The 288,358-nt window shown below is 38.3% G+C and overlaps 2 protein-coding genes across 6 annotated transcripts; one reads left to right on the forward strand and one right to left on the reverse strand.

Annotated features, from left to right (window-relative positions):
* The first annotated feature begins 6,836 nt into the window (after positions 1–6,836).
* On the forward strand, positions 6,837–80,243 carry TSPAN5 (tetraspanin 5). 4 transcript variants are annotated; one of them, XM_082316030.1, is made up of 8 exons: positions 6,837–6,983; positions 56,600–56,650; positions 67,088–67,234; positions 69,137–69,307; positions 70,791–70,916; positions 74,091–74,138; positions 74,273–74,389; positions 74,962–80,243. In XM_082316030.1, exons 1-8 carry the CDS (start codon positions 6,969–6,971, stop codon positions 75,025–75,027), a joined length of 741 nt encoding a protein of 246 aa, XP_082172156.1. In that variant the 5' UTR covers positions 6,837–6,968; the 3' UTR covers positions 75,028–80,243. The 4 variants fall into 4 exon arrangements, with proteins under 4 accessions (XP_082172156.1, XP_082172158.1, XP_082172159.1 ...); XM_082316032.1 differs by lacking the exon at positions 6,837–6,983 and adding an exon at positions 8,461–8,517; XM_082316033.1 differs by lacking the exon at positions 6,837–6,983 and adding an exon at positions 25,812–26,283.
* Positions 80,244–83,448: 3,205 nt separating this feature from the next.
* On the reverse strand, positions 83,449–186,174 carry RAP1GDS1 (Rap1 GTPase-GDP dissociation stimulator 1). Of its 2 annotated transcripts, XM_082316571.1 has the most exons (15): positions 186,036–186,174; positions 148,328–148,435; positions 130,292–130,414; positions 125,485–125,610; positions 109,128–109,274; positions 100,950–101,078; positions 98,397–98,522; positions 95,828–95,971; positions 95,424–95,555; positions 94,881–95,015; positions 93,160–93,285; positions 92,026–92,165; positions 89,273–89,399; positions 87,863–87,991; positions 83,449–84,063 (listed from the first exon to the last, which is right to left on the reverse strand). In XM_082316571.1, exons 1-15 carry the CDS (start codon positions 186,037–186,039, stop codon positions 83,936–83,938), a joined length of 1,824 nt encoding a protein of 607 aa, XP_082172697.1. In that variant the 5' UTR covers positions 186,040–186,174; the 3' UTR covers positions 83,449–83,935. The 2 variants fall into 2 exon arrangements, with proteins under 2 accessions (XP_082172697.1, XP_082172698.1); XM_082316572.1 differs by lacking the exon at positions 109,128–109,274.
* Between the last annotated feature and the right edge of the window lie 102,184 nt (positions 186,175–288,358).

The raw sequence follows: 288,358 nt of genomic DNA on the forward strand, positions 1-288,358 counted from the left end.
GCTCGGAGTATACCAGAGTGTTATATTATGCACAAAGCAAGGGTTTCAGATTTTTTAATTTTAATTTTTGCCACTGAAATATAAAACCAGAGGGGTTCCCTTTTCCATGTGGGTAAAAGATAGCGTTTTGTAGAAGTTGTCTTCCTGATTGCCAGTTTATGTGGGTATATGTCTAAGCGAATAAGTATGAATTCAGTCAGTCCAACAATAATTAAATAACTAAATATATAACTAAAAAAGAAGAGGAAAAATTTTTAAAATTAGAAGCCCTATTTTCCAGGGAGTTATGTAATTCATTTCTGGTTGAAAATCGAGCCATATGACTTATTTGAAGGCTACAAAAATATGTATATATAAATATAAAATATGTATGATTGCAGTTAATAAATAACTAAGATCTAGTTTTAATCAATACTGCTTGATATCACAAACGTCCTCTTATTTCTTTCTCTTTCTGTGGGCATCCAGGGGGATGTGCAGTCTTGCTGCTTTCCTAATAGTCTAACTCAATTTTTTTTCCTCTCCGAACGACGGGGAGGACCTGTTTCCATAGCAGGGCCACTTCCTGCCTCGGTTATGGCAGTGGTTTCATGACTGGTTTTGGTGTGCTGCCTTGCAAATTCTGGTGTCGAAATGAGAGCAGGGGGCTGCAAATGGCTGAGGCTGGCACAGGGCTGCTGAAGCCAATACATTAGTACAGCTTCAGTGGACTGATAGCAGTCAGTTACCAGATCTGACTGAGAACTCTCTCATCTGGGTCAATTTCTATTGACTTGCTGTTTGGCTGCAAGAATGAGGTGTGGGAAGGTGGTAAGACAGTCTCTTCCTTTCTCTGTATAGGTCAACTTCAAGTGATTGTACAAGCATGGCCTGTTTCAACTCTAGATAAAGTGATTTTGGGCCGTGGAGTACACGGAGGCATCAGACATGATGCTGTGTTAATAATTAGCTCAGTCCAGTGAGGCCTATTATGTAGACATATGTGCTACTTGGGATGCTCCTCCACTGCACTTAGATCTTCTCTATTTTAGTAAGTTTTATGGTTGTTATCTGTTTTCTCCTAATTGCTCAGTGATGTGATGTTGGATAAAGAACGAGCAGTGATAGTCTACCAAGTTTATTGTAACGTGAACTTAATTTGAACTTAAGTGGACAGCTCCATCATCTACCTCTCTGGTTTCTTTTCCTTCAATAAATGTTACTGCAAACACCGTGCCACTCCCTGTAATCAGGTACTTCATTGGAGTGACCTACTGGAAGGGATGGCAAATGATCTCTGAAGAGAGTGTGTCATGATTATCCATTCCCAAGTAGTATCCTTTTTGATGGCTTTGTTGCAAACAAAGGTTAGTATGCATTTAATGTTGGAAATATATTTATATATATACACATACGCATTCATAGTTTATATATATGTGTGTGTACAGAGAACAATGCGGCTTAAAAAAAAAATTAATTCCTGACTTGCTAGAGCAGAAGTTCATTGACTTATGTGCCTAAAAGCAGGACTTGAAGAGACTGGAAACCCATCTAACTGCTGTTACATGGGAAGAAGGCCTTTTTGCACTGATCTTCCTCTGGCTGTGTTCCACTGTGCTGCTGCTGCTGGGAGCTCTGGCATGGTCACCAGTAGTGTTCCCACTTCAGCTACGTGGGGCTGAGCGTGGTTTAAAAACGTTGCTTTCTTTTATGTGTAAGCAGTCTCCTTCCTTTTACAAGATGTCCTGTTATTTTGAAGATAGGCAAAACTGCTGCCTGGATAGTCTAAAGGTTTGTAGTGGCATCTGAATCAATGTTTTATTCTGCAGAATCTTTTCCATGCAAGTAACTAGTGTGTTTGACTGAAGAACACAAGCCAATTACATTTTTACATGGTTTACATCCTTGCTGGCCTCTGCTCTTCTTTATTTTTCCTAAACCACTCTTACGCCTCTGGGAGAGGAAGTAGCTCCTGAGCAGATGCAGTTAATAGCTTTGCATATTAAAGAAAACCAATAGCAGTCTTAATTAGACTGATACTGAAGGGTTCTTGCCACTGTAGCAGGTGAATGAGTTGTGGCTCCCATCTGGCTGTTTTTGTCTTCTGTTGGAGGTACTGTCCTATGCCCCTTGGGGTCACGAATCTGTTAGCTCTTCTGCAGAGCTGCTAACCTCTGACAGAGGCAAAAGGACAGCTGTGGGCAACAGTAGCTTTTGCCTTCAACATTCTCCATCCCAGAGTTTTGTGCATGGGTGGGATTTCCAGTGAACTCACTATCATCCAGTCTTTCATATATTGTGTTAAATGTCATGCCTAATAAATGACAGCGATGATATACTCAACTCCACTGTTACTTGCAGCTTTCTTGTAAATAGCAGCTGATTACTGCCTGGAGAAGTTGCCTCTTGTAAATACCTGATTCTTGTTGGTTTTGCCCTCCTTTCAGTTTGTGCTCTGCTATCCTATCAGAACTTCAGTGAGTACTGCTATTCGTTTAAATCTCCTTAATGTACTGTGGTCAGATTTTCATTTACTCTAAAAGGCTACCTTGTTCCAATCTGCTACTGTAATGTGTCCTTGAAATGACTGCAGATGACATTTATAGAGCAAGGTAGAACAACTTTGGTGTAGCTGTGTTGTCAAAATTGTTCCTGTGAGCAGGATTAGATTCCTAGCTTGAGGAGTTTGAAGGCCTTTATAAGTTGGAAGGATGGACTTTGTCTGCATTGTGGGGTGGGATTGGACTTCTGTATAAATGGTGGAGAGAAGAGAAACCTCTAACTTTTCACAGAAAGAGCAGAAGTGGAAGACACCACTTGTTCATAAAGCAGAAGGTATTTAACTTTGAGAATGTACTCTTCTAAAAGTGAGAAGGTACTCATATTTTGTCTGAATAAAACCTGCCTTGTTTTCTATTCCATCTCCATGGTGCCTTCTGGGTAGATATTTTTCTGCAGTTATTGTTATCAAAGTGCCACTTTGGGAGCTCTCTTGTCATTATTTTACTGTTTTGTTAATAGAACTTTGCTTTAGTTTAAAAACTCTCTAGCTTGAAAAAACCAAACACAAAAAGGCAAACCAAAACAAACATGTACATAAAGAGGTTTCAGAATTCACAGAAAACAAACTGTGGATCAATTATTAAGTGCCTTGCCTCTCCCTCATCCACGTCCTGATGTAGTATTAATTTTGAATGAGCCCCCTGCATAGCTTGCCTTCATCCACTTAGGGTATAGAGCACTAAGGCTTTCAGCACTGAAAATGCTTGGGCCCTTGTTACAGGCCTCTGCATAAGAGCCGCTCCTGTTAACTTCAATGGGAATCACTTGGTGGCAGCTGCATAATTGGTTTTCAAGCAATGTCTTTTTAAAAAAAAAAAAAGGAGGAGGGGTGGGAAAGCCCAAAGAGGTCCTCCAAACAAAACACTGAAAAGACTTTCAAAAGAGCTAGAGCAATTACTTCAGTTGCCTAAGTAGCTAAGAGCTGACAAAAAGGGTGATACACTAGTCTAACCAAAAAACTCTGGCAGAGAACAGTGGAGCCTATCAGGCAGTGTTTCTGCTAGTTTGTGGCTCAGAGTACGCATCCTGTTTGATCCTTTAAATGAAAACTTCCCCTCAATAATAGGAGCTATATGTGACTCTGATACTTGTAGCATTGAGAGAATTTAGCTGTTGAAACACAGAGTTCATCCACAGCAGGCAATTGTGACTGTGTTCTCCATAGTTGTAGAGTAGTGGTGTGCTTGTATGAAATAGCTTTACATGTGCTGAAATATCACTTAACAGTGGTTTCTGCAGGCTATGTGCCTTGCCACTGGTCTGGGCAGCAAGCTGGTCACCACTGTCATTTTTTATACCTAGCGATGCATAGTACTGTATTGAGTACTGAATTCTGCTTTTGCCAGACACGTATGTAATAGCAGCAACTTAATGTGATAAATCTGTGTCTGATGGAGCTACTAATGCTCATCTGTTAAGTACCACTTCTTATGTGGTCTACCATTAGCCATGTAAGAAATCACCACGTTTTATTAATGGCTTCTGAACTTTAACAACATCTTAGGCTAAAGATAATGGCTTCTGCATGAAATACGTTCCATTACTGCTAACAGTGTCTTACTGAGTAAGCTAGTGTGGCAGATAAAAGAATTTCTGTAAATAAAGCATAAAAGAAGCTATGTATATAAATCAAGCCTGAAAATCAGTTTATAGCTGAATGGAAGCTGACCATCTTGGACTAGTTTTGTTTATGCTTTGGTGATTGATACAGAAAAGGTAAAACAGTCTGTCTAAATGCAGAACTTGATGAATGTTGCAGTTATTTGCTACTGTTAGATTGTTCCAGCAGTTTGTGGTAACGCACTATGAGTAGATACTTATGGTCTGTGCTAACACCAATGGTTTCAGTACTATTAAAAGTAAACAGCAAAACCCACCTTTCCTTTTTGCCTTTAAGGAAGGCTTTAAAGAAACGTAAAACTGCTTGTTATCGATAGCTTTTTTTTAAAAAAAAAAAAAAAAAAAAGGCAAGATTAACATTCCCTGCTTTTAGACTCATCATACCACCAAGGGAGATGAAGAACTTCTTTGAGCTATTGCGCTGAATTCTTAATCTGCTAGATTATCATGTACCTTCAAATGCAACATTAACCTACAGAGCCAAAAATTGCTCCAAGGTTTTGGAGGAGATATGCTGAGCCTTGCCTTTTGACTAGATTCACTTCAGGGGAGTTTCTTTGAAGATTGTGTAGTCTCGATTTCTGTTAACTTTGTTCTACGTATTCAAAAGTTGTCAACACACACTATTTTTAAAAAAAAAAATTTAATGGGCTGTGTTCTGTATGGTGTGAAAGATGTGATAAAAAGGCATCTTTCTGAATATTCTTTAGCTTCCAGCTGGTGTCCTACGCAATTCAAAGGTAGTTTGGAGGTTTGATGGTTTTGTCTAAGAGGGCATTTCAAGATGGTGTCTTTTCCAGCAAAACCAGCTTAAAACAGTTTGTGTGGCAGTGTGCAGCATAAAATATGACTTCATGAACCAACTGAGGGGCTGGTGAAGTGACATGGGAGGAAGACGACTCCACTTAGCTGAGGATGTGACTGGGGGAACTCAGTAGACCATTTTGCTACTGAAATACCTAACTGGTTTAACTGCCTTGAGTTAAAGCTGTATGTGTGGTTTTTTTTTTTTTTTGTGAGTGCTGTCCATGTCAAACACCAACCCTGCAATTAATATTTGGCATAATTATTAATTTCTGTGGACAGACCAAATCTGAAAAAAACCACTGTAGACTGAACAATATATTATCCCTTGGAAATAGTTAACTTTAATTAGCTCTTAAGTCTGTGGATGGATTGTCATTTCCCTATTGTTTTCAAGGTCTAATATCTTTGATCAACCCCAGGCTGAGTCAGGAAAGCCTAAGTAGTGAAAGGTATGTTGAAATCTGCAGAGCTACAGTTACTACAGAAGTTATGGAAACTAAACCATTAATACAGATAAAGATGTCTGGTATGACCCAGTATGAGTTTGCCTGGAATGGTATTTCTACTGTACTTTACTGAAGGGTGGTAAAGCTGTGCTCTTTTCTTTCTCCCTTGAGCTTTGTGGTGAATGTGTAACTGTCTAATGAAAATTCCTTCTGACTTAACCTGAGATAATGCCAGCAGTTTGGACTTCATGGTCTCTGTAAGCTGTTATGAAACTTCAAAATGAGTTCTCAGTGCTCAGAATGAGAATAGGGTGAGGTTATGAAATTGTTGTTTGTGAAATGTTCATAACAAAATATAATCATCAGTAAAGAAACTGAGAGCAAAAGGAGTAATACTCAAGTTTCAAACTGAGTATTGGGCGTAATTTTGTGAGCTTTATTAAAGGTGGCTCTGAAATTTTCAAGAAATTATGTTACTTTAATGAGAATATATAGAAGAATTAAAACATTCATTTAAATTCAGATATAGTTACACTAATAAATCAATGTTTTGCCTTTAATAAGGGGCATTTTGCATTTAAAATAAAAGGGAGTGTTGTTGGATTTGAATACAGTGCAAGAATGAAAACTTGCACAGGGCTGGACAGAAAGTTGTTTTGAAGCTTTTATGGGTGATGTGCTGTGAGGTATTCTAGTTGAGCTCCCTTTCTTTTCTCTCTGACATCTAATATTACATTTGGGTTGAAGCATTTCCTGATATAGAAAGGAACTGAAATAAGGTGGCACTGTGAAGGCAGTCCTCAAAGAACCTTTTTAGAAGTGCAACAGAGAACATACCGATGATCGTACTGGACCGGACAAAAGGTCCGTTTAAGGTAAATACCCTTAGAACAGTGGCCAATGGTAGCCAGCTGGTGAAAAGTGTAAAAACAAGGCAGGTAGATAGTAACAATTCTTAGGGAATATGCTCTGAATCCTCAGCCTTTCAGAGCCAGAATTAGAATCTTTGTACTTAGTATCCCTAGATGGATTTTTTCGCTGTGAATTTGTCTGGTTGAGCCTTGAATCTCTAACTTTCTGAAGTACATGACATCCAGTTGTTAGTTGTACCTTTTCCCTATTAGTTTTGGCTTAATTTTGGGAGATGTGGAGTTCCAACAGGCATGTAATAGTGTTCTGCAGCTTGGAGCCAATTAACTGTCATGTTCATCTGCTTAGCTTCTGTAAAACCACAGTGAAAATCCTGCATATGAATGAATTGAAACACCTTTTCTTTGGTCCCCACCGTACCCTGCCCCTGACTTTTCCACACGATACTATTAAGAAACAAATTTTGGATACCTTCCTTTTCAGTGGTCCAGATGGTTGAATTACAAATGTTGGAGGCGTGTAAAGTCAAGTAAGTGTACCAGTCCAAGGCAACTACAGCTGGATGTCACAGACGGAAAAGCTTGCTGCCGGGAAGGGGGAGCTGTAAGTTTCCAGATGGTGACCTAGTTGGATCTTTACACAGCTCCTCCAATTATAATGAATTAACCATTTTCAGCCCAGGCCATGTTTAACAGCAAGGTATGTAGTTGGCAGTTTTTATGTAGGATTGCAATTGGCAGTTCTGTCATTTTTCATCCTCTCTTCCCCTTGCCTCCCAAAAAGAAGAAATAAGCAAGCCTATAGCCCCAAAAATTCTTACTTAATTCTGCCATTGGTTATGGTGGATCCTTATTCACTAATGAAATAGTATATGAGGGATGAGAATTCTGTGATGGGCAGGTGAATCTGAAGGGTGTTCTCAGGCAGGCACCAGATCATTCCTCCCTTTGATTACTGTTTTAAAAGACTCTGGTAGTTAGCTTTAACATAAAAGCTCAAATGTAGCACTTATCCATTATTTTGGAAGTAACGGTGGAAAGTTCCTTGCTCGTCTGTGTCCTTAGAAGGTCCATAAGCAAATCTGGCTTTTGGGGAGTGCTGCCTGCTGCCTAGGCTGTCTCTGAAGCAGAGACCAATGTTGTGCTAAGAGTATGACCTTGAGGGGTTGCATAAGGTAAGTCAGTGGCCAGACAGTACAGTGGAGTCATCAGTGCTGTATAAGCATGACATCCCTATATCCCAAAGGTTGTATTGTAGCCCAGCAAATTCTTTAATCAAGACAAATTTATAGAAGTCACCTTACATGTTTGACATCTGATAAATAAAATGTGAGACTTTCCTTGTTTACTTGCATAATAGTCATGGGAAGGGAGGAGGAATGTAAGTGGCATGGATGACTGCTGCTATTTACTGTCTGACAAAGAGAAGCCAAGAGATAGGCAAGACAGCAACATAACCTGACGGTATGATTCTGGCCAAAAAAATCAGATCCTTTAAAGCTAGCTGACTGTGCAGAGGCAGAAGGTACACTTCAGATTTAAGCTAGTTTACTAGGCTTGGAAAAAAAAAATAAGCTTACAGAGTTCTAAGACTTTTTGTTTTACTAAGGAATAATAAACGAGTGCTTCTGAATGCCTTTGTAAGTCCGTGTTCCCAGGGCCCAGGTCCATGATCTGATCCCATTGGGAACTGGATTTCCAGGTAAACAACTTTTTAGTCTAAATTCCTGTTGCTATAGGAAATCTTTAAAAAAAAAAAAAAAAAGTATAGGCCTGAGAACATTTTGGTAGCTGTTCATCCTGAAATCTGTTTTATTTGCTGCATGGGGATCTATTTTAGAAGTACTTCAATGAGAACTTGGACAATGGAACAAAACACTTCAAGGCTTAACATTTAAAGGCGTGGTGTTTTCTTTGGTTGATAGTTTTGGTTTTCTTAAGTTTTTGGGTGTGTGATTTTGTCTTTTTGGGGGGGTTATTTTTGTTTTGTTACATATATATATTATATATTATATATATTTGTTTTGTTACATATATATATATATATGAAGTAATTGGATTAATTAATGTTTTCTTGGCAGCAGCAAAGACTTGTTCCCTCTCTGCCTGCCCCCCCTGCCTTGGTGCTTGCTGAATAACTGTGTTCTGCATTGTGCCCCGATCTTTGAGATGATAGATTCTGCTGAATGAGAAACAAATTCATCCTGCAAACCGGATTTAATGCTTTAGACTAGGTATAATCCCAAAGGTATAATTGGTAGAAAATGTGGTTCCTACTAGCATTAATAAAATCCAATGTGAGCAGTGTACATTAGGATGTTTATTTTTTTATGTATACAGGTATGCTTGTGTGTGTATATATATATATTTTTTTTTTTTTTTTTCCCCCCTTGTTCTGTTTTTCCACTTCTGCTCCATACCAATACTGCTGAGGCATGTTGAAGAGGACAGCTTTTACTCTTGCCAGCCAGAATCTGTTTTTGCAGTGAGGGGTCCCTGCTGGGGAAATCTTTCCCTGCTATCTTTCTTCTCTCCACAGGGTAGCAGGCATAAGGACTGCCCTCCTGTCTGCCCTGCTGACAGCCGTGCGTTCTCTGCTCTCACTGCAGCAGCTGCTGCTCCTCAGCCTGACTGAGAGAGCATAAATTAAAATACAAAAGGTCTCCTGTGGCCACCCTTGGCTGACATGGCAATGGCAAATCAGACCTTCCTACATCATCTTCACTTGACTTTCTTCTTTTTCTCAAGAATTTCCTCTGCATTTGTATCAGTCACGGTCTTTTACCACTGGGCTGAATAGGAGCAGCAACCCAGTCACTCCAAATATTTTATGTACTTGAGTGACTGGAGCGGTTTGTGGAGAAAAGAATTAGAGATGTGGACTTCATCAGAAGCTCAAGTCTTTTTCCTTTTTATACTGCCTGGAGAAGAGGGACTATTTTTCTGGTTTTTATGGCTGCTGAAGACACAGGGCTAATTCCTGTTCTCGTCTCCCCATGAAGGCAGGCAGAGTGTTAGAAACAGCAGCACCATTGTGTTGCCATTGTGTGTGTGTGTGATTGGGGGCACAGCAGTGAGTGGAGTGTTTTCTCTGGGTTTTTATTTTCTTGAAGGCTGGTGCGTTACAATGTTCATATAGGGCATCTTTAGCTCCCAGAGGATGGAGAGGAACCTACTTGGTGGTGGGATGGAATGCCACAAAATTTGCTATGTAGATTTCCTGACCTAACTGTGTATGTGTTGTTTTGGGAGTTTGTTTTCTTCTTACCCTGTGTGTCTCTGACATAACAGATGTTCTTTGGCTCAATGTGCTTATATGTGAGGCCATTTCCTTGGAGGTGATATGTGGTGATGATGGTGATGATTATTAATCTTTTTATTAAAGTAACTATGTCCACCTCGTCTCTGCTTTTTCCTGCTCTAGGCCCCACAGGCTGATTTTGCTTTTATTGGGCGCCAGCATTTGGCTCATGCCAATGGTGCTGAGTGTTCTTCTGTAAGGGCAACCACTTATATTTTTGCTAATCCTGTTATCTGTCTTATCTATTTCAGCCAGAGCCTGAATTCCAGTGTCTTTGTGGAAAAAAATTAAACTGACTAATATTTTGTTTGAGTATTTGTTGTTGTTGGTTTTGTTTTTTTCTTTTTTTAACCGTCCTTGAAAATTCTTAAACTTGCATCCCCTTGTGGTGTAGCTCCTGTCATGATGGATTGCTCTTCAGGGCATTGTCAGAATTGGAAGGCAGGCCTAAGGAAAAGCATTTCAGTAAGCGATTCATCTTTAGTCCCTGAAAATCGTGTAAGACATGAGAAACTGTTCCTTTGTATTTCCATTTATGTGCTTGTCAGCTAGTCCTCAATGCAGGGTTCGTCTGGTCTTCTACTCATCTGATCCAATGCTCTCTAGATTATGGATGTGGAGGTTCTCCATGATTTGTGCAATGAGTCAATGATTTCTCTTTAATGTAAATATGTTTTGAGTTCAAATGCAAGCCTCCACAGCAATACAACCATCTTTCTGATTTAATCAGATTGCCTCTTGGAAAAGAGTTTAAAAACCATAATTTGAGTGCAAATTTATTGATACCTTTGTATGTGAATGTCACATCCTCTTTTAATTTTCAGGAGAGCATGTTAAGCCATGAAGGCTTTTCCAGCAGTTTCATTTTCTTTCTTCAAAACTGAAGTCTTTCCAAGTTGAGTGGACTTTTTTCCCCACAATCATCTTCTGTCACGTAATTGTGAGCTTTAAGTTCTGAGTGGATCGTTTGGGGCATTTAATAAAAGTATTGGTCTGATCATCTGCATCTTCTGAGTGGGTTCTGGAGGGAACAGTCTCGACAACGTTTTTCCAGAGCTCACTCTTTAATGAAGCTAAGTGTGGCTATCAAATAATTTTTTTTAAAGGGTTATTTAAGTGCTTGAAGTCTATCCTTGTCCAGCTAAGGCCTAAAGAGTCTTACTTGAAATCAGTGGCACTGCCTTTGTGTACTGTGGAAAAAGGGTCCTAATTTGCAAAGGCTTAGTTTAGAGGAAAGAGAATTTGATGAAACTTTCAGAAGTAGTGTAAGCTGTGGCCATCATCAAAAGTGGCTTCGGACTGATGGAGGCTGATAAGAATTTCTCATTGCTAATAGAGCACACTGAAGTCCATGTTGAATGTTAATCAGAGATTTCTAAATCATGTAAATGCTCTTTGAAAACTTGCCCTGTTTTTAAATTTTTCCTTAAAAGAATCATAGCAATTATGGAAATTGTAACAGCATATAGTAATGTTTGGAAACAATCATGGGACCAGCCATGGAATTGCTGTTCTGTCTACCAATTGGACTTACCAAGAACAAAATGCCATTACTACCTTTGTAATCAGATTTGTTTTAATGTCTTTGAATGAAATATCTCTGGAATCAACTGCTGAGTGCTTTAACTGCTTCCTTGCTGCTTAATGAAACAGTGGTCTTGCCAGACTGCCTGCTAATAGGATAGCTGCTTCTTGGGACTTGTTTTTTTCCTCCCTGTATATTAGGTATCTGGAACATCTTCAGTAATGCCTAATGCAGATGCATGCAGTAATGAGATGCAAGAGGAGCAGGGTTAATGTCCTGATATCTTTAACCACGGTTTTCATGTGCGGTGCTTATAATGGCAGACAGACAGGATCAAAAGGTCCCCTTCTTTAAACTTGACACTCAGGTGAACATTATTCCAAGACCAGTAGAAAAAATGTTCCTTCCACTCCACCTTTGTGTGAACTGTCTTACTAATTTAAAAAAGAAAAAAAGCCCAGAAAAAAAGTTATTTTGCAGTACCTTCTTTAGCTTTTAACTTTTAATGAATGAATTACTCTTACAGCAGATTTCACCTATTATGGTAATTGAAATTTATATTCAATAATCATCAGCCAGAATAGAATTATCCTACTGTTAGGTTAGGTGAGGAGGACTATAATGGGACTGGTGACTCCTTGCCCACAGGGAGAGTGGGAGGATTCACTAAAGGGATCTGAATGGATCAGGATCAAGCTGTTACTGTGTTTCTTTGTCTAATTCCCCAAATCTGGAAGCAATGAACAAATGCCAGTGGTAATTCAAATAACTCTTCTGAATGAATACATAGATTATCCCATTTTGTCATACTTAATAATATTCTGCATTGTGAAAACCTAAAACCAAAATATGCCTAAGCTTAGAACCTTTTTATGCACAGCTGTGTTACATTAAAATGTCTTGATTTATATAATTGACTTTATAGTTTTGGAGAGAGGGAAGTAGCAGGATGAGGACTTGCCCATGCTGCTCCTTTTGTCATGCTGATTAGATAACTGAAAGCTACCTTGGTGGTGGGGCAAGAGGACAACATTGTGCAAGTAAACTGTTACATGAAAGCAAACAAATGCACACATGGTGAAAAATGTATGTGTGTTTTTTCTTCAGTAAATTTAGTGCTATTAGCAGGTGCCAGATGAATAGTCCTGTAAGCTGGCATCCCATATTTCCGTGTCACATACAGCAGGATGAGTGGGAAAGCAAGCGTCCACACAGCATCTTTGCTGAGGAGCAGTGGCAGGGTACTTCTGTAGCTGTTGGTAGCTCTTTCCTGGTAACCCCATCCCAACTGGTACAAACCATAGTGGGTCTGTGATGTGAACTTGCTAACTAGTGCTTGGATTGAGTAAGTTGATCTTTCTTTGTTAGCTGCTCTTCTGGAGAGTTGCTGTTGTAACAGTGTGTGGACTTTTCCTTTTTTTTTTTTTTTTTCTTCTCATAGTAAACCTTCTCCATGGAGAGAATGAGAAATATTCTGTGCACTGATTTGCTGTTTCTGATGCTATGAAGAAATATAAAGTTCTGCTTAATTCTGACCAGCCCAAGAATACTTTGGTAGAAAGAGTCCAGGGTGTGGTGAGATACCCAAAAACATTGCTGAGGACTCGTAAATTTAATTGGCAGTAGTTGTACCATTCCTATCAGCTGATGGTGCTCACTTCTTTTTTTGTTCCTAAATTGTATGATCCTTGACTGCATTTTTGTGAACCACTGTTGCTTGACTTGTGGGTTCAGAAGATCGGCTTTTGTGTAGAGCTCCTCCCTGTCCTTCCCTGGCTGATCAAATAAATAACATTTCCCTGGACTTTTGGCATGCCTTTGTGTTATGCCTTAAAGGTGAGGAAGAGGACTGAGCAGCGTACCTGTATCCTCTTCCTATTTAATACCATAACTAACAAAACAGATGTCAAGAGTTCATGAGGGCACCTTTGATGTTCCTGCTAGTCTCTTCTGTAGGCTAGAAAATCAGCAAACAGGAACAGTACCTGAAATACTTGGTAGACTGTAATTGCCTGCTGTCACACTGTGAGTTGCAAAGACTGTAGAAGCAACATAAATAGCATTGGTGTGGTTTGTTTTTTTTTTTTTCTTTCAGGCAATATTTTTTCCACCCTCAGTTATGAGCAGCGCACTTTTATTACAGCTCCCTGTCTAATATGAGCTGAGGAGACTCTTTTAGCAGTAGCTCAGCGTCAGAGAGGGAGTGCGTAGCTACACTGTAGAATTCATTATTCTGTGAACTGATACTGGTATGATTCAGCTGACTGTTTAAGCTTGCTGGCGTGGTCCTTTCACAACATAAGATGCTTTGTTCATTTAATACTGTGCTAGGTGATTGCCATGCTTTCAAACAGGCTGATCATGAGATTTTGAGTTTTGTGACACTCAGTTTGGGTTGACTGCACTAGCCTATATTTCCTGTGGGTACTAGTGCAGGTACTGTAATAACATAAATAATTGTGCTTCTTCTGACCAAGCATGTTCTTGAAATGTCATTCCAAGTGCAATAAGGAAGAGCAAGTTACTAACGATATTCTGTTGTGCTTCTGCAGCTTGGTTTTCTTCTCTGAAATAAGAATTCCCTGTAAGCCAGTGGGAATTGGGGGACTTTTTAAGAAAGAATGGGGCATGCAACTGTTGGGTTTTTGACTGGGGCTTTTTGTTTGTTTTTTTTGAGACTGACCTGCTTACCCTTCCTTGGACCCTCTCCATTTTTTCATGGGAGCTTGGGAAACAACTGCTGATATATTACCTTCAGGACATTGAAAAGTATAGTTCAAAAGGATAGTTTGCTCTGTTCTGTTTCCTCTGCTTCCTACTGCAGTGAGGCTTGGCCTGGTCTGTGTGTTAAGAAGCCAATTACTCTAAGACTAGAGTTCTCTTATGGGCTATAGATAAGCACAGTGGAAACTTGGCTAGAATTTGGTAAGGTTTTGGACTGGAATAACAGGCTTTGGTTTGGGGTGGCTTGCTGTTGGCAATGCTTTGCTGAGAATTTGGTAGGTTATGCAGAGGGCTGGCTAGTTAGAATACACTTGCATTAAGAATATTTTTGGGGGCGTTAAAACAATATGTATTTTCATGCTGTAAGTAAAGCCCTTCCTTGCTGATCTTGCATTTGTTCCTAAAAAGCAGTGTACTTTAGAGGTGCCTGTGGAAAAATAAAGATCATTTAGTTTTGAGCAGTTACTGAAAAACTAGTCCCATACTCCAGAATATAATGAGTTGTGGATTCTTCACTCCATTGAGTGAAATATGACTGGTGTGACCTAGTTTATTTGCATATTTAACATACTGGATACTTTTTGTCTTTTTTTTTTTGCTTGTTTCCTAGGAAACAAATGCCCTGGTATAGTAGAGAACAGCTATTGTATGGAGACTGCTGCCTGGCTGAAGCATTGTTCTTTTGTAGGTGGAAGGCTTTAAAGGGGAAAGAGCTGGAGTTTTCAAAAACATCTTTATTAACCAAAATAGCACAAGGGTGTGTTTCACACTGCTGTGCAACTCCTCAATGTATTTGTATTTTCTTCAGTAGGAGTATCTGTGTTGGAATGGCCTAACTAGTAAAAGTAGTATATATGTTCCTATTCAAGGCATACTAAAAGAAACTGAATGAGTAACTAATAAATGATTGTTTCTGTCATCCTTGCTGAGCACCATGCAGATCCATATTTCTAGAAGTGTTTTATTTTGAATTATCTGGAATGGAAACAATGTAGATTTTGGGGTTAGAGTAAACTTCAGCAAATGGTATTTATGTTAGTGGAGTAGGTCAAGAGAGGGGTGGGAAACCTTTTTTAAAAGTAAAAATTGTCTTCAATTTGTCACGCTGCTGTGGTTTTTTGTTTTTTACGTTTTAGGATGATGTTTATTGTTGCAACATTAAAAGAAATAGGTGTAATTGTTGCAATGTTAATTTTGAAGCCGTGATGGTGGGAATGGTTTTGGGGTTGGTAATGCTAAATCTTACTGAGAGGTGAAAGAAAACTCAACAGAAACTGGCTCACTGGTTGAACTGGCTGGTTAACTAATGAGAATGGTGAGGGGAGTGATGTTGACTTTTGAGAATACTGAGCAAATTGGAGGAGAAAGAATAAGGAGGATCTGTGAGCTTTTGGTAGTGTGTGACAAAGGGGGATGAGTTCTTAGCTTGGAAAGTGCTGTGCAGTTCCCCTTTGGTCTTTCTACACTGGCTTAAAACACTGTCATGTAGGGACCAATCACTGATGGTGCAGGTAACTTTAAGCTGTATTTCTTGTAATTTGTGACTTATTCTGTTGTTTCTGAACTGCTTGAACTGAGTGTGTAGCATGTGGTGTCAGTCTCTTTGAGTACATACATCACTGATGCCTGAGTTGTGTGCTGCAAGGTGTGTGGTTTGTATGGCTCTGGGGCTGTGGCTTGCTGTGGGTGGGTGATCCTGCCCCCCTGTGCATGCAGGTGCTTAAGGAGATGAATAGCTTGTCTGCATCTTCACAATTTGATAGTTCATTTCTTTCTTGCTGTTGTTTCAGGGCTTGGTAGCTGTTCTTCTGATAATTTTCCTTTTCTCTTAGTCCGCAGTGCATTGAGAAGGGAATAGTGGCAGGATGAGAAATCCATGCAGCTCCATGATTCCCTGCCATAGCTTTATTTTGCACCACTTCATTCAGCCCCTTCCTGAGGGAAGAACAGGTAGCTAACAGTAGCAGTGTATGATCATGAGCCTCCTAGAAAGGTGAGCAAAATAAGGGGATGTGCTAGGGAATGGAGCTTGGTCTGTTTGCTATTGCTTTTGGGTTTGAAATCCAGCAGAGCTAATATTTTGTCCATGTTTGCCAATAATATGGATATAATGCATGCTTACTGCCTTCCCTAAGGCTTATAACTTTGAAAAGGCTAAACACCTTTTGATAATAAACTGCAATGAAGGCACATACAAGACACTGAAAAACCTTACTAAAGTGTGGCATTTTGTTTGGTTGTTTTTGTTTGTTTTTGTTTTTTTTTTTTAAATAAAAATGTGAAGTTTTGAAAGTAAGACTGTGCCTTCAGTGGAAGAACTGGCGGTAAAGGGAGAGTGAAGCAGAGTGAAGACCTAACCAAGTACATCTCCAACAGTCTAGAAGCGCATCCACCTGGCAGTGGCAAGGCCTTCTAGATCATAAAGCCATGAATTGGTGATGCTGGGCTGCTGCTGGAGGCTGGAGAGAGCTCCTTTGAGCTCTGCCAAGAGGGGGAGTTGCTCTTTTGTGGCTGCCGCCTCAGCTGTTACTGGTTATTACAGTTGTGCAGAGTATGAAGGTGGTGAATGGCAGAGCTTTCGGTCTAGCTCTGAGCAAGTACAGTCACAGCTCTGTGAAACTTCACTGTTGCAAGGACATATGACATGCATCAATGTTCATGTGTGACCTGGTGAAGTTCAGACCACTACTATATGTCATTTGGGACATTTCTACACATTTCTAAGTTTTATTCACAAATGTTTCCTGATTAGTGTCGGGGAAGTGGCAGTACAATCATCTTCATACTGCCTTACAAAGCCCAAGGTATCCAAGGTTATCATAGAATCATTTAGGTTGGAAAAGACCTTTAAGATCCTAACTGTTAACCTAACACTGCTAAGTCCACCACTAAACCATGTTCCTAAGTGCCACATCTACACTATCCTTTCTGGTGGATTCCTAATAGCATATTTCGTGAAGGAAAGGAAATTATTATTTTTCTTAAGAAAAAGCTCTTTTTGGGGTTAAGGGGAGGTTCAGATTCTGTGCAGTGAGTTCTGCAAATGAATTGGATGGTGGTCTCCGCAGCTGGTCATGTGACTTATCAAGTGGCTTTACCTAGTAGAAAGAAAATAGGTAACTGACATTGCTCTGGATGTTCAATACCACTATCAGCTGCTGTTCACAAGTACCTGTTCCTACTTGTACTTGATCAAAAAGCTGACTGACTGCTAGTAATGAAAGATATTACAAGTCTTTTGAGCTCTTCACATGCAGCTTTTTCTGAATTGAGACTACATTATGCCAGTGCACCTCTTCACTGGTTACCCGTGAACATGGTCAAATTGAAACCAAATTTGAAGATGCAAGCCTTATTTTTAGAATCCCTCCAAGTAACTGATTCAAGCTTTTGTAAAAGCAGCTGTACTTGATGTGATCTTGACCTCTTGCAAGAGCTGTGTGCCAGTGGAACTGTTGATGTTGTTGGCTTTGTACACATCAAATAAGGTTTTCTCGATAGCTAGACTCAATAGTAGGCAAACCAACTTCAGGCTTCAACAGAAAACATAAAAAGCCTGTAGTTCTCGCACAGATAAGACATCTAAAGTAGTTTTTCAGCTCTAAGGACTGTAGAGAGGGAGAGAAAAAAATAGATCTCTGTCATAGATCTCTTGAAGTAGTAAAATATCTAGATTATATGGCCCAAGCCAGTTAGCTATTGCTGAACTGTCCCTTTGCATAATAAATACTCAGCATGGGAATGAACAAACCATTCACGAGAAGCTGCTGGTTAGCTTGCTGTTCCCCCACTGACTGTGGGAGGCTTTTGGGGAGAACTCTGTGCCTTGACTATTCAGTTATTAACATCCATGGATGCATCAACTAAAACTGCAAAAATGGAGAGGCCAAGCATCTGGCAGGGAGGATCTTTCTTGCTATTTCAGTTGGGATTAAGTTAAAGCCTGTGAGCAGCGACCATGGCAAATTTTGCAGCATGCCATGTCAACAATAAGAGTCTCTGTTCCGTAGGTACATTAGTTAACACTGTTACAAGCTGTTTTCTCTTAAAATGCTCAATGTCCTTCCCTCTCCAAATCCAGTGCTTGCCTCTATTGCCTTTCTCCTGGTCACTTTTTGAGAGAAGGCAGAAGGAGGTTGCAATGACTGAAGTGACAATTGCAAATAGGGCTGTAACTTCTGTCTCTGCGTTAAGTGTTCCCATCTGTTGGATCTCTAATACTTTATTTCTTTTGTTTCACTTACTTAGCATGGGTTTTCTTAATAGTACATGCCATGCACATCCATTGCTGCTCTCAGAGCATTTGTATGCAAGTATAAAAACTTGGAAGTGTAGTGTATTTGAGGTGCTTGTGTAAAGCAGTATTTGATTGTGTACGCAAATGCGAAGTAAAGGCACTCTCTGCTGTGGAACAGCCAAATGTGTCACTTAGGGCAAGATCTCAACTGTTGTAGAAAATATATGTGTAAATGTTTTAAGAGTTCATTACATAACTAGAGCATCTGGTTATTGTTATTTGAATCAATTCTCATAATAAAAGCCAAAAACCTATAGAGGAGTTGTCCTTGTATGTTAGAGTCATCCTAGCTGTTCTACAGTGCAGTGTAAGTCTCAGAGCAGCTCTGATGCAGCATTAGGGTACTTCACACTTGTATGAAAGTTACATTTGAATTTAGTTTTACTATGCTTTTCATCATATATTTAATGGCATGAGCATAGGAAATTTTATCCTTTTTTTTTTTTTTTTTAAAAGTTCAGCTTTGAAGATCTGGGCTACATCTCTGATTAGGAAGGGGCAGATGTGTACATAAAAAAGCAGTCATTCCACATTGGTGGTTATATTGCAGGATGATTTCGCTTTGCTTTCCCTTCTGTTTGTTACCTACTGTAGCTTGATAAGGAGAACCGAAATGGACCTCTGCAGGCTGTTTCCATGAGCTGTATTCCTAGCTGACATCCATAGGGACCACGGAGAAGCCAGCTGGACACTTCCAAATGCGAAATGTGGAAAAGGGTATTGTAGCATAATCATAGGGAGTTTCTGAAATCTTTCAAGATTTCTCATCACTGCTAAAATTAGCTTTTCTTTAAGGTTTTGGAAACCAGGTGCTCTGAGTAAATGAAGCTGGTGGCCAGCTAAAAGAGCAGTGTCAAGCAGTGGCTGCTGCTGTCCCAGGTTAATGGAAACTGGCACTGATGATGTGGGAATGTATTCTCACAATAGCTGTAGTGTTAGTGGGGTCCCATGGCATGGAGTGCATTGCATGTGGCAGGGCCTACTGGAAAAGATTGCTTTCCTCACTGGAGTTCCCTCTAGGGTGTTGAAGGGCTTTGAGATGTGGTGGTGGTATGAGAAGCAGAAAATAAGGACTCTTCTCAAGTGTGTCGGTTCTCTTTGTTTTCTTCAGCACTGATGACTGTGATCTGTTGATCAAAACTTTAGTTGTGCCAAGTGCTGTCTGTGCAAAATAAATGCTTAAGTGTTGCATCTGGATAATTGTCAAGTATGTTCTAGTCCCTGCAGAATAGATCCGCAAGACAGCAGTGAGGTGTGAATGACATGTCTGCTGCTTTAATTCAAAGTACTTTGTTACTAGGACTCTTTAAGTTGCAAATCTTCGTATAGTAATACTGTTTTTTCCCGTGCTTCCAGTTACATTCAGTAACTCTTTGCAGAGCAAAATAGAAAATCCTGCCCCCCTTTTAATGATGCCTAGTTTCTTTTGAGGAACATCCTTACTTTCGGGAAAATTTCAGTGAGTTTCAGCTAGGTATAATATGAAGCGACTGGCTCTCTTGGTGGCAGATTCACCATCTGCTGGTAGGTGACACTGTTAATTGTACTGGCATAAATGTTGGTTTGATAGCTCTCTAAACTGAAATGGTGAAATGATATAGCCTGCAAACATACATAAAGCTTTTTTGGTTTTATGTCTTATTTTGTTTCCTTTAAAAACTATATAATTCATAGTCCCATTTTAGAGAACAGCTAAAGAGTAGTGCTAGTGCCTTAAGGAAGAAGCAGCCTGTGTCCCAGGGTGGAACAGGAATGAGCAATGGACGGAAGGTCTGAGGCTTTAGATCTGTTGTTGATGAAAAATTATTTGCATAACCACAGACTAAACCCTGCCCAGAGAGGACATCAGTATGTGCACGTATGTGACCTTTGAAAGGAAAATCGGGATCAACTGTAAGAGAACGTAGTGGAGCTGCTGTGTAGTTGTCACAGTTTTCTGCTTGCAAGCTAAATGCAATGGTGCAGTGAATTTGAAATGGTAGAAACTCAAGAAGGCTTCTTTTGCATGCGGATGTCATAATTGGTGGATGTTTGACAAGTTCATTGAAGATTGTGGTTTTTAGTGGGAGTACCAAATCTATTTTGCTTCAGTTGCTTTTTAGCTACCTGTAGTTCCTGCTTATCCTCAGTTGTTTTTTTCCCCTCTCCATTTAATGCAAGTTGCTTGCTGCAGGACTACATAATTCTTTTTTCTCTTGAGTAAATTACTGTATATTAGTGTAATTATACAGTGAGCTTTCATTTTGTTGTTTGCTTCATTTCAGTAGATCAGCAGTTCTCCATACCATGTAAATCTCTGCACTTCAGCATTGTTTTGCAACCTGCTTTGAGCTTTTTTCAAATGTGACCTGTATTTTTACTTTATACCTTAGAAATAGAGTTGAGTGATTGACCTGCAGAGTAACATGTGTGGTTTGGGTTATTTTGACCTGAAATTTCTGGGGAATTTTTTTTAGGATTGTATTACTGCTTGATTTTTCTTTTTCTTTTGCTTGCACCGTGACTGGTGCATGTATATTGAATGGGATAGGGCAGGAAAGTGGTCCTGCCTCTCTACCACATTATCCTTAGCAGCACTACAGGAAAGAGAGAATTGATGTTTTGAATTTACTGCAGTGTAGATGACATTATTGACATGTAGTCATGATCATAGAATCATAGAATGGTTTAGGTTGGAGGAGGCCTTTAAAGATCATCTAGTCCAACCCGCCCCCGCCAGGAGCAGGGACATCTTCCCATGATGGGGCATCCACAGCTTCTCTGGGCTACTTGTTCCAGTGTCTCACTACCCTCAATGATGAATGATAGCTTTGTAATAGTAAGAAAGAAATTGATGTAGTAGTTGAGAATAACCTGCCCTGCATTCTCATACAAAATGTGAGATCCCATGCCCTGAAAGAAGCAAATAGGAGATGGGCTTGTAGATCTAGATACACCTATATGATGTTTAGCTGGCACAGTTTTTGACAGCGAATTGTGGCAATGTGGTAATAACTTGGAAGGTTGATGCTGGTTCTTGAGCAGCACCAATGTTTACCTCATCATCTGTTCTGATAAAGTATGTAGTACATGAATTAAATGCATGAACATTGCCAAGAGAAACTCTGCATTGCTGATGCGCAGCCCTTTCACTTCTGTTAGCTCTTTGAATGGGACAGGGCCACCCAAACCTACTGATGATGATGTATGATCTTTCTGTTTTGCCTGTACTTTGAGTAGGGTGGTTGACGTTTGTCTGTGCTCACTCATGAGTCACTCCCTTCCAGCGCTTCCTTGATTAGCTTCGAACACTGCATTCCTGCCCTGTTCTTAGGGATGTGCTCTTCCTGCAAGGACTTGGAATGAAATATGACCCTATGCTCTTGAAGCAGCAGATGGAAAACTTCTTGTTGCAAAGGTTCTTTTGTTGCTAGTCCATCCACGATCTTGAGTTCCTCTTCAGATATGGTTAGGTGTAGTTTTCTTTACCTGCAAAGTTCTCCTGTCACCCTTGCTAACCAATCTTAGCTGCTAATGCTTTCGGCAGACCTCAAGGAAAGAAGTGGCACTGCTGGGAAGAATGATGTGGTGGAACTTGTTTTTCATATACAAGAGCAGCAGAGCTACCTGCACGTGAAAAGGCCAGTACTCTTGCTTTTATAGTGAATGGGTTGTTCTAATCAGCTGGAGTGATAACTTCTTATCTTAGTATTTTCTCCCAGAAGCTGTACTTCTGAGTCTGCTAGAAGTTGCTTTATTGTGGGAGACGTATTGGCATGGAGGCTATTGAAAGCCTATTTTACATGACAGCATAATAGTAAATTTAGGTGAATGCTTTTAAAACTTTTCACAAGAGCTGAGATTCAACACTGATTTTTTTTCTTGGGTTGTGTTTCAAAGAAATTGTTTTCCACCTTCTTTGAATAATCTGTAGGGAAGCAAAGCAATTTGAAGATCAACAAACAGGCGCTGATCAAAATACATTTATAGCAGCTAGCAATAAAGAAATAATCTTTTTCTAACAATGGATTTGTTGCTGAATCTGAGTGTTGTTCCTTGATATTCATTACTTGAGATTATTTTATTCATACATTGGAAATATTGCTGTGCTCCTGTCCTGTGCTCATTGATCAAGTTGGAGTGTATGTATCAGCACTGAAGATTGAGCTTTTTATACAAAGTTCATGCAGCATCCATTTCCTTATTGCCGTGAGGGGAGCTGCCCCAAGCTGGCAGTTCCCAGACCGCTCTGCCACAGCTTTACTATACCGTGATGACTCTGTGGCTGGGGAGAGGCAGCAGCAGCAGGCAGGGGAATAGGCTTTCCTGAATTCCCCTCTTTGCACAACAGTTTCTGTTCCAGAGGCTTTGCTTTATAGGAATTCAGTGTGATTGTAACTGACAACGAAGACTACAAGGAATGTGATTTGAAAAACTGAAGTTCAGCAAGTTTATGATGATCATTCATTAATTGAAAAACTTTTTCAAATGGTTTTATGCTGCACATTATACTCTAAGTAGAGATGGCTCTTGCTCTGGGTGGTGTGTCTACTGCTGTGGTTCTTAATTCAGCTAGTAACCAAAGGGGAGGTTAACTTAAAATATCTTGGAAGTGATGCATTTTCAGAAAGGGATTAACATGGGGAAACTTAGCAGTAATAGCAAAGGTGTTTAAAAAAAGTGTGTCAGTTTGCAGATGATCTTGTCTCAGGGGTTTTGGGTGTGGAGCTTTTTTTGCCTTGTAAGTAGGCAGCACATTGGCAAGTGGAATTATTTTAGCCCTTTAGGTTACAGTATTGTAAACTATTGTAAGTATCTACTTTATATCTGAGTTCTTAAGATGTAACACTGTGAAGCAGTTTGCTGGGTGCACTGGATGTACAGCTATTGCCACTGCCCTGCAGCCACAGTACTATTGGTAGAACTATAAGCACTTAATATATCATCAGGTTGGATGATGAAGCCCTGCCTGTTACTTTGCTGTTAGGTATTGAAGAGCTTTAACCAGAGGATGCTGAAGGTTGGAGAGGATTTGAAAAACTTCTTCCACAACTACTGCCTTCCTCTTTACTCACTCTTGGAGTGGTGAAATGCAAAACAATTACAAGCTTATTTGGATCTGGGAACAGAGAAAGAATTCATGGAGATTTTCCAGAAGCATCCCTTAATAGGGTAAATTTCCTGATAGCAGACTGATCAGTTGGTCCCTTCCATGCTGCCCAATGCCATAAAATAAAGGGTCTCTTGGTGCCAAGTGTCCTAGTACCGAGCCCAGACTGATTTAATTGGGCTGATGTCTGGTGATTGCCATGAAGGAACACACCTCCACGGCTTGGAGGCGGGGCAGGATGAAAGAGCCACTCTGTAGCTTCCTTTGCCACCCAGCTCTGTATTTGACACAGCAAGACTTGCTGGACTGCAGCAGGAAAGGTGAGGTGACCACTGTGTGGTCTTATGCCACCTGGTGCCCGTAACGGAAACTATAGTGTGTTGAGTTGATCAGTGTTGATGGAAAGCACTACAGGTAGCCTGAGAGCGCCTGCGTGTGTCTTGCTCACCCACCCGCTGCAGGCTTATTGCCCAGACAGCTCCTGCTTCATCCTTGGGTTGTGCACTTGTAATTTCCTTTTGTTCCTGCAGAACAAAAACAGGCTGGGTGCTGTTGCCACACACACTGTCCTTCCTTCTTAATTGAGTGGAATGCTACTTTTAAAAATACTTGTTAGTCATGCATGTGGCTACACACAGCAAGTGCTGTGTAATTCTCAGACCCGAAGCTGGTGGCTTGTGAAGATAATTTTCCCCAGTACTGGTTAGCATGTGTGGCTCTGTATAAGATGCATTTTGTAACTCTTGGCTAAAGGGTTCAGTGTTGGAATCAAGTTACTGTTGATTCTTCTCATTGATATAATTTTGGTGTGTTGCATGGAACATTTTTGTTTAAAGGCTTGTAGCCAATTTTCTATATGAGGCTTAAATTTGGAGGACTTGTCATCAGTTCTAACATGTTAATGATTCAAGTATAGTGCCCAATCAACAGTTTATTCAATTTTTAATTAAGTTTATTTTATATCTGGCAGTTTTTTTAATTGCCAGTCATCACTTTAAAAAAATGGTCATTCTGGAATTTTTTAAAAAATGAAATCCGATTACTTTGGTTGTACAATTTCTGAGGTTATTGCTCCTTCTGTAGGCACTTGAAAAGAGGGACAGCCCACTTCAGCTAATTGTGTTGTAACTGTCCTAGTGGCTGTGACAAATTGTATCCTGCAGTTATGGGAAAAAATGAAATATAAACATAGACATGATGCAAAGGTCTGGCTTTATTTGACAAAATGTGGTTTGATTTGAACTTTCACTTGTCAGCAGCACTGTTTGCTTCATGTTTGGATGCATAGTCTGTTTCTGAGGGCTCTTGAGTTGCAAACTACGTGCAGGCATGGGTAAAAGATTCTGTTTCACATTTTATATTGTATATGATCTTGCTTCTGGAGACTTCAACCGGGCCTTCCATGCAGTTCCTCGATTTGACCACTAATTTTGTTTTGGCTTTTTTTTCTTTACACTGGTATCCCAAAATAGCAAGGCATATGTAGACAGCCAGCATAATTTGTGACTACTTAAAACTGGACTTCTTTTGTGAGGGAAGGAGGGATATATTGAATTGTGCAAAATCTTGGTCCTGTACCATCCCCCACCAGTGGGCTGAAAGATGGCATTTCTGTGTGACAATTCTACCACCACCACTCAAATAGCAATCTTCAAACTTTTACTGACCTGTTGGCAAGAATACAGAGGAAGTAAGGTGCTAAATGTGTTATCCCCTTCTCCTTCCTCTCTAATAATTCTGAAACCCTTTGTCCCACATCTGCAATATTTATTGGGAGGAAAATGAACATATACCTTTGAACAGTGTTGGGAGCTCTCACTAGTAACAACTTGCCCAAAGGGAAGGAGTAGGAACCTGCTGCAGAGGATCTTGTTTTATAGACAGGAACTTTTTGAGCAGTTAAAGTTCTGAGTTGTCCTCTTCCAGAACCTGAAAAAGAGAGAGAGGGGGAAAAAGAAAAAAGCTAAGAATAACCAAAACATCCCTTAATACTTCAGATCATAACTCTGTTGCCAAAGGAAAGCTGCAGCAAAGCAATGGGCAAAGCTGCATATGATGAGTTAGCAAGAGGTGTACACCCTTGAGTTATTAGTTAAACATGGGAGGAAGGGGCCTGGCTTTCAGAAGAAACTGCTAGCAGAGCCCTACTTGATATTTGGCTCTGACATATTCCTAACGATATGAATAGACTTCTTATGTTGCAGCACGTAAGCAGGATGAGAATGTGAATCTACTACAGCAGTTGGTGAAAACAACATATGTTTAATTTTATGAAGACTTAAAGACAGATGGTGACCCATAGGATAATTATATAACAGCCAAAATTCTCTTAACAAATCTTTTTATAATAGCTGTGATAATTACTCATAAGTAGCCAGTCATTTAAGTCTTTTTCTGTTTCATAAATAGTATGGGGATCTAGTTTAGCCTTGCATAAACTCTTGGGTGAATTTGTTCTTTAGTCTAAGTTTGTTTGTTTGTTTTTTTTTTTTTTCCCCCCACTTGCCTTGTAACCTCTTGTCTTCCCTTGCTCTCGACAAAAGGCCCAACTGATGTGTGCTTCTGTCCAATCAAGTGAACTAAAGCTGAAAATGTCACCTCTCCCCTACATCTGCCTCTTTTGGGGTTACTTTCTTTGCCTCCATGGACTCCCTGTCTTCTACGCGTCCCAGTCTCTGTCCGAAAGGATTAACATTCCCCTAAGAAATTGGTTACTGCATGTTACCCTGTATCTGCCTTGGAGAAACGGAGTACAGAATTAAGATCTGTTTTCTGGGAACTGCTGGCTTTCATCCAAGGTTTTACCACCATTTCTTCAGCTGTCATCGTAGCTGTTTCTTGTGTGACTCTTGAGTGGACTGGGAAGTTGTGCAGGTTGCTGGAAAAGAGTTTTCAGGGCTGGAAATGAGCTGGACAACTACTTCTGAGGCATCAGCGTAGCAGCCTTTGAACCACCAGTGGCCCTGATTGATCTGACATCAAGATGAACTGCCCGTCAGCAAGGACAGTTGCCTTTTGTTGAGGATTTTCAGGAGTGGATTTAACAAACAATGTCATTTCTTCCGTAAGTCTAAGCCTTTCAGTACCAAGTAGCTCATAACCCATCTGCTTTCTGTGTCCAAAGGGCGATTTGCCAGCTCCGTACAAGCCACAGGTTGCTCCTTGACTGGCATCATCTTAGGGGGAAGGGACAGAGAGAAGCTTTTTCTAGCTTGTTACTTGTATCATGTTCATGCTGATTTCTACTTTTTCTAGTGAAGGTAATATGCAGGGCACGGGTTCAGATAGAGGTGATGTTAAGTAGGCTGGCCAAGATTAAGGAGATGTTAAAGTGGGGAGGGACAGAATTCTGCTAACACAATATTTTAAGTGATGGTAACCCAAAATAGAAGCATATATCAAGCACTGGCCAATTTGTCTGCAAAGTGTGCTTCTTATTTAAAGGCCTCTTTGTGTGAAGCTGTATCCCTGCTTTCCCCAAAGGATGCATTGATAGCTTCCTTGCTAGCCATGGACCTATACCAATCAAAACAGATTAGGGTTTGAAGAAATAATTATAGGAAATGCAGCAGCAAAAGTACTTCGGCAAATGCCACTACAGTTTCTCAGCTGGAGAAGTACTAATATTGAGTTCCTTTGGGACACCACACTTTATTCTCAGTGGTAGATGAGTCAGTCTGGCCCTTGACAGTTTTACTTGAGTAAGTTACAAGAAAGTTCCTCTTAGCAAGAGCAGCTTGGGACTGCAGAGCAGTAGAAGGAGCTTGTGTTAGCCAAGTCATTACTCTCCGAAAATGAGTGTCTCTCATGTGACCCTATGCACAGAGTAACTTTCTTTCATGCTGTTTTACAACAGCATGAGCCCTAAACAAATCCTCTCGAGCAGTCACCTGGAAGCTGATCAAAGGCTTCTGCTTGCCGGGGCTATATCTGTCCAGGCAAGGATCCTGGAAACTGTGCATCCACCTGTGAAAGCACAGATGGGGAAAGTATTCTGGGGTTTTGGGGTGGGAGGGAAGAAGCTCTTTGGTAACCTTTGTAGGTTACCAAATTAAATCATTTCAGTAATAATAAATTAAGGAAAAATTCCTTTTCTAAAGTCAATGAACTTACTGAGAATCTATTAATTAACAAATTGGCATTTCTTAAAGTTTACCAAAAAAGTGTCTAATTTTTACTTTTTACTTATTTTTAGGAGAAAACATTTCCCTAAAGTCCTTGTTGTTCCAATATGGAATTGTTTGGTTGGCTGGTAATGTGGTTAATTTCCTTGCTATCTTTGCAGAAGAGATTCAGGTCAGATTCAGCCCCTGGCTCAGAGAAATTGAGAAATTAAACAGAACAGAATCTCTGGCATCCAAAGCAAGTTTCCAAGCAACTGGACTCTTGATTACTCTGTGGTGATAACTTGCAGGATTATCCATCAAAGAAACCTGTTGATTTCTTGATCTGGAAGGGAAACCTTTTGTTGAGCTGCTAGGACCCTTGCAGGATAGTAAAATGTCTTATTTTCCAGGTCTAAGATGGTTTTTTGCTTTAAAACTTTAAGATGTTCTTTTACATTACCCATTTGGATTTTTAGCTCGTTTCTAAACAGTCTTTCTCTGGCAGTGTACGACCTGAGTGTTAACTGTAGAATCATTCTGAATCGGCAATGTTGGCTACTCATAAGGTAGTAGCAGGGTGCTGTCTTTGCTCACCTGTGTAAGACAGCATAGCTGCTTTTAATGCAGTTGACCAGTGGATTACGCTTGAAGCCCTCCAAATGCTTGCTAGTTGGCATAGAGTTCCTTCTTGCTTCAGAGGTCCTAGCCATAAAATTGCAGTTTCTCATGATGGGTCTCAGACTGCTCTGTTCATTAACCCCCTGACTTCTTTCCTCGCCTCCAGTGTGGTTTGTTGTCTTGCTTGTTTGTATTTGCATCTACTAAAAGCAGTGTGACTGATAGTGGGTGTTGAATATACATACTCAAAGATTAAAAATTGTATTCTGTGGAAAGGCAGTGAGATTTCAGTCTTGGGCCTAAATTATTTTGTATGCCATTTTTTCCTGTTTTTTAGTATTTTTTTTCCTCCCCAATTTATTGTCATGACTGATGGGTTTTTATTGAACATCTGTTCAGTGGTATTCCAAGATGATCAAAATCAATATTTCTAAACCAATGGTATAAAGAATTGCATTCCTTTATGGGAGAGCTGCTCCTGATCTTTTTTCCATGTCCTACTTCATTTCAGCCTGTTAAAATGACCCCACTGTTCTCAGTCTTGTCCTTCTTTTATATAGAGATCTGGCTTGTGCTTGGACAAATGAGTACACAAATCTTGCATTAAAATCTCATAGTCCTTTTTTTTTTTGGTGTGCATCTTATATGAAGCCAATTTAGGAATGAGAGGTGTTTTTGTTCTGTATTTGATCAGTTGGTCACTCCATAACTTGCTTAAGTACTGTTTGTATATAAATCAAGTTGCAAAGGCACATGGTTTATATTTGTGAGACTACATAGATGCTTATTGAGTTTTTTGGTTTTGGGAATAGTTGGAACACTTGTTTTGGTTTTTCACCCTAAAGAATTCCCAAATTAATGTTGGATTTTTTGCTTGTTCAGTGTCTTAGTGTCATGCATTGTGTTATTTGCTCTGAGAGACCTGTGGCTGGGAGTAGGACACCTCTGATCAGCAGAAATCATTGTTACTCTTCCGAGTCAGTTTACAGACCCTGCTGCAAGACCTGGGAGTCCAATAGGATCACGAGGGATCCAGCAACCAGGAACTTCTTCCCAGAACTTCTAGACGTGAGCTCTCTGCTCTTACAGCTTTGTGTCAACGACCTTTTAACACAAAATGGAAATTGCACATCTTCCCTTGTTGCTCAACATGTTACACATACTAATTACATGCTTATTAATTAGTTATCATACATGTCCTATAAAGAGCTTGCGATGCTGACACAGGCATTACTTATGCTGGCAATTGTTTGCCCTTCTTAAGATGTGCTATACGAGTTCAAGAGGAGATTGATTTCTTAGACATAACAAGATTGCTTTCTTATCTGTTAATAAAAACATCAGCTCCCCAATAAGATGGAGTGATAAAATAGTCACAGCAAGGTGATTTCTGGCATTGCCAGTGCAAGCCTTGAAAAATAGCTAGGCTCTGAGATATGAGACTTGGTTTTTAGTCAGAATTTAAGATAATATTGTGAGAATTTTGGACTACTAATTTTTATCTTTGTCGATTAAAAACTAATGAGCCAAGCAAAACAGAATCTCAAGTAATGAACAACAAGTTAGCTAGAGTTAACAATAACAAGTAGCTAGGGCTTTGTGGAAAAACATAATTATATTATGAGGTCTATAGAATACCTTCAAGAGTTGATGCCTCTCTGTTTTGAGGATTTTCATTTTCTAGTGCTGAGACCTGAGGAAAGGCTTTAAGGCTTCAAGTAGTATTGCTCCTTGTTAATCAAAAGGAGTTGCGTGGTGGTGACCTGAAGGAACAGAATGCCAGTCTCTTTCTCAATAGATAGGAAACCCCACTGATATTCCTGCTGAGCAGATGGAGGTGCATTTGTTTCTTGTGTGAAGAATAGGAGTCAGATAAAAAGAAAACGGATAGAAGTTTGTTTCCTTTTTTGGAGTAGTGTGGGAAGATGTCACTCCTTTTCCTCTTAAAAGGCTCTTGAGCATTAAATCTTATCTGGAAAGGTGCTATTATTTCCACTGTTCAGAGACTGTTACAAATTCTCATTAATGAATGTTGGAATAACCTGACCTATGCTAGAATAATGCATACATCTATATGTGTACATATATATGTACATATGTGTATGTGTATATATGTACATATACACACATTTTTTAATTGCTTAATATCACAGAAATTCCTCAACACTTCCTATTCTTGCATTTTTTAACCCATTCTGCTTTGCCCTTGGACCAGGCTATGAAATGTTTTCTTTATAAATTGTCTTTTTCATTCAAGTAAGGGGAAAATCGTGATCATTCAGTTATAAATGTAACTGTAGTAGGCATCTGTTGTGTTTGCGAGTTATCTTTTATTTCTTTCTGGTAATTTAAATGTGACTTCTTGTAATGTAACCTTCCTAATGGAAGTGGGGACTGCATGCAAAAGAAAGGAAGTAGGGGATAAAGCATGATATGTTGCAAATAATATGTAACGGTAATATTTGTGTATCTTATGTGGTCCTTAAAAATTGAGACGATATTCTATTGATCCTTTTTGGAGGAATGGCTGAAGAGAGTTAGAGTTTACAATGTTGATATTACGGTGACGAGTGTGACAGTTGCCAGCATTTTGCAATAGCATATTCTCTCAGATTTCTCCATTTGGTGTAGCTTCTTTGCCCCTTTTTAGCGGAAGGATTCAGATCTTTTTTAAAAAAAGTAAAAATCTCCGCTACTACGAGGCAAACTGCACTAATTTCTTCTATTCTAGACCATTGCATTGGGTGGAAAGTACAAGGTTCATGAGAAAAAGTTTATAAATGACAGGTAGTTGGGTTGTGATTTACACACTGTGAAAATCTATTTAACAATTTTAGGCCTTTAGTGCCCATGATTCTTAAGCAGATCTGTTGCCTGTCACAGCTGGAGGACAGAGGCACTTACATCATCAGGAAGATGCTAGTTTGAAGGAGTGAACTAGCTCCCTTTCCAACCTGGGGACAAAAGTAGGACCGTCAGATCTCTTGAAGTGATCGTTTGCAGCATGGTAAAAATTTAAGTCTTTTATAGCGAGGAAAAAATATGCAACCTTAAACAATAATACTGAGAATGCTGAGGTGTAAAGGATTATTATCCTTAGTGTATACTGCTAAATTTGGGGTCTTACACTAGTCTCTTTGGTTTGCATTGTTTTGTCTCGCTCACAAAACCTTGCAATACATTCAACTTGTTCTTACCACAAGAAAAACAGCTTTCAACTCAAAAGCAAAGAATGAGTATTCATTGAAGGCGTGGGAGATGGGGTGAGAGATGGCAAGATAATTACAATGACAGCTTGTATGTTGGTCTATAGTAGCTTTGGATATAACCTATTTTTACAAGGTTTTTTTTTTTGCAGTATTTGCCTTTCTAGAATTTTTAACCCCATCTTGTAACCTGTCACTTGAATCTCAGAAAGATGCAAAAAAGATTTTGAAGCCGTATCAACTTCTCTTATTCTTTTGTTGATACTTGATAACAGAAAACTGCTAATAGTTTGATTTGAGGTCTTTTAAAGAAAGCTTATTGAGAGGTTGGGAATAAATCATTCCACTGTGCAGGAGGACTAAGAATTTCAGGGGAAGGGATGTTTAGTTAAGCAAGGAGTTTTAATGAACTCAAATGTAAAAAGAGAGCATAGGAGAAATAGAAGCAAGGACAGGCAAGGCAGAAGGTTCATAAAAGCATCCTTTGGGCGCTAGGGATGCTAGCCAGAAGGCCAAAGCCTAGCTGCAGTGCAAACTAGCTAGGGACATAAAGGTTAACAAGAAGGGCCTTTACGAGTATACCAGTAGCAAAAGAAAGTTCAGTGAAAACATGGGTCTGTTGCTGAATAGTGAGGCAACTTAGTAATGGATCATAGTGGGAAGGCTGAAATACTCTGTGTGTTGGTGGCCTCAGGAAAGCAATAGGACAGGGACTAATCAGAGAAGCTGAAGTGTTTTACTGTCTTCCTATTAGAAAGCTTTACTTGATATCTTGTCTGAATCCTTCTTGATTAAATACCAGCCTATTGCTGTTTGTGTTGTGAACACAGGCTACAGGTTATTCCTTCTTCTTTATGCAGTGGTTAAAGGCTGTCCTCTGTGTTTGTCAAGAAAGATCCTAAGCTGGTTCATTCTTTTTAGGCCAGCAATCATTTCTTTGCTTTCTTAGATACTCTCAATGATCCATGTCTTTGTAGAAGTTAAGTGCCTAAACTGAGATGTAACACCCAGCTAAGCCTTACAGAGACTAAATATAGTGTAAGGATTACTCTCTGTATTTTGCAAGCTATATTGCTTCATTTTTAAGCTCCTGTATGAAGCTTGTGGGTTTTGTGTAGTAGCTTTTTAGTGTTGACTCATTCAGCTTACAATTTACCACAGGTCTTTAAAACACTGATTATTATTTTCAATCTTTAATTTTTTTAATTATGCCCTCTCAGTAAGGAAGTAGTGTGCGACTCTGGATTTGCCAGAGAGGCACATAATTATTGTGGCTGAAATTGCAGCAGTGCTTCACTGTTGCTGTCCTGGAGTGAGGAAAACCATGGGAAGTGGGGGATCCTCCTGAGAAATGTCTAAGTGCTGTGTGTGTGTGTGTGTGTGTTTATATCTGAGACCTTGAAGTCTGGGCAGAATTTACTTGCAATGAGAGTCTTAACAAGCATTTGAGTAATCCTGTATTAGATCCTTTTCTGTGAGGAATTGTCACGTGCTTGGTTCTTCTCTGCACTGCACTTCTGCACTTGGCTGTGTCAGCTTTCAAGTAGCTCCTTGTGCTTTGTACTGAATGGATGATTTCATCCTGTCTAGATCTGTGTTAAGCTTGAAGTCTCATTCTAACTGCCAGAGGAAAACTTAATAAATGTGCTGTTTTCCTTTATCCTGGTTGTTAAAAAAATACTGAATGATACTATACATAGGACAGGCATCTGGAACCTTGTCATATCCTTTTATTTTGGCAGTCAGGTATTGGTAATTACTTGCTTAATTGGCTTTTTCTCCTCATTCCCACTGTTGTCCTAGTAGATTCACTAAAACTATTTCCCCAGAACTTGGTTATAAGAGTGTCTTACTTCAAATTCCTGCAAAATGCTCAAGACTAGTTAGTCTTGCTGGAGGTAGTGGGGCCCAGAACAGGTACAAGAGAACTTATGGGTGTAAGAGTAGGAATTTTACTTTGTATGGTGCCATTAATCAAAATAGCTTCTATTGCACATTGCACAGCTGCAGTGTCTGTGTCCTCAGGGAAAGTTTTTTGATCAAAATGCAGTAGTTGTCTTGTAAGAACACCTAAAGTGCACAATGGAAGTGCAGTCTTTGGGCATGAAATAATAAGAATAGTCTTCGTAACATCTGTCAGATTGTATTTTATAAAGAATACAAAGACAGCTGCCAGATTTATCTTTTTTTTTGCTAGTTATGTTTGTCTTCCTCTGAAAGGAGGAAAAGAAGCTGCTGTTCATTATTTGGTTTGCTTCAGAGCTATTATCATCAATTTTGGAAATTTGATAAATATCTGAATAAATGGTTACTCTGTTGCTTTTTCATGTGGAGCAAGACTTGGCAGGGATTTGCCTTGGTATCTGGCAAACATGGTAGAGCTGGTCATCAGGAACCTCTGTTTTGATTGTGGCCTACTCTGTAAGCCGAAAACCAGCAACAGGAGCTTCGAATCCCTTTGTTTTTTCCCTTTACCTACTGAGTCCCAAAAATGCTTTAAAGGACTGTAAAGGAAAAAAAAAAGTAAGAATATTTAAGGAGACACTACCTTCTGAAGCTTTCAAGCTTTTCAGAATTATGGAGTGTTATTTCATGTATCTGATATGCCTTAACTACCCTGCCAATTTTGATGTAAAATTTACTGTGATGTCTTGTGATTACTGACAATCTATGGGAAGTAGTAAAAGTGTTTGAATGAGAAGAGTCAATGTTTTGGAAGTGTAAATTACTTCTTTCTTAATAAATAAAACAAAAAACCTACCCAAACCAAAAACCATAGCCCTCAACATAATTTGAAATTAGAATGTTCTTGGTCTCTTTATCCTTTAAACACGGTAACCATTGGGATCACTCAGCAAATATTCAGTTAAAATGATACAAAATTAGTAGGAGCTGCTTAAAGTTGATAATTCCTACAGAAAACTCTAGGTATGTCTGTTTTGCAGTCTTCATTGCTAATATTGTCAGAGATCATTAAAGAATGAACGTTTTGTCACTGAACAGTAAATTCATAGGATGTCATGTTGCAGGACATGGGATGGTTGTTAAATGATTTTTTGGTTTCTCTGGAGGAGCAGATTAAGGCTAGTTGCTGCCTAAAGGCACATTGGAGCAAGTTTCTGTTCCTGTTTGTTGGGTTTTTTGTTTGTTTTTAAAATAAACTGATAAAGTGAATGCAATCTGCAGTAGAAATTAAATGGAAGAAAACTGCTGTCCCAGGACAGGGATTTTGTTCCAAGACTCATTTCATAGTGGAATTTCTCCTCTTCTGAGAACTGGGTGGACATGCAAAACAGATGAGGAAATCTGGAAGAGACAAGATAACGAACGGGTAGCTAGTACTGCTACAGAGAAAAATGTTAACAGAAGCCTCTGCACAACTTTGGGGTGTTCTCTTCTTTTGTTTTCATGTTGTGGCTGGTATCTTTTCACTGACTTGTCTGGGTTCCATCTGTGATCTCAGCTCCTACCAGCTTGGAGTTCCCTGTTTTTTATTTGTGATGCCTGAGGGTGGCAAAAATGTTAAAAGGGGTAGTTCTCGGTCTAGTCAGCACTTCAGATTACTCAGGCAAGGGCAGGAACATGTAGCTTGTAGCAAACAAGCTTAGTATCCTTGCTCTCTTAGGATCCTCTGTGGCATTATTAGAGTTAATTGTGTTTATCCCAAATGCACTTTAATTAGGACAGGCAATGAGAAAAGGAACTAGACAGCATGAGTCACATGAACCCCCTCTATCCTGCTTTTTATATTCTTTGCTTTATTTTTCTTTTCCCTGTCCTTTGACTCTCAGGCTTTTATTAAGGTAAAAAAACATGTCTGGCTTTGTCAGACAAGGTAATTGCGTCTTTTAAAGTATAGCTGTCTGCTGTGACTAAAAGGTATCAGAACAGCCTTTAATGTCCTGATGCTGATGAAAGTTTGAGAGGTGTGAATGGTTGATAAGGCTGCTGTTGGGTTTATTTTCTAGTGGCATTTAAGACAGGCCACTAGAAAAGATGGGTCTCTGCATTTCCTTGCATCTCCTCTGGGTTTGTCCTCAATCTTTTTATCATATGACAACAGTGCCACTCCATTACAGCTGCGTTTATCTCCCTTTTCCCTCCTTAAATATTGTCTTTTAGACTTCTTAAAAATCTATCAAACAGTGGATTTTTAACCCATTGTAATAGTGTATAGCTACAACCAAATAAGTGTTAGCAGTATTGCTAAAATGAAACCTTAGCTAAATGCTGTTTCACATGCTGTTTTCTTTCTCGTACGTTCAGTACGTTAAAGTGGAAGTGAACCAGCAATAATCTCTCTTAAAACCCCAAATCCAGTCTCGTTTAATTGAACAATAAGAAGCCAGTGTTGCATCAACACTTTTACCCTTACTGGGCCTGAGAAACTACTCTTTTTTTGCATATACAACAGGGATGGTATTGTACTCAACCATCAGCTTTGAGACAGGCCTTGTGCTGAAAAATTTGGTCTATTTAGACAAGACAAAAGATGATAGGAAAAACTGAGGCACAGAAGGGACATGACCTGTGCAGGGTCTTGTGGCAGGTCAGTGGCAAAACCATGGCGAGAACTTGGGTGTTATAGCTGCTGTTTCATGGCCTGGTCAGCCAGCACTCACTGTGGGCTGCTGCTTCCCATGCACTCTTGATACTCAACTTGTGACATGTATGCTGAAGGTTGTGCTTCTTGTCAGCTTCGTGGTGGTGATGCTGTCATCTCTGTTCTTTCAGTTCATTATCTAATGTATAGCTTCGGGTCTTTTGGTCTTGTTTCTAAACTTCTTCATAAATTTGAAGACTAATTTGGAATGAGAAAATGTTCATTTGTAGAAGTATTTTACACCAGATTACAATAAGCGGGTTATTAAGCAGTCATGGTCTATCGTGTCTGTGGGATTTGAGAGACCTTTAATCAGCAGATTATTGACACTACATGGCAAACAGTCTAGTATGTCAATAAAAGTTCACGACCCTAGGAAACACTAATAAAAGTTCCCGATTTGGATTTGCTAAAAAAGAAAAAAGGTTTATATATGTTTTTGTGGTGGTTGTTGTTGTAAGGTCAGAGAAAGGTGAAGAAAACAGTACCTTGTAGTTCAGGCCCAAGGCTTTTTATCAGCAACTGTAGCATTGCACTGCTGCCAATATTCAGTTTTGCTAAGCATGCAACAGTGTCCATATGTTGTAATCCTCTTTTTGGTGATTTCATCTTCCAAAGTTGTTTCAAGTTCCTTTGACATAATAAGGATTTAAACAGTATGAGTGTAGTTTTAAACATTTGTTTAATGGTAGTGAACTCTTACACTTTTTTTATGTACAGTATAAGCACTGTACAGAAGTTGTAGTTTAACTGCATGCATCTTTGCATGTATAAAAACTGAGTAGCTCTTACTTTGTAATGTGTTAGATGGTCTTAGATAAAAACAGAGAATCCTTATCTATACATCAAAACCAAATGTATTTTACTCATCAGCCCTCTCCCAATTAAAGGCATGAGAGCATCTAAATTGGAGAAACTTCAGAGCCCTTCTCTAAAAACAGCCATTCCCTGCCAAGCTTGGTGCTTTGGGACCGAGGCAGGTCGTGATACACAACCTAGAACTGAAAGGAGCTCTTGGATTGTATGTGAGGTGTAGTAGCTTGGGTGCAGTATACAAGTACGGATGGCCACAGTTACTATAGCTCCCCTGGAATTTCAACAGCAGTCTCTTGTCCTTATGTGGTTGCCAACTTCTGTGTTTCATACCACAGTGAAAATTAAAACAAATGTTTGGAAACAAACAGAAGAAGCTACAGCCTTGATCCTGGATGTCTATAACTCACCATAAAAAGAAAATAAACCCAACAGAACTGACCGTGCTCCTTTGTGTTAGATAAATTCTCTACTTAGGATTTACAGAAGAAGAAATTAATCATAGCTTAAAGTTTATTTTTTCTCATGTTGTTTAAGCTTGTTGCAAGTGCTGAGTTGCCTGTGCTACTCTTATTTTGAAGGGAAATATGTTTACAATTTATTGGCCTAATCCCCAGTTAGCTGAATTTGGTAGACAGATAAAATTTTAATAATGAAAAGGATTACAAATTAATACCAATAGATAATACTTTCAAATATTGCGTAAAGCATTTGAAGTGATAAATGGAACACGGGAACACAAAATAGGCTTTATTTTTAGTTCTGTTCTTCATTCAGCTAAACAGAAATTGATTAGATACTGTACTCCTTGTCTTATAGTGGTTTTGTCTTTCATGTGAGTTTTACCAGACCCTTAGCTGTAACTTTATAAGAGGGCTTGCCAGAGTTAGTAATTTCAGTGACAGAATAAAGCAATGATATATAATGAAATATATATTAAGTGTTATGCATTACACTTTAAGTAACTTTTCAGGAGAAATATTATACTTGTTAGGTGTTTTTCTATGATTTCTAAAATACAGTAAAAGATCTGATTACCATAACCTCTTCTTCCCCCCCCCCCCCATGTCACCAATCTATTGCTCCTAATCCTTCCTTGTGGAAAATCTATGGTATTAAAAAACCCCACACTATACAATTTCACTGAAGTGTGTCCTATTTTTTGTAATTTGATGTAAGGGTATACTCTATTTATTCAATAATAATTCAGTGAAGAATTCCCCTTGCTAATTCAATAAATGCTTCTTGATCCTTGTTAATTATCATCCAAGTTGCAGCCTTCCTTTTGTGGAATGGGATTGAGCAATTGCTGGGAAATGTCAATGGAAATGAGTTTGTGTTACGTGACACACAGCTTGTTCAAAGTGTGTGTTCAGAGTGGTCACTGAATAGTGGATCAGGGATAATTTGACTTGTGTAAAAACATTGGTGACTTTGAGCTCATACACATGCTTCTGGCAAAACCCTTGCTCTTGTGTAAATGGAGAGGTGATGGGGACATGGCTGAGCAGAGAGCTTCGTCTGGAACTCGGGAATAAAAGGAGAGTTTATGTCCTTTGGAAGAAAGGGCAGGCAATTCAGGAGGACTACAAGGATGTCATGAGGTTATGCAGGGAGAGGGTTAGAAGGGCCAAAGCCCAGCTGGAACTTGTACTGGCTACTGCTGTAAAAGACAACAAAAAATGTTTCTACAAATACATTAGCAACAAAAGGATGGCTAAGGAGAATCTCCATCCTTTATTGGATGTGGGGGGAAACAGAGTGACAGAGGATGAGCAAAAGGCTGAGGTACTTAATGCCTTCTTTGCCTCAGTCTTTAGTAGTCAGACCAGTTGTTCTCGGGGTACCCAGCCCCCTGAGCTGGAAGACAGGGACAGGGAGCAGGATGAAGCCCCCATAATCCAAGGGGAAATGGTTAGTGACCTGCTACGCCACACAGACACACACACAAGTCTATGGGGCTGGACAGGATCCACCCAAGGCTACTGAGGGAGCCGATGGAGGTGCTGACCAAGCCACTTCCCATCGTCTATCAGCAATCCTGGCTAACCAGGGAGGTCCCAGTTGACTGGAAGCTAGCAAATGTGGTGCCCATATACAAAAAGGGCCAAAAGGAGGATCTGGGGAACTACAGGCCTGTCAGCCTGACCTTGGTGCCAGGGATGGTTATGGAGCAGATCATCCTGAGTGCCATCATGCAGCACATACAGGACAACTAGGGGATTGGGCCCCCTCAGCATGGGTTTATGAAAGGCAGGTCCTGCTTGGCTAACCTGATCTCCTTCTATGACAAGGTGACCCGCTTAGTGGATGAGGGAAAGGCTGTGGATGTTGTCTAGCTGGACTTTAGTAAAGCCTTTGACACCGTTTCCCACAGCATTCTCCTGGAGAAACTGGCTGCTCAGGGCTTGGATGGGTGTACTCTTTGCTGGGTAAAAAACTGTCTGGACGGCTGGGCCCAAAGAGTTGTGGTGAATGGAGTTGAATCCAGTTGGCGGCCAGTCACAAGTGGTGTTTCCCAGGGCTCAGTATTGGGGCCAGCCCTGTTTAATATCTTTATCAATGGTCTGGACAAGGGGATCGAGTGCACCCTCAGTAAGTTTGCAGATGACACCAAGTTGGGTGGGAGTGTTGATCTGCTGGAGGGTAGGAAGGCCCTACAGAGGGACCTGGACAGGCTGGATCGATGGGCTGAGGCCAACTGTATGGGGTTCAACAAGGCTGAGTGCTGGGTCCTGCACTTGGGTCACAACAACCCCATGTAGCGCTACAGGCTTGGGGAAGAGTGGCTGGGGAGCTGCCTGGCAGAAAAGGACCTGGGCGGGGAGGGGGGTGCTGGTCGACAGCCAGCTGAATATGAGCCAGCAGTGTGCCCAGGTGGCCAAGAAGGCCAATGGCATCCTGGCTTGTATCAGAAATAGTGTAGCCAGCAGGACCAGGGAAGTGATCGTCCCCTTGTACTCAGCACTGGTGAGACCACACCTTGAATCCTGTGTTCAGTTTTGGGCCCCTCACTACAAGAAGGACATTGAGGTGCTGGAGCGTGTCCAGAGAAGGGCAATGAAGTGGGTGGTGGGTCTAGAGCATGAGTCTTATGAGGAGCGGCTGAGGGAACTGGGGTTGTTTAGCCTGGAGAGAAGGAGGTTCATGGGAGACCTTATTGCTCCCTACAGCTACCTGAAAGGAGGCTGTAGTGAGGTGGGGGTCGGTCTCTTCTCCCAAGTAACAAGTGACAGGATGAGAGGAAATGGCCTCAAGTTGCACCAGGGCAGGTTTAGGTTGGATATTAGGAAAAACTTCTTCACCGAAAGGGTAGTCAGGCATTGGAACAGGCTGCCCAGGGAAGTGGTTGAGTCCCCATCCCTGGAGGTATTTAAAAGACGGGTAGATGTGGTGCTTAGGGACGTGGTTTAGTGGTGGACTTGGCAGTGCTAGGTTAACAGTTGGACTCAATGATCTTTTAGGTCTTTTTAGGTCTTTTCCAACCTAAACGATTCTAAGATTCTGTGTAAACATCTTCTTGGCACTTCTTTTTCAGTAGAACCCCCCAGTTGATGTTGGTTCTTGGGGTGAAAAAAATCTTACTTCCATAAGGAATTTTTTTCTATGCAAAATGAATAGCGGTAGCCTGATTCAAAAGTATTAAAAATAACTGTCTTTCTACAATTTGAATGGTAACAATTTATATAGTTTGGTTGTAAGGTGTTCCTCAGTGCCCTTTCTTAAAGGTGTGGAAGGGATAGATGAGGCACTACTGGTTGAATGGTATCAGATTTGATAACATGACAATGTTACTGGATTTTTATTCTTTTAATGATGAATGAAAGAAGTTTCTAATGTTCAAATTCGAGGTAAAAATCTAAAAGCAAAAATTGTGGCACAACAAGGATGCTTTTTTTTTAAAAAAATAACTTATTTCTAAATCATGAGATGGACTGTACTGCATAGAAAGTTGGAAAGGCATTGATTGCTTATGCGGAGTACTAAAATGCACCATCTCAGAAAACGAAGGGCAAACAAGATACTGCTTTGGGACTGGCAGATGTCACGCAGGACTTGTGGCAGATCATGCTGGTCTTGAGCCTACACATTGACAGTCTTACCATAGGTGTGGAAAGATGGAAGCACGTAATTTCTTGAGGAACAGGGCCAAGCTCAGGACCTTGCTCAATGTAGAAGTCACTCATTGAGCACAGCTCATCTCTTCAACTTTTAAAAACAGATATCTTTTTCAGTGGTATCTCTAATTTCATTTTGCAAGTTATGACAGGATGGTATGTTAACTTTTGTTATGAAATGAGGTATCTTGCTAATGAGAACTTAACCTGGATGCTTACCATGCAGCTTATCATGCTATGCTGTATGTGCGAAGAATAGCAGTAGTTTAGTGTATTTCCAGGGGGACTTCTTCAGATGGGGCAATTTTCAAGTTCATTGTACACAGGAAGAAAAATCCCAATTTGTGAGTTTTAACTGCAATGTAAATATTAGGAAGAGCTCAGAGCTACACGCTCTAAAGAAAAGAAAGGAAAAAAGGGAAGGGGGGTGAGGAGAAGTGTCTGAGGTGCAGGAAGCATTTTTTATTAGAGTCTGATTATATTTTGTCTTTTAGAGCCAGAGAAATATTCTGATCAATATGACTAATCTTATTCCTACAAAAACGTACCAAAGGTCTGATTTTGCATTTACTGATATCTCTCATTAACTTAGAAGACTGTGGATCAGGGAGGAGAACTTTTGTACAAAGTTCTAAGTGCATGCATGTGGTCAATATATACATATATGTGTCATGATTTTATCATCTGTATCATTGCCTTTCTTGTATATATCTGGAGTAATGGGGTGGCTGGACTACTCAGAAAGCCCTTGGTGATGGGATTTGGAAGAGTGAATTAAGTAGAAAGTATATGCCAGAGCTTAAGCTGAGCTCTTAATTGTATTGCGTCTGTCAGTTGAGATTTACCTGTAGAGTAGCTGTCTTCTTACTTTGGTGCAAACTTTCAGCCCTGACTTATGGAAAGGCTGCATAGCAATATAGTGAAGTAGCAAGAAAGCCCCCTTTCTCTTTATTGTTTGTTCTAGTGTATAGGAAAAGCTATCGGGGAGCTCAGGGTCTTTGGTTTTGCTCCCACAGTTATTTCTGATTCATATGGCAGAAGTAGGAAGAGGACCAGGGTCTCTGTTTAAGTATGCGTTACATTGATCAGTGAAATTGTTGAGAAAGAAATTGATGTATTTAATAAGCTTATATGAGTATTTTCTTGTGGCTCAAACTGGATTAAATTATTTCATATTTACTGGGAGCCAAGAACTGAGGGAATCTTTTAAGTGATGAAAAGAAGGGAATCTGTATACATGACACATCCTTTTTTCTCCAGGAAAATTATGATCTGTAAGATGCCTTAATTTTGCAAGGGGGATAACCATTTGAAAAAGTAAACTGGACTGATGCGCTCCATGAGAGAAGACAAAAATACAGATAGCTATGCTCAGATGGAGATGTGAAATAATTTCGGTTGCAAAACTGATTGCTTGCATTTTAAAGTGACAAAGGAGAAGATCTGGTAAGGCTAGTAGGTATTCTCATTAAAATTTGGCTTTCTAAAATAAAAACTGTTTTTAAAGAGGAGATGCAGCAGGTGGCTTCAAGTACAGTGGTACTATTTTTAGCCTACTGATTTTGTGATATGAATGGATGGCATTTGAATTAAAGGAAAGCTTACCGGTTTACCATTAGGTCCCCTCCCCAACTTCTCTGTTTAACTATAGATAAGGTAGTAAATTGGTTCTCTTAAGTCAGGTACTGTGGATGTTAGCAATAACAATGGGGAGAATTTTCAAAAGCTTCCAGTAGTTCTCAGCTACTATTAAAGTTAAAAGGGAAATTGGAGAGAATTGTGCCACAGTTTAGTATGTTTGTATATCCCGGTGGTTGTACATCCTGGAGAACTAATGATTCCTAATTTTTTCCAACATTAAAATTTTTTTTTAAACATTTTTTTTTCAATTCTATTTTATACCTCTATGTTGCTAATAGATGCAGCATCTTATGGGGACAGACAAGTTGGCTCAGCCAGCAGCCAAAACCAATCTCTCTTAGTCACTGGAAACATTGTGGAGTGTGGGCTTCTCCTTCTGCTGCTTCTTTCACAGCTCCAGCCTCCACACGGCCTCATGGCTGATCAGGAGCTCTTTGTTTGTGCATATATGTGATTATGTTGGTTGAGAGTGCAGGGGCTCTCATTTTACAAAATGGGGCTTGTAAGTTCCTGTAAGACATCCTCAGAGATCTGTGTCTTGTCAGGAGTTGTGTAGGAGAGGCAAGAGTAGGAGCACCGAACAAGTTGGTGATAGACTACACTGACAATGTAGAAAGCTATGGGATAGATTCGTTGTCCTGCATTGTTATATAAACATCATATATATTGACTGTAATGGCAGGGCAGGGAAGCAACCCCTCTCCTTAATTTGGGGCATATCATTTCAACACGTACATAGTTTTTTTCCTTCTGCTCCGCCTGAGGCAAGAGCTGGTAGTGCTTATTACTGTATTAACTGAAGGAAAGATGAAAAGCTGTTGGTGACATCCCTCGGTCTTCATGCACACTGTTCCCCTTTCTCTCTCTTTTTAATGCCCTGAGGGTGACTGCTGTAGAGTATAATTGCTTGATTTGGTGCATCAAGAGAGAGGATCTGACGTACCACCCTGCACTTGCTTGTTCTCTGCCCATTTGGCAGGGACAGAAACCGAGCAGAGGTCATGTGAGTGCAGCCAGAATAGCACGGCAGCGCTGGGAACACAGTTACATTACACTGGGTTCCTTTCATGCCTTCTGTGTGAATAGGGGTCAGCACGATACCAAATGTCATGGAATTAATTAGTGACTTTTATGGAGACACGTGTAAATGGCACACACTGAGGAACCCCACCTGAAGTGGGAAACACACTGTGTTGTGCTTCCAGGGCAGGTGGGAAGGGCTGACCACGGATGGTAGAAGGAAGGTTTGAATGAGAGTATTGGTGAGAGTGACTTTGTTTGGGGCAAAGCAATTATGGACCTGATCCTAGAAAACCCTGCACCTGCTGTTTGTATGATGCAAGCCAGATGATCTGCTGTGGAGACTTAGGTTTAACAGTCACATAAGGAGCTGTTGAAGACATGTTCCCTAATAAAAAAACCTGACACCCTAAAAAGTTAGGGGTGTCATCTTGTATGCTTTTTTTAATGTGTTTGGATTTAAGTGTATACTCACTGCGATGCCTTGTCTCCTTAGCATTCTTTAGGTTGAAGGTATAGTTAACGAACCTGCAGCTTTACACTAAGAGGCCCACCTGCATACTAAGTGTTACGGGTCCATGTACAAAAGTCCTGGGAACCTGTTTCCTTGCTGGGTATTGATGGGGCACAGCAGGGTCTCATGCAGGAGTTGTAATGTATGCTATAACTCGTACGGTTGGACACTGCCAGTGCCAGTGTTGATGTGACATTTGAAAGAAGAGCCCACAATCATTTAGCGGGCTACAGCCATACTAGTGGTGCTGGCCATTTTAGACCTTTGTAAAGATATGGAATTGAGGGAAACTTATAGAAAGCAATTACATTCTTTCTGAGAATGTTTTATTGAATGTCACAAAATCTTATTTTGCCTTTCTGCATATTCCATCAACTATGCATCAGCTCGCAGACTGATGCATACAATTCCAAGGCTGTCTTCTGCTGTGTTTCCAGTGCATAAATTTTCAGCTTATAGCAGATATTTTCTTAGTCCTTATATGATACTGTCTGGACTGTTAAATTCCATTCCATCTGTATGTCCTGTATGTTCAGCCCTCCTACTGATCCAGTTTGTTTGTGGTCATCGTTCTTCACTATGCGCACGAAAGGACATGAGGTACTAGTGAAGGATTCTTGCTGGTAGCTCCACAGTCATGCTGACAGTTTGTACAGTTGTGTAGTGCTGAAGACCTTTTCTCTCACTCTTTCTCTGGGCAGCCCGGTGCAGGATTAATTGCAGTGTTTGTGCATCAGGACTAAATTTAAAGGTCTCTTTCTGTCCTCTGATGTTTCAGCTCAAATGAAGAAATATCTAGAAGTATACAAATACAATTAAAGGAAAATAATTCATGCTCTAGAAGGTTTCTCTATGTTCTTGTAGTGGATGAACTACACCACAGGTTAATGGGGAAGTTTCCCAGGCTGAAGTGTTTTGAAGTGGAGGAGAAGGCAAGCAGAGCATTCTGGATTTTCCTGGGCATGTTAGTAGAGATTCAAATAGCTTCAGTTATTTCAAAAAGAGGTCAATAGATGAAATTATTGAGAAACAGGAAAAAGATGTTTGATATTGCTCAATTATTTTCGGGGGGTTTTTTGTTTGCATTTACTTCTTGAGAGTTTAGAAGTGGCTTCCAAATATACTTGCTCTTAAACAAAAGCAGGGCTGAAAGCTGGAGAAGCTATGTTAAGAGTGGTTTCCTTTCCAAATCCTTCTCTGGGAAAGCATGGCATTGCCTTTCAAGTTGTCTCCTCTCCTGTTGCTTGTGTGTTTGTCACGGTTAGTGGCTGGAAAGTGAAACTCTGACACACTTGCCTTCGGGTAAAACTTGAGCAACGTTTTTCAGATAAGGGAAAAACTTCAGTAATGTTTTTCAGATAAGTTGTTTTTTCTATGTAGTGTTATGCTTGTGCTTTTATGCTGCAACATATTTATTTTCTCTGCTAGCTTGAATTCAATTGCAGTGCAGGCAGGGAGGTGTCAAACTTGGTTTAGCAGTTCGATGCTGCACACTTTCTCCTTTACACTTAGGCTCAAGTTTTTACCCCTGCTCTCCCAGGGTACCTTCTTTACATCAGTGTTTTTAGCAGGAATTAATCATCTCTGGTTAGCAGCTGAGATGCACCTTCTTTGCAGTATAAATGCATCATTAGAATAAACTGTTATGTGGAGTTACTCCTTTAGAAGATGAAGCCTTTTGAGCAATATTGAGAAAATTTCCTGTTTTGTGCTTTTGCCTTTGTTTCCATTACAGGTGTGTTAGAGCACACATTACTCGATCTCCTCCTATCCTTGACTTTAATATTGGTGATGAAAAGTCTGCTATCAGCGGTGCTCAGGAGGCTTTCTGAGCCTCTCAATCTGACAGAAGTCTGCTTTGTTTGTGCCCTAACGCCTTGCTATTGTGTAATGTGCCCAAAGCAACACTGTTCCAACAAGATCTTGTGGGACTCTTAAAGGCAGAGTTCTGCATAGTGTGTTATCTTCCAGTTGATCACGCCAAATGTAGTGGGTTTTGCCTGGAAGGCTAGAGTTGAGAGTCTGAATTGCAGAGGTCCCTTTTGAGACTCTGTGTAGGGCGACTGTTCCATGGGAAACTGTTAAACTTGTTTAAATCAGTTTTGCTGCTGGCACTCAATAGTAAAAGCTAAGTGCTTTCTTTTCTTCTCTTTTATAACAATGTCCAGCTGGGTATGGAAACTTACCCAGTATTCATATTTTTATGATTAAATGGCTGCTTTGTGCTGCTCATATACCTTGTGCCTTGAAACCCTTCTGGGGCTGAGCAGAAAGTAAGAAAATACGTTTCCTATGTAAGGAGGAGTTGCAGTTACTGAACCAAGTTAAAATGATGGGTGAATGCAGAAAGTCAAACCAAATCCAGTTCCCTGTGCATGGTTGTTAGGGGGTTTTTGTGTTGGTTTTTTTTTTTTTTTTTTTGTTTGTTTGTGTGGTTTTTGGTGTGTGTGTGGTTTTGTTTGTTTGTGGATTTTTTTTTTTTTTTTTTTAATGTGGAACCCTGTTTGGAAACTGAGGTGTGACATGAAGACTTTATTTTTAAGATCATCCTAGTGTTTCCAAGGCTTGCTTAAAAACGGTCTTGAGGTACTGTCCTCCTTGGTAATTACTATCTACAAGTAAATAAGATGGGATCTTAAGAGCAGCTGCTCTGCTTTTATGGATAAGGGAGAAAATGAGATTATCTGGTTGGCATGTTCACTCTCTTGCAAGTCATCTTTGCAATACCAGAACATGACCTTCATCCTGGAAGAGTGGTGGGCAAAGGCTGACTGACTGCAAGAGCACAGCTATGCAGCAGAAAGATCTTAGTGAGGCTGTGTCATTTGCTTTTTATAGCTTTTCTCTTAGGGAGCCATCTGTATGTACTACAACTACATTTCCATGTTCCTCAAAGAAACTTTCTAATCCTTGTTTTCCTGATAACGTGTCGACAGGAGGGATCAGTGATTAGTGTTTGTGCAAACCAGAGAACTGTAACAGTAGGCAAGGGTAATGGACTCATCAGGAACTATAGTTTACAGAAGTAATGTAGTTCAAAGTCACAATAAAATTGGGAATAAAAGTTTGCACTTGGAAAATGAGCATTTTGTATGATCTAGGTGATATTTCTCATATAGTTGGTCAAGCTGAAATTATACGGGAAGAATAGGCTCTGTTGTAGTGAACTGGAAATCTTACAGTATAGTTCTGTTTCTTCAATGCGTTTATTCTTAAAACAAGTTTAATGCTCTCAAATTAAATTGCAGTGATAGCATTGTACAGATCTCCAGCACAAGTCCAGCAAAGGTGTCGGCAGCAAAATCTCCACAGACTGCCATGTCACATTAAGCAATGGTGATTTGAAGGGGCACCTTTACAGAAGTGGAGTATTTTGCCTATATGTTTAGTCAAGCCCCCGATGCCTCTTTTGAGAATAACAAATAATAGAGGTGCTTTTGATGCTGTCTAGAAACTAGACAATGGGTCAGAGTCTTGTTTCATTTAGACAAGCAGCTGGTTTATAGCTTCTTTTTTTCCCACTGCCAAACTGTGGAACTTTTGCCTAGGAGTAAAACCTTCAGGTAAATAGCATTGTGACCATTTGTTGCCTCTGGTTTGTTCCACATCGCTTTAGTTTGAAAAGAAATTGAAATCATTGTTTTGTTTGCTTTGCCCCCTACTAAGTAATATTATTGCAGAAATGACAAATTGATGCCAACTCCTGCAAATTTTACTTTTATTGGAAACTGGAAAGATATCTTGTAATATGAAATAGCTAATAAAGCATTGGTTAATTTTGACGTAAGTAAAAATTTGTCTTAATTTTGTGAATAACCTTGTGTAGTCTACATCAGGGGCATATACAGTAGCTTCTAGAGTTAGTAAGAAGCAATGCCCTGCAAGACAAAATGCAGGGCTGAATGACCTTGTTGTCCGGAACAGAAGTTTTCAAGGCTCTGGTCCACAGACTTTCTGGTGCCTCTGGAAGCTGCACTAAGAGGTCCACAGAACTATATTTAATACATAATCTGAATTTTTTAGTTCTGGGCAGTTACAGTGTAGTACTCAAGAAATGTTGGGGGTTGACAGTGGCTAAAAACACTACTGTGTTTAGAGACATTTCCCTCTATTCGAAGGACTACAAGGTGCAAAATGATAAAGAATTTTGTTCAGTATTTCCAGAGCATGTCTGTGTGCATCTGGATTGCTGATAGTAATGGTGCGTGGGTATTGGAAAATGATTTGATATCTGTTTAATTAGTGTTTTGACTTTCTTTTCCCCACATCTCTCTGAAAAACCAAGGTATGCACAGGCATGCATGCATACAGCTGGTATGACTTCTGAGGTTAATTTTTTGTTTGTGTTGACAAAGTAGTACTGGTCTCTGTATGCTCTTGGCTGCATCTTTGTAAAGTGAAGAGTTACTAGGCTGTCAAATAACTTTTAATAAACCTATCACAGCCCCTGTTGTGTCTCCTTCTTCCCTCCATCCCTCAATGGTCGGTGCAGTCACTATTAAAAGGTGGTTTATTTTATGTATTAACATATACCATATATATGTGTATTTGCCATTACAGAGTTTATAGTTCTGAGTTGGATTTGATCTAGGGAGAGGTATGATAGGCTCTACAGTCACGTCGTATCGGGGTTAAGATTTTGGATACCTGAGCTTGGCTTCCGGCATGTTATTAAATTGCAGTGAATCACTTCCTACCTTTTCAAGCTATGATTTCTTCATATATGTGGTACCAGTTTCTTTGTAAATGGATTTGAACATCTTATTGTGGGGGACCCCTGAAAAAGAACCAGGAATGAGCATTTGGTGAAGGTAAGAGGCAATAAAGCTATTGTAGAATTTGCTGGAAAAAGTTTCCTGTAAACTTACAGGTTGGGTGTGTGTTCACCATTTGCTCTGTGTTCACTCTTTACTGTGCTAGTTGGTTGTTGGTTTTTGTGTGTGTGTGTGTGTGTGTGTTTTTTTGTTGTTGTTGTTGTTTTTGTTTGTTTTTTTCCTAGTTGAAGGAGAGCCACATTAAACTGTTTGTCCCAGATTTGTCTGTAAAGCTGGTGGTGTTCACTTAGTGTGCCTCTCTGTCCAGACTGGCTCAGTCTTTTCATGCCTCCCTCATCCTCGACGTGCGTTCGCTTCTCTGTGAAGCGAAGAGAATGGATCTCTGAGTATAGTCCATTGAAATGGCCTGGGATGTGGCAGCTTGCGTAGCTGGGATAGAAGATTTTGGGACTCCCTTTCCATAGGCTATGAGCACAGCTAGGAGCTGAGACTGCTTTCCGAAAAGGAAATGCTGAGCATTCAGAGTATCGTGCTGTGTTGACAAGCCTACCTGTTTGTGTTTCCTGACTCTGCACTCTTTATGTTCTCAGCTACTTAAATCAATTGTGTAGGCAATGTAATTGCCCATTTGTTACTAAGGAAAAAGACTAGCTTGGATCCTTTCTGTTTGCTGTATCAAATGCCTGAATTGGATGTTACAACTTTGCTGCTTGTAGCTGAAATAAGTGAGCATTTGTGTATCAGTTTCATAATGAGAATTTCATGTATGCTCTGTTTGGGTGGTTTTTTTTGTGTGTGTGTGTGTTGTGTGGTGTTTTTGTTGGTGGCTTTTTTTTTTTTTTTTAAACCTTCTGCCTTTAATGGAACAGCAGCTTCAGAAAAATAATATGAAAAAGAGTCACAGTGGGGCTGCACCTAAATAGCCTGAAGCTCAGGTAGGGTGAATTGGGGCAAATGAGATCGGCGCAGTGGCAGGAAGAGGAGAGCCGGAGGAGGTCTTGCTGGCCTCTGGAGTAGGAAGGTGCTAGCCCTGGGCAGCAAGACAGGCATGGAAAATGATCCATTTGCAGTACTGCTTCCAGACACTTTGCTTCACCCCAACTTGAAGCAGGACTTGCTTTCTTTGCCTTCATACTTTCTCTTACTTGCAGGTCAGAATGAGAAGACTTCTGTCTTTGCATTGTCAAGTTGGCTAAGAGAAATGACTAGCGTACTGATATAGGATGTGGAATTCAGGTCTGGGTGTTTTTCAGTTCTCTTATTTTCATTTTGCACTTTGCTGCTGCTTGTGGTTGTATGTTAAGCCCATACTGTTTTCATACGCTGCTACAGCACCACTTACATAATTTTTGGATGGTTTTAAAAATAGAAACTGACTTCAGGCAGAGAAGCTGCAGTGGAGATGACTGAGCCAGAGATGGAATGGTATTGATGAAGAGAACATGGCTGGATAGGAAAAGTAGAGGGACATGGAGCACTTAATGTAGTTCAGAAGTGAAGGCAGGGAAGAGAGCCATGGAGAGGTGTGTGCAGCAGAATTTCTCAGGCTTCCTGCATAACCTTTTGGGCTCAGGGAGAGCAGAGAAAGAGAGGATGGTGAAACAAAGACCAATAGAGAGTGTAAAGAAGAATAGAAAAGAAGGGGTAGGATCTGTGTTAGATGAGTGTACCAAAGTGACAGTGAATGGTGATGTTGTTTCTTCAGCTCTGTAGGCTTTTTAGATGTTTGTGTAGTAGGGGTGGGGTATTTACCATAAAGGTCTTTGATTTTTGTATGGGGAAGGAGGTACTGGTTTTAGGAAATTAGCTAGATCTCATAGAAACAAAAACTTTAAACTCCCAAAAGCTTTTACTGAAGAATTTTACAAAGTGGCTGCTGTGTATAAGTTTTGCATGCTTTAAAAAAATCTGCTCCAAGTGAAGTATTTTCTTTAGACAGCAGGACCTGAGTTTAAAGAGTCTCATTGTGAACTTGGAAAGAGTTAAATTTATTTTATCTGGGCTTGAGGGGAGTTGTTCAAAAGTTGGAGCAGGGGAAATAGGGTCTAATTCATCCTCCTTTTTCTGTTTTCCAGTATATCAATTTCTGTGGACAAGAGGAGAGGGACTTTAGCCTTTAGGGACTCTTGCTCCAACCTGATTGGCAGTGCTTACAATTGCACCACCAGAAAGCAATAAAATAAATACATAGAGCAACAGTAACAGAAAGCAGATGTCTTGCTTTTGCAATTAAAGAACTGGAGAAGGCAATAAGAAAATAATGGCAACTGACTGTGCGTATGGGGGGGGGGGGGGGGAAGTATATATATCTTGTTTACTTGTCAGACAAACCGGAAAACCCCATACTGGTGAAAATGAAAGCTACATTAACAGCCACAGTACCTTGCTTTGAAAATTGGGGTCATAAGTGCTTAATTTTTCATTAGAAAGCATCATGCTAAAAGTCCTGCAAGATGGAGCAGACGGCTTTTCTCATTGTGTTCTCAGGTCTGTTTTTCTACTTTGGGTGATTCTATAGAATCAGTTGTGTCTCTGATTCAGCTGAGCAAAATGTGTGGAAACTGGGATCTTTTTTCTTCCATATGTGTTGTATTGGGAGGGAAAAGGTATTACTGAGACAGTTATTTGTGAAATATAGTTTAATGTTTTTTAAAAGCTGCACATAAAATGGAAATAGATTTGACGTCTTTTAGTCTATATTCAGTCTATATCTGAATGTTGCTGTGAACCAAAATGGTAATTAGTCACCTACGCAGCATCTTCATTCACTGACTGTAGTACATGGAGTTTTCCTGCTGGTAATGTCTCAAGGCAAACAAGAAATGGGCTTTAGGAGAATGCATTCTTTGTAAGCATTAGCATAAATATGTAAATATGTATGTATGCTCTGAGCAGTTTTCCTTTCCCGTGGTCACCACATATGTTTAGCCACATGAAAATGAAATGCTATAACAGTTTGTGTTGAGAATGGAAAAGTTATTGGGACTGGGGCGAATGGAAGAAGGAACAGGGCAGACTTCTGGTACCTTGCTTCCCTGTGATACTGGTCCAAGTGACAGCTGGAGAGTTGAGAGGATGTTGTGTTTTGTTTGAAAAAATGCTAACTGACATATTTAAAGCAGAGTCCACATCAGTGGCATGAAGGGAAGAAGAAAACTCTGTGAAACTTCATTTTAATTTCTATTTTGGTACCCTTTCTCTGTCAGGGCTACCTAAAAACAAACAAGCAACAAAACCAACAACAAAATCCTTTATGCTCTGACACAGACATTAAGTTCCTTTTTGCCCTGGCTTAAAAAGCAAAAAAACTTATTTGGCATGAAATACTTTTAAAGAAAGCAGTAAGCATTCTGACTTTGAAATATCTCTGAGTCTGAGCGCAGAGTGCTGCAGAGGAAGTGCTTAGGGAAAAATTATTCATCTGGGGTTTTAGAGTCAGTTAGGAAATCGTCAGTGCTGCTTTATATATGTACAAAGCTCAGAAGTCCTGTGTTTTCCTGATTGTATTTCAGGATGTGAAATATTATACTTCATGTTGTCCTGATCACTGCTGTGCTTCTCAGTAAAATACTGTACCTTGTGTTCCCGTGCTGTGCTGGCTTGAATCACACAGAAGGAAATCTCACTCTGTGAATAACCTACAGCATATTGCCATGGAAGAAACACCGAAGTGCTGATAGGAATCCTGATGGTCTCCTTGCTAACACCGTAGGCAGAGTTCTTGTGGCAGCTCAAAGCAAGGGCAGGTGGGAGGTTTTCACATTGCCTAAATACAGGGCTCAGAAAAACCCAAGCTCTTGCGAGGAAGCTCGGGTTCTGAACTCTGACAATTTTGACGTGCTTCTGCTAGTGCGTTCGTGTTGTCACGGTGAAGGTGAAATTAGGTGGCTGCGCTATAGTTCCTTCTCACACAAGTCTTTAATGTATCCACACAGGGACATACACTGGTTTATGCACGTGGCACATTAACCAACCTTTTACTGCTTGGCCTGCGGCTGTTGTACTTTTGGTTGAAAACTGGTGCCAAGTTATTTAAGAGTGTCAGCTGAGATGAAAAATTCAGTATGTGAAGTAATGTCTGATCACTCTACAATTAAGCTCCTCTCTCTCTCTCTCAAACTTTTTCTAGTTTTTGCATTAGTGTTTACCCCAGCACCCATTAAATGAAACGCTGTGCTGTATGATGCTGTATCACTAGCAACAAAGCATCATTTTCTTCCATGCAGGTGAGACTGGGATTAAGATACTTGCAGCTTGAAATACTTACCATCAATCCACTTCTGAAAACTGCATGTAAACTTTACAAGTAGGGCAGCTGTACAAGTATTGCTACACATTCTACTCTTAAATACATATAATCTTTACAGAAGAGAAATTTGAACAGATTTGTTTGATGTTTGTGAACAGAAAACCTATGGCTGAGAAAGTACTGCCATGCAAGTTTTTTTTGTAAGGCTGTAATACTCTAGAGGAATATTTTAGTATTCTCCTGCAAATTATTGTTTAAAAAAGAAAAGTATCAAGCTCTGCCCCAGATCCAGTGACCATTTATAGTCGGGCTAAATGGTCTTACTAGGTGTCTGTGGAGAATTGAGACTGTTTTTCTCTGTAGAGTGTTTTGTAGATAATGAGGCAAACTTCCACCTTTTTATTACTCATTGGAATAGTTTAATGGATGTAAATGCAATTTTCCAGACTTAACTGAGATGATGTGTATGCCATCTCACCCTCTCCCCGTGTGCCTCAGATGTGAAGAGATTTTCTTTCTGGGTACAAGCAAGCAGAACAAGACTGTCTTGGAGACATCTGCAGAAGGGCTGCAAGATAAGCAGGATATGCATCCTGTTTTACTTCTGGTTCTAACAGCAAAAATACAGAGGGATTTTTGCTAAGCGCTTTCAAGTTTTTTTTAGGCTATGCAGGAGTTTCTGTCATAATTGTCAAGAAAATCCAAAGTTAATCCTGGTTAGAGGTGTAAGTCTCCTCATGAACATCTGTCTTCTGACAGTGGGGATTACTGAGAGCATTCCTGTGTGCTTCATCCCCATAGCAGGCTGTGTATGTGCGAGGGTGGGCCTCTCTAGGGCATGATTGTAGGGGGTTAGGTCGGTGGTCTGCCTAGCTCAATATTTTCTCTCAAGTAATGCAAGTAGAGTTTGTCCAAGGAAAGAGACATTTAAGCAACAAAGCATGCATACAGTGATCTTTTCCTGATTATAATCTCCCAATGAGGAACAATGTAAAAACTTCCTGAGCCAGAAGCTGTACCAAAATCACTTTTCAATAGCTATGGATCCTCCATTAATTTATCTAATCTTTTTTCTGAACGCCATTAAGCTTTTGATTTCCACAGCATCCTGTGATAAAGAGTTTGTGGTTCCATCCTGAATCTTTTTCTCCTAATGGATCTTGTCCACTGTTCATGTTTCGTCAGCTGCTCAAAGGCAACTGGACAGAGATTTCCATTTTGGGGTATGGAGAGGACTGAGCAGCATGTAATTCTTTGATCCTCTTGAAAACTCTGAGAACTCAATTTCCTGATTTTTCTTGACAGGCTTGCCAGAAGCTTGACGATCTCAGTTTTTTAGGTGCTTCAGTTAAGTATAGTACAGTTTCATTACCCAGTCTGTAAATTGAGATGAACTCGGCCTGGCTTGAGACCCGTATAGTCTACTATAAGTCACCTTTTGCAACCCATGAGGTAATCTTACCCTTAAGTCTCAACTTCTGTTGAAGGATCAGGACACTTGACTGGATTAAATTTAATAAAGCTAGTGGATCTGAGCCAGACTTGCAGCTGATGTGTATGGCTGTTAAGCTATATTCATATGCACTGATCAAATTCTTTCATTCTGGTTTTCCACGCTTATTCTGTTCAAAACCATGTTAAGCTATTAGCAAAATGTAATGTGTTGTACCTCTCTACAAATAATAATTTGCCACTTCCAAATGCAGCTTATGGATTTTTATATTATTATGGCTTTTTTTCCCTCACTCCTGTTCCTTCAACCTTGGTGCCTTTGGCTGTGTAAGAAGGAAGGAAAAGAGTCTGTTACTGCAAAAAAGAACTTTAACTGCATTTGTCTGAAAGTGATTTGGAAACTTGTACAGCTTTATCTCAAGTTTCAAATAATCACTGCAGTCAGGAGGATTACACGCACTCTTCTGGCAAGCTTTATAACTGTAGAAAAAGAGCAGTCTCAATACAGGTAAGATGACCTTTTTTGGCTCACATGGTGAATCACAGGCGGCTGTACTGACATTCTCAAATCCATCTCTTGTAGCCAATTAAGGTTGTTGAAATAACAGACTTTCTTGACCAGTAGTTCTGTTTTTCCATCTAGGAAAAATTTCCATTTATCTTGTAGTAAAATACAGCCAAGCCTGCGACAGTTCCCTTTGAAGAATACTGGCTTTTAGTATTGTTTAAGTTTACAGTCATGACTCTTCAAGTCAAAAAGGAGAGTTTCATTCCCAGTTAGTGTAGATGGGCTTCTGGGTGAGCTGGCTGGGTGTAGTAAGCAGTAGTCAGCTGGCAAAGCACACTTGGAGGAGAAAGTCACAGAGATGCGAGGGGTGTTAGGGAACTTCATGGTATTGCAGTGAGCATATGCCACTTGATATTGAGTTATTCTTTACAGATAGTCTTGTAGTATAAAGCTAAAATTGCCACTTTAAAAAGAAGTGTTTATAAGGAAGAAGGAATCTTGCTTTGAAGCTGTTGAAATCACTTCTGGGAAAGCTTTTTAAGTTGATATTCCTGCTTCCTCCCATTTCGCAACAGAAAACACTTTTGTCCCATTTTGCAAAAGAAGAATCATTAGAATTTGTTTACACAAATCTTAAGAGAAAGCATACTATGTGCCAGAATAAATCTGTACACTGCAGTGCGGAGAAACCACAAAGAAAACCAGAGTTTGATGTTTGAGCAACATTGCATTACATGCCCTGAAACTAGAGTGAATATAGTTTTCTTTTTAGCCAGCACTTAGGTTTTAAAAAGCAGAGATGAATGTTGGACGAATGGACATTTAGAGATGTGCTCAGACACCTACTTTATGTTTTTTTTTACAAATTCTACATAATTGGGACCGTATCATGCCAAATACGCAGTGGTGATGTTGGGAGACAAAGTGCTTATTCTGCCTGTTCTGCTTGTGTCACTGATCCTTAGCGTGGGTTTTTTATGGAAACCCTGTAGAATTTGGAGGGAAATGATGGGCTCTGTTCAGTGGAACAGAGAATACAGGGATATAACAAAATCATAGGTGCTTTTCCATCATGGGGGAAAGACATTGTCTTTTGAGTTTTGTGCTTTTGAGTCCCTTGGAGAAGAAAGAGACTGTAACTTCCTTTACGAAATACAGAAACATTCAGTATCAGAAAGGTTATAAAATGTTGGCTTCAGGGTTTTTAAAAATTCTTACTCTTTTAGACCAGTATTACTTTTATTATTCCCCCCCCGAAATCATGGGTTATCTTATATATAAACAGCTTTCTGTGTTTCTGTGGACCACATTGCTAAAACTGGTAGTACGTGTGTATTTAGGACTTTCTTTTAATCACTTTCTTTCACTGGGAGAGAGCTGCAAGGACAGTTATTTTGTGCAGGTGGTGGTAATACAACAGTAAAATAATGTGTTGCTTGACTGTGAAGTTTGCTTGGAGTCTGACAAACTCAAAAAGAACCTTACTTGCTTGATGCTGAGAAAGTGGTATTTATTGCACCTACTATTCCTATGTGGAACATCCCTGAATGAGCTGTGCAAGTTTTAAATTCTTGCAGTTACAATGGTTGAGTTGTAAAATAAACTACTACATACATATTTTAAAACTCTTGGTAAGCCCCCACAGTCCTGATAAAATTCATTATCCAACTGAGAGGATGAGTCAATATGTATGTTTAAGAAATAATAAATCCATGAATTTATAGTTCCTGCTCTGATTTTTTTTTTTTTTTCTTTAGTTCCTTGGCATAGCATTTCTTGGGATTGGATTGTGGGCGTGGAATGAAAAGGTAAGTTGAATATAGCACCAAACTCTGTTTTGCTTCTTTCCCTCTTTTTGTCTGATGAAATACTGGAATAGTAATATGCTGCACATTTTATGTGTCCACACATAGTTTCTACTGAAACACAATCAAGCTTCTCTATCAAATAAAACCTTGGCTTGACTCACCTAGAGGAAGATCCTTGGCATCTTTCCCAAGAATGCTTTGGCAAGAAATCACGGCTGACACTTGCACATAAAATAACCATTTCAATCCATGCATGCTCAAACTGCAGCTCAGATACTAGAACACTCTACTGAAGGCAGTATTAGCAGTGTGTCTATGCTGCATGTGTCCCCAGGAATGGAGAGGGAGCCTACATGTTTCAGAGGACAGCTTCCTGAAAATAAGCCTCCTCAACTTTTGCCTTAACAAAGCATGCTAGTTGCTGTTCCTCTTAAATAAAAAAATAAAAGAAAATAAAACAAACAAACAAAAAAAACCCCAAAAAACCAAACCAAAAACCAATCCCAAAACCAAAACAAAATGAACCCCAAAAACCAAGCCAAGCCTGAGATAGAATAACTGTTGTTTTTTCTTGTGCAAATAAAACTGTCCACTGGAACACTCTCTGCAAGTCTGTAAAATCAACTTGGAAATGGGAAAAAAGGGGAGCGGGGAAAGAAAACATTTGTGAACCAGAGCCTAATTTTTAGTTTGCTTGCTGCAGAAGTTGGGAAGAAGATGAGATATCAAGACATAATATACAAAACAAGTCAGTATGTGTTAGGTTACTGGATGAAGAGTTTGGCTTGCTAAAAGACAACAGCTAAAATTAAAGCCAGAGTTTCCTTTTCTTCTTTGTTTAAAAGATTGAAAATAATAAAACCTGGCTGATAACAATGGTGCTATGATATTCAGTTACATAATGTTTTTTTCTTCTTTTAATGGAAAACACTGAGTAAGTTATAAATTGATGGTCACTTAAGGCACAATAACTGGTGCTTGAGGCAGAACAAATAACACATTGGAAGCACTGGAGTTTTGCCACTTAAAAATTCAGGACAAGTTTTGCTGGTTTAGAAGTAAGTTGTTAACTTAGATTCTAATTGCTCTGTGCATGTGCCTTGGATGTAGGTAATTACAAATAGTGGTGGGATATTAATTAACTCACACTGTATACACCCGTGTGTGTATATATATGTGTATATTTACGTACCATGTTGGGATGGCTTGAACAGCCTTGGAAACAGGTGTTGTGATTTTTTTCATTCAGTAAAGATGTAAAAACATGTTATATTTAATACTCTGAGCATACTGACAGAGCTTATACCTATGTCTAAGCCCCAGAGAAGAACTTTATTTTGGAGTGGCTTTCTAGAAAATATTTTAATATTTTTGTATTGTTTCAGTAGGTTAGGCTAATTCCTCTTTAGAATGAATGAGCAGGTAAAGGGAAAACGGCTATAGTCTAGTTTTTGAAGTCTAAAATATACCAGTTCTACAGCTAGAGGGTGTTCTGGCAGAATAATAGTTTTAGGTTTTACATATTTTCTGTATGGGAAAGCACCCCCGCCCCATCCTGGGAAATAGGCATTCAGTTCATAATTGCTAATAGCCAGAAGACAAAGCTCATGTTTTTACTTGACATTTGGATACCTGTTATCAAGTCATCTTAAAACCATTTCTGATCAGATCCTGAAAGTGGGAGAAAATGCCATGTTGATTTTAAGACAAGCAAATAAAACAACCTGCAGCAGTTTAATATACATTAGGTCAGGCTCCATATGTAGTAGGCTTTTCTATAGAAATTAATAAATAAAATACTGTTTATTCGTTTAAAGCACAGGTCTTTCCTTGAAAATGAGCATCTCTCCCCAGCTTCTCTAACTGTTGTGTCCTGCAGTGCTTAGTGTGGACTGTTTCAGTTCATGGTTGTATCAACCAAAATGTGGTATAGGTATAGCTGAACTGCAAGGGCTCTTGAGCAAAGACAGACTTGATTTTGGAACAGGAATTATAGAAAAATGGACTCGTGTCAAGCCAATTTGAGATCTTTCACTCAGCTCTCTAGAGTACAGGCAATGGCTAGAAGCTGCAGTCAGCAAGATCAAGTTCCACATACTCATAGGCCCCATGCAACTTAGTAGGGGGCAGATCAGTTACATCCCAGAGAGTTCTTGCTGCAGCTGGGGAGTTGGAGGTGAAGGCCAAGTAGGTGAAGCCTAAGACTTGAGAGATCTGTAACTTAACTGAAAAGCACTTCTCTAGCTAGACTGCTTCTTTCCTGAGGCTAGCCTGGATATCCCTTAGGCGTTATGGGCTGTTGTAATGGTATGCTGTAAGACAGCAAAGCAGCTTTTGCTGCTGGTGGACACCAAGTTGAACATGAGCCAGCACTGTGTCCTTGCGACAAAGGCGGCTAACAATGTCCTGGGATGTATTAGGAGTGTTGCCAGCAGGTTGAGGGATGGGATTCTTCCCCTCTGCTCAGCAGTGGTGAGGCCACACCTGGGCCAGTTCTGGGCCCCCCAGTACAAGAGAGACACTGACATACTGGAGAGTCCAGCAAAGGACTGCCTAGATGATTAAGGGACTGGAGCATCTGTCCTACAAGGAAGGGCTGAGAGAGCTAGGACTGTTCAACCTGGAGAAGAGCAGGCTTGGGGGAATCTTACTGTGTATAAATACCTGGAGGGCTAGTGCAAAGAGGACGGAGCCAGGCTGTTTTCAGTAGTGCCCAGTGACAGAGGCAATGGGCACAAACTGAATCACACGAAATTCCCTCTGAACATCAGGAAACACTTTTTTTTTTTTTTTTTCTTTTTTTTAAACTGTGAGGGTGACTGAGCACTGGTGTGGTTTGCCCAGAGATGATGATGAGTCTCCCTCTTTGGAGATATTCAAAAGCAGCCTGGACATGGTCCAAGGCAGCCAGGTCTCGGTGACCAGGTGACCTCCAGAGGTCCCTTCCATTCTCTCAGCCATTCTGTGAAGACTGCTGCTGTCCCAATGAACTAAGTCTTTGTCAAAGTTGAACTTGGGGCTGCTATTCTATAATGCGTAAACATAAATTTGTAAGGTTTTTTTTGCAGGATTGGGTCTTCACAAGGACTCCTCTACCGTAAACTAATTTGGTGATGGGGAGGATTTTGATTTGCTTCTATCTTGAACCACGTGGCTTTATATCTAGCTGTGTTGTTTTATAACCCGCTCATCAACTTGTATATACTTTTGCTGTTTCACAGAATCTTTTTAAGATAAAAAGATAGTGTGCCAGGCCACATTAAAAATGCAGGATGTATAGAAATAATCCACATTTTACAGGAGTCCCATTTGCTGCCGGCTAAAAACAGTTTGGAGTGGATTTGTGGGTTTGGTGGCTAGTTTCTCTTTTTTTCGAAGTTGGCTTGAATTCTCCCCTTTAAACTTTGTTGTAAAGAAGAAAAAAAGCACACTATACAGTCTCGTGACCTTCCTTACAGCCTTTACAGGGAGGCGAAAGAGCTCATTTGTCAAATAGGCAATAGAATTGGCTTGACAGCCAGTCAGCCAGCCCTAAACAAAAACTGGGCAATTAGCATTCTGAGTCATGAACCTGAAAGAGAGCTGGGGGGGCGGGGTGGGGGCAATAAACTCGGAGGATGAATAAAGCTATCTATACATGGATGCACTGTATAGGTCACAATCTCACAGTGTTTTCAGGCACGCTAGACTTGGGCTTGTACCATAAAAAAGTTCATCCACGGCAGCTGATTTCTACCCCACACCCCAACAGTGACACGAACATTGTTAGCATACAAAGAGTCTGTACTAAGCCCAGCCAACTTATACTACCTTTGCTCAGCAGCAGGGGAAAAATGTTTATATTTCACTGCCTCTTTTTAACCATTTCAAGTAATTTCTTCTGTTGACTTTTTAAAAATAAACTAGACTTGTACACTTGTCTGTTTCCCTCCTTGGTTGTATATATTAGATAATGTGGTCTTAAAGTTCATTGGGAGTGTTCAGGGTATGATGCCAGTCGGTATGTGGGAAAATAAGCTTCCTGGTTCTCTCACTACCTGCAGGAGACTTATATTCAAGAGTAGTGAGACTAAGTGATAAATTGCTGTGATGTCTTCTGAGACCTCGTAAGACTGTCCATGGAGAGGGTGTTTTTAGAAGGAAAGGACTGTGGTTTTGGGGTATACTTTAAGTAGGAGGTAGCAAAGGTGGAGATACTAAAGTGGGGAAAAATCTGCAGATCCTTGCAAAATTTGTCAATTAGACTTAGTTCACGTATAAGGTTGACTGAAATGAAGATGGAGAAGTGGAAGAGGTTGACTATGTGCATAAGTTTGGTTTCTAGGCTTTTCTTGTTAAATCAGTGTAACTAGAAGACACTCCGGCTCAGAAGTTGTGTGCAGTTTGGAGTACCGGTATGGGCCAGCATAGTATCTTTAGCGAGCAGGAGCTCTAAAACTGGATCTCAAGTTTTAAGCTAGACTTTAACATGTTGATATAAGGTGACTTAGGCTTGCTTTGGTGTTCTCAGACAGGCTAAACTCCCTACATAGAAACAGTCACAATTTGTCAGACCATGTCTGTCTGTCCTTGCCCTGAAATGAAAACTACAGTTGTTTTCAGGAAAAAATTCTTACTTTTACTGTCCCTGTGAGCGGCAGGCATCAAGAGGCAGTGATACACTAGTCACTCCATAATTGTTGTGCATACGTGTCTGTCACATAGTTCTTTCAAAAACAATTGCTGACAAGGAAAGTGTGCACATATCCTGTGGGTCATTATGGGCTGAAGGATACCCAAAGCATATATCTTGCTTCTAAGCCAGGACTGTGTGTGTGGCTTTTACAGGACTGGGGGGAGAGAGAGGGGTACTAATATTTGCTATTACGTTTAATTTAAATTTCAGTATGTAAAGATGCATTATCTAAACAGGCTCTTAAATCATTTTACTAGTGTTCCAACACCTTGTAACGATTAATCCTGAAAAATGTAAACATCTGTATCTTGCGTGTATTTATGCCAGTTATTCACCTATTGAACTCTGCTTTGTCGTGACAAGAAAGCTAGACTAGTTCTTCTCCTTCAGTAGACACTCGAAAAATAAAGTTCTGCTGCTATTGCTGTTTGCTGTGGGAAATGCAAAACCAACAAAAATCAAGGAAATAAGCTTTGTAAACATCCCCCACCTAATTTCTTGCTCACAGAGACGAAATTCTGGAGTGGAATTAATTTGGCATGTTTCAATGACTATTGTTCTGTTCCCCATGCTCATTCAGATGCACAGCGTGGAGAAACTGCATGAAGTTTATGACTAACAAAGTAGAGAGACATTTTTCTATTTTAAAGTCATGCATGTGGAAATACTTTTATTTCCCATCACCCCCATGTGTTCCTGTTTGCTAGTGATTCTAAGTCCTGCAGATGAGCTCGTGGAAAGGCTAATCCTCTGTTTGCAAAGAAGAAACATTTCAGAAGATCTTGTATTGCTGAATCTTTTTCTGACCATCTGCTTATTTTGTCCCCCCAGTAATGGGATTCTGCAGCAGAGAAGGTTGAAAGTTTTTTCCTATCTTGGAGGAAATGGAAAAAAATAGCTGATTTCTCTCATCCTACTGGTGTTGGTTTCTTCTTTTTACTTTTTAATGGCCCTCTGGCATGTTGTTTGTCATGATGACTGTTGTGTTGAGTCCTGTTCTTTTACGTGCACTCCCGTGGGCCAAATTCCATATACTTTCACAATGTATCACCTCTTTGTTCCCTAGGGTGATGATTCTCCTGTGTTGTCCCTGACTCAAAATGCCTTGAATTTTCATTACTGGGTCAGCTTTTCAAAATTGTGGCTGCCTAGAGTGTTTTCACTTGGAGCCATTCTCTCTTGCCCTGCAGTGTGCTACTGTGCCTGTGAAATCAGCTGTTCCAGAGAGAAGCAAAGGTCTAGAAAACTTCTGAGAACATGTCTGAGACCTGAATGTGGCAGTGGCTTCTCTATACTAACAACAACCACAGACAGTCTGGAAATCTCACTAGTTTGTTATTGCACTTGTGACTCCCTTCTATTTGGCCTCATTAGGAACCAGGAACACAATCAGATTGTATAGGTGTGCCAACACTGGGCCACTGCTCCAACCAAGATGTCTGTGTTGGCATCCGTACATTCTGGGGAAATTAAAAGTAACTTTCTGGGTTCAGCACTCAAAGGCTATGTCTACTAAATGCAAGCAGTGTGGACCAATAGGAGAGGAAATGGTGTTGAAGACCCACTTGCACACTTTACAGGTTTTGAAAGGTTTAAGTTTTCTTCAGCCTAGTTCTGGTGTGATCTTGTGGACTGAATGCCTGCTAGTGGTTGAAGCATGAGTTACGTTCCAGGGGCACATCTTCATTTGTAGGTAATCTAGTCTGTGTGGTCTGAGACTGTTCCCTGGTGAGAACTAAAGCATAGCTTGTGTGCAATCCCTTTAAATGGACTCCTGGATCTGACCTGAAATGCTAATGTAGATGTGCACCAAAGGTGGGAGCTGGCGTCAAGAGATCTGTTCTGGAAAGTAGTACAAATTGTCCTGATGATCTCAAAGAGTGCAAGATGGAGAAGGGGTGAGGGGTGCACTCTTACTGCTTTTCTAAGTGACTGTTGCTTTCTTATTCTTTATTGATGGCATAAAGGCAAACAATTGTGCAGCTGTAATATCAGGAGGGGCCTTCTCGAGTTACTGTCTTCAAGACCAGCATTTTTCCTTTGCCTTGCTCTCCCTTGAGCTATGCATGAAATCCAGCTTGTAGGGTAGAGGGCTCTGGCCATGGGAAAAAAACGGCATGACAACTGAGGATCTGTCACTGGATTCAGGCATCTCTTATAGACTGTTTTTCTGCCTGTGCTCATATACCATAAGGAGAAGACTCCAGTTCTGCAGGACCTTCTGGTGGGCCTGGCTTGGTTGTCTCATATTTCTTGGTGTGAAGGAAGGCACCACCAACACCTCTTTCCCCCACCCTTTTGTTGGAGAAAAGAGCAGGTCCTACTGTTTCACTTGACTTTCTCTCCTGAATTTGGGGTGAGGTAGGAATATAAGGTCAGTCTTCCTGTTCCATGCCTGCATCACTGTATCCTAGTGCTTGAAGTGAAGTACATTTCACAAAGAAAGGAACTTTTTTTCATAACTTCACCATTGTTGATTTTAATTCAATTATGGATGACGCTTTTGTTCCTGCACTACCCCAAACAAATTTTGACTTGTGGTGGATTAAAAGGTTAAATAATAACCCAGGTGCTGTAACGTACAGCAGGCAATTGAGAGTGGGGTAACAGAGCAAACATATGAGCTGGAGATCAGCCAGGGAACATGTCCTACTGGCTCTCCTTGTGGGACTACAGCAGAGCCCTGGATTGACGCCATCGTGAGAAGAAAAGTATTAGAGTATGTAGCTTTGCACAAACGAAGTGTTTACTGCCAAATAAAGATTACATACATGCCTAAACTACCAAGAAAGTGATGTATGTGCACCCCAGAAAAATAAGCATACATCCAAAATGAGAATGTGGGTTTGGAAAAAAAAAATTATTTCCTCCTTTCAGATGCTAAAGCATCAGTAGTACTTCCAACTATTTACAGTAAAGGTTGGAGTGGACTACTACTGCAGTAGTGTTGCTGAGAAAAATACTTTGTATTTGTAGAAAGCCTGACTTTAAAGGATTTACAGGTGGTTTGTTTAGGTCTTGCATTGATGTAAGAGATCAGTTGACAAACAGTCACCGTATGTTCTGTGACTGACTGGTCAGCCTGAGGATTCAGAGTGTCTCACTGGAGGATGCAGTGTTAGAATATGAGATTCCTGATCCTCTGCTCAAGCACCTCTGGAAACATTCCCTTCTGCTTTTGGCTAAAGATGGTCATTGCCTGCTGCTTGAAGCAAAACATGCTTCTCTTTAAAGTATTGCACCGCTGTCTCTTCAGAGAACTTATTTGTAAGCGACCAGAAAAAAAACAAGACTGGAAAACTGTTTCAGCAGTAAGCGGCAATCTTCTATCAGACTACCTCTGTGCATCTCTAGCTGTAACCACAGAGCATTGTCTGTGTTCCTGCTGCTAGCTATCGTTTTATTGCCAGAGCCTCTCTGAAGATTGTGTATCCTGAGATGTTTCTCCAGAATACTGATAACTTGGGATTCATATGCAGAGAGCACACAGAGTACAAATGAGAATTACACAGTATGTGCTTTGCGCTGTCAGGATGTATTATTTGGGGTTTATCCAAGCTAGGCTTATGATTGCCATATGTGGACTAGCAAAAGATGCACATAAAGGTGCTTTCCAAGGACAGCAAGCAATGGGAGATAAAGCTTGTGTTTTTCTATTTCAGTACATGTCAGATCATAGCTACCCTGAGGATTTGGAGCCTGGAGGAGACCAGAGGTTAGATGAGTGACTTTCGCCAGGATAAGTGTTCATTTCAGCCTGGCTTGTACCATCTCATCACTAGTTAGAAAAAGGGACGTGCCAACTGGTCTGCTTTGATAGCAATACTGGCTCTGAGTAGCATTGTGTTATATCATGCCTTAACACCTATTTTTGTCTTTTTAAGGAATGACAATAAGACTAGTACTATATGTAATGTAGGATGAAAGTGATGAACGTGATTTTTTTTTTTTTTTTAAATTTTTTTATCCCTCTCTGTCAGGCAATAGCCTTCTGTAGTAGGAGGGAGAGGAATCCCGTTTGAGAAAGTCGTTCATGCTGTTGGTTTATTTTTTGTACTTTAGGATTGGGTTGTAGTCAGGTTTTTCTTTTGCTTTTAGCATGCTGGCCTTTTCCAAGGCTTCTTGCTGTGTGCATTGGAGAAATTCACATGCATATTTTATGCAGTCTATCTTTGTCTGCAGAATTAAAAATGTTTGAGTACTGTCTTCGTTTACTACTTGCTCAATGTCAGTCTTGCTTGGAAAACTATGGAAGTGGTTGCAGACTATGTGGAGTACTGTATTGGCGATATTGGTTACATGATGATTTATGTGTTCTGGGTGCTCCGAACTGAGTATATTTAAAAAAACAAACAAACAAAACCCCCCAAAACCAAAAAACATCACAGGTCTAAAGCCACAGTTGTGAACAGTCATCTGTTAACAATGTTACTAACAACTTGTGGAAATGAGGTTATAATAACTTCCTTTAAAATTATTGCTGTTTTGGGCCTACTTCAAAGAAGCAAAGGGGATATGAATAGGGAAAAGGAAAAGGATGAAGAACTTAATAATTCTGCAAATAAGGAGCCGTAGAGGTCTATATTGTTGCTTTTCAAGCCACAGCTTCATTCAGGAGTTAGTAGGGAAAGCAGTAGTCCAAAGCACTCAGCCTGGGTTCAGGCTTCTTTGAGAAACACATGGAGAAATGTCTGCTACAGCAGTGTGCTTTGCATTGACCTACAGCACTGGGGAGGTGAATGAAGAAATAGTGATAATTCAGCTTTTTTTGCTGCCAAAAGGGTTTAGGAAACTGTAACTGTTCCTGTGCAAACTCACTGCAATAAGGAAGACTTTGTACTTGCTTCTTGATATGACCCATCTGTTCAACATCAGCCAAACTCTGGTTAAAATGTGTTCAAAAAATAAAATAGTTTCTCAGGATTACTGGCGTCACAACCCAAGCTCTGCCTCTAAGAGGGCAATGGCATTACAAGCAGACTGTGCTGACTGTCATATCTAAAACACAGCATATGTGGTTTACCATATGATAGGTCTAACCTAAGTTAGTGCAAATCATCTCCCAAGACAAGTCCTTAAAATACCTTATGTCCTACTAAGAGACTTGACATTATTTTCAAATTTTCCCTGCTAACTGATTAGTCAGTAGCTGTACTTTATTTATATAATGAGTTTTTGGCGCTGTAGATGCCTGAAGTTGAATCGGCCAGGTATCTGGTTTGTCAAAATTTGGTGTAAAATTCATTGTTGCAAGATGCTGCAACCTAGGAGCACACTTCTAATTGCTGTCAGTTGTTGTAAATACTGAGCGTAAATGCTAAATTCAAGGTGGTGTTCTTGCTATTGATGGCTTTTTCTATCATAACATGTGTAACTGTGCTTGCATAAACCATGTATATGATACCTAAAATGCATCTCAGCATGGGTAATAAGATTAAATTAGGTTTTGTTCAAATATCTATTCTGACTTTCTGGCAGACTCATTCTCGTAGAAGCAGCAAAATGCCCTATGGGTTTCTCGCAGAGGACTCTAGAAACACACTTCATTGTTCATTCCACATGTTGATTCGGAAATATTGTACATAATCACCCTTTTTATCTCTTTTTGAATGCAAAGATTTTCTTAATTGTGTTTTCTTGCTGTACTGCAGAACATTTATTTGCTGTAGTCTTCTACCTTTTTAAAAAGAAAAATGCGAGCAGAATTTGTACAACTGAAAGCTGAACATACTTCTTGTCCCTTGGCATTGTTTCTTTCCCAGGGAGTGCTGTCCAATATCTCCTCCATCACCGACCTGGGAGGCTTTGATCCAGTTTGGCTCTTCCTAGTGGTAGGAGGAGTTATGTTCATTTTGGGATTTGCAGGATGCATTGGAGCTTTGCGAGAAAATACCTTTCTTCTCAAATTTGTAAGTAGCCTTTGCAGCTGTGGCATTCATCAGTTACACAGCATAAGTCATTTTCTCTGTTCCTGCTTGACTGTGTAAAGGTTTTAAAATGTCTTTTGGGGAGCAGAAGGTGTTACCTGATGTGAAAGTACTGTTCTGTGAATCGCTTTTGCTTAACTGTTAACACTTTACAGCTCTTCAGTCTCTGGTGCTTACAGTGTTGGGTTTTTTTAAGGTTCAAAACTATTGAGGGTGAGAATCATAACATGGAACTACTGCTTTTCATATGGATATAGCCTAACATTTTGCTTTCCTGTCACGAAAAGAGACAAATTTCTGCTAAGAATCTGCATGTTGAACTTTGAGTCCATAACAAGCTGTCTATGAAATATGAGGAATGTAGATACACCACTGAATGTGACCCGTGTGATTTCTGTTGCGCAAGTGCCCCTCACGGTACAGAGGAGAATAGGACTTTTATGAGGGGTTGCTTGCTGATATCAGTTCTGTACCGTTTAGCTACTTTGAAAAGGCTTCATGGCTTACTGTCTGTGCTGGGGCCTGAGAGGGAAAGGGAGGAGAATGTGCCCAGGACAGGTAAAATAGAAGTTGCCTTCTTGAACTCTGGGCTCCACTGTTAGTTGGGCAAGGAGCTGCTGATATACAAACATACCTCAGTATTCAAAACTCCCTTGGCTAAGTAGCCTGGTTCTGTTTTTTGAAAGCCCTCCTCCTGTGAGCTTTGAAGATGAGGATAACAGTATCATGTTCCATTTTGGATAAATTTAAGATTTATAATAAAAATTCAAGATTCCTTCTTCCACCACCCCAGCTTCCAGAGGTGGGCACAGCCTGGGTAGTAGTTGTGTCTTCATAACAATTAACTGTTAATATATACATGAAAAGGCTTCCAGTGAAACAACTGCCTTCAAGTTGGCTCCCACAGGCGTGTTGTATAAAGGGAGGAGGCAGTTGAGAGTTACAGTTCTTGAGGCATTTATAAAGCAGCTTGGGATAATTCTAGCTTGCTCTTGTCTTGCTGAAAAAAAAAAAAAAAAAAGGAGGGGAGCTATTGTAACACTTTTTTTCTCCTCTTCCTTGCTTCTGTTAGCTTGCCTAAAATGAACCCATCTGCTGTACCAGAAATAGCTTCCTATACAGCAGCTGCAGGAGAAATTAAAAATGCATCTGAACAAACACACAGAGAGCATATTAAAATGAAACTCAAAGGCGCAGTTGCAAAAGGGATGGACTTCCAGTATACGAGGACCCCTGTGTGTTTTAAAACAGTGTAGACTCAGTGGCGATGCTTAGAGAAAGTGGCAGATCATTAGTAATGCCTTTGGCATCCATTGCATTTGCATTAATCATAGCAACCTCATTCGGTTTTAATGTGGATGTGAGTCATTCCATAGACATTCTGCTCTGACTTAGTCATTAATTAATTTCTGCTGTTACCAATTTTTGCTTTGTCTGCTTAGGCAAAGCTTTACCAATGAGGGTGTCTAAAGAAAAAGTCACTTAGAATTTCACTGGCACTATTGGTTGTTTATGCCTTTGAAAATGTAAGTGCCTATATAGAAATTTAAGATGAGTTTTCAGAGGGCCCTACAAGTGGTGAGTAGCCATCTCTGTTGAAATTTACAGTGAATTCTCTTGGACCTCTTTAAAAATCCCAGTGAAATGTCTGAAGTTTGAATTTGTTGGCATTTTTATTATTTGTTAGAATAGAATTAAGATTCCTGTACTACAGCACTAAGTAAAAATGGTGTATTTTTAAGTTAAAATTTTCTGTTTGCTGGAATAGCTTGAACTTGCACTGAAATAGAGAAAGCCCGAACACTGGATATAATTGTGAGCCTTGAAAAATAAGTTTTCGGTCATAAGGCAAGGTAATTTTAACCTTTTTCTTTTTCTTCATAGTTTTCTGTGTTTCTTGGAATTATTTTCTTCTTGGAGCTCACTGCTGGTGTTCTAGCATTTGTTTTCAAAGACTGGATAAAGGACCAGCTGTATTTCTTTATAAACAACAACATCAGAGCATACCGAGATGACATTGATTTGCAAAACCTCATAGACTTCACACAGGAATATGTAAGTTGGACTATGTTTATTTTTTTGTAAATCTTTAAAGAACTTTAAAGAAATATCTATTCTATTTTTTTACTTCCCATCTGTTTGGTTTCTTCAAGGAAAACCAGAAATATTCTAGCATATAATACTTTTGAATATATATATGTATATTTCTCTTTACAGAACTTGAACAAACACACAGAACCTGTGAAAAGTGGCTTGTTGATGTATGAATGAGCAAAACAAGGGGGAGAGTTGGGGTGACTTATTCTTGAAGATTCAGAGATAGTGTGTCAAATCTAAAATCAGTGTCTTGTGTTAAGTTTTTTGGAGCATATTCTGTATGTGTATGAAGATATTTTAGGGTTCTTGGGGGGAGGGGTGTTCAAAGTATTTTATTATAGGAGCTATCACATCTGTTTAAAAAAAAACAAAAAACTTTTTCTAAGCTTAATTTGGTTCAGAGATGAGTGTTGGTGTAGTTTTAGTGACATTAGAGGTGCTACACCACACTGCAGAGCGGCAGAGATGTTTAGCTGGTCTGAGTGAAACTACAATGTTATGTCTTTTTAAGTAGACTTAATGCAATTAGCCTAATGAAGTAGGCAACTTATAAAGTTCTTGTAGGAAATCTCTAAATGATGCTACATCTGCACTTGGGAGGGAAGGGGGAAGCCAGAGATGCACACGCTTGTGGGGGTTAAGCTCTGTAATTATCAGTGTGTGTAAAGGAGTCTTGCATTGACTTTTGCACACAAGTTATTTTGCCGGTAACTTCTTGCTCCAGTACTCAATTCTGACCTGTTCATGAACAACTCTTTCAATTTGGCCCTGCGTAGCCAACATGGTTAAGTGTTGGTTGAAATCACATTTACAAATTTTTGTACGTTCTGTGATTAAAATAATTTCATTCAACGTTAGATTTGCTTCTATATGCCTTGGGGGAAAAATTACAAGTGAGTAAGGAAACAACGTGCAAGGATCCACATCCTGTTACACGCACATCCTGTTACTTACTTGTAAGGAAACAACGTGTTCATGCTGTCTGATGTACAGCCAGGCAAAGATTCCCCCAAACTGGCAAAAGGAGTAGCTATACCAGTGTAGCCATTAGAGCTGATTAGTTCTGTTGAGAACCCAGGGCACGTTAGACTGGACAGAATATCATACTCTTGGCTCTGCTCTCTCTGGGGCCTGAGCTTGTAGGCCTGTGCAGCTCTGTGGTGTTGTGCAGGTTTATCAGCTCGCTCCATGGGTTTCTCTCCAGAGAGCAGTGTTGCAGGGTGTGAACATAACTTTAATCACATGATAATTTTAGGACAACTTGCAGCTTTGGAATGGTATTTTTTTAAAAAGACCAAAACCAAGCCAGCTTCAATGAAACCAGAGGGAATCTCAGATTTTGTTTTGAAAGCTAGAGGGAAACTGGCAGTGATGATACACGCTACTAATGCTGAGATTTGTTTGTTCTGAAAGTCAAGAAGCTCTCCTTTCTTTGTTCTAGTGGCAGTGCTGTGGGGCTTTTGGAGCTGATGACTGGAACCTTAATATTTACTTCAATTGCACAGATTCCAACGCAAGTCGAGAGCGCTGTGGTGTGCCATTCTCTTGCTGCACTAAAGACCCTGCCGTAAGTGACAGTCAAGAGGGTAGGATGGGTCTGCTGTTTCAATTTTAAATCACTCTATAAGTGTGGGTTTTTTTGTTTTGTTTTGTTACTGGAAGCCATGCATGATCATTACCTTCTCACCACCCTGTATTTTTTTTTTTTTTTTTTGTATTTGCAGCTCAGCTTAACTTTTCTGCAGTCAGCAAAAATCCTGAGCTAACTTAAGTCTTCATTGTATGCTGTTTGCTGCTTTTCATTAGAATGAGAGAACCATGGGTTTGGCTGAACATACATATTAATTTTAGCAAGTATAAAAAGCAGAAGCCCATAATGAATTGAAGGATATGAGCTTTCAATTGAATATCATCAGGATATTTCATTTGCTGCCCTAAAGAACAGCAGCTCTAAGATCAGACACTCTAAAGCAGGTATTACTCGTTATTTAATGCAGTATCCAGAGGCTGCAGCCAGTTTGACCCAGTTTGTGCTAGGTACGGTAATGAATGACAGTCTGTGCCCTGAAGAACTGACATATGTTTGCATTAGAATCTTGAGTCAGGTATGAACATCTTTACACACTCTTTTTTTTTTTTTTTTTTTCCCTTTAAAGTCACTGCTTGTCCTACAGTCACCTGAGATCAGACTTGAAAGGTCAGAAATTGTTTGAGGGAACAGCTTTTTGGTAAATTTTCATGTCTTTTTAAATAGCTATAGCTCTGGATCATCAAGCAGAAAATGTTGGAGCCATGCATTACTAGTATGGACATGATCAAGAATGAAGGGTAAAGTGTCAGGAAGCAGTTCACTGACACGGCTTGGAACAGGGACGGGTGTGTGCATGGAAACTGTTACGTGGCTAACACTGCATACATTTGACTTTCATATAGCTTAAAAGAAGCAGCCTGTGAGTGATTGTATTGCCTAGTATTTCAGCTGTGGCTTTTTCTCCACCTGGAGTGACTTATAGTTCCTTGAATATATAAGTTTGTAGCACTGACTGAAGTTAGGCAAATTGCCAAGAGGCACCTCAGGTGCTTCCTGCCTTGCTAACGCAATGCAGTCGCTGCTCCCAGCATCCAGTCATTACTGCTGCTCTCACCCTCTCCTGATAAGGCACTGCCACTTCCACAAGCTGTGTTGTGGTTCCCCTGCAGTGAACATGTCTTCACAGTAGTTTGAATCTTTCTCACAAACATAGCTGAAAATGTTTTAATGAAATATTTAAACAAAATGTAGGTTAGGCTCAAGCATTACATTATGCTTAGGATTCCCCCTACTGTTTCCCTATCTGCCCACCCACCCACACAGAGAGGTCATCACAACCCAGTTTTAAAAATATACTTGTTATAAAACCAAACCAGTTACAGCAGTACAAGGTAATCCTGTAAATACATAATCCATGCTAAAGTTATCTCTGTGTGTGTGATTATGCAGTTTCTTAGGGGGTGATACAGCAACCAGAAATTTAAAGATAAGTCTCATTCTTATTCGTTGTAGGGAAGCAACGTGCTTAATTGCCTTTAAAATAAAGACTAAAAATAATACTTCTAAAAATATTAGAAGTCATGCATATAATGAATATAATTGTAACCACACTGTGACTCGTTCAATTGCCATGATAAACACAGGTTTATTCTGTGGAAAAGCAAATCTGTCCCTTTTGGAATTAGGATGCAGTGTTGGACTGATGCAAAAAGTTACGTGGATGCTTTATTGAACAGGACTTATTTTTAGTTTAGCTTTTAGTTCAGCTTGAATCGGGAAGTGATAAGTTGAAGGTAGGCCAAAATAAGTCTCCTTTAAAACAAATTTAGGCTCCTATAGTCCACTTTGCTGGTTGAAATGTTCCAAATTCCTGTACAGGCAACGCCTAGAAAAGTTGATTTATTTCCATTTCATTCTTCACACTTTCAGTTAACAAATTCCAAGGCTAAAGGCAGAAGACACTGATGATAAAGCAAGTAGGCATTCAATACAAAGAAGAAAGCTTAAAATCCCTCTGTTGAAATCTTATCTACTTTTACAGCCTTGAAGTGTGTGGCACTGTTATATTTTAGATCCTGGAACAGAAGCATTCATCTCATTAAATGATACAAATTGCTCAAGTCTTAAAGGCCCATCGAGGGAATCCGATTTGGGCAACTGACAGGATGCGACCTGTTGATGTACTTCCTGCAAAGTGAGGAAACACTTAGAGGAGCTTTAACTACTGATAGGAGGAGATATCTTTTTCCATATGGCTGCTTTTAAAAATCTGTTTCTTTGCTGGCTGCCTTTCTCACTTCCCACAATTTAAATTGTGGCGTTCAGTACACCTAGCTAAGACTGGCTGATTTTCTCACTTCCTTGAATAGTTCCTTCTTCTGCTCACTGTTCTGATAGGAGCCAGTAATTTAATATTTTGCTGCCTTTGTGGCTGACACCAAAAGTAGTTGCTTCATTTTATTGCCCTGAAATAACTCTGAATACAGAGTAAATGCAGCTTCAGCTTCCAGTGGGTAGCAGTCATTCACTGGGAAAAGTCTGCCATAGCCTATTTTATCACCTGTGCTTTGGGAGTACCAAAGCAGAGGCAGAAGGAAAAAAAAAAACCACCACCCCTCATTTCCCATTGGTATCAAGCTCCTGTAAGAAAGAATAGGCAGTACGAACACATTACCCCATCTCTTTTTTCCTCCCTAGTTTTTGGGAAGGAACTAGGTACTGTATATATTTCTACGGACATCCTTGATAAGAACTTGCAGCTTCTGCAACAGAACTGACCCTTCTCACCTCTTCATGCTGGACAGACTGAACCCTGAAAATTGTTAACAGTAGTCTTCACATATTTTTCAGTATAGGCAAAACCTTTTCAGCAGAAGGTTCTTTCACTTAAATAGAGGTTCCCTAATCACTTTACTTTGACTTCTGAATGCTTGCATCTGGAATATGGAGTTCACCCAGGTGGAGGGCCAGTTTTCCCAGCTTTCTGCCCTGAGAGCTGAAAATATTTTTTGACCATGTGCTTTTGTTTGTTGCAAATAATTAATAGCACTGAATGGAAGAGGAAAGGGTTTTTAAAAAGCAATATGGTAACCAAAGTTGGAGTGATTGTCTGGATACATACAGGACCAACTCTGGGGAGCTGGGAGAGGGTGTTTGGGAGACACTTCACTGATTGCCTCTCTTCTGTCTCTCTCTCTCTCTCTCTCCTAGGAAGATGTTATTAATACTCAGTGTGGCTATGATGCAAGGCAAAAACCAGTAAGTTTTTTTTTTTGTTTTTTTTTTAATGTGGTATCTTAACGAACTGAATCCCTCTTGCAAGAGCAGGTTATTCTACTGATGGGATAGTTGAATGTAATTATCTCTGTTTTCTTCCCTCTTCTCCTTGGCAGGAAGTTGATCAGCAGATTGTTATCTACACTAAAGGCTGTGTCCCTCAGTTTGAGAAATGGTTGCAGGACAATCTTACCATAGTTGCTGGTATATTCATTGGGATAGCATTACTGCAGGTAAGCATCACGTTCCCTGTCATGAGTTACACAGAAGAACAACACATAAATAGAATATGTGAGGGGAGAACAGTGTATGAGAACTGGAAATACAGTGTCAGTTGCACTTAGAAATAAAATGTCCGTAGGTTTTAGTGAGGGGAGCTAAATGCATGAGGCTCTCTTTGTGTTAAGGAGTGTTTAATTTTTATCTGTAGGGATGCATTTTTTTTCTTTTCAACTGTCAGCAGGTCAAAACTAACACTCTGTGTTAAATAAAGATCAGGTAGAGATTTTTAAGCCTGTAGAGACCTACTGTTTCTGATGGTGCTTAAATGAGCAGCGAAAAGCCTTTACAGTTGCTGCTGTGAAGCAAGTCTAGAACTGTTCAATTTCCTGGAACCCTGTGGCACTATAAAAATACTGGGGTTACAGGAGTTTGTCGATACTCTTCCTTCTTCCAACATTTACTGTTAATTTGATTTCTAACTTTCTTGCTTGTTTTCATATCAAAGTTCTGTATAACCTAAGGAGTTTGCCTGTGTGAAAAGATTGTCCGATGCTCCAAATGAATAAACTGTTGTCTCTTCCAGATATTTGGGATATGCTTAGCCCAGAATTTGGTTAGTGACATTGAGGCTGTCAGAGCCAGCTGGTAAAACTGCTGAAGTAACCACAAGAAGACACTGGACAACCGAAACCCTCTGAAACCTCCAGTGTGTCGCTCCGACACCAAGCTGTATGGACATGGGTGACAGGGAAGCCTTCTCTCCCAAGTAGTCTCAAATCTAAGTTCCTGTTGCAGTGAACTCGTGTTTCCTTGGGGTGGGGGAGAGAAGAGTGGGCTATTTAAAATCTGCTGCTCACTGACAATTTTTTTTTCTTTTAAACCACCAGTTTGAAAGCTGTTGAGCCGTGAATCTCTACTGTATTCTTGATCCTGAGTAACAAGTGGACACTTTTTTAAATTGGTGTATTCAGTGGGACAGAGTTGCATCGTTGTAGTCTGTGGATATGCTGTTTATTCTTCGTGTCATGAGCTCTTTGATAGCTGCCAAATATTCCTCAGATGGTCTCTCTCCTCACCACTCTGTAAAGGAACAATCTTCTTGTTTTCACAGCTAAACATAGCTACAGGCCTAAACCCATCAAGCAGGAAGCAACTTTCTATGCATCTATTGTACAGTAAAAGAAATTGTTTTTAAAACAAGGGAATTTTTTTTTTTTTAACGCAAGCTTCCAACCATCTCCCTGTAGTACTTTGAGGTTGGAATCAGGAAGCTTACAGGGAGAACTGCCTAATTTTATCAACATCTTTCTTCCTTCTCCACCCTTGTATGAAGGGAAAGGAGTTTTATATTTGACAAACAAGGGTTGTAGAGCCTTTGGTTGCTGCCATACCTTAGGACATCAGTCTCTTAAGGCAAGGATGGGATATAACTGTATAAATGTATGAAAGCAGTGTGGATGTTGGGTCCAAGTGAATAATATTATTCAAAGTATGAATTATATATTAACTTAAAAAAAAAATCAAAACATATGTATCTGATATGGCTAAATCTTTTGTTTCTCTGGAATTTAGTGTAACCTAATATATTTAGGGATCTCACTAATATTAGTGCTTTGATATACTTGTGCAAAACGTCTTTTAAGAGAATTCCTTGGTCTGTTCCTAGCTGAGGCTTTGGTCTTTTTTTTTTTTTTTTTTTCTTTTTTCGTTAATTCTTTTTACTTGCATGAGCTGTGGAGTAAGAATCTGTGACACTCCAGTGCTTTAAATCTGTGCATATGTTTTAATACAGTCTAATCCAAACTTATTTATTGGTAAATGCATGTGATTATGGAAAGATCATATCCCATTCCCTTGGAAGTTGGAGAGAACAGCTTTTGCCAGAGTAAATGCTTACCTCCAGTGAACAAATCCTTGCTATGGAGAGGTGTCTCCCTTTGTTGCTCTAAATGCAACAAAAAGCTTTCCTGAAGCAATGGAATAAAAGTTTTAAAATAGTGCGTATTAGGATCAGCCAAGACAGACTCTTTTGAATTGGACAAAAGAGAGTAGAATTTGGAATAAAGCACAAATAGTGGATGAAGAATTAGGTCAGACTCCATCCAGCTTAGAGTTTTTGATTCGTTCTTCTTCACTAATAATAGTGAACTTACAAACCTGACCATGGCTTGGGTAGTTTTATTGCACTTTGTATAAATTTAGCTTGTTGTATGACCCTTCTCAGTACCTGCAGAACCAGTCCTGAAAGCTGTGAGCTCTTGGCTCCTGCTTTGGTCAGACAGTGGCAAAGGGTGTGTAGCACCTCTTTGTAAGAGCTTAGCCACCTTTCTGAGGTGAGTTTCCTAAAATGAAGTATTTGGAGTAGAAGAGATGAATGCATTGCTTTCAAAGCTTCCCTGTTCTGGGGGATGGATAGAAGGCCAGTCTGATGACCTGTTATGGTCCTTTCTGGTCCTATGACTCTCAAACATGTGAGTACATGTACCCTTGCACATTTTGCCTTTCAGTGCTTTAAGTCGGCCATGATTTTTTTTTCCCTTCTGAAGGCTTGGTGGTAGGCACACTGGCGCTCCACAGATGCCTCAGATGGTCCTGTTGTCCTCCTGTCTTTGAGCATTACCTCATCCTCTTCTGGTTAACTCCCACTGACTGGCTCTGAATCAGGCAGCCTCCATATCCCTTGGTTCTGCTGTTAAAGGCCAGCCATGACTCAGTAATTTTTTTTAAAGCCTTTGAAAGCAATTATACTTCACTGTCCTTAATAAAGTTGGTTCCACCTCACCACAGTGTTATGTTTTTCTTAGCCGCTCCTCAACTTGAGGAGTTACTGGTGTTTGTTTCCCCCTCAGCAAAGGGACGCACCGTTTTGCCTGATAGCAGCAGGACAGGCAGATTGTCAGCACCAGTGTTGCTGCACTGAGACAAAATGGTGCGGGGAGAAATTGGGGAAGCGTGGTTGAGGAGGTAACCCCTCTACCCAAGAGCCTTGATTGTGACCCGGCACTTTGGTTTGGAGGAAAAAAGCCTACATTACAGAAACATTCCTTGTTGCCACTGATCTTGAATACTGCTGTTGCTGCTGTGGGCTTCTGAAGACAACTTCATTCTTCTACTTGAATTTCTGCAGTTGTACTGTATTGGCCTTCTGTCTTGTCATGCTGTTCTCTGAGTTCCAGTCTGCTGGACGTGATGTTGGCAGTGTCAGACTGATAGGAAGGTAAACGCTCTGAGGTGAGAAAATCTTGTTCTCGCTACTTGCACATGTACACACAAATGTGCAATGCTTCTGCTGAGTCCCAGAATGACAGACTGTTCTTATGAAAACCACTAAATAACTTATTTTTCTAGAGCTTGTCTTTATTGCTGCAGATGCTGATCCTCCCTCCTTCCCTGCTCCCAAGAAATGCTCTTATTTTCCTCACTTTTGCAGTTGTTTGATGGATGCATACTGAATGTTCAGGATTAGCTGTCTATATTGCACATTTAAATCCCACATTTTTTGTCTACAGATCAGGTAAGATGTCCTAGAAATGCCCCATCAGCAGCTACTCAGCAGCTTAGGTGTCCAGTTTGGAAAGCTGGTGGGAGGCCTTAGAAATCCATCTATTATTGTCCGAGCCTGCCAAATGCAAGCAAGCTTTCTTCCAGAAAACTTTGTGAAAACTTCAGGTGAGCTGCAACTAGAGCACAACTGCTGGCTACATGGGCTCATTTTCTAAAGCAATAAGATACGGTAGGCGGTATGACTTCTTGGCAATTTCTAGCCTGCCTGGTGTGGTGGTGGGGTAGATGAGAGTTCAGAGGTCAGTCTGATTATCTTTAACGTGCAGTAGTTGTTCAGAAACTTGTTGTTAGGCTTATGGCCGTGTGGAGGGTGAAACGGCTCTGTTTGCTGGGCGGTTGGTATGGGATTGTGGCGTTGCTAATGAGCAGCCTGGTAGCTTCAGCAGTAGCCCCGGCTTTAAAGCTGTTTCCAAATTTCCCACTGAGTCCTGCCAAGGGGCATCACAATCCTGCTCTTCTGCTTTCTAAATACTCTCCATATTCACAGGCCTTTCTGTTGTGTGATTGCTTTTTTCCTTTTATTTTTTTTATTGATAGCTTAATGGACAAACGTTTGATTTGTCTCTGTGTGTCTGTTTTGGTAGCAGTAGGATCTCTTTGCTTCAAAATCCATAATTTTGATTGTGCCCCTTTAGAGTTTGAAGCTGTGGAGATGCTTGCTCAAGCGTACTCTGTCCTGAAAGCCGCCTTCTCTCCCCTTTGAGAGAGATGCTAATTGTAGTTCCGGTGTGTAAATAGCGTTTGAAATGTAAATAGTAGCATGCGGATTAAATGATTCTCGCACATGACTGCTTTTCACCCTAAAAGTGTCTGCTACGGACAGGAGGGGTGTCCGCCGCCCGCCTTTGGGAGGCGAGGGGCCGGCGGGGCGGGAGGGCTTTGGTCGCCTGCCCTCTAGTGTCCGCCGCGGGTGCGGGCAGCCGCTGGGGCTGCGGGCAGCGGCCGGGCCGCCCTCGCCTTTTCCCTTCGCCAGCGGGCGTCAGAGCAGCGTCAGACCGTGCAGGGGAGGGCCGGGGTCAGCACCCCCTACCCGTTACGGGAGGCTGTGGCGGGACTAAACATGGTGCTATAAGAACTGTCCTGGACGTTAATCTGTGTTTGTGCTACTTTAGAGATGCCCTTGGTAAAAATGATTCTGATTTAACGTTGTTGGTTACAAGAGAAGCTCTCACGTGAATTTTTGATTCCGTTTCCCTTCTTGCTGTGTGTGCCTTCTGGGTGCATTGAAATGGCAGTTCTGGAGATACCTAGGAAGGAGATTAGATCTCAACGGGTGTCAAGCACTGTTGAAGGTTCCAGTTCCTCCCTCCCATTTTTGTTTTCTCTCTGAAGCTTTTTCAGATATCTGTAATTGGTCATGAAACTGTCTAAAGCAAACAAAACAAAACTACCCTGTTGGATCCATTAGCTACCAAATTTTGCCACTTGAAGAAAAGGAAAAAAAAAAAAAAGTGTCTCCCTTAACACGCAGTATAAAAGTAAGTGTTGTGACGACTAGCGTGCACCAGGCAGCACTGCTAGTTGTCTTTTGTGTTTCGGCAATATAAATGTGTTAATAAAAAACTCCATCCGTATGTGTGTTCATGTTCACACTGTGTACGTAGTAGAGATGGACCTGATACTACCTTGAGCTCTGGGGAGATGGGGATTTGGGTTTTGTGACTCAGACCTGTCTCTGATACGTATATTCCAGATCAGTTCCAGCTGAATTTCTCTCTCTCTGGTTCATCCTGCGGTGTACGGCAAGGTGTCAATATTTACCCTTTGTGTATCGTTCCTTTTTATACGAATGTATTCTCTTGTGTTCCTTTTTTATCAGTTGTAAAATTGATTGTAAAAGCCAACTACACTTACCGATTGAAAGTATTGCTATAGCGGAACTGCATGCCCAGTAGAGTTTGACTTGAGCTTTAGTTTTCTGATTTCGGACTGGTTACCTTCAGTCTAGGAGAAAAGCATAGATCCGGTGCATAATGTATTACTTGTCATCTTTAGCATTTACTGTGGTATTGTATCACATGCTGATCTCAATGGATGTAACTGGAGTCTACTTCGGAAGTTAAAGCAACTTCCTGGTAATTCATTTTAAGCTATTGAAAGTGGTCTTGATCATGCTACTTGTGTTCTTGGGTTTTTGTTTTTTAATAGAGGCATTTTTTAGGAATGTTTTAATACACTTATGATGGACAATACAATAGTTTTAATAGTTGTGCAGTATTCTGTATTTACTTGAAGTAAATCATTTTATATGCAATTTGTTAGATAATTACAATTTTATAAATAAAATTGCGTGAAATATGATGTTGTGAATGCGTACTCTTGATGTAGCACTTAACATTGTGTGAACGTATCTTTGTACCGTTAAAATTCCTCCAGGAGAAGACCCCCCGCCTGCCCTCCCTCAAACTAACGGGAAATAAATCCCCAAGTCTCTCATATACAAGGTAGAATATTGTGTTCTAATTAAGTCACAAAACACGTTACCACACCGCCAGCGGCTGCCCTTAAATGGATAATAAGCTAATACGTGAAGAGCACGTCCCCACACGAGGAGATCCCGTATCTGCCGTCAACTGTTGTTGAAGTCTCTGGCTAATGAACATGCTCTGCTTCTTTCTGACAGGTGGTTGGCGTTCCTCAGGCTGCTGTGGCTGCTGCTTGGGACAACGGCTGGAGCTCTCCCCATCGCCACTTTAGTGACCCTGAAGTGTGCAGAAGTTGCTGCTTTGCAGGGAGCAGCACAAAGGGGATTTGTCATGACTTAATTCAACTTTTGTAAAGGGAGGGGGGAATTTCACACCGCTAAGTGCAACATGTCCTTAAACAGAAGTAGTGAGAGCTGGCTTATTTTATTGTGCAGGTAAAAAATGGGTAACGATGTCATGTGCTTGTTTAGACAGAGGAGGAAGCAGCCCAGCTTTTTAGTATTACAAGAAGTGTAGAGCAAGGTAATCCAATTAAATATCTCAAACCTACAGTTTTTTCCACAAAATACCACCGTGACTGATTTAAAAGCATGTCTCTACATCCAAATTGAAGTCCAATGCCTTTTGCACATTTCAGGCATATACATTTATCTGAACATATGGAAATGATTGGGCAAAATAAGAATGCAAATGTGGAGGCCTTGGCGGGGGGGAGGGAAGAACAAAAGTCAACCAAAAAGAAGTAAAGTTGAGGGCATTGCCTCAACCTTCGTAACGTGCAATAGATGTGACACACTTGGATAAGCCATTTTCACGATGGAGGGGAGACTAGGAGCGGCTACCTGCATTCTGTCAAACTGTTAACAGCCTTGCATCCTGGTTCTGGAAGTTGTGGCTAGTTACTATTTCTAGGACTTGTGAAACAAATGACCTTTTCTGGGTCTCGTCGTCTCATTTGACCAACGGGTCCTCTGGATCTGAGGCCCATATTGGTGGGGTTTGTGCCTTACCCAAAGTGAAACTCTTCTTTGTATTTCCACAGTGAAATGTAAAAATGTATGGGTGCTTTTTGTCTTCCTGACTGGTGTGCTGCTAGGTCTTGCAAAAGTCATCCAGGCCCAGACAAACGTAACGCACCGGGGAGGTACTGCCTGCCCCGGGGAGTGCGGCAGCAGTGGCCGTTTTGGCTTGGTTGGCCGCGGCAGCAGCCAAATGAAAAAGCCCGACGCCTGGCATCACCGTCATAAAAATAGCCTGAGCAGCAGATGTCAAGCTTTGCTTAGATGTAATCTATCTACTAGACATCTAATCAGAACTATTGTCAGCAATTTCAATTCAGCTGACTTCAGTCAAGTAAGTAGCGAAATGCATGTGGCAGTAATGTCCTTAGATCCTGTTTCTCTTATTAAAAGAGGCTCAGAGGATAAATGATTTACCAGCTACATAGAAATGACCCACAGGCTGCAGCACGCCTCGGAACAGCACAGCATTTGTGTGGAGAGATACAGTCTCTTCAGTTACCTCCTCCTACCGCAACATACTCCCATCTTTGCCCTTACGCAGGCTTCCCTTCTCTCTATAGGCTTAGCACAGATTCTATCTAGAAATGTAAATCACTTGATACTCCATCCAGCGAAACCATCTGAAAGTAGAAGGATACCAGCGTTGGCCTTCGTGCTTGCTGTGACAGTGGGTATCCCTAATAAAAATTTGGTGATAAGGACATGGCTGGTGCTTATCCTGAGGTGCAGTTGGACAACCAGGTGGATGGGAGTTTAGCCGGTATCACAACTTTGTGGGCTATGATCAGCCCGTGTGAGCACTTGCAGTTTATACTGATGTCAAAAGGAATAGTCTTCACACAGAACTTCGGAGCCCGATGTCACAGGGTCCTGGTCTGTGTTCACAGCTCTACGCTCTGTTAGTGCCTTTATTGCACTATTACTAGCAAATGTCTTTTGTATGGTTTTGTTTTTTAAAGAATAGGCTGTTGCACAGTTTAGTATGAGAGGCTTTTTCTGTGTGTTTCTGGCACTGGATTAAATGGAGGTGGAATCTCTGCTGTGTGAATGCTCCTGTGGCATCCACTGAGTTTTGGTACAATCTCGGTGCTTAAACTGACTATTTAAGGCAACTTTCTTTTCATACCCAGCTTGTGTACATAATCCCTTTCCCATCCTGACTGACATCTTCCCATCACAGTGTGTGCGGGATAGCCAGCAGCTTCATGGAGCTGGAAAGTGAATTTGGGCAGGTCAAAAGCAGTGTTTTTGCAGCCAGGTGGCATGGGATCGCATGGGTGCTTGGCCTCTGGGTTTGCCTCCTCTGCTGATAAACAAGGAGCCTGAACCTTCTGAGGCTGGCACTTCAGCACTGGGAGTGCTGGCTTCACTCTGAAGCGTTACAGATCGTGTGATCTTTGTGCATTGCGGGCTTGACCAAGCTAGGCAACGGTATCGCACAATCAAAAATAACGTGTGCTGGCTTGCTGGGAACTGCTATCCCAACTGCTCCCTGCTTTGCCAAGGAGTCGTCTGCTGGTTTGCTCGCTGGCATGTTGCAAACCTACAGAAGAGCAGCTGTGAGATAAGATGCTTGAACTGGCAATTTCCCAAATCCTTTACCTAGGAAAGGAGGGAAAGGAAGACTCCTGCATGCGGCATTTCTCACTGGACGGGGTTCTGTTGAAAAGTTGCTGCAAGATGTGCCTTTAAAAATCCATCTACAAAAAACCCCCGACAAACACAAACCTCATCCCAAGCCAGCCTGAGAGCACTCATGCCCACCTGGCTTTATGGGATAAGGATGGTACAGTGTCTTCCTGTTCGAACGCGCGATTGTTAAACCACACAGTGCCTCTGTGTGAGCACACACGGTGAAAGTGGTTGGAATTGTCGCCTTTGTCTTCGCTCAACTGAAAGGCAGTGATTGCGTCGGGGCCAGAGCCAGGAATGAAAAGGGCTCCTCACCAGTGCGTGGTGGCGCGGGCGCGGCTTCTGCGCCTGAATACGAAAAGGACAAACCACAGGATAAAGTGAGAGCACTGAAATTTTTATTTGTTACCTCTAGGTACCACGAGTTCGACATTAACAGGCAAGACCAGTGGATGAGCAGCAGTACATTGCATTCAAACCTGAATCTCCAAAGCACCAAAAATGGAGCTAGATTTACTTCTTAATCCTATAGTCAGCACACTAGCCTGGACTTGCTGCATCTTGTATTGTCCCTAGTTTAGTAGTACATTGTTACGCAGTTAGGGGGCGTGAGGAAAGTCATTGTGTAGTACCACTTCTACGTCATCATAGGACTACAACATGCACATTCTACTATGTGGCCCAAGCAACAAGAATACAAGTAGAACAGTTACGGGTGGAGACAGGTTCATGTTAACACCACCTATGAATTTGTAGAAACCTTTTTGGACGGGTACCTACAGCAGTTCATCAATTTGTGTGGGAACATTACACGCATGCACGAGTGATACAGTGGAAAACATAGCAGGAGCAGCAGCAGGACGGAGGACAAAGGTGAGATCTGTGATGGGATGCGCTGGAAACAAGACCTTCCTCAGCTTTCTACAGCAAGTCTCTGCTCTGTTAGCGAGGCCTGCTGGGCAACAGTTTTGTTCTCATGGCTGCGGAGTTTTGATACGACTTCTAGAAACGCCATGCTCTGTACTTCCTTTTGAAGAGGTTCTGGAAAAAGAAATAGTAAAAGAAACGGTGCTTTGTATGAGACGGGCAAGAGAACAGAAAAGCTTGGCAAGCGTGAGAAACTTTTCCACTGAACCCTGTACACACATAAGCGCACAGATGTGTGTGTATACATAATCTTTTTATTTATTTACTTTTCTGAATTGCTTTTGAGGATAGAGAGAAGATTCTCCAGGGCCCAGGACATGCACAGACTCCACAGATTTCAGGTAGAGATGAAGGATGAAGCTGCTGCATAGCAGTTAAGAAAACCCACCTGGATTGCTTTCCAAAACAGATGCTTAGGAAGTAATTTTAGTGAAAATATTTTTCTGCTTTATTCCTGAAATGAGCCTGACCAAGTGAGCTTGCCTTGAAAGGTTCACTACCTCGTTCACCTGTATCAAATCAGCTCTGGTTGGTTGTGTGGGGGTGTGAAGCGGGTGAGATGGTTCTTTCATGGATGTGTCCTCACTTGGTCACTGTCAGGTGTCCATTTACAGTTCAGCTCTGAAGTTAATACAAATACAACACATGGCGCGTTGCTCGATGCGGTGCGTACGTATACAGCACTTAGGTTTTACTTGAAACTGTGAGATGCTGTTTTACAATTCTGATCTTGGATTGCACTGTACTTTGTATTACTAAGGAAAGGTTGGGAACAACCCATAAAATTGAGCAATTGTTTTTAAAATCTGATGCATTTTCTCAAAGCCCTGTACTCTAGACATCTCACAGGTGAGATCCAAAGCAGTTGGTTTTGTTTCATGCCCTGTTCAGGCCACTCTGCTGAACTCCTACTTGGCAACAAACACCTATATACTTTTTTTTTTTTTTTTTTTTTTTTTTTGCTTCCCAGGTGCTGCTGGGGGCCTAATCCCTTTCCGGGAGAAATCCCCACCATCTGTTTCAGATTAGCTATGCTGTGTGCTTTGCACATTTACTTTTTTTTTTTTTTATAGCAAACTTTGCCATTTGTTTCCCTTCCTACCTACGTTCTTCTTCACATGTTTTCAGTTTTCTTGCAGTTTAACCCCTGCTGTGTAGGAGCTGGGAACTCTCACACTGCCGTGCACCTGGGAACCTGTCTGTCTGGAGCGGTAGCAGTGAAGCCGTTGGGGTGGCTGTGCTGTGTAAGCACTTGCTGCTCTCCTCCTCCTTCTGAGACACCACGTCTAAGCAGGTGTTACTGAACCGAATCTCAGGAATTTACTGTGCTTTACGGTGGCTGAATACTCTGCTTAACATCCAGATTCCTGTGAGCCTGGAGACCCTCACACACGGCAGTGACTGTGCTAGCTATGAATGCTCTGCTTTTGCTGATTCTTTGTTCCAGGTTTCCATTTTCCGTTGTCCTCATTTTTCCCTCTTTCCATCCATTCATTCAGTTGCAAGAGCAACTTCCAGATGGCAAAAATCACATATAAATATGTATCTCTTTACTGCTTAACACACAGCTGTTGGCAATATCAAATTCAATGTGATGCCAAATACCCTGTAACAAAGGTTAGTAACAACAGCAGTCACTGGAGAATTAAACTTGCCAATAATTAAACCAGTGCAACCACTTCTAGTCTTTTATGGAGCTATACTGGGGTCAGTTACTTTAAAATGGCTACACAGGTCTGTTTACAATAGAATATGGAAACGTAATTATAAATGCTCACGGTGTGGAGACAGTGGTGAAAGTAAGTTAGAGGCAACAGAGCTGGGAGAGATGTGTGGTTTAGTATCTTCATGTGTAAAGAGTAGACTTGGCTCTTTGAGTCCCCCCTCCTTGGTTAAAACAGTTTAAAAAAAAAAAAAAAAAGGTTAGAAGTTAATACCAGGGTTGCTCAGTTGTTGCTCGCGCGTACTCGCTGATTTTACACATGTCTGTTCATCAGGAAGCAGCGCTGGACGCTGGGGCAGCCAAGTGCTGGGCCTTAGCTTCACAGCTGCATGCTGCAGTCGTGTGCTGTCTGCTCCCTGGGAGCAGGCCAAGACGCCTCACGTCTAGGCAAAGCTTATGGTGTGGTGGCAGGCTGAACTCTGCCAGGTGGGTAACCCTAAAAAACCCCTAAGACAAGACTGCTCCTTACTCTGGTGGACTAGAGGACAGGTATTTAACTTCAAATAACTCTGTCAATCATCTTGCAGGTGACAAGACTCAGGGAAGGGAAAATGCAAGTGTCAGGCAGAATTTCTGAGGGTGATTATTTTAGTTGGAAACAGTGGGGATACACGCAAGAACATCACAGTGAGGCTGAGGGGGAACCTCTGCAGAAAGGCTTCTGCTCTAAAATGGATGGATAATCCCAAGCACTAAACGGCTCAAGAAGGCTGTGAGTAACAACTAAATTACATGTCTTAATGTTAAAGTGAATGCTCACTGGGAGCTGAGGCTTGTTAGCAAATTTTGAACACAATCTGTGTACACTAAGATGTATATACTGCTCTAAAAACACATATTTGTTCCTTTTAGATGGCAGTAATACAGCATTCACTCGCGTGGATGCACAGGTCACCAGAGCTGCACTTAGAGTAGGCATGGTGAACTCTGTTTAAGGAAAAAAAAAAAAAAACAACCCAAAGCAGCTTTGTTTACAGAGACAGCGCACACTTAGCTATGATAACTTTTAATCAATTCAGTCGAATTGCTGTAAACTCATCTCTGGAGAGTCTTCAAATGTTTCACACTTGGCAAGTCATGTGCAGACAGGCTCTGAGTTTCCACCTTTCTGTACTTAATCCAGTTCTTTGTCATCTTAGTTGTGTGTAATACAATTTCGGAAACCTTTATGGAATGAAATCTGCTCTCCTTCCAGAGAGTAAATACTTCTTTAAGAACTGAATGAAAGAAGCATAGCCACTTCTTGAAACCTCAGCTGGAAATCCAATTCCGCCACGATACCTTGCTCTTGTTGGTTGGTTGGGTTTTTTTTCTTTGCCCACACGCAGGTGGGAAGTCGCAGTATCAAACCATAGCCTGCTACGCTGTCCTCAAAACAGTCTGACCTTTAGCAGAGGGTTAGCTCGGAGAGATTTGACTTAACAGTGTCCAGCACTGACGCGTTAGAGCACGTCCTCCTCGTCTTTCAAAGCAGCCTTCAACAGTTGCGCCTGGTGGGCCGAGCCTGTGAGGGCTGCAGAGGGAAGGACTCCTCCTAGCGAGGTAAGTGTGAGGATCCTTCCCGAAGGAGGATTATAGCCTACGTGCTGTACTAAGTACTCATTTCATAGAATCATAGAATCGTTAAGGTTGGAAGAGACCCTTAAGATCATCAAGTCCAACTGTGTGGGTGCACGTATGTCCTTGCAAATATTACCTGTATCTTTATGTGTTTCCTGCCATCCTTGTAGGAATTTAAAACTACAAGTGAGGAGGCTCCTTGCAGAATTCCACTCAATTTTACTTGACTAAGTTGATCGATTAAAAAAAGCCATCACACATCAATTACGGGGAACTTGCAGCTAGAGGTGAAAATAAAGTTCTTGTTATCTGCATATTTGCAAAGAGAGCCTGATACTGTACGGTTTTAAATGCCTTTCATTTCTTTCCCATCAGTCAGAAGTTTGAGCTAGCTGCATCCTGCAGAAGCCAGAGTCCAATTTCTGCAGTTAACATCCAAAACTGAGTTAACAGCCTCTTTCTTGACACTAAATAAACAGTATAAATAAAGCGTCACAGTAAATTGACCCCTTCTGTGTACATTCATTGTGAACAGGGAACCAGCCTCAGAGTGCGTTCCATGTTCAGGCTAAAAGAGAACTAAGTTTAAATACATAAAGCTCAGGAAAGCAGCCCCTCCTGAATACTCACCAGATCCTATAAGGGCACAGATCAGCACCATGGAGTTGTATTTTATTTCTGGAGCACTCCGGTCGTCTGAGAGCAATCTGTGTAGAATCTGAACAAGCTGAGCATTTTCAAGATCCTTTTCAGCAGTGACTGAAACACAAGTGAAAATTTGTAAATCTGGAAGTGCCGCTTGCTTTGATGCTTCCGCCTGTTAGCCATTTATCGAAGCATGGATCTCTCACCGTGGTGAAAGTGGTGCTGTGGTATGTAACTCAATGGCATAAAATGGAAGCACGTATCAATGGTATGATGATAGGAATCACAGCTCTTGCTGTAAAAATGTAAAACAGCCTAACTGCTTGAAAGGACAATCACAGAGTTTCATGATAAAATCCAATCTTAAATGTGCAGTGAGCTGATGGCAAAGACACCAGGGTTTCTAGCCATTTAGGCCAACACCTGCAATATTTCAGCTTTCAAGACTTCCATTGCCTGAATTTGCTTTTGGAAATTTTGTCTGAGTAAACACAGATGGTGTAGTTCTTGAATCCATGATAGAGGGAACTCAGGGTCCGTTGTAAAGGCTGTGAAAAACTTTTCAAGATCAGAGTGTGAGTTATTTCCTCTGTAGTTTTCTAAGAAACATTATATACTGGATTCAGGCTCAAAACCTTTTACATGTCTGAAGACAAGACAAAGAAGAGTTAGATGACATGTGTGAATAGGAACCTTTTTCCTTTTAATTAAAACAATTCCCTGATGCATTGGCAGCAATTTGGAAGTTGAACATAGCATTCCTCTAGTACACGATGGCAAGAGATGAAAGCAAGAGCAAAAATATGTAATGTTCCTTGTTTAGTTTGTTACCTTAGTTAATAAGCAAGCAAATAGGATAAATAAACCCTCTGTTGGGCATTTACCTTTTTGTTTGGTAAGCTGAGGTACTACAAAGGCAGGTCAAGACATGTAATCATCTCTGCCTTCGTATGTGTGTATTCTCTAGCTCTCACTAATTAGGTAGGTGAAAGCTTTACTTTGATAAGCCCTCTCAGAAGGGGATTAACCATTCCAGTGTAGGCATGTAGTCAGGTCATATAGTCTCCACTTTAAAATATGATTTTCTTAACTGTTAGCCATTTGGGTTTTACCCAACATCTGAAAGTTATGTTCAAGGGCCTTTCTAGATCATGTGATCACCTACCAGAATGATGGAGCAGACACCGTATTACCAGAAAACTCCAGTTTTCTGCATAACCTCATTGCCTGCCTATGTCTGCACGAGCCGTCGCGTATTTCCATGCTACTGAAGGGCAGGTGCAAGGAGGAGGCTTTTCTACGTTGCAAAAGAAACTCGCGCAACTCCCCCTCTACCGCTTCTTTTGGGCACAGACTGGAAAGAAAACCAGTAGAGTTAACCACCAGAGTACTCACCTAACTCTAAAGCCGCTATTAATGCCAGCGCAACGAGAGCTTCATTTTGCATTATTACATGTTCACTGGTTGCCATGGTTACTAAATGCTTGATGCCACCACTCTGTACAATGGTCCTAATTACATCCTAAAATAAATAACATAGAAATGAAAAAATTCTGCGTTGCATACAAATGGTATTAAATAATGAAATTGTCATGGATACCATGTTATCGTTGGGTAAGGATACTCGTTGGCTTTATGCACATATAATCACTCTATACATAAACATACATACATGTGGCCCTCTAAATTACCTGCTATTGCTCTGCAATTATAAGATACGACCTGTTAAACCAAGCCAGTTAACCACATGATAAAGTTAAGATACAGGTAACTAACTCTTTTCCAGGTTATACTGTGTAACTCAGGTTCTCACGGTGTGCCATCCATGAGTTATGTTTGAACTCCGCTGCTGTTCAAAGACGATTAGTTTTCCCTTCTTTATGTTGTGACGTTCAGAGCAGCACATCAAAAGCACCCATCGGACCATATATGTGGGATAAGCAGACCCAAGAATATAGTTTTAATAAAGTTATCAATGGTTATTGACATCCATATCCATATCAAAGATATATGGTTTGGTTTTTATTATTTTTGCATTTGCTCTGTGGATGCACAAAGTTTTGAAATAGTAGTTATTTCTTGAAATAAGAATCTGATTTAAATTTTTAATCAATGATGTGTTGAATTTCCATTTAAAGCACACATCCCTTTCCAGCTCCAGTCACAAGCCAAAACTCATTAACTGATACACGTGTTTAGAATGATTTCTGTTCCAGCGCTTGCACAGGCTATGCAGTGACGTCCTTTATGCAAGGAAACAGACACAATATGATCACAATCCTTGAAAACTGAAATATTTTTAGATAATCATATTGAAGATGCTTGTGGCACAAGTCATAGCCTAATGACTCAAGAAGAATTTCACATTTAAAACCTTTTTTTTTTTTTTAACAATATAATGTGTGCAGGCATGTAAGTATTTTTGTATTTTTCCTTACTTGCAATGATGTGTTTTATTATTTGTGATTTTTCTGGTGGAACTCCAAAACAGTTTTGAGACTTCATGGAATCATCTGGGAACTGCTAATTTCTATTTGAATTGGTGTGGAATTTTGGCTATGTAAACCTTGGGAATCAATCAGCACTTTTGACATCAAAATTTTTTATTTTGTAGGTGAACATCACCCTCTAAAAGGCAGTACCAAATAGATCGAAGAGATGACAGCAGTCAGGTGTGGTGCTAGCGTGGCTTAACTCGCAAGTACCTATTCCATTTTTTAGAATGAGACATACGTTTTCTAAACTACTGTCACCTTTGTAAATATTACCCCAAATCCTTTAAAATTAAAAACCAAATTTAAATCTAATGTGCTGTAAAGAACCATACAGTTGTACTCATATTCAAACCTAGAGGGCAGTAAAATCATTAAAAAAGCCCACCCTCCAACTCTGTTTTCCTCTTCCAGTGAAGTTTCCTCTGTGAGTACATAAACCACACAAAAGTTCATCTGTGATAATTCTGCTAACTTCTGTATTAATATCTATTTGATACCATAAAAAATGTCTCTGTATTTAGGACTGAATTCTGTTTTCCTGTAGAGAGTATTGATAAGAACTCGCATCTGTGGTGGCGTATGGCATCTAGGCATGCATCTTGTGGACTGTGTGGGGAGGGTGCAGAAAAAATGAGAACTCAGAAATAATGAAACCCGATCAGTTTTAGAGGCTGAAAATAAAATGGAGAATGGGCATTAGAGACAGTAATATTAGAAATGAGCAAAGAGTTAAATCTCTTAAGTCCTGTTGATGTGTTTTTTGGAGAGGCTCAGCATAGATCAGGTCCACAATATGTTTTTCACTTTGCAAATGGCATGCATGAACGAAGAGGTCACTGTTAAAGTCTTGAATTGTCCAAATCACACTTGCTATTTAAGCTCAGTCATGCAGCCTGTGTTCATATCAGCGAACACACTAAATGAAGTCTGAGCCTGAAACAGCTTGTTGCCAGAGGAAGAGCTTTTGTCCCTTCTAAGGCTGTGTTTGCCCTATACTCACTCTCCTGAGCAAGGACTGTGGGCTTGGACTGCTTATGTAAAGGTATTTGGTTGGTGCGAAGGTGATGGGAGGGACAGAACTCATCCGTCCCACAGTTTCTCTTAATATCATATCTTTTGCCATGTACAAGGAAGCTTCTGTTAGAATTTGAATAAATGATCATTTCTAATGATCCGTTAGAATCTTAAAACTCTGAAATACGCTATATGAAGAGTAGGGAGACAGACTATTTCTGGATCTGAATTTTATATAAACGCATAGCAAGATCATAACAATTGAGTGCAATGATTCTTCGTATATAGCATTCTTAAAGTGTAGAAAATATGGCATGCTGAACTTCTACAGGATACAACACAAATAAAAATGAGTCAAGACTTAGCCACGTGAATCCTAACAGTGTTCCTTCAACTGGCCTGCCGCTCTGAAATTGTTTTGCTTTATTTCAATTTTTTTTTAACTACATAGTTCCAGTGAGCATTTAAGCCTGTTGCTTGCGTCTGACTGGCAGGTCCCAGAGCCAGAGGAGATGCAATACATGAATTTACCACCCCGGCTCTCTAGAAGGATTACATACTGGAGGCCTCGGCTACCAATACCAAGTGCAGAGGTAACTCTTAGTTCTTACAAGCTGACCTTGTTCACCACTAACTTACTTTTGATTTGCTGTGTCGTATAAGTGCAGAAAGTAGTCTGTTGGACTCTCCCATCACACCTGCGTGATCCTTGGCTTCACACCACTCCACCAGTCGTTCCACCAGTTTTACATTTTTGCCCAGCTGTTCAGCTGCTTCTGCTACACGATGCCAGAGCCAACAACACAACAAAAAAGTTGTCACTTTTTTTAAGCAAGTGCTAGAAAGCTGAAAAGTTACTAACTAGAAGGAGTTTGTTAAGTAGAACTTCACTAGCTTGCACTATAGCAGCGGGAAATGTCTAGGTTGCATGGAAGCAAGTAAAGCCAGTCAAAATGGAAACAAAATACAGAAAAACATTCATAATCCAGTTTTTGAAAACAATTTATATCAGCCCAGTTAATGGGGCTTGTGCATTGATTAACAGTAGGGAAAAGATAAGTGATGTCACACTCCCAGGTGAGCTAGCTCAAAAATTTAAAACCAGAAGGGACCGCTGCCAGAAAGGGAGCATTGTGGTCAGTTAGATTAGGTTTTATAGACTGCAAGTCACATAAATTTCTTCAATGAATTTCTACTTCATATCTAATAGCTTTGCTAGAACTAGAATGAATCTTTTGAAAAAATCTGCAGGACTGGGTCAAAAATAAATACTTGGCTAATTTATCTCATTAACTACGTTTGGTTTTTAGCAGACTTCTGATGTTTCCAATCCTGATGCTGGAACGAGCTGTTAAACTGAAAGATGCCTGTTCATTTTGAAGTTGTAGTTTATCAATTAACAAGGGCATTAGTCTGTTCCAAGGAGCTAGGTACAGCGAGGAAATGCAGTAAGTGAACAGCAAAACCCGAGTGGTAGCTTCAAACACTCACGCCTCAGTACATACTTGTAATGTGACAGTGTAGGAGACTTCTGAAGTACAAAAGTAAATAAGCATTTGACACCTATTCCGAGGGTCCCTGGTAGTCAATTTAGGAGTTCTGAAAAAAAATCAACCCACATTCCTCTCCCTTTGCATATGTATTAGATTTATTCCAAGACTTCAGGAATAAAATTTGAAAAAAACCTCTGCTTCCCTCTTGTAAGAATCTTGGCAGCATATCACAGACTGAACCAAAGAGAATCACTTAACATAGAGAACAGTTTATTTTTACCTTGTGCATCTATTAACATTCTTAATGTTCCCAGCAGCTTGAATTGAACAGGGGGCATCTCCGATCTGAGAAATTTCAATACAGCTTCTGCAACACCAGCTGATAGCATCTTAGCCTTATTTACAACTGCATGAATAAAGAACAGGAATGATCTCAAGAACATTTCTGGAAGAGGCAGTTTATTTCTAAGACATTCTTGAAGCAAATTTTCAGATACCGTTTGAAAAATAGCTTGTGAGCACAGACTTCAGGAAAAATGAGTGTGTGCTGACAATGCTGCATTGTGGAAAAATGTCGTGGTTGCTAAGACACAGGTGTGAAATTAAGTGCTTTTTCCTAGTGTGCATGTCTAATTTCCAGTGTTCAGCCTGAACATAAGCTGAAGGCTAGACTTTTCCCCTTGGTCTGGGAAAGGCATCTTCCACAAAATGCATGAAGCAGAAGCCCAGGCTAGTACTTGCACCCCAAAATATGAGGAAACTTCTCTGATTCCCAACAACACTCCTCTGTCTCACATACATAGGCAAAGGAACTAAAGCACCTAATTAGCAGAATAACCTCTTACCCAGTTCCAATACTTTATACAAACAACACTGTGGCCTGACATGTCTGGAACCTGTAGTCCTTGTATTGGCCCCCAAACTCTATTTCACCCCCTCCACTAGTCTAAGTTCTCCACTTTCATGGAGCTCTCTGAAATACATGTAAGGTGCAAACTTGGTCCAATATTGTACTTTGGAAAAAAGTACTTATTTCATATTCAAAGTAGTGTTTAACGAGCAGTTTATTACTGAGGCCGCTTATTACTTGCTCATTTTTCTCTAACAATATACATTAAATCTTATGCAGGTGTCTGGCAGACATCCTTGAGCATAGGCTCCGGGGAAGCTTGCTGACTGATGGAAGTTAATAGAATAACTCACCTGCGAAAGGTAAGCAAATGCTGTGCCACTAAAGCTGCATGGGTTTAGTTATGTATGTGTGATCATTTTTTAGACAGTTATTGTTTGTCAAAACTGAAAATAGTAAAATAAGGTTAAATGGATGAAAGACTTATTTTTGGCTTGGTACAAGAAAGCATACACAAGTATTACAGACTTGCTTTGTTTTTACGTGCATGTGCTCTGCCTTTTATGCTTGGGTAAACAAAACTCATGCAAATTAAGTTATTAAAAATGACAAAATTAGCATTCAGTTCGTTGCCTACAAACAGTAACTAATTGCGATAAGTTGGCTATTCTAACAGTCTACCTCCAGCTCTAATTTGTAAATTGCTAAAGCCTGAGGAAGTTACAGTAGGACGCAGTGTTTCAACAAAGTGGGCACTGCTCTCTGGTGGGGTCCCTCAGCTGTGAGAGAGATCCCAAATGAAACAAACAAATAAAAAAAAAATGCAGTGCCCTGGGCAGAAAGGATTGAGAAATCGTATCTGAGGCCTCCTCAGCTCCCTGCCTATTACAAAGCTGCCCTGTCCTTGGGGGGGAATGATACTGTGGGATGGAAGTGGCAGAGGATGGTCAAGAGGCCTGTCGTGTATTTAAAACTGCTGGTCGCACCTGCTGTGCAAAAGACACAAAAGCGATGATGGGCCTGAATGAAAAGCAGCAGTCTGACCTGCGTCTAGGACTGTCAGTCAGTTCTCCCACCCTCATCCCCTGGGGGGGGCAGTGGGAGAAGAGAATTTCACCGTTGGGTAATTAGCAATGCAAAGTGAGGCTTACCAGGAATAGCCAGGTTTCTGAGAGCACTCAGTGCAGCGTGCTGTACAGTTACATTTCCGTCCTCCACATGTCTGTCTAGCAGATCCATCAGCTTTTGAACTATGCCATTATCCACCATATGGATGCAGTTTCCGTCTGCGCGAGATGAGACAAGTCACTTGTGAATGGAAGATTATTACTAAGATTTTTACAAGAGCTTTTTAAGAATAGAAGGGTTATTTCTTGCTCCTTTCTAGATTTTCTTGTTGAGAATTTGACCACCATCATCAATGGGAGTTGTAGTGCTCATGACAAATTTAGAAGAGTGATATCAGAAACACTGAAGAAGGCGGAAATCCTCGATACCTCTCTACAAATGTCAAACAGTATTTTTTAAAGTAGGTTTAATGCTTTTCAGGATTGTAAAGTATAAAACTACTGATGTTGCTGTGTAGCTCAATACCAGCTTTACTGCGACATGCAGTTTTTGTTTATAGCTGTACAAACAGAGCGTGATAGAAGGGCCCAGATAAAATAACATAAGCTATTATGGCATATGCTTACCATTTCTGGCAAAATTTGCAATAGCCAATGCTCCTGCAAGCTGCAGCTGATGGCTATTGGAAGGAATCCATGAAAGTACTCTTTGGAACACGCTGCCTTTTCCTCCTTCAAACAACTTTTGCATGGATTCATCTGGGGTAAAAAGCAGAGACAGTCAGCAAGCCAAAGCTTGTTTGTTAGGGAAAATTCTTCTCTCTATACCTGTGAAGCTCTGCTGGCTTCACTACAATTAATCCAGTCCTGCAATGGGATGAGAGACAAAATCTGACCCATCAAATGTTAACTGGCAGGTAGCAGGTCCTCTAGGTTATTTAGAAAGTTAATAAGTAGTAAAATTCAGCAGCCAAATGGCATTACAGGTATCTGCTGTTGCTTTGCAGAAAGTGGTGACACAGTGTACTTACCTCCAAGCAATAATAAAACCATAAGATCAGAAGCTGTTTTAAGCTCTGCAATATCATCTTCTTTGTCACTGTCCACAGTCTTCTGGACAATCTCAAGTAAGCACTCCACCAAGCCTGCTTCAACCAGCTGCAGTTTAATGACATCTGAAGAATAGTATAGGAGTCAGAATCATGTTTTTAAATACATCTATCGTACATACACACAGGACAGACTGTGAAAAGAAGTAGTGATGTCAATGGTTTCACTGACAGCTTGTGTAGATAAAACAGCAATTTTAAAATTTTAAATTCTCAGGGCCAACTTCTGTTTTTATTCATCTACCAGGTGCTCCCCAGGCTCTGGACTGCCTTTAGAGCACAACTGTATGCTGAAGCAGTATGGAGGTGCTCTTCACTTCTCAAAAATGAGGATATTTCTCTACAGCAAACTTCTGGCATCTCAGTCATCACGCGGCAGACTCCTAAGAACTGTGCTGTGTTTGGGCTTTCCAAAGACTTTCGACTGCGTTGCTGAACAAACTTAGGGTTTCATCTTCTGTTTCATGTACAGAAGAGCTACTGCCTTCACGGAGACATGCAAGTATAAAATAGAGAACTTTTTGATGAAATCTCATAGCAAGCAATCACGCATTATGCATGCTGATTTTAGAAAGTGCAGTCACAAACCTCTGCAGGAATGTGCAAACAAATGTATTTCTTTTAGCTTTCTGCATGAAATGGTGTTTTAACAATAAGGAGTTTAACCTAAGTTAAAATATTTTTAAAGGCCGAAGCTTTGGAAATATTTTATTCATATAGTTTACAAGTGACAGTTGGGTGAGAAGTGTTCTACCTCCGGTGAAGGATGTGACCGACTCTCAGGTTCCTGCTGTCACTAGGCTTTTTGCCTGAGTGAAATTCATTGTTCCTCTACAAGTGGCCGACCTTCTCATGAACTTCGTTAGGGAATGCAAAATATCCAGTTAGGATTTTTTTAAATAGGTACTATTGCTCTGAGGTACTTTAAAAAATAGGGAGTTCCCTTAGTTACAGAATACCAGGTTGCAGGTGTGCTGTGATTTGAAACAGAAATTGCTACACCAGTGTCCTTAACAACAAAACAAAACTAAACCCTCAAAAAACCCCAACCACCAAAATCTGGACTCTGCAAATGCTTCATTTACATGTTTTTGCCTGGTGCCCTACTGCTAATTATCTACAATCAAAAGCACCTAAACTGTACCAGCACAGTGAACTCATTTAAGTATGCCTTGAATCCACGGTGGAAGAGTTCAGCTGGCTGCCTCATAACATGCAAGCACCTGAGTTATGTTCAGCAGCAGTAAACTTATCAAATTTTATCGCGACTATAAAACGTAGTCTAAGAAAAATTAAGCATTTGAACTGAAATATGTCAAACTCGCAAAAGGTTGGACCCAATTCTGTGTCAGTCTCCAAGGATGGAACTATCTTAGAGCAACTTGTTAGTTATTATGTAATAAATGAATATATTTTGGCAAAGTGTGCATTTTTAGAACTGAAAAAAGGAATCCTGTTTTTTAATCACTTAAAATTTTTAATCACTTTTTAGAACTGAAAAAAGGAATCCTGTTTTTTAATCACTTAAAATTTTTAATCACTTAAAAGACAAAAATTTTTAAATTGAAGTCAAAATTCATCGTGATTTATACTATGTAAAACAGACACAGAGTGTTTGTGTACAACAGAGTAGGATAAAACCTAAATCTTTAGAGTTTAGAATTCTATCTAATAATTTATTCCAATTAAACGAGCTTTAATGCTGAGGTGATTAAAACAAGGTTATAGAGCCATCAAATACTGTGATGTCTTCCATACTCAGAACTGCCTCCCACTTCAGCCCAGCTCCAGCTGTTAACTCATTTCCCCCTTTCCCTTCAGGGCAGATGGTAGGTTATACAAACCACCCAGAACTCATTTGGGAGGAGCATCCCCGAGGGGTGATGGGGCACACATCGCTTCCCCCTCTGGCTTGAGCAGTGAATGAAACTCAAGTCTCCTGGGGCTACCATAATATACACCACCAAACACCCAAATTAAATTTATGTGATCTCTCAATGAACAGTAGGGAGAGAGCGACCAGCTCTTAGCTCTGCAATTAGCATGCCCCTTGCAAAAATATGTCCATAGGAAATGGAACTGCTAGTGCTTCTGTGATCCCAGGAAATGACATAATGACTGATGTCCTGGTGCTGTAGCGGACTAGGAGCGCTTGAGCCAGCGTTTTGCAGACAGATATTGTAATGCCCTCTAAAAAGCAGCTTTTGATATTCCCACTGCAGGTACAGGGAAATAAAATATAACATAACCATATACAGAGTGAATCAGAGGTGGAATTGGAATCAACAATTTGTTGGCTCCTGTCATATGCTCAGACAATTAAGACTATTCACGTCCTGTGAAACTGCCGTCACAAGGATCAACCCTGGCGGCTTCTAAATGAAGTTTACGGTTACTCTGCATTTAGTCCCTGAAGACAACACCAATATATGAAAATACATATAAAGGAATGAATGAAAAATGGTACAGGAAAAAAAAGTCAAATTCTCACCATTTTCTGCTAGGGGAGCCAAAACTTCAAAAATCATCTCTTTTTTGTCATGCTCTATTTGCTTCTTGAACAGTTTCACAAGCTCTTCAGCAACGTTTGTGTAGGCAAACTGCTCTTTACTTGACTCTGTGAAGCAAAAGAAAAAATTCAGTATCAAGTAAACAAACCACATCAAAAGGTAGGACTATTTTTTTCTCTTTATTACCAGGTTTATTCAGTAAGATGACTAACAGTGCTCTTCACAGACAAGAACAATAGACTCGTGCTTGTCACTAAATGAAAAGAAAAATGTCTAACACTTTGATAAATGTACTGACCTGAATTAATTATGATTAAGGCTGTTAAAAATATATAAACATACAATCAAGGCTGTTGGGGCTATTTCTGCCCAACAGAATGTAAAGGTAGCTATAGAAACAGTAACATTACAAAAATATATATTAAGTCTTTGATTCTCCTCAGCTTAACAGGAAGACTAACAGATTATATACCGCATTTTCTATGGGAGAGATGCAGAGTCATACTGAACGCTTTAATATTTACAAGGTTTCATGATGGTGACATTTCCTTTGGAATCTGTGCATGGCTGTTGCAAGGCCATTTCATACTGCACAGATAGCATAGAGCAGCTTTACAGATGGGCTAGCTCGCTACCAGGAGGTTAGCCAGCAGATAATGGTTCTTCAAATGTAGATTCAACAAAAGCATCTCTTACTCCATTACCTGTATCTTACTCCTCCTCACTGGCCGTACCGCAGGGGATGCGGGTGGCAGGGCTGGTGTTCTGCATTCTCCAGTTGCCACCTCCTGGGGGCCATCTGTAGTTAGAAAACCTTCCAGCACCTTTGCTACTGCTCTAATGGATGGTTAGGGATTATTTTAATGTAAAATTGACCCCAAGGACTGGGGAAAAGCATGAACTGCAGACCTAGACCCTTTTGTGCACATCCCATTGTTGTTTTCTCTCAATATGCATGACTGCTTAGCTCATTCTAAGTGGATTTTTGACCTTTCCAGTATTTTTAAAAGCAGAACCATCACTCTCTTTATTGGGTTTTTGCCCTGCTTTGATACAGAATCAGAGTTTCATATAATGCTTCTGAAGGGATCTGTGGAATGCAGTTGTCTCTTAAGTGATGAAAAATGACAACCTGACAATAAAATTCCCTGAAGTTACGAGGCAAAAATAAAATATTACAGTTACAATGTGATTGACTACGCTATTGCTTAAGGGAGATTAAAGTATTACAAGCTAAATTAATTTTGTGCCAATCTTAAAGGACGAGCATCTTTTCAGCGTATGGGAACAGGAAGGGAAGCAGCTGCTGTTAAGCTTTTTTCCCGTGGTTCTTATTACTCAACTGGACAACGCTGGATCTTTCCAAAGAGGGAAAGGAAATGTAGTTCTCAGTCAAGATACCATTTATTCTATTTAATATCCTTATGGTTTTAGTTGCACTTTAGCACTAGAATTTCCAGTATACAAGTTGTATTATACTTTCTGCTGTGCAGACACAATACATGATGCCCATCTTGAAGATCTCTGATCTACTCATTTCTTTAGTGCTGTTTTGATGGCTCTTTCTGTTGTTTTGTGAAGTAGACTTGTCTGCTTTAAGTAAAGGTATTATGCGTGTGATCAGACTACACTAGATAACATGATATTCTCTCTGGCCTTGAAATCTATGAACTTAGGACAGTTGTGAATAACTTCAGGCCACCAAATAGTACAAACTCACAGATATATTTTTCATATTTTGAACTGCTGAATTTTCTTAGAAATACAGGATGATATCGTAACTGCTGTATTCTTGTACTACAGTGCAAAAAACCTCATAAGACTGAAATTTCACTGAATAGGTTAGCAAAAGAAGAACAGCAATGTAAACCACAAGTGATAATAAAACACGGGCCCTAACAACCTGTTGGTTTACACTTTGTGGAATTCCAATGAAAACTAATCCACCTGCAAAGACATTGGATCAAAGCAGGACCACAAGCTTCAATTTAAATTAAGTTGTAACTAAACTTGCTAAAAATAGCATCTACAGCTTAGTAGTATTTGTGATTTATACGTGCAAGTATTTAGTCTAGAACACGTTAAAACTCTACACCTAAAAGGATATTGTATAGGCAGATTTATGAACTGTGCCTGTCTCAGTTTCATTCAGCGATTTCCATGAGCCAAATTTAATCCTGATATAACTTTGTGGAGCTATACCAGGATACATTATTTATATTATTAATAAATAATTCACAGTAAGTAGCAGCACTCAGGAAATACTGTTTAGATGATTTAAAATGTGCTTAGTTGCATTGAAGAATGTTAACATAAAACATAAGGTTGTACTAAGTACCCAAATAAATTTCAGTTACTGAAGGGGAAGAAAAAGACAACTATATATTTTAGAGACAATAAGCAGAAATTGCTTGCTTTAAATTTTGAATGTACCAAAAGGAATGGAACAAGCATCAGTGCAAGGCTTTTGTTAGTCTTAAGACTTAACTTTACGAAAACTGGATGTAAATTTGAGATTAATATTGTGGACTTACCAAGTTCTGCTAAATTGCCAAATGCAACAAGGCACATCTCTGTCAGAGCTGCATTTTGGCAATGAATACCCAACAATTTCACTAATGTAGGAATAACACCCATATTGATAAGCTGTGACTGCAGGGTATCTACACAAAAAGAAAGTACAACAGCGAGTTAGCATTTCTGTTTGTAGTACTATTCTTCAAACCAAACAAAGCGTTTTTCACACAAAGCAAGTTCTAGGCTAAGCAGCATTAAAATGTCTGTCTCCTCTACTCTTCTACACTAGGATCTGGGCCAGACTTGAGATAATTCCCCCTGCCCCTGGCAATGGGACGTATTCCCAGAAACACTCCCTCCTGATATGGTCATAGGGTATAGTGGATTACGCAGCTACTGATAATTTTGTGGTTATCAGGTTCCTGATACATGTTGGGTTTGATTCTGAGCTCACTGAGACTAGCTGACTGAAATCAAACAAAACTAAGTCAGCGAAATAATTATTTATCTGACAGCATGTTCCTATATACTGTTTTCCCTTAAAGATCAAAACTGGAAAATTAAAATTAGAATGAATATAAACTGGCACCGAAATAAACATGAAAAGTTTTATAAACACAGGAAGTCACAATGTAGATTATGAGGAGCTTGAGAAAAAAGAAGTTTAATAAAGACAAAAAAATGGAAGGTTTAAGAAAAGTCCTTAGAAGCCATTCTGATAATTTCTTGCATAGGATGAAAGTTTATAGTATTTACAAGTAAGAAAGTTATTGCTCCTAGATGTCTGCAAATAGAAAGATGCTTTGATGGTTAGGCAGAAACATGATTGTTTTAAAGGATTATTTATAACGATATTTTCTCTTACACATTTTACCTATAACATAGCAAAGAAGAAAAACATTGTTTCACAGTTGAGTAGAATGAAGCAGACATGAACACATCAGATGTTGTTTAGTAATTTTCCTACGCATCTTTTTTCCTTTTGTTTCTAAGCACTTTACGTTTAAATGTTACAGACTCAAAAGACAAGGATCCAAAGCCCAGTGTATTCAAGACAATTGTTATTACTTCATTTAGCTTTGGGTCAAGACCTGCAGGGGAATCCTTTTTTTTTTTTTTTTTTTTTTTTTTTAAAGGAATGCATTCTGAGCAACTGAAACCAGTTGGAGTTTTTATATCTGTGGAGTCAGAGCCATAAAAATTGCAGATTTTTACAGGGAGATAAAAACATAGCACAACTTAAGTCTAGCAAATTTAGTATCATCTCATGCTCTTGGGAAACTCTTTGCCTTCAAGATTCTGCCAAGTGTGTTTGAAACTTTCATATAATAAAAATTACGAAAAGATTCTGGAATGTTTATTGTGTTTATATTCAGTGTAAAATACTTTTATAATAATTATCAATTTGGTACACTAAGTGAGTAAACGGCATGGTTATTACAGGTTATTAGGGATAAGCAGGAATCCTTATGGCTTGACATCTTTAATAAAACTGTATTACTTACCAGTAACTGAATTTCCTTTTTTTGGGGGGGTGGGAGGGTGGGGGGTGTTACCTCTTCCACAGGTTCATGGTCTTTAGAGAAATTTATGAGAACGCCATGTCAGACATCAAAGAGCTGTTGAAGTTGTCAAATTTCAGGTAAGTACAAATTGTACTAGCGCATGCATTGAATGCCATTTTATCTCCGGCAGATGTGTGAGTCACTACTATACCCTCCTACTTCATTCCAAACTGACTGTAAAAATCTATCTCTGAATAGGAAAATTGGGGAGGGAGGGAGCTGGAATGGTTCTGAGGAGAAAATGATTGTGTAGGAGAACTCAAGTTACTGGTAAATAATCTGTTTTTGTCCTTGGTTTGTGATTGTCCCCTGCAGACACTTAAAAATTCTGAAGGAAAAATGGTAGTCACGGAGAGCAGGAGAACAAAGACACAAACCACAAATGCCATAGAAAATTATGTGGAAAGAAATTGCTTTGTTACTAGACTATGCCTTCAGTCACTCTAAAAATCACTTTATCCAACTGTAATGGACAAAGAGACAATTAATTTCTATGGGCTTCATTTGGTAAAGTGTTCTGACATCAGAAACATAAACTCTATTTTGAGCAGGGTTTTTTTTCTGCTGTCCCTTTCTTAATACAAAATATATAAAAAGTGCAGAGAAGACGAGTGGAAAAAGGGAAATCATATCTATCTTTGAAAGGAAACAGGAATCTTAAGAGCCAAATAGAAGGATATATTGTTGTTCAAGAGGGCATGGAGTGCACTGATTAAAGGGCCTCTAGAATTCCCAAGTAGGAAAAAAGGAAAAAGAAAATATACCAAGAAAGAACAATTGTACTGGGTCAGAAGCCGGGTATTATACCTGACTCCATACCACTCTCATGTCCCTGGAGTAGAAGGATGGCACCTGAGCACAGGAATGGTCTACAGTAGTAGGAACAGGATTACAAGAATTGCCAATAAGGTAAATATTGACGCCTTAACTGCAGTAAGCAAAAGGATAAATTTTCTCCTCTGCCAGACAGGACAACCCTGTGAGTCGCAAAGCTGCATAGGAGGCAAAACCTTTGAAAATAAAAGGCTGCCAGCAGCTACTTGCTATGTTTATGCTTAAGCCTGGGCTTGCCATACAAATTCTGAACTTGTCATTTACATCTGTCATTACCACCAATAGGAGGCTCTTTCTCTAGCAAATACAAGAGCAAAGTCTATTAAGAGGTTTAAAAGTATTAGGCTTCTCACTGGTATGGAGACCTACAGCACTTTTCCGTTCGGAGAAATTAAAAACATCTAAGTGGTTCAGTCTTAGCTGAAGGGACTGGCAGCAGTTCTCAGGCTCTCCTGTGAAAGACCGCGGACTGGGTACCTTGGAATAACTGTGTATGGCAGCCTTCCATTGCAGGAAGTGTTAAGGCCCTACTAGAGCAGGAGACAAATTCGGGGGACACGTATCCATCCTACAAGCAGTTGCCTGACACAGGACTAAAGTGAGCCAGGAAGCCAGGCAACATCGTGTCTCAGGGTGAAACAGCAGTCCTACCAGTTCCCTAAGCAGAACTTTATGCATAGTGAGCAGGAGGCACTGAATGCCTCTTTGAAGTTTATGACTTAAAGCCACAAAAGAAATTCCCTCAAATTTTACACTGCTATCACACGTTGCACTAGTAAGACACCTCTGTGTTCTCTTGGGGTGAAAAGCACTGACAGTGATGCTGTACAGATGCATATACAGGCAGATAAAAGGCAATCAATACATGCGCCAGCACAAAGAATTACCTACCTAAAACTTGAATTTCAATGGCTCCATGTCCTTCGGTGACACACATGGAAACTCCAAAAAGTAAGATCTGGGGAGAATATCCCAAATTGAGAACTTTATTGGGGGCATTTGAGTTTAAAATGCTGATTTAGGCTAGTTCATGATTTTGGACAGAATTTCAGAAAACAACTAGTCATTTTGTGTTTCATCAGTAACCATGATTATAATGCTAAAGGAAAATTTGTTTTGTACAAATGGGTGGCATAATTTCGTACGCTAGAGAAACCTGCTTGCAGTCCCCACATCTATGTTAAATCATCATATAAGTGATTGTATTGATTATCTTGCTGTCATAAGAAACATACTTTTTATCTGCTTTTACATGCTTTAGGTTACTTTGCATTTGTACATTTAGGTCTTGAAAGCATGCTAGACATCTTTAGCTGTGATGTAAATGAAACAAAAACCACGGCAAGCATGAAAATTAACAAAGGTAAGTCTTAGAAGGAAGCATTACTGAAATATTGCTGTTAGACCATAATAATGGTGTCATAAATCTCCCTTTCATTTCTTGTGTATTTACATAGCTTCTGCAGATGGTAAACAGTGCAAATCAGTCCCCAGCATTCATTCCAGTCGCTAAGAGTTTTGTGAGAATAAGAAAGGCTTGGCAGTTGTATGATTTAACATCAGAATGTTACATTTTACAAAGGCACTGAAGGAAAGACAGCCTTGACAGACTGAAGTTTAACGTGAAATGAGATGAGGAAGCAATCTATAAACATGATTATTTTTATCTACATATATATGCCCATATATAAATATGTGTATACTTTAACACATGCATACTATATCCACTTAACTTCTGATCTCCAGTTTGACTACCTAATAAGCCAATTGGCCTAGTTCTTCCATAGTTTCTGCATTTCTTTAAAAATGCTTTCATGGTTTGTTTTATAAATCTCAAGAGACAATTAGCTACCTTATAGACTGATCCCATTAACTTGTAAATAGTCTTGGCTCACAGGAATATGAGATCTGCAGAATAACTACTCGTGTCACTAACTCTTTTACGTGAGTGTTTGCATATGATTATTGGTTTTATTAGATGAGTTATTAGTTTTTCACTCTATCCAAGCCTGCTTTGCCTCTTGCTCTTAAGCAGATTCATAGCTACACAGAGACTATAAAGTAATGATAACAGTCTTCAGAATGGGAGAAGCACAACAACGTACTGAACCCACTGAAAGGTGCCAAAACAGCAGCTTTAAGCATGGGTGCTCTGTACCCCAAATAAAGTTTGCATAGCTTGACAAAGAAAGAATTATTATAGGTTTTTGTCAAGACTTGCTTCTTTTGGGATTAAGCTATGAGCAAAAACATTCACAAACGCGTGACCCATTTGTTTCATTCCTAGCCACACCTGCAACTTGGCATTTTAAGAACTAATAATGGAAAGCAGGGATGAGCTATTTGTGTCTGACTGAATTTGGGTAGTAAAATACCATTATGACAGAGAGGGTCAAGATAATCTGGGCTGAAGGCAAAGGGATGCATCCCATCAGAAAAACCCTCCAATTTCTAGCAACACAATTAAAAATTGACACTTCTTTTTTATCAGCTTAAAAGAACTGCAAGAGATGCCAAAGCTGAGTTTGTTCTGTTAACATTGTAGCGACTAATGAAATGATAAGGTACCAAGGAGGCAAAGGAAGAACTGAGAGACAGCAGGCAAAAATAATTCCGGAACACAAGCGGATGGCACAAGAACCTTGTAAAAGGAATCTTAGTTTTAAAGCTTAGACAACAGTGTTATGAATGGAGTTAAAATTGCAAGCCGAGTGTCGAGGATTGGGATGAGACACAAGAATGCTCCATTAATTTGCTCTGTTTAGAAAAAGAAAATATTACTCGTAACTGCTCTTTAGTTGCCATTTTTGTAAAACTCATGTGTGATAAATCCCTATGCTAATTCAAAAACTTGAAGTACTCAAGAATTAGTCTATCATGTTAAAAAATAAGGTAGTTGATAGCTATTAAAATAAAGTAGTAGCTATTGGAAAAAGAGGGCAATTAGTTGACTGGGAATGACGAACTGTTTAGAATCAAATAAGACAATTTATATACTCTTTGCTCATAAAATGCTAAGGATTAGAAAATATTAGGGTGTTCACAGATAATTAGATGTAACTAAGAACCAAATGTGCTGTAATCGTCCTTATCTGGATAGCTAGTGCAACTTAAAAGAGTGCAAGTCATTAAAAGCAGTAAAGAAATCTTCAAAGTCCCCACCTGTAATTTTGTAACATAGCATGCTAAGCAGGAAAAGATTACAGAAACAAGGAAAGGGAAGGCAGAAGTGCTATTTCAAAGACTGAAACACTTCCTTCTTACATTACCAATACTTTTTTCTTTTATTTTTGTCCAATTTGTTTCCATAACTGACAAAGCAATCTGGGACTCTAGGCTGCAATCCCGTACTCCTCCTCCTTCAGCAAAACCAATGCAGCGTTGATCTTCTTCGTAAGTAACATGGGATCAAGCCTTTGCAAGTATATCCTGAAAATGGTATTCGCTAATGTGCAAGCACAATTAACTCTCAGGACAATCTGAATTTTCATGTTTAACAGGTCAGCATTTACTCAGAATATTATCCACCTGATGCTGCAATGCGTGGAAGTAAGTGGTTGTCTTGGGCTCATATCTGACATTGACTGTTGTCCTGAAAATTTACGATGGTCCACAGGTGATATTTTTAGAGCAGTTCACAACTATGGTCCAATTGTACTTGTGGCTCTTAAAACAAAACTGGCAAGACAGTCCGCCTACCTGTCTCTCCATGCACATGCTGCAGGTATGGTCACTGAGTTTTCTTCTAAAAATTTAATCCTCTAACTTCTTAATTTTTTTAATATTGATTTGGCAGATTATTTGGGGCTTAATTCAGTGGTTGCCCCAGTCACTGGGCAAATTCACAATGGAACTGTAGGACACAAGTCTTACACAGCATACCCATGGGTGCTGGGCCAAACAGGAGCTGGGGCTCTACCAAAAGGTCCTTTTTCATGGAGACCACCAAGTATGTGGGGTAAAGTGAGGGTTTGGTAAGCCCCCAGCAATCGTCCCTGATGTGGTGGTAGGACAGGGTGGTGGGGTGCACCCAGATCCAGGAGCTGGGAATACTCCTGCATTTCTCACTTCTGACATTGCTTCAGTGGCTCCTGTGAATATTGCATCAGTTCGTTAGTTCACGCGAGATGAAAGATGTCATTTAGCAGAGTAGAGAGCAGCTAGTGAATCCTCCTAGCTGTCGCTGAACTACACAACTGCTTTATTGACTGCATCAGCATAAGCTATCTTACTAGATGGAATGAGTCATTTATTCAATGTTCATAACAGTTAAACTGTTTAGAAGCTGCTTGTTTGGGAGATTTATCTCATAATTAGTTTTCCAAGGGAAGATCTGCTGGGAGCTTGGTCACTGAAGCAATACTGATACAGTGTCTCTACACAGTGCTTTTGGACTGGTCTGTCTTGAGCTACCAAATACGCTGGATGCTCATTAGTCTTAATTAATCCAGAGGATTCTGGTAGCTTAGAGGTGAGAATATCTATTTGCTCCAAATATTTTAACAAATAAAGAAAATATGGCATTAACGCTATGAAATGTAATAAAATGTGACACTCATGCAGACATCAAGCAAAACAGTTCCTGAAAAATATATGAAATAAAGGAACTAGAAAGCTGCTATTTGGAGAAGAAGGAAGAAGTACTGTAAACAAGTATTCTTAGATAATACCAGGAAAAGAGGAGGAAAAAAGAATGTAAGAACCAGACAAAGAGATGAGACACATACGACAGTGATATTTGGAGATGGATAAGTAAGACTAAGAGCGAGAGCTCCAGAGAGATGGCACAGAAAACACATAAGGAAACTATGCTAGAAGATATGATAAAGCAGTTTAAAAATTTATACAGTAAAGGTAAAAAAAAATTAAGCCTGTGGACCATCCTGAAAAGTAGAAGAGTTTCAGGGACAGAGGTTTGGAAAGTGAGTTACAGCAAGTGGTAACTTTAAGGAAATGGTGAGCAGCTAATAAAGAAGCTATTTCTTCCTAAGATAAAAAACTACAATTCAGGAAATGGGCATGATCGAAGAAACAATGTGATTAGCTAACTACATTTGCAATCTGTGCCATTACAAGTCAGGAGAACATCCTCTATTTAGCTTTCCTCATTTATCCCAATTTTCCTACAGATTAAAATTTTGAAAAAATTGGAAATGTGCGAACGCTGTAAAATATGTTTTGGCATATTACCACGCTTGCATGCAGAAGCAAACTAGGTACTAAAATATCAGTATGTTTGTACAACTAGTGTGGAACACTATTTTCTTACCCTCAGTGGCTGAGGATTTCTCATTTAAGATACTATCTTGTGGTTTTGTCCCAGCCCCTACGCATCTCCGTTTAATGGGATAAAGAACATAAACTTATAATTTGTAGACACAGAAGTGTGTTGAACATACACATAAATTATTCCCCATTTATCTTAGAAGAAAGTAATGTGGTTTTATATACACTTCACAAGGAGAAAAATGATTAAGGAAAACTGTTTGGCATATATACCCCCAAATCATCAACAAGACAACACTGCATGCCTGCAACAAATTAGTCTCATGGTGTTGTTTGATACTAAATGAAAAAGAGAGGACTTAATGTAGCCTTCTAGTTTACTTCTGTAAATTTGTATTTTTCCTATACAGAAAATTGTATATGCAAATCGAGGTACTTGATCTTTTCAGAATAATTTCGTGTTAGTATCCACAATGTAAACCTACAGTTGACTTTAACTTTTATCTTTTTTCTTTTATTGATGGGGTTGTTCTCCTGGTAGACATAAAGCAAATTTTCGGTGTTGTTTACCATTCTCATTGCTATAGTTCATCAGCATGCCACAAAAGACAGTCAAGAGCTTCTCACTGGCTGGATCTGTTTTACTGCACAGTGACCTTATATGGTCTACTACAATATGTGCACCACCTGCATGGTCAACTGCGTTCCTGCCCTCATCTGTAAAACAAAGAGTTACATTAAAAAAAAAAAATGAAACCAAAACCCACCATAGAGTCCCGAACATAACATTAATCATACAAAATGAAGTTTTTAAACAGAGTGAAGTCATTCCTCCAGTGCTGTCAAATTCATCTAGAGAGATGCTTGAGGGCCAGCTTTTAGTGCAACAGAGCTAGGGAAGTGAAAACACCTACAAGAAAAGGGATTAACCACCTGGCACTAATACCTTTGTAGAGAAGTTCAGTGTTTGAGGCAGAGCCGCTGGAGCCGATAAATGATATTCTGAAGATACATGGGGTTTTGCCAGAGGGAGGCTCTGAGCACTTTACAAAGCCTAGTCCATACACCCTTGTGGACCAGGTAAATTACTCTTGCCGTTATGCAGATCGAGAAATTGAAATACAGAAAATAAATTGCTTAGGTTACTTAAAAACAAAATGGGGAATAAAATGGACAAAGCAGAGGTACTAGTTCCCAGTCACAAACTCTGTTCATGCACTCACTCTGCCACACAGCATGTTCTTTGTATTTCTATACCTGAAATTTAATACCACTATCAGATTCTTTTTGTATGGCTAAAAGAAAAATTCACTCTGCATCTATAATAGACTACAATGTTCTGAGGTTTTGTAAATAACACCCCATAATCTTTGTATGGAACTCTTTCTGTATAACAAATCAGATTTGATGTATCAGTGTAGGAATAAAGGAAAAATTGGCCTTCTATTACAGTAATCGACAATGCCACTTCCTTTCCCAGCAGGCAATCAGCAACAGACAACAGTCAATAGCCTAAATTCCAGGGCTTCCAAAAGGAGAGATTTCCAAGTGAGTTACAGTTGGAATCAACTGGAAAATCTGGTTGAAAACAAAAGCTTGGGGGGAAAATCACTAAAGCAAAAGTTTTGCAAAGTAAGAAAAAAACCCCTCCCCTTAATTTCTTAATGGCCCCAAAGCAAATCTCCTCTTCCCCTTGTTATTCACCACCCTATCATCACTCCCCTCTCTCCCCATCATACGTGGAGGTCAAGCTATCAAGTTTTCCTCATTGTGCAATGTATTCGGTATGAAAACCAAGGTTGTCCACATTTATAATATGATCCCACTACAGTGTTCCAGAGCTCTGCAAAAAGAAGTTTCTAAATCTTCCAATTCTTGTTAATACCATTTATGAGGCATATATACCTCTTACATAATATATATATATATATATAAAGGATTATAAGTGTAATATATACACCTACTATATACACACACACACACACTATATATATATATATATAAGGGGTATATATGGGGACTTCAGATAATTTGCTGAGTGGAGCTGAAGGAGAAAGGGTAATTCTTGGTGGATATTAACTATTAAATTTATTACCGAAATAATAAGTGTTTTGCAGAATAACTGAGATAGATACATGCAACAGAAGAAAAATGTCACTGCCATGACTGTCTCCACCTTGGACATGATTAGGACATGAGGGGACTGTGTTTCACTGCAGGTATGTACATTCCATTTTGAAAAAAGAGAAACTGGAATCTGTTTACAGTCAAACAAATTCAAGATAAGATTCTGTGTCAAGGAAGGACTATTAAAAAAGGAGAAATATAAAAGAAATATCTCACATCCTTGATGCAGTGACAAATGTAGGCATAATGCTGAAATGAAAGGAAGTCCTACACCAAAATATAGTAAGACAATATAGTCAGGTGTTCAGATTCAGTGCTTACTTTTACAAAATCGGCAGAGAAAAAAAAACAAACTCGGCCACAATATTCCAGCATCCTGTTTTATGTATCCTCTTCTCGTCTTTGTTATTACAAAAGTTATGCAAAAACATGACTTTGTATTTGACTCACCTGTTTTGTGAGTCAAAACAGGTGTGCAAAATGAAACTGAATCACTGATTCTGGGTCAGATGGACTGAATGTGGTCCTCAAATTACTATAATGCAACTGAAATCAACAAACTAAGACAATGATAAAATTGAGCTTCAGATAAGAATCAGGTGCCAAGCTTGTTCCTGTGTCTTGATATGGAACTGCATATAAAATATGTAAGCAAAGAATAATATAAAGGTAGAATCAGGTGAGGGTTTGGAAGCAAGGGTTAAAAACCAAAAAAACAGTACCTTACCTGGATGGAATTTGGCACAACTCCACTGAAAAGAATTGTGTGATAGTATCTTACAACAAATGAAAATCTAACTCGTATATCCTTTTAGTTCCATTCTCTCTGGTTTGTCAAAGAAGTTATATATCCAAAACCTGCTGTATCTTTAAGTACATAATAGTCTCTCACTTCAAATACATGACAAAATTCTTATTCACACAATATTTTTGTTAGGTAGATAGATAATCAGCTTCCACTGTACAGACAGCAAAAGTAAACCAGAAAGATTCAGAAACAAGTCTGACTCCAAGAAGAGTCAGACAGTCCAAGACTCTGTCTCTATAGTATACTCAAAAAGTTAGGGCAAAATGAACTTCAGGATCCCTCCCAAGCAGGTGGCAGGCTGTAAGTGCCAGACTTTGACGTGACTACATAGGCTGCGAGATTTGTAAAAGAGATGCTTTAATAGAGTTTGTTGCTCTACCTCTTTCCCATGCTAGAGCTCACCCTGCATAGCTGCTTCTCTGCCCTAGGCAGCTGGGTGAAGAGCAGACCTGGGCTAGTGCTATAATTAGCATCTCCTGGTGCTGCCTTCTTATGCCCAAGAGGATTAACTCGGCTCATCAGTGCAGGGCCACAAAGAATCCTGTAGCAGATATAGGAGGAAAATACTGAAGGTCCTGACTATCCACTCCAAGCTCAGGCTATGACACCCCATTGCATTCCCAAGCAAAAAGTGTATTTCTGACTCAGAATGCTCCATGTACTTATTACCAACACGCTTCTCCCTGCTCCGTCGCTAAGAAACAGATTTTGCACACAAGAATACTCACCAAACTCCAAATCATTTACAGTCAAAACAAGACCACAGCATGTTGCCGTGTCTTGTTCTCAATCCAACTATTACCTTGCAGTTCAGCAGCTCTATGAACTCCCACACTTAACGTGCTTCCAGCCTCCCAGAAGCTGCGTTGAAATTTTTTCCTGTGACCTTTTAAAATAAACATTTGCTATTCCTAAGAGATCAGTGATTGAACAGTTTAATGAAAGCATTCACATTTCTGCTTAAAAATGCTTCACTGCAGCTCACAAAGGGCAATGCTGTTGTATAGCTTTTTTTTTTAAGTATACGTAATACTGTTTAAAGATGCCAGAATGACAACAACCTAAGAGACCAGAGGGATTTTTTTTCCTACAAAATGTACAGTAAGATTTATTGCAGAATGAGTTATTACTTCTGCAATGTTCTTTAGCCCAATGCAATGCAACCATCTCTAAGAATTAGCACAGTCCGTTTTTCTATCCTGAGTTGCTCACAGGAGTTTTATGCAAAACTGCGTTTTAATGTGGATTATCAAATTACTGTGACTGCTCACGTTCCCCCTGTGAACAAAGTCTTGTCAAATTGCCCCGTGGCTCAGCGATGCCTGCTCCAGTGGATGGCCAAGTCAAAGACCAAGATTTTTTCAGTGCGTATGATTGGTAGGTCTTTAAAATGCAGCACTTAGAGTACTGTGTTTTTCAATGTGCTTTTCAATGGGCTTTTCCCAAGATGTGTTTGCATAATTTTCCTTTGAGTTTTCTTCCCCAGTTTACTAAACCCTAAAACGAACCACTAAGTCATAAAAGGTTAACAGGAAAAAAAGAATTAAAACGACAGCTTGAAGTATAAAAACAATGTAAAGCATAACCTATATACAGCCAATGGGTTATTTCTAAAATACATGCACCAATACTTTGATTTTTGTCACCACTGTAAGGTGGTTATTTCTGGAAATATAGTTACATCAGGCAAAGGGCTGTGCCATAGTATAGGCAGATATCAGAAAATATTTTTGCAAATAGCTCACCTAGTGCTCTTTAATCTAAACCTTAAATTAGCTTTGTTGTTTTCATACTGGGCCCTTTCTTTAACATAAAGTTTAAGCTCTGCTAATCCAAGTGACATTAAAGAAGCAGATGCATCTCATACAGATTGGGACAAAAACATTTCTTATTAATGTTCTATTAGGATATAAAGCTGTGTCTTCAAAAGAAAAAAACAGCACAGTTTCAGACAGTTCTAAAAACTGGTGTTTCACCCAATTTTTAATTAAGTTTTAAAATATATTTTTATATATAGTGGAGGTCTGGTTCCTCCACTATTCCAAACTTTTCTCTTCATCATCTCTAATATTTAAACTACAGTTTAGAAGTCATTTGTACTTTAGAAATCATCCTGGTCCTGCAAAGCTGCACATCATTATTTAAGCGTGTATACGGTGAGTAAACCCACAGGCTGGTAAAAATTAGGTAGGTGTCTATGATTCTGGTGATGATGGCATCATAGCTAGTTAAATAATGACTAAGTAAAAGTATAGAAAATTATGTTCAGTATAGCGATGTACTGAATGGTTGTTTGAAAGCTTGTCCATTTTTTTCTCACAAAAAAGGTAAGGTATGAACACTCTGTATTACCTTTGCCTATCATATCTTTATGTCACGATGTGCCACTGCTTTCCAAAGAGTTCTCTGCTAAGTCTTTGTTACTGTATCTTAATTCTGAAATGTGAATTTTGTGTTTCACAATACACTTTTACATGTAATATTTCTCAGCAGGGGCCCTATATTGGTTTGCAGATTCAAAATGCATAAAATAGATTTAACCTTTAAAAAGCACCAAAAATCACAAGTTACCATGTTGTTATAATATATATGTAGGCTTCAAAAATATACCCATTTCTCAGATAATCAGCTAGAAAACTATTTGACAGCACTTCTTAAAAATGATCTTTTGGGCTTCAAATTTAAGATTTGTACTTTGAAATGTTCTGGCTGTGTCTTGCAACTTGGAAACTTGAATTCTCCTTTCTCCAATTCATGTTCTACAGAAGTTTATTGGGGTAAATAGTTGCATTGGTATAAATGGTGCAAGTTAGTGAGGGAAAGGATGATTTGTATGATCAAGGTCGCTGATTTGCATAAACCAAGCTGCCAAGGCAGCAGCTTTTGGTGACATAGAAGAAATACAGTATTTCTTTTAAAATTCTTTTACTCTGCAATTGGGTGTAATGATCAAACAATTTAATGGACATACTGCCATTTTACTTTAAGTGCTTCATCTTTATTGCATTTGGCTCCAACCCTGCATTCTTTTTGACCAAAATATTTCTTAGGTTAGACCAGTGCTTTATGGACAGCATTTTTTTTAATTATTATTTTTTTAAAGATGAACTAATTTACAGTAGCCCAAGGTGGAGGAGGAAAGGGTTCTTTCTACATGTTCTATTTTTATTTTTCTCTATTTTTTAATTAGGTCCTCTTTGCATGGTTTTTGTACTGAGGCATTCATCTGCTCCTGCTGCTTATTCTTTCACCTGAAGTCATAATCTTCTGTGATATCAAACTGGCTGCTGCAGAGGAAATTATGATGTGACATACAGAAAATTATGACCATGCGTGGGGAAAAAACAGCAGGAGTAGAACTCCAAAGGAAGAAAGGTCCTGCTTACAGGTTTTCTCTCCTCTTATTAAGAAAATAGAAAGAGAAAATACTCAAAAAACACTGTTAGGGGCAAACCATTAGCTACTGTAAACCACGTTATCTATGTAGACATTAGGAAAAACACTGCCACTTACATAAACTGGGAGTTTACAATTTTTTTTTCCTGTCTGACCACTGTGAAGATAAAACTTTTAATGCAATGCTGTCATTCAGTTTTAACACTTGACCCTACTTTTTATCTTGAATCTGTGTATGCTTTTAAATCACTGGATTCTGGACCCTGTCAGTTCTTTGACGGCAAGACTGCAGACTACAACCCTGTTACAGACCACACAGCAGCACTGCACTAATTTTAATTTTTCAAGGAAAGTAAGCTTCATGTAATTATATTGCACTATTATTGTTTGCTGCTTTTTCCATGTCTGCTGTGCACTTGTCTACAAGGGACAGGACACAGCAATACGGTATTTTGAGATTCATGTTTTAATAATTTGAAAGATATTTTTGGGGATTGCTCTATCTTGTACTGAAATTTCCTTTCCCTTTATTTAATTCCTTCAGGAATTATAAGACTCGGATTACCAGAAGTACAGTTTTGTTTTATTTGCTTATTGATTAAAATCAATCAATATAGCCTTAAAAATTTTTGCTTTATGAAGAAAAAATAATCTTGAATTAGTCATGCTTGCTTCAGAGATAAACAGAACAGTCTTGTAATCAGTTCATCTTAAATTGCTGGCAATTATCCTTAGCCCTAACTCCAGCTGCATTGAGGGTATTGTCTCATAAGTTATTCTTTTAGAAATTATTCCTAAAATAGTAAATATGTAAACAGTAAACTAGAAATGCTAACAGAATGCTGTCTTTTAAAATAGTGCTTTCAAGGACTTAAAATATGTAGCATTAATCTTCTTCGACAAAACTGTTGCCCCAGCATATTTGCTGGCTAATGACAACTGATGCAGCAGCGTACTGGCCCTCTTATGCAACTGATTTATTCTAACAAATACAATTTTAAAATGTTGTATCCAAATGGAGATCTAGGGGCATTTTTGGTAGACTCCTTATGATATGTTCAATGTGTGGACCACAGGATATCGCTGCCAACAAGCCCTAATCTTTCTTCTGAGTATTGTGGGATTTCTTTTGTCTAAAGAGTCAGGAGTTTGGCAGAAGGTTTGAAGGGGACGGGTAAATGTGCCAGTATCACAGTCTCCTTAATGTTATGCTAAGGCAGCAGTCAAATGCAAGCCAGAATCAACTCCACAACTTAAATGCAATAAAATTTGCTTATTTTTCATATTCCTCTTATGTCAGATATCTATGAGAAAAATCATGTGTTTCTAATTTCAGACAAAAGAACAGTGATGAGTTTACTGTTCAAGACTTTTCAATACTTCACTTCCAGTCAAATTCTACTAGTGGACCTGAGATTTCAATATAATAGCAGAAATGTTTTTATCAGCAACAAGACATAAAATACTACTAGTCTCAGTATTGGCAGGTGACTTGTTCTGGATTCCAAGGAGATTTTAGTTTTAAAATGTAATTTCCACTGCTGAATTCTAGTTGAAAATAAAGAAGCCAAGCAGTATGAAAAAGTTCTACTAGAGATATAAAAGTCAGTTAAAGGCCCTCAAAGCTGAATGTAGCACTTCCCTCTGCCTCCCTTTCCGTGTGCAATATGCTTACAGCAGATTCCTCAGTTGATTTTATAACTCTATGCAACTCCTTAGTAATTCCATTGCAGTCAAACAAATTACTCTAGGTTTATGAGAGAATAAGTCAGAGCTGAAGCCAGCCTATGCTTATTTCTTCATACAGCATGAAATAAATCATGGAATCCAATTATACGGTAAAGCATCAGGCAGTTTTTCTACACTGGTAAACAGGTATTTATAGCACCTCATGCTATTAACAGAATAAACCTGCACACAGCAATTAATTTAGAATTTTTATTCCCAGGCCTGGAGTGCAATGTTGTGTCTCAGCTTCAAACTCTTGAAGAACAAGGGTGTGAACTGCGCATGGCATGGTCACATTCCGGTGCAGAACAGGGGTGTTGTGCTGCTGAAAGGAGCTTGGCAAGAGGCTTAGCCTGGTATTGTCTGAGAGCGGTACTGCTGGCTGAAGGAGCTCGAAGGAGCCGTGGGTCTCCACCAAAGCAGCCAGAGGAGCAGTCTCGGAAAGTGTGTAACCCATGGGGATTTGGAGTAGGTTGGGAAAAGACAAAGAAGCAAAAAACTAAACCAAACCAAAAAAACCCACCATAAAGCATATTTGTGCATCCTACCAGGCCCTGGGAAGAAAGAAAATTATTCAGAGAAGTGAGAAAGTAACAAGTGGCCCTGGCATTTAGGAAAAGCTGGGGTGAGTCTTGGGTTTGGGGTCAGGGCTATCCTTGCCCCAAATCATGAAGCCTAGGGGACATGAGAGGACTTGGTCTTCTAAAGCAACGCCAAGCAGCAGCATGCGGGCTGTTGGGCTGTTGCTTGTTAGTGTGCAGCCTGCACGGAGGAGCTGTCCTGTAGAAAATTCTTGTATCTGAAAGGCTGTAGGATATAGCCTGAGAAAGACCAGTAAAGTGTTTTGTTCTAGGAAATCTTACGTCCTTAGCAGAAGGCAACCCATCGATTTGACTGGAGGGCAACTAGCAATGCACGAGGACTGCACTCAAGAGTGGTGTCAAGATGTGGGTGATAAGCTGGACACTCTCTCAGGTAAGTGACTTTTTTCAGGGAAATGTGAATGCTGTTGTAGATAGGGTATTCAAGGCATCCACCCTGACTCCTCAGGCTGTTCTGCTGGCTGGACAACTAACCAGACACACTGCAGTCTCAGGATCAAGGAGGCTCAAAGGCCATTTGTTCATACACGCTGACACCTCATGTGATAGGAACACAGCTTTGTTATTGCTAATGCTAACCATCTTGCTATTATCTGTAGCTTTACTTAACTCTTTCCTTACTGCCTTTTATCAAATACTTAGGCTGCAACTTCCTCTGGTGGGTATGGTCTCTTGATTATATTACTGTACAAACAGTATAAAACCCCTCTAAACAGAGTCCTGGTCCCCTGGCTGGGACATTCATGAGCTTCACTGCATTAAGGGATAGATTTTACTAATATAGTTCTTTGCCAATAATGCCCAATTTCTGTTTCTGAGAGTTGCACAGTATTCATTATACATGAACACAACAAATGTAACTGAATTTAGGTGGTTTGCATGTTGTATGTTAACTCTATGCTGTTATTGCACTGCATGAAATGCTGTATAAAACCAGATGTCTGTGTAGCTATCATGTAAACAATTACAAGGCTTGGCCCATGCGATATATGTATGGCGCAGTGTTGCAAAAATCTATAGAAGTGGATCTGAGCGTACAACAAAATTACATCCTACATTATTATTTAAGAAGCTATGACTATATAATTAGGCTGTATTAAAACACAAAGTTAAAAGGAGAATGATGGCTGCAAGCTTAACAAAAAAAAAAACCCAACCAAACACTTACTTCCCAATTACGCATAAGCAATGCTTAGCAAGATGCTAACAGATTCTCTCTTCTGTTTTCCATGGTAATTCAGTTGATGTTTTCTACCATCGCTGATTTAGTGACAGTTGATATTTCTAGTCGGGTAATGCCTACTTTTCTAAATAAAGTAGAATAAGCTAGACGCTTTGGCCATGTCTTTGTTTTCTGAGGAGCTTGAAAGCAACAACACGTGATTGTGCAGTTATCTATAAATATGAACAATTTCAAATATCTTAAAAGGCAAAGTGAAAAAGACATGAAAAGGGAGGTTGAATTGAAAGGAGAAGAGTGAGTTACGTATCTTGTGTTGTTCACTTATTATTACTGAAATTCTAAAAGCTTTTCTTCCTGATAAGGAATTCTTTTTAGTTTTCATAAACATTAGGAGAATTCCAAGTTTTTGCCTTTCCTACTTTGTTTAGCTTTGAAGTATGAAGAAATAGCTCAGTCCTTAAGCAAAGTTTGAATCCTTAACTTGCTTTTAAGGTAGCAGCAAGATCTAGTGAATAAAGCAGGATTTCTTTCCAAGTCTGCTCATGACCTCCTTTAAGACCCTGGAAACACCTTCCATCTCTTATCTTTTTTTTTTAATTTCCTTGTTGCCTGTGCCTTCTACATTGACTGTAAATTAAGCAGGTGTCTCTGAGCTTGTTGGAATATGAGCAATATGTAAACTTTAAAGACTGTTAATGAAATGCTGGAGGGGAAGAAAGTAGGGAATCAGAAAAAAATCTGCTTTGTTTCTTAGATTTTATTTTCTTTATGCCTGTACTGACTGAATTCTGATCTACTTATTCTGCTTATTCAAATAATCTTCCTGGAAAAAACAGGAAGAGGAAAAACCTTTGCACTGCAGAAAATAAGCAGGACTTATCATACCTATACTCTTTAAAACAAACAGAAAATCAGGCCTCATACCTTCATCTTAAAGGGAAAAATTGCAAATCTATGGCAATGGGGTTTTGGTTCTTTTTATCCCCCTCTCCCGCCATGTGGGCTTCTGTTAAGTTTTGGCTTAAGTCATGAGAATTTTGCCACTTGTTTCAGCAGAGTTAATATTTAGAATGTAAATTTTCTAAAGAGTAATAGCCTGAGAATGAGAATTCATTTTTTTTTGTATCATCTCTCGAATGGCTCTTTCGGATGCTCTAGGAAGATTTCCTCATCATTCTGATTCCATTTAGGCCAGCTATAAAATAAGTAAATTAGAATAATATTGTTTAACAGCCTCCTAAGAACATTCATGATTAATTGCTGATGAGCACTAAATATTACTGTGAAAGTATGTGTTGGCATGCATATGGTATGCTTAGTTTCTAGCTGATGCAATACTTGTGCTGCAGAGGCTTGGAAAAAATACTGCATCATCAAGGACTTCTAACCTAAAAATGCTATAGTTTTCTAAGACTCCAACATGCCTTAGAGAGGACAGATCTAAAGGTAAAATACCATTACCGTACAATTAAAAACCAGAATTTTAATCCTCTGTAAGGTGTTATAAACAATCAGTTTTCAAGCAACAAGTTAAAGCCTCTGGTCTCAATTTCATGATATTGCTTTGGAAACAGCTTAGTAGGTGGCATTTGCATTTGGTAGGATCTAGTACAATGAAAAGTGAAAGATTGTGGTAAGATGCTGCCTAGCTGCATGAATCAGGGTGACCTTCATAAAAATGATTAGCCAGTAGTGTGCCATTATCAACACCAGTTGTGTTCTAGGATTCTGCTGGTTTTCCATATGGTACTGAAAAAGGTTATGCCATTTTCTGAAGAAAACTGAATTTGACTTCTTTCCAGTATGTTTAATTCTTAAGCGTCTGGTTTTCTGCTTTAGATCCTGAAATTAACCTCATCTCCTGAGAGGAGATGTATGTAACTGTACAATTGAGTAGTTTCTTATTTTTGTACTTAGCCTTTCTTAGCAGATCTCTGCAAGAGGTCTGTACATCCTTATAGGATGGGCAGCTGGTTATACAGAATTTATAGCACATGTAGGATCTTTCTAACAAGAAGTAGTATAATGTTCATGGTCTGGTGTTACGGCTGGGATCAAGAGAGATCTGGGTCTATGTGAAAGGCCACATTGCTGAAATTCAGCGAGCAGTCTTGCCATCAATACAAGTAAGACTGAGTAGATGACAAAGAAATGTACAGGTTGGGAAATGAGAAAAGGATCCAGTAAATTCCTGCAGAAAAAGGTAGATAAGCAGTTGTCAGAGGACAGCCTTTATGGAACGAGTTGGCATTTTTAGTTTTTTTCCAATTCTATAGCTGTTTATATCATGAAGTATGGTTGCTGAGAACACATACCCAGGCTGGTGGTTTCATGAAGAAACAAGGTTGTGGATGGGTCCAAAAAGCAATAGCTTTGAGATTCCCCAAGGAGGTCTCTAAACACTACCATTAATATGAATATTATGGAAAGGCAGAATGGGAAATTTTTCACTTCCCTTTCAAGATATATGGAGAGCTTATTTCCCTTTGATAGCTTTCAGAATATGTGGATGCTCTAAACAGCAAGAAGGAATTATTTTCCAATGGGTAAGAGTCTAATCTAATCTCAACTGAAGTCAATCAGAATGACTCGCTCTAGTCTGTATGGCTACTGCATCAGGCTCTAAATATCCTAGCCTTTCACATCCTCTTATAATTACCACTTTTATAGTATAATTATGGTGGCTTCTATAGTGTGCTCAATGCTATATAAAACCACAGGAAAATAGTTTGTCAATCAGTTCAAAACTGAAGTGTGTAACTAACTACCTGTGGAAAGATCACCGAGATTAAGATAGCATGTGCATCACAAACTTAATGATAAAAAATACTGTGAGGCTATAACCTGCTACTATTTTAATATAGCATCATCTTCCATTAAAATTCTTGACTAAAATTTATCTAGTTGGTCTGATCTTTCATCTATACAAACTGCATTGGTGTGTGGGGTGTCAGAGCCGGACAGAGACCCGGCTACAGACAGGTTTTGTCTTTCTCCCACATTCTCATGTGGGTCTTGCAAGAAAGTAGGCCTAACTTGAAAACTGTGGTCTCAGTCTCCCTGTCCCCCAAGCACTCAATCTGCCACATGATTCAAGTCACCAGAGTCTTCCCAGTCTATTGGGAAAGAAGCCAGCAGAGAGAGATGAGGCATATACTAGCCATCAGGCTGCTCATGAAGTGATCCCAAGCTGCAATTTGGATAATGCTGTTCTTTAATTTAATATTGCAACTGCCAGAGCTGATGGTAGCAAATCATTTTTAGGCTTTAACTACAGCAGAATTAACCATTCTGCTCTGACTTAAGACATTGCTTTTTGTAGCAAGAACCATATTATGTTAAACATAACCTTTCCTGAATAATGGAGACGAGATCTTCATGTTGCATGTGCAACCAAGGTGCAGGGGGAACGTAGAAGGGTTTTGGAGATATGCCCTATTAGCCTGTAACATCTGTACATCTGCAATAGCCCTAAATGTAAACCCTTACTTTAGTAAGTTTGTTAACTTACTAAAGAAACAGCAGTGGGGAGAATGGCAGGGGGGATGGAAAGAAAGACAGTAGAAAAGTAGCTGTAGTTTGATTCATGGATAAAGACTGGTGAAGCAGCTAGAAGGATAGGTCTTATGCTCTGACTGGACAATGCCTAAGAAATTAGCTTTGATTATAAGTGAAAAAACATAACTGGTGGTTAAAAGGAATGAGTGGGCTAGGAGCTTTGCATCTAGTAATACAGTTCAGACAAAATTCTGTCCCTTAGTGAGGCTGAAGAATCCGTTGTCTGGGGATACGGAAGTACAAGCAGCTGTACTTGGTACAGGCTGCAGATATAGTGGGGGAGAAAGCAGGAGGGAGAGGAGGAGAGATCACGTCTCCATTTCTTTGCTTTGTACTTTCTGCTTTGACAAAAATTTGGGGGCCGAGGTGTATGTGACGTTTACTAGATAAAGCATGTAGAACAATTACAGGCTGTACAGGAACACACAGTAATGTATCTGTTCTTAAATTGTAGGACAGCACTAAACAGTCTGCATACTGTGATTAGTTAAATTCATTGCATCTGACTTAAAATCTTTTTGGCTGCCTCAATTGTTTCTTTCATTTCTGCATACAAGAGGAAGGCTGGGAGACTAGAAGCCTCATCAGTACTAACAAAGCTTCCTTCTACTCTGCTTTGCAATTATATTTGCCTGTATTCTTGATGTTCAGGGACTCACATAAAGCAGATCTCTTCACAACTTAAATACTTTAAAAAGGGTGCTCTCAAGGCTGCTTGGGATAAATTTGACCTATTTTTTCCTCTTTAACGGTTTATGAAATGCATTTAATTCTTTGTATTTTCTTCCATGCTCAAATGGTGATTCAGTATTATTTTAGGGGGCTAACACTGATGAGCGGCCAGACAATAACATTGTGCATGTGTACCTCAAACTTTTAGAGAAGAAAATCTGTCAGTAAGTCAACAGGTTTTCATTTCATGTTTTCTGTGAGGAGATGAACCTGTTCAGTAAGGTCTCTGGCCAGCAAGTGTGTAATTCCTCTTTCTTCCAGCACTGGGACTTAGCCATGAATTACCTTTCCACAGCAGCCATGTTCCAGGAGTAGCCCCTTCTGAACTTACATGGAAATGGTCTTGCCTTCATGCAGCAACTCTGGCATCTGTGAACTCCAAGAAACCACTGCCATTTTCATTTAATCAAGAAAAAAATTCAGGCAATCCTTCTCCTCAGCAAGGTCACTTGTAAGGGGCCTTCCCTGTAGGAAAAGCCATTTATCCCACAACTTTCATCCTGTGCCATGCAGACTTCTCTCAAAAATAGAGACCTGATTAACTCTTTTTCACACAAACTGTCACTAAACAAAGTGATGCATGCTTGCTGGGATGAAATACAGGATAATTGAGGCCTTCAATAAATAGAAATGTTGCTATGAGCCATTCAATATGGGCTTGATTTCATAATTTCAGCCTATTGTTGATTTAGGACTTAAAGACCTTCCTCATTACTGCATGTTATAATTACATGGGCAGTAGAAGTGAAAAAACTCTCATGTATATGGTAAAATGTAGTTACTGATGTATTTTATGTTCCTATATGAGTCCAAATTATCAGAAGGGTAACACCTGCTTTTGTCTCAACAGAAAAAAAACAAACAAACTATCAATACATAACAACATTTCTTATCAGAACTATTGGCCTCCACACCTTGTCTCTGTTATATTTTAAAGCCCTTCGTTAGGGAAAAATAATAGTCATAAATGAAAATATATTAAATTTCATGTAATAAGCATGTTGAAAGTATTTGTCCTAAATAAGAATTTAGGATAGGGTACCTAACTACATAATCATTGCACAATAAGGTAACATACAAAATAAAGCAAATAGGGTGGATGTGATAAATAAGCACTGTAAATAGCCTCTTCCACTCAGATCCAAGATGCTTATCTTGATTTTTGTGACATTTTATTACACTTTATTCATTAATCCTATTCAAATACACAGGGAAGGTAGCAACTGTCCTCCCACAGGAGCACAGCAACACACGGCATACAGAACACATCACTGCCTACTATAGATTTTATCAGTGCCGGCTTTGCTCCACAGAAGGGCAACACAAGGCATGTAATACAGCTTTTCCATACTGGATAAATCCTGCACTGTAAAAGCCAGCAGTAGTCCACAATACCTGATACTACAAAACCATTTTTGTGTGTCCTTATTGTATTTCATGAAAAAATGTGGGTTGAACAACGACATGAATAGTTATGTAGATTTTACTTATATGAAATAAACTAGTGACACCTGGGAGTGAGCTTGATATCACACATGACCCTGAAATAAAATAAAGTAAATAAATTATGTTATAGAAAGCTCAACAGCTTCTACTTGAAGTTTCCATGGGGAAGCAGCTGTTCAGTTGATTGGTCACCTTAAAGAAAATTCTAAATGAGAGAATTACGCATTAATGTCCTTAAGCAGTAGTTGTCTGTAAATGGAAATGCCAGCATGGAAAATCTGATTAACTTCCCTGAGGTCAAAGGCAAGGTAATTTAAAACAATATAAAATGTAAATTTCCTAACAAGGATGAAAAAAAGTAGCAAGGAGAAAGGTTACTAATAATTCAGGTTTTTTTCAACAGACAGTATTCAGAACAGCAAAACTTTTAGTAAATGCAATACATAGTACAAAGAAAATTTCTTGCCATATGAAATAAGGCACTAAAACTCAAAATGCTTTTACAATTTCATCTCGCTTCCCATCTGCAGACATCCATAGGCTTCTAATTCCTTCATGTGCATAGAAAGATGTTCCTGGTGTCTCTGCTTCTGTACTGTATTTATCATGCACTGGCTTGTATCAAAATATTTAAAGTAAGGAATAATGAGGCTGCATTTTCAAAACACTGCAACCACTGGTTTGGTTTTGCAAATGACATATCCATGCATGTAATCAACACATGGAGTCACAATTGCATTTCAAAACTCAATTGCTTGGCAGTGCAAAATTTATTGTCCCCACAAAAAGCTAAAAAACCTCACCAACCTCTCCCCCCCATAACCCCTGACTACCAAAAATAGAAATATGTAATCTTGTAGCAATTGATTGGCCACATAAGAATTCTGAGAATCAGCAAGATAGCTCAGGCATAATTTCAGCCACATATGTGGCTCTGTACAGCTTTGAGACTGGTAGAATATGAATATTCCCTTCTGACTCTGTCTATTCCCTTCTGAGACATTCTATTTGAGGAAAAATTAACTGTTCAGGCCTCTGTGTATGTAGCACCTGCTCTTTGAAAACCTAGCTCGTTATGTTTTTTTAAAAAAAAACACGGTCACAAATCTTTTCTATTCTTATATCCAGTTGAATCACAATATTGAAACAGTTTTTTTAAACTTTCTGTCACAAAAGCATAATGCAAATGTGACATTCAATTGTCCCATATAATGAGAAGAGTCATGTGGTAAATAAAAATCAAGAAAAGAGGAAAATGACCCCCCAGTACACAATGTGCGGAACACCAAAACATTCCCTTCCCTCCTACAAGAGCATCTACAAAATATGGCATATTTCAACACTCACGGCTATCGTAGCATATATTGCCCAGGGCACGTCCTGTTTGAAGCAATACTTCCTGGTCTTTGCAGTTTAACAGCTGCACCAAAGGAGGGATCAACCCCGCATCCACACATGGGTTCCGCATAAATTCTGCAAATAATGCAAAGCCTGTTAAAGCAAGCCGGCGGTTTTCAGTTTCATCCATTCTAGTTACACTGGCATTGCAACTGGGGCTTTTGTGAGAATAAACGTCTGCATAGACAAACAATGTAAGTAAGTTCTCATGCAAGTTTCTAGAAAATAAGCCTAAGTCAGGATTTGGGCTTATGTCTTTTCTATTATTTGTTAATTTAGAAGGAATTAAGAGTATTTAATTGACTTCCATGGAAACTAATTTAACATAGCTCAGACTGAGCATGTTTTTAGCGTCATAAAGAACTGCTGAAAAGAACAGTGAATTCGCAACCTTTTTCTCCACCCCAACAAATTCAACATAAATTAAAATTAGTAAATAACGCAAAAGATAACTTAAAACTAGTATTCATACTTCAAAGTAAGCAGCATTTTTTACTCTCTATTCCCTTAATTAGAACTCTTGAAAAGCTTTTGCTTTAAAAAAATTTAAAAAAAGGAATTAAAGCTAAGTAACAGGCTCTTGATTTGGAAGGTAAGGAAAAGAAAAAGAAAGAATGAGAAATACAAGAGAGATTATGTGAGCCTAAAGGGCTGTACCTTTCCACAGTCTAACTGATTCCCACCATGGGAGGAAAGCTAGAGGACCCATCCACTGGGAAGCTCTCTGCCTTTCTGTCCTTCCTTCCTGCTATGTCCCCCAGTCCCAGAGAACCAAAGTATTATTTCACATCCGTGCTAGCCATAGAGAATTATCCCGGTGTCAGAGAGATAAAGGACTGGTCTCCAGAGGGAGCTATAGTTAGGCAGGCACTGTGCTGCACATTTTACAAGGGAAGTTTACAGAAGCAACCACTTGATACACCAACAGTGTTACTTAATAGTTTACTACAGAGCATCCTTCAGAGACGTAGCATTGTAATAGGCAAAAGGTCAACACATTTTTGATTTGTTGTGAATTTCAAATTATGTCTCTTCCTGATCCTAGACTATGTTGGATCTTCCAAAACCAGTTTACCTTTGTGTTACTTAGTCATTTATGAGACAGAATGAACCAGGGTGTACAATCCCATAAAAAGAGATGAGAAAGTTTTTCTGATTCTGGATTGACAGAACCCCTCATGCCAATCACTCAAAGATTTCATACAATGCTTGAAATATGAATTCATCTTCTTAAATACTCCCTTTGTTGCACCTATTACAATGTTCTCTGATGTTTCTGCAGCTACAAAATCTTGTATCTTTTGTAGTTAATCTTGCAGTGTTGTTTTAGCTAAAGAAATAATTGTCATAGAGGTAAGCAATCCTCACTTGATGATAAACTTTGATATATCAACAAGCAGATGAAGCAGAATCAGCAATACCTATACACTTGCACAGGTCCAACAGAAGATTGTAGTCAGCACAATTGACCCACCTTCCTAAGATACTGTAACATTTTAAAACTGTAGGCAGATGCTATACTGTGATAAATGGTGATGGTGTCCATCGTCATGAACAGAACAAATATCAGATACATCTGTTCTTTAAAATTGGTCTTGCCATGTTCTTGTAATTTTTTATTTATTTCGTTATCACCCACTTTCATCTTCATCTCAATGTTTATTTACTAAATGTATTACATTCCTCCCTGTCTTCTCTGTCCTCTCAGCCTCTTCCTCTCTTAATTGCCTATAAAACCTCTTCTCTGTTCCTCAGCTTCTCCCTGCATCACTTTCTTTTACACTCACTAATTTACCATAGTCTCTACATCATCAAAGTCAGAGTTTTTTTTTTTTCTCCTAGTCTGTGACAGGAAATGAAACTCCTTCTCTCCTAAAAGACTGAGAGGTCTCAGTCTGTTCTGTTGTATGTTTAGGCTCTTGCTCATGTGGTGAAAAGGAGTAAGAAATGCTTCCTCTACCTTCCCTCCATTTGGAGTGAGCAGAAGCTTTCAGTTTCCCGTTCAGCAACAAAATAATTAGGCAATACTCTGAGCAAACTTGTATTTATCAAGGTCATGTAAGGGCAAGAAGTAAAAGAAATGGTGCCATATATAGCAAAATAGATCTGTGAGACAGCAACAAAAATTTGGTAACTGCAACTACATTTGCAGGTGATACTACACAGAAGTAATAGAAGAAAGAGAAGGTAATCAAGAACAGATTCATTTAGAAGGTTTGCAGTAACCTGGCAGGGAAATGAAGCAGATCCTTTGAAGGGAATAGTGAAGAATTGCTTTAGAAGTTAGGAGGAGAACCATTGAGGGCAGCATAAAATAAACCAAAGGAGGACAAGATTTTGAAAGAGAAATGTAATTGTGTTGTAGTATTACAGATTGTGAAGATGATGTTCTCATTCCTACACCGGGCAAAGAAGAGGAGACTAAAGGCCTCCGAAGAGGGTTTAAAAGGTCCACAGTGGGGAGAAAAGCTCCATGTAGCAAGTGCATCTGAGCCTTCAGTATGCTCACCGTTGAAAGGGAAATGGCTGTAGCTGGAAAGACAAGAGCGACTAGAGAGTTTTGTGTGTTTGGATATGTAAAATGAGAGAGACTAACATGAGCTCGTGTTGGGAGGAGGAAGAATCACGTGAGCTGGAGAGGTGAAATAGAGTAAGAGCACAAAGAGGTGAAAAGGAGATGAAACATGACAAAAACACTAAGGCAAGTAGAGAGATTTGATATGACCAGATGTGTGTGTGCGTGTAGGACCAAATGAGGGGAATGGGAAAGGAAAACAAGAACTGGGGAAGAAAAAGATGCTCTTCTATCAATAAAGCCTGGAGTCAGAGACACTACTCCCAGCTCTGCCAGTGCTGCATGGCACGACCATAGGGAAATCAGTTCAATTGCTTGGGTTTAATGCCTACTATCTGTAGGATGTTGATAACACAAATTTTGCAAAGTGCCCTGAAGCTTGTTGAAAAAAGGTGCAATATAAGCATGAAACACTTGTATTCTTATGTCAGAGGACAAAGAAAACAACAGAATTCAAATGAGGTGTTCCCTGCTATCCTGCTTAAGCAACTCTTTCAACAGAGTTAGAATACAAATAGAAACACCCAGCTCATCTCAGTCTTGAAAGCACTGGGCACTTTAAATAATTTCTGAATACCTTCACTTTAACCTTGGCTGCCAGAGATCCCAGTTGCACCTGCTAATAACTCTAAGAAAAAGACAAAAGCTATTTTGTATGATGAACCAGGTAAAATGCCAGTTCTTCTGAAGAGTGTACTCATAACAGCAAATGTAAAAGCTGGCAGGGAAAAGGATACATTAGCAACTATTCAGACATTTCATGTATTAATTCAGATTTGAAAGATACTGGCTAAATGCTCTGTAAGAGAATCTTGCAGGAAACAATACATAGTAATCAGTTAAGCTATTGTGAACATTGTTTTTATTCTTAGCTTTCCCCCTTCTGAGGTAGGAGCTAAAAGGACTAACTGTGGGGATACGCAGTTGACTGCACTATTCTAAATATACTTATTATGAATTTATTAAGTACAGCAGAAGCATGTGATACGGTTGCATGAAGCTCTAGCATTCTGAAACATTTCTAAGTTTGAATTTCTATGTTTACATTTTTTACTGGCTATTTATCTAAATAATTTTAAAACTTAAAAACTAACAAAGTATATCTTCTTTTCTTGTTAATGTTGTTTCTGAATATCCATATATAGCATTGTCTCAAAATCAGTGAATTAGGTGGAGGAGGTCACACGGGCTATCAGTAAGAAGCTGTAGTATTGTGATTCCAAAGAAAAGGTGGGAAGGGAATGTGGAAATAGTCAGCAATAACGTAGCCCCTTCGCTGAAGAGGCATCAGCACGACAGTTTACAGAGGGAGAGAGACATGGCTGCCAGGCCTGCATGCGGACAGCAGTTAAGAGGCATCCTACTTTTCTCTGCCTGGCCTCTGGGGAAGGAAAGTGCAAAATGCAATCTGTGCCTCTTTGGCTGGGACAGCAGCAAGTCAATGAGTGAGAAAAGTCAGCCACAAACCTCCTCTACCCTTGTCACAGTGTCTGCCAGTAACGCCTGCCTGCAGATATGAGGCCATTTTTTTGAGCTCAAGGCATGCAGGGTATTGGGTGAGCTTTAAGATAATTCTTTCTAAAGAAAAAACATTTAAATAGTTTCAGATTATCTCCTACATTATGTGACTGTATGTATATAATACATACCAAAATGGACCCCGATTCTCATTTGGGATCTTGGGCTCTTGCTCTAACACATATAATGCTCTTTAGGTAGGAGTAACTGGTTTTGGTGTCGTATCAAAGGACTCATAATGGTAATAATGTTATCACAAATAGACCAAAGAAACAATCTACTATCCCTTAACCACCTGTATACATACTACTGTTGTAACTACATGTGTAATTGGATGCACAAAAGATGCACATATTTTTTTAATATATGCCCTTCATAAAGCCAGAGGCATGCTACTTCTGCCCAATAAATTATACGATTGATTTCTTAAAAACTAAATAGCATCAAAGTAATGACTAAAAAATTCCATCAGCCAAATGCTGTTTTGATTGTATTAAAAAGTAGAGAAACAAAATTTGACAAAACAAAAACAAAGAGTGAAAGGGAGGGATATGAAAGGTGTCTAATCTACAAAATGAAAACATAAATGAAGTAAAACATACTGACAAGTGAGGTGAAAAACTGAAGATGTTCCAGCAGAAAAGTTCTTGTAGAAAACCTCACCATTTCTGGCTACTTCTGCTATGATGTTAGCTACTTTTGCTGTGCAGGAAGATTGTGGCGTCAACAGACTCGCAAACACCTGAAGAACTCCACTTTTCTGGATTTTTTCACTTGTCTCCGTATCTGAAAAATACATCACACAAAAATGACTTGTGCATCAGCTTGCTTTGGGGAAGAAAAGAAAGAAAAGGAGAAGGGAAGTTAAGTCTTCTTAAAGGTAATTATTAAAGTACTTATTTTCCCATATAAGAAGCCAACTGCTATTTCAGTGATCATATTTATTTTATATGATGTGCTCATAGAACTTAATACTTTGCCATTCCTAATCAATTGACCTTTATAAGGTGACTCTATGTTATATAAGTAAATACAGATACATACTCATGCATATATAGGGAAACTACTGGAGAGAATGGTAGAAATGGTCGAGGAGTGATATGCAGCATCCTAAAATACTATGTAAAAATCAAGGAATGCTACTCTGAAATGGTGAATTATTGGAAACATTCAAGGAATGACTGGGGGAAGTCCTTACAGCTGAGGGCACAGCTTAATGCAGTGTAGGAGTCAGAAACTGGAGAAGAGGGAGAGCTAAGTGGATCCTAGTCTAGATTCATCTTACACTCAGCTTGAATATCTTCTATGTTACTCTGCTAAGGTACACTAGCTTCAGTACAGTCTCAGTAGAAGGGAAAGGGAAAAATAACACTGAGTTTCTTGTAGTAGAGATCAAAGATTGGCGACAAAACTTCTCCTCTTTCTGCCTGTAGTAGAGAGGAATTGTGCAGCTTCTCCATAACAGGGCCCCACCTAGCATTGCTGGCCAACAGCTCTGTAACAAACTGAAAATTAACTTTGATTCAACTGCAATTAAAGATAAGGTACTAGATGCTAAAACATATTTTGCTAATGCTTTCGAACAATGGCATATTTGAGACAAATATTAGTGTGACATACAATACAATTAGATGGCAGCTATCACTTTAGAAAGCAGCATGACTCCTTAAGCCATTCATAATGGAAGCTGCATTCTCCAAAGATGGCTGTGAGATGCTCTAATTGATGACTTTTGCAAAGCAAAACAAATCCATCTGAATGCAAGTCTGTTGTTCGACAACCCAGTCTCACAGGGGCATTTTTAAGCACTACAACATGCACAACCCCCCTCACATCACTTAAAATAAAAGCTTTACAGTAAGTGGAAGTTAAAATTTAAAAAATCGCTAGAGCTTTCCAGTGATGGTGAGAAACAGATGTAGACATCTCAGAGTTGAGAAGACAGGCCTTTGACCACCACTTTCTGCGGTTTCTTAGAAGCACCCTTACTCTGGTGTAAGAGCTATCAAGACAGTCGGCTAGGCAGCAATAGTAGTAATCAATGGATTTTGGTTTTATATAGTATCTTTCAAATCTGGGAGAAAAGGGAGGGATATTATATACTCTTGAACAGCAAAGGGGGAGACTCAAACTAATCCAATAGTTTTTTCAAGACAACTCTCTCTGTTTTCCCCCTAAACAAGTAAATGCGTATTTTGTGCACCACAACTAGCTAGTCTTCTAGAGCAGCAGTTTGCAACCACTCTTCAGCTGTGATTCACCTGTGAAATGGTAATGATGTCACTGGGCTCACCACCTCCTCTCTCCTCCTCCTCCTCCCTTTTCCCGTTCTCAAGGCTGCAATTGATTTTTGACTTGTGGCAGCTCCAGGACAACCCCTGCTGCCTCCAAGGGCAGGAGAGATCCACTCGAGCTGACCCTGAACAGAAGCCAGCATAAGCCTGGCAGAGATGACTAACGTGGGTTTTGTGGCTCACATACAGTACCTACATGGTTCAGTGGCTGGGAGCCAGTGATGTCTAGGTGACAGAAAATGGACTAAAAGGAGAGAACTTCAAGTCTGGATTGCAGTTATGCCTCTGTCTTTCTGTATTCAATTCCATCTTGGGAACTGGCTAGGATGGACTACTCATCTGCAGTATGTCAGTGATGACATCTGATTACAAGCAGATTAGGTATAAAATTAAGATTTATTAATTTCAACATATCATGCATAATAAGTGCTAATTTTTATTAACCTGTTTGCAACCTAGTTAACTGCAATTTTTGAAATGCACTGAGAAACCCTCTCAGAAAGTATAATGTAAAGGAGCTTATGGCTTATTTGGAAGCTTTTATAAGTTCTGACATATAGCATATACTTAGTAGATATATTCTCCTGTGGATATATACAGATGAAAGAAAAGTTTGAATTCAGAGAAAATTATATCAGGACTAAAGACTGGTCCAGACATCTTAGCTGTCTATTAAAGAAGAGATCCTCCTTCTCCCTTAAGTTCAAAACTGAAAGTACAGAATTCAAAATTGAAAATGCAGATATCTGTGAACCTGTATTAGTAGGCAGGAGACGTTAATGCATTTTCTCCTGCCATGCTGCTGAGATATATAGTATCCAGTCTTATTTTTATGATCTGTAGTTTGATGGACTCATTACTGTGCAAAGCATAAATTACATAAATAGAGCAAAATATATCCTGCAAGAAGTCAGAAAATAAAATTAAATGCTTCTCCAGGCCAGTTGTGTGTAGCAGATATGCACTGATTTATTCTATTAAGATAAGCAAGTGAGCACCAATAAAAGTACAGGGCTTAACAGACCTGTTGGAAATTGGGAAATTGGCTAGCTGGGATCACATAGATGAAAACAGACCATTAATTTTTTCTTACTCTTAAGCAGTACAGGAGGCACACCTGTGTATACTCTCTCCTTCAAACCAATATCCCACTGGTTCTTGTTACCCAGGCTGAGTACCAGTGTCAAACTTTTGCTAACCACACAAGAGGGAAGACTGATTAATTTGACCAGCAGTGAGTGTACCTCTCCTATCACTGGGCAGGGACACCCCTACCTCTCATCTGCCCTGAGTCAGTGCTCAAGCATAATTGTTTGTGGGGAAAAGCACGTTACTCTGGCATCAGGCAGAAGAATAGCTACTAACTATGCAGCCCACAGTGTTCTCTGAGGCATTTTTGCCAGTAAAAAGTAATTGCCTTGAATGTAAAAAATGTCATGGGGCACTTCAGCTTGTCTGCTCCAAGCCTACCCAAGCCCTGCTCTTCCTCTGCAGAACATTTACAATTTACATTTGGTGTAATACACAAATTAATCCAGTGTCAAAATAGAGATATGATAGTATGACATTAAACCCTTGCAGGTAGTTTATAGTACATCCTCCATATAAGGCATCCTAAGGGAACGTGCCAATAAAATCACTGTTACATCTTCGTGCACATTACTCTAAATTGTCGTGGTTTGTATCTGCAGAATAAATCCATTTTTTTTCAGGGATTCTGTGTTCATCACATTAAAGTTTTAATAAAGAAGGTGGAAAAAAAAAGAATGTGCTGAAATATACAAATTAATTTCTTAAGCCATATGTAATTGGCACACATTTTAGTTATAGAAAATCAATCTTTTTGGTGGTCTTTTGAAATGCTTGCACAAGGAAGGGTATTTTAATTGGAATGAGATGTCTTATATATAATTGCCTTGTTCAATCTAGCATTTTTGCTCAGTATTTTTTAATATTCTTTTAAAGTAGGAGGGCTTAACAGGCAAATTATGCACAGGGCTGCCCTGTGGAAATTGGGAAGTCCAAACAAAGATCTTCAGCCACGCTTCACTTGTCTGAGGAGTCACCTGTACACACAGTTCAAGCAGTAAGTGTTGAAATACATGGCTGTAGAAGAAAATACCAAGTTGGAAGTTTTGAAGATGATTTCAGCACAGTGGTAGGTAAGCAGTTTGGCTGTTTCTTAGAAGTGCCCAAATGGGACAATTGCAAAACATGAGCTAAGAGTCTTGTGTGTGACTCTGTGCACATGTAAGTGTGCAGTTCTAGACCCTGTTCTGCAGGATGCACTGAAGGTGTAACTGTGGTAGGAGGGGACTGCAGCTGCAGACAGCACTGAAAAGCAAATAACTGCCCTAAATCAAGCCAAGATTTTCTTCTCCTTTGTTTTTTCCACTTGCAACTAGAGTGTGGCATGGTTGTTAGGGCAGGGGCTTCAGGATGCATGGATTTAGACTGCCCACCCATTAAAGCCCATGCACCTCTGTCTCTTTTTTGCTCAGCTTCATATAACACAAGTACTGTATAAATGCACAAAAGGCAAAGGGACGTAGACCAGAACAGAAATGGAGGAAGGTCTGTGTGGAGAGGACAATGAAGGGCCATGTTTCTGTAGCAGTATTTTCACTGTGATTGTAAAAACCATGATTTGGTTTTCCTTCTGCAGAACCTAAGATCACACACCAATGTTGCCAAAGGGCTGGTGCTCATACCACTGCCTGGGCATAGGAGAAATAGTTTGGGGTTTACTGATAATAAGAAAGTGCTAATGGCTTTAGCATAGGGAACCCTCAATTCTTGCCTTTATTTGTTCTCTTCAGAGGCCGGAGAAGGCCTGCCTGGCTTCCTGCCTTTGTGTGTATGCACGAAAGAGGTATTATTTGTTAAGGATATGAATCTGCTGCATGCTAGTTTCATTCTAGGCTTCCTAGTAAATTATTAGAGGCTAAATTATTTTGAAAACTTATTTCAGTTGTTGTCTTTTGAATTGCTATTTCAATGTATTGTCAATTATAGTTGGAGCAAGTAAAACCAAAAGTTTCTCTAGGAGCAAGAAGGATCTAGACAAAATCTCCACCATGTAATCTCCTTCCATGCTTTCCATAATGAAGAAAAAGGAAATTATAGTCAATGTTAATCACATGCTAAAAAGTTGGCTTATGCTTACCATTTTAACTCCTTTAGCAGAATTGCATCCCCTTTCAAATCTGTTCAATTTGTCTCTTAAGGAAACCTAACAATCTAGGTAGCCTGACATTAGGATGCCACACCTCAAAATCTTTTGCTATACGTGATGTCCAGATTTCAAATGCTTTCTTTTAAAGCCTGATTTTCAGTCTGCATGCACCAACCCACCCGTAGAGCACCCACAGGCCCCTATCTTGAAGCAAAGAAACTGCAGGACTGTAATAACGCTGCTTTAGAAATAGCCCTTTTGCACACAATATAATACAGTGATGTGCGATGGCAGCATAATTGGGGGAAAAAACCTCTAAGGTTAAACCTGCAGCTTTAGATGTCTCTTTATATCACTAGATATCAAGACAAAGGGTACGTTAGATCACATAGTGCCAAAATCTTATTAATGTCATAGCTAGGTGATTAAAATGTCAATATCCTTGCTTTTCATGGTTTTTGCAGTGCCTGAAGTCAGAATAATAAAGGGTGTGGGCAGGAAATTCTTTAATGCCATAGATCAGAGCTGGAATGCTGAGCACCATGGCTATCAGACTGCTTAATTAAGTAGCAGAAATCACTACAGGAAAAAAATCCAGTCAGTGTCTCAAATTAAATTCTACACTCTCTCCCCTCTCAGCTCTATTTCCTGTGAAATTTCACTCCTCTCTAGTCTCTCTTTTTTCTTCTCTGCATCATTTCGTCCACCTTCAAGTGAAAGAAAAGGCAGGGAGGGGGAAGGGAAGGGAAGGCAAAGGCAAGGCACATCTGTCAGAAGTGCTACTACTTTGCCCTTGCTAGCAGAAGAAAACTATAGGTTCACCATTCCTGTTCTCTATGAACAATGAGTTTAAGTTACACTATTAGATGTAACCCAACAGTAGTGAAGGCTAGCACTGCAATAATTCTGATGTTGTGGAGCTTTACATGAGAAATGAGGCACACCACAGAACTGTAAATGAGCAGCTTCGTGAGTGTCCTCTTTATTAAGCCAACCGTGTTTGCAATGTACTCTTTTGAAAAATATATCTGCAAAGATGTTTTATAAACCTCCTGAAACTACTGCAGAAAATTACCTTGGCTTTATAATGTTCCTCCTACATGTACTCTCATCAGAAAGAGAAAGATGAACACATGAATAAATAATGATGAGCCATGTATATCATGAAAGGAACCTTCCATCTGTTCTTTCAGAAGGCAGAAGAGAGGAGAATGAAGGGAGCAAGGGATATCTTTCTAACTGGCACATCCTCCTAACCACCACAGTAAAAAAGGTTCACGTGACCAAGAGCAAGCATTGATGTTCTCTCCATATATGGCCTCCTTCAAGAAGCATTGTCTCTCTCTCTCCATAGACTCCTACTGTATTTTCCAAGCCACAAAATGGAGATTTTAGTCTGACTATAAGAGCAGAAAAAGAGGGTTGTAAAGAACCTCAGTGAAACAAATTATGTGCCCTCATGCAACAAAGAAGGCACCACTGATAAGGAGGCTTTTGCTTAACATACCTAAGCCAAAAAGACTGTTCCAATTATCAAGACTTGTTTTTACAGAAAAAAAAAAAAATCCTCTAATTTATATATAGAAATGAACGTATAAATATACCCTCCTTTTGGCATGCTCCTGCTCACATGGGGAAATCCCTACAAATACAATCTGCTTGCTCACCTATCCTTCAAACTAGACCCCTAAGAGGCAGGGAGGGAGGACTTTCCCTTAGCTGTGTGAATGTTTCCATCGTGGTGTTTGCTCTGTTCTGTCTCTGCCAGCAGCAACAGGGCAACTTCAATTCCTATTTTTAATGAAGAAACAGAGATAGTACACAGATGTTTGTAATTAAAATCTCAGCTCTAACAAGGAAGGAAGGACAGATGGAGAGGCAGATTCATCAACCAGCTAGCTGCATGATTCCCACTGATTAAATTCTCCACAAGCTATATACAGAGAATACAAGTGAATTTCTGGATGAGACCCACCCCTTGAATAGCCTGTTGCAGGTACCAATGAAGTAAGTTAATACAAATACATGCCAGCTTTGCCTTCAATGAAGAAATATGCACATCAATACTTCCACAGATATGTCACAGCACAAGGCAGAATATTCAAGTTAGGCAGCTCAGAACCCCTGAATTCCTGAACTGGATCTAGTTTAGAGCCCTGATGCATAGTTTGGTGGATTTAGCTGAGCTGTTAGTTCCCCCGCTCCCCCTTTCTGACTCACCCTCTGCAGGAGGTAACCACTTCGGTAGCACAGTTGCTGAAAGAGTTTGATATTAGTGTCTCACCTGCCAAGTTCGTTGTCTGGCATCTTAGTACAAATGTCATCCACTAGCATCTTCGTGTTTTATACTCAGCCTGTGTGGTCATTTTAATCTGCCTCCTCTGTTACTTGTACTAACTGGACTTATTACAGGACCCTGGGTAAAGCCTTAATTATCCTCATGCTTTAGTTTTTCAATCTGTGTAACAGAAATACTAAGCCCATAGCATAAAATCCTTTTTCCAAATTCAATTTAGTTTAAAAATCAAATCAGATTTGAAAGCTGAGCATTATATATGCAGGAAATCTTTCATATTCCTTTTAAGTAATCTCTTAAGAGTGCTTTCAAGCAAGCTGAAACACTTGCTGTAAAATGCTGCCCAGTGCTTATTGGAAGAGTACGTCTACATACAAAGGAATTTTTTAGCTACTGATGTTTTTTAAAAGTTTTGCTACCAAAGTAGCTTAAGGAAAAGCTAACCTAAAAAAGATCACGTTTGTAAGTCATAAGGGACTGGGACAAAACTAAGAATGAAATTTTAAACCTGAAATTGTGAATTACATGATCTCTAAATACAATCTTTTGTAAAAAGCATGCCTTTTCCTTTGCTTCTATATTGCATTTGAAAAATGCAATATAAAAAGAAATTTGTCAATTCTGTTATCTGGAACTGCTATTCACTGATGCCTTCTGCGAAGAAAAAATATATAATATTTAATCTTTATTTGGCACATTGTGTATTCAATGAATAGCACTTGGAATTTAACACTTGGATAAACATCATTTAACTATGTGGCACCAAATAAATACATCGCTATTAAGAGGAATTTATGTAAAATATAATCCCACTAAGCAGCAGTGATTACCATTCAGTATCATTAGGGTACGCCAGTTTACTGGGAGACAGTCCAATAAAAAGCAGTCACCTTGATTTAGTATGTTCCAATTAAATAGGTAATAATATATTATATACAGCATTTATGATGAAACATTTCTGAATTATGTGTATACAGTACCATGAAAAGGCATCAGCTTCATGAGCTAAGATGCAACACACATCCTTCTTCAGCAAAAAGAAGGAATGCTTTATAACACAGTATTTGAGCCAAAACTCCTCTTACAAAATATCCATCAGGATTCCCAACTTTCAGAAAGGCATTTGACTAGAAATCTTCTCAGGTAAACTTAATGGACTGCAATAAGCTTAATTGGCTGAGCTGGCCCAATTCAATTTGAACCTCTGGCTCTGCTACAAGAGATTATCTGCATCAGAGGCAGACTAGAAATTCTTGCTTGTATGAGTACGGTGGTCTAAGATGCAGGCTTTTGGTCTGACAGCTTCCTACCAGCAGACCCTTACTGCTGATGCAGCTATAGTGCCCAAAGCTACAAAAATAATAAAAGTCTGTTTTGTTGGTAATATTACTTTCTGAGGGACGTGGTGTAAGGTATTGTAACAAAGGAATGTTTTAGCCGGTAGAAACTGCATCCGTACGAAGATGGTTTCCATCCTTGCTAGTGCAAAAACAAGCCTAAGCCTTCCCTAGCAGCAGAATATAAAATCTTCCTCGGGGTTTTATGTACTGTCTTTATTTTGTCGCCAAAATTATCTCTCTATATGAAAATGCTCCCGTCAAAAATTTTTTTCTCTGTAATCCATTATCACCATTTATGTGGACATAAGACTTGATTTTATGCATATAAGCCAATCAAAATGATTTTTGGTCATGCAAAATATTCCCAATTATGTTAAATGTTATATTATTTTCTACTAATATAGATGTTGTAGAACATAATTCAATGGCAAAAGCTAAATGCTTATGTCATACTTTTTCCTTCAATTTTATAGCTTTATAGCTCTCATCGAGAAAAACAGGTTTATATGACACTCAGCAAAGATAGTGTACTAAGAAACAAAATGGAAATACACCTTTGAAGAAAGAACACTTTCCTTGACACCTACTGTCATATAAGAATCAAGACTGATGGTGACCCAAAACAAAGGAATTGCTAAAAGAGGCTGTACATAGTTTGGCTCTGAACATGCAAATGCTTCGCTATGTATATAGCTTTATACATGCAAATATACCTCTTGAGCTCGGTGGGACTACAAGAATGCAAGAATCTATGTCCTTAAAAGTAAGAATATATGTAAATGTTGGCAGAATCAGGACCTTTCTTTATATTTCTTTTACTAATTTTACTTTGTGCTCTAAATGTGTGCTGCAGTAACATACTGAGCTAAATCAATACAGATTCTGAGCATAAGCAGCTGTTGTAGAAGGCAGTGGGAATTATGAAGTTATGGCATTTATTGCCACTTAGGTACCTGAATTTAGCTTGTTTTCTTTCAAAACTGTTACCTTTAAATCCGTTCCTCCCTTCTTCCATTTCTCTCCTTCCTCTAAAAAAATCTTGTGCACTACTTTGTTCCTTGTTATTCACTCACTTAGTTTCATTTATTCCTTTTTCATTTCTATTCCCTCTCCCTTCCTTGGTTTGAGTAGACATTAAATACATTATCCCTGCACCACTGAAGTCCAAAGAAGCTGGATCAAGATTTAACAGTTGCTAAACAGACGCCAGTTCATGTCTCCAGTATGCAAAGAAAACGAGTTGTACAAGGTACTATAGGTAGCTCAGTGCTACTCTTAATATTTTTGTAGTTTCCAAGACAAACCAGGAATAATAAAGTAGTAGAATCTTTGTCATGGGCTAAGGCCACCATCTTCTGAAAGAATACTTTAATCTCAGCAGATAACTATAGATTTCAGGAGACAATTAGCAATAATACTGTTTTGGTTTTGTCTTTTTGGAGGAGGATGTTCTAGATTTCATCTGCATGTTTCCTTTTCATGGATATACACCATAAATGTCTGTTGCTTGTTTGAATGTTCAGGCTGGGACACTTGCGTATCAGGACTAACATGCATGTGTCTTCTGTGTCTGAGTACACATCCATGGGTGGCCGCCTCCTCCTTCTAAGATCATAGGTGGGTGACATATACTAAGGATCGTTGGAGGGCAGATCTGAGGAGGATCAAAAATCCACCTGGAAGAGAGACTGCTGCTAAGAAGAAAGGGAGATGCTAAAGATCAAACAGGAATAAGACCGCAGGGAAATGCTATTTGTCATTGGACTTAATTCTACTAGTTACCAGTTGGTTTAATAGGCCACTGATCCAATTGGTATCATTGTCTACCCACTTGCTTGTGCCATGCTACCTTGATGTGCTTGTGCACTGGCTTGTGTTGTTACAGCTTACTTGTTTGTAATGTGCATTAAATCTGTGGGGATGCTGAGTGTTCTTTTTTTAATTATCTGAAACAACAGTAGCCAAAAGTTAATCCTACATGTGAAGGTCAGAATAGAGCCTACAGACGATTACTATTTTGTTTTAAGCTATAACGCTGGGCAAGCATTCAGTATCATGAAAGCACTGTTACGTGGTCACAATCCACATGAAATGATTGTCACCTCATTTTACTCTTATTCTGCTCAAACGGTCTTTTCAAAACAGAGAAGGGTTAGGTTGGTGATGTTTAAGGACAGGTTTGCTTGAGCAAGCTGTGAAATGTGGAGTTTTTTTCTCTGTGCTTCAGAAAGGGAAAGGAGTAAGCTTAAAACATCTAGCCAATGAGAAAAAATGAAAGTGATTTCAGGTAATGTTTATACCTTAGAATAACTCTGCTATGACAAAAGGTTCTACAACTTAATTTTTTCTGTGTTTGGGGTGGCAGGGTAGCGTGTCTTGTCTTTCATACTAATGTGTTAGAGGATCATGGAAACAAAAGATGAAATGACAGTTGCTTAATCCTGTGTGTACTAAAGAGGTACAAGATTTCGCTGAAATTAGATGGCGCACTCGTGCTAAAAGTTAAGCAGATAGCCACTTACTTGACTCTGCAATGAATAAATGAGTATGTACACTGAACTGTCAAAAATGTCCAAAAAGAAAATAGATAAAAATAGGTAAAGCTCTAATTTTTTTCATAAATCAAAGGCATTAATAGCGACAATAATACATTTAAAAATTTCAGAGAAGCAGGGGTTTTTTTGTTAGTTGAGCCCTGAATTTAACAATTACAAAATTTTATCTCTAAATTCTCCTTGATTTTTCTGCTCTAGTAGACAAATTGTTCCATCTTCTATGGCCAGCGAAGATCAGAAAAAGGAACATCAAGTATAGGAAGAGCATGAGTATTAACTAAATTCAACATCATATGGAAGCCATAGCTATAAAGAACAGAATAAAATAAAGAATTTCCAACTCAAATATAACCTCTGTGTTAACATATGGTTGTGAGAACTGGAAATCCACCAAAACATTAAAGACAGGAAACTAGATGACTTTGAAAGCAAGTGCCTACAGAAGATTCAGGGCATTGGATGGAAAATTTCATCACTGATAAAGGAATGTGAGAAATCTGCAGCCTCTGCAGAAATCCAACATTTTCTTAAGCACTCCAGATGCTAACACATCCTCCTCTGTGATGCCATCAAGTAGGAACCATCGTGTTTCAGAAAACCCACTGGTGATTTTCAAGAGAAAACCTGAACTGAAACTTTAGGTAGGAGGGCTGAGCTCATGATCTCAACAGCATAAAGCTGAAACAGCAGGAAGTGATGGCAAAGGTTTGCTAGCAGTTGCCCAGGAAGTTTGTAACATAAGGTTATTTTCTTTGATACAACACAGTGAGTATATTCAAAACAAAACAAAACATGGCTACAGTATATAGCCAAAATATGTTTTATGGCAAAACAAAATAGCATAAAGAAACTGCATTCATTATGGGGAGAAAAATGACATGCCAAAGAAGCCTTAGAATAATGCTGAACTTTCCACTTTCAAAAATGAATTTAAAATTTTCATGTGTCATCTGATGGTTCCTTGAGTTACCAGGTATCAGCATAGCTCAACAAATAGAAAACAGGGCATCTTAGCCAACCACATCTTCAAGGTAACGTGCGTTATTTTAAACCTTCTTCTTTGAACTGTAAGAGCTTTCCAAAATTTCTAAATCCCTTTCAAAATTCGGGCCCTGCCCTGTCACTTAAACTTATCTCTATTGGTGTGATTTTGCTTAACCATTTTTACACACAAACTTGTAAACACATACTCTTAGCCTCCCAAAAAGTATATGTAAAAAGATGTTTCAAATGCATATGCTAACCTTTGCACTTCAATTACATGTCAGGCATTTTTCAGAGCCAGGTGCTGAAGGCTGGGATTAGTGGGCATTTTCAGCCTCTTACACTGAGTATATCAGAGCCAAAAATAACGTTCTCAGCAGATTTTCAGATTTCTCATCTGTCAAAACTGGGTTATTTATGTCTGTTATAGCCTCTCGTATCTGAAATGAAGCATGTCTGGACTAGCAATAACATTTATTTTTTTTTGTTACTGCAATAATTTTGTCCCAGAAGGCCTGTGGTTCAAAAGAAAACCTCTATTTCCTTCTTGTTTTCTTTTTCTCAGGCAGTCCTTTCTCGTGAACCTCTATTTGAGGATCTTAGGATAGCTGCACTTTTTTCATAGCCACAATATTTATAAGATGGCTCTTAATAGGTACAAATCTGTATATGTTGATATAAAATGATGGCCAATATTGTTTTCTATTGTATTTCCCTATACAATACAATCAACCTATTGTTCCCAAAATCCAATAGTACATAGCCATATTTTTCTTTGGGTGTGAGATAAAAAATAAAGCATTTACTGCTTGTTTCCAGAAATGTAAGCATATGATCTTTCAAAATACTTTTCTCCAGTGCATAAGTGTTTTACTCATTCTTTTGACAAGTTTTTTTAAAAAATAGATTCCAAGCTGCAAAGCATATGTTAAGCTATCATATTTTTCTCTGTTAGTTTAGCCTGCCATTGATTAAGGCTTAAACTGAAAATATCTGAGCCAATAAAATCATAAATGGATGAAGTTGTATCCATTGTCTCACAGATCTTTTTCTACATATAACTGGTTCAGTTCTAACTACTATGTTCTTTGAATTACGATAGTAAAACATGTAACATTGCACTTTTAGAACAAAACTCTTGAAACGAATAATTGTTTTCTTTTTCACAAGATAGGTTTTGGTTCCAAAATAGAAAGTAACTTGAGTTTGTATCATTCAGCTGTTTTTTATTATTTAAAAAAATAATAAAATTCAGTAATATACCAAGTCTAATGATGCCACTGGAGCTAGTGTTTAAGACTGTCCTTTTTCTACAGTATTTGCACTGAGAATTTCTGCTGGTCAGGAAAGCAAATATGCTTCCCTTGCATCTTTAGTATAACTTTCAGTACCACTTGTATGTAGGGGAAGAATGAGATTTCAGAGAATGTTCCTCTGCAAGTTGTCATTAAAAAAAAACCGACAAAATACCCTTGAATTCCAAAGTTGCTAAATATGACAGAAGCTTAGCGAAAAATGTCAAAGCAAATATACAGCTTTCGTAACAATGGCTAATACCTCAAGGTAGATGGCTGTGGACTGCAGACAAGTATGCAACATTTGTGTGTTGGTCAGAGGGCAGCCTGAAGCTCAGGGGGAGGGAACTTGCTCACCCTTCTGCATTGAGCACAGGGAGCTGACACAACTGCATTTCTCTGAGAAAAATGCATCCAGATTCACCTACCAGAGCTCTCCTTCCCCCAGATTCCTCCTGTGGATTTTTTTGCAGACTTCAGTTCTTTTCTTCTTTACACACATTATTATAAAGCAGCTACAAGTTAAGCTGTTTATTACTCTAGCCCATTTTTTGGGGGGTGGGGAAGAAAATGACCCCTGTTTATAAAAAGTCTCAAATTATAATGTAAGAAATTCTGACATATTAAACACAAAATTAAATTTCATTTTGCAATGCACTGTTCATCTCAGGGTTTTTTTTAAGCTGAATCAAAAAAAGCTGCAGAACCTCAGAATCATATTCTTTGACAAAGTAATTCCTTGGGTTTTGCCTTTTCTGATTGCTATGATCATTCTACACTTCATATTACTGTAAACAGTGTGCTTCCAGATCAGCAAAATTCTTTCTTGACAGTAACACATGAAAGTATGTCTATATGGAAAGAATCCAAATTCTATGGAGCAGCAAATGGAGTCACTTGTTTTAAGATACAGTTTTTAAAAGAAAACACATGCAATATATGAATTTCACCTCTTGATTCAGTAGAAGCCAGTATTTCATTCAGTGCATGGCTGACTGTGTTGCTAACATTGCTTATGGATCATGCACCACAGCCTTATTTTAAAAATCTAAATTATGGAAAGTTTAGCAAACTAGTGATGGCGAACACTGGCGAGTGGAGAGAGAGATCAAATATTCGTGTTTTCCTTTCAGAAGTAAGGTGGACAGAATCTCTGCTTATGTGAATGAGGTAGATCCATAGAGGTGCAAGGAGATGTGCTGATTTACATTAGCTGAGAATCTAGACTAATGTTATTGCATGTCTTCATTACTGCAGGCCTTATGGGTGCAAAGTCCCCAGCTACACCAGTTGACTTCACTGGGAATGCTGAAGGAAGTCCACACAAAACGAGGTATGTTCTTATTATTCTAAAGCATTTCTAATGCATGCTTATATCTCATTCCTCTGTCACTGTTGCCTCTTTCATCCTAAGTCCTCAGTTTTATCTAGTACCTCAAGCTAGTCCATATATGACTGGCCTCAGCTGGAAATGCTGGTGACAGATCAGAACTAAAATATCTGCATAAACAGGAGCATACATCTCTGCAAACAATGCCTCCTAAAGAAACCATCAGTGCAGGATTTTCAGACCCGGGTCTCAGATGGGTCTCAGATGCGAAGGGCTATACACCTATCTCTCTAGGCAAATAGTAGCTAAAAACCATTTGAATTTGGCTTGCCAAATATTTACCAGCAGTTATCACATTCAGCAAACTATCTGATTCGCCCTTGGGTAGTACAGCACGTGTGTGTGCACACACCTTAATTTGATTGGTGTGACAAATGGCAGAATGGCTCGTAAACCCAGACAGGAGGTATCAAGTTCCAGGGCACTACAGCCTGTCTGGGATTATCAAAAGATCAGCTGGCAGAAGGAGTGTGGAAAACAAAAGAAAAAGCATCAGATTACATAAAAAGAAATTAAAAGCTACAATATTCATCATAACTTTGCCATCACTTTCTATACGGTAGACAATATGGGAAGAAAGTAGTTTGTAATGTTTTAACATAATGAAAAGATTGTATGCAAAGTAAATGGAACTATAATTGTCACTGTACTGTTAGAGACTAAGGAATTTAACTTATGTTTCTGCAGCAACCACAACCCTATGCTGCATGCCTGCAGTTAGCAATTAAAAGCAGTGTAATGCTCTCTGAAACATTCATAGGTACATGCAATATGCCCAAGTTGAAGTCGTGGAAATGATTACTTCCTTTGTTAAAAATCTCAATGTTGTATTAATACTGGGTTTAACTGCCGGTTTTGGCTGTTTTGGGAGTGGGTTGCATTAGTGTATTAGTAATATACCAAATTTTATATAAGATAAAATAACATTTTTATCTCCAAGTCTTAATGAAGTGAATGAAACTTTAAGTTCTGTGACTTACGATACCACCATGCACTCCCAATGAAATCATAGTCCTATAAAATTCTCTTAAAATAAACTCCATTCCTTCCATGGCTTATTTTTCTAGCGTTACTCTAATATGATGATTTACTGAACTATAATCAGAATGTATAGTTCATTAATATAATTATACACATGGGAATACACAAAAGGAGAGCGGAATTATTTGAGAAATCTTATTTAAATTATTTCTGTGTTACAATTAGCTTGTAGTTTTATATAAACAATCTGATTTCTAATTATTATAATAATTTATACACTGACACAGAGGTATAGTGTGTATCCCATATCTATATGATATCATATATATGACAATACCCACTGTAACTAAAAATCAATCAATCAATCAATAAACAAAATCCATATTAAGATGTTAACTGGTTGGATGAGAACTATGAGAAAGGACATTTGTTGGTGGTTTGGTCAAAGGAAGGACAGTCATAATATACTGGTAGCCCAATAATAACTCAGAGACTGCAGTGTTTAGAAAGCTGATTCTATATCTACTTGTTGAATCAATCTATTACATGCAATTTACCTCAGAATTTCTGAAGTCTTTTGAATGTAATGCTGTTCTCACAAATTTATTCCAAAACAGAAACCTGTCTTCTATGAGGATTTTTTTTTTTCCAAATCATCAGGCTATCCTGAGAACTAAAGCCTGTTGTCCAGAGAGACTCAGCAAAACTTAGGTATAGAAGTGTCTAATTCACTTGAAAGAGAACTGATATACAGGCTTCTAAATCACCAGCAAGCTGTTGAAAAACCTGCCCCACCTAACCCATCTAATTTTCAGTGAGTTATTTTAGTTGCCCTCAGTCTTGGGCAACTGAAAATATGTGGAGATGTATATCATATGGCAGCTCAGCAGGGTTATATTCATGTTACTGACTTACACGCAAAGAACATGGTAAATGGTGGAGGGATTATAACTAAATTTTCTAAAACTACCCAAAAGAGAGAGGTCAAAATCCAAATAATCTGCTTATCCGATCTGGCAGCTACAAGACTAGAAAAGAAAAGATTTTGGAAGGAAGAGCAAAGCCCTAGACTGAGATGGAAGAGAGTAATCTGGTTGCAAGGAAGCATCGGTAAGTTTGCTGTATGTTAGTCAAAATTATTTTGCATGTGCCGAACTTGTTCTGTGACATAGCTATGTGACCTTTATAGGCAAAATGGTAAACTGTTATTTACACTAAGTACTTTGTCACTTTTCCTACCATCTTCTTTTTAGTACTTATCATTTAAGCATTAGACTTAAAAGTACTGGAAATACCAAATCCAATTGGAAGTTGGATTAAATTATTGGATATACCTTATAAACAAACCCATAAGAAAAATGATTCAGTGTCTTCAAAAAAATGGGTTGATCTAAAAGCCAAATATTTTATTATTTCCTGGCTGACATCTCCTTGCAAAATAATCAGAATTAAAAACCCACTACCATTAAATGCAGAGACTGTTATAATCCATATTTGATTTGATAGGGATGGTGCTTATATTCTATTGTGAAAAACCTCATGAAGTATTTTAGACCAACTAAGCCAAAAGGCTGTGATTTATAGAATACCATCACAGGAAAGAAACAACTTATTAATAGTATGTAATTTTGAGTGTATTGATATTTACAAAGGACTAACATTTTTTTAAATAAAGAATTTATAATCATGGCTTGTATCTATCCTGACAAGTTTTTCGACCTGAAATTGTATAGATTTTTCTTCTGCCACCATCTGAAGCGCTAAGAAAGTTAAACTCGGAGAAGTCTTATAAGCTGTCATCTTCATTTACCATACCTTTCTGCCTACTGTGAGTGGGGACACACATTCTACAGCTTTTAGTGAAAAAGACATCTTGTTCCATTCTTAAGTTATTTTTGTTATCATACCACATGTCAAATTTGGACCATCTTTGGATATCTAGCCTATTTCTGCTAATTGGAACTATTGGAAATAAGAAATATGTGATCATAAGCATAAGGAAAAATACATTACAAATAGGAAACTATGCTCTTTTAACCAGAATTAGCAAGCTGCTCCCCTAACCCTCTCCCCATCCTATCAGGCTTATTTGGCTATCCCTGTTCTTTGTTTCTTGAGTGATCAGTTGGAAAAGTAATTGCGCTACTTCATCATATTGGAAAAAGGACTGGACTACAGCTGTTCCAAATATCCAGGTATTTACTGTCACTGTCTTCGATGCTACCTGAGTGTTAGAGATTTGGTTTTCGGTTAAAAAAAAATGAAACCCAGAACAGCCAATCCAGCAGCCTACTGCTTGAGTCAGTCTTTCTGCCACATTTTACTTCCTCCATTTTAATTCACTGATCTCATTATATGATTTAAAATCTGAAAGGTCCGCACAACTTACTGTTTTGTGCCAGAGCTTGAAGCAGACAGTCCAAGCATCCCTCCAAGCTATCTGCTGTGCTGTCAGTGGTTGTTATCTTCAGCTTTTTCAGGGCATCACTTAGATTATCTGTTTGGTAAACACAAAGAAAAGAGAATTCAGTGTCCTCATCAATTTGGTAACAGCATTATAGCCTTCAATGTAAATAGTTACTGTAAAGTAAACAAGATCCTGTATCAATGAAGAAGGCATGTATGGTCTGTATTCTGAGGATACAAATAGCCGGGTGTCAAAGGTTATAGATGAAATTAAACTTTTCAAATTTAAATATACATTTATCATTCTGCATCTGAGAACAGGATGCCAGCAGGCACTTTATGAAATGCCACTGAACAGCAATTTAGCCATCAATATTTTCTCAGCCTAGGTGGTGCAGAAAACCAGCAGCCGTTTCTTTGCTTCTATCCTTATGTGTGGGAAAAAATATGATGGAAATAAGCACATCTTGAATTTTTTAATCAATAACAGGAAAGTAATTGAAAATGCCATTTTCTGCATGCTGTGTAGGCTTCCATCTTGGCTATACATTCACAGAACCCTAGTGCTAAGTTTAAAGCCTTGTAAGTATTATGCCAGTTTCCACCACAATATTACAAGCACCATTGTTTATATGAACTGTGTTTTATATGAGCCGTGTTAACTCTTTAAATGCAACTGATCCATAACAGCATAAGGCATTTTCTAGAAATAAGAAAGTTCTGTTGTGGATTTCAAAAAATTAAATAACCCTTCACTCTTTAAAAAAACAAACAAAACAAAACCAAACCAAACCACACACCCAAACCACATTATTCTCAATAGATGAACATTTATTCCCATAAGAGTTGGAGTAATACGACTGCTTCCATTTTGAGTATTCTGTCTATTCATGAGGAAGGTATAAGTGTTAGCAGCTGCAGCCTGAGTCTCTTTGGTTTGCTCGCTGATGACTAACCTCACTCTGAATGGACTACCCTTTTAAAAAATGCGTGCTGATTCAGTTTCCATGCCAACTCTGTCAGTAAGCAGAAAGTGTTGTTCAAAACAAATAATGTTAAATAGTGTCTAGCTGCCTCTTGTTCCCCAGTGACTAATCAAAAAGCCTTGACCCAAGCCCTACAGAACTGTAGGTACAGTTTCTTTGCAATGTATCACTGGTATCTTCTGAGCCTGAAGCCAGTGCTGCCTTAGAGCTTCACACCAATGTAGGAAGCCCCCTTCATAGGCGAGTTGGCAGCTGCTGTGCTTTGCCTCCTCTTCGCTTGCCCACATATGGGATGGTGCAAAGGAAAGGAGGCATGGCAAGAACTTCCCCCTAGTTGTTTCTGAGGCACTGGCAGCCCAGTGGAGACACAGCAGGCATCCCACGAAGAGGGTGGAATCTCACTCCTCCTGGAGCAGCTCCGCTTCTCAGCCAAAGCTGTGGCTTTTGTCCCACCTCCACTTTTTATTAGCATATGCTTTTGTAGCCCAATATCCCATATAGATAAAGGTAAGATGCTTCATTTTTGAAGTGCTCAGTATTTAGGTATGAAATTTGTCATGAAATTGTTTATCAGGCAGTTAGTTTGTCTATTCAGTAATAAACATGTTCTTAGCTATACGGTAGCCAGGAATCCCATTATTCCTAAATGCAGAGAGCCAGCAGCATGCAGGCAACTCTGTAAAAGCCTTTGGGGCAGCTGCACTTGGTTGCGCTCCTTGAGATCTCCAATCTGCCTCCCTGCCACCTCTCCTTGCTATGCCGAACTGAGACCTCCTGGAACAAGCTACCAAGAAAAAAAAAAAAAAAGAAGAAGAAAAGATTTATCATTTTCCCTTGTACTGACTTATGTTACTGTCTAGCAGGCTTACTGCAGCACATGTATTGAATGACACTTAACCAACAGTAGAGCTGAACATGCACTGCAAAGTCTCATTGCTTAAATAAATTATTGAGGACATATCACTGGAATTTGTCAAAAGACACAGGTGCAGGGTACCCAATGCCCAGCCCCAGTACTACAATTTAACATTGTGCACTCCACTTCCTCTTATACTTTCCTCACCCACCTCCCTCTCGTATTACTCTCTTCAGTTTTCCACTAATATAGCACCAATTCTCTTCCATCCTACAGGCATCTCATCTCCCTGTATACTCACACACTTAGCTTTGAAACTGTAGCAACCGTTTATAGTAAGAGGACTAAATCTACTATACCTATAAAAAACAGGGGTTCCCACGATGTGAGGAAGAAGAAAATGCATAGGTAAGAAATTCACCTTCACACCAGATTTTGCAGACTATGAAGAGAGGCTCTTGTTACTGGAGAGCACATCCAGACTTTATTTCTCTCTTGTAGCCTCTTCTACCTTGCATGCGCCCAATAAATCACAAGTTCCCACTTATTATTTTATTCTACTGTTCAAAGGGATGAGTGCTTTACCTCAAATACTTGTAATTTCTTCCACTCTGTGCCACATCAGAACCTGCAATAGAGTTAGGAAGCTCTCCCCAGTCTTTTTTCCTACCTCCCCTTTCTGCTCAGTGCCATGTTAAGTTTTTGTGGGGAAAGCCCACTATTTTAATACCATACAGTTACATATGATATGCAGAATGATGCATTTTGGGCAAAATTTTCAAATGTGACTATCCAAGTATTTCATTCCCTAGGACAAACAACTCAGTTTTGCATGGTACCGAGCATGTGCACATCCCACTGACATACACAGACATTTAACTTCAACTTAGACACACACTTCAAGAAATCAATGGACACCTGTGGCAATGGTATGCTATGTTACTTTTAAAATGTCTTATGAAACTATGTTGCAGTATGTGCCACATTGCCATTTCACTAGATATGACTGGATAGTATAAATACTTCTAAAATAACAATAGAAATTAAATTAGAAACCACAGGCATAAAGTGTGTTTCTAAAATAATTTACAATAATACTTGATTTTCTAACAAGTCTACAACTCTAAACTTATGGCAGCTTGAGGCTTACCCCTTCTGTGCAAAAGAAGAAAACGTAAGTAGGAATACTGTAGAAACAACAGACCTCTTGGCACAATGTCAGAAGGCCACGGGCACAGAGGAAAAAACCACCCTTCAGGAATGACTTTATTTGCCCACTTTGATTCTTTCTGTCAAAGCCAATCTCCTTTCTAAACAGGGTCAATACCTTGAAAGACACATTTACTTCTGAAACCTGAGAATCTTGGGCATATGCAAATACATCTTAAACAGATTCAGAGGTTTTGTTACTTTTTTTTCTTTTGCTGTTCTGAAAAGAACAAAACCTTACAGTTTGAGATGACACTGACAGGGATATTCAGAGAGGAAGGGCTGTAGTGTTCCAGCGGGCTCTCATCATATAATCACACAAGGCTTCCTGACTTCTGCAGTTTCACAGTTGCCTTGAACCTGTCATTTAGTGAAGAAGCTGCAGAGGCTTGTCTTCCATGTACAAAAACCCCGTGGTTTTCTTGTGATCATCTCCTGCTTGCCTTTCTGTCTCTTCCTCTCTTTCTATAGAAGCTGTTTCCAGTAGGCTTGTTACTGCATAGGCTGATCAGATTCTCAGATATAAAAACCCATGGGATAAAGACAACATAAGGAATCCTTTTGGACAAGTGTCAGGGAAACATGAATAAGTAGATTTTGTCAACATGCAAGGTCACATGAAAGCTCACATTAGTTGGGAAGCTCTAAGGGGGCAAGATCAGGATGGTAAAGGTAAAAATAAGGCTAGTAATGTTCCCTATGGCACAGTTGCTCAGCAATCTGGTATCAGGTCGTGAGTTTGTGAGGCACCAAGTCAGAAGTTTAACAGAAGTATCCACTATTTTGTTGATGACCCCAAGCACTGGGAGTCGCTCATACTTACACCTGGCTTACCGGATTGCTTTCAGAAGAATTAGTTCTCTTATCTGGACAGAAAGCCCTGAATCCCACAGACCTTAATCCCGTATATCCTAATGATACAAACTGATAAGTCAGGAAGTAGAGTCTGGCAAGAGCTGTCACTAACACTCATAAAAATGAGGTGGTTTAAATACTATAGTAGCCTGCGTTGCTTTTGGTGGCAGAGAATTACTACTCTCTCTCACAAAACTTTTGCTATCTCTTGTGCAGGCATTTTTACAGAGAAAAATAGTCAGAAACTAACATAAGTGAATGCTTTAATATTCCATTTCATTTCACTGTACCCTTTTTTCTGAGAGCTTTTCTGTGACTCATTCCTATTTTCAATCACTAATTTGTTTTATACAGAGAACTGTTCTTTCGTCTTGTAAAAATCTGGTAGTTGATCAACCTTGTTTAGCGTCAGGGCCACAGGAATGCTGGCTAGACTGCAAATAGTTTTACAAGGTACCTAATAATGTATCTAGGGATACAGCTTCTGTGGACAAGAACCAAATTGCTTATTTTGCCTTGAGTTCACAGTATCTTCATCCAAACCACAGAAAAAGTCAAGGTACACAAAAAAAGCCATCTTCTAAGACTGATGTGAAAAAAAATATTTAGAATGTTTTAGCTGAGTATTTAGATGGATAGCTTTTGTCTGGACAGTTTATTTTTATGTATTTTGTGATCTTTTTTCAGTATATTTTCTTAAAAAATGAGACTTTGTTTGAACATATTCACATTTCCTGCATCTTTTGATTGACATCAGGTATTATTGTTGTTATTACTGGGACTATTACATTATATGTGCAACTTATGAGATAAGAAATTCAAAATTAATAGATATTGAAATGGGACATTCTGAAACAGGCTGATCAGATAAGAAAAGAAGTTCAAGCAGTTCTGCTGTTACAGGGATAGTAGCTGTATTAGCCTCAGAGCCTTTTGAGTCTGTTTCACTGGCTCTCAGGAAACAATGAGCCATCAAACTGAGCAGAAGGAATGATGGCATTTTATGGGTCTTCTTGTGTTATAACGGCATAAATGTCTTAAAAATTTAAGTGTGTACATCTATATGGACTAGGCTTCAGAAATTACTTAATTTTCTTGTACGGACTTTAACTTCCTAGAACTTCAGTACAAACTAACCTATGTGGAAAATCCACCACTGACTCACCACATTTGGTTTTGACTAAAAGTATATTCTGAGGTTATATTATTTGAGAACCTAGGAACTGACACATAAAAGATCAGACACGTAATCCATTTAGGCCAGCATCCAGCTCCCAAGCCATCCTTACCCCATGCTCTTCGTTTCCCTTCTGATACCATCTGTGTTTCTACTCTAATGCAGAACCCACGCCACCAGCAGAGCACTCTATGCACAGCCATATTCAGTGGTGCCTGAGGAGCCCTGTGGTATATAATACCTACCTCACAAGTCGTTGTCGCAACCTTGATAACCTCCCATGGGAGGTGGGGGTGGTTTGTTGATCCTGAAGCTGGCTGCCTGAAAAGTAGGCATATTTGGCCTGAATTACTTTTTGCAGCAGGAAGCCCAGCAACTGGTGAGATCTGTAGCATGCCTTTGGTCTTTAATGACCCCAGATGCCTTTTCCCCAAAGAAAGCATAGAAGACTGGCCCAAAATTTTCAGAGCCCATTAGTTTCCAGGACATTGAATAAGCTGGCAGGAATGTACAGGATGGGTCCTTCTTGAATCTACATGAGGAAAAGCTAAGATGCTTCCCCTTGGATACCTTGTCAGAAGATACCTAGTCCCATATAACAGTTTATCTACCTAGATGTGCAAAATACCCAAAATATACATGGTTTATTGAGGACAAAAGTACTTTGTCCTCACGTTCAGGCCATTGCCAAAAAATACTCCCTCCCCTCCTTTCTTTGCTGCAGCTGCCCTCAAGTGCTCCCAAGTGTACAGTGTTTTCTGTCAAACCACACAAATCTCTCATTAGAAATGACTCTCTGTTCTTAGCCCAGCCAGGAAATTTTGAAACTTGGCATCTGATCAGAAGGTAGATAGATGCTGTCAGAGGCCGGTGGTAAAGAATTAATTTTTGGTAAGTAATGCCAGGAGAAACTTAGCTGGCTATTGTCTTCTAAAAATAATAGAAGTAACAGTGCAGCTCTAACAGCAGAGAAAGTCCAGTGTGACTCAATGGATTCCACAGCATTTTACTCTTCTCAGGAATGACAAAGAGATGGGCCTGGCTGAGAGCAGGTCCTTGTGAATGCGGTGTTTTACATGCTGCCAGGACACAGCTGGGGCAACCCAGATGTGAACTACATCTGACATACCGACTGGATTAATAATTGCCTGGCACAGACAGGAGATGGATCTGCATGTGCTACATGAACCTGAGCTCCATCTTGCTTCTCTGCAGCACAATGGCTTTGCAGGCCAGAGCTGGTAAAAGGAGGTGCTGGCCATCAAAGTAAGCAACTACCCTGTTTCCTTATCAGGCCCTCTTTTACCTGGTTGCTGTGGAAATTTAGGCTACCTGAGAACTACAGACTCAGTCCTGCAGGCATTGCTCAGTCAGCAATGTCAGAGAAGGATCTCCAGGCACAGAGAAAGACGTCTCAGAAAGCTGACAGGCACGGGCTGTGGCCATGCTGGTTATATCTGCAGGTGGCTCTTTTCACTCAGCATTGCTTGAGCAAGACGCTTTTGGCTGCACTGGTGCTCTTGTACGTAACCTTTCCAAGTGACAACCTGGCATGCGGCATTGGATTCCTCTTTGGTCCTTAGAGATGTTCCTTCTGCGAGTTATGCCACCAGTGGAATGGGCAGTCTGAAAGCACCCCTGTCCCCTTGAGTCTCTGGAGAGACGTAGCATCTCACCAGGGCACATGGGTGTTGCATGAGCTGCAGGGTGCTGGTTCTGCTCTGCTGCCCTGCAAGATGTGTGCTGGCAGCCGGGGTCTATCCCCAGCAGGAGGTCATCTATACCAACTAAGGATGCACAACCAGGAGACCTGGTAAGGACAGACCAGACCAAATGGTCTATGACAATTCAAAGGTCAACAGCTTTGTTGGGAAATAGAAAACTATTTTGCCACTGTAAAATGATTACTATGCACACACATTTTTAATACTGCATACAACTCTAGGCACCTCATGCTGCAGAACTAGACATTCTGCAGAACTAGAAAAGGCACAGATATGGCTGAGCAAAGGTAAGGAACAACTACTCCTCAAGAAGTTAAGTAGGCAAGGGCTCTTAATTTGGAAAAAAAAGATGACAGAGGGTGAAAAAATGATTTAGATGTATGGAATCATGAACAGGACTAAGGTAATGAAAAGAAAGCTACTACTTACTGTTTCTCCTAACACAACAGCTAGAATACCAAAATGAAATTATCAAGCAACAAACTTAAAGAAGAGAAAGTATATTTTCACACCACACATAATTAAACTGTGGAACTGTTAAGAGGCTGGAACTATAAACAGATTCATTTAATTTAGTCAATTAGGAAAAAATCATGAGGAAACTAAGGCCCATGCATGGCTATTAATACTATGATATGCATAAAACTTCTGGATTAGGAAGTTCCTAAATGTCAGGTTGCTGGCAGTTGGGAGAATATCACCCTGTCCCTGCCCACCTCCTGTCCCTGCCCTGCCCAGTGTTTTCCCAGACATCAGCTGCTGGTCATTTACTGTCAGAAACAGGACAACTGGGTGCACTGATTTTCAGCTACAGGTGGCTGCATTGTCACATTGCGCCTCAGTGCTCTGGTTCACCAAGAAAAGAAGATGGCCAAACAAATATCCCCAGATGTGTTTGGACTTTACTGGGCCATCTGTTTGAATCCAGCAACCTGGAAAAGATTCTGGGTTCTGTGGTTTCTCCACAGCCAGTAAGGTAATTCCTGTGTTATCAGATGCATCTTTGGTGCTGAACAGGTCCTGAGGCTGATCTTGGCCCTAAACCAGATTAACAGTTAAATCCATGAATCCAGACATCTTAATCAGGGAGGAACTTTTTTAAAAAAAAAAAAAAAAAAACAGAAATCCTGCTTGTTTGTTTCTGTCCTACCGTGTTTATTGAGGTGGGTTAACTTTTTTTTTTTCAGCTGATTTTACTAGTTCTAGGGAAATACTGATGGATCATTAACTGCAGGGCTCCTGCTGCAACCTGTTTTTAACTTAGGTACATTTGCTCCACTTTTCTAGCATAGTAACTAATTTTAATGAGAGCGCCTATTTTTGTCAACAGTTCAGCTGCTTCATTCTTAAACACTTTCTGAATCTTAGATATATACCATCTGGTCTTAGAGACTTGTTACTCTTTCATTTATCCATTTGCTTCAGCAGCTGTTCTTCTGACACCTCAATATCTCATGGAGCTTCATTTTTATTACCTAAAAATACTGATACACTATGACTCATTGCCACCTGAGCAGTAAGGTACCTAATTATTTTTGGTAATTATCAGGTCAGTCTAAACATGCTAACAACTACTTAGTCAGTTTGTATTTAAAATCAGGATAGAAACCTAAACAAAGCAGCATCAGCCAGCATTCAGTTCACTTGGAATCTCTTGCCAATGCAAAATTTTCAGTTTGCTGTAGAATTCTGGTTAATTTTAAGCAAAAAAAGTGTTGGCGTTTTTTTTACTACTTCTGAACTCCCTCAATAACATGTCCGTAAGTAGAACTAAAAGGATCAACCATAAAGATAACCAGAAACAGAGATTAGCTAAAATGACTTTCTTCTTGTTTTCTGTGTTTTTTGGTTTTTGTTTTTTTTGTTTGTTTGTTTTGTTTTGTTTTGGTTTGGTTTTTTTGCCTTTGGGGAAATTGGAGATCTTTGAAAATAATTTTGTGTATTACTTTTACTGTAGTCACAAATAAACAATAGATATTAATATAAACATATTTATACTATTGTAAGGTATATTGATCTGTAGCTGCTGTAATTGGTTTCTGCATGCTAATGATCCTTTCCCTATTACTTAAATTCTAAGTTGCAAAGGCTAGACTATAAGAATGACATTTCAGAAGATTTTGCAAAATCTTGGAAGATTTTTGTCCCTTCCCTAGGAAACTGTGGTACAGATTTAGGTATCTTTATATTTCACAATTAAACACTGAAGATCTGGAATTATCTTAAGGTCCAAAGAAACTGAACAAAATTCAGTGAAAACAACATAACAACTTTTACTGATTTACAAAAAGCCCTAAAAGGTCTTGCTTAAAACAGGTCCTAAAAGAAGGATGAAATAGATTTTTTCATAAATAAAAAAGAAATACATTGTCTGATAATGAGAATCTGTACTGGATAAAGTTCATTTAAAAATCATCTAATGATAGAAAAAGTAATTATTGCAACTAAAGAAGACATATGGTTCTCAGTTTATAGAACGAACTTTTCTGGTACTCTATTACTAGGAGTAGCAGATAAAATCATACACAAGATGGCTACCAATTTGCAAAGAATTACATTTAATTGACAGATAACTGCACATTTTATTTTCATATAGTTTATTTTCTCCAGGTGCCTGATCTTCACTGAACCACATTACGAAAACCCGGGAGACATACAGAGCATAACAGAAAATACTAATTGGGACTTCTGATAGGCAAAAGCCTTTTAAATTCTCACTGGGTCCTTAGTGAGCAAGAAACACACAACATTGTCTGCAATCAAAACTGAATCCACTTCAGTGGCTTTATTCAATGCTCTGTTATAAAACTGATAATAAAGAAGGTAAGATGCCTGTTTTATCCTAAGTGATGTGTTGTATCAAGATTAGTCAGATTTCAGAGAAAAATGGTTTGGGTGCTGAATGGAAGAAAAATGTCTTATTGTCTGTACCCCAAGTAATACATAATTTTCCTCTGTGTCCTCTGGTTCTCACATGTTCATATGACTTTTTATAAATATATTAATTTCATAAATTCATGCATATCAGTTAATTTCTTCAGAGTCATCCTACGTTTCCCCTTACTTTTTAGAAAGTTTTCTAAAGACAATCTTTAAGTGATTTCTCTCTCTAGATTACTATTCAGAATACTTGCATTTCTGGAAAGCAGCATCAGAATTTTGAATATAGAGGAAAATCAAAGTTCATTGCAGCAATTTTCCCATATGGGGAAAAAGGCTAAGGCAGAGTACGGCACCTGCCCTGTGTCCTTACAAAACAGAAATGTCCTTTGACACTTCAGCTACTGCCAGCAATAACACGGAAAGAAAAGCTGCAAGGTAGTCAAAAGCCTAACTTTAGCATCTTGCGAGTTTGTGTAGTTCTTATCTGCCCACTTAGGTGACATGGAATCTCTAAACCTCTTCCAAGGAAATCTGTACAGGTAATCTAGTGCAGATGTAGCAATCTTCCTAACCTTCCTACTGTATTTACATGAAAAAAGTACCAACCCATCTCCCTGGTGAACAGATCACACCATCAACAGAAATAACAGCTCAGGCATAGATGTATGACAAAACCAAAAGAAAATTACAAAATGTATATCACAACCTAAGCCTTCAAATAACGAGTCCTGTTAAGGCTCAACTTTTTTGTATCCTGAGAATATAGCTAATGCAGGAGACAAATATCTGTGTATCATGGTGTATATGGATTTTTCTTACTCTGTGTAACTGGCTAACAAAAACGCAATGCTATTTTAATAGATAAAATGTTCTCACATTGACAGATTGTGTCAAAACCTATGCCACTAGCCACGCTGCATAGAAGCACTAAAGTCAGGGGCACTGCTGTCTCTAGACAAATGCACTGAACGGGTTTAGAAAAAGAAAGGAAACACACGAGGATTTGCAAGCACGTTCTGTAAGCGCACCACTGCGCACCTCTGCTTGCTGGGTGCGATGGGTGTTATGCTCCTTCTGCCTCCTGCCTCCCATAGGTCTGATCTGCGGCAATATAATATGTGACAGCTCATGCGAAGAATTCTTGGGAGCTGAAGCTCAGGCTGCAGGTATCCTTTCTTTCAGCACTGCTGGTCTCCCTATCAAGCCCTGCTGAAGGACAAGAGAATGGCCGCTAAGAAGTAGGTAGGTTTCTTCCAGGATTTAAGCTACTACAGGCTGCAGTGAACTGGCCTTATGAAAGAGCCAACCAGCTGGCCACTGTATGTAGCCACAGCACTTGGTTCACAAAAGACAACAGCCTCTTTCTGTTATCAACCAGATTCTCACTTTTTAGCCCAGACTATGGAAATGAATTGTTTGGTTTCGTGGCCTCCCACACCAGCTCCCAAGAATAGTTAAAATTATGCAATTCCCAGGTCATCAACTGTCACAATATTATCATGTGTTAACTGGTATTTCTCCAAATGCATTGCTCTCAGTGAGTCGCAAATACCTAAGAATATCAGGTTTCATTTCTCAATATACATTTTTTTTAGCCCTCACCTTTGGAAGAAAAACAACAACTTGAAAATATAAACTAGATATTACAAGAGTAAACAGAAACAACCCAAAGACTTATCTTTTACAGAATAATGACTTTTTAAGCCAATCTCAATGATTTTTTTTGTTTTGCTCATCATTTGGCATTCTCAAGTTCCATTGCTTTTTTTTTTGCAGTTATACACATACTTGTCACAGTTTTCTTAAGTTGGTTAGATTTAAACAAATACTACTACCAATATAACCCCCTAAATAAATAAGATGCATAGCTGTGAAAAAGTTGCTTGTATTCCATGTTATAAGATCTCCATAATTCCTTTACCTTAGAGGTAGGTGTGTATACACACACAAACACATATAGTATATACACACACTACTGCAAACAAAAAATTGCTAGAGTGATATTAGGTTGCATAGTCAAGTATTACAACCACAGAAAGTTCCAGAATTCAATCAATTCCCATATATTTGACCCTGTAAAATATTTGCCATACAATACAGTGCAGGCCAAGATGTATACTTGACGAATACTGTTTTTTCCAAGGGAACCCTATCTCTTTCAGGACAAATGTTCTGTCAAAGAACAGCTACTTAATGTCTTCTCTTATCCTCCTTCTTGGCATGTGGTTCTAGTCTTATTTACCAGATACTATTAAAAAAACCTGTTCTGAAGGACTACTTCCTTTCTCATTGGCAATTATAAAGTTAGTATCATTACATTATGTCATAGTGTTTCAAAGATATTAATGTGCTTGTTTTCACAGGGTATTTATAAGGTAAGATGGAATAAAACTGAAACATGGAAAATTTGAGGTCAAAAGTATTTGTGTGGTAATTTGGGGTTTCCAACATGAGATAGCTCCTGATTTTCAGGTTTCAAAGTTACTGCACATTCTGGATTTCTTTGGAGTCTTCAGATGCACATATGAATTATCCTCAGCACTTCTATAAAGCAGACCACAATGCATCATGGGTAGGTATCAAGAAAGCATGAGATAGTGTCCTGGTTTCAGCTGGGATAGAGTTAGTTTTCTTCCCAGTAGCTGGTATAGTGCTATGTTTTGGATTTAGTATGAGAATAATGTTGATAACGCACCGATGTTTTAGTTGTTGCTAAGTAGTGCTTACACCAGTCAAGGACTTTTCAGCTTCTCATGCCCTGCCAGCAAGAAGCTGGGAGGGGGCACAGCCAGGACAGCTGCCCCAAACTGGCCAAAGGGCTATTCCATACCGTATGGCGTCATGCTCAGTATATCAACTGGGGGAGTTGGCTGGGGGGTGGTGACTGCTGCTCGGGGACGGGCTGGGCATCAGTTCGCGGGTGGTGAGCAATTGCATTGTGCATCACTTGTTTTGTATATTCTTTTATCGCTATTATTTTCCCTTCCTTTTCTGTCCTATTAAACTGTCTTTATCTCAACCCATGAATTTTACTTTTTTTTTCTGTATTCTGTCCCCAGTCTCACTGTGGGGGGTGGCAGTGAGTGAACGGCTGTGTGGTGTTTAGCTGCCTCCCAGGTTAAACCACAACAGATAGGATAAGAGATTACCAGGGATATATTTGGTTTAAAAAATTGCCTACCATATTTTCCTACAGGAACTGTGTGTCATGGGGGAGAGGAGGATCCAGTTCTTTGTGGGAACATTCAACTATTAACTGTCAGACCAATTCTTCTTTATACATGCGCACCACTCTTTAATTTATGGCATGGCTTCCAAGTACTGCAATGTAAGAGGTAGGGTCCTTGAGGCAACAGAAGGTCTCTGTCACCAGATTATCCTGGATTACTGCCCACCCTACACACAGAATGAAAAAAATTCTGTGGGGAAAACAATAGGACCAAAATAGTCTCTTAAATGACTACTGATACTTCAGACAATAGTCCAAACTTGTTTCCTGGTAATGCTAAAACAAAAATCTACCAAGCGAATGAAAATGGACAGCCTAAAGCAGACACTTGGCATAGAATATAGCTCTTCTTGAAGAGTCAGTAAATGACTGAAACAGCATCTTGTAAATAAAAGGGTAACCTTAATAACAATCAATGCTATCATTCCCTACAATGATATATTACATATAAATAGACAACCATACAGAGGAGGATTATAGAAAAGCTTATGTGTGCGTGTGTGCATGCACACACACACACATGCAACTAGCAGGGTTTGCATCTCTTTACTGGCTCTTTTTTTCATTTGTGTTTGCTGTTTAATTATGTTCTTTTGTCCTCTTTCTTGTCCCTTCCTCTTCTGCCCCTTCAGATGCTTTCTGCCTGAAGCATTTTTAATCTAGCAAGCAAGAGACACTTTGTCAAGTCAAGAGAGCAAGAACAGAGAACAGGTGATAGCAAACAAACAGAAGAAAATTAATCTACAGAAATAGCACAGTCTAGAAACAGCACATTTAAAACTGTTAGCTTTCTCAGCTTAATCTTTTCTTTGGGATGATCTTCGCCTATGTTACTGCGTATAACCTTTTCTGACCGTACGTACTCTAAGTGTCTTGATCCTAATGTGATTCAAGTTAACTGGCTACAGATGGCAAATGCTAATCTAGACATTACATAAACAAGTAAGAGGAAAACACTTTCCTAAAATGTTTGTAAATTTTTCTTTAAATTATTTCCCTTACTATATTAGAACAAACAATGATTTAATATAGATATTATTAGAACAAACACCAATTTTTTCTTCCTTGCATAATTTAATGGAGCTCCCAATTATCTATACTTTTTCCAAGTTGTGTACAAAATATGGCTTGTTAAGCAACAAAATAACACATCTGTAATGCCACAAGTTAGTTTGAATGAACATTTGCAGGATGCTATAAGGCAGGACAATGATTTAGATTTGAAGTATACATTCCTAATCTATACAATAAGGTTGATCTACTATTATTTTTTTCCTCTTGTAATGATATTGGGCCTATCATCTTCTCCTACATGAAAAGTATAATAAACTGGGGCTTTAATAAAAATAAAATAAATAAATAAATAAATAAATAAAAATCAGGCGATACAAGGCTGAGGCTACAACGTTCCAGGACTGGCAGCAGTACTGAAGAAGCTGAAAAAAACTCTCATTGACTTCGACAAGCTCTGGATCTGGTCTTTGGCCTACACTAATCAAGTAAGTACACAGAAATTATACAATCTAAGTCCACAGTACAATATCTGACATAACTATATTTATGCTACCAGTTTGAGTTATTTAACAAATATGGGATCTGATCGCGTACAAAGCCCTCAGGCTCATCTTTCACCAGCAACAGTGAGAATTTTGCCTGAATAAGATACGCGAGCTCAAAATTAGTACTCTTAACTCTAATTGTATGTCACATCAGCATTCTTCGCGAAGCCTCAGGTAAGTCAGGTGTTACAAAATACTAATCTGTAACACAGCACGTTTCTAGCTGTCATGAGTTCCCTCAAAACCTTGAATATGGAAAGGAAGCACTTAAAAGGCACAGGGCAAATGATGAGTCCACAGTGTGTTACAGATTTTGTTTCTTTGTTTCTTAAACTGTCTAGTTCGAAGGACATCCTGCGATTTAACAGAGACAATGGAGATTTTCAGTTTTCAGATATTTCTTACTGACAATAAAGCCATGATGATGCCAGAAAAAAAGGATTCACATAAATTCACATGGTTTTGTATGTTTACCAGAGTCCTTAAATGGAAATCTGACATCATGACTGTCAGTGGTTATTGAAGACAGAAATCAAGGTTATTTTAATACTTGGGATATTTTTTGTTCTCTCTTATAAAAATACATTCTTTAAGTCCATTTATTAAAAAGCCTGTTTCTAAATTCTGCTTTTAATATGACCACTAATTGTGTAGATAAAAACACCTTTTTGAAATTCACTACAAAGTTGTGGTATTTTAATTACCACACATCTTGTATCTCTTTTCTTACCCACCTTACAGAAACGACAATCTCTGAAGCAGTCAACATCTTTGCATTAAGGGAAGGTATATGTGTAATTTTGCGTAGTAGGAAAAAATATCAAGCTTTCTGACACATTCTCTACAAGCATTTCAAATATAGTAAGTTAAGAAACAAAATCTCAGCCCTTGTCCTCTTGAGTGTTAATAAAATTCCATCTGGTCACTTAGGAGCTGTGCCAACATTACCACACAAAGAGCCTTTGAGCTGTTTGAATGTTCAAGAGTCATTTGACAGCTTTTTTATTTACCTTTTTTTTTTTTTTTGTCAAATACGCACCTAATAGTGTACAGATGGCTAGGTACTAACAAGTTTATTTGCATGTAAACTTAAAACTAACCTTGAAAGTAAACTGCTGAGGTTTTGCTTTGGGTTGTTGCTTGGGTTTATGTATTTTTTTCTAACATTTAGGATTGTTCAATCTACTGCTGCTCCAAGCTCCTTATTAGGCAAATACAAAGTGAAAGTGAAAACCTGGTGCATAGTTGTTCTGAAACTGCAAACACAGTAAGAACCTGCTCAGGTTGCTCAGGGCCAATGGAATGGGAATAGGTACAGGGAGTTAAAGTCACACTAGACAGTGAGTTACACAGTGACAAAAATCTTCACAGGGGAAACAAATCTCAAGAACCGCTCTGAGCAATGAGAGAGATTTCAGCAACAGATGGGTACTATGCTCAGTATATATTAAGTATATATCTTTTAGTGCCAAAATCAGTTACAGATTTACTCTCTAGTCACTGTGCTAAAATATGTGTATTTAATAGAGAAAAATAAATCCCACACTATAATTTATATCCAAATTTGCCTTGGAAAACCAAAATTGGTTTGCCAAAAAAACCCACCCCCAATTAAAAAAAAAAAAACAACAAACCAACAAACGTTCTGAGTGACCTGATCTAGCTTGAAAGTTAGCCCAGCTTGGCACAGGAGGCTGTATTAGGTGACCTCTGATGTCCCTAACAACTTCATTTTTCGTGTGTGTCCCGATCCAATGTCAGGAGAGGTTTTGATATGATCCCAAGGACGAGATTAAGATGCAAACGAGGTCAAATGCTGTACAACCTTGAGTCTATCTGATAAGGTTGTATACATCATAAACACATAGCACTGAATTGCTTGGCCTGGTCTATAGCCTTAAATGCAAAACAGCTCTTAAAATAATCATAGTAATAGCCAAATTACCAGGGAGGATTCACAATGTTGCAAGACTGGCAGAAGTAATCTAGGTGATCCACTTCTGCTCCATATTGAGTCAAGAGACAGGTATAACAATACTGAATGCTCCACCAGACTCTCAGCTAGAGGACCAGTTGTCTGGGATGTGAGAAATACACAGTGAGACAAAAATGCTATTTCAGTTATAAGAAGTGCTTTAGTAACACTCCCTTCTCGTTCCTATCCGTCAACACCTTTTAACTGAATCCAGTATTAAAACTGTAAATTAATAGGATTAATTTATATCTTAAATTTCTGTAGGATAAGCACTCAGAAGACAGATAAGGGTCTGATTCCGTCACTACTTATCTGTGAGTAACTTTTTTATTCTTGCTGGAGTATTTTTGTAAGTAGTCTTCCACGTGTGTGTAAACACTTGGGAGGTCCTAACATGTAAAGAGATACTGAAGGGAATAAAACTGTAAAAATATAGACTATTTTTATTGTTGTTTTAATTAATTTGTGGGCAATTCAACAAAACTGAGTTTTGGAAAAGATTTGAATAAAAAGATCTTTGCTTTGACATTCTCTTTCAACGCTTGGCTGTGGACTTAATTAAAACTAGCTACTCCAATCTTCAAAGCCATAGCATATATGATTAGGACCCAAAGAGCAATCTACTACAGAAAATAAAATTGGCCTGAGCAGTGGAAAAATAGTGACTAATCTAGGAAAAGCTGTGAAGCTTTAAGGAAAGGCTATAAAAGACCTAATAACAGAACATAATGATGTTTCCACATGTTCTATAATTACTCACTTAGTGCTACATTTTTAAAGGTATCTTGGCAGATCAAATGAAGCTGTCATTGAAAATTAACAATTTATGTAATCTGCTTTTCTACTCCTGGTCTGAAATCTTAAATTTTTATCAGTTAATAACTTTGCTTTGCTTTGCTACTGTCTTTTTGCATGTGATTATGGGATACAAATTGTACCTGCCTGCAAATGCATACCATTCTAGAAGGAAGTCTGGACCTTGAGCATCTTTCTGAACGGTAAGCCCCTTAAAAACTCTTAAAACGCAGAGACTTGAATTTCCCAGTCCTTTTCCACACTAATAAATGATTTTGTTTGCTGGATCTTCAAGCAGCTAGTTTTAAATTCAAGGTCGATCAGAGCACTCTTAGCAACCCATTTTCTTCTGGTCCAGCTATTGACTTGAGTTTCTCCGTGGCAGTTGCTACCATGGTGCCCTGTGCTGATATATAGTTAGTTCCCTTAGCACATTAGCTCTCTGAGAAACCTCTGATGCCTGACACAGAACGTAACACTAGACATTGAAAGATTGAGGGCTTGCACAACGCACTTCAATGAAGCCTCAGCAAGGAGAGTAAATATTTACCCTGATATAATTATAAATGTCACTTTGTATTCTATTCTTTTACATTTTATACAGAGATATAAATATAAAATAATACATTTATCACTGGTAAAATAAAGCTTAAAAACAAATGAAAAAAAGTCATAAATTAAATTAGCTTAGCTGTTTCCAATTAAAAAGACATAAGACATTCTGTTATGCAACAACACTCATGCAAGTTCCATTTTCCTTCTTGACAACACGATACGTATCCTAAACCAGCTGATCTACTACACTTGTCCCCGCAGTTATCTTTTTATGGAAGCATGCAGTTTTCCCCCAATTTGCTATCCCAGCAGAAGGTTGAGAGTTGCAGCCTCTGCATCTTGTCAGACTGGGGGACTTCACAATGAGGTCCGAAAGGGCACATATTCCTTAGATTTGAAGTCTTAACGGTGGTTTACACTGTTCTCCAGAGAACTTTCAAAATTTGCTTTTGTTTTTATTTAATTTTCCCCCAAATTACAAAAAAAAAAAAAAAAAATCACTACTTTTAATTACAAGCTACATGATAATTACAAACTATGCATGAAAGCTTCCAGCCCTGAAAATACATTGTTTAAATTTGATGAGTGTGTGCAAACAAGTTCATAATGGAAGTGACCTGCCATTTGTGCTATTGTTTGGTTTTCAGTGAAAGTTTGTTAGAAAGAGATCAGTTGCAAATCCAATATGTGACTCGAAACCCCTTTATTTACAAACATCTTACAATTAAAAATTCATATGGTGCTAAGTACTTGTTTGCCTGTAGTCTCCTACTAAAGTTACTCCTGGCAAAACATTTTTGTCCCAAGGAAGGAAGGGAGGGAAAGACTATCAGATAAGCATGTGCCTTTCCTTCTGAAAACAGAATTGTTAAAATCTGTAATTCAAACCACAGAAGGGCCGATGGAAGTGTGACAGTCTCCTCATACCTTGGAGAAAAAGGCTTTTAATATTCTCTAATGTCAATGAAGGGTACAAAGCAAATTAAGTCAATCCTGGAAAGCACTGCTTCTTGGCTGGTGAGATTGATGCCACTAGTCCTTCAGTATAGCAGTTTAGCACAAATTACTAAGATGGCCCCACATCAACAATATGCACTTTGTAGGGGGATTGTGGTGCCCACATATTGTAAATTGAAGACCGGGTTGTCAGTATCATTCGTCTATATAAGCTTTTAGGGCCAAAATGTACTCTAGAGTTTGTTTCTAAAGGTATCATGTACTGCCTTAAACCTGGTGTTACTAAGAATAGTAGACATCTGTGGTTAATTCCTCTAGTGATAAATATTTACCTATTAATGCAGTTATTTGTTCTCACTTAAGAATGCATAGGATGTAGAGCATCAATAAAAACACAGCAGTGATAGGATCAGCTCAGATGCTCTCTAGAGGAAAGGGACTCAACTGAGTTTTCATGTAAGACTGACATAAAACTGCATAATCAGATGGCAAAATTAAAATGGTGCCCAAAATGCTTAATATAACCCTATTTTAAAGAAAGATTTCCACAAAACCCACTAGTATTCTGCATGACTGCTGCAGTTATAAGTGATCATTAACCTCTGCACAGCATTTAAGAGCTTTATTTAGTAAAAATTATACAACAATGACAGCGCAGTAAACATGGTACTGATGTTCTGAGGCAGCACATTACAGTATGTATGCACAGCTGGGTAAATCATAATCCAAATGTTATAGGCCTCAAGTATTACTTCAAACCACTACGATGAACATTTGAATGAATGAGAACATGCAATATGTATCCACTGAAAATATGTTTTTGGAGAGAGAAAGTCTGACAGTGCAAATCAGGGGAAAAAAAACTCCAAAAGAAAAGGCTACTTTACATGTCTTAAATGTCATGACTCTTAATTATTAATCCCCCATTCTGCAATCAGCTGCATTTGGACAACATCCCCAAAACAAGTGAAATGCTCCCAAGACACACGTATTTGTAGGAAGCTCAATAAAAAAGGCATCCAAGATTTTTTTTTTAAAGAAATATATTTTTAAAAGACAAAAGATCTCTGCAAAATGCCACTTGTTACATTAAATTGCAAGTCATTTGTTTCCCCCACAAGCAGGATCTGAGTGTGTTGCAAAGTGGAGGAGTGCTTTGCTTTCACTTCTTAATAACCATCTCTCAGACTAAGTGAAGAGTCACATTGACAGAAACTGAAAGGAGTCAGGCCCTGCATACAATCTGCAGGTCTCAAGAATGAAGGGCAGAGCTAACAGCAGACGGGGAGGACAAACAAGTCCTTGGGATGTGTTTCACAAGGGATGCAAGGTTCTGTGACAACTGGATACCATTGCAAATATTATGGCCCCCAAATCAAGAATGTCCACTGTACTCTCAAAGACATTTATCCCTCTAATGACCAAGCAGATCTTGACTGACCCTTAAATCACAGGGAAGAAAAAAAAATCAGGTTTATACACAGAGATGACTCTACAAAGTCTACCTTCCATGGTCCCATTCAGCCATCATCAAATTCTGGACAAATTTAACCTTTTTTCCTTTTGAGGTTCCACATGCCTTCAGCTTAAGCTCAAATCCAGAACTCTCCTAGTCCTCTCAGGCAACTTAATAACCAAATTCATGTATTAGCTTTATCGGGATCTCTGAGGGAGCAACTCTTCTTGGCCCTTCTTCAAATGTGCCTCATACACACAGGCAACATAAGAATTCTTGGAGAAAGGCACTAGCATGCAACAGAAAGTAGATGGCAAAAACATTAAAGTGCCTTTTGCACATTAGCCTGAATATGAAAATAAACCAAATGCTATCCTCTACCTGAAAGGATTTAAACACAATTTCCCAGAAACATGCTCAAATGAGATTTTTATATTTTTCATGTGAGGACTGAAACACTTTATACATCTTCTGTTGAGATATATTTTATATTAAGCAGTCATTGCATAAAACAAATGAGCAGTCACAGGAAAAAGTGCTGGAAGTAAACACCTCCACCTTTTAAAAAACATGCCTTGACTAATAGGCTATGAACACATACCAGTATTAGGCCCGGTTTTCTGGTCTGTTTGAGGGCACAGCTTCAATTTCAGGCAAAGAAAAAGCGTGGGCTATTCTCTTTACTGCGTAAATGTGGAAGGTGAACGGTGGTAACACAGTTGTGCCTCTTCCTCCATTCACATTTGAAAAGATGGAGGAATGAAGGTTCAGACTTCCATAGAAAAGGTGCAGGCATCCACCTCTAAGAAATAATTGCAGACCCTGGGCTTAAGGCAGAAACTGTGCTGATCAGAAATTGTATTGATATTAATTATGGGTGGTTTCCTGCGGAGCTCAGTAGTTGATCCTACTCTGAACTCCCCAGGCACTGTTCAGAGCCAAAACTCCTGGCTCAGGTTTCTGAATGCCACACTGGGAACAAGCACCTAAAATCCAGAGCATATGTTTAATGCAGTCTGTCCCTAACCACGCATCTACAGAGAAACTTCCACTGCAGTAAGCCAGTAAGTATTTCAGGATATTCATGTTATTTATTTTATGCCACTTCCAATCATTGTCTCAGAGAATTGTATCACTGTTAACTGCAGTTGTGCTGTTACACTGGTCTATAACATCAGTAAACTACCCAACATAGACAGACTCTTAGGAGGACTGAGCTACTGATTGACTGCCAGTCCATTTGCCATTAGGGCTGAAAGATTTAGTGATACTTCAGAAGGCAGAGACACAGAGAACAGAAGTCAAAACGCAGCATGATTTTCTGAGAGGTGATTTCCTGACCAGCTCCTGCATCTAACAAGGACGCTGCAGCCTTTAGCATAACTGAGTGCGCTGAGGAGTTATTTATGGACTGCTTGACAGTCAAGAGACACTAAGAATCTTTGCAACAGTCTGTCAATAGTCTCAAAAACTCCAACAATGTGCCCTAGCCCATCCTCCACTAGGCATCTTGCACCAACATTCAGGAACAGCACAGTCCTCTCTATATCGTACGTTTATAGTGTTTGCACCAAGGAAATTCCTCTCGGTCAGCATATATAACTCCCACAGATGTCAGCCACAAAGGGACCACAGTTGAGGAAAGAATCTCTCCTATTAAGTTTTCCAATTATGTTTTTTCTGAAACTTTATTTTCTCAGTTATAATTGGTCCCTTGAAAGTGGAAGGAAGGGGAAGTGGGGAAAAGAATAGTTCAGAAGTTGTCCACATTACAGGGGGAAAGCTTAGAGACACATTTCACGGAGTAAAGGTGTGGATTATGCACAAGCCAAGAGCTGCTGTCAATTGTTAACTACTGTTGATATGTTGAGGTTTTAATGAAATGAGGAAAAGACCAGGATGCTTCTGTATCAGCAGGCATAGATCAGTGCAGCTTGTTGCTGGCCATATTCCATTTACTTCCAGAAGCTGCATATAAGAATAAAAATTTTAAAAAGCATTATCAGGTTTAATACCCTTCCTGTCCATTTTATTGACACACAAAAGCCTCACATGGAATGTTATTGAGGTAATACTAATACATACAGTCTGCAATTGATCCTTAAAGCAATATTTATCAGGAAAATTGCTAACGTTTCAGCTATAAGCACAAGATAAAAGAAGTCTTTTTCCTTCCTCATGTCCTATTGAAATAGGCAGCTAAGCACAATGAGTAGTAGTTTGGTAACTGTTGGTAATTTCAAATCCCCTATAAATCCAGCAGATGACAGGACATGCATAGCTCCTTTTATATCTCATCTAGACATCAGGCCTTCTCAGACTAAGCACTCCTCTATTCTATGTCAGCACTTTCCATGTGTAATCAGAGCTGGGCTTCTCTAAGGAAAAGATTACAGGAAGGCCCAGAAGGAGAGAACTAACAAACTCTACTAGCACTGAAGAATCTAAAATATCCCAGGAAATGCATGTCTGTGCATTGCCACCCTTTTACACTGAAGCTTGTCTTCCATGTGAGTAGGATCCACTGTGATAATCCCTTGAAAAACAGTGCAGTTATGTCCCACTAGAGAAGTATTAAATGCCTCTGTCAAAAGGAATTATTATCTGATCTAGTTGAGCAGAAGTTTTGATTGTCCTATTTCAGGTCTACACCATGGGTGCTCTAGAGGGATGAAAATAGTGGCAGACGCTACCAAATAACTCTGCTAGTATAGACTCATCTATCTTGGAAAAGCTTCCTTTTGCTCCAGGTCGATAAAAATCTATTACCGAAGCTGAAAAAAAAAATTAAAAATAATAATACACAAGTAAAAGCACAATATGCTGGGATAAACGAACCTAATTTAGGTAGGGACTTTTACCCCTATAGTTAAGTCAGATATGGGCCATAACAGACAGATTGTGGCTATGACTAAACTGGGGGACTCGGGAGAGGTTCTAAGTACATGTTCTGGCTCATCATATTCCATATCAGAGAAAGATCAAGGTATGCACTGTCCCCTGCTTAGCTGGAAAGGAAACTGGATATGTAGACAAGGTGGGAGCTATCGCATGCTCAGTAGGGCTCTCACAAGAATGGACCCGCTGGTTTCCCAGTAATTGCTCCTGTAAGTCTATCTCAATGCACTTCTCATCAGCTAAGTAAGTAAGGTAGCACAGAAAAAGCTGAAATCCCATTTAGGCTACACCTGAGAATCCATATTTCATCATCAGTGTGATTCTGCAGAATTAAGTCTGTTGGGTGTGTACAAATTAAGGTTTGCCATCCTCTATTCACTTGCATTAAATGATTGCCAGTAACTCACGTTCACTTGCAGCTGCAAATGCTAGTCTAACAAACACTCCTAGACATTTTTTCAAATACACAGACTTTTTTAGTTTTCCTAGAGTCACAGATATGAAGTGTTTATCATTGCTTTACTTAGTATCGAGAAGTCAAATGTGAGTCTACACAGCCCTATATGGACTGATTAAACTGAAGATTTTGAATATGCAGTTTGCATTTGAAACTAGTATAGCCTGAAGGTAGATATGTATTTGTAATCTTTTGCAGACAACACTAAATTTGGGGGAACAGCTGGCATACCAAATAGCAACCAGAGGCACCTTTCAGAAACTTGGGGACTGGATCAACAGAAGTCTCATGAAGTTCAACACGGATAAGCGCCAAGTTCTGCAGCGAAGGCAGCATAACCCCAAGCATCTATGCAGGCTGGGAACAAACTGTTGAAAAGACCCGGGGGTTACAGTGGATGCCAAGTAAAACATGAGGCAGCAGCATGCTGTCAAGGTAAATAAAGCAAACTGTATATTGGTTATATTAGGAGCTTGGCCAGCAGATCAAGGCTCTGCTTGATGCCTGGCAAGGATTTGTGCATCCCAAAATTCTTTGTCTGGTTTTGGGTGTCCCAGATCAAGAAGGATACTGAAAAACTGGAGAAAGTCTACGACAAGGCTACCAAGATGGGTATGTACACACAACACATGACATGTAAGGGGAGGTTGGGGGCTTCCTTAATCCAGCAAAGAGGAGGTTAAGGTGGGTCTGCAGCTACCTGAAGGGATGTTACAGAGGCTTCAAGTAGTAGCTAGACAAAGTCATAGCTGACCTGGTTCTAGTGTTGGCAACAGTCCTGCTTCAAAATCCTTCCAAGTGACAGTTCTGTATTTCTTCTATGATTCCATGAATCTGTTCAAATTTCAGCTCAAAACACCTTCACTGTTTCTACCACAGGGCTTATTACAGTGCCTCCAGGTAGGACATGCTTATACAGGTACGTCTAAGTCTTGCTGTGTGACAGAAATGTAACTGCTTGGTCTTACTAAAAATTAGCAAAGCACAGATTTGAAAAATCCTGATCTGACTATTTCTACTAACTCTTACATAACAAATCTTTTCCTTTCCTTTCCAAACAGGTAGGTACCCTTTTGTTCTACAAAACATTTGGCCATTTGGAGCTCAAGAAGAAAAATCCTCAAAACACAGGTAAAAGAGGACTCCTTTGTATGTACAAAATTATTTCCTTTCTCTTGCTAACATACTGTTAATTTTTATTGTGAGATTCTTGTCTCGCATTTACTCAACAGTGTATGTGTTTTTGGTACTGCTTGAATTCCCACATATAAGAAGACAGACTGTGATTGTAAAGTATCATGGAGGCTAAGTCTTACTATTGGGAAAAAGCAACTTGTTGAGTATGATGCAAAATTATCTTGATTCAGTAAGTCATTCATATTATTCCAGAAGCATTCATATTATTCCAGAAGCATCTGAGCACAACTTTGAAGAACAGAGAAAGCGGACTCGCTTTCACTGTGGTCTTCAGTTGTAAAGGCAAACAAAAAGAGCTTGCATGAGGCTTGCTTTCTGTAGCAATATTTTAATGCTGAGGAAAGATTATTAATTATTTCTACCTCTGAAAAGAAGAAAAAAGGATTAAAAATGTGAATTCTGGTTAAAAAAAAAATCTCAAAATTTGTGAAATGACAATGTACATGACACAAATGGAACATATGTACCACAGAGGCAATTTTGTGACCTGTTTACTAGTAGAACTACAAAAGTATATTAACTCTCCACATTCCTATTAAAAAAAGTGGTTAGGAACTTCCCAGCCTATTAATTGTTAAGAGATTATATGTATAGAATGAAATAATTACCAAAATACCCAGAAACTTTGCATTTTGAGGTGAATAAGGAGGTGTAGTCTGAACACAGGCCTTTGAAAATGCTGGTTTTAATTCCAGCTGTCATCATGACACCTTTTGCACCTTGATATCTCTTTTAATGATGCAGCATCACACTAGAAAACCAAATTTTAGGAGCAAATGTTTTCACATATATCAAACCAATATCTCTTTTGCACAGTGTGGCTTTTCATTTGTTAGGCTACTTGTTTACTTTCACATTTCAGAGTTCAAGGTAAAAATCTAGTTTTCATTTGTTTCCTATTTCCCTATCTGGGTCAACAGCAGCCTTCTGCAATACGTTAACTTTAAATTCTGCATCAGAATGGGAGTAGAGAGGAAGACACCTTTTTACAATCTACTGTCTTGGTCTTGGTTTTTTTCACTTTTTTAAAGAAACAGATTGTGGGGGGAGGGCTAAATTTGAGTTTCGTTTTATTTCCCTGCTTCACTTTTCATGTAGTTAAACATAATATTATCTTTACTCTCTCACTTAAAAGGCTATTTAGATGAATTAATGTTTATACATCCCTCTGAAGAGGATTTTTTTTTAACGATAGAGCTCAGTGCTCTTACCTTTTCAGTAACTGTCTCTTTGTCACTCATGGCCAGCAGATCTACCTTTTCTCTCTAATGCATGAGAAGTCAGATTTCCTCATCTGTGTCTGACATCATGATACGCTGAACTGACTTGTCTTTTGAGAACACACCTCCTAATTCCCTTCTGCCGCAAATTCTCCAGTGTACCAAACATCTGCAGCTTTTTCTGGCTTCCACAGCTGTGAGTCACTGCAGCCTCAAAACTGTATGCAGATCTTAAAACCTTTAATTCTACTAAACCATCATGAGTATTTAAAAATGAGACTTCTTCAAGTCATCTCAAATATGAAGGCACCATGGGCATCATTTTATTACCCATCACTTTATTATCCATTATCCTATGGTCATTTATGCCCAGGCAGAATATAAAAGCTACAATTTGGGCCCAATTACCATCTTAAATCAAATTTGCAGTCAATTTATGCATAATACAGGGCAATGGGGAACTGAGGCCATAATCTGACTACACAGAGATTTCAGCAGCAAAGCTGGTTTAAACAGATTACCTTTTCTAAATGCTCTGCAACCAGGTCACTTAAAACACTGCAATACAGCATCATTTAAAACTACAACACACACTTAAACCTGTCATTCGATAGAATTTGCTGTATTCAATTTAAAGAAGTCATGTCTCAGCACTGAATAAAAAGTTTTACTTTCATTAGATTAATGCCTCTTTATAAGCTCTGTGTCGAGCATGCAGATCTTTCATGTCAAAGCAACCAGACTTTCTTGTCTGATGGTTTTACGTTACCCTTAGATTGCATTAGATGAAGCAGCAGAAACCTCTAGAATGAAAAGATTCAAATGATATGCTGAATTCTGGGGACAAATTAGTTCCACAAATACAGAGCAGAATAGTATGCTCCGGTAAACAAGCAAAATTTGGCTTCTAAACTTGCACTGACCCTCTGAAGGTGATACAGAATAACACTGAAGTCCACCATATCCTACATGATCAAAGCCTAAGAAGTACAGAATCTTTTACTGTTTTATAAATACAATAACCATAGTAGCCATCAAAAACCTATTCTGATTGTTCTTTAAGAGGCCAACAATTAAGTGTTAAAACAAAAATTGTTAAAACAAAAATATTTTAATTCCAAACTGTGATCAAAATCAGAAGAGGCCTGTTTTGTTACAACGGCTGCTTTTGTAAGAAGTACATGTGCCTGGGGAGAAGAAAGAAGGAAGAAAATCAGGAGCTTGCAAGAATTCCTGAATTTTCAAGTTTGATATCTAATCCTTGATCTCAGAGTTACATCTCTGAGAGTTACATCTGTCTGCCCAAAAAGAGTCTAATCTGAATCCACAAGCAGGCTCCTCAGCATATTTCTTATTGTAAGAAATAAATTTCTGGTAATGGGAAAAAAAATTAATAGACTCATCTATTTATTTTTTAAGACATAAAAAGGGTCAGACAGAAAAGCCTGTTTCAAAAAACCTGCCAAAGATTAAGTAGTTTTGTAAAATGTGCCTATTAACCAGCTTTCAAAAAATCCAGCAAGTTCTTTATGTACAGCCAAAAATGCTGTTTCGTTGATGTCTATTTCTGATTTTAGAAAAGAAGCAGTTTAGTTTAAATAGTTGCTAAGTATGCTGGCTTCCAAATGACACCTTGCTGTTGTAATCACTGAAGTACAGAAAACTGTTCAGAACTGGAAGAGCTCAGTAGGCTAAAAACAATCCAGTAGTCCACAGCTGTTGCTTTTTATCAGACAGCCTATTTAATATCAATTTAAAGAAAAAAAAGAAAAAGTAAAACAGGCTGCCCCTTGCTAACATGAAGTGCTGTATTATCTAGGGCATTCCTCTCTCCAGCCATCTGTTTTGAACTGGGTACATGCACCGAACTCAAATTTGATGTTCACAAGAGAACTCTTCCAGTCTCTTCCAGAGACTGTATAAGAAGTCTTAAATTCTACCTTGTTCTCAACAGCCAAAAAAAGAACTGTGATGCCTTCACCCTCCTCGTAAAGGGAGAAGTTATGGCCTTCATAAAGGTAAACAAGCACTTCAGATAATTTCTGGGATGAAGATGCGTTCTGAAGAAGTGTATTGAATTGCTTTTTGTTTCTCTCCACCATTCTTGCCTTCAGAGCATTAAGTGTCCACACTCTAATATATGTGTCATTAGAAGCATAATGTGTAGCAGTCTTTCAAATAGGGATTCCTAACACTGGCATCAAAAGCCATCATCTAATGGCTATAAAGTGAGTTTCTGAAACAGATTTCTGAAAGTATAATTTTTCTTTTTCCCTATGCTGCTACAAGATAGAACAAAGGTCACTGTATGTATATTAATAGCTTATGACACCGTGCTTACTATTCCTTTTACAGGAGGATGTTCTAATATGATGATCTCCATGTTAAATTAGTTTCTTCTTTGATATAACAAATTATATAAACTATAAAGTTGCATCAATTTTTAAGAAAAATCAAGTTCACCAAATCATTTTCTTTATCATAGGATATGGCTATTTCTTCATTTAGCAAGTTCCTTCAGATGCTACGTGTTAGTATAGCATCATACCTATGAATAAAAGACATTTTAACAGTGCTTCTGATGGTCAAAATCAGTCCAATGTCTGCCATTTTCCCCCCAACTTTATAAACTAGAGAGCCAATATTACTACCTCGTGAAAGGATGGGGTGATGCATGCCATTTTACATGGTTTCACCAGAAGAGGACAGTTTAAGATCTACGACAGCTGAGTCAGAAAAGCAGGATCCCAATGACTTCAGTGGTACTGAGTGTGGGCTTTGTGTGGGTACAAGAATGCTGTATAAATAGCATTTACATGAATAGGGCCCAATTCTGTACGATTTCTTTCCTACGAGGTACATTCTTTTATATATTCTCATTTATTGTACATTAGGCAAAACAAGCATAATATTAAACTGGTTGTAAACAACTGGTATTTAACTGAAGAGAATAAAAAAATCACTTCAGCTCTTGAAATTAGAAAGTGAGGCACCAGTTTTTCAATTCTTCCCCTAACAAAGATAGTGGAAAGGGTAGATGATGGAAGAACCTGTCAGATATTTAATTAATAAAGAACCAGAGGAGAGAGAGTGGGAGACGGGAGGAAAGACAGAAAAGAACAGATAACTGGAGGAGGCAGAGAGGAGGAAGACATTATAGAAAACTGGGCAATGAAATAAAGAAGCCTGAAGGAACAGAATGGCTGTGGAAGGGAATGTGAAGAGCAAGAAAGGATTCTTAGGTAAAATAGAAAAGACTTGAAGAAAATAAGTACATTGTAACACAGAAGTGTGTTCTTTGCCTGGAAAGTGCACACTGTATTTTGGGCACTGCTGCACATAAACGTATCGATTAGTATCTTTGATTGGACTGAAGCACTATCTTGCTGTAAATGGGTGATGGAATTTTTATTGCGAAGGTTTAAAAAAAAACAAAACAAAACAAACAACAACAACAAAAACAAACAAACAAACAAAAAAAGCCCTGAACCTGCTTGGTTCCTGTCAGAAATCCCTTATGTACATGTTCCATCTCTTTCCCTCAGTTGCCAACATTTACCTGCTTTTCCCCTAATTCCATATGGCAGAAGCCAGCATGTCTGTATATTCTCCCTGAGCATCATGGAGAACCAGGTAGGAAAGGGGATTGCCCAACAGGTTTTGCAGGATGAGAGCAAACATATTTGTATAAAGCGTATTAATGGATTTCTAAATTCATTTAACGATACTAGACATTTTTACAATGAATGTGTTCACAGACCAGTGTTCTGTTGTGGTTGGCCTTCCCCCCCCCTCCCCCCATAGAACAACATCCTGATCCTAAAATCAGTTCCAACACATAAGCATGGGAGAGGAAGGAGGAAAAATAACAGCTACTAGTTACTTAGGGGAGAGGGGAAAAAAGAAATGTAAGTGTGGAAGTACCTCAGAACTGTTCATTGCTGCTGCCACTCCTCTTGATGGTCACATTCACTCACTGCATTTCCTCTTAAATTGCTCACTGAAGTTCAGGAGGGGCATCTTAGGTATTTGTACAACAGGGTCCTAACATGACCAGCAATCCAGTGACTTCCAGCGTGCACACCGGAATATTGCTGAAGGAAGTGGTCAGAGATACAAAGACGCTATTACCAAGTACACAGGACTTTGAAGACTGACTTCAGTCAGTTTCTCCAGAGGCCCAGGAGGGGTAAGTTAAACATTCTGTGGACAGGGAAGATTTAGATAAGAAAGATGTGTACAATCCTGCTTTGGTTTTAAAACTCTCTTCTCTCCCCATGCTTTGTTCCTGCTGTCAAGATAAAACAGCATTTTGATTTAAGGAAATCGTTCCAAAGCCTTCATGTAGCACAAGTAGCTATTTGGCAGTACTGAACTCAAGCTATGCCTGCAGGGTACTGGGTGCTGTTGACTGCAAGTATGATGGGATTTCTCCATAGAGAAGGGATATGGGAATGAACTTAGCAAGGCTAGAGAAGGGAACAGGTGTGCTACTGGCCCTGTAAATAGTGACACGTACACTTACATGACTTGTAACGTTGCATTTAAGGCTAGAAATGTTAAAATAGTTGTATTAATTTAAGTCACTGGACTGTCATGTCCCACATCAAAGACAGGAAGTGTTTCTAAATATGCTACCAAGAGGCCTTCGTAGCTGCCAGGGACAGGCCACCCTCAGCAACATGCAGACCTCCCCAGCCAAGCACTCCATTCACCCTAGAGACCATAAAGGCTTGCAGGTGGTCACGTTTTATGGTTTTTGATATTTATGTTAAATAGCTAGGCTAGCAGAATTTTCAGCTTTCATCCACAAAAGGTTGTAACAGAATTAATCCATACGGTACAATGCAATTTTAGTTTCCAGTCTGGGTATAATTAAGGGCAAAAGGGGTAGAAAGGAGTTTGTGAAGTGCCGAATATGACAGAGTTCTCTTCCAACTGTAGACCTCTAGTGTATGGAAGATAAGATGAGAGAAGGATGAGTATTCTGTTACATCTGGGATTTTTTTTGGATTGGTATATTCTAGAGGTACAGACATTTACTGAAAGGTGAAAAATGCGATAAGGATAGGATTTTCAACTGCAGGTTTTGTGCCCTGATGCTCCCGTATTAGTCTATCAGGAAGGCCATAAAAATGCACAGGCAGCTGACAGTGGATATGCAAACTCAAGACTACCAGGAGACATTGAGCTGTCACCTCCCCAGGTCTTCCAAACACAGGCCTGTTCCCCACAGGCTCATTGGCGGCCCTGACAAATTTCTCCAAGGTTTTGTTCAATCCTCATCATGTCATCCATCCTATATTCCTTAGCTGCTCTCCTCCATGAATCTCAGTCTTCTCACTCAGTCTCCATTTCTCTGTCCAGTGTTACTCCCAACTACAGTTGTAGAGCACAGGCAATAAGCCTGAAAGAAAGGGTGCTATTCACCATGTGAATTTAAGCACTTGCTTAACTGGATTTAATCAGATGCTGAAATGACTTGTCAAATCTGAGTCAACTGATGGGAAGGGTCAACAAAAAATTAAAATTATACACGAATTTTCCATATTTCTTTAAAATTATTGCGTCCATCAGGCTGGCAAGTATCAGTGGATGGAATCAACTGATGAACTTAAAACAACACTGATTAACTTTCATGAATCTCCCTGAGCTATTACTAACACAATGAATAGCTCAGTGTTTTAATAAAAGCTCAGAATTGACTTATGCCTCAGATGTTCCTGTAATACATGACTAGGAAGCAGTAAGCTTGTAAGAGCTGTGAAATATAAGGAAAATGGAACCTAATATTGAAATGGATCACTTAAAATATTTTCTTTGCAAAAGTGTGATTTTTTAATTTTCCCTGATTTTTAAATGTGTAGATGGGATTTTTATAAAAGGTTTGTGTCTAACCTAGAAATGGAAAGCATGAAATGAAAGCACTTCATTTATTTTAAACTGCAAATTTTAACACAACTTTGTATGGGCGTACACATTGTCTCAATTTACGCATATTTTGAATTCCAACTACTTCAGACACAGACACATTTATTCCCTGACATTTCTTATCAGAATTTGTGAAGAAGAGGTATCTGAAAGTGCTTCAAGTCAGAGATATTTCTAAGGCACGTGCCTTGCCAGTGCACCCTTATACTTGTACAGTTAAGGTATGCTGTATTTATTTGCAGGTCCCAAAGCATCCTGCACTAAATTTTGAACTCTCTCTGGAGTTAAATGAACAGCAGTTATCTGGTTTATAGACTTGACAAATTCTTCTGGATATCTGCCAACTTTGTAATCTACTTGAACTACAGCTTAAGAACGGTATGAGATCACCAGGGTTTCTGCACAACTTCAAAGCTCCCTAAACTAGAACCGCACAACTCTCAGGCTGAACAAGCGTCGCCAGGCTGTGTGCACAGCTTTGAGGCTCCTTGAAACACAGCCATTTGTTTCAGACAGTTTACAAATTCTATTAGGCATATCTGGAGCGCACGTAAATTCTAATACACATCAGCTATTTTTTGCACTAAAAGGAACTTCAACATTCAGAAGTCTGTGGCATTTAACTATCATTTTACTCTACCAAAACAAATTTTGTTTGGTTGCCATTATATCAAAATTTGTAAATACAAACAATTTTCTAGACCATATTTAACAAAAAGAGGCCCTGGCAGATTGTCCTTGCAGTGAAAGCTGCTACTTATGAAATCCCCTACTAGGAAAAGGTTCTTGTCTAATTAAAATTCAAACTCTCATTAAAAAAATTTCTCCATTAGCTGAAGAACACACGTCAACATTTTAAGACTCCTAATTTCCAGAAGTTTAGATGTAGTTTCTAATCTATTTTAACCTGGAAACAAGTTAGAATCTGAAACATAATGCCTCCAAGACTATCAAGGCACCAGGGATGCTCGTTTTCTTGAGCACACAGCATGTGAACAGACCCAGGTGGACTAGTCAACAGTGGAAAGTGGGTTTTCTCTTACGTAAGTAACTGGGTCACTGTCCAATGTCCCTTTGTCATCCTTAAACATGAACTACATCCTGCGACAGAGTTAAGAAGGGATAACAACGAACCTTCTTGACAGATGCCATAGATGAATCTCCATAGCTTTCTCTCCTGTCAAACAGCGATGACATTATTTTCCCCTCTATTGAACAAATGCTAGTTTATGTTAATCTCTTTTGTTTTTGCATATTTACAAATAATTAAATTCTCAGAACTTCAAGAAATAAATCAGCTTTACTTGAGGAAGATGGAAAATTATTATGAGTCTTCTGAAGGACTGTCAGCAGCAGCCAAATGGTACTACAAAAAAAAAAAAGAGGGTAAAAATGATCTGATTTTATTTACATTTATACCCCAACTATTTTCTTAACTTTTTTGAGGGGGGGGACACGACAGAGTAGAGCTCCTCATTTCTTTCTCCTATTTCTGTCCTCTGTTGTTCTATTCATCCATCTATTATCCCTGTCTTTCCTCTGCTTCTACTATTTCTCTCCCTCCACGCATTTCCCTTAAGGGATTTTTGTTCCCTTCTATTCTTGTTTCTTGTCTTGGTAGCTTTCTCATTTCCATTATTACTGCTTTGCTTCCTTCAGGTTCAGCTGTTCTTTTGCTCTTTCTCTTTCCACTTTTATTTTGACACTACAGAAAGCCAGATGTTCCTCAGAGACTTCTGAAACTACCTCTGAATATTCTGTTCTCAGGAAACATACTTGTGAATGAAGCCTTTAACCTAAAGCTATAGACAAAATTGGTTGGTTTCAGTCTCACATAATAACAAAAGATCACAAATATTGGCCTGAACACAGGAACAGTATTCATTAAGGAAGGTCAGTTAGAACTAACCTAACCTCTCTGGCTGCTTCAGAAGCACACTTTGAGGAACATTACTGAAGCAAAAGAGATGCAGTCTAAAAGCAACTTCCTCTGTGTTTGTGTTTTAAAGACAAGACTTGTCAAAATCAGTCTCATTTTTAGGAAATGCTAATACAACATTTTATACTGGCTTAAATTGGTGTATTCTGCCTGGCTAGAACTAATATGCTGGTGGTGTTAGAAGTCTCATTGTTTTAGCAAAAACTTTAAAAGAACTAAAAATTATCTGTGCAATTGATATATCTCTTTTCCAAGCAGTTTATTAGGTCGACTTGCGTCTCTTGTAAGAAAACTAGCAAAAGAGCTCTCATGATGGAAGACTTTCTTCATTAGCTTTCATTCCTCTCATGTCTGAGGCTACCAATTACATCGTTTAATAAAAAGCAGGCAGGTTTATTCCTATCTTCCCAAAAGCAATATTGCACACAGCCATGCCTGAAACTTCACACCCTCCTGCCTCCTTTATTTCATGAACCAATGTCCTGAAGACAGGCAGTGGGTTGTTACACCCTGCTCTGTGGTTCAGTTTGGATTTGGTGTTTGACAACCACCAGGCTGACCCCAAAAGTTGATACATAGTTGCACATGGTAATTCCTCAGGGAAAATGTGAGAGAAAGTTGAGTATGTTGGGAGGAGAGGGGCAATACAAACCTTTGTTGTGACAACAGTGTAGCTAAATGGACAGTAGTTAAATAAATCCATCTACGTTATAGCCTGCGTACCTTATATATCTTGTCATTGTGCTAGTACTGCTAGGTATTGTAAAAAAAGAGTTTAGCAGGTTGCTTTTGCAGTTTGTTGCCCAACTAAGCACCTAAGTGTGTATTAAGCCTCATCAGAGCAGAGGCTGCCTTCCATTCCCTGCTAACAAAACCAGTACTCCCAAAACGGAAGAATATTTTTTATGAGGTTTCACTATTACAGACTATAACATCGACACTTCAAACAAACTGATACCTGCCATAAAAAAAAAAAAAAAATAAAAAATCTGTATTTGTATTCTACATACAAACTCTCATACGTGGTATTTCTCCACCTTTTGGGGCCAATGGATTACTGTTGAGTGGTCAACACGTAACCAAGTTCCTGATTTTTATTTTATTAATTTATGTCTGTGGAAGAAGTGCAGACTCCTTAAAACAACCTCCACAGGCCACTGCTCTAAAATAGAAAGATTTTCTTGGATACAGTGCGTTTGCATGAGTATACCCGTTGTGTTTTTTGAGGTTAAACACAAGAATTAACTAGGGAAAGGGGCCATTCATTGTGAAACTGAAGCGTTACATTATTAACCGAAAGGTAAAAACCTCTAATTGTTCTAATAAAAACAGAAGTAAAGAATTGGTGGTGCACATGTCATCTCAAGTATTCAAAGTGCTCTGCTGCCAGGAGTACTTAAGGCAACTTGCCTCTCAAAGCCAAAAGTTGAATATTGTTTAAACTGTACTCAGACACAACTTTAAAAACTATAAATGCAAGCAACAAAAATGATAATTTTGGAGAGAATTGATATTAATGAGAGGAAATCACTGTCCTCTAGGAGGAAACAACTGCCACAAGAATGTCTTCAGAGGAATACACACGTGGAACCAGAGTGGCAGCAGATATTTCTATACAGTAAAGATAATGCAGATCCATGTATACATAATAAGTCTTTTTAATGACACAAATCTTTTGATTGGAGTTAGAAAATACCTGCTTGGGCTTCCATTTTATATCATTAGTACACAAACCAGCTAATTCCATACCAGCCTTCATAAATACAGAGCAGACCATATGTTTAACCATAAGACATTACTGCAGTCTCTGCCACAAACGCTTGTTTATTGAGCACGATTTATGGAATGATATACAAGCTATAGGAAGAACAAATTCATCCTTGATTTAATTCTACAGATCTTCAGCTTTTATGCAATGTGTTACCAAAAAAAATACTGTAAGCTAAATGAGGGAAGCTAGTGCACTGATCGTATGAGCTTAAACATAGATCTTAAACATGGGAAGTCATTGTTAGTTTCCAGCCAAGGTGAAACTGATTTCAGTCTTTGCCACTTGCTCCTCGGAGCGACAAGATCTGCTGCAGAGGCTACTTAGAGTTTGCCTTGATTTTAAAGACAGTGGAATCAGGCCCTGATATGCAAAGAAGTGAGGGGGAAAAAAGCTTCCTCTGTATTTTCACAAGCAATCTCTCTGGCCAATTATGGACAGGTGCTGATAGATTCTACAGGAAAATTATTTCAGTCTTCCTGAAAATAACTGTAACTACTCTTACTTATGCAGCAAGCTGTAACAGATTCTCAAACTGTTTACAAACTTGCCTGCAACTGAAGCATCGTCTCATCTACAAAGGAGTGCTGTGCTCATTCTGCACCAGCTTTTCTGAACAACTTTTAGCTGATGCCCTTAAGTTTTTACTTTTGGAAGCCAAAACAGACTTAGCTACAACTAGACTCTGACCAGAACAATGAGATTAATAGTCCTACTTTGTGAATGGAGACACAAAACATGCAAACCAAATCCTGGTGTCTTGTCTTTTCCACCCAGATGAAAAGAGATACCTTCACTACATTGTTATAGTTTTACCTAATTCTCATAAAATCTGGTAGTTATTCCTCATGCCTGACTCTGGCAGCTTCTAATTTGAAGCATTCTCTAAAGGTTCTCCATTGTTTTAAAGGAGTTAAATAAGTATTTATCCTCATTTCACAATCAGAAAAACTAGGCACTGCAACTGTTTCTTGCCATGGAAACTTCTAGTTAAAAGTGAAAGATGTGTGTGATCTGCAAAGAAACTACCGATTTACCTAAGGCCACAGGAAGTGCTGATGTCAAACCCCTGAGCCGAATTCAGGAACTGCCACCTCCTTACCCTGGTAGCGAACCACAGTTCCTTGCCCTCTGGATCTGCAACCTAGATCCCACCACCACATTTGGCAGGCTGGCTGGGTCTTTGGCAGCTCAAGAGGGGCACTCCTTACCCATCTCTGGGATCAACGCTACAGCCAGATTCCTGGGAAATCTGTTTTACGGTGGCTGTTTAATACCAGGAGAGCTGTAGTTTGTGCAAGAGGAAGAGGTGGAGAAGGCCAGAGAAATTCACTGAGCACTTTGTAAAGAAAAATCAAATACTATACTGCCTAGATTCACATGGCATTTGTTGGAAGCTCCATGCAAGTGGCGATCAGTGTGAAACTACTTAATTTACAATCTTAAGATAAAAAAGGCAGAGGTAATATGGCTGCATTTGTAGGCATGAGTAATGCTCTTTCTAAAAGCCAGAGAAATACGAGGATCCTTGTGTCTTCCACAAACAATGAACGGAGATTATAAACTAATCTCCTAAACGTATTACCCCAACTGTCTCCATTATGCAAACAGTAACTGGGAAAGCGCCCTAGGGGTGCCTTATATAACTCCTTGCTCTGAACCTCCCTTCGCACTCGGGGAATTTATCTTTCCTCTAACCCACTTGAATTCAGACCCAGGACCGCGAGTGCCGTGCGGGGAGCACCACGGGGCTGACCGGCCAGGGGCCGGGCTGGGGCAGAGCCGGCAGGCGGGGCCGGCCGGCAGCAGCGCAGCAGCCGCGGAAACTTTGCGCCGCAGGGGCAGGGGCCGGGCAGTGGCCAGGGCAGTGGCCAGGAGGGCTCGGCGGGGCCCCGCTGCCGCCCAGCCCCTGCTCCCGGGCTGAGGCGCGGAGGGGAGGAAGGCGGCCGATGAGGAAGTTGCACCGGTCGCCTCTCCCCGCCCGCCAGAGACGAGCGGGCGGCGGCCTCCGGGGGCAGAGGGGCGGCGGCAGGGGGCTACACAGCGCGGAGCTGGGGCGACTTACCCATGGTGCCGCCGCGGCCTCCTCCTCCTTCTTCCCCTCCTGCTGCTGCTGCTGCTGCTGCCGCCGCCTCTCCGCTGGCGCGGAGGGAGGCGCGGGAGGCGTGTGCGCGGAGCGGGGCGGGCGCGGCAGCGGCAGCGGCGCGGAGCGGAGCCTGCGTGCGGCGCGACTATGAGTCAGGGTAGCACATCCGGGCAAGGCCGCCTGGGAGACACCCCGCCCGCCCGGCGGCACCCTGCCGCCGCCCGCTGCCGCCGCCGGGGAAGGGAGGGCAGCCACGGAGGGAGGAGGCGGTGCGGGGCCGGCGGCAGCGCCCCCGGCTGGGGAGGAGGGAGCGGGGGGGGCGGGTCCCCGCGGGGAGCGGTGGCTCCCGCCCCTCGCCGTGGCCCCGGGCCTCCTTTGTTAGCGGGGCTGGGGTGGGGCTGCCCGCCGGGCCGGGGGCTGGCATGGCGGTGGGGGGGAGAGGGGCGCCGGTCCGACCGTTAGTAACGGCTGCGAGGGCGCGTGGCGTGGTACCCCCTGGCGCTGCGGGCGCCCGAGGCCGTTCCTCTCTTTTCCCGCCGCCCCACACCTGTCCGGGTCCTCCGGGGGGAAGGGGCTGAGGTTTTATCTGCCGGGCGGCGGGAGGGATTTTTCTGCGGTGCTGGCCATCGCTCAGCGTTTCGTGGAAAGCAGCCTCCGTCGGCTGCGGCTTGCGGTCGGCGCTGTTGGCCGGTGAAGGAGAGCGGGGCTGGAGACGGGGTTAGGCGGTGGGGCAACGGGCGCTGACAGGGCCGCGGCTGGGTCCGCGGTCGCCGGGCGGGCGGGCAGGCGGGCGGGCAGGCAGGCAGGCAGGCAGCCAGCCGCCTCTTCGGAGCTGCTGCAAAGGCCTCCCTCCCTGCAGCCCCCCGCCGCGGGGTCGGGGCGCAAGCCCGGTGTCCCGGGGCGGGGGGTGTGTGTGTTGTTTAAAAACGGGCAGTGGGGCGTTTAAATTCATATTTAAGAATATGGACTTAAGGAGGAGCATTTTGCAGGGGGGGGATGAAGCTGGATGGAAAAGCCGTTTTTGGGTGGGCTATGTGAGGAAAAGAATCAGTGGAGGAGACCGCCAGGTGAAGTCCTGTACATTGCTGTACATTTTGCTGAACCAACGTTATGAGTTTTGTACCCAAAACTGAAAGGCTTCTGCACAAGGTAGTCATGTGTGGAAGGCATTTTTAACAAGAAAATTAATGTTTGTATTCAGTGTTCGCCCTTCCTTTCTGCCCTGGGATACTCGGTCTCTATAACGCAGGGAACAATGAGGAACTGTTTGCTGTTACAGTCCTCTCATTATAGCGCTTTCACTGGGAACCATTTTGAGGGGGGTTGAAATTAATTGAGTAGCTCTTGCAGCATTTTCACTTTTTCCAAATCTTTCCATATTTATGTATTCAGAGGTTTACCTGAGTAAATCCTGAAGTATGGTTAAATAGAGTAGGACCAAAGAGTATGATAGAGGGTCTTGCTTGCTCTATAGAAATGGATAGGCCAGGGACAATTCAGGTGAGCAATGCAAAAAGAAGTTGCGGGTGAGTCAGCCCCCACAGTGGCTTCACAAGTGACACCAGTAGTCCTTTTCACCAGCAGTCAGCAGCTGCCAGGGGTTTCCTCTCTGGAAGAGGTCCTGGGAGCTTTCATGCCTGTAAAAGGGCAGTGTGATATGACAAGCAAAGAATAATTCATCAGTCCTTCTGCGGAGTACAGACTGAACATGTTGGGGTTTGTCCGTTTACTTTAGTGTAGCACTATGATTCACTGGCTCTTTCCTTAGGACATCAGCAGAATTTTGCAGTTGACTTCACCGGGGTTAACCGCTGTGCCGCTATGCAGAACTTAACACTGAAGATATGTAATTTTATGATCAGCTGATACTGAAAATTAGTATGTTCTTACAATGCTTAGACAACTAAAACGCTTTTGTTGCTGTTTTCATTGCACTACAACTGCAGAAAATTTAAACCAGAACATGTTGGTTTTTTAACCGTAGGGTTTGTCTAATTCAGTACCTAATAAAATACAGGGATTCTTAAATGAGTCTAAGTGGTGAAAAGTTGTATTTTTCTGCTTTCATCTATTCTCAAATCTTGCCTGAAATTCATCTTTGTCCTATGTTTTTGCCTCCTTATTTCTTCCACTCAGCAGTAGATTGTGCTTTGGCTTTGTAACTGTGTCCCAGATGTTTCCTTTACTTCTCTGGGGAAAAAGGCAGTGAAATTCTGTTCTTACTGATCTGCCTCTGAGCGATCATGGAGGAGATATTCCACATATTATTCCATATTATTTCCCACTTGCATACTTTGGATAAATCACAGCAATCTGTAACATGCATGGGTTTCACAAGTGTACTTGCATGTCCTGATTGAAACGCACACATGTATCTTTGCAAGACCCAGAAAGGTAAGACTGTTACCTGCTCCAAGAGAGGATTTTGAGGGCAGTGACTTCTAAAGAGTTCTGCTTTCAAAAAAAATTGCCAGAAACAGGCCTGGCACTACAGAATGTCTTTGATTATAATTGTTTTTAGTGGATCCAAAAGAACCGTGAAAAACTAGGGAGACTTTTTTATCTTTTTTTTGACTGAATGTTTATTAATTCTGGGAGAGAAAGAAAACTCCAAAGGAGCTGAGGACTTAATTTTTGTCAATCTCTCAATTAGGTACAAGTTTACAACAGAACAAAGGGGCTGTTTTAAAAAAATCCAAATAAAGGCCTGCCATTCTTGCAGTTGAATGCAAGATCCTGTATGGACTCATGACACAGTGCAAAAGGGAAAGGAGTCTTCATGAGAGGCTTTAGATACCACATCTATAGAAGATAATGCACAAAATCGGAGCGCTGAATTTTTTTAAAGTGATTAGCACCTGTGAAGTGTGGTGCAGTGATACCTGTGAGAATATCTCATTAAAAACAATGAAATTATGATGTTCTTGATGTATTCATCACGGGAAAAAAAAAATTAAAAACCAAGTTTTTGAGGAAAACTGGGAACGAGAAGCAATGTATTAAGTTACTAGTGAGGTTTGCAATAGAAATTGGGAAGAAACCTGTACAAGCACATTCTGTGGATTTCAGGGGATGTTTAATTTCAGCAGTGGGGAAGAGAATGAGAGATTCTTTCATAAAAATATCCTTTAGGAGAGCTTATGAGATCACTGCTTGTTTCTGCACTTGTAATGCAGCTGTGAAAATTGAGTTGTAGACTACAGAAATTACGAAGTGATTAACAAGTGCTGTCTCTGCGCTCCCAAACACTATGTCTGATGTCCTGCAAGAAAATAGAAAATTGGGTCAAAGTGACCTTCCAGTGCTTACTACTTCATGAATTTTCTTTTTCATATCTTGCGTCAGTTTCAAATTCTCAGCACATCTCCTCACCCCTGACATAGCAACTCCTTGACAATCTTCTTGCATACATTATATCATTTAATTTGGCACAACGGCGCATGTAAGGAATACATTTTTAATTGCCTCTGTGCTGATGTTAGAAACCTACATGAGCAACAGGAGGATGTTGGGATGCTCGAATACATAGGGAAATATGATATGGTACTGTAACTTAGTGAAATTTGGATCATCTGATGGGAATAGGCTGTCACAGCTTGTTCCATAAGTAAGGAGGGGCAAAGAAAGCAGAGGTGTGGGTAGCGCTTTGCCCCTTGTTTCCTCTTAGAGGCACAGATAAAGCTCCGAGTCCTGGCACCTTGACAAATTTTAGTTCTTGTAAAACTAGAGGTGGAAATAGTGCAGGGCTGTCTGTGAACTTGCACATGGAAAACAGGACAAGCTACTTCTTGAGATCTTCCTGTGATACGTGAATGGGAAGACAACAAAGCGTGCACAGGGAAAAAGTGTTGCCAGGGATGACTTGATGTTCTCCCTGAGAGTTAGCTGCCTCACATTTTCCATGGGATAAGAGCACTTATTAATACAGAAGTGAACACCTGACCTTGTTCTATGATAACTCATTCATGTTCCCATATCCGGTGTGTAAGTATTCATGATAAAGCCTTTCTGGTAAGCGCTGGAAGTTGAAATCAGAAAACTCCAACCTTGACATAAGGTACAACTTCCTAGCTGTGAGTGCAATTTAAATACCAGAATGGCTGACCTGGGAAAGTGAAATCTGAGAAACTCATGGGGTTTTTGTATCTCTCAATCCCAAGCTTTCAAAAAGCAAAGCTTTAATCTGGCTGAAGGAAAAATCTGTGTGTGTTATGTGTGAGTGTGTATGCATTGTGTGTCATGCTAAAAGATTGCAGTAACCCTTTCTAGCCTGAAAATCTGGGACTTTTTGAATGACCAGTATCTCATGCTTTCTTCCTGGATATTGGGGAGAGTAAAAATAGCATATGATGCTTGGTACATTCATGACACGTGAAGACAGCAGCTATAGGCTAGTCTTACATTTTAGAGCTGAAGGAGGTTTCCTGCATAGTCAGGAAGGAATTTCTTCCTTCTTCCCCTCAAACGTAACTGGGCAGTTGTATCATTTTTTGTTTGCTTGCTAGGTGATTTTTATTTATTATGGCTTTCCTACAGCTCTTGAGAAAAGCTAGGAGAGCAACTGGAGGGAAAAATTGCTCCAAGATTATTTTGCGTGTACAAAATATACTCGGATGACCTAGTCACAAGATCTGGGCTTGGGAAAGTCTTTGCTTCCACGTGAGATTGGTAGGGGCCTTGCCTATATTTGCCTTTCCCTTCACCATGGGAGGTGGTTTGCCAGCTGGACTCTCTCTGTAAATCTCACCTAACCAGTATCCAGTCATGTAGCTGTCTTGGGTATGAGAACGTGGTCGTTCCCGTTGCCCAGTGGTGGTACACAGCTGAATTTGACTAAATCCCGTTAGGGTTCAGGTGAGTAAAGTCAGACCAATCTATAGAACACCTAGGTTAAATTTACTGTCCTGTGATACACAGGTGACCTAATGGCCCCTGCTGGCGTTATGCTTAAGGACAAGACAGCTGTGAGGGCTGAGAGAAAAACGTAGAAAAAGATGAACTAGCTTTCTGGTTTATGGCCCTTAAAGGCAAGTGAGAACTCAGCTTTCCTCAGCCAATTTAAGCACTGTAAAATGAAAGAAGTTAAAATATTCACCAAAAAGGGGTTTTGTCTGCAGACATCTCCAGCTGTTCTGTAAGTATATTCTTTCCAATATTGATTGACTATCATCACCTAATTTTAGTCATTTTCTTGCTTAAGTTAGAGGAATGTGAAATAAATTGGGAAAAAAACCTTTTTATACATTCACACCACTATTTCTGAGTAAGTGCTAATACACATTCATGTTCTTGGGTAAAGGTTTATTTTGGAGTTGTTAGATGTACAAAGCAATTATACAGTGCTCTTCATTTTTAATTGTATACTTTTAGTATCTTCATTTGTGTAAATGAAATGGTTTTGGACTTAACCCAGTGAAGTGCATGCATCCATGGCAGGCTTTGCTACAGTGTGTTTTATTTAAGTGTTATGAAGCATTTTATAGTTAAATGTTATAATTTATTACCACATAAATAATGTTACTGTTCTAGTGGGACAAGTATGTCCTATTTATTTTTCTGCTTCCATCAATTTCTCTGCTTTGGTGCAAACAAAACTAAGCCCCATAAGTAATGTCTAATTTGTAGTGAAGCTGTAGCTAAGTAAGGCCACTGTCCTCAGCTGTTAGTGATGCATAAACCAAAAGATTACAATACAAGGAAAAGGACATTTTAGGGGACAGTTAGAAAAAAAGACTTGGTTTGAAATCCCACCTGTGGTATAGGCAAGTTACTTTGGTCTGTGATAGTATGTCCATGAGGACAGCCTTTCAGCAACTGATGGATAAGAACCAATGTATTGTTCATTGTTTGTATTCTGACAGAATCAAATAGAAAAAAAAAAAAAAAAAAAGCCAAGGAAAAAACCCACTTTGCTTTAGCACATAGTATATTCCTCAGTGCCACGTTCAATACTGCAGTGCTTTAATAACATCGGTAAGCTCTCAGAATTTAAATAAGATAGAGATGTGTATGCCAGCCTTTCTTATTTAAATCTTTCTGCCCTTTTTCAGCCTTGCAATCTAGTGAGCTTGTGCTTCCCCAGGACTCTCTAACTCTTTCTCTGTTTTGACTCCATTTGATTCATCTCTGTCAGGAAATAATTTTGCCATACTTGACAACTGAACTAATTCTGACTGAAGTTAACAAATGAATAACGTATTAGCCAGATAACTGTCTTCAGAGGAATTTGCAACTCTGAGGCAGTGTCTTGCTGCGTTATTGCCCGCAACATGCCAGTGTTAAATTAAACCGGAGAAGGAAATATCCAGCTGCCTGGACTGTGTCCTTTTGAAGCCCGTCTTTAGTTCAAGCACATGAAATACGAACTCTGTGGTTTATTTAACTTTTGGTCCTTTAGTACAGGAATTCAGGCTATATTTTAAGGTACCAAAAATTCCTTATGTATATGTATGCAGGACCTGGTATGTTTTGTGGCTCCTTGTCTGTAAAACTGGCTATAGGTTTAATTGAATTTCAGAAACAAACTTTCACTAAATATATTTCACCAAATATATACATATCTATATCTTCACATATATTTAATAAGTATATGTCTATGTATATGCACACAAATATGTATACACGCATAGATGTTTCTGGGATATCTTAAAAAATACAAATTGGGTATGAACTGAAAAAAAACCAGATCTTTTTGCATTTGTGGAAGTCTGAAATAATAACTCTGAATATCACAAACAAAATCCTTAGGCTTTAATTTCTCAATATGATAGAATTTGGCATTTTCCCAAATGTATTACAGTCTTCATGTTCCTGTTGAATGCACCATTTTGCTGCAGCTGCATTCCCCTTTTTTCCTTTTCTTTTTTTCTTTCTTTCTACTCCTTGAGTTACTGCAACCCATATTTCTCTGAGTGCATTCCACAACATAAATAATTAGTTGTGCCTTGTTGTCCTATGTCTTAGAGGTTGAACCCACTTTGCAACCAGGGAGCTCCAAGTATAACCTGATGATTTGAAGTAATTTTTTGAGTTGTCATTTTTCCTAGGCAAGCTCTCAAAACTCATACTGTATTTGAGATACTGCAAGAAACTTAGCCTGTAGTAACATCTGTGATTTCTATAGCTGAAAGCATGCAGCTGGGCAAATCTGAGGAGAAAAGTGAATTTTCAGATAGATGTTGAACTCTGGTCTGATCTGCTCACTCTCAAGCTTCTTTTCCTTGTATTTCCTTCTACCATGCAGCTCAGGAGTTTGGGGTGGAATAGCAACTTATGCTGTGAAAGTGACTAATGCTTAACAGCAAAGGCAGGATGTGTGTGTGTCTTGTGTGTGTAAAAGGTGCATGATGGAGCAATTAACGGTAAGTGCTGCTTCAGGCAATGAAGATGCTGGTGTTCAGGAAGGGATCAGCAAGTCTGTCTTTCAGTTCTGTTAGTTGTGAATTTTGCATTCTTTTTTTCTTTGTGTCAAAATCTAGGTACCAACAATGGTATTACCAGTAAAAAACACATCCATTGTAGCAATTCTAGAGAAAGACGGTGTCTTCCAAAACTAGAATTAGGGGAAATCTGCACCTGGGCACCAGCAGCGAGGCCGTTATCTTCTCTGAATGATGTAGCGAGCTCTTGGCAAGCTTGCCTGTTCACTGAGGCTGAGAATTTCAGAAAGGCAGTTCTGAGGCATTCAAATGCCCACAAGAGCTACTCAGGATGTTGAAGCATTTCACTCTGCCTGTAACTACTTGATAAGTTAAATTTAGATGTTTGATTCTTCAGATTTCTTGGGATTTGCATCCACAGAAGGCTTGATATCTCAAAATGTTTGTGTCAGTTTCTCCTTCCTTAATGTCCTTTCCTTTTCCCCAAAAAGGGCATTAATCTACATAAAGTAGCAGGAGAGCTCAACAGTTGTGAAATGTGCTGATTTTAACTGTCTCCCACAAAATATTACTAAACCAACTTCACTGAGCCAGGTCCCCCACTTCTTATTGTTTGCCTTTGTAAGGTTTTGTCCATGTAAAAACCCAAACATAATAAATTTGTTTGAGCCTAGAATATCATTTACTTTCCCCAGTGGGATTGGAGATACAAAAATAGTATGGTTTTTAAAAAAAAAAAAAAAAAAATCTTGCCTTTGGGGACAGGTTCAGTAGCCTCTAAGCTCCTTGGGTTTTACATGAGACTTGTTTTCCTTGAGAAAGATTGAGATTTCAATACAACAGGCAGACAAATAATACAGAGCATCAAGATTATTGATGAATGTGAAAGAGAAATGGTGTTGCTTAGTCTACAGTTTTAAGATGATACTTGAAAGGGCTGTGAGGGTGGTTGGACTTGATGGATGAGGATTCCAGGTATATGACAGTAGCTTGATAGCAGATGCAGCAGTCAGACCAGGAAGGGACTAAGGAGTAAGAAAGACAATAGGACTGTGAAGAGTTTACACTTGTATTGTGAAATTACACTTGAGATAAATAAGATTATTATCTATTATATTCCAAGTAGTGAGGGAAAGCTGATATCTGATGCATCAGGAGAAAAGAAGGCAATAGAGAGATTAAAAAAACCCTGATGTTTATATTGCATGATGGAAAAGATTTGTGGTCAGCAGTAGTGTTCTGAGATATAGGGAAAGCTGCCAAGCTATAGACATCCAGGCTATAGCAGCAGCAAGACAGGATCAGGACATAGACAGAACTGAATGCCAGTGCAATTAGAAATGCAGAGATCCTTTAATATTTCCGTGTTTTCATTATCTACTGAACAAGCTACCAAAACAAAAAATAAAATAAAATGTAAATTAAAAAGAAATCAAATCCAGACTGTTGAACCATTTAAGGATTATTTCCATCAGCATTTTAGGCCAAAGTCTGGGTTATTCCTTATTGTATGGAAGCCTCAAAATTGGCATAACACAAGAAGGTGCAAGAATGGAAAGCTTCACTGTTCTTTTCCTTACTGTGAAGAATACTGTGGGATGGATGTGAGTCTGTGACAGACTCATGTTCTGAGTCCATGTGATGAAACTCAGACCTCATTTTCCAGCAACTGTACGCATGTGCTGCCAATGTTTGGGGCTATTCCTGAGCATGCTGAGCATGACCATTTACTAGCGTAGATGCAGCCTATGTATTGTACAAGTAGCACATACACTTGTGTCCACAGTTATATCTCTTTTTCTAAAAACTGCTAGATCTATGCTTTTTCTAATAATGGGTGTTAGTATACTGGCTTTACTCATCAGGCGTTCTAATTTTGAAGCTTAGAGCTGATTTGAAATTGCCCTATTTTAGTGCCGCATATGTATGTTAGCATATTTTTCCCACCACCGCTGTTAATTTAGCCTGTCAGGCATTGTGACAAACTGTGAGACCTTGCAGGTACTTGTCATGTCTGAAAACTTTATCCATAGTAGTGCAAGTGGGGGTGGAAATTGCAACAAAGGTAATTACCACATACCTTGATCTTCAGGCAATGGAGGTCGCTCCTAGGAGTGATTTCCCTTGGGGGAGAATGGGGAAGGTAGGAGTAGGAGCCTGCAGTGCTACCTTGGTGCGCTCTGAATGGTTTTTGACATGGCGAGGAGGGCTGCAGCAGCACAGGACTTGCAATCTGTAAAAGGAAATAAAGCCCATCAACAACACATGGGGCACAATGAAGCTGGGGGAGAGATGATGGGAGGGAGAGCATATAAAGAAGGAGGTTTTAAAATGAAAGTTTTAGAAGAGGTATGTTTTCTTTAGCCTTATAAAGACATTTCTGATTTAAATGGCAGTTTTCCAGTACTGTCTACTATGCCTTTCCTAGCTCTATGTTATGGCCCTGACCTCCCCATTACCCCAGATGATACCGTGGTTTGCCTGTTGATAGTTTCTATATAAAAAATGTCTCTCACTTGATGTTAGCCTGCATTCAGAGACACCCATATATGTACCCATATCTCAGTATTTTTAGTTATAAGGACCTCTGGAACTGAAACCAAAACACTGTTGTCTCTTGCGGGCCAAGAACGAACTGAGAGGCCTTTGAAAAAATTAGCTTTGAAGTCTTAAACTTCTTGCTGCAGGGCTGACTGCAGCTGTGCTTCTTGCACTTCCTGATGGCAAAGACTGCAGGGATGCTTAAGAGAATAAAGAGGTTTCAAGTAATCTCACTGCTGCTCTGTATTGCTGAATTTTGATTTCTGATGTTGCATTTGAGATTAGATGCAATATGGTCCTTTTTGTGTATGGAACTGGTAACTACCCAAGCTTTACATTTAAAACCACTTTAAATCAGTTAAAGATCTCTGATATTCTCAACTAACAGTCCCCAAAACTGTTTTATCTTCACACACCTAATTAATAAACAATCAATCAGCAGGAGAAAATTAAAAAATAATAAAAAGTCACGAACCAGTATGCTTAAAATGGCTGTTTGCTTCCCTGTTTGCTTTGTCCTGCGTGAATCTTTATTGGCTGTTTTATTTTAGGAAGTTTTCTAAGCTCCTGTGAATGTTATCCTAAACGGAGGCCCCAGGGAGAATGCTTCTTAGTGAAAGCACATTTCCCTCCTTTCTTGGGTTTGCATTAGTGATGATGAGTTTCTCGTGGGGCTTTCAGAGCTCTTGCCAGAAAGATAAGGCTATCATTTCTTTGCTATTGCCATTCATTATAGTCGCTGCTGCTTGGTGATGTGCCAAGAATAGTTGAGGGATAGCTGGAGCTGGGCCTATGGGTACACCTGTGTATTCATGCTAACTTTATGAAAATAGCAGACTTGGAAGTGTAATTCACGCCAACTGTGAAGTATGTGCAAATCTGTATGCTTTGTACCTGCAAATTACACAGAGATGTAGGTCTGAAAAGTCTGGCAACGCCTCTAATGCAAAACACTTACTTAAAATTTCTCAATTAGAGAGCTATGCCTACATCAGTATGTAGAGAGACAACTTCATCTTTTTTTCCTTTTTTTTTTTTTTTTTTTTCTTTTTCTCTCCTTGTACTGTCCCCTATATATTGTATTTTTCCTATATCACCTTCTCCAGAGAGATTCTGTAGGGCTATGTATTTTGTAGGGAAGCCTCTTCCCTTTTCTCTTTGTGCTTGTCTTACTCCAGGCAACATCTGCCTCTCCCCCTGGACTAATAGTGAGAACCGTGGCTTAATCTAAGCAGCTCTGCCTTCTGACAACATCAATGCACACCAAAGTCTAAGCTGAGCCTCCTAGACCCCATATGGGCTCATACATAGATGCCTGTGGGATCTGATGCTATCAAAATTCAGCATTACAAATAGCTTATCTACATAAAATATCTGGTAGTGAGAGCTAACAATGACTAGTGAATGGGCTATTCAGAAGGGAAAAGTTAATGATCAGTGCTTGATAGCATATTACCATGATAAACTGGAAGGCCTGAAAATAAAACATCCATGGGTGATTTTACAAGAGGGAACAAACATAAATAACTAGAGTCTTCAACAACTGTAACTTCTGCCTCAGAGTCTTACTGCAATATTTGATCCACTTTCCACTGATACCTTATTCTACCAAATTAGAAGCATTATTAAGGTGGATGATATGTACTTGTCAGAGAGAGGGCCTAAAATAAGGGAATACTGCACTGTGGTTCCTTGTATGCTTTTGGACCCAGGTCTTTATTCTCAGACTGAAAAATTCTACTGTTCCTTTGGCTTCTTATGTTAATGGGAATTTAGTGTTGTGCAGGGCAGGTAGGATATAATCACTTCAAAATGAACAAACAAATTTCAGATACAATATTTAGCAGAAACTAAGCATTTGCAAAGCTTCAAACTTTGGGGACCTGGGACTGCCTCTCCAACAGCACAGCTATCTTCCTAAGGGTTGGGCTTCTGTTATCAAAAAGAGTCAAACCCTGCTAACTGGCTTTATAAAACTCTGAGCTCTAGAAATTCTGCTGTTGTGGACATTTTTGCAGAGCTTTTTATTTCCCAGGCAAAAACTCATTTGCATTGTGGTATTGTTATGTGTTTTCCTTTGATCTACTTTGGATTTCTAAGAGCGAGTGCTATTTTTTTTTCTTGCAAATTTGCATTGCCCCAGGATATGAAAGGTTTGTTTGAACTCACCTAATTGGCCAGTGATGTGAAAAATGATCGCTTTCTATATTGGAAATGAGTTCAAGTAACCCCTTCATGAAGTCCTTACAACCTATTGTAACTTTCCATGCATTTCTACTGACTCAGGATTATCCTGTCTGGAAGGAGAATGAACACTTCTTTTCCAGGTTTGCAGACATTGATTTTGGGTTTACAAGACATCACCATAAAAATATAGAAAATCAAAAGATAATTAGCCACATTCTTCAGTGTTCTTATTTCAGTGAAAATGATACAATTCCAATTAAATCAAAGGAGATAATCCCCATAGATACCATGTGCCTAAGAATAAAACGGACCTTGCTTTTTTTACATTTGCTTTCATGCCGGTTTATATTGTAAACTCAGTGAGGTTACCTTTTATTTACACAGAGGCTATATTTTATAGAGTGTTTTTTTGACAAGAAGAAAACTTTTTTTTATCCTTTGAAAAGCCTAGATGCAAGAATCTAACCTGAAGCATATAAAAGCTGTGTGACTGATCTTCAAAAATAATATGCTTTATTAAAATATTTTTATTAGCATTTATGACATGTTACAATTGCTTGTTGATTTTTAGAATGTTAGAGGATGAAACTAAAATTGTATGCATTATAATTTCACTATAAAATACCAAATTTAAATACATTAAACTATGAACTGTTTATCCTATCAACACTCCTACATTTCCAGCCATCTCTTTTGTCCTGCCCCACTGCAGAGTCCTTCCCTGTAACATTTTACTCACAGTTGCCAAGCCCTGCAGCCAAAGGTTGCATATCTCCTTTTAGTCCAATTTTAAAGGAACTTGTCTGTACCTTGAAGGTGGGGGGCGTTATCTTGAGATTATGAGGAAAAGATGGTAATTTACTTAGCTTCTGTGCTGTTCAGAATCATCAGGTCCTGCTTTTCTTTTCTTCCCCCCTCCCTTTCTCAGCTCCTAATTTAAACAATGTAAAAGAACTAAGTTGATGGGTTTGGGTTTTTTTTTTGGTTTTGTGGGGTTTTTTTATTTTCTTTTAAAATAATTTTTCTGGTACAGCTGGTCTACGTGATCCTAAGTGGTTTAACCAATGTGCTCAAGGAAGAGTGGACGCATAGATTTGCTGTTGGATCTCATGTGGCAGTGCTTTAAACTCATTACCGAAGACTGAAACTTGTAATTGCTAAGTGACAGGGCCCTTATGAGGTGTGTGGGTACATGCATTATACTACAATTGCTGTCTTGTTATTTGTGATTACTATGCCTTTGAACTTGTATGTTTCTATTGAAAAATCACAATTAATCTTACTTCCTGTTCTTCAGTGCAGATGTTGGATTATGGTAGTTTCATCTGTATAAGACTGTTTAGTAAGAAATGTGACCATGTTTCATTATGTAACTTTAAATTTCTGTAAGGCATGTTAGCTATAGGAAAAAAAGTCATAAACAAAACAGTGATGTACAAGCCTGAGGAAAAGAAATTATTCTTAACTACTGAAATCTATAGAGAACTTACGCTGTTTCAGTACATAGCGTAGAGCTAAAGTATTAAGATGACAGGGATGGACAGTGTTTATCGTTCTAAATTTTACCTTCTATAACTCATCGAAGTAATTTCTATTGTATGTATTTGGTCAGTTCTGCTGCTCTTGGTGGTCTTGAATGTAATCTCCTTGCAAGGGGTGGCTATTGCCTGGTTGCCATGCAAAGGCACACATCAAAGATGTTATTTTAGAGCAGTTAGCATAGCTCTGCAAACTGTTCAGCAGACATTCTGTATAATAGAATTAACTTGTCATGCTTGGGCTTTCCAAAGTGAAATTCCAGATTGAAACTGAGACTGTCATTTGCATCACATCACAGACAGTGCAAGAAAATAATCACAAAGAAAAAAGAACAGACAGACTGCGTTCCAGGCATTTTATGCTGTCTGCTTCTATTTTAGAGTGAATGTGCACCATAGGTAGAAGTATCCGGACTGGGAGGTATGTACACAATACACTATTTCCACTTAATTTTCTTCTTCTGTGGAAAATCCAGACCTATAGATTCAGGTTATCAAATTACTATCTTTCATGTTCCATTTCTCAGAGTTTAACAAATAAGAAATATTCCAGGAAACAAACACAAGATTTTTCTTCTGTAAATGATGTATTTTTGGAACTATCTAAAATAAATGGTTGCAGAAGATGTATAGGAGGCTAGCCTGCAAGCTGTCTCAAGGATGACCTCCTTTCAAATATTCGCAGCTTGTGAGCTCTCCTACGTATTCAGCAAACTTTTTGTATGTAAACCGTAGTAAAACTTCCCAATCTTTGATTTCAATCAAGTGTTCTCATTTCTTCTATTAGTGTTCTAAATGTATTGAGTCTTTTAATTAATCAGAACATATGATTTTTGTCTTTGCTTTTTGTGTAAGTGCATGCTGCATTCTTTCCTGATGTACCACATAAAAGTATCTTTTTGAAATTGAGATTTGGAGGTAAACAAGATGTGAAATTTGACTACAAGTTCACAAAACCCAGCAAAATACCGATTGTTTTCATATTTGTCCTTGGCTAAAGGGGAAATATGATAAAACAGCTACCACAGAATACTAGTTCAATGCAAGCTCCCAGTGTGGACAGGTTACATTCACACCCTTGTGTGTTCCAAAATAGATTCCCTCTGCAGATGAGCCCTCGGATCAGTTGACAGGAATGATGTTTCATCAATGGATGTATGCATATCTTAATTAAGGGTACACGTTGTTGGAGCTGACAGGAATGTCAGGCTCTTTAGATTCCCAGAAATACTCTAAGCCTGACAGATATGAAGCCAGCATTGGCTAAGTGCATTCAGATAATTTTTCACAAAAGATGAATCATTCTTCTTCCTATATGAATTAGTACCATTCCCATAATCAGCATCTGCATTTTCCCTTTCTCTGTGAGATTTTTTTTGTAATGCTTTACAATTCGGAGACAGAGCTGTATATATTATACTACCTAAAAAACACTTAAATGCAAGAGTATGCCATGCTTTTGAGACATACATAGAATTTTATCTCATTTAGGAAAACTCACTAAAGGCTTAAGCCTTATCAAGGACATATATTGAAATGCAAATGTATCTGTTAGAAGAAATTTTGTTATTTTTCTGGGCAGACACATGATAACTATCAAAGCATGATTAAATCTTGGAAAATATAAAGCGTTCTGCAGCTGAGGGAAAGGGGGTTTTTCCTGGTCCTTCTAAGTGCTTCATTTAAGTTGTATCTTACCCAAACCTTTTAAAGAGCAGATCCTAACATTGTGTGGTGCTATAAGTAGTTACTCTGGTCTAGTAAATAAAGATAAGGTGGTTTTTTTTTTGTTTTTGTATCTTCTTTTAGTATAAAAATGGCATACTGATAAAATCGCTAGTGTGGAAGCAATTTTATGGGGAAGATATACTTTAAACATGTATAGCTATCAGTAGAAATCACCTTTATGCAGACATCAGTGTGTCAGTAAAATAGGTATTGTTTAACTATATCAGTTGCATCTTAATATGTAGACCCACTTTTCTTTCTGGAATTTAGTTCAAGTAGTCATTTAGGTCAGATCTGCGCTACAAAGTTTTGCTGGCAATGCTGTTGTTACTTTTATTTAATAGTCAATAGCCACTGATTTCCTTTAATCTTTTATTCATAATAATCCTTTTCTTTGTATACAGTTGCCAATAAAATAGTCTTTCAAGTAAAAGACTGTGGAAGTCTGAGATCTACCTGCTGGAGCAGGAATAGATACTAATGAGCTTGGTGAGGGAAATAGACTTATGCCTCATGGGAGATTATCAGAGAAATTAAATGGACTGGGCTTGAGGTTTTAGGCACAGGCAGAGCGTAATTGCAGCCCTCACCCTCAGACAGCACTGAGGAAATGCTTTGAATACTACAGCTAGGACTGAGAAGGAAAATGATCTCAAAGATACCAAGCACTCTGGTACTAATGATAATGAAGACAAGTTTCAGAATACTTGGAAGGTAGTTGCTGAAATCAAGTATTTGTCTTGGAATGAACAATGGTTGCAAATTTAAGAATTGTGTAACAGTTCAGTTGTGTCAGTACTAAGTACAGTTTAGTGTTTACTAGGTCAGTGTAAGTTTTCTGCCGATATTAATTTTGATTAAGGGCATTAGAACTGGATGTTGCCCTGGCATATGTACAAAAACACATACACAAGAGGATCCGATATCTTTTGCTGCAGTTGGTCCTTAGTTAAAGCAGCACAAAATCTGTGTGGACAAGCTAGAAATGAAAAACAAGTGTAAATAAACATCACCAAAAAAAAAAAAGGGAAAAAAAAATCTGATTTCAAAATGCAGCATGAAATTCTTCCTGAGCCTACTTGCATTAACCTGATCCATTAGCAACAAAGGGCTAAATGAGCAGAAAGTGGCAAACAACAACTGTTTTAGTCTTTTCACTCTTGCTGTTCTACTGAAACAAAGGAATAAACATGGGCTGGGTTTTGCACTTCTTTCAATCTACTCTGTAATCAAGGATCTGCTTTATTCTTTTGCAATAAATAGCGTGGGGTTTAAGAGACTTCAAGTAAGAGATACATGTGCATTAATCCAGGACTTTGTCTCCTGTTAGGTGATCAAATATACACATCCTTAATGATGCCTCCTCTTTAGCATCTCATAGGTCTCTTGATCTGTTTCCAACATGAAATTTCAAGTTGTAAGATATCTCTTATTGGTTGGATCTTATTTAGGATCTCTATAAATTATGATTCCCCATGTTAAGGAAAGGCAAATTCAAATTTGCCTTACAGGAAAACAGAGTACATATTTTAAAAGTGGAGCATGACCTGCTGTGTAGCCTGAAAACGCAGGCTAAAAGACCACATTTGTTCTCTATGAGTATACTGAGGTAAGAGAAAAATCAGAGGAAGAAAAATATAATTAAACCAGGGATGGCATACAAACATAGGAGGATAGCCTGTTCATTAATTAATTTAGGCAGGACAGAAGAAGAAGCAGCTATTTAATTAAAAGAAAAATAAGATTCTGGAACAGCCTTCTGAATAGTTGAAGTACCTGACTGGTTTTAAGATGGAGATGGATGTGCTTGTGAGCATGACTAACAGTGATACTAAAGGTGGAAGTTTATTGCTTTCTTCAATTTTCAATCAGTCCCTAAACTTTAAGCCAGTAAAGCTTTATTTTCCAGTTTGATAATACCTAAATTGTCTCTGTCTGCACTGTTGGGTATAGATGCCAATTAGCAAACACATCAGTTAATTTGAAACCATGGTCATTCAATCCATGCCAATTCTAGAAGCAACTATTTATCAGTACCAGAAAGGTGAGTTCCTCAGTTTTTGAGTGGTTTGGAGTTTGCAGTATTATAGGACTAATGAGCAACTAGAATTCAATTAGTCTCTTCCAACAACTAATAATATTTTGTGGCACTGATCCAGACTCATCTGGACAAGACCTAGTCCTTGGACTAGTGCAATTTTCATTCTTATCTGGGCTTGCTGTCAGTTCAGTGTTGTGGGTTGTTTGTTTGTTTGTTTTTTCTCAAGATTTATCTGACACCAAACAAAACTGCTGCTCTGCAGATGAGCCTCTGCTGCTTTGTGCCAGACAGGAGGTAGGAAATGGCCCTACAGCTGCCTTAGCAGTAGCATCACAGCACAGGCATGATGCAGAGCTCACGTAATGACTCCTACACTCTTCAGCTACCAGAAGAGAGGTAGGTAAAGAAGGTGTGGGTGTATCAAAGTAACTTTGGGCTATTAGTTTGGTCTGCTGAAGCCCTCCACAGCTAGCCTGCGGCTCGGATGCTATGTGAATGACAGATGGAAGACAGGCATTTAACACTCGGACAATAGTGGGCCTTACTAACCCTGTCCATGTTCTTCACTAACCTTTAAGGGCTATAATACATGAAACAACAGAAGTGCTATCCAAGGCATTCAACCTACATAGACACCCTGTAGTTATCTCCATTAGATGTAGGCTAAATTTTGACATGCTGGTGTCAAAGTGAGAGAGTTTCCAGGAAGGAAATTTGTAAGGTAGTATTCCCAGTAAGGCCAAACAGAAGGTGCTGGGTGAAGTGAGAGGCGACCAAAAGATGTAAAATGAAGTCCAAGAAATAAGACATAAGAACTAGAGATTTTGAAAAATGAATTAAGATAGGTCTCCTAGAAGGGAATGGGAGATGATTTGTCAGAGGAGATAAAAACTCTGTTAGCCATGCAGTTAAAAGTGCCTAAGGGAAGGTGGAAGCCAAATCACAGAGCTCTCTGTCCGTAAGAGCAAGACAGATTGATGAGCTGCTCAGTGACCTGACTGTCATGACCCAGAAAGTTTTCCAGGAAATAGAGGAGACATGGAAACTACTGGCCAACTTGGAAAATGCTGAGATAAGATGCTGTAAGTAGTGAAGGAACCAAATAATTGGGTCACAAAGGAAGAAAAAGATTTCAGGCCATAGTAGGAGCTAGCTTTCTGGGTAAGATGTTTCGAACATCCAAAGGACTTAGGTAAGAAAGGATATATTTCATCCTGCTCCTATTTTACACCCTATTCATAATCTGCAGAAGGCAGAGGCAAGAAATTGGATTGCCTCAGTTTAAATGATGTTATCTTTGAAGAGAAAACTCCTTGTGATGATTATTTGACTGTAATGGACAAAAAGAGGGATTTCAGTAGATAGCTTAAGTGACTCACCTCTGAGGGTGCTACAGAATTTACCTGCAGGAAAAGAAACTTCATCATCCACAGCTTAAAAGAATCTGTAACATGCACCTTAGAACTACCCATCCATCTCAGTTGGCCAAGAGACACTTGAGCACTAGAAAAGAAGAAGAAAAGAAATTTCATCTGAACTGTTAAAGGTATGAGATGGTATTTGTTCCTTACATAGCCAAAAGCCCTTGAGGCATTCTAGAGTAGATTGGTAGTGTGCCAATTTCTTGTTCATTGGAATTTAATGCTAAAGATGAAAAGCCCCAGCAGAAGACAAAACAACTGCTAGTGAGAATACTAAAGGAGAGTGCTTAGTCTGTATGAATACTGATGCTAAGTGGCCTTGTTTGAGAGAGTCTGGCAGTCGGTGTTCTTTAATATCTGGACGAGTAGAGTAATTTATAAAATAGTTGGAAATCTAGCTGGAAGGAATCCAAAATGTTGTAACAGTATCTAAGGTTCTGTTGACTAAATTCTTCATTGCACTTGGGGTTCTGAATTACAAATATTTAATTCTAAGTAGGTTAAAAAATAAAATTAGCCATTCTAGCACTTTCCTCAAGTCAACAGAGAAATAAAAGATGTGAATCTGTTAACTATTGTTTATTTTGATGGTATGCTCAACTGTCAAGAGCATGCTAGAATATAATCTCTTACACAGTCTGCTCTCATCTTCTGAGAGCAGTAAAGAACTAGTATAACTTTGCGAATGAAAAAACTTGGCTAATTCAGGTGTTGAGGGTCGCAACATAGAGACCTAAGAACGTTGCACAGTTGGCAAAGAGCCAAAGCTTGAAGCCTTGCCTAGGTCTCCTCTTGTCGCTCACCAGGCAACTCAGGTGCATGAATATCAGACTTCCCTATTAATCAGATTTTAAAAAGAGCTTATTAGCCTGGTTGCAGCACTGGGTCTAAGGTGACTGCATGCATTTGCACTGCACTGCACCTGATGCGTAAAGCCTTTTATATGGCATAGAGCCCTGAGGAGCATGCTGCTTAGGCATGCAACAAGAAATTAGCTTGGACAAAGTCAGACTTACAAGCTCTCATTCCATGATTGCTCTGCTGAATGCATGCTAACCTAGAAAAACCTCTTCTCTAGAGTTCAGTTTCTATTTGAGAGCAGGCCGAAGACTGCTTTTGCTTCTCTGATGAGATGGTAAGTTAGGTTGCATGGGGGGGGGGCTGGAAGCCTAGATCCATTCTGGTGATTTAGAGAAGGAAGGGGCCATATGGGAGAGGAAGCTGGAAGGTGTTGCAGGGTCTGAGGGCTCCCTGATTCACTGTGTATAAGGTCAAAGCTGAAATAGCCTTTGGGCACTTGAGATCATGCAGCAGCTAAAACTGTGCAAGTTCTGTATGAGATCATTAACACAAATATTGTACACAGTCAATAGGATGCCTGTCAGGTGGCTTCTATGGTTTTAAGGCAAGCAGTAACATTCAATAAATTGTGATACAATATGCATGGTTTATACACTAGGCTTTCAGTTTCCAGAGGTTTTGCAAAAGGCTAAATGAATCAGAGCAGTATGTACTTTTGCTAACTGATTTAGTAGTTACAGGCTAGAATTGCAAGTCAGGGGAGGACACCATGTTATGTGGGAGCAGGCACTAGGAAGCAATTGTGGACTTCATTCAAGATAACGCATGGACTAGTCATCCTTCCTAAAAGCTAAATGGAAGAGACAGTCAAATTATTTTATTGAATAAGATAGCTAAAAACTCAAAAGTCTTTGCCTGGGATCCTGTGCCATGAATGCATGAGTGGGAGGAAACGAAACTTAATTCAAGAAGAAAACACTCGGGGACAGGCTAGTTGCAGCTGTGGTTGTCCATGGTAAGTTAGACACAGAAGGTAACCAGAAATCAGAAAAAGTAAACAAGAAGTAGGAAGAAGTCATGAGCATGAATGTTCATGAGCATGAATGTTTCATGTTTCATTGCTCAGACATTCCAGGATTAATGTGTTCTCTCCTTTTTACCCAATGTTTAAAATTACTCTCTTTTTATGAAAAGACTTTTTTTTAATATAATGAAGCAGAACTAATTTGTATATGTTTGTGAAGGTGTCTGTAGAAATCCATACACTTTACTGAAAACTAAGTGAAACAAATCCAATAGCTGTAGGTATGATTTAAGATCAAAATAAAAAATTGGAAGAATCCAGAAAAGCTTTTATCATATGAAGTCAGGCACCCTGAAAAACATATATATTTTGTAGAAAACATTAATAATTCAGAAAATATTTGTAAAAGTTTGCTCTCATGTCAGAGGAAATATTTACATAATATACTTTTCCAAGCATAACAATAGAAGTGCACAGTGTTGCTTAGCATTTTGGGAACAGTCTTTACTTCTGGAAAGTGCTGATAGGAGTAATCAGTCATTCCTCAGATTTTACATTTGAACTGTCTGTATAACAGTGTGTTTTAAAACGAGAAACACTCCTTTCTCTTTTCATCAGCAACCTTCAGGCATGTAGGTTAGAGATCTTAAATTCTGTGTCACTGCTGTGTCTTTATCTTTGTTTACAAAGCAGGTATTTTAGCAGCATATATAGAGTCTAGCTAAGATCAAGGTGCTAGATACTGCACAAACACATCGTTATAATCCATTCCCTGAAGAAATTACATTTCTAGAGGTGGAAAGGAGGATATAACATGTTTACATGCAATTTATGTATATATATATACACTAGTGGAATAGCAAAGTATATTATTTGGCAAGTGTACTGTTAGATCCACAGTATATTACAGTTTTATTGCTATATTTGTTAATATTGAAGTATGGTTTGGTTGGGAGAGAGCTGAGCTAAACTGAAAGACAAAAGGAGGATTTAGACTTTATTTTCCAGGGAAAGGGGAGGGATGGAAGTAAGTCTGGTCAGGGCAATACCTAGGAGCTCAGAGGAACGATGTCAGCCTTTTGCTGTTCCACTGGATTCACCCCAGCACTATTTCCACTTTCCTGCCAGCTCTAATACAGACTCTTTTACCATTAGACGTGCATGTGGCTGCTAGCTGAAACACATCAAAAGCTTTTAGAGCCTCACAAGCCCTTGCCCACAGTGAAAAGGCAAGTTGTGCTGACTTGCTGTTTCTTTCCTGTTACTTTTCCCCAAAAATACGCAAAATAATTTCTAATGTAACCTTTACCTGTACTTAGGGACTGAATTACCAAATGGCATTATACACTTGCAAATGGGAATGAGAAGCCCAGCGTTTACAAGTGAGGTGGGAGAGGGACCCATCCACAGAAAAAGGAGTCTCCTAAAGTGCTGTCTGCATATTATAGTGGGGGAAAAAAAAGTTAGGGAATGCTGCTCTGGAGCCTATAGCGCCTGCTGTTTAAAATGCCTACATTGCTTGCCTCTGAGCTCACAATACAGCTGGCATGCTATCAAATATCCCAAAGGGTATTAGCAGTGGGATTTTAGTAAAAGCCTCTGTGTTTAATAACCAGTGCTTTTTTTAAAAATAAAAACTTATCCAGCACTAAGTAGAGGGGAAGAACCTAACAAAACCACAATCGTGTATGCCTTTGTCTTATTTCAATATGTACGTGTCTTTGTAGAGTAAGGTTTTGCTGATGCAAATATTGTTCCTAGCGATAGTTCACATCTTTCCACCTTACTACTCCAATTAGTTTTTCAGTTTTGTGGTCTGAGTTTTCAAATATTTTTTTTTGTCTCCTTTTTCTTCTCATAATCACTTTGTTTGGCTTTTGACCCTCCCTTTTCCCTTCACCCCTGGAGCGCTGATCTAACTCCTAAAAGCTTTGAGAAATACATATCCATGAAGTCCTTTCACCTTGACTCCTTCCTGACTGCTGCTGGAAGTGCAGTTCTATGTGGCATCTGTACATTTCCACCTGTCCTTATAGTTACCATAGAAACTGGCCACAGGCTGCGTAAAGCCACTGATGAGGCCGGGAGGAAGGGATAAGCCTTTTAGTTCCTAAAATAGAATGATAAGTGTAAGGCTGAGAACAAATCTCACTCTAATTGTCCAGGATGCACACCCAGCAAAGTATGAATTCTGGTGGTGCTGTAGAGTAGCATTCTAATAATATATATTATTAAAGGAAATGTGTGCATTGCTCCAGCCCAGCTGTTCTTCTCACACTGCCATGGGGGGGTCAACATGTTCTCAAACTGACCTGTGACTGGGCAAACTGTTATGGAAGCTGATAAAGCTCTTGTGCCATAAAACACCTCAGAGTCACAACAGTTGAAACAGAAACGTTGTAGGACGCTTTGATCTTACTTTAAGAGGGAAAACTCTTGCTCTCTTTTGCTTTTGCACAGGCTTGTGCAATAGAATTTTTTGGCCAGGTGAACAAGACTGAATTCAGCTTGCTTCAGTTCCAATACAAAATCCAGTTTTTCCTTTGAAAAGAGGCAATACTAATTTTTCTGCAGCTTTAGAGTCTGGGTTATTGTTTTCAGCTGGGCAACATGAATGTTGAGCACAGGTATTCTGCTCTGATAGCAATCGGTAGAGTTGGCGTGAATGATCACATAACGTGCGAGTCGAAGACATAGGCTGATGAAAGCTGCAGCCTGGCAAACCTACAGCTAGTGAATGTAGCAGAAACTCATCTGACATCCAAGCTCAGTCTCAGCAATCCGTTTGGCTTCTGAATGTGGGTGGGATTTTGGATGGCATTGAAGTGATACCACTGCGTGCCCAGAACACTGAGGAGCTGGAAGCTTGAGTCTTTTTCCTTCTGTCTCCTGTCTTGCTCTCAGGTTTAAGTTTCTCCAGTGGTAAGAAGTTACTAGGAAAAGGCCTATTTTGCTGGATTTACTAAAGCCTCAGTTTGGTATCTTCAAAATTTAACAGGAGACAGATTTAGTTATCCAGGACTTTGGGGATGCCCATTTAGCAGAAGGGTTAATGAACAAAATACCCTATATACCTCACTGCTTTCTTGATGGAAGGTGATGAAGGGCTTTGATGAAGGGCAAGAATGGCCCATGCACCGTATACAATCACAACGTATATTGCAGGCAGACGTGAGCAAGCACAACTTGCTCCTAAAGCCAACCAGAAGTTATGTGACCACTATGGCCTGAGCTGAGGTTAACACTGAAATTTCAGGAGGGCTTGTTAGTTCAGGGCTGGTGTGAGACCAGCTGCAACCACATGGCTTTGGCCAGTGCAGAATATGGACAAAACTGCTGAATCTGCTGATTTGTCTCGCTGTCAGTTTGTGATGCTGCTTGTTTCCAAGCCAGGCAGCTGTTCACTGGCAGCTGGAGAAAGAACACTGCACTCTCAGTTCCCACTAGCTGCTGAACAGTTGTCGAGGGGAAGCTAACTTCTATTAACTACTTTTCCTGACTGCATTTGAATCGTGAACAACTTTGTATCCAGTTACCAGTTCTTTGCATCTGCTGATGCTACATCCTGGCCTCATTCATAACAATTTAGAATTCCACGTTGATTTCATCACACTTGCTTTTCACTTAATTGCATTATAAATGAGACAAGGCTGACTTCCCCCCCATACTATTCAACCCTGCTGAAGTCTTAAATACTATATTTGTGTAGCCTCCCTGGTATACTTCAGTGGGTCTTATTCAACCTCTCTGTACTTAATAAAACTCAGTAATAGTTGTATTTGCCAGAATAGATTTATTTTTCTTTTGGAATTACTATGTTTTTAACATAATAATGAAAAAATTTTTTAATAAATTCTAGCATACTAAATACAGTGATATTTAAAAAAAAAAAAAAAAAAGCAAATGCCTTTTTAATGTATTTTACCTGATCTGTAAGACTATGGAACTTAACTTGAACAAGAAGTTTCTAAGCTGCCAAGTGAAAAAATACCACCAGTTTATTGACAAAGGAGAATATGTTACAGATGAGATTACTCTGGTGCCATATTTATATCAGCAGTATGTGTTCGCTTATTTAGTTCCTAATGAAAACAACAGATAGAACATACCAAATTCAGCCAGCTGTGTAGATCATGCTGTTTTAAGTAGTTTTATTTTGAGAAGTGTCTGCTTGCCATGGTCTTGGACACCACTAAGCATTTTTTTTTTATTTTTTTTTTTTTTTACTAAATACAGCTCCAGGTCCAGTACTTTTTATCAGAGACTCCATGGTTTATAGTCGCAGATTGTTATTTTCTAATAATGCTCATGTGATGAGAGAACAGCAAAAAGCCCTGCAATTCTTTCTTTCATATGCATGGTTGAATACAGAGGGTATAACTAGAAACTTTGAATTACTAAAAATACATCCATGGCCCCTAGCGTTTACTGTTCTGCTTCTTGAGAGAGCTGATGGAATTTGTTTCCAAAGGACCAAGCCTGCTATAATGATGTTCTGTAGCAGAAGATGGTTATACTTCATGAAGCCAGCTTTTAACCAGCTCCTGTCAAGAGACATTGGATTGATAGCAAAGGTAGATAGATGAATGTACTACTCGTGTTAACAGAAAATACTAAGTGGTTAGACTTAAGACAACTTTATGCATTCCTCAGCATTTTGTCTGTAATAATCACTCCTTTGGAGAGGAAAATTATAATACATAATGTATCTATATTACATGGTGTGAAAACTCAGAACTTCTCCTGAGTCACAGCTGTAATATAATGTTTTTATTTATAATATCCTCTTCTTTAAAACAAATAAACAAAGAAAACCCCAAACCCACTTCTTTAGCTTTTTTCCACTGTTTAGAAATCCAATGTTCAGCTTCAGTAAGTAATGCAACATGCTACATTTCCTCAACCTACAGCATGCCTTGGATGTTGTGCAGTTGTTTCTAACATATTGTGGAAGTATGAAGTGCAAATCTGGGACCATAATTATCAATGCAACTTGTTTGTTTTTAAAATTATTTTTGTGATGGCATTGGCATTTCTTCATCTGCAGAAGTCTTTGTATTCATGTGTATGGACTGTACTTACTGCATTAAGGATTTAATCCTGGATTTGGTGTTTTGGATGCAACTGATATATACATAAATAGTGATAAACAGAAAATGTGCATGAAGAATTAGAGGACAGTATTTGAACTAGGGAAAACAATTGGAACAAGTATGTCTTTATATCACTGGTCTGGCTGAGGACAGCTCTGTTTCCTTTTCTCTAGACAAACACTGTATGTACAATTTGTCCATGCAGTAACCCAACTGGTACCAGTAGTTTCAGCTGCAACTTGCTGTCTGTATAGCTATTTGGAGATGGGAAAAGGAAATGAATCAACAAATCTTACAGCAGATTGGAAGATGATAATGCAAGCAGAGTGAGGTCTGAGCTGCAGAAAGAACCCTGGTGGAAAACTATGGTTAGGTATTTTCACATGACAGGCTTGAAAAATGAAACAGATGCAGAATTTGCAGCAGGATGTAGAAAGAAATGCTAGGGTAAGGAGAATCATCTCTTGGGAATATTCCCAACAGAAAGACATCTGGCCTGGGATTAGAAATCTGGACTATTTCATCTGAATTATCTTAAAACATTTATAATTTATCCTCTTGGTGATCTTCAGCTTCCCTGTTCACTGCTTCTTTTGTAATAAGCCCATTTTTCCCTGTCTTCCCCCCTCTCTTTTTTTTTTTTTTTTATTTTGTTAAAATGTAGTCCTCTCTCACTGCTATGTTGTCTTTAACCAGCATCTTTGTATAGTGTAATTAAAGTAGATGAATTTCAGAATCTAAATGATCTTAGGAACAGCAGAAATAGGAGCACAGCATTATTAAAGCACCTTTTCACACTGCTTGGGCACCTCTTTTCTTTTAAGTGTATTTAATGCTTTGTATTTTGAATGTTTACATTTTTATTTTAAAAATATCTATTTACATTATTTAATTTCTACAAGTTTCATGAAACACTCCTCACTAGGAAGCTTTCCTTCACGTCTAATCGCTCTGTACTCTCTACTGCATTTTAAGCCTGGGACTTCTCATATGAACCATCCCAAAATACTTCCCCCCCCCGGGGGGAATATGGGGATGCCTGCGTGAGTCTTCTAAATTTTCTTTGGAGACATAAAGCACATCTATTTTTATTGGCTTCCTCTCCTTACAAGATTTTATACTACAGCAATTTCTTTCCAACCTCAGACAAGAACATATGACTACATCCAATTCAAGTAGGGATGATACCAGAAAAAGAGAGGAGCAGAAGCTTGCAGTTTTTGGTGCATGAAGCCTGCTCCAGAGATTATTAGAGAAGCAGAGACTTCTGTATACTGAATACAGTTACTGGCACAGGGGTCACTGTCAGTCCTGGATCAGAAGCCCATACTCATGTGAACTCTGATCCTCGTCATGCATATTTAAGACTCGGCTTATGTGAGAGCTCCATTAGCATTTCACATATATAACCTGAATAAAAATCGTTAATAGTTTACCTAAACAGGAAGAATATTAGTTAGAATAGAAGAGTTTCATTATTGATTTCCACTTGTAGCAGCTTTTTAAAGTGATCCTTATTGTATGTAATTCTGGAATGGTTGTTGATGAAGCATGATTTATTCATGTAAGTAGATAGTACAGTATAGATATGTTTAATCTCAGAGCTGTAGTATCCTGAAGATATTATTTATAAATACTTTTTTTTTTGGTGAAAGCACTGGAAATGGGAAAGCTTTCTGCTGCATCATGTTTGCGATGGTGAAATGTGCCGAGTTCGGTTATACCGCATATAACCCGAGGAAAATTGGGGAAATGCGCCATCTACAGCTACCTCTGTAGTATTTCTTTTCTTGTGGCGGTGTGGTTTTTTTTAATCTCTTCTACAAAGCTATTGTTGAAAACCATACCAAGAAATCCTCTCTGTTATACCAATGAAGGTGAGTAAATATTTTTAACCCTGTGTATATTGCCATTTTTTCCACGTATGCAGGCCTAATGTTAAGAAAAAAATAATTCTATTGAGAATTAAATCCCTCTGAATTTGAATTTTATTACTGTATTTTTAGTTTTTCAGGTTGGGGGCTAAATTCTCTGCCTGCACAGCCAGTTGTGGTCACAAGGAGTCTGCACCAGTTTTATACAAATGCTCTGTGTGAATGTAAGAAAGATGTTCCCAGAAAGGCTGAGGCATGTTTAAATAGGGGACTCAGAATCTTAACATGCCCTCAGTAAATACAATTCTAATAAAAGGTGCAGGTTGATGGAAACAATAGGGTGTGAATGATTGCCTGCTTGGAGATAACTGCTTTACCTGTGCTTGCCATTTTTCAGCAGTGGGAAATGCCTGATGTATCATCTCGCATCTGAATGCACACGTCAAGAGAGAAAATGTGCTCCTTAGTTTGTCTTCCCACATTTCTCCATGATTTGAGTGGATGTACACCTGCCTTCAGGAAATCACCTGTACTCTTTAGTGGTAAGCCTGGTACAAGGAAACAAGTCATCTAGCTGCTCCTGGGGTCCAAGCAGAAAGAAGGCATGTTTGAACAGAGCACCGCATTTTGAGAGCAAGCATTGAGGCCAGTCGTCAACAGTTTGGAAATCAGTGCTATGTATGGACGCAAGGCTAGAAACTATGAATGTAGTTCAGTCACTGTGGTGTGGGAGCAAAAAGTTGTGATCCGCATTTGTCGCTTCAGAGTTTTTTGGGAAACAAAGACAGAAACAGCACACCATGTAGTAACAATTATTAGCAATAATCATTCCAGGGGCTAGTTTAGCCTCTTTTGAGACTTGCTGGAGGAAAGCTTTGCTGCCAGTTTTCGAGACATGCTACTGAGCTCCCCAAAGTCTGTGTTGTCTTCTCACTGCTCCTACAGCTTCTGTAGGACGTTGGTACTTTAGCTGAGGGATTCCCACTACTGTTACTACTGTTACTACTCTAGTCATTAAGGAGGACGCAGAATCAGGTAAGACCTATCAAAATAAACAGAAGGAGGCCGTTCAAAAGCACCATCACCATACTTGTTCCTGATTTACTGTGACTCCGTGAGGAGGCTGAACGGTGGCAGCCGCTACTGTAGCAGGATGAACGTGAAGTAAAGCTCTGCTGCAGGCCAAGTACCACTTGAAAGGATGAAGTAAAGAAACGGGAGGGAGTAACTCCTCCATGAGCACGCCTCCTCGGAGCCTGCCCGGGGCTGCAGCGAGCACTGCTGAGCCTGACTCGGTGCCTGAGGAAAGCCGCCAGGGCCCGGGTCGGGGCAGGCCCCGTGCCGCGGCCCCCAAGCTGGGAAGGTCTGTAGCGCAAAACCGTGAGGCCCCGGCGCGGGGAGGCTGAGGGGAAAGAGAGAAAAAGGCGGCAGCAGCCGCGGCGCCCGGCTGAGGAGGGGCGCTGCCCGCGGGACCGCCACCGGCCGCCGCTGCGATGCCTTCCCGCCTCGGGCGGGGGCAACGCCGGAGGGCGGGCTCCTGGCAATCGCCCCGCCTCTCCGCTGCGGGCCAAGCCCCTCCGGCTCGGCGGGCAGGCGGTTCCCTCGCACTGCCCGCCCTCTCCGCCGCAGTGCCCGCGGCTGGCGGCCGCGGTGCCCGCTCGGCTGCGGAGCGGCCCGTCGGCTCGAAGGGCTCCTACGTCCCTGAGCAGCGCCTGCCTGCAAGCGGCGCTTGGCCCTCCCGAGCGGCCGCCCTGCCCCCTGAGGCGCCTTACCGGCCTCTGCGCGGGGCCGGGCTTGACTCCTCGGGTTTTGGGGCGCGTAGGGGGCTGAACGTAGCAGAAATCCAGGTGAAGGCGCAGTAATACGTCCCGTTGGCTGCCAACAGGCGGGGCCTGAACGGCAGAGGTGTTAAGGCGGTGCAAGAGCTGGTGATTCCAGAGGCGGCCGTATCGTAGCCCTTGAGTTTGTAACGCGTACCTCTACGCTGGGCAGCTTCTCCACAGTGTAAGCTTCCCTGTGCTCCGTTCTTCAGCGAGGTTGCCTCAGGTATTTACCTTAGCGTGGAGATCACCGTGCTTTGCATGAAAAACACTTTTTTTTTTCTTTTTTTTTCTCCTCGCCCCACTAGATTGCACTCTTGTGAAGTGGGTGTGCCCGTCTTGAGTAGCAAGGTAGTAGCATCTTAATTCTTTAAGGTTGAAAATTATTTAAGAAGTTCCAGTATGGCCTAAAGTAGAAGTGAATTTCAAATAGAAGTTAGCATACAGTGAGGTGTAAGCATGTTTTACTGTGAATGTTTATGTTTCTTTGTAACAAGGTTTTCTAATTTTCATCGTTATGAAGACTGAGATGATGTAATTTAGCATACAAATAATACGATTGTATGAAGCCGGTCCAATTTTTCCATCCCCACTAAGCCTTAAAATGACTTGAAAACTTTTCAATGATTTGATATATCCATTTGTAGCACATATACTTTTCTATTTGGCTGCATTAACTTTTTTTTTTTTTTTTTTTTTTTGCCAGAGCTCTATGTATTTCTAAAATATTACCAAACGATACAAATATTAGTCCTTTCCCTATCCTCAGATCTGCAACTGCTAGGATATATGATGACTCTGTGTACTCCTTTAAACTCCTTAACAGGTTACTTAGAAAGCTGTTCTGAAAGGATAGTGTTGTTTGTTTTCCGGTAATGGTGGGATTAAAGATACAGTTATAACCATAAAAACACTTAAGTCCATAAGACTCATATTTAGGGTTAGGTGAAAAATTTTCTGCTTTAAATCAATTTTAAAAGTTTTAAGCTTTTTACTTTGACTTACTGAAAGAAAATACCAACAATGGTTGAAAGTATATAAAATAATGATATGTTCTTTTCCTGGTTTCTTTTGCCTTTACTTTGACATTGCTGCAGTTAGAAATAAAGTGACAAGTAGATTGAAAACTGCTCCAGTGACCCTGAAGACAGTAATGCATTCAGGCACAACAAAATCCCAGCTGAGAATAAATTTGCAGTTAGGTATTGCTTTATTCACAGAGAAACAGATTCAATCTTAAAATTGTTTTCAATGTGCTTTTATTGATCCAACACTTTCTACTTACCATATTTATTAGGGTATGTGATCATAATGATCCCAGTTCAAAATATTTAAGTTCCAGAACAATTTTAGAGGTAAACAATAGGCAAGGGTGGAGTTGGAGATTAGCTGTCTCCATGCATCTTTTACCATCTAAAGTTTGAAACCTTGTTCTTGGGATGGCAACAATCAGCAGTATTCTTATAACAGCTTGTTTAGAATAACCTCTTCTTGTAAGTTGGCCAACAATGGAAAAAAATATAGGGAGATACCATTTGTTATGATTATTATTTAATCTCATATATCCTATATGTTTCCCCTAGTTTCTTCTCTTTTCTGTAGTAAGATTCTTACCGTGTAGCCCCAAAGGTCAATGCTGTCTGATGTTTAAAAATCTCAGTTTTGCCTTAGTCCTTTTTAGATACTTGTCATATTTCCTAAATGTTTTTTTTGTTACTTATTCGAAGTTACAGATTGTGCTGAAGCTAAAAATGTCTTTGTAGTATAATGAACTAACAAGAGAACAATTTCTAAAGAAATAAGAATTGTGCATTAGTTTTCTTAAATACCTGTCTCCAAAAGAGAAAAATGAATTTGGTTGATGTTGACAGAGAAGGTAGAGACCTTCCCAAGGTGGGCAGATTTTTGCTGCTTTATTTTACACATACATTTATTTTTAAATAAAAATAACAAAACAGAGAACTTGTAACTTAATTGAATGACGTTATTTTCCATATGTTTAGTAGTTGTTTTTGTTGATTAATGTTGTGTTTACTGAACTAGAAATGTAACAGTTTGAAGATTTTGCAGATCTGGGATCATGTTGTCTTAATCCATGCATGAGAGAGAGCAGGAGATTGGCAGGCCTTACGGCTGAGGTGTGCATGCCTCCCATCAGATCATGTAACCCAACTGTGCGTTAGGACCATATTGTTTAAACTAGGACTAGGGGCAAAACGGACATGTGTGCAAAATTACAGAATTTGGCATGGTATATCACCTTGTTCATGAAGTTGTAAAAACCTCAAATAAAGATAGGACTGATCTTAAAACTCACTAGGCAATTAGGCAGCTGAACTAGTATTCATGTTTGTTTGTTGTTGTTTTTTTTTTTTTTTTTTTAATAGGTGTTATAAATGTGAAAAATGGAAGAGAACTGGACTGCTTGGTTTTAAAGAGACATGAAATATACCAGAAATTTGTAGAAAGGAAATAATCAATTGGTCTTTATTAGTATACAAATTCTTTAAGAGCAACAGCATATTTTGTGTTTGTTGCAGTTTGTAAAACAAAACAAATCCCCAAACCCAAACAAACTATCCCTACCTGAGTCCTCTTAAAGTCATATCATATAAGTAAGTTGGTTTTTGTCAACAACTATTTTAAACCGAACTGAAATTCCATCTCTCTGTAGCAAAATACAATGCTAGACTGCTAAAAGTGGTGACGTAGCAAGGAAGATCAGGAGGGCTGTGGTGACAAAAGCAGAATTACAGGGAAGATTTTGGTTACCCCTCTGTGCTTTGAGTTGAGATCTCATCAGGCTTGACAGTGTGCTGAGAGTGGCCCAGCACTCTTTAGACACAATAAAGAAATGATTCATGGAGGACAGAAGAGGAGAGCTAATTTTGACCTTCTGAGCAGCACGTTTCAGAAGGTTACTACTGACTAGCTAGTCTAAGAGTGGTCATAAAGTACTTTAAATTTAGCATTCTTGAAAGAACAGAAAAAACCCTAGTAGTAAATGGCAAGTGTGTTTAATTTCAAAAAGGGGAATTACATAGAATTATTTCACAAAGAAATGGAAGGGCTTAGCCAAATGGGTGAAATGCTTGCAAGTGACGTGAACTCTTATCAAAAATTATACTAGAATTGTAGGGCAAATGCCTATCACTTGTCAGCTGGACTCTAGAGCAATTAAAAATGAACCAGTGTACAAAAAATCCAGGTAAAATGATTTATTGAGAGTAAGATGAAACTGTTACGCTCGACAACTGAATCTAAAAACACAATAGGGCAGGTCAAAATGATTATGAGGAATGAATTTTCAAAGAAATAGAAAGTACTAAGAATCCTTGTACAAATACATTACAGATAGGAAGCCTGCTGGAGAATTTACAGGGCAAACAGCTGATCCTTTTACAGGTATAAAAGAATTATCCAAAGAAAACAAAGACATAGGGGAAAAAAGCTGAAAGCTGAATCTTGTCCTTGTTGACTGGAAAGGAGCTTAAGGAGGTTCCCACAGTACAGTCTCTCTTTGTATGCGTTTTGAAGGAGCTTTCTTAGAATTGGATTGTTGGGAGAAGAAATTGCCAAGATAAGATCCCTGAGCAAGATCGTGTTCACCAAAGAACTTTAATGAAACTCACGTATGAAACCACTGACTGACTAACTGGTGTGCAAACTATTACTTACGATTTTGTTAGTACTGAGAGAACAGGTGGTGGTATACATGGCACACGCTTTTTGAAGAGTTTTAATATAAGCATTGGGAACTGTAGGGCTAGTAAGTTTGGCTTCTGTATGAAGTCATTTGGTGAAATTTATGTGATAAAGGATAGAGCTTGTAGGCACGTGGATAGATTGATATAATGGGAAAAACTCTGTGCAACTTGTAAAAGGTGCCATACAAACCTATTAGAGGCCTTTGAAAGGGCCAGTAAACAAGCAGTAATTTTGGTTTGATTGATGTATTCTAGAAGAGTTTACAGGCAGATTTTGAATGGTGTCATTCACCAAATGAGTTTAAAGAAATTGAACTTCCATGTGTCAAGGTTTAATAATTGTCAGCAAATAGAAAACAAGATGAGATATAATTGCTGGCTTTCCTATGTAAGGGAGTCTCACAGGAGTTTATGCTAGGGTCTCTGCCATCTAATATCCCCATAAGTGATCTGGAAAAAAGCGATGAGCAAGGTGGTAAAGTTTGCTCACTGCACGGATTTATTGAAGGTAGTAAAAATGAAATCTTGTAAGAAGATGACTATAGAAAGACTTCATGATGCTGCATGATGGAGTGATAAAATGGTATGTGAGATTCAGTGCAGATAAATGCACTTGGGGAAAAACTAGCCTTAATTTTCCACGCTAAACCCAAGGACACTGAATTACATATGGCACGAGAGATATCTTAAAATTGTAACACTTCATTCTAAGCAAATGCTAGCTCAAAGCACAGTAGCAGTCAAAAAAAAAAAAAGACAACTAGACTATTAGGAATTGTTAGAAAAGGGATAGAAAACAAACCATCAAACCTTATTACGGCCCTGCATAAATGCCATAATTTGCCTGCAGATTCATTGTTACCTGAAGTTCTGGTTACCCCTCTTCTGAAGGTGTATTATAAAATTAAAATACATACAGAGAAGGACAAGAAGGATGATCATAGATATGACAAAACATTTTCTTAAGGAGTCATTAGATAGATAGACTAGCGTTCTTCATCCTGGAAAAGTTACAACCAAGGTGATAGAAGTGTATGTAGTGTTGACTTTCATAGAACAGATGAATGAGAAGTGACTGTTCGTGGTTTCTTTTTTTTCTTTCTACTGCAGAAAACAAAGGGTATCATGTGAAATTATCCAGTGGAATGTTCAGAACAAAAGGGTACATAGTTGTATGTCACCAAAGATTAGACAAACTGGTGGAAGCAGAAATTCTGAAGAGGTATTAAATGTACTTTAGTAGGATGTTCTTTAGCTGCAAATTGCTAGAACCTGGCAGTGAGTATTAGGAGAAATATTGCTTCATGCTTACCCTTCTACGACAGATCAGCAAGGAAGACTGTAATACAGGGCAAGGTCGACTTTTAGTTTGATCCAATGTTGCCATTCTTGTGTTTTTATGTGATGGGAACAAAATGTGGCAGAGCCTGCAGCAGGTGTTTGTATCCCTTCTGGTATAACTGCCGTGTGTGCAGCAGGGGAGGCTGCCACCGCGGCTGCTGCGTGGGGCTTCCCCCCTCTCCTGCTCTGGAGCCTGCCTGTTGCAATTGTGTGAGGTCTCAAAGCTGCAGGGAGGCTGTGGTTTTAAGTTGGTGCCGCTTAGACTGCTGGTATTTTAGCTAGGGAGCATGAAGCAGGGATCAGATGAAAAAATCAGAATTGGACATGACTGTTGTGAAATCTGTGGAAAGAGATGTGCTTCAAGTTCTCCTTACTACTCCATCCTTGCACCACAAAATGCTGCAGTTGCAGTCCTGTTCTCCTTGGAATGCAGAAGTCTGATCATCCTAATGCTTTCCTGAGTACTTCTAGGCATTTTAGGGAGAATTTTTGACTTTTTTTTTTTTTTTCCTGTCTACTAGCAAAGATAAATGTGTGGGAACAGTGTCTCTCACTACTGGAAGCTGATCAGGAATGCTGTTTGCCTGAGGCAGTACTTCTTATTGCTCTCAAAGAAGAGTGATGCTTATAACTTGAAATGGAACCTATCTTTAGATGTATAATTAAGTCCTTTTGTCAATAAGAAAAATGTAAATTCAGCTTTTTAACCTTTAATACGTGGGGTAAACTTTATACAACAGGAGCGTAGTGTGACTCTGAAGTAGTATCAGTGCTAACAACTACAAAATACATAAAACAATGCAACTACAGAAAGAATTAGACTGTCTAAAGCATGGTGCTAACTGACAATGAAAAAATCCATATTACAGTTGTGTATGTCATGTAGTGTACTTACTTTTAATGTTTTTTTTTCTTACTGTACAATCATTTAAGACAGGATGACTGCTATATACATTCCCAAGGGTGGGAAAAGTTGATAATGGTGTTCTGTTACATTACATTTTTTACTGGAAGGATAAAATCACAGTCATAGAGTATCATAAAGTGTCTTCACTGCTCTTCCTCGTTTATCTTTTTTCCTGAATCTTCCTCCAGCTTAAATTATAATGGAAAAAGATCAAATAACTCATTAAGTAATGATGTTACATATGAGAACCTTTACTCTGTTTTTAGACATAATAGTTTGAAATTAGTGATGTAAATGTAAAAGACACTTCTCTTTGGCACTCTTATTTGGTTGTTCATTGTGGAAGCTGTGGATCACCATTGTGTTTTATGAGAGCGTAGTGGCGAGAACAATATACTACAAAGATTGGCAGATGACAGGCTTTGTGGAATGGCATCTTTTCCTCACGTTTCAACTGAGATACGTCATGTTATGTGCTTCTATTAATTTATTCTTGTGCTACGCTGTTCTCCGTCACACTTCCCATAGTAGTGCGTAAATAATGTATTATGATGTGAGATATCATTGGTCAAAAATAAAGCAAGCTATACCTGAAAACTTGCATTTAGTAAAGATGCTGATTTTAAAAGTATAAGAAAATGCATTTTCAATGCTTGACAGTTACACTAGCAGCACTAATGATGAAGTTGTTTGGAAATCTCCTAATGTTTTTCTCAAGGTTCTTGTCTTACATCCCATTTAAAATAGTAGGAAGACAAGTATTTCAGTCTTTTTTTTTCTAATTAATTTTCTTGGCAGATGATTACATTTTTTCCTGACATCTGCAACAGGCTGTCTCCACTGTTTTAAGAATTATCATGGAGCTCACTTGTAAAACCATATAAATCCTCTAGAATGTATATTAAAAAAAAATGAATGCTGTAGCTTCTTAGTTATTAAGTAAACCACAGTCTATCAGTTCCAGTTTGATGTACTTAAGTATAGAGGTTTCTGTACATAAAGCTCAATTATGACTAAAATGTTTAGGACACGAAGACGTTTGAACTGAAGGAACTGATACTGATTAGATTACTGTTTAGAACCTGGCTTGCTGAGGTCTTCATCAAGGGCAGGGTCTTTACCATTATAGAGGAAATAATAGTGAAATTGTGCTTTTGGTTTTTACTCTACAATTTTATTCATTATTTTACTTTGTTGAAACTCTGTGGGATACAGACTAGAATATGTCAGAATTTTAGAAACAGTAATTCATTGGAGGGTACACATGAGAAATAATGATTTTTAGCTTCCTTGTGGGATGACTTTTCCTAATCAAAATCAACTAAAACAACTTTGGAAAAAAAAAATCATTATCTACAGTGCTTTAATATTACTGGCCACAGATAATTTTTTTTTTTCCTTAATAGATGCATCTAGGCATCAGAATTATTTTAATAAAATTGTTATCAGCGTCATAGTTAATTTATGATAATGTTTTTCTGGGATTTTTATATATATATATATATATATATTTTAGAACATCAAAGGTGGCAAAGTCTGCCAAATAAGAGAAGTGTTTCAAAGAGACTGACGCAGTTACTCCAGGACCTGGCAGCTATAACCAAGCTCCTACAATGGAGCTGGCTAGAAACAGCAAAAACCAGAGAGAGTCTAAAGAGCATAGTCAGCTGGTATGCTAATTTTAAATGTTTGTGTAATGTTAATTCCCTTTTTAAAATATGATCAAGCGTATTACTGAACACTTGTGATAATGTTTTGTTATGCTAATATTCTGAAAAGCTAAGCTAAGCCATGCCAAGTGCAAAAATGATTGAACATTTGCACGTTCAAGCTTGTGTCCACAGTAAGCAAAACCTGCTTTTTTTTAAAAAAACATTTTTTTAAAGTTACTGAAACATACTTTGCTTTGTGTGTCATCTGTAACCCAACAGATCCAAACAAAAATCTAGCTATTAATGCTAATTTATAAAGAAGTTTTTGAACTTTATAGAGAAATGGATTTGGGGAGTTTAATTTGCAGTACATATGGAAGCTAAATAAGTGGCTTGGATTTTTCACATTACTAAATGGCAGATAGGGCCAGGATGCTGATACTGTCTAGTGGTTACAAATGCCCTAATTCTCTTAGGCGTTCTTGAATATGATGGAGAAGCCAGAAGGTAACATTGCTATTTTTCAGTTGGCTTAGAGGGAATATTAGTAATTCTGTTAGCCATACCCCTCCGCAATTTACTTGGTTTATGCTTGTGCAACAATGTGACACAGGTAACTAAAACTGATCACATTGTCTGTGCATGTGATGTTATAAAGTTATCACTGCTGTGTGATTACCTATTGGTTCTGTAGTATTCTGAGATCTTGCACCTCCAACCATAAAGTGAAAGTGTGGGGTTTTTTGTTTGTTTGTTTGTTTGTTTTTGGTTGTGTGTGTGTGGTGTTTTGTTTTTTTTTTTTTTAAATAGTATAGGGTATTTGGTTACTTCAGGGTTACCTAGTTTGGATACTCATTTTCAGTTTATTTACTGTGAGTAAAGATGTGTGGATACTCTATTTTAAAATGTATATGTATTTTAAATACATTTATATATATAAAAGTTTATTTATTTATTTAGAGAGAGCTGTAAAAAAAATCTGCTGAAAGGAGGATGATCCCTCTGTTCCTTTTGCTGATCAGGCTTTTGCATATAAGGAAGGCGAGGATGGCACTCATAAATAAAACAGTACCCACCTCAGAGACATAACACTGGATCCAGCTTACATTCAGATACTATTTGTAAATAACTTCTAATGACTCCCACATCACTGAAGATAAAACAATAAAATAATGCGTCCCCACCACCCCCCAACAACCACAAAAGATTGTCCTATTCTATTTTCTCCTAGAACAGCAAAAATAGAACTGGTACCACTAGATTCCTGATTCTATAGTAGGATGTTTCTGGAGGATATGGACACAAATGTAATGAAGTCTCATGTAGTACCTGCTTCACTACTTTAGCTAAAAGACTAGGAAAAAAACCTGTACCTCTGAAAGAGAGTTCTCTGCCTTTTCTGCTTGGACAGAAAGGTAATGTAAAAGCATACAAGAATTCTGCAATCAATACTAGAGAGGCTTAGTGTGTAGAGGCTGTGAAGTAACCTGCTTTATGCTTTTTTACAGTCATTACTTTTGTGAACTACAACTATGAGAAACTTGATTCAAAGAATTCAAGTATGCCTGTGACTTTTTTTTTTTTTAAATCACAGAAGAAACAACTGAATTGAAAAAATGTGATTCTAATATAGTACATAAGCCAAGTGCTGCCTTAAAAATACATCTTTGTCACTGTTTTATTTTTATTTTCAAATATTCCAGATAAATTTCCTGGGTTTTGGCAAATTTTTTTTCTTAACTGTAGGTCACAAAAAAATTTTGAAGGAATGATTCCCCCCCTCCCCCCTTTACTCCCTTCATAATAAGGGGAGTTAACATATAAAAAAATATATGAATTCTCTTTTAAAGTCATGCAGTTCTTTGATAGTGCTTTCTAAACTACTGGGGGACTATTGCAGAAAACTCTTGAAGTTCTAGTATTTCATGTAAGATTTCAGTATGTGAGACCTGTTGAATCAAAGACATTCTTGAATTTTTGAATAAATTTTCTCATAATTTTGTTATTTTAGGAAAGTAATGACTTAAAGTAATGAGCTTTGATAGTTCTCCTGTGTTTTCAGGATCTTAATAAGTTGCGTTATTTGTAATTATTCTCAAAAGTGTCACATTACAGTAAAATCTGGCAACTTTAATATTAAAAATATGAGTCCTAAATCTAAAGCTTCTGGCAAAGAAATCTGCCTGCTGAGTAGTTCTTATCACTGATAGGCTTTTGGCTGCAGTGTTTCTGTTTCCTGTTCATAATGTTGATCTCCTCATCATTCTTGACATTTTTGTCTTTAATTAAAGGGGTGTCATTGTAGGTCAGGATAGTGATGTATTAATTTTTTTTTTTTTTTTTCAAAATGCACTTGGAATTTAATTGTGTGACTCCTGCTAACAGAATAGTTGACAGATCTAGATCAGTCTGTGGCAAAAAATGCTAATTTCAAAGTGTGTAGATTAGCACTTTATTTTTATTCCGAAGTCTTTTTATACTGTCTGTATTTTTTTAGTTCTAGCTCAACTTACTGCTTATTCAAAGAATTAATTATGTTTGTAAAAAATTTCATACTGTTAAATCACTTTTAGAGCTGAAAGGCTGTAAATCTGCCATCAAATCTACATTGCAAAAAGAGATGTTCTTTTAATTAGGAGATGACTTTTACAGATTAGCAGTTCTACTTTAAAACCATTCTGAGACATGACCGATTCAAATTCTGTCACGTGGGTTATAACTCTTGTGTTCTGTTGCGAGATGTAAATTTTTTACAATATTGTAATAAACAATGTGTTCTTTAATGTTTCTGTCACATCTTCTCAAACAAATTGCAGATTAGAGATGTCTTCCATTTGAAAGGCCTCAATAGCTACTGTTCACTGTTCTTATTACAGATGGTTCTGAAGTAGCAACATCAGCTATATATAGCATTTATGACAAAGGGGATGCTTCAGCAATACTAATTGCATAGAGTGAATGATAGTTCATAATTAACCAAAAATAAAAAAGAATAATTAATTACTACTTTTTGGTTGCTATTTTCCCCTGTAATTATTTTTCCAAGAAATGCGTTAGGGGGCAGCAGAGTCATTTAGTCGATCCAGTTTGCAACCGTTTCTAAGTATTTCATGCTAGTGCTTCAGTATTCAGCATTTTTGTTAGGAATCACGTTTTCTGTGAATGCTGTTGCACAAATATAAGGCATCATGTTTTCTAAACACTGAATAAGCAAAATGAATAGTCTACAAGTAATCATATGTAGCATCTGTGTGGTTATCTGTAATTATTGTAGTTATACAAATGGAGAACTCTAAGGCAAGGAGATTAAATGGTATACTGAAAAGGTGTTTGGGAATGTGAGAATTTCAATCTGAAGTAAGCTTCTGATTTCTAGATTTGGGTGATTTCAGGTAGTATTTTAGCTACCTGTATGCTTTACCCTTTTAGGAAGGAAGAGGCAAAAGGTCAAGAGAACTCATAGAATGTACAACTGAAGTTTTTATTAAAAATTTGTATTTCTTTTTAAATAATTTATTCAGCAACAATTTTTTAATTCTGGATTTAACTCATGGTGTTAAAAGACAGCTTTTCATCGGAATTTAAAATGTTTTTGTGTTTTAAGGAATGTGGACAACTTCATCACTGTTAAAAATCTAACAACTGGAGTACTTTGTTCCGTATTCTGGTGTGAGTGCACAAGAATTTCAGAACTCTCTGCATCCATACAAAACTCTTCACCAAATTCCTTTGTAAATACCAACTATTACTGTTGTTATAGAAGAAATATTACCAAATACTGGTACAATGGAGCTTAAAGAAACTGCGTAAGAAGAGCAGGAAACCTCTCTCAGATCTAGGGTCCTAGAGACTGTAAGATATCTTGATCTTTCACTGTGACAGCTTTCACTTAATTTATTTTCAAGACTGGTGGTATTTAAAATTAAAGTCCTTAAAGAACTTTGTGATTTTTTTAGCCTTTTATGTAGGATAACTACCTCAGAAGTAGCCAACCTTCTTTAATTTGCCTACTATATTTATATCTTGAATTTGTTGGAAAAAATAAGACTTTTGAGGACAAAAGAGGAGCTTTGTTTCTGTCTGTTAGGGAAAATAATGAACACCTTCATGGGAAAAGATAGGCATCTTTCAAGAGTGCAATTATTAGTTTCTGTTTAAGTAACGGCCCCATAACCAGAGCAAAGCGTTTGAGTGGCTCAGTACTTAGTTCTAAGTCCGTCCTTACTGTAGGTTATCTTAGCAGTCATTGCCTTATCTCTAACTACCATTCTTTCTCATGAACAGGTTATAGAAATGTTGTGGTATGGTCCTGTTTGGTTTTGATTTGTCTGTGTTTCTTGTCTAGTTCCTCTTGGTTTCTGTTCATAATTTTTTTTTTTTTTTTTTTTTTTAAATCTCGGATTTCATAGATTTCATTGCCCTGTTTTAGTTGAGTTTTGGACTTGGATACAGCATAGAAATACTAGTCGCAGTTTGAGATCATACTTTTAAAGTAGTCAAAACTAAGGATTAGAGAGGAAAATGTTTAAGTGATTCATTGGAGGCCATTCATTCATATGTTGAACCTCCTGTTCTGTATCTGTTTGTTGGGTTTAATATTTTATTTTTCTTGATATGTTTCCGATTCTGCTGGGGGTAGAGATAATCATGCCTGAGTCTTGTCATCCTCCCGTTTCTCTTAGAATTGGACAATTTTTCATTAGTTCTAAGGACTTGTTTGCAAGGTTATACTTCATAGCAGAAAACCTGCTGCAGATGCACATTTCTCTTAACTGATCCCACTGATCCTGTAATAAGTATTAATACTTTGTGTGTGGATATATATGAACAATAATAGCCATCAAGCATATCAGGGACACATACCAGCAACGTAAAACTAAAGCGTTATGATCCTCAGGAGAGAAAGGGCTTTCAGATACTCTGAAAACAATTCTGTCTTCTGCGGTTTTTGACTGTGCTTTCTTGTTAGCACAAAATATCTGATTATATGTTTTTGTTTAATATCAATTTGCTTAAGTAAAAACAGTGCATAAGCTTTAATAATTCAATGAGTTTTCCCAGCTAAAATACAATAGCACAACAAGAAACAACATGAAAAACAGATACAATATATAAGTTCTTAAGTGGATAATAAACTATTTTGAGTGTTCTTTCAGCACTTGCAACAGCTGTTTTGGCCTTGTCTTTTCCCAAGAGAAGTGGCAGAGTATGTGTAGTAATTGTTGGGTTGAATCTTTATTTTACACAACCACTATATTTAGGTTAGAGCTCCCTCATTGTGCCTCAAAGCCCAATCGACTTGTCTAAGGTTCCTCAAGTTGCTGCTTTTTTGTTACTACGGGTACATATTTTGGATAAGCAATGAATTCCCAGCATATTTTTCACTGTCAAACAAATGTAGGCCTCAGTCCAGCAGAGCACTTAACTATGTATTTAACTATTAACATGTAACGGTTATATTTGACTGCAGTAGGACTGCTTACATATTTTAAGCTATGGACGTACTGAAGTGCTTTGGTGGATTGGTGCCCACATGTAGTGCCAAGGAAGAGCAACAAATTTGCCTTATGTTACTGAGCTAGGCCCTCTGATACACATGCAGAATTGCAAAGTCTTCAATTAAAAAAAAATTAAAATCCTATTTTATAATGCAAATATTTTAGCTATTTAAGCATATGCACCGTATAAATATCACAGAGTTAGTTTAAAAAAACAGTTTTTTGTTTTCACTTGGTCTTATGGTGGGTATTACTATGTTTTGACAGATAGGCAGTTGCTTCAAAAATGTGTGAGGACTGGTGTATGAGGCTGGGACCTAGGGAGCTCTGCAGATTTAGGGCTGCTTGCCCATGAAATATAGTTTGGAGGGAGAGCTGGAGGAAGTGAATAATTCTGTGGCCTCAAGTGAGAAAATAGTGTTTGAATAGAGCAGCAGTATCGAGGTCTGTGCTGGGAGGAACTCCCTTAGTTTATATGTTGTAACACTCAATGGTACAATTGTGATAGGGAGTTTGTGATATATTGTGCTAGGAAAGATGAAAAATATGCAAATGAAGTTACTTTTGAAAGGTGTTTTATTTAAAAAAATAATTAAAACCCAAACCATTGACAATTGTTATGCTAGAGGTTAGTGAGGTGGCTGTAAAGGCTACATAAGCGCTGTATGTATGTAATACATCTTCAGGCAACTGGATCTCGGGTCTTACTCAAGCTGTTTCATCAATGCACATAAAGTTTCAGGTAGTATTTTAGAATATGAAAAATACGTCCTTTGGAAACAGCATGAGTAATCAGCCTAAATCTGCTTTACAGAGTTGGGTATTCAAACTAAAGGGTACTGCTGGAGTCCGACACTGATGTATTAGCTCATGTTGGTAACATGCTGGGAACTACCTGTGTGCTGTAACACTGGAAGGCAGTCTATTAGTGCCTGAATTAATGCACTCAGGGACTTTTAATTCTTCACAGAATCTATTTCCATATTTAATTACGGGAAAGTCATAGAAAAAAGTTACAGAGCACCTTCTTCATCCATTTCATTGTCAACGGGAGTGGCGATTAGTAATTCTTCTTCAAGTTATATTGCAGTATTCACTTAAAATAATGCAGCTCCTTGCTGAGTTTGCTCCAATTAAGCCATATTTTATTTGCTAATGACTTACCAAGTTGACAATGACCTTGAAGTTGATATTGTCAACACTTCTTGGCATAAAGAGCTAGATGATTTAGAGTTATTAAGAGTGCATCAATTTATTCTTCAGTCTTTGTCAGTATTTTTAAAAAGCTTTTTAATTCCATTACAGATAGGATACTTTACCTGAATAATGTACAGGTTAGTAAGTTAAGTAACGGTCCATTTATATTGTTTTTACTGCCAATTTTAAAGACTGTATATATAAGACAACACTTTTACTGTTTTTGAGTTTGAAAAAGTGTACGAAACCGGGTCATCTTTATAATTGAGTAGCTTTAATCACTACAAATGCAATTTATTACTGTCACATTTCTGCTGGCCGTAAGTCACTTATATAAATACATTTATAAATATTTAGATATTGAATTTCACTGTTTCAGAAGTTATATTTTATCATGGTCTGTTTCACTGTATGTTAAAAAAGGGTGCTAGTATAATTGAACAGAATAAATTGTTAATTCTTTATGAATGCTTCTTGGCAATTTAGAATGAAGATGAATAGTAAAATTACATTTGTATAGTTTAGAAATGTTTAGAACCTCATAGTTACAGTTTAATAATAACATGAAACACCTGTACCTTTAGATGTAATTTAAAGTGGGCTAGTTTGAATGTTTTAGACAATCACAATATGTAGCACAAGTGCGTGCAGTAATGAACTCTGTTTTGTCAATAAAAATATTCCTGAACCTCTCAGTTTGTTGTTTCTATTATTTCTCCTTTTGGAAGCTGATGTTGCATGCTGTCTTAATCCAGATGCACACATAATCATACTACTAATTCATGCACATTATTTGTTGGGAACTATTATTAGTTCCTGTTTCCTCACATTTTTATATTAGATCATACCTGTCTTCAAGGGGCAGGGTGGAGGGAAAGAACCTTAGTGAGCTTAGAAAGAAGTAGATACCACTACTTTTAAAAAATATTCTATGTTAAGTTTTACGTGCTGATTTGATGCATTTAAATTGTGTTATATTTTACTTGTTAAGAATATCATTCCATATGCTGAAAATACTACTTACTGCAGGCCATTTTAAAAACAATGATCAAACTACTGTATTTCCTCAGGCAGATCTTTTAGGAATATACTCCTTTTGCTTTGCGTTCAAGAATTGAGTTACTATGCCATAAAAATTGACTTTAATGGAGCCATCGTTATGTTCATATACCGTAACTGAGAAACCGTATGATCTAATTACTGTAACCTGTTTGTTTCTTAACCCTCAATCTCTGTTCTCCGTTTCTGCATCATGCCTAATAAAATATCATACAGGCTTTGGGCTGTTCAGTCTAGAGATTGTGAATTGCCTAGGATGTTTTGGATATTGAAATGTTGAATAATAGTGTATGTGTGTGGGTATGTATATATGTGTGGGTGTGTGTGTATATATCTATATATATAATCTCTAGCTTCCTAGGGAGTAGCAAGCACAGATTTCAATTTAAGATACTCAATCATGTACATAAGTTTAAGTATACAAATTATCATTATCTCCTTGTGTTAAAAATGCATTTTAAAATTGCTTTTCAATTTTACAGTAAATAGGGTAAATTGTGCTGAGCATTCTTCTGTAGATGTTAAATATGGCTAGAAATGCCAGTGATCTGATTGAATGATATATTTCTATAGCAAAGTTTTCTTTCATATTATTTTTATTTGCAAACATATGCTCATTTGAATTAGCAAGGAATTGGAATAAATAATTTTCCTTAAGACTACATAGCGTGACTAGTGTTAAGAGCAGAGATCCCTTCTAATGTTTTGTTCAGGATTTCAGTTTTTCATCAGAAAATCCTCACTCTTCAGTGCAGTCAGCTGTGGTATTTGAAGTTGCTCATAATTTTGAAATGCTTTTTCAGTCATTTGAGGCTCACTACTCTGTAAGTAGGGTACATCTACAAAAAAGCAGCATCTGCATAAAACGAGAGAATTGCATATGTTTGACTTTTTTTTGTTTTGTTTTGTTTTTAATTTGCATTTACAAAACATGGAAGATTTTATACCTCGTGGAAATACTTTTAGTTATCACAGAAACTAATAGTATGGTATTAAAAATGTTTAATATGTTTTTCTAAATGTACTACTCTTGTTCTGTGTAAAGTTCATTTACTTGTCAAGTGTTGCCCCCAGAAAAGAGAAGCAAAAATGTACAGATTAAATAATCTCGTAGTAACATGACAATCTGCACATTTTAGTCTCCTTAACAGGCCTTTATATTTTTTACAGTTTATTATTAGTAATTTAATCTCATTGCTCTAGACACACAAGCTGACTTCTCTTTTTTTTAGAGCTCGTGTCCCTCTGGCTAGGATTCAGTTTGGAGTTCATTTCACATTTTTAGCTGCCAGAGAAATTAAGTCTAACTTATGTGAAGCTGCTATCTGCTCAATGTCTTCCCAGATCATAGAGGATATGTTGGAGATCAGGGCCATTCAAATCCTGAAGACCCCCACCAGTGTGAGCAGAATGTACAAGACTTTTCCTGCGGTGTGAAGGTTCTGTTCCATTAATAATATCATCATGCTATTCCTTTATTAGTATCATAATAAAATGTAGGTAACTCCATAAAATTAACAATGTAAAAAAATTCAATATGCTTATCCTTATTATAGACTTCAAAATAAATCAGATTTCTACAGGATCTAACCTGTCACAATTTAAAGTAATTTTAAGAGGTCCATTCTGTACGTATCTGGGCAATAATAATTTTTTTTTATCATGCATTAAAACAGTACATAGTGCCTTACAGAGCCACTTGATGGTGCTGTCACCCTTTTACTCTGAAAATTCAATTTAGCTCTCATGCTTCTTTTATAATAATGATCATCTTAAGATGCTTTAAATGGTGAAGGAGGAGGAATTGTACAAGCAAGGAACAATTTTGTTGTTGTTGTTGTTTTCCTTTCTTTTTCCTTTCTTTTCTTTTTTCTTTCTTGCCAGGAAAAGGTAATATGTTAAGAAAGAAATCTGTAAGCCTGTGAGTTTTTTATCGTGAGAACATATACACTGGGTATAGAGATGATACACAAGTGTGAAAAAAGGAATCTAATGTGAGGAAGACACTAACTGATATTTTCAGGATTCTGAGGTTATTTGTGCGTAATGAAGGAAAAATATGACTGAGTTGTTTTTCTGAGATGGGACTGACTTCAGAGCTTAAATTATTGAATTATAAAAACATGCATGCTTATCCTGAATACACATTCTGTTAACGGTAGCAAAATATTTTTTTCAAAATACTAGAAAGATGATGCTCTTCGACGAAAAGCTGAGTATGGATGGCCAGTCTTATTCCCAGTTTGTGTGTCTGAGAATGTTCTCTCTGTGGTCAATATATCAGATTTGTTAGAAATCGTGTAAGAATTTCTGTGAATTATGTTGATGGGTTTAGAATTAGTGAGTAAAATTTTAGTTATATAATGTATTCGCTGAACTGGTTGTTTTCTAAAGACACATTCAGTCTACATACTAGTAGTAGACACATTCAGGCCATATTAATTCATTTTTTGTGTGGTGTGTATTTAGCATGGTTTTGACTCTTTAAGCAAGTAATAATTCAATTGGGAGAGTAATTTTGGGTAGATGAGATAATATTATGCCTGTGAGGTATTTGTCATTGGTATTTCTTTGTACCATCCTAGTAAAAGCAGCTTTTGTTGGGGAACATGCATATCCTGGTTAGTTCTTCATTAGCAGTCTCTGACTCTCACTTTTTTATCATAAAAGTATTTTTATTTTTGAATTCAGGGTTTGCACTGAACTTTAATTAAAGCACTCTACCTGTTGATTTTCATACTAACCCCTACAAACTCTGCTATGAATTCCAATAGTTTACTCTTTGTGTTTTTTGCATGATTTTAACTAATGTGGGGTGACCTTCAATAGTCTATACTGAATTTCATATATATATATAGGCATAGAGTTGAACATGAAGCTGAAAAGTTAGTAATGAAGTGAAAGCAAATATTTGTACAGACCTTTGTGAGTCAAAGTAGATGTGTTCTATCCAGCCTAGTACATTTCCTTCAGCCATTTACAACTTATGACTACTATATCAATGCATTGATGTTGAAAACCAGCAATTTAGGCCCCAGTTTGGGAGGGGAGGGGGAAAGGAAGTATGACACAATCACATAGTAGAACAAAATGACACTATAGGAACATAAAATTTGCAATTTTTTTGTATACTTCACATTAAATGGAACTGTTGCTTCTGGTCTAACTTCCATAAAAATCTGTTGAATAGAACATAACTGGATGTGCATTTGACAGCTTGAAAGATGAATATGTGGATGTGTGCAGAAAGTGTAATTGGACAGATGAGTGGCCCATTGAGCAGGGTTATAGTGCTGAAGTTCGTGACTGCTTGATGTGGACAATGATAACCTGAATTTTGTTACATTTGCCATTTTTATGCATTCTGGTCTACGTAGTTTGAAGCTAAATTGTTAATCAGTACTTTCTTTTCTACGGCAATCATCACTGCATCTCTGGGAGAGATATCTGTGGTCTGCTTGACGTGTTGTGGATGGCTTAAGAAGCAGCTCTGAATAGGAATTGAAATGAAAAAATCTAACTTGGAATACGTGAGAAAACATTTAAAAGAAAATTTGTTTCCACAGTGAAATATGCTGTCTGGAATCACAAGCTGCCTACCTGCTGGACTGCGCTGGAGTTGTAAATCCTGAACACTCTCTTAGCTGATAACTAAAGTTATTGTTCTCTGTAGTTTCAGCATCACAATGTCATTAGTGAAACAAACTGATGTTATTAGGGAATTGTTAGTTTCACAACTGCTGTCTGTAGAGAACAGTGAGACTGAGGGGGTTGAGGGTGGAGATCGTGTGAGTGAGGAAATGAGGTGAGAACCTACTTGGAGGCCTTTGCAATGTAATAAAATTAAACCACTGCATGGTTTGTATTGTAATTATGGTATATCTAGCAAAAAAACCCCAAAACCCTATGTATAAGATTTGCTACAAGCCTGTAAGTAATGTTTACACTTTATTTTTGTCTTGTTGCTGTTACATATTTTAGCTGTGCTTTGTAGACAGGGCAAAAATGTGGCCAAGAAATTGGAAAATTCTTTGATTTAATTTTTTTTTTTTTTCCTTCCCTTTACATTAGGATGTTACTTATTCTGCCATGGAATATAAAGGAATACATTTTAGTAATTTAACTGGAAAGCACTGCGAGTTTAAACCTCAAAAAGGGCCTGGACCTGGGCAATATGATATAACTCAGTAAATAACAATATACCAGGATGTTCTATTTTATTTTTTATCTGTTTATTCCAAAATTATTGTTCTTTAGAATTAGTTTCTTTTTTTTTTTTTTTTGTTTGTTTTATCTGCATTGTGATAATATACTTTGATTGTCTTATATTTTTTAACCTTTCTGTTTGCAGCAGTCAGGCTCATTTTCTGTTCCTGAGCTCTTATACTTCATGAAGACTTTCCTTTCACATATGCAGACATTTATGCTTGTTTCACTGGAAAAGTAATCCTTACAGTTATTAATTTTGCTGTGGTTTCAGGGCAGTGAACACATTTTTAAAGGTTTATTTTACTGAAAGCCAATTTACTTTATACTTGACGGCTTGTAAAAGAATATGATCTACTTTCAGTAACATGGTTGAGTTTTTGACTCATCCAGGCTGGTCTTCTGCCACACTTGATAGTCTTTTTGCACATTAGAATGTGCTTTGAGGAAAGTGTTCCTGAATGTCAATCAGCTCAGCTCTCCTGAGCCCCTTGGCCATTCAGAGCCATGCCCTATGGGATACAGTCAAGCAGATCCCTGAGCAAGTCAAAGCTAGGAGAGGTGCTCTGCCGGGCTTGTTACTGATGAAAAAGGATGAATTCTTTGGGATGTGAAGGTCGAAGTGATGGTGGAATTTAAGATCCTGAGAGAAGTGTGCCAGGTAAATAGTAAAATTAATCTTTATTTAACTAATCCTTAATTTAGCCCCTTTTCTTGACTTCCAAATGGTTCATTGTCAAAAAGGACGTAGGGAAATATTTTTCTTAGTTGAGCTTGTAGCCTTGTGTTAAGAGGAAGGAATCTCATTTGTGTCTGTAACTTCCTGTAGAGGTGCTCATTAGGATACTGTAGACTATATATTTCTGCTACTGTACAAGTGCTCATTAAGATACTAGAAAATGTGGGTATGACCATTACTTCCTCCTCTGTGTGTTTTACGAGTATAAATTTCTTTTAAAAACAACAACGAAAAAAGACTTCAGATTTCAGATAGTGCATCCTATTCTCAAGCTTAAAGTGAAATAGGAGGTTAGTATGAGAAGTTTGGGAAAGACAAGATTTTAGAATCTCTTTCAGTGACTCTGCTGGCTGGCTTAAGAAGCAATGTGATCAATATGCTGCCCGATGTCGGTTGTGTTTGTGGGCAAGTAACAGTCTGTCTGTGTTTTAAAAGGCACTTAAGCATGTCAGTCTGGCCTATAAATTCCAAGCCTATGTCTGCAGAGCATTACCAGTTTGCGTCTTTGTGATTCTCATCTTAAATGCTAAAATTGCATATTCCTGGTGTAAGCTCTCAAGCCTTGTAGGTGCTTTTGTTTTATGTAATGTTAGTTAAGTGTTGATGTTTGTGCCTGAGCAGATGCGTTTCTATATGTATTTCAGAGGCCTGGGTCTATGGAACTTTTGAATAAAGTTAAAGATAACTTATGTCCACATACTTAGGCCCCAATCAGTCGATTGCTTAAGTTTTCAGACTACAGCTGTAAATTCATTAAAAGTTGGAGAGAGAAATTCTAAAAATAAACTTCAGCATGTGTTATCTGTAGGCTGGTTGGTCTTAATTTGCTGTGCAAGCATCTGTCATGGTTTAAATCCTTTCCAGTGTCTTGGCCGGACTTATTGGAATGTCATTTGAAGTGATCATAAAAACTATTTGTGTATTTAAAGCGATTTCCTTTTGCTGGCGTGGCTTAACCGCAGCCGGCAACTAAGCATCATGCAGACGCTTGCTCATTCCTCCCCAGTGGGACAGGGGAGAGAATCGAAAGAATAAAAGTGAGAAAACTCATGAGTTGAGATAAAGACAGTTTAATAGGCAAAGCAAAAGCTGTACACACAAGCAAAGCAAAACAAGGAATTCATTCACTCCCTCCCATCAGCAGGCAGGTGTTCAGCCATCTCCAGGAAAGCAGGACTCCATCACATGTAATGGTTACTTGGGAAGACAAAACACCACAGCTCTGAACGTCCCCCCTTCCTCCTTCTTCCCCCAGCTTTATGTGCTGAGCATGACGTCGTATGGTGTGGAATAGCCCTTGGGTCAGCTGGGGTCAGCTGTCCCAGCTGTGTCCCCTCCCAGCTTCTTGTGCATCCCCAGCCCGCTCACTGGTGGGGTGGTGGGAGGGGCAGAAAATGCCTTGACCCTGTGTAAGCACTGTTCAGCAATAACGAAAACATCCCTGTGTTATCAACACTGTGTCCAGCACAAATCCATAATATAGCCCCATACTAGCTACCATGAAGAAAATTAACTCTATCCCAGCCAAAACCAGCACACCTTTTAAGTCTTTTTCATAAAATTAATCATAAAAGGGTTCTCTAGAGAGTTGCTGCTACCAAGAGAGTTTTCAAAATTTGTGATATAGATATTTTGGCTAATTTCAGTGTTAAGTCTCATAAGTAGAGTTAGAGCATCATAAGTCACTTGAAGTTTGTTTTACATGTGTTAGGGTAACATATTTAAAAAATTGTATGTTGTCTTTTCTGTTTACTTTTTATTTTTTTCCATTGAGTGGTTGTTAGAGTCATCCTGGGATAATACCTACATGATTTTGCCATTACTGAAACATGATTTTTGTTGCTTCTTTGGGCTTACAGCATAATTGTACAATATTGTGGGACCCCTCCCCTTGGTGAGTAATCTAGGCTTTCATTAGTTATTGCAAACAGCAGCTGTTTGTAATAGGAGAATAGGCTTTCACTAACTGTATTTAGATAAGCATTAAAAATGAACACTCATAAATCTTTCCTTTAACTTTCTAAAGTTTCTGCACTGCATTATGAAAACATCAACAAAAAAGAAGGCAAGAAAAAAATGACCTTTTCATCCCACAGTACCATGAAGTAATAGAGTTACAGAAAGAAAAGGAGGTAATGGCACTTCAGCTTTTTCCTACTATTTGAAAACTAATTTATATCTGGATTTCAGGTGTAAGGCTTTTACATGCAGGATGAAAAAAGCACTGCAATTTATATTGAAAGTGGGAAAAAAAAAAAACTAGTTAAGAATGAAAATTCGTGAGCTTTTTTTTTTTTTTTGCTCTCCTACTTCACTGTAAATCCTGTGAAATAATTTAAGAGCATAAGCTTTTTATACTTTGTAGAAATTGTGAAGCTGTGTATTTTCACACACTTTTGGAATGGTGTGTCAAAAATGAAATCAGATGACTCATAATCATAACTCCTCTCAAAATTCATCAAGATTAAATAAATATACATCAAAATATATTTAGAATAAATTTCCTGTGCTATTGTTTTGGTTTAAAGTATGTTTTAAACTGAATAAATGAAGTATTTCAGATGTTTTATATAGCATGGCAGAATTTTGGGGCCTTTAGGCATGCAGGTAGAGAGAAGGCTTAAGTTAGAGGCAGTTGCTTTAACTTCTACTTTTTTTTTTCTCATGTAAAAATGCTTTCTTTTTACATTTGCTTTATATATTTATATTTGTAGAGATTGTGGTTAAAAAAAAAAATTAAATGCTTCACTAGATCCAACTGCGTTTTCTCTTTTGACTGCGTTTTCCATGTCTCTAGCAAAATATTTGAGGTGTGAACCCTCTTGTCATTGTATGTTCTTAGTTTTTCTGCTTTCACTCAGTGTTACTATAAAGAATTGTAAGGTATAATGGGATAGATACTACCAGTTTGAGGTGATAAGTGATAAAAGAACACCAAGCATCATTTTTCAAAGTTGTGAGCAATAGAAGTAACTAACCATATTTTCATTAAACAAGTAACTGCCATTATTGTATCAAAGGACAGAAACATTTATAGTTTTGAGGAAAAAGCTGCAAATAATTCATTTTGTGCCTGTGAAAAATTTTGTTAAAATTCAAGGAACTTAAACTTAAGTATAGCTATGGGACTTCTGAATTTTGAAAATCTTTGTATGTAGATGCAAAGCTGACGAAAAAAAAATTATCTTTAGCATACAACCTTGCAGCTGAAGGCTATTTTAACTAAGACTGTCGTATCACTCTACAGAGAATCCTGAAACTAATTGTGTTAGTATAGCATAAACTTGCAAAAGCTGTCTGATGAGATCTCTTGAAATAATGAGGTTGTCTTGTGAATATTTACTGCGAATCATGGTTTCTTATTTGGAATATTCTCAGGTGATAATTAATGAGGAGGTTAATACCTTATCTCAAGCAAAGGCCAAAGGACCAAGCAGTGACATAAATGGGTGGAACAGCATTGGTGGGAGGCAGCTGTTCTCTTGGCATATGATCAGGTGTGTGCCATGTTAAGAGGTCTAAATGTGAGATTGTACCTTCTTAGCTCTTTTAGGCTTCATCCCTTAACTCCTAATAAACTAGTTCAGTCTTCCTTGGGTATGTAAAGCTGCCCTTGACATAGGAGGAACACAGAAACAATGACATAAAGGGATCCACAGGAGGGTGTATAAGAGTTGAGAGGACCTAGCACTGCTTTTACTGAGGACTAAGCAATGCAGAAAACTAGATAGATTCAGGAGGGAGGGGAAAACTGGTGTTTGTGGGTGGGAAGTGATAAAAAAGGAAAAGATGACTGGTTTTTACATGTTGGTAGAGGCAGAGAATGTGGTGTGTGTGTGTGTGTGTGTGTGTGGTGTGGGTCCCCCGCCCCCCCCGCCATCTGGCTTTAAAGTTCAATAAAGAATTGATGAATGAATTTTGCTTCAGATTTTCAAATTACAGGAAATGTCTAATGATTATATTCTCTTTCTGTTAAGTGATATTGCATAAAAATTAATTATAAAAATAAAATTATCAGATAAAAGATGAGTAAAGTGAGAATTAAAGTTGAGAGTACATCCCAGCAATTTAAGTTGATGAACAGTGTGTTGTAATTACCTTAAAGAGATCTCAGTTCTTTAAGGTATGGAAAGCACAACTGACCTGGTAAAAACCATCTTTTTGTCTTTAGCTAGGATGATATGAGCAGTTAAAGGGGGTGTGTGGGAAATAGTCATGTGTACAGTTAGCTGGGATTGAATGCAGTAACTGGAAACCTTAGTCTTGCAACCAAACTTAACCCTGAGTTTTGGGATAGGATTTGCTGGTGTCCAGGAAAGATTACATGCTAATTTATGCTTTTTCTATTGCAAAGGTATTCATAACACTTAACTTTCCTGTGGATCCACAGATTTTTGATAAGACCTTGAGCTTACAATGCAGCCTGTTAATCAGAGAAATATCTTTCCACAGTACTGTCTTTCATAAAGGTGGTGAGAATTTCATCTCAACGAGTCTGCCAGTTCTTAGTCAAATTTGGTTAAAAGTGAATAATAGGTTCAAAATTATCACGAAAGGATGAATCAATTTACATACCTACAAGCATTAGCATGTCCATTGGTTGTTCTAAAGACCAGGCTGCAAATTGCAGTGTTTTTAATCGTCAGCTCATTCTAATTTAGGTTCACAAATGTTAAAATGTTCAGCTGTAACTGTGTCATAGTGTCCCTTCTGGGAAAGACAAGGATTTTCTAAATGACCTTACTGTGAGTTTTCATGTCTTCAAATATTTGGATTTTTTTAAGCTGCACTTTAATGAGAATTTCCAGAGGTGAGAATGTTTAGTTTTGGTGTAACATCTGTATGATGCATTTTAATTGGATTTTTTTTTTATGGTCAACAGTTATTTTCCCCACCTTCTTTTTTTTTGAGGCAGAAATTTGTACAAATCGTTTTATGAGTAAGAAATAAAAGGAGGCAGTGAAGTTTGTGAGATTGGTCCCTGACTTTAGAATGTGATTACTGCTAGCTATATTTGTATCATAATCTTGTTTTATCATGAGCTGCTTTTTTAAGGGGGCAAAAAAAAAGTCAAATTTTATAAGGAACTGGATCTTTTAGCCAAAGCAGATGCAAAATAAGATAGGACTGTTGGGGAGGGAAAAAGTTATCAACAGGTAGAGTTGTAACAGTCTTGCTGAAAGTGCAGGAAAAAAAATCTCTGACGGTATGGAAGGACTTGTAAATTTCGTTTTGCTTATATTTGAAGTGAAAAGTTAATAAAATCAAACAAGGGAACACAAACTATAGAAAGCTTTGCATTGTCCTGTATCCACTCATCTTCTTGCTTTATCTGGCTCTCTGTGCTCACAATAATGTCCTGAAAAGAAAATCAGATGTATTTAAAAAGAGCAGACAACAGACTTTTTTTCTTTAATACATCCCCAATAAAAAAAAAAAAAAAGCTTTTTTGGAAAAAAGTAAATAGGACTTTTAAAAAAAAAAGTTTACGAATATACTTTAATGTATTTTGCAGTTCTAGAGAAGTTTTACAACTCTTACATGCAAAGTATTTATCTGATATGTTTCTGAAAATTTGTAGTTCTGGTACTTATGCTAAAGTTAATTGCAGTTGTGCATCATGATTACATGATGAAATACAGGGATGCATAATGGTGTGAAACAGGGGGCTATGTAATGCCATGAAACAGAATCTTGTGAAATAGTATAGAAAAATAATAGAAATTTAACCGCACAAAGATGATCTGCATTCCACTGCAGTGTATGACAGAACCGGCAACATCCTAGCAGGGTTGCCAGCTTGTAGTAACTGCCGGACTTCAGTTGTTTAAGGTGAAATAGTTGCAAATGTGTTGCCTTGACTTTTTTTAAGCTTCAATAAAAATAGGCTAGGTATTTCTGAAGAAGAATTAAGTAAGACACAGGTAGTTTACCCTTGTTAAATAATGTTTCTTTGAAGACCGCTACCATGTTTCAAAGCCTAGAGTTGAGCTTGGCAGAGAATGTGTTGTCCCAGCGAGGACCCCTTCTGATGTGGCTGAATTAGGAGGTTCTGAGAAGTGGTGTTATAAAGTACCAGGTTAGAGCTTGTCGGTAGGCTGCTGCAGAAATCTCTGAATGTGCCACTGGCTTGGTGCTAGCTTTGGTATTGCACTGAAGGATATTCTGGTTCCACAGAGCCAGTTCCACAGAGCCCTTCCCCATAATCAGAGTTAGTGCCCCAGGTAGGGCAATGAGTGGTTGTTGCAGACTTTGGTCACTGAAACCGTGTGCAGGATTGAGAGAGCAGAGGCACACAAACTGTCTATGCCAGAGGATTTCTGTGTAGTGTTGGGTAAAATAAGTATTAACATATATACAGAATGTAAGTAACACTTCAATAGGTAACTAATTTTGGCATTTAATGAGGTATAAATTATTTCTTTGCATTACAAGAAAGTGATCATTATGCAATGAAGAAGGTATGTACATGTTTATTGTAGAAGTTTACTGTGGGTACTTCAATCAATGTGTAAATAGTTTGCTGATCCTAATGTATTTATAGCCAATTTTTTCTATTGTTAAATTTGTAGTTAATGTAAAGTACTATGACCTTGGAATTCATGAAGTAGCTTATAAATTCAAATGCGTGTGTAGGTTGTTCTTAAACTGGGAAGTAGGAAAGGAATCTCATACCATTTCAGAAAAGAGGAGGAGTTGATCTAAAAATGTGAAGCATTGATCTGGATACTTTTTAAAATTTACTGCATTTCCATTTTGTGCTGAAAAGTCTATAAAACTTTCTTCAATTATATTAGTATCATTAAGATACTTTATCTTAAGAAAGTTAGACTTTTAAAGATACTTCTTGTAATAACTTCCACTGAGCAAGTGCAAAATAATATTTTCTTGACTAATTTCAGGGAAAGAACTGGAAACCCGGGTTTTACTTGGTAGTGCTACTAATACAATATGAACAAAAATGAGCACAGCTTGAAGAAGTGCTGTCAGTTCCTCATTTCTTCCTTAATACTGATGATTTTTAGGTAGGTTTGTTCCAAATACTTTGAAGAGTGCCAAGGAACAACAATCTCTGAGCTGAATGTGTGTCAAAATTGTAGCATTGTTGTGAAAAAGGGAAATGCCAGATGCCATATTAGGATGTGTACATAGAAGTATAACCTGCAAGGCACGTGAAATAATTCTTGCTAGCCATGCTACACAGAGCAGACTTTATCCGGAGTATGGTGTCACATCTAGTGTATTTAGAGTAAAAAATATGGAGACCAATCTGAGCCAGTTTAGAGGGAAAGAGTGGGACTAATAAGAGATTTAGAAAATGTTCCTAGATAGAAAAAAATAAATGATCTGTATTAGTTAATGTAAGGAACAAAGGGGGACTTACTGTAGTAATCTTCAACTACGCAAAAGGTTGCTGAAGAGAGAGAGGAAATAATGTGATTTCTAAATCCATCTATAATCAAGATGAGAAGAGAAGAGCTTTGGCCTAGCACAGATTTGTGTAAATGTGCTTCTTTTGAAAGTTTTGTTATCAAAGGCTTGTAAATTTGATCAACTTCTGTTCTCCATGCAGATTTTGGGTGGATTTTTTTCAGACTCAGATTTCTGGAACATTTTAGTAGAATAGATTCCTTTATTTTTGAGAACAAAGAACATTTCAGGTGAGGAGGGATATACTTTGTCAATAGCAAAACCAAAAGCAAGTTCTGACTTTGGATTTGATTAGCTCTAATGCCTTAATAGAAAATGATTAAAAACTTGAAGCTTGTCAGTTCAGTTCCCATTTCATTACTGTGTTTACACACATGTATGTATTGAACTTGCAACATAAACATAGTTCTATGAAATTCGGGACATCCTGAGGTTAAAAATGTATTCCCTTGACGTACTAAGTAAAATAACACTACTGACTCTGTGTTGGAGAGAGATCTTTTTGCCAGCCTGGTAAATATCTGATTGATTTTCTCAAAATAAAATAGTTGAAAAAAAGTAGTAGCTTGTGGATGTACTATGCTACTATTTGTGAAACAAGTTAATGATTTGCTGTATTCCTCCGGATCTGTGAAGATGGGCATCTTAGAGAAAGGAGGGTAGGAAATGTGTAACAACTTTTTCTATGTGAGTTGAAGAAAGAATGTAAGGAAATAAAGCAAGATTTGGAAAAAGCATTTTCTCCTCCCCCATCATACATCTAACTAGCTGATCACTAGCTGCGTCCTTTGAACCATCACTTGTTCTCAGATGATGTGTGAACACATGCATTGAAAGTTTTGTACATGGTACATTTTTAGCAGTCTTCCTTTATAAAAGATCTACACGTTTGACCTCAGAATTATACATTTAAATAAGTTTGAAAGTTAATCTGAACCTGTGAATACTAACAACAATTTTCCCTAAGCAGTCCTAACCTTCAATGCTTGTTGAATGGCCATGCTGCGCTATTTAAGTATGCAACAGCTTTTTTTTTTTTTTTTTTTTTGACTCAGGAGTCTCTTTTCTGCAAACAGAATCACATGAGTGAAGCATGCATATATAGGGAAATGAGATTCTGTCTAAAAGACCTTTAAAAAAAAGCGTGATGATGGGAGGACTTAATTGGTAGGCAGTATTAGACTTCTGTGTGCTGTCATCTTTAATTTTAACAAAGTAGGAATGTCTTCTCTGTATGGACTATAAGTTTTTAAAGCTGCATGATACTTTCTCAGTTGTAATTACAGATTTAAAGGAAAGTGGATATTATGGATAAAAATAGAACACACATTCATTTGTGCCTAACAACCAAATTTTACTCGAATTGTAAGTCTTTCTCATTAATAAATTGCAGGTCCTCAATAGGCAAGTGAGCTAACTGAAAAACAAAACAAAATGTTCTGTACACATGCTATTGTGATGATATTAACACTTGAGTTTCTTTTAAATGCTAAGGGCGTATTTCTAGACTGTGATAGCTTCTATTTGCCAGTGACATTGTGAATAATCCCATGAATACACAATTACTTTGTTTTTGCTACACTTCAGCTATGTTTGGTACCCATCACTCTCAGAGGTTTCATTTGTTTTGTTTTGTTTTGCCCCCTGACCTCACTACTGTTAGTTTGTTCTCATAGGATAAATCAGTAAAAGCCTCTGTTATAAATCAATCGACCATATATAGTTAGTTTCGTCTTGTATGTAATGTTAGTAGCTTCTTGCAAAAGAGAATTCTCAGGATCATATAGATTGGAGTTACTGGATCTTGAAGAGCTTCTGTTGCCTCGGGCAAAAGACTGAGGCTGCTTAATCATTTCAGTTCTGGGAACAACAGTAAATCATCTGTGAATTTAAATCTGTTTGAAAAGATAACTTACACTGGAGTCTCTCTTGGCATATATTAGGCAAAACTGCAATTTATACCCTCACAGAGTAGGCATAAGTTTCTTTATATTTACTAGAAATCATTGCTTATATGCAAGGTAAGCTTTTGAGTGTCACTGACTTGTTAGTTTTATATAGATTTTTAAAATATGGATGGACAAAGCAGGTTCAATATGTACACAAGATTAACAACAATTATTTCCAATTCTGTTCAAAAATATCATTGTGACTTAAAAGTTGAAAAGGCTGTTTTTTGTCTTATAATACTGAGGATTAAATGTTTTTCCGTGTTACCTTTTGTTTATCGAAACTTTGAGAGTTTTTACTAGGTTATGACTTGGATAAAAATTACATGACTTCTATCAAGCCAAAAACTCACTCATTTTTAGCCTAGGATAAGGGTGTAACAGTACTCTTTACTTCTCAAATACGTTTTATCCTAAAACACCAGTACCTCCCTCCTCCACCTCCTATCTTCCCCTGTATGAATGTATTGAGCCTTGCAAAATGAATGTGCTGGGATCCTGATGTTCAGTTTACAGTTAAGAATGTAGAGCCCTAATGAGGTAACAGGGTGTATTAAGGGTTATTCAATAGATGAGCATGGCAAGGAATAAAATGTTGTCTTCTAGTAAGGATGTCTTACGTGCAATGTATTGTTGGTTTAATGTTACTATAGGATTGTCTTTTTAATATACCATTATCTGGTATATCTGGTAAAGAATCTTTCCCAGTGGGTGATTTGCAGCACTCTAGTATATTTGGGTTTCCTATCTCCTGTTATCTTCCTGTCTTCTGAGATACATTAGAAATTAAGCTGGTGGATTCTTTTGTATTGTTTTGAGAATAAATTAATTGATTCTAAAAGCAAGACATCCACTTCTTGTCAAAAGCTGTTATATAAAAATACTTCTTTCTGTTTTTAACTCTATGAATAATTTTATTACTTCGCTGTGCTTTTGGACAGTGCTGTGACTTTGCTTTGTTGCAGCTGTATGTTAACAAAATGCTGGTGAATCCTGGCAGATGGTAAAGTTCTCTGCGGGTTTCACCCCACACTAGCTCAAAGTCACATTTCTCACTGTAGGATTTTTCTTTTTTTTCCCTTCCTTTTTCTCTAGAGAGATTTCCCTCTCTGGAGTTTCCTCATTGCAACTCTTTCTGACAGTTGCTCACTACCTGAATTCATGAATGGTTGGATTTGAATCAATACTTTGCTCATAAGTAGCTGGCTTTGGTTGTGCCATCACCTTCATGTGGAAATCAGCAGAATGAGTCAAGTCGTCACTAGCTTCTGTGGTAATCATTATTAAAAAAAAAAACAAACAAAAAACATCCATTGACTTGTAGTCTGTGTCAATGGAGTTCACTGTAAAAAGTTCCTTCCTATACTACTGTCAGATTGTATTATTTAGAAAGTATGAATAAATGTAGAGTTTTTCAACTGGTAGCTATTTCCTTTAAGATTTTTGGTTTTACTGTTAGTGTCAGAGGTCATGTGTTTATAAATTACTGTGAATATTTAGAACTTTTATTTCTCTGTGCAACAGAAATAATTAATTTCTCATAAGATCTTTGTTTCAACTTTTAAGGTTATTTCAGGTTGTCCAAAGAAAAATAATAGAAGCTTTTTTTTTTTTTTTTTAAATGGGAGAAGACAACATTAAAGTGTGTGTGTGTGTGTGTTAGGGAGTGTGACAGAAATATCCTAGTAAGACTAATGGTTACCTGAAATACTTGTCTTTGCTTTTGAAGCTTAACCCTTTTGCTCATCAATCAGTCAGCAGTGACAGGTAGTGACCATTAGGTGGATTCATTAGCACCCTGCAGCCTTCTTGTACAGGGTGACCCACATCTGTCTTCATTAGAAGTTTGCTACTTGCCAGTAGTGAACAGATGGGTCATTATAGCCTACATTGCCCTCTGGGCATACCTGGAGGACGGGCAAAGTCGTCCGATACAGGACACAGATGCATATTTTCTTCATAGAAACAGGGCAAGATATTTCTGATAAGTCTAATAATTTTTCCTCAGACTAGCTAGCTTATACTTAGTGGTTTTATTTTTATTGTTACTTATTCTGTCTGATACCAGCTTTGAGAACATGAAAGTATGGCTAAAACAGAGACTGGAATTCTTGGTGACCATTTCTTAATGGAAGTATTACAGAGTATAACATATACCAATGCTGAACTGTTAATCAGTATTTCGACCTCTAGGTGCCAATTTCACCATCTCATTTTCTTTTTCTACAACTGGAATATTTTCTGTACAAATTCAATTAAACTTTCTTTTTTTTTTTTTTTTTTTTTTTGGAAAGAATTCTGTGAAGTAAGGCTGAAGATAAAATGCATTCATAATCCTGTTGCCAGGAGAGGAAAGTAAAAGCCTTGTTTCCTTATTGCTTCAGCATTGCTGTTTACACTGCATGAGTTTAAGTCCTGTTCTACCACCATGGTTGAAAACATTTAAAAAAAAAAAAAAAAAACAAACAAAAACAACTATGTATCAGTTATTCACTATGGGTTGCCTTCTTTCAAAACTTTGGAGTAGTTAAGCATGCATTTTCAATGTTAGCAGCATTATAATTGATATTCTACTTCAATGTTTTTTGAAGAACGTTCCTTTAGTCACTGAGATTAATGTAAAGCACTCTTAAATGTGAGGCAAACTGATTCCAGCTAGAAAGCCTGATTATGACACTAGCTTTTCCCCTGGGAAGTTCTCCCAAACAGAACAAGAACTTCCTTTATCAGTGAAGAAAGGTGCCTCCTTCCACTTCAAGAAGGTGTTGCTGAATTAAACAAATAAACAAACAAACCCCAGAAACCTCCAAGGTGGTGTTCTCTCCTTTACTGGACAAACCATACCATTCATTTAAGCATAATTATTATAAAGGGACTTTAATTATTGTAAAAGGATTTTTGTTTCTTCAGCTTTTTGTAACAAATTGTCATCTACTTGAAAGTTGTTTGCTGTATTTAAATAATCATATTGCTTCTCTCTTCATAGTTTAGAACATATACTAATTTTGTCCAGTTCTTTTTTTAGTGGTGAGAGAATTTTTTTTTTTATAAACTGCATTTTTTTTCCTAAACTTCTGTGAAACTTTTTTTCTGTAAGCAAATGTTCATTCCATGTGGATGTGTGTGAATATATGCTTTGCTGTAAGTACTGTGACACTTGAAGTAGAATTTAAAGGCAAAAGTATTTTGGAGCTTGCGTCTGTTTTAGTAACAAATAGAGACCATTCTCCTTAGGAAGGTATGACCTTGTCCCCTAGTTACATTTCATGAAAGAAGAATTGTCTAATCTATTAATATTTAAAAAAAAAATAAAGTCATCTTCTTTGGTCAAAAACTAGGAACAACTTTTGTAGAATAAGTTTTAGAATGTAATAGATTTTATATATCTAGTGAAAAATACCATTAGTGAAGTTTTCAAAGTAATACACTCATGAATGATAAAACTGTAACGTTTGAAGTTGTATGTACAGCAGATGAGTTGGACAGCAAACAAAAAACATGCTTTCTACTTGCAGTAGAGATGATTTATGACAGTTAATTCTGCTTGGCACGTGGAAGGGAGCATTAATAGTTTGTCTTGTGAAAAGTGCAATATCTTGCTGCTGTTGCTATGTTTTATCAATTTTTTCAGTTGAGATATATTTTGCTATTGTGCATAATAAAAAGGTGGCAGAAGCTTGTTGCTGTAACTTAAGGAAAATACTAAAATTTATTAATCCTCTCACTTTTTGAGAAATAGCATTCTGTGTTAGCATGTTCTATGCGTTTATGATCTCAGATTACCCAGCAGTAAAGATCACATACAGCATCCATCTAGAATATTTGCATGTATTTACTTTGTTTACAGAAGCCGTTAAAATGGTCTGAGAGGCTTTGATTTAAGATTGCACAGGTAGTATGGACTTGTTGTATCTATAGTTTGTGATACAATCTTTAATTACATGCTGACACTGTGTTTTCCACAGGATCTTGCCTTAGGGTATACAGAATAGATAGTGTTCACTGAGTGAAGTGTTTTTTCTTTATCTTCTTCCTCATTCTGTGTGAATTCCATGCTATATATTGCACGTGCTCTTTACCACGTTCTGAAATGCGGGTGATTAATTTCCTTTCTAGCATTGCTCCAGTGCTTGTTGTAGGGTTTTCTAACCTCTCTACAAGCATAAAATGTGCCATCTTTCTTTGACTCCTAGTCGTGTTCATTCTCACTGCTGCTCTCCTCTGTTCTTTTTTTTGTTGTTGTTGTTTTTTTTTTTTTTTTTTTTTTTGTAATGTGCGTTACACCTTCTTACACCCATCCTTTGTGCATCTCCGATCCTCTGTTCTTTCATTAAAAACTGTTGTGGGTTTTGTTTTTTTTTTCCTTACAACAGCCAGCTTTCCTGATATAGACCAAAATTACATGAGTAATTTTCATTCTGCTGTTTAACTTTGAATATGTGAAAATGGATATGCTCTTTTGAAACTTCTCTGTGTTAATTAAAACCACTGACTCTGTGTTATGATGTGTTAATATCACTAGAAAGAATGGCAGTGTTTTGCTACTGTGTTGACAACATGAACAATTTTGTGTTTAGCACCTGAAAATGGAGCATGGTAGTTCGTAGTTAAGGAATAGTGGAATAATAAATACTTTTCAGTGGCTTCATAATGGCATGTTCAAATGCAGAGTTACCTTTCAGTGTTTAAGAAATCGAAAAATCACATATTCTGTAAAGATATCTGTATCTGACAAACAACACTGATTTTAAATGACCGTTGGATACAGTTCTGTTAATTATTGTTTATATCACCACAACACTTTTTTATGCACTGTGGAATTAGCAACAGTACGTATTAAATTTTTTAAAAGTCTACATTTTGCCTGTATATCCAACGATTATTTGAAAAATAGATACGGGAATTCGGAGGCAAACTAAAGGCTTTGTAATGACCCTTGATAGAACCTGAAATGCATCAGTATTAACAGTAAAACTGTAATGAATCTAGTTATTAAAACTAATAATTATGTATTAATGAACTTTTTATTGCCTCCTAAATAGTAGGCCCTAGCCATTTTCAGATGGTGATTATTTGAAATCAAGTTGTCTGACTTTTATTTATCTCGTACGCTGTTATTTGTCAGTTTATATGAGTACATGCTCCTAAGACCTCCTGGAAAAGATGTTGTCTTTTAGTATGAATACTATTTGCTGCCATTGAATTTCTTTTATCATTGAGTTCTCTCTCAGATTTGATAGGGTGACATAATGTGTTAGATAACAGCACTTGCATGTTCAAATGAGCTACCACTGTCATGTTTATATGTTTGATCTGCCACATGTCAGTATATCTTATCTTCTTGTACTTGTTTATGCAATTTTTTATCACATGCTATTTTTGGTCAAGAAATATGCTCCAGATGTTGGTGTTCTTGAAGTGTTTGTATCATTGTTCTGAGTGGCACTCTACCTATTTTTATGTTTTTGTGTTGCATTATGATCTTATTCAGACTTCTTTTTCTTTAAATGAGGAAAAATGGTTTATCAGCTTCCTGAAAATTCTCTTTTGTCTGCAGAAAACTTTTTTTTCCCCTGTTTAAATACTCTCCTTCTGACAAAAAAATGATCTGAATCTTTACAAGGATGATCTGTTTCACTTCAGGTTCCTTGCGTATTAGATTTGTGTCATAGTATTCTGAAGATGTTTGGTAGATTAAATTACATCTCCTGCCAGTGATTCTACTGACTGGTCTTGTTTGGTCATCTCCTCCCACTGTCCAATCTCCTGTCGTCCCCTGTCAAGGCTACCTATTGTTTGCACTGTCCTAATGAGACCCTCTTGTGGAATTCATGTTCTGGCCTGTAACCTTGTCACCTTGATTCAAATTGCTTTTTCTTTTAAATATGTTGGACTTGCTTATTTGCAAGCAAGCTTCTAAATGATCTTCTGTGACCTGGATTTTCATAGGTACCCTTTCATGTTGAGAAATCTATGTGCTGAATGGATACTGTCAAGGGAAATGAACTAATGAACTTCATATATCAGTGTGTGTTGTGTGTTGTTTTTTTTGTTGTTGTTGTTGAAGTGCAACGTTTTGACTGTAGGATCTTAAAAGAAACCAATGTGTGAAAGAAAGCTTTGTTTTTTGTGCAGAAACCTATGACCTTATTTGTCCGTGCAGTGTATTCTGTGTGACAGCAAGCAGAGTGGCTAATCGATCAGGTTCATGACCAAACTTTGTACAAACACAAATAACTGTATATTTTCTTCATGAGAATGTTTTTAGATTTAGTTAATTTTGTACCTAGATAAAATATGGAAAGTACAATACAAGTACTAATGTAGTTATCAACACACTTCCTATTCCATTTAAAATATGACATTATAAGTATTAACAGAAGAGCACCAGCAAAAGTATAATTTTGCTGATAAATCAATGCTGCTTTGCAGATCATTCAGTGTGGCTGCTTGATCATCTTTTCATTGGATTACCTTTTTGAATTTCAACAGGTAGTGGGATGACCTTTTAAGACAGCTATTTATTCATTGGTAGTGGGGGCATGTGAATTAGCACTCTAATGAACGAGCGCTCCCTAGGAATTTATGAGAATTAATACTCGGTAATTGCTGGTGCCAATCTGTATAGTGTGAGGTTGTTATTGCGGGAACATATCTATGATGGCATAAAATTACACCTTAATAAAAATACCGCTTAACAGTGAGGAAACAATCTTGTGTTAACATAGTTTTAAAGCTGTGCTCTATTGTGTACGTATATAGATCCTTGTGGAGACTGTCTGATGAAGGGTCTTCTCTGTGAAGACTCTTGTGGGAAGAAAATGGGATGTTTCTGCTCAGAGCAATAGGAAGAGAAATACAAGACTGTGATTTGCTATCAGTTATAATCCTTTACTGGGTGGCTTGATTAAACATTAAAAAATTATGCAAGGAAATAATTTTCATAAGTGGGACCTTTCAGAATTAGTGTTACTTCAAAACCAATTCATTTTCATGCCTGATGTTTATAGCTTAAATGCAGATCGACAAATTTGACCCTTTTAAAAAGATTGCTATAATTTAGCATCATTAACTATTTTCAGCATCATATTAATTAGAATACGCAAGTTAGTTGAGCTTTTTGGAGATTAAATTCATTTGATAGAGGCAGTATTGATATGAGGTAATGCTGGTGTAATACTATTTTATATTATTTCTCAAGAAGAGATTTATTGTATAGAGAAATATTAACAGAAGTAGCTTTTGCTATCTACAGCTATGCTGTAATTTGTATCAAAGCATCTCAAAAACTGGAATATCAGAGGCCAAGAAAAATCTGTGATATGTAATGCTAATACAGCAATTTTTTTCTCACTTCTAATCTTAGTCTGGTTTGGGAGGTAGGGAGGTTTTGACCAATTTGTCTTTAAGCATTATGCCTTAGTACTCACCAGCTGCTGGAGTGACCCTCCAAAGAACATAGACATAACTTTTGTTGTTTCTGGACAGGGCAGATAGGAAGGTGGTATTAATCTGCTTTTGCTGCTTTTATATTACTCTTAAGTGCAGCTTGGTTGCTCCCTGTCTAAATAGAGCTAGCTAAATTGTGCCATCTGGTGATCAGAGGGTACATTTAGTTGGACATAAGTGAGGTGTTCCCTCCTGTGACTCTTCGTACTCTGAAAGTATTTTAGTGTAGCACTGGCTGTACTTAGGTTAATATGGCAGAAGCATGGGAAATTCGTGTACTCTCAAAAGAGTAAAGTTTGACAATTTAACTTGTGTTTTTTAAGGTCCTGAAAAACTGTTTCGATGTGTTGGCTTAATAATGACTGGAACTTGGACTTAATACAGGCAATCTAAATATTTTATCTCATCCTCGTTGAATCAGTAGGAGAAGTTCAATGACTTAATGGAAGTTGGACTACTTTGTCTTTATTTGATAATAATGTGTCTTAAACAACCACAAACAGAACAAATCACTTGAGTATTCTAATAGCACGAGACTTGCACAATGCATTTGTAAACACATGATTTATGGAAATTAGTGTACTACCTGGAAAAAAATTAGAAATATTCTGTCTTGTTCAAAGAGAAATATGGATTGAATGAGAGGAAGCTCTGGGAGAATTCCCTGTTTACAGTTTTTGAATATGCATTGAAGACACTTGAACTTGAGCTTTTCTCTATTCAATGTATAAAATTAATGTAAGGGCTTGCAGAAAGACTATTTTGTGTGTGTGTGTGTGTGTTTTGTACAATAAAATATCCAGGAGCCAGAAAGTGACAAAACTGTTTTAAATATAAAAATGCTACCACTTTCAGGTTCTGTGCTTTGATGTATCAGGCAGTAAATGGGAAAAAAAAATAGGTAGACTGTGATATGGGCTGTTTAATCTATGTGTAAGAGATGGCCAAACTCTGGATTAAGCTAAATCCAAGTTCAGAATAAGTCCATTGAAGTAATTGGAGTTTTGTATCTATATGGTTGAGAGAGAAGCCATAATTTGTTGTACAAATTTATTAATTACTTTAAAGAATAATTTGTCTGAATAAGTAATGCTATATGCTCTAGTTACAACTAGTTCAAACACCATCAACAAAAAAGCAGAAACCTGAATAAAGTTCTTTCAGTGCTGTAATACTGAACTCTGCTGAGATATGCTTGTGTAAATATGGCACAAATATGTTGAAAGGTTGCTGAGAAGTAATTGCGTGAAGACTTTTTTGAACCTCAGCTCTCTGAGTCCCTAGATATGCTTGAGCAACTGGGAAAAAATGCTCACAACTGCTGTGCGGTTTAACTTTATCCTGTGCATAGTGAATCTCGTTTTAGCCAGTACAAGTGGATGCAGTGTGTATATATAATAGTTTACACAGCTTAAGTGGTTTTTGGATCAGGATTTTGTTTTAGTATATTTGCTAATACTTAAGGACAACTAATTTGATAGTACTTTAGACCTTTAAAAACACCTCCAGTCAGCAGAGCTCCAACAGACCTTTTGAAGTAAGCTTAAGGTGTTTACTTTTCAGTAACAGTTCAGCTGTATGTGGCACTGACATTGTCTTGAGCTGATTTACATTTCTTGGTATAGAAAATATTAAAGGCTCAGACCGTATTGTAAAAGCCATTAATACCAAAATTGTCATGTGGCAGTTCTTAGAGCAAAAAGATACAGAATTTCAGTTTCTAGTTCTGTCAGTGTAACGCATTTTGGGAATGATCACTTTGGATAGGCATAAATAATGTATTTACACATTAGGGAAAAGTACTTTTCACAAAATAGTGTGAAATTTGTAATAATTTACATCTGGAGAGGTGTGCTTTTTTTAAATGATGGCATGTTTTTAATTCTGCAGATGTAATATTTGGTGCTTTAGTTGCCACAATAAAGACTTCCATACCTTAAAAATAATGTATTACAATATCAATGGCTGGTGAGATATTTTCAAATCTTAATATGCACTTTTATTTCTTTGAATGTGATCATTCCGTCTTTGCCTTTAACACTTTCCATTTTTCCCTAGTTCTTACAAAACTATTGTGCCATATTTCCTGTAACAAGATTTTCAAGAAATACGACAGAGTTGACTACACAATTTCCTGTTGGAATTTTATACGGACTGCTTGACCTTGATAATGTGAATCTGTTTATATCGATGAAGTGACTTATTATCTTGAAAATTGTCGGTTATGTCTGATGTAATCCATTAGCATTATAAAATTACTTCACTGTTTCGATTTCAGTATCTTTTAGCTTAGCTTTTAAAGTATATTCTGGCTGTAAATAGACTTGGAATTTTATGATGACTGCAGTTTTATATAACTTGAAATTTTTTGTTTTAGATTTTCAGAATAACTTGTTGCTTGGCTGAAATTTTCCATTCTTAGTTTCTGCCCACAACTGAAATTATGTTTTATCAAAAAAGCTATCATGATTTGTTCTGTTTGTTTGGGTGGTGGTTTTTTTCCGTGTAAAAGTGAAGTAAATTGGTGATTTACCATTTTAAAGAAATTATAAGATACTTTTTGACACATTAATAACTTTAAAAATAGATTAATATTAGCTCTTTGAAATGAGCCGGTTAAATAGATGTAACTCTACTAATTGCTTGACTAGCTCTATTCAAGTATTCCAGTTGTTGCTGTTTTTTTTTTTTTTTTTTCACCTCGTGGCTGTTTAAAGTAAAATGAATGAGTGATTTGTGAGCACAGGAGGTACAGGATTACATCTGATTTACTAAATTTTTCACTGGGGAACTCTGGGGACCCTCCAATTTCTGTGTGGGAGCACAACATGTTTAACTATCCTCATTGGTAAATATTCACATCTGAGGCATCCATCAGCATCTTTCTCCGCCCAGGGACTGGCTTTTTAAGCATTGCTAAGTTCAAGATTTGTAGTCAGGAGTAAGTTCTTCGGCAGCAAGTTTCTAAACTATATGACAACAGAAAAGGACTTGATTGAGATAATTAGTTTCACTAAGAAATGTTATAAATGATTGTAGACTCCTGGATCATACCTGTACTGTACAGAGTTTTGCATCACTCGTATCGTCTATTGCATTCCTAAAATCTGAATATGAGGAAAGAAGAGGTGAAGGAACACTGTACATACTTTCACATGAAATGGTCATCTTGCAAAGGCTTGTGGATTGAAAGCCTTCTCTGACAGCTCTGGCTGGGGGAATTCTGAGCATCTGTCTTATCTATCAGATACTCCATCAAAAAGGAGTACAAATGAGTAACACATCTTGAAGAACTTCTTTCTTTTTCATTAACATTACCTGGCTACGCTTTGCATTCTCATGCGGAGTATTGAGTAACACATTTAACAAGTAAAAGACTTATCAAGCTATAAGATACTAATGCAAAAGAGCAATGACTGAACAAGGTAGAAGCATCCTAATGTAGTTGGCATTCTTCAAAATAAATAACTTTTTAATTTTTTGATTGTAAATTTTTCAAGGTAACATTAATGTAGCCATGCTGTAACTGTGTTACACACAAATATTTTTTTTTTCTTATAAGATAGGTAATATTACCACATGCCAATGGAGTTAATGAGAAAAATGGGTTTCAAATAATGAAATATACTGACTACGAACAGACAACTTCCAGGATAATGATACAGTGGGATTTGAAAACACTTTAAGTAAAGCAAATGGTTGTGTGTTGTCAAGAATAAGTGTCTTTTCAGGATTCAGGTTTGTTTGGTTTTTTTTTTTTTTTCCCAGAAATAGAGTCTGACTGCAAGTTAAATTTAAGTTAGTATAGTTATAAGAAAGCATAACTATGTCAAGGGATGTGTGTGTGTATATATATATATATATCTTTTATCACTCTTACTCACCCTTATCCATGATTTTTTTAAGTATATGCTTCTGTCTTACTCAGATTGAGTCAGTTGATATTTATCGAGTAGGTAAACTCCTGAGGAAGACTTTCTTATGTCCTTGTATTTCCGTTAATTGATACTTGTGTTGGGTATGTATGACAAGGTTTTGGTAGCGGGGTGGGGAGGCTGCAGGTGTGGCCTCTGTGGAAAGAGGTCAGGAACTGCCTCCTGCCAGACACAGCCATTTCCAGATGGCTCTGCAATGGACCCACCACTCGAGAGAGCTGAGCCCATCAGCCAAGTTGGTGCCCCTGAGAAAACACATTTAAGAAAAGGCAAAAAATGTCAGACAGACAAAGGAGGAAGGAACAAAAAGAGTGAGAAACAGCAGAGAAGGAGGAGGAGGTGCTCCAAGTATCGGAGCAGATTTTCCCATGCAGTCTGTGGAGAGCCCATGCTGGAGCAGATTTTCTGAAGGACTGCAGCCTGTGGGGAACCCATGCTGGGGCAGAGGAAAAGTGTGAGAAGGAAGGAGTGGAGGAGAGAAACCAACATGTACTGAATGTAACTCCCATCCCCTCCTACCACTTTGAGGTGGGTAGAGGAGTCTGGAATGAAGGAGTTCAGTAGAGCCAGGAAAAAGTGTGGGGGAAAGGTGGTGTTTTAATGTTGGTCTTTTTGTTTCTCTCTCCCTGAGTCTGTTTTAACTGGCAATAAAGTAAAGTTAATTTTCCCCAAGCTGAGTCCGCTTTGCCCGTAATGATAATTGCTAACTAATCTCCCTGTCTTTATCTTGACCTACAAGCTTTTTTATTCTATTTTCTCCTCCTGTCCCTTTAAACCAAAATAAAGGGTCTGCATATGCAAATTAGTGTTCTTGGTTTAGTTTAAAATGATCTATATAGGGAATGCTGAACCACAAAATTGAGGTTATGGAAAGCATGGTGCTCTTCAATTTTGTGCTTTCGATTTCCTGCCCAGTGGTTTTTTTTCATGCTGATCCTTGGTGGGACTTGTCCTGCATTCCCTGTACAAAGTTACTGACAAATAGACTGAAGTTCAGGATATTGTAGGTAAGAAAAGCTAAAAATGATCAAAATATTCTCATTGTTAAGATGTAGCTATATGATATGTGTCCTTTGTCAGTCATTCCTGACCCTACACAGCAGTTGATGGCTTCGTTGCTTGCCAGACCTGTTAGTAGCTTCACTGAGCCATGGGCTTGGAGCTTGCAAGCTGTCAGCAGGACTCGCATTTCTTCCTCAGCCTCCCAGGCATGGTGAGGCTGTGCTGGGGATTGGGGACTTGCAAGGTCCTCACAAGATTGAAAGCAGCTTATCTCGGATCATCCCTACTTGGCAGGCTCTTCTTGGAGAGACTACCTTGGCACAAAGGCTTCCTCTGTCCCCACCAGACTTGGAGGAGCTGTGTGTCCTGGAAGCTTTGGGTGTGTCACTGGGACTATTTATGTCAAACAGGTTGTAAGCATTGATGTACATATTTGTCTTTAGTATATTGGATTGGCGTTTTGTTAAAGTATTTCTTTATGTTCTTGGGGATGAAATAAAGGCCTTGTGGATAACTTGTAAACCAGTTTCAGTGATCTGTTTTGCTTAAGTTTAGGATTAAAATCTACGCTAGGGTTCCTGTTTCTTCATTAAAATAGGAATGACAATACTTTCAAGTATAAGTGAAGTTATTAAGAATTTACTTCAATAATCCATATGCAGACATTCCAGATTTTTAGATTCAAGACAGTGTAAATATACAATAGATTTTTCTGCTGTGTGAAATAGATGTACTATAATTCATGGTTGGACTGGTTCAATGTTCTTATACTTCCAAATTATACAGTGATGCTTCCTGTAAGGAAAAAAAAAAAATATCATTCAAGTAAAAGCACTGGTATGACTGTCTAATTTGTATTTCCACCACTGATTATAATTCTATTCATAGCTATCTGAATCATTAAAAAAGTTGTAAGCAAAATTTGCAGTTTCTTTCATGTTTTGCTTGTCTTACAGTATAGAATAAAAACAGTTTCTGAACTCTCATGAAGTCTGGAGCTGATAGCAAATGTAATTGTGTGCTTAAATAGTCCTAAATTTGTTTGTTTGATGTGTTCCCACCCATTCTAGACTACAAAATACTCTGATGCTAGTTCAAGTATTCCGTTTTCTGATAAATGATTCAATAGGACAGCTTGTATTGTAATGACATCAGTTTAATGAAAGGGTAAAAATATGAGAATGATGATTAAAATCTGTCAAACTTTAATTAATTGTTATCATATCTTTTTATAGCAGAGTTGCCCAGAACAAAATTAATTCTTGCCTACTGTAGTGCAAACTTGCATACAGCAGTTTTCTGTACTCTTTATGAAAAAAGCAATTGTAATCTAAACAAATCTTACTAGATGGAGTAAAAATTCAGAAAATGCATAGTACTAAAATGGAACATGCTGATTTTCAAAATTTAGGAAAATACAGCTGATATTTCAAAATTTTATTGCAAGCAATATCTCTAAATTAATTTACAACATTGTGTTTATTATTGATTGAATTTTTTTTTTCCCCTGAGAAGGCTGAGATCCCATTAAGTGTCTAATATAACAGTGTATTTTACATACTTGTACGGGCTTTGTTGTCTGTAAAATTAGTAAACTTCTCAAATTGTAAAATGAAGAAAAATGTGTCTATTTTTTTACTTGCACCTTCTAAGTTAACTTTTTGTCTCGGAGACTGGATGTAATTTCATATCCCATGATTGGGTAGACTTTGATAGCAATGCAGATGCTAATCTTTCTTCATTGCCATGTTTGCAGTGTGGGAGAGAACATTGTAAGGGTGCCATATAGCACAGTTGATATTGCTCAGTAATATTCACTACAAATAGTAGTAATTGGTTTTCCTCCAAATTAAGTGAAAGGCAAATGATTATACAAGAAATGTTACAATTTCTGGAATACTTTCTCATAGATTTCCATATCTAGTTGGGAACCTAATGGCTCTTAGGGTTTGTAGATGGAGTGGAAAAGTTGCATGTGCATTATTAACCTGAGTCTGTGTAACTTAACAAGAGTTAAAATGTTTCAGCTCCCACCTGCATGAAGTATTTTAAGTAACAGGTGTATTAGGACTGTAAGTGAAGTACTCTCAGTTGAACTATTGTTCCTCAGGTATCTTCCGAACATATTTCCTCTTGAGTTGCTGGAAATGGCTTTGAATGGCAGTTGTAAGCTCTGACATTTGTAACAGAGGGGAGTGGCTAGGCTGACAGGAATGCATATACAGATCTCATGTTGTTCTTTTGTTGCTATTCCAATTCAGAACTGTTGCAATCCGGTCAAGCTAAGGAGAAGACAAATTAGCACAGCTGTGTGCATAAACGCTTCATTAAATATTATCTTTTCTTAGATTTAAAAAATTGTTGGCATGTACTGTTGCAATTTGTATACAGTTTATAGAATACTTGTGACTTAGTTTTGCTCTGGAGTGGTTTTTTTGGGGTTTTTTTTTTGGGTTTTTTTTGTTTGTTTGTTTTGTTTTTTGTTTTTCTTCCAGGTACATAATTTTAAGGACAGCATTCTTCATTTTACTATTGCAGATCAACTCTAAAGTTGTTTTTTATCTTCTTTAGCCATGTAATCTCTTTGTACTAGGCTTGCCTGATCTAAAGCTGTTTGATTTTTAATAAATTCCTGGGTTTGATCGTGTAGGACGGATCTTTTTCTGAAAAAAAGAATCCATAGTAACTCAGGTTAGTGCAAATTTATGTTGCAATTGCATGAGGAAGTTTTGCAGGTGCAAAGTCTCTGCAGCTGTGTGAGATGGAAAGAATGTACTATGAATTAGACAATCAACCACCAGTTACAGGTCTCAAATAAACCACTGGAGCGTTGTATTCTAACACCAATCTTTCCTCTTATTGAACATATAATACTATAGTACTTTAGGTAAATGTTGAGTTGGTATAAGATCCATACCAAAAATACTTTAAACAGCCAGCATTTACTTAAAATTGTACTTAAATATGATTTATTATACTTTTTGTATGAGAGGAAGCACCTGTGTTTATGCTCTCACTTCTGTAGACTCAAAAAATAGCGATGATAACAGCAGCAATGTTTTAGAAACCTCTGCATGTGCCAGTACGTTGTCAGCATGCAAGACAGACAATGCTTGTTAAATGTGAAATAATTTTGGATTAATGTATTCTACCTACACTGCACAATCTTTTTTTTTCTATAAATTACCTCACAAAATATGATTTGGTATTGTGGGAATTTGTATTATCTTATGTAGCATGGAGGTGGTTAGAAAAATCATCCTCTTATTTCATGTTCCAGTATAGAGATTTATTACTAATTTATTTTGTTGCATTTATATTGTAACAAAACAAACAGTGCTCTTCTGCAGGGTTAGCATGTTTCACAAGTTCTGACCTTCTTTTCTCCAAACCAAAACAGATTCATGCAAGCTATATGTAGTCCTTAATACAAATGTTGCGTGAGCAAAAAATTCCAAGTTATTGTCTTGGTTCATGTAGGATCGTGTAGTATATTTCTGTCTGCACTATGAAGCATGATACCTCGTTTGAGTGCTTTGAGCAATGGAGAAAATGTGAGGAAGCCTTAGAACTTTCTATTAGTTCTGCTTAGTTTTGCTGTAAAGTGTTCAACCAAGGGAGTCAAACCACAAACTGGAAAATTTTAATATGTAAAACTTAATCATAGTTTTGTGGTTATATATATCTACTCTGCTCTTGCGAGATCCCACCTGGAGTGGTTTACTTGGTAGCATACTTAAAACTTTTATAGTGTGTTGGGAAGGTAGTTATCGCCCATGGCAAAGGTACTAAGCTCCTTTTAGAGAATAACATAGTCACAGAATACACTTTTGTAAGATCTTGGAGAGATCTCAAGACTCCATATGTCCCCGCATCCTCCCGTTGACTGGTTAGTAGTCCATTTATATTGACCTTAAAATGAAATGTGTGTAAGGGTTCACTTTTAACTTCACATGAAGTTTATGCATACATTAAGCAATTGTTGTCTATATGTGTAGACAGTTACAACATGAGTTATGTTTTTTTCAGTTTTTTTCTGGGACCTGTGCAATACGAAATGAGAAATCAGTTTCAGAAGAGGGAAAACAGTCCAAGGTAAGTCATACGTGTTTTTCTTTCTTCACTCTTAAGTATTATAATAACCTGAATAATACAACAGTAAGATAACTGTCAAGAAATAATAATTGTAGTGTTCTGTGACTGCTTAATTAATTGTTTCTGTGTAGCTTTGCATTGTTTAGTCTAACTGTTGATGTCTGAGGTCTATTCATATAGATCTCATAGACATAAAAGTATTTCTGGACCAAATGTGTGGGTTCATGTATATGCTTGAAAATTCTCATGTAAATGAGAAATTTGAATCTTATGTTATTCCACATGCAATGCATGGAGGAGGTTTCACAGGCATTTCAGTGGTTATAAATTTTGTTCAGATAATGCATAATACTTAGGTGTGTGCTCTTGAGTGTGTAAACCAATGTAACGTACAGGGTATGCACTTACAGTGGGTACTGTTGCATGTTCAAAGGAGATTTTCACTGAAAATCTCAGTCAGGTGCTGGATTTCATCATGTCTGAGGTGTTTACCCCCTTTCTGAAGCACGAAAGATATTTAAAAGTATTTTTAATTTATATATATGTATGTGTGTGTATATATATATACACGTGTGTATGTGTGTGTCTCTAAGCTAACTAGTGGCTTTCAGTTCCTAGTGATCCAAGGTGACATATTCACTGCTCTATCACTAAATGTGAAAAACAGTTTTTAAAATTGTCAGGAAATACTCAGCAAATATGAAGCTGGCAACATGCATATGCTGGAGTATAGCTTAGAACAAACATTTTCTTCTCATATCTTTCCTTGTTATTGCTCAAGGACTGTTTTTCTCCCATCTGTATGTTCAGCAGCATGAGATATTTGCCCCAGTTTTTGAGACCAAAACTAATTTTGTCTCTGTCAATTAGATTATCTTTCTGGTTTTTTATTCTTACTCAACAGTAATGTATTCTAAAATTATAGTTGGATAAGCATGTCTGGCTTTTCTTAAACACTTTCAGGAAATTTCTCTTCAAAAAGTTACTGGTTTGGGTTTTCAGGCCATCAAGGCAGTTTCTTCTTTTCTCACAATTTATATTCAACTAAAATTTGCTGTATTATTTTTACTTTGTTGATTTTAATTTTTAAGTTCCAAAATAATCCATGTCATAGTTATGTTATATAGAACCGGGCTTTGAATAGCCTATAGCTTCTAAATTTTAGCAACTTTAAAGGTTCCCTCCTGCCAGCTTTGTACTTCAGAAACTTTTATTTCCTGAAAATAAATTTCATGAGAAAAAAACAGTAAGGTTGAATACTCAAATGAAACAGTCTAAAACCAAGTGTGCATACCTAAATTGTTTTACCTGTTTTTTCTGTGATGGTGAGCACAAGTGAATATAGGTAAATTTGATGTTTGCATTGGTGACTGAAAAATGGTTTTATGGAGGGTTGTTAGTTCTTGTCATGTGTTTTGAATGGGATTTTAAAAGTCGTATGACTTAGGAATACATTGGTTTTAAGTGAGACTTTTTTTTTCTTCTTAGTTTACAGTTAATATAGTAAATTCAGTTGGCTGGGGATTGTGCTCTGTGCAAATGATAAATCTCAGGCACCAAGGCCAACTGGCGTCACACAATTTATATCCACACAGCTAAATTATTTTCCCCTGAAATATATTTATAATAAATTTACAGTTCTTCCTCCCTTTATTGTTTTGCTATGTGTACTAGTTGGCTTGTGGTATTTAAGAATCCGAGTATAAAAATACTTTGATTTCTGCAATATTGTATACAATATGCACCATGTATAGAGACAGCAGTAATGTAAATTGCAAATGGAAGGCATAGATTTTCAAAGGTAGACATGTCTTTGAAAATGTCTATAGGTATACTACTAATGCACGGGTTGACTGAATAAACATTTTGCCTTATTGTCAGCTATTCATATGGCTATGTATTTGTGCACATACGTGCAAAGTATTTTGCGCAACCAAGTGGTGTTAACGCTTGCTGTTAATACGTGATTGAAAATCACTCCTATGTCACCAGAAAGATTTAAGATGGTAGCTGCCACTGTGTCTGAATTACATTAAAAGAGAGAGAAAGAATGCTGTAAATGTACTGTACTGATGTAAGCACTTTCTGTTTATGTAGTTTCTGAATGTGCTGTAGGCTGTCATTGGCATGTTTTTTTTCCCCTTGTGCTTCACTAGAGATTTCCACCTGGGAAATCAATCACACCGGCTCCTGGCACATATAATGTGCCATGCGCAGCTCTCGAGTCCTGCGAAACATCAGGAATGAAAAAGATCCTATTTGGTCAAACTGCTGTTCGATTTACTCAAGACTGCAAGCTAGAAAAAACACCAGGTTTTCAATTAAACCAAATACTGCTGGTATTCAGGGTATGTAACCGAATATTAGTAAGACTGATATTGTTGGACATTAGTAATTAATCTTGTAATTGAAAATACATTAAATATGAAATTAATTTGAAATGAAAATACTCTAAGAATTAGAGAAAATGTACATATTGGATTTTGGCCAAAGGAATGCAAATATGGTTTCCAACTCACCATTATTTTGGGTTTCTAAGAAATCTGAACACTTATATATCTATGCAGACTGATTTATAATAGTATGTTCAGTTTACTTCATTTATAGGATTGCTACCTAACGAAGAAGCAATATGAATAGCATCTGTGGATGCTGGATTTCTTGTTTTTCTCCATTTAGGGCTATTATTAAATAAGGCTATTTCTCTAAAATACAAGCTATATAGCTAACTATCAACAAAATACCAAAGATGCAATCTTAATATGGAATGCATGACTTTACATAAGTGAATACATGAATAGTGAATTATGCTTCCACTCTACTGGAAAGATTGTATCTTGCACCAGTTTAGTAGTGGTATGTGGATGGAAGGGCAGGTGGTAGAATGCATCCCTAATGCTCTTTTATGGTTGGTGCATGATTATGTAAAGTCAATGGTACTTGGTGGCATACCACTTCTTTTTGGTCATCTGACGGGATCAGTCACTTTGTTGACCAGAGACTTGGTGCCCTCTCTAGTTTTTTTGCATTTGCTTCTCTTTTGTTTTGTCCTCAAGTGCTTCTATGTCACGAGTCATCTGCAACTCAATGGTTTCCTTGAACCTCACTTTTCGCTCTGCTTGACGAATGTTGTGTTTTATCCACTGACTTGCAGGCCAGTTGCCTGTGCCACCTATGTGAATTGTGTGTCCTACCACTATTTTATTTGCCATTTACACCCTGCACTGAAAAGAGGGAAATATTCAGAAGTATCTTCTGAATGACGCTGCAATGTCATCCTCAGATCTCATCACACACCTGGTCTCAGACCCTGATCAGTCAGAAAAAGAAGTATTGCCCTTGGCACCTTTTATGTTTTCTGTGCTGAGCTACATGAATAAGCTGGAGCCATTAACTTAAGAGACTGGTCAGAAGATTGATTTTTATTTTTTTTATTTTTTTCCACACTGCACAATACTTTGGGGTGAATGTTCTGAGACTTTTTGGGGGTGTCTGTGCTGATAGTAATTACAGATACTCAAGATACCATGTTACCATGTATTTAAGTTTTTAACATAAAAACCCTTGTCTGATTCTTCTGAATAATGTTGAGGACATTGCTCAGAAGGTGATACTCATTCTTTCCATATTTATCAGTGCTGCCGAGGATCAAGTCTTAACTTCTCTCTCCTTTGCTGTTGCCAGATGTTAATTTTGAAATAGCTTTTCAGCTCCCCTGTCAACTCCTTACTAGCAAGCCTTTAAAGTACACCTGGAAGCCTTATGCTTGTCCTTTTCTGTTCAACATAGCTGTGCATCACATTAGATGCCTCAGTTCTAAACGCTGTCATCAGAGGTTGCCCAGTTCAATTTGCTTCCCTGCTATCAGTACAAATCTCTTATTAGCTTCCTCTTGTATAAGCCTACTTTAGTACAAAGCAAAATCTCCATTGTTATGTGAGTCTGTACAGTAGTTTCCCCGCTACGAAAGAAAAAAGAGAAGATAGGGAGATTTCCAGAATTTCCAGAAAGGCCCGATTCAGCACTTAAATGGTTGTCGTATCCCAATGGTGAAATTCCCATCATACCGAAAATGAAAGTTTAAAAAAATGTATGTTTGGCATCTGTGAGGACAGTAGCATTGGATCTTCAGCTCCTCAACATTTACCTTTTTTGGAAAAAGCAAGATTTTTGTGCTCCTGACCCTACTGTTTATCAGGTAACTTTAAAAAAATACATCTTTAAAAAGAAAGTAAAGAAGATAAATGCCTGAGAATTTTAGAAGTTATTTTATTTTTTTCCAAATGAGTAATGTGTTTGGAAGAATTATTTGTATTTAGTGAAAAAGAGAACTAATCAATGAAAAGAGAGCTAGGTACTGAGTATGCCCAGATAAACATGTCTACGCTTTTTTTCACGAATTTCCATCTTTGCTCTTTTGTAGAAATGATGGGTTTAAAGGCAAAACCAATAAGTTTTGTCACTCTCTGTCATATAAAACAGAACATGTTTTAGTCACAATGGTATTAAATCTGGGTTTTTCTCTGCAGTTAAAAGGGCAACTTATGACTATGAAGTTATGTAAATGTTAGAGAAGAAACAGAAAAAAAATTGGTGCTGAATTAGACTTTTACTAGTTGTTTTTGGAATAACAAGTTCTGAGGCTCTTCAGCTTTCCTACTTATATTTTTGTTGCACAGTCTTTTTGTTCTTTGTCACAACTTCCTTATCTGTACTTCAAAATAATAATCCCTTTAAAATATATTATTCACTACTTGCTTAATGTGTCATAGAGTCTTATATTACAACCTGGTTCTGTCTGAATCATCATCTACTGAAGGGAAGCACTTAAAACATGATTAATTCTAAGCATTGTGAAGTTCCATTGCCAGAGTTCCATGTTTATGTTGAATCACAGCTGAAAGTAAAATATATTATCATCTGATTATATTCACAGATGAATAGCCTATTGTTTTTGAAATATATAAACTTAAATTGTTAGTCCTTCTGCCCTAACTTCTAAGAGAATTGTGCTCATTTATCATTCCTGCTATTTGAATACTTAAATCTAATTTGATTCAAGTATAGAGTACAAATACATAGTTTAACATGCTAAAATGTGAGAAATGTGATTAGAAAGTGGGTGAGTTAGGAAGGTAAGATAAAGATCACAGTAATTGGATAATTAACAGTTTTTAAAAACCTAGAGCACCATATATATTTACAATACCCCCCTGTATCCTCTTTAGCAGTAAGAAGAGCCTTAAAACTAGCACAAATTTTTACCTTAATATTCAACATAAAGATCTGTTTCCTACAAAGATTAAGCTGCTATAAAAGGATAAATCTGGAAGTTGGGGTGTGTTTTATCCCTTTCCATTTGCGATGCTTTATGAGTAAATGCTCTGTTGTTTAGGGGCTAAATTTGTGCTACACTGCTGATGTCTGAGGGGGTCTCATTCTCTGATCATTAAAAACATACCATTGTTTGCTTTCCTACCTGGTTTTCCCATCCACAGAAAATGAGATGATGGTTTGTGCCCAGTCACATCAGAATGAGGAATCAGTGTGCAGGTAAGGAATGTGCTTTAACCCTGAAGTGTAGAAACACATGTATCCCACAGTGTAGATGTTTCTTGAATGAGTTGTTCTTTGTATTAGCAATTTAGCTCTCTGTGGTACTGCAGTATAACTTATTACTAGCTTTCGTATGCTTGCATGTGTAACAAAATATCCCTTGTTGGAATATCGACTCTCTAGATCTAGCAGCTAGGATCCTATTACTTCAGCTAAAAGAGTTCACTCTGTTAGGCTGTCTTTTTTGTTCTGGTGCCGAAGTTAGAAAACGAGCCACAATAAAGTTTACTTCCCTTTACAGCACAGTTTCATGATTAGCATGTAAGTCCTTTTTAGGTCTATATTAAATTCCTGTACCTCCTGTTTTATCTCTCTGCTACAGATTCCCTATAATAAATCTTGCATTTAGATTTTACCATAGAGTAATCTTTCTGCAACTTTAAAGTATGGCTACAAATAGCCTGACACACAATTGTGTTTCTCATAAAGTAATTTTAAGGAAAAGAGAAGAAACTAAGCAAAGTTTACCAGTCTCGCAGAACACACCAGTGGCTAGCGTTATCACCTGTGCTTTTCTTTGGAAAGTTCTTGGCCAAGAGCAGATTATTTTGCAGTCAGAAGGTGCATCTAGGGACTCCCTTCAATTTTATAGAAATATACTTCCACACATCTACTCAAAGAGAAACTTCACTAGGTGATAATCCCACCTCCGTTTGTAGAAAATAATTAATTACTGTGTGTTCAACTACACAGATAAAATGATATAATAATGATAAAATGTAGGGCAACATTTTCTGATTTAACAGTTGGTAATTTTATGCCATAATTCTCTTTTTACAGAATCCTTGGTACTGCTTTCTGCTTACAGTATTTATAAATGTTCTATTATTCATTCAAGTATGTTTTTTTTTACAAAATAAAATCAATTTTTAAATATACTCCTCCATTTTCTGTACATTTTACTTTATAACACTTTGTAGAAGGAAAAATACATTTCATGACTGACTATATTTAAAGATGTACAATTTAGCTAAGAAATAAAAATAATTAAATTACAAAATTACTGTTTTCCTTAATTGTCAGATGGTTAAGGTGTTCTACCATTCATTCTCTCTGATTCTTTGTTAGCAAATATATTATGAGATCACTTGAGAATCCTCCTAAAAGGCAAAAGGATGCATTTTTCCAAATAGATTACCTGCCGGGATGGATTTTTGAGTGTTGCAAAAATGGAAATAAGTTCCCCCAGGTGTTAATCAGCCAAACTAAACTGCTCACTTATATTATCATGGCAATTAATTGTAGATATATTTAGAGATTACACTTGTTTAATAAAGGGCAGAACAGTACATAGAAGATACTTCATGTTTGCAGGCCTATATAATAAAACCAGTTGCTAGCAAAGATTGATGATTCCTGTCTTCATTTTGAAAATTTTTACTTAGCCTTTCAGGATAATGGAGCATATATGTTTAACTAACATATGCATACACACAGATATCAGATTCTACTGATTGATTGAAGTAGACTGCTGAGAAGTTCTAAGCCTTAATGTAAAAATCTCTTTAAGCCAAAAATGTGCCTAAAGAATTAAAGAATAAAATGACTGCAGTTAACATTTTCAAATTTCAGTATTGGGAAATATTACTCAATATTTATTAAAATATTTCAAAATTTAAAAGCATTTTTCGAAAGAGCTAATCTCAGGATTACTGGGTTTTGTTCTTTCTTCATTAAGATCTTTGTATACAAACTTGGAAGGAAAAAAAAAGTTGCATAGAAGTTGTGAGTGGTAGAAGAGTGTAAATAAGGAAAGATACATGCTTCTAAACCAACTTCACCCTTCCCTACAGCAGTTGCATGCCTGTGGCTGGTTCAGCACCCATGGGAGTACTTCCTCTTTTCTCTGCTAAATCATTGATTCTAGTTTTTTGGAAAGAACCTCTGAGTTTATAGACTCATGACTATAGCCAATTGCTTAGACTTCTCTCTCCTGATCCTAGGGCTTCTTTTTGACCTGTTTTTCTTGGGATTTTTTGGGGGGGATGTGGTTTTTTTCTTCTCTCTCTCTCTCTTTTTTTTTTTTAATGTCATGTACCAGTTCTTGTGACAGATTCCATACATGTGGCCCTGGATATTGGAAGCCCTGCAGTGTTACTGTTGTCACGTAGATCTAAAGGCAGACAGTTAGAGGTGCATTAACACCCTCATTCAGGAAATCATCGCAGTTCAGTTAAGCTCATATTCACTTAGCACTGAAGTTGGGATTTGAGAACGTATGTGCAATTGAGTGCCTGCCTGCTTCTTTACCTGAATAATGGTGATATGCTGGCATCTCGGTGTATGCTTCTTCAGCAATTCTCCTTTTGGAATTTGAGCTTCACGTTATAATAACACAAATAGAGTTTTAAGTCATTGGGACTTATACATGTTCTTATGTGTGTCCTCAAATTAGGTGAAGGAAACTGGAATCAAATACATTTCTGATGTATTTCTGTGAGTCAGTGGAAATGACTGTTTGGATGCATGTTTTAAAATGCTTATACTGTGCATTGCTACAAAGTATGATAGATGCAGATTATAACCAGCAATAAATGTTTTCTGTATTCTTTCACAGAAATGCAAATAAATTATTTTTGTATTGTCAGTACAACATTAAATCATTTTAAGAGTGAAGGTACAAATGTTAAAATGAAATTTGGAGGTTTTTGTCTTCAATGTTTTTCACCTTTTCTCATTCTTGTAGTAGGTGTTAACTTTTGCAAATATTACATAAATGTTCTCTATAAAATAAGCAAGTTGAGAAATATGACTAAGTTGTTGTTTCTGTAATAACCATGTTTGTTTAATTTTCAAGAGTTTTATTATTTAATGTTTTAGTAATATAGCTTGTGCTCTTAATTTTAAAATGTAACGTGAAACTTGCCTGGTATGTAGAGAGTATGTGAAACCAGAAGTATACTCTGAAATTGACTTTAGATCTTTAGTTCTAATGTTAACAGGATTCATATAAATTAAAACTATAAAAGACAATTTAAAATGAGTTATTTTTAAAAGACTAACATTTCTCTGGGGTCGAGAATTTTCGGGTCAAAGAAAATACTGAAAGACTACAGAAACTACTATCTGTCTTGTCAACAACAGAAGAAGAACAGCCGTTGCCATGGTAAGAAAACTTCCCAGATTACTGTAATTCCTCTATTGTTTTTAAATTATTGAATGCAAAAGGGCTGGTGGGGCCAAACTCTTGTGTATCTTAGCTCAGCTGAATTAAACAATTATTCTTGAAGAATGTACAACACTTATTTTTTTTATGTTGTCTACACAATGATATATCTGAGAATAACATCTTGCAAAATGCATGAAACTGCAAAGTAATTTTAAAAATACTTTCTTTTGCATTTTTTGTAATATTGTGGTGGTGTTTGTTTGTTTGTGTGTGGTTTTTTTTTTTTTTTTTCCTACCAGGGTTGCACACTGATCAGGATTTTACATCAGTGTGATCATAAGGTCCTTTTCCTAACAATTACAATTTATTTAGAATGCAGCATTGCACTTGTGTAGTTGCACCTTCTGGCATGGCATTGCATTTGTGTTAACAAAGTGTGTTATTGGCTTGCATTCTGCAGTCTTTTAATCAGTCTCCATTTAATCTCTACAGACTGCCTCAGCATCCTCTCAATATGGAATTATCTTTATTTCTAACACTTACAAATTCTTTTCCTATTCTAGATGATTAAAATACATTAAGCACCTTTATATTCTGCGCTATCAGTAGTCCTGGATAGCAAATATTAAAAGGTAATAGTGGGTAGATTACTAGTTGTGAGGAATCATAAGAAGCCATTGGTACATCTGAAGGAAATAACGGGAACTTGGATGAGTTGTGAATGTGTAGGTCATGGGAAACTCAAGTTTCTAGGGAAGGCTTTATGGGCAAGAGCCATTGGTTCTGGTCCTGTGGGGCTCAGCTGTTATTCTTCTGAAAGGAATAGGAAGCCATGTAGCAGGGCAGAGTAGGTCATCTTGGGGAAATCAAAGGGTTTTAATCTCTCAGCTGCCTATTATCTGAAACAACATCTACCTTGGGTACCTATTGTGACGTTATTTGCCCAATTATTCTAATAAACAGCAATACTGAAATTTTAGTCAGAAAATAAAGATAGCTCTGGCAATTTGAATAAAATATAAGTTGGACTCCAAATGCATACTCCAGCTGCAGCACTGTTGCTATTTTTTTCTTAAAATATGTCAGTACTTAGATCTTATTAGTTATGAAAACTGTTTTCCAGGAAGGAAACAGATTTCTGCTTTGAGATTTTGATTGTTACTGTGAAAGTGAGAAGCAAAATCATTTTAGAATGATGAAGAATACCTTGGCCTTTTTCGGGGGGGGCGGGGGGGGGGGGAGAAATAGTAGTATATTTTTGAATAAGCCAAAAGAAATGCCTTTTTCTCTCACTTCTTGCTGTCATACCTGTTCGCCAGCCAACAAACTGAAAGGTTGGCTTCCTTTTTGACTAGTTTTGGATATGACAGCTTCAGTATACTCACTTATTAATCAGAAAAATTGTTATTTTACTGTGTGAGAAACAATGAATCACTTTCTTGTGTCATGTTTTATTATTGATTGAATTTTCTAGGGCTGACAAATTCTAGTACTTTTTTGTATCCCAGACCTTTAACAGACAGCCTGCTTGTATTTATATTTTGAACAGATGCTTAAAAATGAAATGTCTGGTGCACTGGGTTTGTGTGGCAAGGTTTTGGTGGTGGGGGGCTAGAGGGTTGGCTTCTGTGAGAAGCTGCTAGAAGCTTCCCCCATGTCTGACAGAGCCAATGCCAGCCGGCTCCAAGATGGACCCACTGCTGGCCAAGGCTGAGCCCATCAGTAATGGTGGTAGTGCCTCTGCAATAACATATTTAAGAAGGGGGGAAAAAAGCCCCACACAACTGCAGCCAGAAGAGAGGAGTGGGAATATGTGAGAGGAACAACTCTGCAGACAGCAAGGTCAGCGAAGAAGGAGGGAGAGGAGGTGCTCCAGGTGCCAGAGCAGAGATTATCCTGCAGCCCGTGGTGAAGACCATGGTGAGGCAGGCTGTCCCCTGCAGCCCATGGAGGTTAACGCTGGAGCAGAGATCCACCTGCAGCCTGTGGAGGACCCCGTGCCGGAGCAGGTGGATGCCTGAAGCAGGCTGTGATTCCGTGGGAAGCCCGTGCTGGAGCAGGCTCCTGGCAGGACCTGTGGATCTGTGGAGAGAGGAGCCCAGGCTGGAGCAGGTTTGCTGGCAGGACTTGTGACCCCATGGGGGACCCACGCTGGTGCAGTCTGTTCCTGAAGGACTGCACCCCGTGGAAGTGACCCACGCTGGAGCAGTTTGTGAAGAACTGCAGCCCATGGGAAGGACCCACATTGGAGAAGTCCATGGAGGACTGTCTCCTGTGGGAGGGACCCCACGCTGGAGCAGGGGAAGAGTGTGAGGAGCCCTCCCCCTGAGGAGGAAGGAGCGGCAGAGACAACATGTGATGAACTGACCACAACCCCTGTTCCTCTGCGCCGCTGGGGAGGAGGAGGTAGAGAAATCAGGAGTAAAGTTGAGCCCGAGAAGAAGAGAGGGGTGAGGGGAAGGTGTCTTAAGATTTGGTTTTATTTCTCATTACCCTACTCTGATTTGATTGGCAATAAATGAATTTCCCCAAGTTGAGTCTGTTTTGCCCATGACAGTAATTGGTGAGTGATCTCTCCCTGTCCTTAGCTTGACCCATGAGCCTTTTGTTATATATCCTCTCCCCTGTCCAGCTGAGGAGGGGGAGTGATAGAGCGGCTTTGGTGGGCACCTGGCATCCAGCCAAAGTCAAAACCACCACATCTGGCCATATGCAGTGGATAATTTTGTTGGTATCACTGCCACCACATAGTATATCAGATCTATATAATGAAGTTTGGTGTTGCAACAATAATATTTTTTAATAAAATCACATTTAAAAAACAATGTCAGTAAAGAAATAAACCACTATAATAATAACAGTTTAAAAGAAGAATATGTTAGTACTCCTCATTGATAAATTATTCTTTATTACATTATTTTTTGAAGGAATGGATATATATAAACAATGAGCAATAATATTTCAGAACATTATTTCACCCTGTCATTATTGGCATGCATGTACAAAAAGAAATTAATAAAAGATTATTCTTGTTCTTTTGAAGGGTCAGTGAAGCAAATAATGCCAAATGTAATTAAAATAATATAATGCAAAATTACTTTGTGATATATCAAAATATTCTCTAAATCTCCTTTTTAAATTCAGCATACCTACTTCAAACATGATCCTTGTGGTTTTGTTTTTAAAAAAAAATCAAGTAATCTCCTACATTATATATTATCAAAATATTTAACCCTGTATATGCTGGTAGCCTTTGAGGATGACACATGGAAATGTTATTTCTTGTTTTCAGCCAAATAACGTAAATTGTAGCGATGAGTCTTATAACAGCTGTGGGGATTTGTGCTGCACGGCCTTCACTCAGTAAATAGTATCTGCATTTAGTTATGCTTGTCTAAGATTATACATGAGGCCATGTTTGTAGGAAGAGGAAAATGATTTTTGTTAGAACAACAGATGTAGCATACGTATGCATGTGAGGAGATATGAGGGGGGGAACAAAGGCTTTTGGGAGCTTGAGCCCTTGTTCAGGTGATGTTTAAAGAAATATTTTTCCAGGATGGTCACATTAGGAAGGACTTTTGTATCTGAAAACTCACCTCATTTCTCCAGTTTAAATGAACTACTCTAGCAAAAAGGAGCTCTTTGTATGAATTTTGTGGCCCCAACAGAATGCTAAGCCCATTGAGTGCATAGGCTATTGAAATGACTAGGATTACTCACAAAGTGAAGCACATTGAAGGCCTCTTTTGGATAGGACTTCAGAATCTGCATGCTGTTCTTTGCCAATACTTCTAGGTTTCATCAGCTGCAATTTTTTTGTGAATCATATTGCCTTCTGAAACTGAAACACATCCTTCCTGGATACGTCATGGGCATGCTTGCATCCACTAGCTTACAGGGCAAGTTAGATAATTATAGTCTAGCTTATAACTGGAGGTAACCTGTAGAAAGAGAACAGATTTGTGACTGTTTAATGCATCACACCCGTGTCTATGGAAACATGCATGGTTTTTATCTCCGTGTCTATTTTGGAGCTATTTAGAAAGGACAGTTCTCTTCACAATGCTTTCAGCAAACTAAAAATTAATCCAGTTATTAAAATCTACCATGGATAAGAAAAAAGTTTCTGTAAAGTATGAACTATAAAATAAGCTGAAGTTGGCAGGTTTAATCCACTTTGAAGCTGTAATCATGTAAACTGCTGGTAGACTGCCATTAAGCTATTCATAATATGCAGTACTCCTAAAGAGGACTTAATTAAATATAGTCTTTTATGGCCACTAATACACCACTGTAGTGTACTGCTGATTCTGTCCTTTACCTAATCTTTCAATTTCCATGCACCTGAAATCTACTGAGATTGATTAATAAAAATTGATTGGATGATTAAAAAAAAAAAAAATTCTTTAGAAAGTGTTAAAACATTTAAATCCATAAAGTTATTTTTGTTTCAATGATGTGGATACATTTTATTGTTTATATGTTTAAATGTCTGTCAAGTCTACATAACACAATATGAAGATGTATTAGTAGTCTGAAGATATGTATTTAAATTTATTCTGCTTTATATGTGCTGATGCTTTAGGAGATATTAATGTTTTTGGGAGGAAAGGAATATGCCTCTCACTTGTCTTTTACAGTATCCTCCACAATTCCTTTTCTATGGAACAGGAAAGGAAAAAAAAAATCAAGCCCAAATCGTGCCTCTCTATCCTTGATAGTCTAAAACTTACAGAAAATGGAAAAAAATTAACAGAATTCAGTAGTAACTTTCTATATATGTTTTAGATAGTAAATGTTAAAAGCATTTGCAAGGTGTTATTCCGAATTTAAAACAATTTTCTTATTTCTTTACTTTTAGAAGGCCCTATAAACTGAACAATTGAAAACTACTTTGTATTGTATTATCCCTTAAAATTGAATGTCTTGCATCATGTTATTTGTATGTACCTGTTCTTATTTTGTTAACACACAATTTTATATTTCAATCAACACTGAAAATTTTATCTTAATGTATTCAAGTGTTGCATCTCTCACTGCTGGAAGTCTGCCTTCAGGGAACTGTGAAATAAACATCCGAGTCATCTGTGAGGGGTATGGTAAGACTGATCACTATCAAACACGTGCATCGATCCTAATAAAGCTTTTTTAATGCTAAGATCTTTTCCAGAGAGAGCCATCTAGAAACCCGGATAATTGCAATAGGGATCCCAGCTGCTCAGAAATGTCTTGAAGCATTGTATTCTCTTTCTGAGCAATCCTCTGGTAAGATTTCTTTAGCATATTAAAACCAATTGTCATTTTTTCATTGTTTTTGGTTGACTTTATCTTAGCACTACTTTAGATAGAAAAACTAACAAGATAACTTTAGTTATGACAGTGTATGATGTAACAAACCTGTAATTAGTATTTGAAAATACCGTCAATGCTTTTTTTTTTTTTTTTTTTTTTTTAACATAGTGGAAAAATAACATTCTAGATAGCACTTTATGGAGCTAGCAGCCTGATTTGAATTAAGCAACAGTAGGAACAGAAGTGCTCTAGAGGATACTCTCAATTACTAGTGGAGTTAAAGTCCATGAAAATGCAGAGGAACATAGTTTTGCAGAACTCTGATTTTAGAGTGCTTGATTCAATCAAGAAGCATGCTAAGCTCTCTTTTGTTTTGCAAATAAATAAGGGGGGGGGAAGCATCAGAAGAAATTATTGGAAACAAAGCAAAGGCTGATAAGGGGTTTTAAAGGAGAAAGAGAAAAAAGTCTCTAGTGAGGATTTGTGAATGCACGTGAAAAGTTAAAGTATTAAAACCCAAGGAAAATAGAAAATCTATATCATTTTGAGTGGTTTAGTAACGGTATTGCTTCTAACTCTGTTCTCTGTAAGCATATCTTGTGTAAGCAGTTAAGCGGATTCTATTTAAAGGCTAAATCATTGTTAGTATATTGTCAGAATTAGCTTTCATACTGAATCGTTAATAGAACCACTTTGGAGCCATATTAAAACTGGTGCACACCATGTGCCCCAATTAATTGAAGAGCTAAGATGTGCCAGGTTATTTTCTGTAATTCTGGGTTGCTGACCGAAAGTTTTAATTTAGATTGTAGACCTCCAATGCAGAGGTTCCAGCTCTGTATTATGTGTAATATTTCTATTTTCAAATAGGTTATGGACATTTTAATTGCTTAAAGTAGCCAGTTATACTATGAAAAATAAAAACTGGTTACAGTTGGCAGTGGCAAGTTTCCCATTTTTTACTTCTGTTTAAGCATTTTCTTAGTGTTATATTGAATGCTTAGACTGTTTCCTGTTTTTATACGATTTTTTAATTGAAAAAGACAAAACACTTTGGGCTAATAGATGAGAAAATAAAAACAATAAATTTATGATTATAAGAGTACTGGTTTGAAAAATGCCAATGATGATACACATTAAACCAATATACAGAAATAAATATTTGCTCATTTTATATAATATTTTATTTACTGTGTGCATACTTACTAACAGCCAATTGAGTAGTAAGAGTTGGTGTTTGAAAGGTGATTGTCAAAGAGGAAAGCGGGCAGAGTAGCTGAGAAAAATTATTTGCAGGCAACTAGCTTATTTGTAGCTGAAATGGATCTAGCATAAGGTAGAAGGTAATGTTGTGGGGAGGATAAATAGTTGAGGTGTCATACCCTATATATGGCATGGTGTGCTGCTGTGTTAGGCTTGTTTCTGGAATATGTGAAGGAAGAATGCTTTTTCTCCCTGGTTCAGAGGCACTTTTTGTTGTAGGAAATTGGGGAACCCAGAGAAGAGCCTGCTAAGAAAAAGTAGTCGCCTGATTTCCTCTGAAGATCACATGTGAAGAGAAACTAGAGATGCTGAATGAAATACCTATTATTTAATGAAAACAAAGTTAATGATGGACAGGAGCTTAGGGCCAACAGGTGAGGTGTCAGTTCACTCAGAACATTTTAATACAAATGTCTCCAGGTGGAGCTAGAATGGAAAAGAAACTCCCTAACTAAAGTATTACCCTCGAGCTCTTAACAGCGGACGTGTTCAGGGTAAATACAGAACTAAAACTGAACTGCATCATGCGATGTGCTAAACCTGGTGTGAGTGTTTGCTACCAAAACACTTGCAGCGGGGACTGAAAAGCAGCGTCTTTGTCAAGTGAAAGGCAGGCCATCCCTTCCAGACACTTGCCTCAGTTTTCCTTCCCTGTGATTCTGTGGAAAAAGACATGTATTCTAGGAAAGAAACATCTACATTTCAGGCTGAATTATATATGTAGGTTAACTTTTTTTTTTTTTTTCCCCTTTCTTTCACTGTTCTTAACTATCACTTTCCACTTGAGAGTAAGTACTCCATCAGGCTGGTGTGTTATGCCTTGGGGAGTGTCCCAGGTTCACTGTGCTGAAAAGGAGTTACAGGAGTGCACAGTTCAACTTCGTTATCTACTCTACCTCTGTTATTTTGTATTAAAGTTATATTGCTGCCCCCTTCAAGAAAAGCAGTCTCGTTAAAATGGCATTTAAGCTGGCTGTCTGAGGATTAAAATTTTGTTAGGTGGGGTTAATAAAAAATTTCCTTTGTCTGGCATTTACGATACTGGTAATTTCTTGAGACTATAGTGCTTTGAAAACACATGGTGTATAAGCACTAGAACAATAGTAAAGCCAAGTGCAACTGAGGCTTTCTGCTTACTAAGGTATTTAGCTCCTGGAAACTTTTGCATGATTTCATGTGGGATTTTAAAATTCATTTTAAGAGATAAATTACTCCATTAACTTTACAATAGGTAGCTATTATTTTATGCTCATCTAATGCTGTGATACCATATGGCAATGGAGATCTGTGAGCCTCTAAATGCTTTACATTTATTTTTGTCATCCTGTAGTAAATTATATTTCTGGAAAGTAGCACTTTTTATGTAGCTACTGTGATCATATTTAGATACTGTCATTTCTTTCCAAACTTAGTTTTTGAAAAATACGTGCTTGGTTTGCTTTTGGGGAATAGTGTGTGTGAATGCTGCTATGCAAAAATAACGTGTGTTTTCCCAGGCAGTCAGTGTTTCATGCACAAAGAATGTCCTTAGTCAGTGCTATTGGTGGTTTCCTTTTTCTGTATGTTAATTTTATGATAAAAAGCAACTTTCTAGCTTGTGTATTTTTTGTCTTCCTTTTTACAGTAGCATCTTTGGAGATGGTCTCCTGCAAAAATGCATTTGTTGTATGCATTGAGGATTAAAAAAAGGCCAACTCTGGATTCAAGTATCTCTATGAAATGTTAATTCATGCCCAAGGTCCTTTATTTTTAATTTAACCTTTAAATTTTAATTTGTATTTAAGATTAATTCTGTTTTACGAAGTTGACTTCTGAGTTGTAGGAATTAACTTGTCAGATTTGGAATGGGATTTTTATACTCAAAGGGATGGATGTTATTTAAACATGATTTTTTGCAGCGCCTATATTCTTTTAGTAACAAATGTACTTTATTGTAACTGACACATTGCATCAACAGTGTCCCAACAGGCCCTTCCTGTCTTTACAGTCCAGACCACAAAAAGCTCAACTGCTGTGTAGATGGCCAGCCGTGAATGCCAGCTTTGTGATTCTCATACATACCTGCTGTTTAAAGGTTAAGTTTAGTAACATAAAACGTTTTATGTCATGTTGATTAATTGAAAGGTATCAGCTGATAAAATCACTGCACTGAAGTCAGAAATTTCATACCTCCTGTTTTGCTTGACAACAGATTCTTAAGAAATAATGTGATACAGTAGCTTTCTACTGGCTAATCATTCTTCTATGTATCAAAAAAGTGGATGGATTTCCTGATAAAAGTAGAATGCTGTTAACTAACACCTTGTCAGAAGTACAAATCATGCAGAAACAGAGAACTCTCAGGCTTTTAAACTACAGATGGATTAAATACTGCTGTATCTTCTTAAGTATAGAACTTAGCCGCATCATGATATTGATGCAATCTGTATGCTTTGGAAACAGTGAATAAACAGGTTTTGAGACATGTCTGAATTACTGCATAGCTGAGCAAAGTGAGAAAATGACAAGGGAATAAAAGTTTCCTAGTTTAGTAGAAAGTGAAATAAAACTTTAAGCAAGCTAGGTAGTCTTTCGTTCCAGAGGATTATCAAAACTGTTTGTGCATAATACAGTAACAATCATAGATGTATATCCTTGGTTACATTTGCTTCATCATGTGAAGTTACATCACAGAAGCAACAAGGTATACACATAGTCATTTTAACAGAACTTAGCCAACTCCTATAACCGTTACCATTGGCCACAACTAAAGAAGAAAAGACTAGTCTTTCTTTTAAAGTAACGTAATAATGTAATAATTTCTTAGAGTGGTGTCAGATACCTGCCTTTCCAGATTTTGTTTTAGCTGAAAAGTTTGTGAGAGATCTTGATAATTATCATTGCTTATTTTGGTCAGTTGCAACTTCTAGCCATTCTAATAATGTTTACATTTTTGTTCCAGTGCCTGTTTTAAAGCTTCATTTCTATGAAAACTGAGATAGCAGCTTCTTAGAGATACTGTCTCATGTGAGTAGAGGAATATCATGCTCAGTAAGATGGCAATTGTTTGAGAAGTAAGTCTTAAATTTTATTTCTGAGGATGAATTCTTTTTCAGTCTTTTCATACTTCGAAAAGTATTGAAGAAAAACAGCCTGATTTTTCCCTAATGTATCCTTATTGTAGAAGTTTGTGTGTGTGTTTGATCAACCTCTGAAAATTCTGGTTTCATTCAGACATGGTAACGGTGGTTTGTTTTCGCACTGTTGTTGTTGTTGTTGTTTTTTACATTATTGTCTCTTGTAGTTTTCAAGCATTATAATATTCTTCCTATATGTACTTTTTTGCAATGGATTGTCTTGTTTTAAATATTCTTTAAATATTCTGCATTTAGTACTCTGTGAGAAGATGAACTGTTTATGGATAGGCATTTTTAAGAGGGAATTGAACTGTAGTGATATGAAAATAAAATTTTAAGAGTCTTTTCCAACCACCTATTTCTCATTAAAAAAAAAAAAGGACCAACTGTTCACTTAGTGTTTATTCTTTACTGTGTCATCATATGCTTAGCAAGAAAGTTATAATTAGAAACCATTAATAGTTAGTAGCAGTTTTGGATTTGATTTGTGACACCCTATTATAGAATATAGTATAACTGTGTAAAGAAAGACTTTTATATAAGCTGTATGCATCAAAAATTAGGGAAGGAAAAATGGGTATGTTTAATCCTACTTAAGCCTTCAGAGGGATGGGAGCATAATAAGCAGAACTTAAATTTATATTTAGGTGGTTGCAATCTAATTATGCATATGAGAAAATAAAAAAGCAATTATCATTATTGCAATAATAACACTAAAAAATTACATGTTTTATGCTCATTTCAGTGAACACGTGTCAACTGTTAGGGCTAAACCATCTTTTTTTCATACCAAGCTGAGTAGCCAAGTCCTGGCAATATGGAGTCATTGAGGACTATATGGAAGAAATGTTCCTTACTGGCTGCTGGTCTTACGTGCTGTATCTTGATCAAAACAGTAAGAGGTTCACATTCCTAGTTCCCAAGTAGTGACAAGACATCTGGACTACCTTGTTGTCATAGAACAAGAAGCAATTTTTTTTCTTTATGAACCTTTTTCTCTGCTTATTATCTAAAGACTATTTTTCTGGTTAAGTACTAATCATTTTGGCACATTTTAATAAGTTGTGAGAGAATCAGGTGAAAGCTGCAATAAAAGGTATTATTTATTTTAGTCGAGCTTTTAGCTGTTCTTTCCAACTTTCATCACTAATGAGGTGAGTGACAAGAAACACCCACGTGACTCCAAAAATGGTAGCTGTGAAAATGGGTAGTTCTTTTCAAATGGAATATGATGAAAAATTAGTAACCAACTATATAACCCTTTTTTCAGTGGTTTTCAACATGTTGAGGCATGATAGTTTTCTTTCTGGGCAATACTTTCTCTGGGATCTGATTTTGCTTTCTATATCTGTATAAAGAACCTTTTGCTCTGAACATCAGCACATGAAAAGGAAGTGAAAGGTAATGATCTGTTTCTGTGCTTAAACACATGCCAGTCTTTATGAAAAAAAATCTGCTGCAACATTTATAGCATTGAGAATTTGGCATGTGCCTCTAGTATCCAGCTGCTTAAGTTCCTCACATCTTGCTGTTTAGAAAGTCAATTTATTTTTTTACAGAACTTATGTTCTTATACAGATAAATTTGAGACTATCACAAAATGAGACACAGTAATCAGTTTAAACTCAGCAGTTGCCTGCTATTAATTGCCATTTACACACATTTAAATGCAAAGCTCATGATAGCTCTGATTCATAAAATGTTAAAGATATTTTTAATAGGGAAAAAGTCTTGAACTCTGTATGTGGCAATAAGAATTTGCATTCCTTCTCAGGTAGGCATCTCACAATTCTACAAAGATTTCCCCTCAACACAGGCTCATTATTGTGTCTTTGAAAGCTACCTTGGGAAGATATTTCTGGATTTGCAGATAGTGCGTATATTTAATACAGAATATTGAGCAATAAGTTGTAAGAAAATGAGGTAATTTGACTAAACCATGGTCTTTAATGTGTTTTCATTTATTTGTCCTTAGATAGCATCAACTGGTAATAACGATAGATTCTGCGGGTTTCCAAGTTCTTGCTTTGATGTGCTAGCATTACTCACAGAAGAATGTCCATGCAGTTCCTACCTGCATAATCTTCTGTTTGGAGATGTCACTGAGACATACTCGCATACTTCTGTAATTAGCACTGATTCTGGACTTTATGGATAATTTGTGCATTTTGTTAGCACAAAGAAAGATTTCAGAAAATATAATAAATGGAAAGCAACTTGCCCCAACTCTCTAATTGCTTGTTATAAAGATAAAGCATTGCTTATATGAATTTTTATATATATGTGTGTATATATATAATGTTATTGAAACTTAAATGTCAAATTTATATAGCGTTCAGATCATAAAGTCTAGCTTTCCTTGGTTCATCCAGAACTACACTATAAATGAGGCCAGTGAAATTTGCTTCAGAAGGTTTCAAAAGGCATCAGGATACTGGATCCGAATGAAAAGTGTATGAACTGCAATTAATGATTTCTTGTTACGTTTACATTTTAAACAGACAGTATGTTGCTATTTTATAGCAAAATAAAAGTTGGAAACATGAATAATTGTGTTTTAAATTCAAAGAGTAATCAGTTTCATCATTCATTGAGCCAGTGATTTATTTCAGAAACTGCTTGGTGATGCTTGCAACAGTGTCTGGACAGACTCTAGTGATCCCATACAGGCAGTTAACAAACTATTAATGAGATTAAAGTAAAAGCATTGTAGTGTAAGCATAAGACCTTTGCAGAAGACAGTCTGAGAGAATTTGTTTCCTTATCCTTTAACAAATTATAGTGAAAAGTGCAATTTCAGGTGAACCCAGTAAGATTAATTTGATCAAAGGAGTAAAATTCTAGCACCAGGAGTCTGTAATCAGGCTGGCATTTATTCATTGACATATGTTGCCACTCAACAGCAGGTAAGTATAGAGCTAAGATTTAGAACAAATTCATGCTATCAACAGACAGTATACTACATTTATATAATTTGGAGTAAGTGGGATTTTTCAGATTATTTTTACTGTGACTTAACCAAACTTTTCCTTGAAGAAATGCTTTTGTCTCTTGACACTCTTTTCTCTTGGTTATGTCAGGTGATGTAGGAAGAGGTAAGACATTACCTCTTTCTAAAAATCTTGCATCATATCCTTCAGCCACAGCAATGTTACTTCCACAGTTTTGTTTTTAACATTTAAATAGATTTAAAAGAAAAAGGAGGGAAAATCTTTGAAGCAAAACCTTAGCAAAATATTCATTAATGTAACAGCTCTAAATCCATGCAGTATGCTTTGTGCCTCTGTTCATATAATTTAAAAGCCTAATGCCTTCCTCCTCAGTCTACACATGAGCGTGTGAACAGCTGAGCTAGTCTGTTTAGTTCAGTGTCATGCTTCTAATAGTGGTCAATATATATTTGGCCAATATATGCTAAAATAGAAGATGTGGAAAAACTACAAGGGAAAAAGAAAATGAAAACTCTCTTGATATAGCTCTTAATTAATTTCAAATATTTTCATATGTATACACACAGTGAGAATATGAATCTTTCCATACAAGAGGATCTCCACTTACCATATTAATATGGCTGATAACATTATTTGGTGGCAAAATTAATTTCTTGAGTTCCAGTTTCAAATTTATAGTAATTATAACTTTGTGGGCTGAGTATGAACTCATTTTGTTATGTAAGAAAGTAACAATTACGCATTAAAATGTAGTGGCAGGAAAATCTCTTAGCAAAAGAATGAGCACGATAAAAGAATAGACAAGTGAATGATAAGAAAACTCTTGTATACCAGGTTTTTCTAGGATAGCATGCTGTTAATTAAAAAGAATGTATCCAAGAACTCGGTTACTATAGATGTTCCAGGTGGTTACGTATAATACGTCCAATTTAATACATTTATTCTTATTTATTTATGTATTTATTTTTAGATGAACTGGATCTGATCCATAGTGGGGGTAAGCTGATGTATTTGCATTATCCTCTGTAGATGCAAATCTAACTAGTATCTTCACAAGCCTTCTGTAAATTTATTTGTTGTTTGCAAGTTGCATCTTGAGGGAAATCTGTTGCTTATTAATTCTCCCATGTTACTGCATGCTGTAATGAAGTATACAAGTAGACCTAATACTGAATTCTTTTCAAAAAGCTGCTGAGCAATGCGTCTCCTAAAACTTACAATAAAACTGCGCTTTTACGAGTGGAGTTTGGAAAGCTTCTGTTTATCAATTGCTTTGTAGCAATGGCCTGCAAAAACTTTTTTTTTTGGTAGGCTGCTGTTACTCTTTTTTTTTTGGTATTATATTTGTACCTTGAAGCCTCAGAAATCCCATTGTGATGTACAAACGTCAAAAAGCATCAATTTCTCAAATGAATGAAGCTACATGCATGCTCAAATAGGCTTAAGAAGTTGAATTAACAAGCAAAAAGAAGGGATGATGAGTAGTGACAAAATGTATTGGTTAGATACTGCATGTGCACAACTTCACTTAGGTGAGATTCAGGTTTCTGAGTAGACTGTTAGGACTAGAAGGTCAAAATGGCCACTCCTGGCTGGTTGCAATTAAAATCTGATGAATGGTTTATCACACAAAATTGTAGTGGTTTTTTTAATTAATAGAAAATTGCTAAAATTCATTTCAGCAGATCAGATGAATAATACTGAGTATTCAGATAGGTTTTTACCATGAAATTATGAAAGAAATGGTTTGGGTTTGGAATAGAATCAGTCTGTGGATGCTTTCATGTTCTGAAAAGGATTTGCAGCTGTCTGTTCTCAAGATACTTCCATCCTCTACCAGTTTTTTAATGATCTCAGAGATCTTGGAGCTTAAACATCCTTCTCATAAAAAGAAGGGGCGTCCTTGCATCTTTTTTCTTCCCTTTGTAGGGACTACTTTCCTTTATACTGTGATGTATCTCAAGGTCTGAAGTAGCTCAGACTGATCTTTTGGGAAAGCTGATAAGTCAATTTTTCTTTATAAGCCCAGACCAAATCTTAAGCATCTCAAGTAGGGACTTTTTTAATGTGGTGAGGACACATTTTGAATGTGTGGATCATGAAAGAGAAGGTAATAAAATGCTGATGATTTGGCTGACTACTTCTTTGTAGCCTAAAGGCTATATAAAAATAACTATTGTCATTTTAAAGTATGTCAAGAATGCCTTGAATGAAGTAAATGGCAACTGTATGTCTTTGTAAGAGGATGGGATTTGCTGTATGGCTATGGAAAGCTAGTTACCAAACTTTGGGTAATTCTAAAATACTGAGTATTTTCAAAACTATTTTCACAGTACAGATGCTATGACAGCAGAGCATTAAGCGTGTGTATAGTTCTGTGATGCTTTTGCTTGTCGCTCAGATTTTTTGGATATGTTAATTTGCCACAGCAGCACTTACTTCCTTTTCCAGATAGTGCCGTTATCACAGGCACCTTCCCTATCGCTTAAATGCGTGTGTGCTGAGATTTTTGTGACAAAAGCAATGATGCCTAAAATTCTTGTTACCATTAAGTTCACTGAAAAATAAACTTTTTTTCTTTATAAATGTATTCAAGAAGCACAGAATTCTGCTATAGTAATATCTCTATAAATATATTTTTATTATATATATATATATGTATATATATATATGAAGGATATATCTAGCATATATATAAGCTACTGTTCTATAAATTTTCTATTGAAAAACCAAGTTTGTATCTGGGTCATTTAAAATGCAAAAATCAGTTTGAAACCTGTAAGGACTGATGATGGTTTTAGATCTCTAGACATAATCAGATGACAGTTATCTCACTTGGTTTATTTATTTTTATTTTCTTAAAATCATTTCTAAGTAGCTTTACTGCCAATTTTAAAGGAAGATAGTTTCTTTTATCACCAAGGTAGAAGACTGTGAAAAAATTGGGGTTTTGAGGAAAGGCTGATAGAACCTTAACTATAGCAGGAACTAGCAGGTGTCACTATAAAAAAAAAAACCAGTGATTGAGAATGATGGCTATAAATAGATGAGCCATTTTAGTCATTTGCCTTTGAAAGCAGTTTAATAATTCCATGCTGAGTCCCCTTTCAACAAATTTAATGAAAATCAGCATGATGTTGTGGCAGTTACTATTGGATTCTTTTACCATCTTCTTGTGTTTCATGGTGTGAGAGATTAAAATAGCATCTAATAAACTGCATTAATGGTTCTACATTCCTCATCTGAGGCACAGTTGCATACAATTCCTCCTCCTCTGGAGGGTGCCCCTGTTTTTCTGTTCATTGTTGCTATGCCTAGGAACTAAGAATCGCTAAATAGCAATTTTGTGGCTTTATTCCCTATTCATTATGGTTGTCAGCGTGGAGCTACTCTGAGGCATTCTGAGCAGGAAGTAATGATTTGATTTGCAGCCTACTGTGAAAATTTATTAATCTGAATGGACCCTTCTGAAATTCTACTTGATGAGCATAAGAAGAACAGACGCCTGTATCAAAGCTGTTATCTATTGATTTCCATAGATATAAGACAGAGCAATATTTTAAGCTTAGAAAACATTCTTATCCAAATATGAATCACTTAAAAGTATTTTTTCTCTTGTATTTCGTCTTTGCATTTAGGATCAATAATCAAACTGTGTGTTTATTACAATGCTTGAGGAGCTATGCAGTTTCAAGGGAGTTCAATACAGGGTTCAGCTGCTGGGTACTTTCTATAACTTAATTGTTTTTACACTTTATGGTTTTCAGTAAGTTCACAGAGTCTGGTATAACAAAGCACAAAGTTTACTATTTACTTCCTAAGTACAGGTGTCTTATTTCTTGATTTATTATTTTACATCTCAGTTCATGTTTTCTTCTCAGCAGTAGTTTGGTCACATATTCTTGTGGGTATAGTCTCAAAGCCTTCCTGATCCTCTGGATTTCTACACTGAGATTCTGGTTTCTCAAAAATCCTGTTCTGCGCTTTCAACAAGGTCTCCAAAATGGTCTAAAATCCTGCAGGCCTCTGCGTTAACTGTTCTGTTCATTTTGCTGGGTTTCTGGGACTTAACGGGAACAGATGTTTTATGGTAGTCTCTTGCAACCAATGGGTATTTACAGAGTCTTCAGATGTAAAGATAGTCCAGCTAGAGGTTTTCCCTACCACAACATGTACATAAAATAACATTAATTTACCATATTACCTTTGATTTTCTACATGATACCAGTCCCCAGTTCCCTGTCTTCTCCCTTGCCCCAGCCGTCACAGTTGTCTGACTTTCTCATCTGTGGTGTAGTTTTCATTACTTTTTGCAAGCATGAAGGGCTATGGGAAAGAATATGGGAAAGACAAATTTATTTTTTTTTTTTTTTTTACCACTTTGTTAATCCCAGATTACTATTTTAAAACACAGATTTTTGGGGTCTGATACTCCTTTGAAAAAGATTTTTTATTTTATTTTTTTTTTTTAAATTGTGAATTTAGTGAAATAAATTCCTGTAAGTGGGTGCTGCGGTGCAGCATGTGCAAATAGATCTATTACAGTAGCAATCTGTTAATGAGAACTGTTTCTGTACGTTTTTCCTCTAATAATCAAAGTAGAAGCTTTGTTTGTGGAGGAAATGGCCTTTACTTTCTTTGCCCCTTAAAGACTAGAGAAAATGATTAATACTTCCTTATAACATTTCCTGTTCATTTAAGGTGGTTGTTGCATATTTGAGAAATATGTAGTAGTTCTTTTGAAATGAATGTGAAAACCTATTAAACTAGGCACAAAAACTACAAACTGTAGAATATTTTATGAAACTGAAACATAGTTTCATGGAAAAAAAATATTTATTTGAGCTTACAAACAAAATGAAACCACCACCACTCCGCCTTGTCATTAAAAATAGTATTATAGTGCCATATAAAGAATTGTAGAGGATATGAAAGAGGAGGGTTAGGGAATAACAAGATTTTAAAAAGCCATTTGAAAATAAATGCAGCGTACCATAGATGTCTTTGCTTTTTCAGAATACGGAGATGTTGTCTTTTTATTTCAGATATAATCACGTGTTTTTAATTTTTTGCCGAATAAAAGTTTACATATCCATTCTTAAAATCAGATGTAGTTTTTAGTTCAAGTGAGAGGGAGTTTTGACAGCATTAGTGTTGAATGACTGAACAGTGAGTATGTGCTAAACAACTGATGTGATTTAATGGTTACCAAGTTAAAACTGAACAAAACAAAAAGGCAAGGATAGTGATGCTGTCTAGAGAAATTTTACTAGCAGTTGTAATTGTCAGTTGCCTTTTGTTTGAGGGTAATGGTGAAACTGCCATTGGCCTTCAGTAG

This window comes from Platalea leucorodia (assembly GCF_965183815.1).
Source record: "Platalea leucorodia genome assembly, chromosome: 6".
Lineage (NCBI taxonomy): Eukaryota > Metazoa > Chordata > Aves > Pelecaniformes > Threskiornithidae > Platalea > Platalea leucorodia.

Coding starts and splice junctions, on each gene's coding strand:
- TSPAN5 (XM_082316030.1), top strand. Junction 67,235..69,136: donor ATACCTTTCTTCTCAAATTT/GTAAGTAGCCTT, acceptor TTTTCTTCATAG/TTTTCTGTGTTTCTTGGAAT. Junction 74,139..74,272: donor ATGATGCAAGGCAAAAACCA/GTAAGTTTTTTT, acceptor TCTCCTTGGCAG/GAAGTTGATCAGCAGATTGT.
- RAP1GDS1 (XM_082316571.1), bottom strand. Junction 95,972..98,396: donor GGCTCCCCTAGCAGAAAATG/GTGAGAATTTGA, acceptor ACTATTCTTCAG/ATGTCATTAAACTGCAGCTG. Junction 95,556..95,827: donor GGTTTTATTATTGCTTGGAG/GTAAGTACACTG, acceptor TTTTTACCCCAG/ATGAATCCATGCAAAAGTTG.